General features: G+C 43.6%; 2 protein-coding genes, 1 non-coding gene and 1 pseudogene across 3 annotated transcripts in view; 1 reads left to right on the top strand and 3 right to left on the bottom strand.

Moving 5' to 3' along the window:
• Window positions 1-86,598: 86,598 nt before the first annotated feature.
• Window positions 86,599-245,842, top strand: CDYL2 (chromodomain Y like 2). The gene is made up of 7 exons (XM_065925077.1): window positions 86,599-86,904; window positions 189,722-190,310; window positions 219,581-219,798; window positions 228,465-228,637; window positions 234,450-234,660; window positions 236,437-236,580; window positions 239,176-245,842. Exons 1-7 carry the CDS (start codon window positions 86,881-86,883, stop codon window positions 239,332-239,334), a joined length of 1,518 nt encoding a protein of 505 aa, XP_065781149.1. The 5' UTR covers window positions 86,599-86,880; the 3' UTR covers window positions 239,335-245,842.
• On the bottom strand, window positions 115,470-115,965 carry LOC136158628 (EEF1A lysine methyltransferase 2 pseudogene; annotated as a pseudogene).
• On the bottom strand, window positions 225,703-225,775 carry TRNAE-UUC (transfer RNA glutamic acid (anticodon UUC)). The gene has a single exon. It is a non-coding gene; the product is annotated as a tRNA-Glu (tRNA).
• A 36,470-nt stretch (window positions 245,843-282,312) lies between the features above and the next one.
• The window catches only part of DYNLRB2 (dynein light chain roadblock-type 2), a 10,326-nt gene continuing 4,280 nt past the window's right edge, over window positions 282,313-288,358 (bottom strand). Inside the window, exons 3-4 of the mRNA XM_065920432.1 lie at window positions 283,836-284,003; window positions 282,313-282,564 (exon numbers count right to left, since the gene is read on the bottom strand). Coding sequence (XP_065776504.1) covers window positions 282,521-282,564; window positions 283,836-284,003 — 212 coding nt within the window. The 3' untranslated portion in view covers window positions 282,313-282,520. The remainder of the gene's footprint in view (window positions 282,565-283,835; window positions 284,004-288,358) is intronic.

Here is a 288,358-nt window from a genome sequence, read left to right as displayed (position 1 = left end):
GTCATTTTCCCCACATTTGGTCATGCTTATGCTCAGCTTCTCAAACAGTCTTTCTTCGATGAAGCTCCTTCCACTGTTGGCCATTTTCCCCTCCTTCCAAGCAGGCTCAAACCAGCTGCTGAGGCTTGGTAAAGAGATAGTACTCATGTCATTTCCTCTATCAGCCTGCTGTCTTCAGTTCCCAAGCCCCACACCTATGCATCCTATTTCTTAAAAATAATTAAAATAAATGAAAGCATCCTTGCATTGACAGGCTTGCAAACCCATGCAAACATCTGCCTGTGAGCATCAGTAGCCTATTCAATTTGGTGAACTGCCAGATTTTATGTGATGAATTGTGTTGGATTGGCCAAAAAGTTGGATTGGCCGAAAAATTGTGTTGGATTGGCCGAACTCTTTGGCCAACCCAATATCTCCAAGAAGCAGATATTCGGATGGGATTAGACAAGCAGAAGATTCAGTGGGGGACTTCCTTGTGGAAGGTGTGACAAGCAGAGGAAGCAGGAAGAGGTAGGACGAGCCTTCAGGTTAGATGTCCACGTCTGACACCTTCGAGAGGAGAATTAGGAGGAAGAGCCCCAGACCACAGTATGGGTCTAAGAACGTTTAGGCCAGGCCAGTAAGGAATCCTCCAGATAAAGTGTGTGTTCTGTGGGAAAGGGCTGGCACTGCCCTGCGCCCAGTCATTGGGTGGTACAGCCTGGGAGAAGTGTAGCCTCAAGGTGAACATGGTACCTCCCCACAGGCGGCAGCTGGAGCTGTGTCTCCGAAGCAGAAGATCTGAGCAGTGAGTCTCCATGGCCATCATACCCTTAAGCCCAGCTTGGCCCTCACCCACTATGCCCTGAATAGGGAAATGTATTTAGGTAAACACGTGTGGGGTGAATAGGTGGTTGGGGAGGGGAAGAAATCAGATCTCTCCAAGGAGAGAGTTTGGCCTCTTTAGATGACATTCATGTGGAGCAGACATATGGGATACCTTGACTCAGAGACAGGTACCCAAGAAAACGTGTCTATCTTCGTCTAAATCGGGAACACTAACCAGATGGCTTTGGAGCAGGTGGCAGTTCCTGTGGCTTTTCCACCAAAACGGTGTCGATTGTCAAAAGGCACAGGGTAGCAAGACTGGAGTATGGGAACCAGTTCTGCACTTTTCCTTCAAAGCAAAGGAGGAAGGTACACGAAATCCGTAAGACCTGCCTTTATTGGCAGACTCCAGGCATAGGAGAGAAGGCTGGGGTCAGAATGGTCATCCATTCACAATATTGATTTCACACTTGTGCCCATAACTGTGCTGGGTGCTAGGGGCATGCTCCAGGTAGCTTGCCCCTTCAGACCTGTGCTCTACATGTCCCCACCCTGCTCCAGCCCTGGAAGGAGGACCTATGTGGGAGGCTCCGGGCTCCAATGCCCTCTGGCTTCTGTTCGGGCTTGGATAACAGGGGGTCCTGGCAGGAGGCTGGGGGGAGGAGAGAGGGAGGAGCCAGGCACTTCCTCCTCTGGCTCCCTCTCTGGTTCCATTTACGGCTCCACGACTGGCAATCACTGCTGCTCTCCAGGAGACTGATTTGCCATAGCTCTCCCAGTCATGTTATCCCCAGTGATCTCTCCCTTCCTCTCTTTAGGCTTAGGGTGGTAAGTTCTGGGTTACATCCCCTACACTCACCCCTTTGGGTAAACAAACCCTCCTCTTCTTATCAAGTTCAGGTGTGTCATCGGTCTCCCGGGGGCGGGGGGGCCCAAGAGTGAACAAGGGACAGTCACAAGACAGACTTGGTATCTCTGAGGTCACAAACATTGTCTTAATCAGCTGTGGCTGCCTGAACAACATACCATAAACTGGGTGATTTAAACAACAGATCTTTATCTCTCACATTTCTGGAGGCTGAACATCCAAGATCAAGATTCATTTCCTGGTGAGAGCTCTCTTCCTGGTTTGCAGACAGCCACCTTCTCACTGTGTCTTCATGTGGCAGAAAGCACATGTGAGACCGCCAACTCTCATCTCTCTTCCTCTTGTTGTAAGGACATCATGGGGCGCCACCCTCATGACCTCTTCTAAACCTAATCACCTCCTGAAGGCCCTATCTGCAAATACTATCACACTGGGGGCTAGGGATTTCAATACAGGAATTTGCGGGGCTGTGGGGGACACAATTTAGCCCACAGCAGGCACCAAGCATGTAATTCCACAAACATTTAAAATTATAATACAATAAAATCTACAACAGAAAAGTACTTGGGTCTCTAGTCTGGGGTCAGGTGGGAATCAGAAAGGGCTCCCTTGAGGGGATGACTTGTTTCACTTGCTCTGTGCTGGGCACAGAAGGTAAGTTTCAAGCTGGGCAACAGCAGATAGGAAAGCCCGAGGTGGGAAGGGGCCAGGGGTGTTCCACAAACCAGAGAAGGCTCGAGGGTGGGCAGCAGCCTAGTGATGGCCTTGGAATCAGTGCATACAAATCTCTCTTCTTTCTTCTCCTCTCTCTCCTTCATGACCCCACCCTTTCTTTGGGGGGGGGGGGTAGGGTTCAAAGAGGTCTTTAGTCCAAGATCACCTGCTGATCTTGAGAAGGACATAGGTTTGGGGCCCCTGGCTGAGCCAAGGCAAAAGTCCCCAGGTTCAAAATCCTGAGTACAGTCTGAGCTATTGCTTTCTGCGCTCTTCTTTCTCTGGACTGCAAGGTGGATGAGAGGATTAACTCCTTGTGATCCAAGCGATGAGAGGGACCGAATGACTCAGCGGCAGAACTGGCCTGATGCGTAGAGGGCTGGTTGTGAAGGGTTCCCAGATGCCAGGACAGGCAAGACAGAGTGCACTTGGCAGGACACTGTGGGATTTCATTTATTGGATCCATTATCTGAATTACAAACAATTTGAAATGATGACCATGAGATAAAAATAAAAGATAAGAGCATCTGTAATCATCCTTGCCCCTGCCTGTCTGTGTTGTGAGCATTGCTGAGGCCTCTCCTACCTCTCCTCATGTTTCAGATCATTTAATTAAATTTAACTAGTTCTCTGGAAGCCAGAAAAGGAAGAAGCGAGCCAGCATTTACTATGTGCTAGGCACTGCATTAAGCATGTTGATGCTAGAAGCCACACACAGCAGTTCAGTTTCTCATTCAATCTTCGCAGCAACTCTACACAGAAGATATTATTTTTTACATTTGATGGGTGGAGGCATGCTGAGGTTAGAAAGACTGGACAACCTAATTGTCACCCCTTAGAGTTATACATCTGTCTGTACATCTGTCCATCCATCCACCAATTCATCTAACCATCTACTCATCCATCTATCCATCATCCACCCATCCATCCACCACTTGATCAACAACAATACTTACTGATCATGTTTCATGTGCTTTTGGGCACTAAGGGTGTCATTGGGGAAAGAGACACTTGGTCTTCTGCCTTCATGGACCTGTCAGTCTAGTGGGGTGTGTGCTCAGAACTCCCGGATCCCTTTTGAGATAAAATGGTCTCAAAAGCCATTTTATCCATGGCTCCATTCCAAGATTCCCTACACTGTCTGGGTCTGGGCTTGGGTTTCTGGAAAAACACAGGGCTTTTCAGTGGCGCATAAGCTATTCTTAGCTCTCAAAGAGAATATATTTGGGGTGGGCAACTGACTTGAATGGTGTCTTTTCGTGCTAAAACCAGAGAGTTCTGAGCATACCTGGATGGTTGGCCACCATAACTCAACAGTGGGATGATTTTGCTACCCTTTTCCCCACTCCCCCCCACCCCCAGGAACACTTGGCAATGTCTGGAGACATGTTTGGTGGACACAACTAGGGTGGGGGAGCTGTTGTTTTATTTCTAGTGGCTAGAGACCTAGCATGCTGATGAAGATCCTACAGTTCCCCAGGGCAGCCCCCTTACAAAGCATCATGCTGTTTAAAATGTCAGCAGAGCCCCAAGCTCAAGGGAGGGGCTAGTAGTGCCACACAGTTACTGATGCCAGGAGTAGTATTCAGCCAGGGTGGGTGGGGTTTCTCACACCAGGAGCAGCATTCAGTCAATAGTGGGTGGAGTTTCCAGCACCAGGAGCAGCATCCAGCCAATGATGACAGTCCCCCAAGCTGGTTGCACTCAAGTTCTTAAGTCAAGGTCTGCTTCTGGTGGAGCCCAATTATCTTTAGAAAATCAAACATGGCCAGTTTTATTAATATTTAAAGATAACTCCATTCTTCTCCCCATTTCCGGCCCCTAAACTCAGCTCAGGGGTCCTGTTGCACAGCCAAATGCAGATTCATGAGGGTGAGGGGCCACCTGAAAGCTGAGCAGCAGTTCACGCAGAAGCTGCCAGTGCCGTGGCCCTCTTTGGGTGGCCTTAGGTGCGCACAGATTTGCCTAAAGGACTGAAGGCGGGGTGGTGTTGAAGCAAGGAGTGGAAAGGGAAGTAGAAGCGTTCAGGCAGGCTGAGTTTCCTTTGACCTGACCTCACTGACATAAGCCACTTGTTTCTGTTGACCTTGTGATTGTACCCTGAGACTTTTCCTACCCACAGCTGGGCATGGGTTAGTTGGGTTAGTATAGCAGGGTGGGTAAGGAACATTCCAGACTTTAAAGGCAGACAGAGTTTGACTTGAAATCTGGAGTTGGCATTTACTAGTTCTTTGATCTTTGATCACCAGTCCCTTGCCTCACGTGATTGTCATGAAAATTAAATAACATGCACATAGAATGGTTATTTTGCCTGGTCTGCTATATACTGCAGGTATAGTAATTACAGTATTGATGTGTCCACATGTACAATATATGTATGTGTGTATGTATATTCCAAAATATAATTTTGCAGTTTGCAAGTTCTTGTAGTGTCTAGGATATGTGATGTGGCCAAGTCATGATTCAAAAATGATCTGCAGAGAGATAAGATCCATGAATGCAGGATAAAGACCTATTTGCTTCCAATTTTTTTTCAATATTGACATTTTCAAAGCCTATACAAAAGTAGAAAAATTAACGAACCCCCAAACACTCACCAGGCTTCCCAGGTGGCTCTGTGCTAAAAAATTTGCCTACCAATGCAATAGACATAGGAAACGTGGGTTTGATCCCTGAGTTGGGAAGATCCTCTAGAGAAGGAAATGGCAAACCCACTTCAGTATTTTTGCCTGGAAGATCTCATAGACAGAGGAGCGTGGTGGACTACGGTCCCAAAGAGTTCCTCGTGGGTGAGGTTGCAAAAGTCAGACACAACTGAGTGACTGAGCACACAGCACAAATACTTACCACCTAGCTTCAGCCATCATCAATATCTTGCTTTATCCAAAGCAATATTTAAAAAAAAATTCGTGGGGAGGAAAATCTTGTTTTATCTATCCATCCCCCAATATTTTTCTTTCTGGAGTATTTCAGAGCAGATTCCAGACAAGTCATTTCAGCCGTCATCTTCCATTCACACTGTAATGAGTTTAGCCTCACTCTTCACCCAGGGCTGCAGACCGTCTGGGGAGTCCACCAGGACTGCCGTCTGCCCTGGGCTAAGGAGTCTCTATGGTTCCATCCCACAGGCCTAGGGAGGGCCTGATGTCCTGAGCACCCCACACGCGTGCTCTTTCCTCTCAGGCCTTTGTTTGTCATGATGGTTTCGAGGTTGTATCTCATTTCTGCCCGGGTACCTGCCGCCTGCTTCTGCAGACTTAGCCAGCGTAATTCATGCTGAGCGTCTGTCTCGACTCTGGGAAGGCGCTGCTGGCTCCACATTTCACAATAAATATCTTTTTAAACGGCCTGGTGTTCAGGCTCGTTTCTCATTTCCAAGGAGACTCTTGACTGATGACCTAAAGAATTGCTTCCCCGTGACTGACAGGGGAACTAAGCATCCCAGGTTCCCTGTTCCCTCCCTCCCGGAGGTGTATAGGAGCTGTGGCTTCAAGGGCCACAGGCTGCTCCTGGCGGAGGCATTTACCTAGTTACAGCCCGCTTTCCTCTGCCCCTGCGAGGCTGCTGGCTGCCAGCCTGGGGGTGCTCCAATGGGATGCATTTTTGCAGGAAATCCATGTGAAAGGCCTCCAAGGGCAAGGTGAATTAGGGCCCCCTGTCTGCCAGCAGCCCGCAGAAGGCACAGTTTTATAGAGACCTTGAAATCCACGGAATTCAAAAGCTTACAAGGTGGGGTGTTGTGGTTAGATTCTCTTGACATAGAGGCCACGCTGCAAAAGCTGGTTGTTTTAAGATGTGCACAGGAAGCCCTCAGCACTCCCACTTTGCGATGCACCTCCTTACATCCCATCCATCATAATAAAATGTACCCACATTCCACATGAAATGCAATTCACGTGTAAATGTCAGGTTACAGATGACTAGAGGCCTGGAGCAGATTCTACTCCTAGAGCCTTCAGTGAGAGCATGGCCCTGTTTGCGCTACCCGTCAGAGCAAAGAGGCCTACAAAAATGATGGTTCTTCATTTTTTATTCTTCCACCAGACTTAGTTCTGTGTTATAGAATCATGAAGGGCCTGAAAAAGACACCTGCCTTTTTCAGTTATACTTTTCTGTGTCTTAGGGAGAAAGACTGTATCTTATCCAGGTTTGGAGTTTCATGATATAAAAACCAAGCTTTCAGTTCCCAGTAACTCGCTAACGTGACCAAAGCAGCCCGCCCTTCTGCTTTCTAGATGATCTGGAAAGGTTTTTCTGTCCTTAAAATGTGAATGGGATGCAGTTTGCTGTGACTGAGTTAATTCTGCTTTAATGATTGATGATGCTTCAAAGCCCCTAACCAACTCCATCTCAGAAGTCGGTCAATAAAACACAAAAGTGTCATAAATGAGAAGGGCCTGGGGAGCGTATTTGGCTCGAGGCCACTGGAGGCCCCTGAGCAGCTCTGGCCTCTTCTCTCTGAGATTCATCATCAAGTCATCCTGCTGCTGACAGTTTGGTTCTGACTGTGGTCCCTTGTTATGGGCTGGATTGTGTCCCCCCCGCCCCCTTGCTCCCAAATTCAAAAGTCCTAACCCTCAGCACTTCAGAATGTGCCTGTATTTGGAGACAGGTCTTTAAAGAGGTAATTAAGATGAGGCCACTAGGGTGGGTCCTAATCCAATATGACTGAAGCTCCTATAAGAAGAGGGGCTTAGACTCAGATATATACAGAGGGAAGGCCATGGGAAGACCGGGGGCAAGGATGGCCAACTACAATCCAAGGAGAGGGCTCTCAGAAGATGCTAACCCTGGGACATCCTTGGTGGTCCAGTGGTTACGAATCCACCTTCCAGGCAGGTTTCATTGTGTTCCCTCCATTGAACCACCCATCTGGACCATCATTCTTTTTTTTTTAAAATAGTATTTAAAAAATATATCTTGGCTCAATTTATTTTTTATTTTCTTTTCTGCCATACAAAGTCTTTTTTTTTTTTTAACTTTCCCTGGACAGCTTTATTTATTTATTTTAATTGGAGGCTAATTACTTTGCAATATTGTAGTGGTTTTTGCCATACATTGACATGAATCAGCCTTGGGTGTACATGTGAATCCCCCTCCCATCTCCCTCCCCATCCCATCCCTCAGGGTCATCCCAGTGCACCACTGGCTCAATTTATTTCAAAACAGGATCAATCCTTGGTTGGGGAACTAAGATCCCACATGCCATGGGGCAATTAGGCCTACACACCACAACGGAAGAGCCCACATCTTGCAACTAAGACCCAATGCAGCCACATAAATATTTTTTTAAAATGGTACAAGGAGTTTGAAAGCTCAGTGAGTTTAAAAAAAAAAAAAAAAAGACACTAACCTTGCTGACCCCTTGATTTTGGATTTCCAGCCTCTATAGCTATGAGAAAATCAATTGCTGCTGTTTAAGCCACCCAGTCTGGTACTTCGTTATGGCTGCCCTACTTCTGGTAGTGGACTTGTACCTCAATCTCTTTCTCTAGGACATACCCCACCTCCTAATGCCTACCCCAGTCTGATCTTTCCAGTTCCTCTTTCTCAGGGGCTGGTGTCACTTGATTGTGACTTGATTCTCTACATACACTTTTCTGAAGCCAGCTTTCAAAACTTGTGAATATCATAGCTCCTAAATTCCTTGCTGAGATGCTATTGTGGGTTTTGCTTGCCTGTCGTACTTCTTTTGGGAAACCTCCCTTCTCTCATTCCATGTATTTCTAGTAGAAGTGTTAGTCATAACATCTGCCTTCTCTCCATTGAACACCCATCTGAACCATCATTTGTTTAAATAGTATTTAAAAATTTTTTTATCTTTATTTATTTATTTATTTACTTTTTGACTCCACAGCATGCAGGATCTTAGTTCTCTGACCAGGGATTGAACCCATGCCCCCTGCAGTGGAAGTCAGAGTTTTAACCAGTGGACCAACAGGGAAGTCCCTGGAACATTATTCGTGACCAAACATTTCTGAAGGAGAATCGAATGGTCTTGGTGGCCAGCTGGATATGAAGAGAGTAGAAGATACTGATACTCTGGCTTGGTCATTTGGATGGATGTTTGCAAGACTGGGAATGTGGACAGAAAATAAAATTTGGGAGAAGGTTATGAACTTTGACTTTCAAAGTCTGAGAAGTGAGTGGATAAAAGTGATGTTTCAGGACAGCTGATTTTGGACTGATAGGAGTCTGGAGATTGAGAGACCTGGCAAGAGATGATACTTAATCCTAATATGAGAAGAGAAATGATGTCATTAACCAACCACTTCTACCTAAGGATAGTGGCAATTGCCAGGTTCAGATGAACATGCTTTTCAATAGTGAATCCAGTGATATGTTACGGAGTGGATACCAGAGAGGGTTCATGATTTCCCAAGAGAGAAGGAAGAGAATTTGAAGTTCCCAAGGGTAATCAAGAAGTGAGGAGATGAGAGAGAAAAATGGAAAGAAGAAGGTAGAAGGAGAACCAGAGATCTGTCTCAGCATGGGTCTCCTGGTAGAGTCGTTAGTGACTTAGGCAAAAGAATCTTAAAAGATATTCAACATTTAATTTTAAGTTCTCTGCTTTGTTCCACCCACCTAAACTTCCATTTCCTCTAAGCACACAAATTTCTTTAGTTTTGCTTTAAAAAGGAGATTGAGGAAGGGTGTGAGTGTGTATACTTTCAGAAAAGCAAGAGCATCTGCGATGTCACAGGACACATGCAGTGGGGGTAGGGGGGCTCAGTTGACAGCTGGGTTTCACTTATTACTGTTTGTTATCTGCCTCAAACCTGACCTCACCAGCTGGACCTGAAACCTTCTTCTAGGTTGCTGGGTTCCACTGCACAATGGAGGTCCCTGGCAAGCACTTGTTGCCTCCAAAAGGTTCGCCCATAAGAAGCCTCTGAATGACCCACCTCCCAGTTCCATCCAGTGATCTGGCCTGGAGAATGCTGCTCCAAAGATAGCACAGAAATTGCCCACTGCCACTTTGAGATCACACAGTAAGGGGACTGGCTGCACTTAAAGAGGTAAGTTTCACTCAGCAGCTTAAAAAAAAAAATTTTTTTTTCCCAGCCAAGTTTCTGTTCTGCTAGCAGTTCTTGCTTGTGACCTAGAAGCGGCCAGTGCCCCCAGGGAATGATGCAGTCTAAACTTCCTCCTATTTCCTGGCCTCCCCTCCCCCTCCCACTACCCCTAGGCACTTGGGCTTCCCAGCAGCCTTTGCAGGCCTTTCCTGCACCCCTCCTCCAGCCACATCCCTGCTCGGAACCCTCATCCTATCAGATGCAGGCCCGCAGCTGGACCGCAGCCAATGGCAGCCATGAATGTTGGCATCGGGCTTAAATCCACACTGGCCTCCCTCCTGCCTGCAGCGGGTCCAGTCTGGTCTTCCTGTGCTGACTTCTCTCTCACTCTGGCCAAGGCACGTGTGCAGAGTTTCTCAGTCCAAATCACACACTGACAACTGGGATTTGTGTCAGTATATGCATCCAGAGTTTTGTGGCTGTGAACTCCGGAAATATTGTCTGTAAGTTCACTTTTCTTTTGTACACTGGTGTTTGTGTGATCCACTAATGAATGCAGCCCTCCACACTTCAGGACATTCTAGAGTCCTCTTTTCCTTGTCTTTGAATGGAAATGATTACTTGTCTGGTTGCCCGGATGTGGCTGGGAGCTGGGTCAAGTATCCCCTCTCATACACACCACTCAGTGCCCACACCGATCCTCAGTCCTCTCAAAAACGCTGACTCATCCCCTCTATCACCATCCTTTGTTCACTTACAAGAATACTGTAACCCACTGGGTGTCAGGGGCTGTGCTAGGTGCTGAGGGCACAATGCCAAAACAAAGCAATGGCTCTGCCATCCTGGCACTTGGAGTCTAGTGGGAGATACAAATAACCCAACAATTTAGTCCACTGACTTAAGAGGAAAAGATGGGGAACACACCTAAGCCAGCCTTGGAAATTCAGAGACAGTTTTCGGAAGAACTGCCATATGCATGGACCTATGAAATTTTGCCATTGGGCAGGGACAGCTGACTGATATCGGCATTGATGGTGGTCTTAAGCCACACCACGCATCTCTCATGCCGGAAAATTCCATACTAGCACCACACACAAGGAAACAGGGAAAGACATCCATTCAATGGTTTTTCCATTTCTTGGTTCAAAATGTCTTCATTGGCAGCCTCTAAAAGTGTCATTGTAGTTTACTGTTTGTCCCCTTTTCACTTGTAGAATCTGTGCTTTGTAGAGTCAAGACCTTTGACTTTGTAGAGTCAAGACCTTTGACTTTGTAGAGTCAAGACTTGTTCATTGTCCTAATAGATAAACATGTTACCCTATGGTAGAGCTCCCGTTGGAATGCCACCCACCCCACCAAGTTCAGCCTCATCTTTAAGCCCCACTTTCTGGATACTGACCATAAAGTTCCCATAGAATGAACACCTTAAATATATGTGCTGAAGGCAGGCAGACAGGGAAAGGGCACCTATTATTTTACACACACACACACACACACACACACACACACACACACACACACGCAACCAAAGCAGCCAGTAACTTTGGAAAATTTAGTTATATTTGGAATTAATTCAGGTAACTAATAGAGGTGATATTTGTTGAGTGCTTACTATATGTTGCTTCCCTGGTGACTCAGCTGGTAAAGAATCCGCCTGCCATGCTGGAGACCTGGGTTTGATCCTTGGGTTGGGAAGATCCCCTGGAGAAGGAACAGGCTACCCACTCCAGTATTTTGGCCTGGAGAATTCCGTGGGCTGTATAGTCCATGGAGTCGCAGAGTCGGACAGGACTGAGAAACTTTCACTTACTACGTGTCAGGTTCTAAAAGTTTGATATGTGTGCCCTCATTTCATCCTCATAACCAGCCAGGGAAGTAGGAACAATTGGAGCTCCAGGGTAGAGACAGAAAAACACACAGCCAGGCTGAGTAATCGGCTTCATGTCTCACCGGCAGGGGTGAGAACTCAGGGCTCCTTGCTTTAGAGCCGTGGCTCCTGACCATGCTCTCATGGTCTCTCATGCACAGAACAGAGCTCCCTTCAAGGGTTTTGATTCTTCAGGTTGAGAGGATGTTTGGTCCGGGAATCTGAGCAGGAGAAAAGAGCGTGGAGAGAGAGTGTGTGTGAAGTGGCACTCCACGACTGCCTTGGCCTGTGGGCGAAGCTGCGGACCCCCTTCTTACAGAGTCTGCAGTGAGCTTAGGGCCACCAGGAGTGGGTGCGTGCGTTGGAGCCGAAATCCAGCACCGCTTCCCTCGTTAAACCCAAAGGGAACGCCCTTCTCCAGTTCCGCAAAGGCGCCGGCTCCCTTGCACATGCGGCTGGGCAGCCCCTCGCTCCCAGACGCGCGGCTCTCTGAGGACATCTTTGGCCTCCGGACCTGCCCCGTGTAGATTGGAGGCTTTGCAGGACCAACACGATTCTGCCCAGGCTCACTCAGCAGCCAGAAGCTAACACCAGGAGGTGGATTCAGGTTTCTGACTTTCCTGGGAGGGGAATTCCAACAAGAACAGGGTCTTAGGGAAGAAAAACAGAAAAAAAGAGCGGGGAAGAAATAGCAGGGGCGATGGATTACTCATTTGAGGTCACTAATTGAAGCCTTAGGAGAACGAGACCTCCCACATCTACGGCCAGGTATAATCCCTAACCCTCACAGCCCTTGCCAGCTAACACGGGAACTGAGTTGGATGAATGGGATCAGCACATTTACAAATACATACAGAGCATTTATTGGGTTTCAATCTCCCCCTGTTTACTTGTAAGAAATATTAAAGGGCAAATATGAAACCAGCTAAGTATATCCTTGGAAAGCTAACTTCTCTGGCCAGAATAAGAAATAAAATGTCTGTTTCTTTTTAAAAGATTCATTGTGGTTGTTCAGTTGCTCAGTCATGTCCAACTCTTTGCGACCCCATGGACTGCAGCACACCAGACTTCCCTGTCCATCACCAACTCCTGGAGCTTGCTCAAACTTGTCCAACGTCATCAGTGATGCCGTCCAACCATGTCATCCTCTGTCGTCCACTTCTCCCGCCTTCAGTCTTTCCCAGCATCAGGGTCTTTTCAGATGAGTCAGTTATACGTATCAGGTGTTCAAAGTATTGGAGCTTCAGCTTCAGGATCTATCCTTCGAATGAATATTCTGGACTGATTTCCTCTAGGATTGACTGGTTTGACCTCCTTGCGGTCCAAGGGACTCTCAAGAGTCTTCTCCAGCACGGCAACTTTATAATATAGGAGATCAGTGTCTGGATGTGTGCATGTGTATTTTTCAGCTGTGCCTGCTTAAGTGTGTCCCCGTACTGGTGTGTGACTGTGTTTGCACATATTCATGTGGGGCTCTCTGCCTGCAGCATCTGTAAGGCACAACGTGCAGTTGCTTTGGAAACAGCATTCTTGCCCTGGCACAGCCGGGGCCCACGGGGCGTGGCAGACTGTGACATGGCCGTGCGGCTATGGTGCTCTCAGGGAGGTGGAGGCTCTCAGGCACTAATGCCTTCTCTTGACTCTGTGCATACGCATGGACCACAGGGGATAAGAAGGTGCAGCGAGGTCTCAAGGAAGTTATGAAGTGCTCACGTGGAGGCAAATCTGGAAAAGAAGGCCACCTGGCTGTGTAGATGTGCTCTTGGAACTGTATTTTCTACTCCCTTGAAGAATGGCACCACTTCCTCCCATCAGTGAGATCTCTTTCACAGGAAGCAGCTACTGCTTCTGGCCACCGGGGGACACAATTTAAGGCATCTCAGGGAGTACCCTGGATTTGCTTTACATAATGGAATGTTAGCAGCCGCATTGTATTTTGGGGTAAAGAGGTTTTAGGGAATTCCTGCTGGGCAAATGAAATGATTCAGTGAGAAAAAACTTGGTTAGAGTAATGGTCTGTAGGGAAGGTTATAAGTATAAATATAGATTTATATAGAGTATGTGCTGATACACTTTTTTTGTTTTTGGCCTCACTGCATGACTTGTGGGATCGTAGTTCCCCGACCGGGGATTAAACCTGCCCAGTGCTAGTGTACTTATGAATGAGATGCTTATTCTCACACCTTGGTAAATAATATCATTAAATCATTTAAGGCATGGGAGAGAGGCTCAGGAGGGAGAGGATGTATGTTTATGTGGCTCAGTGGTAAAGAATCCACCTGCCAATGCGGGAGACGCAAGAGATGTGGGTGCGATCCCTGGGTCAGGAAGATCCCCTAGAGAAGGAAATGGCAACCCACTCCAGTATTCTTGCCTGAGAAATCTCAGGGACAGAGAAACCTGGTGGGCTACAGTCCGTGGGGTTCCAAAAGAGTCGGACGTGACTTAATGACTGAAAAACAACAAGAAAAACAGCTGGTTCTCTTTGGTGTACAGCAGAAACTAGCACAGCGTTGTAAAGCAATTATATACCAATAAAAAATAACAATGACATTAAATCATTTAAGAAATCCAGGAGCCAGACAGTGAAGATCCAGGGAGGAAAATTCCAGCTTGTTCTGACAGAGTTCACAGAGAGTGGAGAAAGTGTTTAATTCAAGAGATAATTGCAACAAAGTGTGATTTGTGTGAAAAAAGAAGTATCCAGGTGTGACAGAGCAGGGGAGAGGGAGGCAAACCAGAGGATCAAGGTGGCCAGCTCTCCATCCTCTCCCCAAGCCTGTCCCTTACTCATACCAGCCTGGGAACTTGTCATTCCTGACCAATAAGTCAGGAGAGGAGAGTGGTACTAAGTAAAGAAATGTCAATGTCAGTGTTACTTGTGTGTGTGGGGGGGGGGGGGGGGGCGGGGAAGAGCCCACAGTAGCAGGCTCTGCTGTATGGTAATGTGACAGATGAAGCCCTGACTGCAGATTGGTGTGGCTGTTAGTGACGATGCACATGAATTTGCAGGTGACCACTGAGTGGGCGTGAGAACACGTGTACTAATGATCAGAACACCCAGAGCTGTCGTCTGTTCGTTCTGCAGGATGGCAGGCTCTGTGCAAAGAACTCTGCACCCCTCATCTCATTTAAACGCCACTTATTCTCATCCCCGGTGTTTAGATGAGAAAATGGCACTTCATGGGGGTTAACAGGCTGCAAAGCTTCAGGTCTTTATGTCTGAGTCGTTTCTACTGTCCCCACCTCAGCCACAGCAGACAGAATGACAGACAGTCTAAGCACATGTGGTTGGAACTGGCCTCTTAGAGTAGGACCACAAGCAGCTATATCTCTTTCTCCCCTCTGCCCAGTCAACCCATGTCATGGGACAAGCTCTCTCCTGCCCATGGTGGAGGCTCAGATGGGCCTGCTAGCCTTTCCAGCCATTCGCAAATAATGAGAATGGAAAACACCCAGCTCGCTTTATGTCCCCAAGATTCTCATCTCAGTAAGGGATGAGTTCAATCCAGGGGAAGGGGCCAAACTCCAGGCCCCCTAACGGTGAAACTTCAGTCCTGGAAGTGGGTGGTGGGAGAGGCTGTGTGGTCAGCTTTGCCCCTTTTCTCTGCCTTTGACTCCCTCCGCTGGGTGAGCAGTTTCTGGTCTCTCCTGGGTCCAAGTTAATGGAGGAAGGAAGGAGAAGGGGTCCCGAAAAGTCTTACCTGCCAGGTTCTGCCTTGAACTTGAGGCCACATCAAAATGTCAAATGAGGGGAATATTTTAGCACCCCCCCAAAAGAGATGTAGATTAGTTTCGGAGGAAAGGGGTCCCTGAAACAATGATTGTTAACACTATCTGAGCCACTTTTTCTGTACTGTGCAAACACATATATAACCAGATGGGCTAAAATGATTTCCCATTTTATTGTTAGGGAACCTGAGGCTCTGAGAAAGAAATAATTTGTGTCAAAGGCAGAGAGCTTGGTAAGTACAAGATCAAGGGTTTGGGCCCAGAGAATGTGAAGTAAGAACTTGGTCTCTTAACGGCTCTGCTATCTGAAGTTGGAAATCTATCAGGAGAGGAAATTACTACTCCTTACCAACTTGGCAATTTTGCCTTCTTTCTTATACTAGGAAATATTACCAGACTAGATAGCATTTCCTTTTAATAGCTAGTATCAAAGCAAATCTAATGAAAAAGTGTAACCTGGGGAAAAAAAAACACTGAAATGGTACTAATTTATGATCATAAAGGGATGTCTTGTGTTTGAAAATAACCAACAACTGGATGGTATGTAACGAATTAGGAAAACAAAACAAATCTCAAGAGACTGAATTTTTATAACTAGGAACTATCTCGAGAGAATTATTTCTTGCATTGCATGATACTTGGAGCATATTTCACACAGTTGAACTTGCACCCAGAAGTAATTTGTTGTAGGAGATAAGATAGCCTCCCCCGCAACTGGTGACCTGTAGGGAGAGAAGAGGAATGTATCACTGATGATGGCTTTTGCACATTTCCGTTGTTGGAGTTTGTCCCTTTCTCAATGCTTCAGTTTAGTTGGTGCTCACAGAAGCATTGAAATACTTTTTACATGTTACACTTTCCCAAGACATTTTAGTTCAAGAGACTGAAATATCTGTGGTGGAAGTGGGCATTTTTGCAAGGTGGTGTCTTGCATCTGCCAGTCCTCACCCCTTTGCCCAAGCCATTCTCTTTGCATAACTTCATTGTCTCTGCTTGTTGAACACTTGCTCATCACATAAGGCCCACAGGGATAGTCACCTCATAGAAGGCTTCCTAATTGCCACAGAGGCTGTCTGCTTTCATTGGACCATAGAGGGTTTTGCAACATTTTACCTTTTTTACCAGTTGAGCCACAAGGGAAGCCCAACATTTTACCTTTTATGAGGGGCTTCCCAGGTGGCTCAGTGGTAAAGAATCCACCTGTCGATGCAGGTTTGATGCCTGGGTCGGGAAGATCCCCTGCAAAAGGAAATGGCAACCCACTCCAGTATTCTTGCCTGGAAATTCCATGACAAAGGAGCCTGGAAAGCTACACAGTCCACGGGGTCGCAAAGAGACAGGCGTGACTTAGCACTGAGCACGTAGACACCTCGTATGGGAGCTGCCCGTCTTTGGGTGGTTGTTCTAATTAGAGAGTTCTCTCCTAGTAGGTGGCAGAGTACAGCTGTAGAGCAGAGGTTGCAAGTGATGGCTCACAACCTGTTTTTGTACAACCCTTGAGGTAAGAATGGTTTTCATAATTTTAATTGGTTGGAAAAAAAAGTCAAAAACAAATGCTATTTTGTGACACATAAAAATGATATAAAATTCAGATTTCATTGTCCGTAATTAAAGTTTTATTGGAGCACAGCCACACTCATTTGCTTGAGTATTGTCTGTGACTGCTTCTGAGCCACAACAGCAGAACTGAGTAGTTGCAACACAGACCATCTGGCCTGAAAAGCCTGGAATATTTTCTGTCTGGTCCTTTACAGAAAGCATTTATTGACTTTTGCTCTAGGCCAGATGTCCTCAAATCTTAGTGTGTCTCAGCATATCGTGGGGGTGCCTCTGCTGGAACTTAATAGGAATGCAGATTCTCAGGACCCACCTCAGACTTTCTGAGTCAGAAATTACAGGAGTGTGGTCCATAAAATGTGTGTTAACCAGATCCCCAGTCAATAAATGCTTTCTGTAAAGGACTAGACAGAAAATATTCCATGTAGGATCATCAGTACCATATTTCTAAGTTCCATATATATGCATAATAAACAGTATTTGTCTTTCTCTTTCTGACTTACTTCACTGTATAACAGGCTCCAGGCTCATCCACCTCATTAGAACTGGCTCAAATGCGTTCATTTTTATAGCTGAGTAATATTCCATTGTGTGTATGTACCACCACTTCCTTATCCATTCATCTGCCAACAGACATCTGGGTTGCTTCCTTGTCCTACCTATTGTAAATAGTGCTGCAGAGAGCATAGAAGTACACGTGTCTCTTTCAATTCTGGTTTCCTCGGGGTGTATGCCCAGCAATGGGATTGCTGGGTCGTATGGCAGTTCTTTTCCCAGTTTTTTCAGGAATCTCCACCCTGTTCTCCATCGTGGCTGTACCAGTTTGCATTCCCACCAACAGTGCAAGAGTTCCCTTTTTTAGAAAGAAATCTTAGTGTAACCTGTGATCTTGCCTTTAGGATGAGCCACACAGATACATCTTTGTTATCTGTCAAGCCATTAAGCTCTCTCTGAATCTCAGCTTCTTCATCTGTCAAATGGGGCTCGTGGTAACCAAGTCAGGTTGTCTGAAGATTCAGAACATGACATCTGTGAAAGTTCCTGAAACATGTTATAGGGCTTCTATAAATGGACTTTTCTTTCTCTCCCTCCCTCCCTCTCTCCTTCCTTCTGTTTTCTCTCCCTATCCCTTCTCTCTGAAAAGGAACTGTACATACTTACTGTCTCACTGCCTCTGAATTGCCTTCCTTCACGAGGCTGCTTGGGACTTTTATAGCCTTGAACAACTCATTATGTGTCTCACTCCAGTATGGCGTTTGTCTTATAATTCATCCAAGGCAGGCTGGGAAAACCATTCTTACTTAATTTACTTGAGCACATACTGTGTACAAGCTTCTATACTAATGAAGAAAATTAAGATCAAGGACTAAAAAAAAAAAAAAAAGATTGCTTGTCTACCTCTTAGAAGATTTCATGATAAAGGCAGAGGCCAGGGTTTAAAAAATTAATAGTTGCCCCTTGTTAATTGTGATCAGATGGGTTTTGTCTTCTTTGTCAGGAAGAATGTTAAAGAGCGACTGCTTGAGAAACAAAACCATACCGAAATCTTTTAAGGAACCAGATATGAATACATTTAAAAGAAATACAGCATTTTTCTTGGGTCTGGTTTTAAAACCATGATTAAATTAAGCACACAAAAATATTACATTTTCCTTGGGATTTTTTTCCCCCTTAAAATGCAGCCATTTCTGCTTTATAAAAATTTGTTAGGAGAATCAAATAAGATAATTAATATAATTGTATTTGAAAATTATAAAGTAATGCTTTAATGCAAAGGAGATCAGGTTTCCCACATTAAGTCACAATCTCATTAGAGGAGAAAGTACAGTTTATTGGATGAATAGTAAAGTGTTCAGAGAATTAGGTAGAGGCTAGAGGACCCCCTTTATCTCTGAGCCCTTGGGAGTCTATGCACCTTAATTTACCTGATAAGTTAATTACAGAGAAGACCTTTTAACTTTCTTGCTCTCAGATTTCTTATTGTCTTTCTTTACCTGTGGCAGAAACTGAAAGATAAGAAATAACCTTCCTACTGATTTCCTCCACGCGGGGCGCAAAATGTGGGGCACAGAATATTGGTTGTTTACTCTTCCTGTGGGTTCTCAGTCGCATCTGATACTGTGAACTCACGGACCATCGCCCGCCAGGCTCCTCAGCCCATGGGATTTTCCCAGCAAGAATACTGGAGTGGGTTGCCATTTCCTCCTCCGGGGGATCTTTCTGACCGAGGGGTTGAGCTTGAGTCTTCTTCATTGCAGGCAGATTCTTTACCGCTGAGTCACTGCGGAAGTCCTTGACTCTTCTTTAGCCCAAGTTAGAACAGAGATTTTACCTTTACCTTTTCACTTTAGCGCTCTTCCCCATCAGCTCTTTAGGTTCTTCAGCTGTGGCTGTATTTACAAGGGCTTCCCTGGTAGCTCAGGCTGTAAACAATCTGCCTGCAATGCAGGAGACCTGGGTTTGATCCCTGGGTTGGGAAGATTCCCTACAGAAGGGGATGGCAACCCACTCCAGCATTCTTGCCTGGAGAATTCCATGGACAAAGGAGCCTGGCAGGCTACGGTCCATAGGGTTGCAAAGAGTCACTCACGATTGAGTGACTAACACTAACTATTTTGCAAATCATGTTTATGCTAGTAACTTCTTTCTACCACTGCTTTTAGGCAGCGGTGTGCTGGTAAATACTTAACAACTGGCTCCCTGGGAAAATGGATGCATATAAGTTTGAACATTATTACTATTACTGACATAAAGGAAGTATAGCATACAGTTTACAAATAAAGTTAAAATAAGCAATATTCTTATAAATTCCATAGAGCTGATTGATTTTCGCAGGGTGTTTTTGCTGATCTCTGCTGAATGCTTGTATCCATAGCCAAATTATGGTTGCTATTGATCAGCAAGTGTAGTAAATGTTGGTTGATGTTTTCCTTTCTGTTAACTAGTAAGATGAAAGTGAAATAACCAAAGACATACGTAGGGATGTTGGTCCATGATATGAGCAACTTCTTTGCTGGATTAGATAATAGCTTTTGAATCCTGGGCTAATAAACACATACAAAGAAGCTCAACATCTCTTGTTAGAGAAATGCAAATCAAATCTACAATGAGCTATCACCTCACACCCATCAGAATGGCCATCGGCAACAAATCTACAAACAATAAATGCTGGAGAGAGTGTGGAGAAAAGGGAACCCTCTTGCACTGTTGGTGGGTATGTAAATTGATACAGCCACTATAAAGAACAGTACGGAAATTCCTTACAAAGCTAGGAATAAAAAATTATCATATGATCTAGCAATCCCGCTGTTGGGTCTATACACTGAGGAAACTATAATTGAAAAAGACACATGTACCCGCAATGTTCATTGCAGCGTTATTTACAATAACTAGGACATGGAAGCAACCTAGATGTCCATCAACAGATGAATGGATAAAGAAGTTGTGGATGAATAAAGAAGATGAATGGAATATTACTCAGGTGTAAAAAGAATGCATCTGAGTCAGTTCTAATGAGGTGGATGAACCTAGAGCCTATTATACAGAGGGAAGTAAGTCAGAAAATCAAATGTCATATATTAATGCATATATATGGAATCTAGAAAGATGGTACTGATAAACCTATTTGCTAAGCAACAATGGAGATGCAGACATAGAGAACAGACTTGTAAACACAATGGGGGAAGGAGAGGTAGGGATGAGTTGAAAGAGTAACATTGAAACATATACATTACCATATATAAAATACATAGCCAGTGGGAATTTGCTGTGTGATGCAATGCTGTGTGACAACTTAGAGGGGTGGGATGGGGTGGGAGCTGGGAGGGAGGTCCAAGAGGGAAGGGACGTATGTACACCTGTGGCTGATTCATGTTGATATATGGCAGAAACTAACAATATTGTAAAGCAATTATCCTCCAATTAAAAATAAAGGAACAAAAGGTAAAACAAATATCTTTTGAATCCTGGAAGAATATTTCCTTAATTTTAAGGGTAATTAGTATAAATATAGGACTTCCCCAATGTCTCAGCAGTAAAGAATCTGCCTGCAATGCAAGAGACTCAGGAGACAGTAAATATCTTCAGTGTTGCAGGTCAAACAGTATTGCAACTACTCAACTCTGCAATTGCAACACAAAGGCAGCCATGGACAACATGGACGTGAATGAGTGTGAATGGTTATGTCCTAATAAAACTTTATTTATAAAAACAAGTAGTGGGCCAGGCTTGGTTCATAGGCTACAGTTTGCCAACTGTGGTACTTAATTTCCTGATTATAATGTTCAGTACTCTTCAAACTTGTTTTCAATCAGGAAAAAGTACTTAAATCTATAACAAACATCAATTTGTTGAATACTTATTATGAGCCAAGCACAGTGGTTAGCTTTGGGAGTCACTCACAGAAGATTAACTCCTCCACCCTCCCCCCCACAAAAATGAATCTTAACTGGAACTCAGTATGTAAATAGATAAAAGCTGAACTGTTCAACTTACAAATATAGAACTCAGAGTCCCATCAACTTAACCACTTTCTGTTCCCACTGGTTTCCGCTGTATTTAACTCTAGGGCTCTACTGGAAACAGCCTGAAAACCATGACCAAAACTTTCAGCTCTAGGATATTGACAGTTTTTCTTTATTATGCCACTGCTTTGAATTTTTTTGTACATAAATCTTTGATTTTCTACTTTTCTATACTAGATTTCTAACAAAATTTATGAGGTCAAATGTTATACCTGTTTTGAAGGCTGTTGCTCTGTTTTGCCAAAACATTTTTCAGTTTGTGCCACCATGAACACTATTATATGAGTTGTATCCCACCTTTGCCAGCATCCAGTACTGGCATTTAAAAAACATCTGCAAAAAAAAAAATAATAATTAAAAAAACCCAACATTTGCAAGTTTGATAGGTAAAAAATATTGCCTTGTTGTTTTAATTTGCATTTCTTTGATTAGTTGAGTGCTGAACATTTTTTCATATTTATTACTCATTTGCATATTCTCCCTGAATTGATGATAATAAGACATTTTGAACATAATTTAAATGGAGTTTTGAAGAGAGATTAAAAAAATCAGTTTTTTATTTTCCTCCCCAGATACCAGACTTTGAATTGGAATGAGGTCATGGTCAAGAAAAGCAGAATTTCCACAGAACTCTCCTAGGTGGACAAGCCTGTGTTTTATTCTGTATGTATTATTATTCTCAATTTGATAAAATAATATTATTTTTTCAAGTGTTAAAAAACACTCTTTGAAAATGTACAGGCAAAGATTTAAGTGTGTGAGAGAAATAGTGTGGTATAAACAGAAAGGGAAAATGAAGCTAGGTGTAATAAAAAAACTATATATGTGCTATGGATTGAAAGTTTGTGATCCTTCAATTCATATATATAAGCCTAACTTGCCAATGTGATGGGTTTTGGAAGTGGGACTTCTGGGAGATGATTAGATCATGAGGATGGACTTTCATGAATGCTCTTAGTGTTCTTTTAAGAAGAGATATGAGAGAGATGAGCAACTTTACTTCTCATGAATCAGGTGGCTTGCCACTTCTTGGGGCTTCTCTGGTGGCTCAGAGGGTAAAGCATCTGCCTGCAATGCAGGAGACATGGGTTCAATCCTCGGGTTGGGAAGATCCCCTGGAGAAGGAAATGGCAACCCACTCCAGGACTCTTGCCTAAAAAATTCCATGGATGGAGGAGCCTGGTAGGCTACAGTCCATGGGATTGCAAAGAGTCGCACATGACTCAGCAACTTCACTTCATGACAGATGATCTCTCTGCCCTTCTCTGTGTGAGGATTCTAAGTGAAATTCTGCAAAGAAGGAAGAATTCCCTCACCCACATCTTTTTTTTTTTTTTTTTTTTTTTGCTGTGCCACATGGCTTGTGGGATCTTAGTTCCTCAAACAGGGGTTGAATCCAGGCCCTTGGCAATGAAGGTACAGAGTCCTAACCACCAGGGAATTTCCCTGCCTATATCTTGATCTTGGATTTCTTAACCTCTAGAACTGTATGAAATAAATTTTTGTTGTTTAAACCATCCTGTTATAGCAACTCAAATTAAGATAGAAATCCATATTTGTCAGGTCCAGTCATATATATTATATAGCTTGTAATAAAAACAAAAGTTAAGAAAGAGATTTATTACAATAGCTCACACAATTATGGATGCTGAGAAGTCCCACAGTCTGTCATCTGCAAACTGGAGACCCAGGAAAGCTGGTGGTGTAAGTTCAGAGGCCTTAGAACCAGAGGGCCAATGGTATAGATTCCAGTCCAGGTCTGAAGGCCTGAGAACCAGGAGGGCCGAGGGCTGGAGAAGATCGATGTTCCAGCTCAAGTAGTCAGGCAGAGGGCTAATTCAGCTTTCCTCCACTTTTTTTTTTTTTTTGGAATCTATTCCAATCCTCAATGGATTAGATGATGCCCACCTTCCCTGGGGAGGGCTGTCTGCTTTACATGTGCTCACCTTACATGTTTCTACCTTAGTCTCTCTGCGTATTTAAATCCTGCTTCTGCTTCAGAATTCTCGAACGTCCTCAGGGAGGCCTCACCTGACCCCTGAGGTTATGCCAGAACTCCTATTCTGTGAATCCCTTGACCCTGGGCTTCTCTGGCATCATCACAAAGGTAATTAAACAACTGGTTGTGCAATTCGACCTTTGATGTCTGCATTATGGTTGCCATGTCAATTAAGGTAGAAACTATTGGGAGGCAGAATCAGAGCTGTTTTATTGGCCACAAGCCACCCCTCACGTTATACTTCTCAGATGACATCCCAATCCAAGCACAGACCGGGAGAGGGAGAGACACTTATGTATGTACTTATTTTGAAGCTGATTTTTTTCTTCTCGCTTCTCATTAATTCTGCCCCTGATGGTGAAAATGCTATCAAGGATACATTATCTTGTGATTGCTACCTTTGCCCTTTGTTCTGGAAGATCCCCTCCACCTTCTTGTGAGCTTATGGCTCTCTGTCCTCAGCACGTGCTCTGACATGTTGAGGAAGCTGAGTTTTAAACATCCTAGTCCTTGATTTCTTTTTCTTGGAGATGGTTTTGATCACTGTCTCCTGTATAATGTCATGAACCTCCGTCCATAGTTCTTCAGGCACTCTATCTAACAGATCTAATCCCTTGGATCTATTTGTCACTTCCACTGCATAATCGTAAGGGATTTGATTTAGGTCATACCTGAATGGTCTACTGGTTTTCCATACTTTCTTCAATTTAAGTCTGAATTTGGCAATAAGGAGTTCATGATCTGAGCCACAGTGAACTCCCGGTCTTGTTTTTGCTGACTGTATAGAGCTTCTCCATCTTTGACTATAAATATAGAATATAATCAATATGATTTTGGTGTTGACCATCTGGTGATACTCATGTGTAGAGTCATGTGTTGTTGAAAGAGGGTGTTTGCTATGACCAGTGAGTTCTCTTGGCAAAACTCTATTAGCCTTTGCCCTGCTTCATTTTGTACTCCAAGGCCAAATTTGCCTGTTACTCCAAGTATCTCTTGACTTCCCACTTTTGCATTCCAGTCCCTTATGATGCAAACGACATCTTTTTGAGGGTGTTAGTTCTAGCAGGTCTTATAGGTCTTCATAGAGCTGTTCAACTTCAGCTTCTTCAGCACTGGTGGTTGGGGCATAGACTTGGATTACTGTGATAGCAAATGGTTTGCCTTGGAAATGAACAGAGATCATTCTGTTGTTTTTGAGACAGAAAACTCTTTTTTTTTTTTTTTTTTAATTCATTTGACTGCACCAGGTGTTAGTTGCAGCATGTGGGATCTAGTTCCCTGACTAGGGATCTAACTCAGGCCCCTTGCCTTGGGAGCCTGGAGTCTTAGCCACTGGACCACCAGGGAAGTCCCAAGACAGAAAATTCTTAAAGAGATGGGAATACCAGACCTCCTTACCTTCCTCTTGAGAAATCTGTATGCAGGTCAATGAGCAAAAATTAGAACCAGACATGGAACAATGGACTGGTTCAAAATTGAGAAAGGAGTATGTCAAGGTGACAAGTATATTGTCACCCTGCTTATTTAACTTATATGCAGAGGACATCATGCAAAATGCCGGGCTGGATGACGTACAAGCTGGAATCAAGATTGCCGGGAGAAATATCAATAACCTCAAATATGCAGATAACACCACCCTTATGGTAAAAAGTGAAGAGGAACTAAAGAGCCTCTTGATGAAAGTGAACTAGCTGGCTTAAAACTCAACATTCAGAAAATGAAGATCATGGCATCCAGTTCCATCACTTTATGGCAAATAGATGGGGAAACAATGGAAACAGTGAGAGACTTTATTTTCTTGGGCTCCAAAATCACTGCAGATGGTGACTGAAGCCATGAAATTAAAAGGCACATGCTCCTTGGAAGAAAAGCTATGACAAACTTAGCGTATTAAAAAGCAGAGACATTACTTTGCCAACAAAAGTCCTTTTAGTCAAAGTTATGGTTTTTCCAGTAGTCATATATGAATACGAGAGTTGGACCATAAAGAAGGCTGAAGAATTGATGCTTTTGAACTGTGATGTTGGAGAAGACTCTTGAGAGTCCCTTGGACTGCAAGGAGATCAAACCAGTCAATCCTAAAAGAAGTCAATCCTGGATATTCATTAGAAGAACTGATGCTGAAACAGAAGCTCCAATACTTTGGCCACTTGATGTGAAGAGCCGACTCTTTAGAAAAGACCCTGATGCTGGGAAAGATTGAGGGCAGGAGAAGGGGACAACAGAGGATGAGATGCTTGGATGGCATCACTGACTCAATGAACGTGAGTTTGAACAAGCTCCAGGAGATAGTGAAGAACAGTTCACTGGTGTGCTGCAGTCCATGGGGTCACAAAGAGTTGGACATGCCTGAGCAACTGAACAGCAGTCCTTGATTTGGCTTCCCAGGTGGCGCTAGTGATGAAGGACCTGCCTGCCAGTGCAGGAGACATAAAAGACATGGGTTCAATCCTGGATAATCCCATGGACAGAGGAGACTGGTAGGCTACAGTTCATGGGGTCACAAAGTGTTGGATACAACTGAAGCGACTTAGCACACAGATCTTGATTACCTCCCCACCCACTATTCCTAAAGGTAAGCAGGAAACAACCTGAAGTTTACTATCATCAAGGGAAAGGTGAAAAGCCAAAGGATTATCACTGGGTAGTTCTGTTCACTAGATAAAAGAAATGCAGGGTGGGAAGTGAAACATTATTACCTAGTCCTGGAGCTGCTATGGCTGGACCCCTGATACCTAATGTTTCCTCAATTCCACTGACGTTACCAGCGCTTACCATTAGATAACAGCTAGAGGGTCAGCCCCATGAGTGTGCGGAATTCCTGGGGGATCTGGTTGACTACTCTGTCCTTGCTATGGCACAATAATCTAGCTCATAGGGTTGAGATGGGGGGATGGAGGCTCAAAAGGGAGGGTTTTATATATATATATATATATATATATATATATATATATATATATATATATATATATATATAATAGAATGGGAAAGACTAGAGATCTCTTCAAGAAAATTAGAGATACCAAGGGAAATTTTCATACAAAGATGGGCACAATAAAGGACAGAAATGGTATGGACTAACAGAAGCAGAAAATATTAAGAAAAGGTGGCAAAAATACACAGAAGTATATACAAAAAGATCTTCACGACCCAGATAATCATGATAGTGTGATCACTCACCTAGAACCAGACATCCTGGAATGTGAAGTCAAGTGGGCCTTAGGAAGCATCACTACCAACAAAGCTAGTGGAGGTGATGGAATTCCAGTTGAACTATTTCAAATCTTAAAAGATGATGCTGTGAAAACGCTGCACTCAATATGCCAGCAAATTTGGAAAACTCAGCTGTGGCCACAGGACTGGAAAAGGTCAGTTTTCATTCCAATCCCAAAGAAAGGCAATGTCAAAGAATGCTCAAACTACCACACAATTGCACTCATCTCACACGCTAGCAAAGTAGTGCTCAAAATTCTCCAAGCCAGGCTTCAACAGGATGTGAACCTTGAACTTCCAGATGTCCAAGCTGGATTTAGAAAAGGCAGAGGAACCAGAGATCAAATTGGCAACATCTGTTGGATCATCAGAAAAGCAAGCTAGTTCCAGAAAAGCATCTGCTTCTGCTTTATTGACTATGCCAAAGCCTTTGTGTGGATCACAACAAACTGTGGAAAATTCTTAAAGAGATGGGAATACCAGACTACCTGACCTGACTCCTAAGAAATCTGTATGCAGGTCAAGAAGCAACATTTTGAACTGGACATGGAACAACAGACTGGTTCCAAATTGGGAAAGGAATACCTCAAGGCTGTATATTGTCACCCTGCTTATTTAACTTATATTCAGAATACATCAAAAGAAACGCTGGGCTGGATGAAGCACAAGCTGGAATCAAGATTGCAGGGAGAAATAGTAATAACCTCAAATATGCAGATGACACCACACTTATGGCAGAAATCGAAGAACTAAAGAGCCTCTTGATGAAGTGAAAGAAGAGAGTGAAAAAGTTGGCTTAACATTCAATATTCAGAAAACTAAGATCATGGCATCTGGTCCCATCACTTCATGGGAAATAGATGGGAAAACAGTGGAAACAGTGACAGACTTTATTTTTTGGGCTCCAAAATCACTGCAGATGGTGACTGCAGCCATGAAATTAAAAAACACTTGCTTCTTGGAAGAAAAGTTATGACCAACCTAGACAGTGTATTAAAAAGCAGAGACATTACTTTGCCAACAAAGGTCCCTCTCGTCAAAGCTATAGTTTTTCCAGTGGTCATGTATGGATGTAAAAGTTGGACTACAAAGAAAACTGAGTGCCAAAGAATTGATGCTTTTGAACTGTGGTGTTGGAGAAGACTCTTGAGAGTCCCTTGGACTGCAAGGGGATCCAACCTGTCCATCCTAAAGGAAATCGAGTCTTGAATATTCATTGGAAGGACTGATGCTGAAGTTGAAACTCCAGTACTCTGGCCACCTGATGCGAAGAACAGAGTCATTTGAAAAGACCCTGATGCTGGGAAATATTGAAGGCAGGAAGAGAAGGGGACGACAGAGGATGAGATGGTTGAATGACATCACCGACTCAATGGACATGAGTTTGAGTAAACTCCGGGAGTTGGTGATGGACAGGGAGGCCTGGCGTGCTGCAGTCCATGGGGTCACAAAGAGTCAGACACGACTGAGCAACTGAACTGAGCTGGAAAAAAAAAAAAAAAAAAATATATATATATATACACACACACACACATACACACATATAACTGACTCATTTTGTTGTATAGCAGAAACTAACACACTGTAAAGCAATTATATTCCAATAAAAATAATTAAAATCAGTGTTTCAGGACTAAAAAGAAATCTAGCTCATAAATTTGTACTTGGTAAACATTTGTCAAATGTATGGAAGAATTAAACTCTTCAGTCCATTTAGAATTCATTTTAGTGTAAACCATGATTTAGAGAACTGCTTTTTAAAACATATTTATTTATTTGGCTAGGCTGGCTCTTTGTTGCTGCATGCTCTTTTCCCTAGTTGCGGTGAGTAGGGGCTACTCTCTAGTTGGGGTGCCCGGGTTTCTCAATGCAGTGGCTTCTCTCATCATGACGCACAGGCTCTGGGGTGCTAGGATTCAGTGCCTGCGGCACAGGGGCTCAATATTTTGGCTCCTGGCCTTCAGAGCACAGGCTCAGCAGGTGTGTGGCACGGGCTTGGTTGCTCCAAGTCATGTGGGCTCTTCCCGGACCAGGGGTTGAACTTGCGTCTCCTGCGCTGGCCGGCGGATGCTTTACCACCAAGCCACCAGGGAAGTCACTAACTTTATTTTTTTCCCCACAAATGATCAGTCTGTAACTTCAGTGGCAAATGGCAAATAATTCATCTTTTTCCTATTGACTTGAAACACTGTACTTACTGTATATGGGAATCATGTATATACTTGGTGCTGTTTCTGTATTTTCTATTGTTTATTACTCTGTCTGTTTGATCTCATAACCACTCTCTAAGAAATTGTTCTTGATTATTATTTTTCAAGAACCAGTAGAATATTTACTTATTTTTATAGAAAGATTTTACTTTCATAAATTGTACAAGAAGACAATAAGATATTCAAGAATATTGAATATCTTTAAAGCTTAGAGCCAAAAACTACAGAATATTAAGGCATTCTGTAATACACTTTGGTTAACTTATGCAGCACAACTAATCAGTTTATTTCCAATTGTAATGTTCTATTTTAAAAATTAAAAAAGAAAAAATTAAAAATAGAGAATATACTAAAAGCAAATTCTACTGAAGGTGCTTGTTTACTAGGTTAAAGTAACTTAGCAACTTGAGGTAATGTTTTCTCTTTCTCTGGATGATTGTTAGTGAGCTGGGATAAGCTGAATTTCTAGTCTTCTGAAAGGGAGTAAAAGAAATTATAGAGCACATTATGCATTTCTCGAATGGCTCCTCCTTCCTCATTACTAATTTTCAAAATCTTCTTGGCTATTTTCACTCATATATTATTCCAGATAAACCTTATAATTATTTTGTCAAATTCTGAAAGGGAAATCCTCCTGATATTTTGACTAGAACTGAATTACCTTTAAAGATTAGCTTGGAGAATTTTTAGATTTTTGTAATATTGAGTGCATTCATCCTGGAATATGATGCCTTTTGAAAAAAGCTCAGTTGTCTTTGATGTCCCTTAACAAACATTTTTAGTTTCCTAAGAGTCCTGCATCTTTCTCCTTTCCACTCTCCATCCTTTGCTTCTTCTTTTCTTCTCCTCTTCTCCTTTCACCTTCCTCTCTCCTACCTCTTTCCCTCCCTTCCTTCCTTCACTCTCTCTTTCTCTCTCTCCCTCGTCTGTTGTGAATGCTTGTTTTTTACCCATTAACTTTAAAAAACTAGTTAGGTTGGAAAGATCCCCTGGAGGAGGAAATGGCAACCCATTCCAGTATTCTTGCCTGGAGAACCCCAAGGACAGAGGAGCCTGGCAGACTAGAGTCCATGGCACTGCAAAGAGTTGGACACAACTTAGCCACTAAGCAACAAAACAACAACAATTTATTTAAAAAAAAAAAATCAAGCATTTGTATAGGGCCAGTTTTACTCCAAGTGACCGAAGCCATTGGCATTTTTCTTTTATCATGGTTAAAGATAAATAACACTAAAATTTACCATTTAAAACATTTTGAAGTATAGAGTTTAGTGGAATTAAGTACACTGACATTGTTGTCCAACAGGGATCATCCCAAACTAAAACTATCAGGCCATAGTAACCAGTGTAAACAGATACTTTTGAAAACTTTCCTGTTAGTTTCAATAGCTTTACAATTGGTTTGTTGTTTTTGAGATATATATTTGTGCTGTATGCAAATAAAGAGTATTACAGTGGTGTAGAGAACTTCCACCATAATCTAAAATATGAGAAGTGATTATGGACATTCTTGTTTTGTTGTCTGTTTTAATGAGAATGCCTTTAGTGGCTGTTTGTTTGTTTGTTTGTTTTAATGAGCAATGTGCTGTCACTTCCTGGCTTCCCAGTTGACATTGATGTGTGTGTGCTAAGTTGCTCCAGTTGTGTCTGACTCTGTGCGACCCTATGGACTGTAGCCCGCCAAGCTCCTCTGTCCATGGGGATTCTCCAGGCAAGAATACTGGAGTGGGTTGCCATGCCCTTCACCAGGGGATCTTCCTAACCCAGGAATCAAACCCGTGTCTCTTACATCTGTTGCATTGGCAGATGGATTCTTCCACTGGTGCCACCTGGGAAGCCCATATATATATATACGTATGTGCAAATATCTTAATTAAACTTGCTAAAATTTGCTTAACTGGCCATTTCAAAGAACTCATTCTCATATATATCAGCTCTACTTTATTTCCTAGTATACTAATTTCTCCTTTATTGTAATTTCTTACTTCATTCTCTATAGGTTTATAGCTTCCTGTGTTGGCCGTTTGTTTTCTTATTTCTTATTCAGTAACAAAAGCATTTAAGGCTATGAATGTTCTTCTGAATACAGCTTTGACTGCATACTGTAAAAAGTGCTATTTATTGTTTTGACAGAAATTTTCTAAACTGTCTTGAAATAAAGATTTTATTTCTAAACTGAATCAAGAGCTACTTTATAAGGTTTAAAATTCTGCTGATGATAAAATGGTGAGAGCATATGGCCTGTATAAATTCTAGTTTTGAAAAAATCTAGAGATTTTCTTTGGAAACAAATAGATACTGAATATATACCTTGATATACAGATGTTCCTACTTATTTTATCTTTAAAGAGTGTTTTAGTCTAACTTGTTGCTCAACTCTTTCTGAAGACTTTTATAGCAACTCTTATGTATTTTGGTACCAATACATAAAGGGTCTTGACTGTTGTAAATTTACTGGTTCTGCCTTTACCAAGTGGTTACATTCTATGTGAGGGAAGTGTTCCCAAAGACTAAAAATCTAACACTGATTTTCTAATTGGAATGAGTGTAAAATTTGCATGAGAGGATATTCCTTGTGTATGTAAATCTTCAACTACTACAATATATTTTTGCTGTAATGATTCTTTATTTTTCAGCATTCTTTTGATAGTTTTTTTCCAAAGAGCATCATATATCATGAGTTTTAAAAAATTCTCTGGGTAATGTAATATATCTAAATTTTATTTTAAAGTTATTGATTCATGGTTACTGTTTCAGCAAAGGTGATTTATTAGAATTTGACAAACATTCTTATAAATATAAAAATAGTTGAAATTTATATTTAAAAATTATTTACTACAAATTATTATTTTTACTGAATACTTTAGCAAAATAATAAATACCCAACAAAATCATCTATAGAATGTCTAACATTTAGTGCAGTATGGGTCTCAAAGTAATGACACAGGATAACGGTGTATATTTATTTTCTGCTAACATGGTGCCATCATGTGGCAACTTCAACCATTATCGTCATCATTATGATCAGAATGATCATCACCACCAAGATCATTTCATAATAAATGCCATGTAATGCTTATATGTGCAAGGCTGTGTTCTAAATACTTTCAATATGTTATTTCATTTAATACTTATAATATATAAAGTGGTTATTATTGCTATACAATTCACTTCATTGGAGAGCTCAGTAATTTTACTATGTTTTTCAAGTTTTAAGGATGCTGGGCTTTGCATTATTTCAAATGTTGCACACAAATTATAATGCTCTTAAGATATTTATATCCCACTACTTAATTTACTTAATTCAAAATGATACAAAATGCAACCCTACTGTTTTGCTAGATTGCATTACAGAAAGTTTGCATGCATTTATATCTGTATTACAATCTTACTGCCATTATTTAAAAGAAATCTTTATCAACAAAGGGAAATGTAAAATGACATGTTGTTTTAATTTGCATCTTTTATTGGATTAAAAATGAAGTTTTGAACTTCAGTGTCTCTTCTGTTGATTTTCTGCTCATGTCAGTTTTTCATCTGGGGTTTTAGTATTTTGCTCTTTGATTTCTGAAAATTCTTTCTATTTTAAGGAAATCAACTAGTTCTTGAAGTTTAAAGCAACTTGACCAAACAGTGCAGTTGTGTTTTGTATGATTTTTGTTTTGTTTTTGAAGTAGAAAAGGAGAGCTTTATTACTTTGCCAGGCAAAGGGGGACGCAGTGGGCTCCTACCTTGAAAATCTACATGTCACCACTTGGAAAGGATAGTGAGAAGCTTTATAGTAATGGTTCAAAGAGGGCATGATCAGCTTGTGGACATTCTTCTGAGGGGTTGGTCATGAGGTAAGTGGAAGTCAGCACCATCAGCCGTCAGGTTCCCACTGGTCTGGGGTCTACCTGCTTGAGGGCAGCATACCATAATTCACTGTTGGCTTCTTCCTCCTGGAGGGTTTTCAGTATGTGTGAGTGTCCAGGAGTCTCCGGCGGAGGGGTGGGCTGCCAGTGGCCTGCTGCGGGGCCGGGGCACTGAGGGCAGCAGTGCGTGCAGGAGACCTTTGAAGAAGGTCTCCATTATCCTCACTACCTCCACCACAGTTTGGTCTCAGGTCAAACCTTGTACGATTTTAAGTTATATTTGCTGTAACTTTTCTGCTTGCCTTTGCCTCTGAACTAAGTTTTTATTTAGTTAATAGAGAATTTACATTTTTAAGTTATCAAATAAGTTGCTATTTTCCTTTGTAATTTACTACATAGGCTTTTCTTCTCCACTGAGAGTTGATAAATATTTAATAATATACATTCTGTTTTTATGATACAATTTGGTTTTATTTAACTCTTTATTCCAGTTAGGATTTCTGTTTGTGTATCGTGAAAGGGGAAATGATTAATTCAAAGTGAATCTTTACCCTCCCCTTGCAGTTCTTAGCCTGTTGTGCTAAAACAGCTTATTAAAATATCTCTCTGATTTTGAATACACCTATAATTAAATTAATGTAGACAATAGATTCTGTTTCTCAGTGATTGGTTTTGTTCCCCTGATTCCCTTTATCTATTTCATATAATATCACACTGTGTATTAGACCCCACCCACCCTAGAGATAGCTGTCGGGGCTAGTCTGCTTCCATTCATGTTTTTCTTTGATAGCCTTATCTATTTATTTTCCCAGTTTTTATTTTAAAAGACAAGTTGCAATGGCATTTAGAGCATAGGAACTTCAGGTGGATTTCTGTTCAAGTTCAAATCCTGTTTTGACATCTGCCAGCCTTATAAGCTTGGGCAAGTTGCCTCAGCTTCCTCATTTGAGAATAATAGTAGTATCTTCCATGAGAACAATAGTACTATCTTCTATAAGGACAGTAGTATCATCTTCTGCATGGGACTGTGGTGAGGATTAATGGAATTAAAACTCATATGGCACGTAGATACATTTGGCATACAGTAAGTTCTAAATAATACTAGTGATTGTCATGATTTTGTGAAGTTCAAAACTCACCCCTTTGGGATATTGATTGAAATCATAGTAAGTGAAACCTAAGCATTGGTTTGGAATGATAACTCCCTCTTCAGGAGCCTAGCTTGCTTTATTCAAGTCATACTGAATATTTTATCAATGCATGCATGCATGCTCAGTCATGTCTGACTGTGACCCCATGGACTGTAGCCCACCACGCTCCTCTGTCCATGGAATTTTCCAGGCAAGAATACTGGAGCGGGTTGCCGTTTCCCTCTCCAGGGGATCTTCCCAACTCAGGGATCAAATCCACATCTCCTGAATTGGCAGGTGGATTTTATACCACTGTACCACCTGGGAAGCCCCTATTTTATCAATGAGCATTTGTTATTTTACCCACATATAGTGTTCCAGTTGGATTATTAGTTAACTAGAGAATTTAAGATGCGGGTGGAGGAGATTTGGATCATCCACCACCCTCTCCACCCCGAGATGAGACCATTGAACTCAGTATTTCCCACCAGTCTCTTAAAAGGATAAGGCCCATTTATTGCATGTGGTTGATAAAGAGGATAGAAGTAGCCTCAGCCATTCCTCTCCCTGATAAGAGTGAGATGTGGCTAGCTGCAGTAGCAATGTGGACTAGGCTTGACCTGGATACTGCCAACAGCCTGTTGCCGAGAAGGTTAAGGGTTGAGCACCTCTGCCTTCCCACAGAGGGGCACACCTGCGGTAGAGAGATGCAGGAACTCTCAGCCTCCCAGTCCTCTGCAAGCTGTTCCATCAGAAACAGCGATTAACTTGTGCAAATGTTTTACTTCTGGCATCCCCTTATTAGGAATTCTGAAGGGACTCATAGTCTTTATGTTACTCAGCTGGTCAAAGTTTGACCCGTTTGAAACCGTGGCTTTCTTGCAGTCAGTCCTTGCAGACCAGTGCAATGTGGTTACTTTTGCTCTCTTATCAAGGACGCGCTTTTCACGAACAAATTCGAAACTCACTCTCCTTTCCTTATCTCTCAAGGCCAAAGAGCCACGTATAAACAGAACTTATTCCACAAATATTTGTAGTTTTCTTCACATGCCACACACAGAGTTTTCATTTAGATCTTTTAAGTCTGCTTAGTTGCTCAGTCGTGTCCCATCCACTCTTTGCAACCGTATGAACTGTAGCCCGCCAGGCTCCTCTGTCCATGGGGATTCTCCAGGCAAGAACACGGGAATGGGTTGCCATGCCCTCATGCCATGCCCTCATGCCAACCCAGAGATTGAACCCAGGTTTCCCACACTGTAGGTGGATTCTTTACCATCTGAGCCACCAGGGAAGCCCTAGATCTTTTATAGACATTATAATTATTTTGTTATTATTATGCACTGAATTACTTTTCCCTAATTCATTCTTACTGATGTTGTAGGAAAGTTATGACTTTTTGAATATATATGTTTTAGCAAGCCACTTTATTGTTTTTTCCTTCTGTCACTTATTATTGAATTAATCAATTTGTCCTTATTATGTTTCCCCTCTCTTTCTCTGATTTAGAAACTGTACATTTTTTCTATTCTTTTATTGTCTTCTTTAAATTTTTAATGACATAGTTGGCTAAGGTTTAATCAATATCTTTGTCCTCTTTTCAAACATAGGAAGACCTCAGAATGATTTAACTCTGATCTTTCCTGCCATCTTCCATATTTGTTACTATTCAGTGGTATCATCTTTTTTTAAAAAACATTTTGTTTTGAAGTAATTATAGATTCATAGGAAGTTACAGAGATAGTTCAGAGCAGTCTCTGTATCCACCCAGTACCTTCTAAAAGTTAGGGCTTCCCTGATGGTTCAGTGGTAAAGAATTCACCTGCCAATGTAGGAGACACGAGTTCGATCTCTGATCAGGGAAGATCCCACATGCCACAGAGCAACTAAGTCTGTGCGTCACAACTATTGAACCTGTGCTCTAGAGCCTGCAAGCCTCAACTACTGAGCCTACGTGTTGCAGCTACTGAAAGCTTGCGTGCCCTGGAGTCTGTGCTCTGTAACAAGAGAAGCCACCACATTTAGAAGCCTGTGCACCACAACTAGAGAGTAGCTGCCACTCTCTGCAACTAGATAAAAGCCCTTGCAGCAGCAAAGAAGACCCAGGACAGCTATAAATAAATAAATAAAATTATTCAAAAAGTTGCATCTTAGACAAATAAAGTGCAATGTCAAAACCAAGAAGTTGACATCGGCACAGTGTTTATTTATAGTTCTATGTCACTTTATCATGGGGAAGTTTGTATGACAACTACTGTAATCAAGACGCAGAACTGATCAGTCACCATAAAGCTCTCCCTGTGATATTCTTTTATGGTCTCACCCTCTCTTGCCCTCCACTGCCTCCAACCCCCGGCAGTTACTAATCTGTGCTTCATCTCAATAACAGTATCACTTCAGGAATGTCATATAAATGAAATTGTACAGTATGTGACCTTTTGAGACTGAGTCTTTTCACACAGCATAATGTCCTTGAGATCTATCCAAGTTGTTAAGTGTACCAATACTTTGTTCCTTTTTATTGCTAAGTCGGGTTACTGTTATCACCACTGTTTTGTTTTTATTCCCTCCACAAATGTCATTATTATTGCTATTACTCAGATTTATTGATGTGTTTACCAGTTTCTCTACTCACTGTTTCTTGCATGACTCTACTTCCTTCTGAGTTCAACTTCCTACTTTCTGAAAGTACTTACCTCCAGTAACTCTTGCAGTGAGGGTTTGTTAGTGCTAAATTCTTTCCATCTCTTTTTATCAAAAAGTATCCTTTTTCCCCTTTGCTTTTTTAAAAAGTGAAGTATAAGTTGATTGACAATATTACAATAGTTTCAAGTGTACAGCAAAGTGATTCAGTTAAATATGTATACCTATTTTCAGATTATTTTCCATTATAGGTTTTTTATTACAAGGTATTGACTATAGTTCCCTGTGCTATACAGTAACTTCTTTCCATCTATTATATATATAGTAGTGTGTGTCTGTTAATCCTAAATTCCTAATGTGTCCCTCCCCCTCTTTCCCTTTTGGCAACAATAAGTTTGTTTTCTGTGCTTGTGAGTCTGTTTCTGTTTTGTAAGTAAGTTCATTTGTATTATTTTTTATGTTACACATATAAGTGATATCATATATTTATCTTTATCCCACTTTACTCAGCACGATAATCTCTAGATCCATAAATGTTGCTGCAAAGGGCAACATTTCAGTCTTTTTTATGGCTGAGTAATATTCCATCACGTATATATGTAATGGATCACAGCCTTGTCATGGTGAAAGGGCCTGCATAAATTAATGAAACTCTGAGCCATACCATGCAGGGCCACCCAAGATGGTTGGGTCCCAGTGAAGAGTTCTGAAAAAATGTGGTCCACTGGAGAAAGAAATGGCAACACACTGTGGTATTCTTGCCTGGAGAACCCCTTGGACAGTATGAGAAGGCAAAAAGATATGACAATGGAAGATGAGCCTCCCAAGTTGGAAGGTGCCCACTATGCTACTGGGAAAGAGCAGAGGACAGCTGCTAATACTCCAGAAAGAAAGAAGTGACTGGGCCAAAGCAGAAATAATGCTCAATTGTGGATGTGTCTGGTGGGGAAAGTAACATCCAATGCTGTAAAGAATTGCATAGGAACCTCCATGAACTGAGGTAAATTGGACGTGGTTGAGCAGGAGATTGCAAGAGTGAACATTGACATCTTAAGTATCAGTGAACTAAAATGGGCAGGAGTGGGTGAATTTAATTCAAATGACCGTTATATCTACTATTGTGGGTGAGAATTCCTTAGAAGAAATGGAGTAGCCCTCATAGTCAACAAAAGAGTCTGAAGTGCAGTATCTGGATATAACCTCAAAAACGACAGAATGATTTTGGTTCATTTCCAAGGCAAACAAATCAACATCAGAGTAATCCAAGTCTATGCTGCAACCACTGATGCTGAAGAAGCTGAAGTTGATTGGTTCTATGAAGACCCACAAGACCTTCTAGAGCTAACACCAAAAAAGATGTCCTTTTCATCATAGGAGGTTGGAATGCAAAAGTAGGAAGTCAAGAAATACCTGGAGTAACAGGCAAATTTGGCCTTGGAGTACAAAATGAAGCAGAGGAAAGATTAGCAAAGTTTTGTCAAGAGAGCCTGCTGGTCATAGCACACACCCTTTTCCAACAACCCAAGGGACAGTTATACACGTGAACATCACAAAATAGTCAATACCGAAATCAGATTGATTATTTTCTTTGCAGTCAAAGATGGAAAAGCTCTATATAGTCAGCTGAAACAAGGCCTGGAGCTGACTGTGGCTCAGATCATGAGCCCCTTATTTCAAAATTCAAGCTTAAGTTGAAGAAAGTAGGGAAAACCAGTAGGCCATTCAGATATGACCTAAATCAGATCCCTTATGATTATACAGTGAAGGTGATGAATATATTCAAGGGATTAAATGGAATTAAAGTTCAAGATCTGGTAGACAGAGTGCCTGAAGAACTGTGGACAGAGGTTCATAATGTTGTACAGGAGGCAGTGACTGAAACCATCCCAAAGAAAAAGAAATTCAAGAAGCCAAAGTGGTTGTCCGAGGAGGCTTTACAAATAGCTGAGGAAAGAAAAGAAGTGAAAAGCAAGGGAGAAAGGGAAAGATACACCCAATTGAATGCAGAGTTCCAGAGAAGAACAAGGAAAGCTAAGAAGTCCTTCTTCAATGAACAATGCAAAGAAATAGAGGAAAAGAATAGAATGGGAAAGATTACACATCTCTAAGAAAATGGAATATATCAAGGGATGGAATATATGCAAGGATGGGCACAATAAAGGACAGAAATGGTAAGTATTTAACAGAAGCAGAAGAGATTAAGAAGAGGTGGCAAGAACACACAAAAGAACTATACAAAAAAGGTCTTCATGACCTGTATAACTATGCTTGTGTGGTTATTAATGTAGAGTTGGACATCCTGGAGTGTGAAGTCAAGTGGGTCTTAGGAAGCATTACAACCAACAAAGCTAGTGGAGGTGATAGAATTCCAGCTGAGTTATTTGAAATCCTAAAAGATGTTGCTGTTAAAAGTGCTGCACTCAATATGCCAGCAAATTTGAAAATCTCAGCAGTGACCACAGGACTGGAAAAGGTCAGTTTTCATTCCAGTCCCAAAGAAGGGCAATGCCAAAGAATGTTCAAACTACTATACAACTGCATTCATTTCACATGCTATTATAGTAAGATTATGCTCAAAATCCTTCAAGCTAGACTTCAACAGTATGTGAACTGAGAATTTCCAGATGTGCAACTAGGCTTAAAAAAGGCAGAGAAACCAGAAATCAAATTGCCAACATAGAGAAAGTAAGGGAATTCCAGAAAAACATCTACTTCATTGACTACGCTAAAGTCTTTGTGTGGATCATAACAAACTATGGAAAATTCTTAAGGAGATGGGAATACCAGATGACCTTACCTGTCTTCTGGGAAACCTGTATGCAGATGTTATGTTAAAAGCAATGTTAGAACTGAACATGGAACAACTGACTGGTTCAAAATTAGGAAAGGAGTATTGCAAGGCTATATATTGTCACCTTGTTTATTTAACTGATATGCAGAGTACATAACAAAATGCTGGGCTGAGTGAATCACAAGCTGGAATCAAGATTGCTGGGAGAAATATCAACAACCTCAGATATGCAGATGACACCACTCTAATGGCAGAAAGTGAAGAGGAATTAAAGCACCTCTTAATGAAGGTGAAAGAGGAGAATGAAAAAACTTGCTTGAAACACAGCATTCAAAAAAGTAAGATAATGGCATTTGGTCCCATCATTTCATACCAAATAGAAGGGGAAAAAGTGGAAGCAATGACAGATTTTATTTTCTTAGGCTCCAAAATCACTGTGGACAGTCACTGCAGTCATGAAATTAAAAGACACTTGCTCCTTGATAGGAAAGCTATGACAAACCTAGACAGCATATCAAAATGCAGAGACGTCACTTTGCCAACAAATGTCCATATGGTCAAAGCTATGGTTTTTTTCAGTTGTCATATGCGGATGTGAGAGTTGGACCATGAAGAAGGCTGAGAGCCAAAGAGTTAATGATTTTGAGTTGTGGTGCTAGAGAAGACGCTTTTTTTTTTTTTTTTTTTTTTTTGGACAAGACTCTTTAGAGTTCCTTGGACAGCAAGGAAGTCAAACCAGTCAATCTTAAAGGAAATCATTCCTGAATATTTATTGTAAGGACTGATGCTGAAGCTGAATCTCAAGTACTTTGGCCACCTGATGCGAAGGGCTGACTCATTGGATCTTGACTCAAAGATCTCAATGTTGGGAAAGATTGAAGGCAGGAGGAGAAGGCAATGACAGAGGATGAGATGGTTGGATGGCATCACTGATTCAGTGTACATGAGTTTGAGCAAACTCAGGGAGATAGTGAAGGACAGGGAAGACTGGTGTGCTGTAGTCCATGAGGTCACAAAGAGTCGGATACAACTGAGTGACTGAACACAAATTTGTTTTCTGGCTAAAAGAATTTAACCCAACTAAGGAGGAGAGAGAATCTTTCTTAAGAAAGTGATGACATAAAAGAAGAAGCTTGAATAATGAGTCAGAGTTGGATAGGTTGAGATATAGGAAGTAGGAAGGAAAAAAATTGGAAACAAAGGGAAAAGTATATGACAACATGAATTAAGAAATAGGTGTCACATGTGAGGAAGACTGGAGGAGAATCAAGCAAAGGGGAGAATGCTTCCCTAAAGTATGCAGATCATAGGTTATATAAGATTACTTGAGAGGTGATATGTTTTCCTAAAAGCAGAGTCAAAGTGAAAAGTTTAAATAGTTGTAGGTGTTGATGTAGGCAACATGATCATTTTTCTAGAAAGATCTCTCTGGTTGCAGAATGGTGAATGAATTTAGATGGGATGCAAGGTGGGTTGCTAGGAGGCCAGATTTGAGGCTTATCTCATTCTCAAAAGTTTAATGATGCTTAGCTTGTACAAATTTTCTCTTATTATACCTTTGAGTATTACTTTGCTATATTTGCTCTTTTTCTGCAGAAGATCCCCTCATTAGTGAACTCTTTGTAATGTGTCCAATTTATCTGCCAACTCCTCTAATATTTTCATTTTCATTCAATATTGCTTTAATAGTTGATTTTTTAAAAATTCTGTTTAGTGTTTCTCAAATTTGATCTATCCATTGTTTAATCAAGTTTGAGCAGCATTGTTTGTTTGTTTGTTTTCCATGTCCAATAGAGCTGTACTTTTAATTAAAATTTCTTATATCAGTTGGTTTATATCAGTTTGTTCTTGTTTAATAGAAAATATTTCCCTTGTATCTTACTAAACATAAGAGGTGAATCTTTTAATGAATCATCCTTTTGCTTCACGAAGTTTGGTATAATAGAATATCATTTATCCAAGAATCTAAACATGAATATATGGTGGAATTATTACATACTTGTTATATCCTTATTTTTTTTTAAAGAAAAAAACACTGCCCACTTTAAAAAACCATTTATTATAGTAATTGAAGAATGATGGTTTCCTGAAGTGAATGATCCATGGTAATGCTGAGTTCTACTGGGCTGGATCTGTGAATATGAGGTTTTAAATGGGTGAATGAAGAATTCCTTTATCTGATGCCATGTTATGCTGTGAAAAACTCATACATTTCGTGGGACAAATGTAATTCATTCCTGAGCAAAAGATGGCTCAGATGTAGAGGCTGAAAGAGAAATCTGAATAAGAACAGCAGAGGAAGGAAAAGCAATGATGGACCTTTTCTTCAGCGCTGTGGCACTGTTCCATTCTCAGTTTTTGTGCTGTTGTGACATCAAACCCTGTTGATAAGAGATTCCAGCCACATCCTCCTCTTCAGATCAAGGAGGATTTCCTGGGAAATAAAAACTTCATTTCAAAGAGTAATTTTTCATTTTTATAAGTCTGTCATTTTTTAAAGGAAATGAGTGTAAAGCAAATTCTCTGTTTGTGTTTGAATTGATAAGTAAAATATGGTTGCTGTGTTCCCATTATTAGATATTAGTTATATGTTATTTTTCCATTTTCAAGTTAATCCAGATGTTTTTCTTGGGTGCAAAATGATGGCTTCATGTTTAGTATTCTTCTGTTATTTTGCACGAGACATTTATATTAGATAATACTCTCCTAGGATATATAAAACCTTAAAAATAATTAATTTTTTCTATGCCATAGGAGCCACATAAGATTCTAGTATGCCTTTAAAAAAAATCTTTGTCCAGTCAGAATGTCTGCTATCAAAAACTCTACAAAAAATAAATGCTGGAGAGTGTGTGGAGAAAAGGGAACCCTCTTACACTGTTGGTGGGAATGCAAACTAGTACAGCCACAATGGAGAACAGTGTGGAGATTCCTTAAAATACTGGAAATAGAACTACCATATGACCCAGCAATCCCACTGCTGGGCATACATCCTGAGGAAACCAGAACTGAAAGAGACACGTGTACCCCAGTGTTCATTGCAGCACTGTTTATAATAGCTAGGAGATGGAAGCAACCTAGATGTCCATTGGCAGATGAATGGATAAGGAAGTGGTGGTACATATACACAATGGAGTATTACTCAGCTATTAAAAAGAATGCCTTTGAATCAGTTCTAATGAGGTGGATGAAACTGGAGCCTATTATACAGAGTGAAGTAAGTCAGAAAGAAAAACACCAATACAATATATTAACGCATATAGATGGAATTTAGAAAGATGGTAATGATAACCCCATATGCGAGACAGCATACAAAGAACAGATGCAAAGACAGATACAAAGAACAGACTTCTGGACTCTGTGGGAGAAGGCGAGGGTGGGATGATTTGAGAGAATAGCACTGAAACATGTGTATTACCACATGTGAAATAGATGACCAGTCCAGGTTCAGTGCATGAGACAGGGCACTCAAAGCCAGTGCACTGGGACCACCCAGGGGGATGGGAGGGGGAGGGAGGTGGGAGGGGGTTCAGGATGGGGGACACATGTACACCCATGGCTGATTCATGTCAATGTGTGGCAAAAACCACCACAATATTGTAAAATAGTCAGCTTCCAATTAAAATAAATTAATTAATTTTTAAAATATGAAATAAAAAAATCTTTGTACTTGTTTGAAGTTAAGATATTGAAATCTGGAAATACCACATTGTTCTGCAAGAGATCAAATCCTGGACATTCTGGTGAAATGATCTTCCATTGGAAAAGTCTTTTACAGGAAGCTCTTCTTTGAATCTTACTTAGAATTTTACACCTTTCTCTTGAACTTCAGAGCACCTTTTGCTCTTTCCTGATTTCTTATAGCATCTCCAGGTAGACTCACCATTTAGAGTGTGTGAGTAGCAGCAGAGAGATTGCTGGCTGCCACTATAGCTGGCAGTACTAGTCAACATTCTGCAACTGTCAGACAAGTAATTTCATCATCTTGTAGATCCAATATTTTCTTCACACAGCACAGTTTTTAAGCAAGAGAGGCAAATCAACATAGATGGTTTCATGCTTGCAGAGTTGGAATTATCAAGACAGAAAGAGACGGCAGGATGAAACCATATGAAGATGCTGTCAGGCAGATAGGCTCAATATATCCCTTTCAGCCATCCCAAAAGGAGTTTATCACCATCTGTCAGCTTCAGAAACTCCCCTCAACTTGCACCACACTGTCTCTCCCACCTCTGTCTTCTGTTTGCACTTACACTCTTTATCTGGTCCACAGTCTCAAAGTGTTTATCTTATGGAGACCTGATTAAAAAAAAAAAAAAGAAAGAAACAACTGCAATGTTTCTCTAATTCTGATTCAGTAATTCTTTTTCAGTCATTGCAACATTATGTTTTAAATAATCCCATATTTTCATCACTGTATATGGAACCTCATACAAAGTCTACTTTCCAAGTGTGATATTTAACCAGACACAAATATCTTCCTTTGTAAGGTACTGTTTTTCAGTTTGGATCCTTATGACCCATCTGAGTCTATGTGGATTTTTATTTTCTGCCTACTCCTTGTTGAATGTATAGTAGCATATCACATAGCAATATCTGGTGTTGGGTAGCAATTAATATTGTTCCTAATCCTCTCAGAGATGTGGCTGCTGGTTGAGACCGCCTCCTGTATCTGAGGTTGACAGTGGCTTTGTGGAGTGTGTCTCACTGTTACTGGTGCACAGCAAATGTTTAATAAAATTTCCTCCAACTCCAAGCAGTCTAGGCAAGATTAAAGGCTTTCGTAAGTAGAGTTATGTTTCAGGAAATGAAGAACTGTGAGACCAATCAGTTTTTAAAAACTGATTTTGAGATGACTGAGGCCCTGCTTCCCAGAAGGGGGAGATGCCTGAGGGAACAGGGTTCCTCTTTGGAGCAGTGAATACATGCTCTCTTGTTGATTGTGGCAATGGACACACAATGCTCCAACTAAAAGCCATTGAGCCTCGTGGGGCAGAGAAAGGCAAGGAGGGTAAACCGCACAGACATGGAGGAGTAAATTTCATGGCAAGTTCTGGAAATGGTCATTACTCTATAATCATTTACTTTGATTATTAATTTTTTAACTTTGGTGTTTTTTTTTTTGCTGATTTCATTAGATTGCTATTCATTCCATTTTTCATTTTGTTTTTCCCCCTTGCTTATTTGAGTATTTTACCAAACTTTTCTGTCTCACTATGTTCCCTTTTTCTGTGTTCACATGACATCTGTATATTGTGATTTGCAAATAAGACTCCAACTCTTTACTTAAGAAAGGCATATTGTTCCCCACCATGGTGTTCTGCTCCCTGCATGTCTCAACCCCAAGGGAGACATCTCACTCTTCCTGGGACCTGTCATTTACAATCTCTGCCTCAGGGTCCTCTGACACTGGCCCCTTGGGTTTTGCTCAGCTCAGAGGGAGGAAACTCAACAGAGTCTCTGCCTATTGGAACCCATTCCCTCCCACCTCCAGTCTGTCTGTGTGAGAAGCTGACAATCTCAAGAGAGGAACCAGGCAGGAGTGGGAAGGGAAGACAGGTGTGGAACACTCCAAAAGACCTGAAACATTCAATCTGCTCCAGAAAATGACTATCAGATTAGATGTGAGCAAAAGACCTGTAAAAAAAATTAGGAAAAATATTAAAATCTAAAAGGATATTTCTCTCAGAATGTGTCACAATTTTCTTTAAATTCTCACTCCATTTTAAGGAAATCAAGAACTGAAAATCAGAGAGGAGGCATGTGGTGTGGTTTATACAGGAAAAATAATACAGGAATTATGCCTTGTGTGGCTGATACAACACACAATGATAGCTGTAGCCCTATGGCTGGTGATAACTGCATGAGGACAGGTATAGAACATTTCCAGCATCACAGAGTTCCACTGTACACCACTGCTTGCAGGGGTACCCAGGCACAGGTCCATCTAGTCAAAACTATGGTTTTTCCAGTAGTCATGTATGGATGTGAGAGTTGTACTATAAAGAAGGTTGAGCACCAAAGGATTGATACTTTGGAACTGTGGTGTTGGAGAAGACTCTTAAGAGTCCCTTGGACTGCAAGGAGATCAAGCCAGTCTATGCTAAAGGAAATCAATCCTGAGTATTCATCAGAATGAATGAATTCCATTTATGCTGAAACTGAAGTTCCAATACTTTGGCCACCTGATGCGAAGAGCTGATGCATTAGAAAAGACCCTGATGCTGAGAAAGACTGAAGGCAGGAGGAGAAGGGGACTACAGAGGACAAGATGGTTGGATGGCATCACTGACTCAGTGAACATGAGTTTGAGCAAGCTCTGGGAGTTGGTGATGGACAGGAAGGCCTGGTGTGCTGCAGTCTATGGGGTCTCAAAGAGTCAGACGTGACTGAGCGACTAAACAACAACTCACAGAAAAGTCCTCATCCTTCCATTACAAGCATCGGTTAACCAGTGTGCACGTGCATATCTTATATATTTAGCATATACATTGTTTAATGGCATACTGTTTTCATTGACTAAAATTTTTAAGCTATCATTAGTCTCCCAGTGTCATTGGAGAATTAGATTCTACCATGGTTATAAGTTGTTATATATGAAGTGAAACAATTAAATGATTCAGAAGAAGACAGGAGAAAAGGGGAGAATGAACTGTAGGTGGAGTCTGTTTTCTTTACAGAAAAAAAAAATAAGTAAAGGACTTTTTATTTAGTTAAAGAGTGCTTACTTTTAGAATGGACTTCACTGAGGATAGGTGATTCATTCCTTTCCCCCGTGATTCTGGAGGTGAAGGCGCTTGTAGTTGTGTAAGCTGGCAGGACAGCAGATTGTGGAGTCTGTCCTGGATAGCCACGCCTGTTCTGTCACCTGGATGGTAACTCCAGGAAGCCCTCTCAGGACCCCCAGCACACTGTACTTTCTATATCAGACTTACTTGTGTTTCCCTTCGACTTGCAGTTTTCTTCCCCCACTGTAAGCTCCATGAGGGGAGGGAGCGTGACTGGCTTTGTTCACCACTGTATCTTTGGTATAAAAGGACATCATTACGTGTTAGTTGAATGGAAGATGATAGCAATACAAAAGGTTTAAGAGCCTGGTGATCACAGGTGTGCATCAGGTGGGGCTTGTTCCTTCGAGGAATAAGAGGTTGCCCCCCACCCCACCCCCGGAGACAAAAGCATATTTCATTGACATTTACACCTTTGACCCCTCACATGTCACCAGATTTTACAACTCATTTACAATAGTGTCTGGGAAGGACTGCAGCCTCATAAATAACTTGGCAAGTTAAGGCTAAAGAAAAACAAAAACAGAAACTGTTGAAGAATTAGTCACTTGTTTTAAAAAACTCATTTCATGATGCATTTTCTTCTTTCTTATCAAAGAGGCAGGAAGCTCAGTGTGTATAAATCTTTAATGTTAAGCATACCCCTTTGAAATGAGGACAAGTTCTTAAACATCCCCATGAAGCAATCTCTTCATGAAAGTTTATGCTGTGTTGGGAAGAGCATGTGCTAATGTAAGTGGGATACACAGGGAAGAAAGAGCACTGCAGAAGGAAAAACAAACCTTAACTGTAATCTCAAATAATGACTGATGGATGTATGGCTGGTTTGGGGGTAGAATTCTCAAATGATGACTGATAATTATGCAAGAAATATTAAGGATGTTAAAAAACATAAGCAGTCTTTTACATTTCTATTGACAACTTAACTGTGTACCTTGGCAATCAGAATGTGGTGTTAAAGTTCATTTTCAAGGACTTGAAATAAAAAGGCAAATAGCAAAGCATATGCCAAAGCAGGCTGCTTATGAGTAACTTCTCAACCGGGGACTCTGCCTTTGTGAGAGAAATATCAATAAGGAAGCTTCTTATATAAATAAGCTGAAGGAAATATCTTGATTTTTAGAACTGATAGGATTCCAAAACAGGAAAATCTTCAAAGCAGATGCTTTAAAAAAAAAAAAAAAAAAAAAAAACACAGCAAAATATTTCTTCCCAAGGCGATACTCATGCTCTGGAAATAGCTGTACAATCTCCTTATTGACCTTTCCCCTTGTTCTGACTTTAGTGGTAACTTAGGTGCCATTTTCTCATTCTTTTCTTGAGCAGCTGTGGTGCCTTGAGTTTTGCTCTCTAATTAAAAGTCTATATTTGTAAATTCTTCACCTTGAGAATGAAATATATCTAAATCATAAGGACTGGGCTTCTTAGGTTAGCTTCACATTTTTCTGATTTGCGGAGACCGAAGAACCCTTAAAGCACCAACTATGCGCGTGCTCACTCACCGAGTCATGTCCGACTCTTTGCAACCCCGTGGGCTGTAGTCCGCCAGGCTTCTCTGTCCACGAAATTCTCCAGGCAAGAATACAGGAGTGGGTTGCCATTTTCTCCTCCAGGAGATCTTCCCAACCCAGGGACTGAACCCCTCTCTCTTGAGTCTCCTGCATTGGCAGCAGATTCTTTACCATTAGCACCACCTGGGAAAGGTCTATAAATCCCTCATCCTTCCCTTATGGAATCTTGGAGCACTTGAAACACTCAAAGCTATGTAAATGCAGCGCACTAGTTGCTGGGGACAGAATAGCCTCTTGTGCTCTTATCCTTGGTTTTGCACTCTTGGGTTGTGAGCATTTTTAAGTGTGGCCACCTTAAAGCAGAGGTAGAGTGGAAACAAGAATTGTAGTGTAGCAGTTGAGCCTTCTGGTTTCATGTAGCACTGAACTCTTTTATTCCCATACCTTTCTTTCTTTTAAAAAATATTTTAAAGAATTGAAGTATAGTTGCTGTCCAATACTACATAAGTTACAGGTATACAATATAGTGATTCACTATTTTTTAAAGGTTATGAACCATTTGTAGTTATTATAAAATATTGGTTATATTCCCCATGTTGTACAATATATTCTTGTAGCTTATTTTATACCTAATAGTTTGTACCCCTTAATTCCCCAACCCGTTGCTGTCCCTCCCCCTTCTCACTCTCCACTGGTAACTTGGTTTGTTCTGTACACCTGAGTCTGCTTCTTTTTGTTACATTCACTAGTTTGTTGTATTTTTTAGATAACACATATAAGTGATATCTACTTGCACCCCCTGCATTGGAACTTGCACCCCCCCCCCCCCTGCATTGGAAGGCAAAGTCTTAACCACTGGGCAACCAGGAAAGTACCTCCTTGGCCTACTTTTCTGAAATAGATGAATTAATGAGTGTGGAGAGTTAAAAGGAGCAGCCCAGGAAACTGACTAAACAGAAGCAGGGCTGCTCTTGACCAAGGGTGGAAAGAGGCCAATGTTTTCCTTGCCCTTATTAGAAGGGATGTTCCCTACTAATACAGACTTTCCTGGTGACTCAGAGGATAAATAGTCTGCCTGCAATGTGGGAGACCTAAGTTCGATCTCTGGGTTGGGAAGATCCCCTGGAGAAGGAAATGGCACCCCACTCCAGTACTTCTGCCTGGAAAATCCCATCGGTGGAGGAGCCTGGTGTGCTACAGCCCGCGGGGTGGCAAAGAGTCAGACATGACTGAACGACTTCACTTTCACTTTTCTACTAATACTTGCTGGACTGCATTATTCTTCCCATTTCCTTTCTAGCCACTCTTCTTCTTCTTTTTTTTTTTTAACAAAGGGTGGGATCAATTGACTGATATTGTCAAGGTGTGACCCTCCTTCTAGGAGCAGTGGCATTGTAATGGGATATCAAATTTTAAAGATGACCCTGGAAAAAAGAATTTGACCTTCTATATCCCCTTTAGAACCAAGTTTATAGGGAAGTTCATAAGATTTTGTGACCTGCAAAGCTACTCAGTGTAGATGTTAGTATGCTGCTAAGTCACTTCAGTCGTGTCTGACTCTGTGCGACCCCATAGACAGCAGCCCACCAGGCTTCCCCATCCCTGGGGTTCTCCAGGCAAGAACACTGGAGTGGGTTGCCATTTCCTTCTCCTATGCACAAAAGTGAAAAATGAAAGTGAAGTTGCTCCGTCATGGCCAACTCTTAGCGACCCCATGGACTGCAGCCTACCAGGCTCCTCCGTCCATGGGATTTTCCAGGCAAGAGTGGGTTGCCATTGCCTTCTCTGGTTAAACAGTCTAGTTCCTTCTAATTGTGCCTCACTTCAACTGTGTCCTCTTGACACAAAGGGTTCCCCAGGGACTGGGCTGTGTTAGAAGCTCCCCAAAGAATGAAAGCTGAAAAAATTCATTCAATCATTGGGACTTGCTAGTTTACTGAAAACAGGATAAATTAATGTTCAAGCAGATGTTTTGGCTTCTGCCAGACAGACGAAGCCAATTTCTATGTTTGAACTGCTTGGCAATCTTCTTCAAGGGTTTGTTGATGGAACGCTTCAAGGACAGCCAGTCTTCACCCAAGTCCATCAGAGGAGTCCTGAGATGCAGCCAACACCTCATCCACATTGGTTTCTTCAGAGATCTGACACTATTGTGAAATGGTTTTTCATGGTCCCCAGGAGCTCAAAGAACCAGATGACAAGTGAAAATCATGTTCAGCAGACCAGCGGTTGTCCACCCGGGCCATTTTGCCCCCAGGGGATGTTTGTCAATGTTGTGGAGTGGTTTTGGTTGTCACGGTTGTGGAGAGGTGCTACTGGTGTTTCATAGTACTTTGACATGATGCTTTAAAGCAAAACAAAACCGACCCAGCAATCAAAGCAGGAGGGAAATTAAATGTGGAAGGAAGTGAATTCATTGATGGCATTTGTCTTGATATAGCTTTATAGGATCATGAGGCAGTGTGGCAGAAAGAAAAAAATGCACTTTAGTGAAAAAAAAAATGAGTGTCGAGTTTCTGTCATTTAGGGAAAGAACAGCATGAGTATTAGAGATGAAGGGCTCTTTGATGGATAAAATACTTCGATGGGGCTGTGTGGTTGGGAAAGGTGAGCCTCTGTCTTGTTTTTTTTTTTTTTTTTTTTTTGCCAACTTACAAGCAAAGCCTAGATTTTTGAGGGTGAAAGAGCTCAACTGCTTCCACGAGGAAAGTAAGGATTTTGAGTGTTGATGGACAGCCGAGGAAAGAAGGTTTGAGGGACCCAGCATGTCAGAAGAATCTCTCAGTCCTGTGGCAGCAGGCAGCATTTCCGGACAAATCGTGACAGTGGGAAATTTCCTGTGGGGGAGGAAATATGGGGACCTGTGAAAAAACGACGCTGTTTTAAATTAGGGGTTGAGTTTCTCTGGTTGTTAGGAAGTGATTGTGCAGAAACCACACTGGTTGTCCTTAAAAGCCTCAGTGAAAGTGAACCACACACAGCAGACTTGGATAGTGTTGCGTGGAGAGAGAGAGGGAAAGAAGGAACATGAGTGGTGATCAGAGGAAGCAGAACACCCCACTCACTCCTCCCGGTTCCCATCCTCTCAGACACCAGAAAAGAAACAGGCCTTCTTGTGGACTAGGATGGGGCCATGGGCTGTGTCATTCAGATGATCTAAAGAGACATGCCCTCAGCAAGCCAGACAGTACTGGAGGCATCTGGCTTACAGAACTGAGTGAGTGAGAGGGTCTGTCAATCCATGGTGCCTTTTCACGAGTCACCCTGGAGACGTGTGTCCTGTACAGACATCTCTGTATCTGTGGCTTTCTCAAGGCCTTTGGGTGACAGACGCAGCTTTCCCAAGGGCCTGAAATCTAGTCCTTTTTGCCCAACCTGGCTACATGAAGGAGCGGAAGGGAGATGAGACAGGAGAAGATGGTTGTAAGATGGTGTAGCCTGGGGTTGGTTGCATGAGTTGGAACCCAGGCTTTTCTGTCGTCACCGCTTGCTTCAGAAGATGGATGAATTTTATGTCGTTTTTCGGAGCATATCCCCTCAAGAGGTCTTGGTTTTGTGGCATCGCAAAGATCATGTCTGCTTTGTCTTCCTGCAGTTCTGGGAGTTCCCAGCTGCCAGACGCAGCATAAGAGGCTGTCGAAGAAGTCGTTTGCCAAAGGTGAAAAGTTAGATGTGCCAAGGCATTTGCTGCAGTCATTTTTCTTGTCTAATATTTGTCATCTTCCATTCGTCAGGAATACTAATGAGTAGTCAGGGTGCCCAAATGACAATAATTCAACGTTTTCCCAGTCCTACTGAGACTGTTTAAATGCAGCTGTAGGAACTGTAAAGCGTTTGCGTGTTACTGCTGTGGTCTAGGTCCCATGAAGTTCTTTCTGGAGTTTTGCTCACTAAATCAGCCCTAACGCACTTTCATCTGTGTGTGTGTCTTGACTTTTCACTAAAGCTTGCTTCTTGATGGTTGCTTGGTTGGTTCCTCATCCCCCTTTCTGTCCCTTCAGATGTTACCTCTTTGGAGAGACCTTTGCTGCCCTTCCCCGAGTCTGGAGTTGCTCCTCTGCCTCTCTGCCATTCTCTAGTAGTTTTTGTTTTATGCGGCTTTTGTTTTGTTTGTTTATGGTACTTGTCACTAACTGCCTTGTTTTGATTAGTCCCTTCTTGGTTATTGCCTTTCTTCTACTAAAATGCAGGGCTTCTCATGTGACTCAGGGGTAAAGAATCCTCCTGCCAATGCAGGAGATGCAGGAGACATGGGTTCGATCCGTGGGTTGGGAAGATCCCCTGGAGGAGGAAGTGGCAACCCACTGCATTATTCTTGCCTGGAGAATCGCTTGGACAGAGGAGCCTGGAGGGCTATAGTCCATGGGATTGCAGAGTCAGATACGATCTAGTGACCGAGTACACACTAGAATACGAGCTCCGTGAAGACCAGGGTCTCATCTAACATGTTTGCCATTGTATGCACATTACTCACACTGTGTCCTGAACGTAGCAGGTTCTCAGTAACTATTTATTTGGTAAATGGACAAATGAATAAGTGAAACTACTCTTTATGACAAATTACTTTATGGCCTTGTCCCAGATCTCATTCTCTTCAAAGTCTCTGTTGGTTTTCCTACCACACTCAGAATTACTTCTTAACTTTCCATGCCTACAAGGCCCTACCTAATCAAGGGCTGGTCTACTGACCTTTCAGTCTCTTTCCACTTTTTGCTTTGCTCCAATCACACTGTCTTTTCTTTGCTTGAACAAACTAAGCTTACTCTTGATGGTCAAGAGTATGGGCTCTAGCCTTGGCTACATATGGGTTGGAACCCCAGCTCTGCTTGTTGCTGGCTGTGTGATGCTGAGCAAATTCTTCCCCTTGTCTAACCTTCATTTCTCTCATTTGTAAAGTGCAAGTAATGATAGCACCTACCTCATATGTGGTAACTACGTGGGGTCACATGTTCAGAGAATTAAGGAAGTCTCAATGAAGGTTAATTCTTACGGACACAGCATGGATTGGGTCAGGGTTGCAGATTTCAGTTTTTCAGGAAAATAAAAAGTTGGTCTTGGGTGTGGGTGAATTCTCTAGGGAGGTGAGTTCCCTAGAGGGAAGAGTGTGAAGAAAGGATGTGGAGGATCAAGGATCAAGTTGTGTTTTGTGTCTGCAGCGAGATGGGAAAGGCTCAAAGAGAAGGCATCAGGAGAAGGGGAAGCAGATCAGGGTAGCGGTTTGGGGAGCTGGGATAGGCGGGGGTGGCTGGAGAGTGGCTGAAGACGAGATCAGAGATATAAGATGGGGGCAGAGTCTGGAGGTCCTGGAATGTCATCCCTGGAGTCTGGGATGTCCTTTGTCCTTACCTATTGAGGATCACAGATCCCTGAGTGGATTGAATAGTGTCCTCCCAAAATCTATGTCCACCCCAAACCTCAGAATGTAATTATGTATGAAAGGAAGTGCCTTTTCAGATTTCCCAGTGCCTCAGTGGTAAAGAATCTGTCTGCAATGCAGGAGACACAGGTTCGATCCCTGGGTTGGGAAGATCCCCTGAAGGTGAGCACAGCAACCCACTCCAGCATTCTTGCCTGGAGAATCCCATGGACAGAGGAGCCTGGTGGGCTACAGTCCATGGGGTCTCAAAGAGTCGGACACGACTGATGCGACTGAGCATGTGCTCACAAGAGTCTTTGCTGATATAGTAAAGGTCAGGATCAAGATGACGTAATGCTGGATTAGGGTGAGGCCCAACTCCAAGTGTCTCTATAAGAGACAGAAAAGGACCCAGGGAAGAAGGCCCTATGAAGATGGAGACAGAGATTCGAATGATGTGACCATAAGCAAAGAACACTAGGAGTCCCCAGAAGCTGGAAGCAGCAAGGGCAGACCCTCCCCTAGAGCCTTTGAAGAGAATGTGGTCCCAGGAACATCTTGATCTTAGACTTCTGGCCTCCAGACTGTGAGAGCACAATTTCTGTTGTTTTAAGCCAGCAAGGTTTTAGTCATTGGTTTTGACTGCTTTAGAAAACTAATCCAGTCTTCTAGAGTATTTGATGAAATCTATGGATCTTTTCTCCATAAAAAGATACGTATGTACACACAAGTACAATTTTACTATCACTTTAAATGGATGTGCTGGAGCTCAACCATAGGTCTCAAGGTTAAGTACTCTTCCTCTAGAAAATGGGGTACCATTAATCCAACTGGAGCTTCCCAGGTGGCTCGGGGTAAAGAATCCTCCTGCCAGTGCAAGACATGCAGGTTCAATCCCTGCGTTGGGAAGATCCCTTGAAGGAGAAAATGGCAACCCACTCCAGTATTCTTGCCTGGAAAATCCCATGGACGGCAGAGTTTGGCAGGCTCCAGTCCAAAGTGTTGCAAAGAGTCGGACAAGGTTGATCGTGCACATACACCATTAACTCATGGGTCTGAGTTTCAGGACAGGAGTCACAGAAGCAACATGGAGATGAGAAGGAACCAAGGAGATTTTAAATATGAAAGACTCAGAGTGCAATCACTTCCCTTTTCACACGTTTGCAAAATACTTCATTCTTTTCTTCTGGAGATTTTTAAATACAAAAGAAAATCAGTAAGGTTGCTTATCATGTGTCCCAAAGCAGGATTTTTATTAGACAAAAAGGAGAAATGATTTTAATTTCTGCAGCTTGCTCAAAAATGATGATACCATTGTGAAGAGGAAGAACACCCTGGAGTAAATGCTATTTTGTCTCAATTCACTAGAATCAGATAGAGAGGTGAGGGAGATGCGGGTGGAGGAGTTTAATTTTGTGATTTCTGGGGCCAAAGGTGAGGTTGCTGCTGAAAATGCAATTCCTGGGGTGAGACAGATGCCTGATGAAGTTGGAGGCCATGACCAAGCAGTTCTGGCAAGAGGCAGGAGAGTGGTGCTACCCTGGAGGCATGGAGTTAGGGCAGCACATTGAGAGGCGCTCTTGCATCCTCCAGCTCAATGGCAGTGGCCACTCCATCTTTACAAATTTGGATAAAGATGAAGATAATGCTTCTTGAAATATTCTTTATGTATTGAAGAACTGATGCTTTCAAACTGTGGTGGTCAATGGACATGAGTTTGAGCAAGCTCTGGGAGATACTGAAGGACAAGGAAGCCTGGCGTGCTGCAGTCCACGGGGTCACAAAGAGTTGGACACAACTGAGTGGCCGAACAACAAGAAATTTGGCCAATAGCTTTATTCTTCCTGCTGGCATGTATCTTCTAAATATGTGTGGTGTTTCTACTGCCATTGTGTGATCATAGAGAGAGGAAGAACAGAAGGTTCAAATTTAGCCTTGTGTGCATGTAGACAAGTCACATAGTAGACGCTCAGTTTCTCTATTACAATAAAGCAAGTTACTGTTACGTTAAATGAGGAAATACCTGCCTGGTGTACATTGTCTGTGGATGACTCAGTAGCCTTCCCCACCCATACTTTTTCTATATTTTTTTCCCACTTGCTAACAGCATCCCAATTTATTTCAGGATAATAGACCCCTATCTCAGGGAATTCCTTGGTGGTCCAATGGTTAGGACTCGGTGCTTTCACTGCTATGACCCAGGTTCAATCTCTGGTAGGGGAACTAAGATCTGGGAAACCATGTGGCACAGCCAAAAAGAAAAAAATAGAACCTATCTCAGCCTAGGGGGCCTATGACCTACATCTGGATAAGGAGATGAAAGGGGAAGTTTGCCAAAGAAGGACAATCTTCCAAATAAAAAACAAAGTCTCACAGAGATAAAATCTTTGTCCCTTTATCTTCCTTTAGCTTTGAACATTGGATGTGATGTCTGGGGCTGCAGCAGCTATCTTGTAACCACTAAGATATAGGCAATTTGTGAACAATGGCAGAATAGAACCAGAAAGAGCCCAGATCTCTGACAGTATCATTGAGAAACAAAATCACAGGTAGCAACCACTAACTCCTAGGCTTTTTGTTAGAAAAGTTAAATAAATTCTGTTTTATATTGCAGATGAATGAAATCCTAACTGCAATCTTTAATGTAATCTTAAATGTGAAACAGTATGTTCTCATCCCAGTACTTGGCAATAGTGAGTGTCCATACATGTCAAGAACTTACCCTTCACTCTTCTCTTCTGTATTGGTTTAAGTTGTGCATTTTCTGTATTGTTTCCCAAGGACCTCACTTCTTCCTTTTGCTCGTACGTTCATTACATAGTTAATTTTATTCCATAATATCTTATTTGACTGAATGTCACCTATCAACCAAACCTATCTTTCTTCAACATAGTTGAGAATCCAGCAGGGGGTGGCAGGGGAGAAAAATTAGTGGCGATTGTGCAGAAAATTAGATGTGAGAAACCTCATTTTCTAAAGGTTCAGTTCAGTTCAGTCGCTCAATCGTGTCTGACTCTTTGCGACCCCATGAATCGCAGCATGCCAGGCCTCCCTGTCCATCACCAACTCCCAGAGTTCACCCAAACCCATGTCCATCAAGTCGGTGATGCCATCCAGCCATCTCATCCTCTGTCGTCCCCTTCTCCTCCTGCCCCCAATCCCTCCCAGCATCAGGGTCTTTTCCAATGAGTCAACTCTTCGCATCAGGTGGCCAAAGTATTGGAGTTTCAGCTTCAGCATCAGTCTTTCCAATGAACACCCAGGACTGATCTCCTTTAGGATGGACTAGTTGGATCTCCTTGCAGTCCAGGGGACTCTCAAGAGTCTTCTCCAATACCACAGTTCAAAAGCATCAATTTTTCAGCGCTCAGCTTTCTTTACAGTCCAACTTTCACATCCATACATGACCACTAGAAAAACCACAGCCTTGACTAGACAGAACTTTGTTTGCAAAATAATGTCTCTGCTTTTTAATATGCTATCTAGGTTGGTTATAACTTTCCTTCCAAGGAGTAAGCGTCTTTTAATTTCATGGCTGCAGTCACCATCTGCAGTGATTTTGAAGCCCTCAAAAATAAAGTCTGACACTGTTTCCACTGTCTCCCCATCTATTTCCCAGGAGGTGATGGGACCAGATGTCATGATCTTAGTTTTCTGAATGTTGAGCTTTAAGCCAACTTTTTCACTTTCCTCTTTCACTTTCATCAAGGGGCTTTTTAGTTCCTCTTCACTTTCTGCCATCATAGTGGTGTCATCTGCACATCTGAGGTTATTGATATTTCTCCCGGCAATCTTGATTCCAGCTTGTGCTTCTTCCAACCCAGCGTTTCTCATGATGTACTCTGCATATAAGTTAAATAAGCAGGGTGACAATATGCAGCCTTGACGTACTCCTTTTCCTATTGTAAAGGTAGTATTTATCTAAAAGCAGAATCTAAGCAGAGAACCTCTTATCTTACTTGTAAGTTTGTATACTTTTATTTTGGATTCAGTTTGTATCAAAACTTGGCTAAATGGTTGGGAGCCTGCTCAAAACAAAAAAAAATTGGTGATAAAATAGGAGGAGACCCGAAAAACTATAAGAAGTATGAAGTGAGCATTGTAATAGCTCTAAGTCATTTCATATAGCTGCAGGCAGCCTGTACACTTGAAAATTCCCAGGAGGATCTCTTTATCACAGCACAGTACGAAAGCTGACATTCCTAATTATCCAGAGACATATAGAAGAGGTTAATCTATGTTCCATATATTCTGCCCAAGGCAGGAAAATGTTTTAGCTTCTTCTGAAAGATTTCCATTAAAAAAAGAAAAAACCAAACTTTTCCTTGAAAACAGTAAGCTTCTCATATCTGACACATTTCACTTTAAATATCCGGGTATATATGTTATCTTGTTGCCTAGACATGTCACAGGTTTTTTAGAGATTATCATCCTAAATTTTTAATGTATATCTCTGCTCACACTTCCTACAGTGATAAACCATGAGAGACAGGTGATAAAGGTCTATTGATTTGACTTATCTTCACATGTAGAAGCTGTTGGGTGTTATAATTTCATTTAATCTTTCAGCTCTTCAGAGTTTGTGTCACACTTAGAAGAATTCAAGTGACACAAGTTCTGGTTTAGTGAGTGATCTCAGGGATGTTCAGAATGTCTTGTCCATGAGAGAAAAAGGCACACTCTCAGAGTCCCATGTTACAAAGCATGAACTGGCTAGATAAGGGTCCCCCAGGGTTAAGGGTGCTATAGTTTTGGCATGGAAGGAGGTGGTGGGTTTTCAGTTTAGGTCTCAAGCCCTCGTGCCCTTTGGTTAAGGAGAGGAACATAGACTCTCCTTCACCCCATCATTAAGGAGAATAAGAGAATGAGAGAACAGAGCAGGCAAGGCAGACACAGATAGAGAACAAAGTTGCAGTGAGAAAGCTGAAGCATCACGTAGTCTGGATAAAGACTCAGAGACCCTCACATAGGAAATGTGGAACCTCAAACTCAGGAAGAAGACCAGACCAGAGCAGTCTGTGTTCCTTTACTCCTCTTGGTTGTCCTGGTTAAGGGAATTCACTCATTGCTTTGGAAAGACAGGCAGTCAAATCGGGACCCTGGATACACTTCCTAGTGTTGTTCAGTCACTCAGTCGTGTCTGCCTCTGCACCCTACGGACTGCAGCACACCAGGTTTCCGTCCTTCACTATCTCCCAGAGTTGGCTCAAACTCATATCCATTGAGTCCATGATACCATCCAACCATCTCATCCTCTCTTGCCCCCTTCTCTTGCCTTCAATCCTTCCCAATATCAGGGTCTTTTCCAATGAGTCAGCTCTTCGCGTCCAGTGGCCAAAGCATTAGAGCTTCAGCTTCAGCCTCAGACCTTCAGATGAATATACTTGCTATATGTTTCTAATGATAGAGGATTAATGATGCCATTCTCATGACAAACTTTGCAATCATTCATTCTCAAAACATGTTTTGTCAACTTAAGAGAACACCAAGTTAAACAATGCTGGAACTTGTTCATTATAGATACTTGGACTAAGTGGACCCAACTTATGAAATCTGAAGTAGACAGAAATCAGGTGTACAATGCTTATTATTCAAGGGTTCTTCATCTAGGTGTCCATGGATTTATATTCAAGAGGAATGAAAGTCACTAGAAATCCATGCAAAATTCTGTATCTCTCTGGACCTGTGCATTTTCAAGGTCAGCCAATCAATAGCTTTTCCTATAGTCCCAGAAATCTGTCACCCTAATGGGGTTTAAGCAACACAGCTTTTTAGAATACCTTGAAGAATTTATTACCTAATACATAAATAATATGAAGTTTTAGAAAATGCATATGAATGAAAGAAAAAAATATACCAAAACTACATATTTAGCTATTTCTCCAGCTTTAGATATTAAAAATTATGCATGGATATAAATATGCACACACAACTGAAATATACATATATGCATATTTTTTATACCATATATTCTTAGAATAAAGTAATTGGTTATAACCAAACATTTATAAATTGTATTTTGCCTTTTTAAATTACATATGTCTACATAATCATCCTCAATGATTATATGGAATTCCATTGTATAAATGTACCATAAACTTAAACATTTAAGATTTAAAAAGATATTTTTTATTATAAATGACAATGATATATATCTATATTTTTGCCCATTTATCCAATTAGTTTTAAGGACAAGCTACAAGAAGTAGACTTTATGAGTCACTTTTTAAGTCTTCTAATATTTTACCCAATTACTTTCCAAAAATTTTACACTCTTAGGAGCAGTATAAGAAAGTGTTTCTCTCTCTATTCATTTGCCAACATTGGGTACAGATCATATATTTTTTGTTTATCTCTGTTAATAAGACTGTTAAAAAAGGAACCTCAAAGGACTTCCCTGGTGGTCCAGTGGTTAAGACTTCCCCTTCCAATGCAGGGAGTCTGGGTTCAATCCCTTGTCAAGGAGCTAAGATCCATCATGCCTCATAGCCAAAAAACCAAAACATCAAACAGAAGCAATATTGTAACAAATTCAATAAAGACTTTAAAAATGGTCCACATAAAAAAAATCTCCAAAAAAGAAAAAAAAGAGCCTTAATATTTGTTAGCATTTATTTGGTGATTCTGCTGTTACATATATTTTAATTATTCATATCCTTTCTTTTGAGAATCAATATTTATTAATATCCTTGGCCCCTTAAAACATTACTTTTTTCACTTGTAAGAACTTTTTCATATGAATCCTTTGACATATGTGTTGTACATAAATTTTCCCAGTGTGTTGTTGGCTGAATATTTTGTAGAAAAGAAATTTTACCTGTTATGTAGCCAAAGCTTTAAATTGTGTTTCATTTAAATATTGTTCCTCTGTGTTATATTTAAATAGACATAAGATTATATAAACATTCATCCGTATTTTCCTCTAGAGACTTCATAATTTCTTTTTTACATCTCATCTTTCTATTCCTCTGTCACCCAGATTTTCTTTAGGTTGTTCATGGTAATGAATGATCCCTAAATTATTAATGACTTCTGATCACACTTGTTCATTTCTCACTCTGTGTATTGGCTACAGGCTTGCTCTGGTTCTGGTCCAGATATGCCTCATTCTGGGAGCCCACCTGAACAAGCAGCCTCTATCTCTGTCTCCTGCCAGAGGGACGAAGGGCCATGGTGGAAACATGCAGTGGCTCATGGAACCAGAATGTGGCATAGTCACTGGCCACTTAGTCATATGGCTAAGCCTCTATCGTGGTGCACAGAACTATAGACTCGTAGGAAGGGCCGCTGACAATTCAAAACTAAGTATAGCATACCACTTGTTTATTGGGGGGTCTAACTTTTTATTTTACTTAGCCAGTTGTTTCAATACCATGTATTAGTAGTCTTATTTTCCATGCTGCTCTGTGATGCTAATTTTATCACAAGTTACTTTCTTTTTATATCCTTCTTCTAGTTCCTGGACATTCTGTTGGATATTCAATAGACATTGATCTATTTTTCCCCTCCTGTGGAAGGACCAGTTGTGCTTTTAAAATTAACTAGGGAAGGGCTCACTTTTATTTCCTTTATTTAATAAATGTCTTGAGTATTCTCTGTGTTCATTATTTTAGTTGAATTTTTGAAAACCTGCACCATTTATTTTCAAAAGGAAATCCTATTGAAATAATGGTTGAGTTGTGTTATATGTTTGGATTTATTTGGGGAAATGGTTTGTTTGCAATAGTAAATCTTCTCATCCATGAACATAGTCTGTTAATTTTATTTGTCCAAGCTATGTTTTAAGTTTTCTTAGAGTTTCATAGATTTGACAAAGTGTGTCTTAAACTACATTTGTTTTAAGAAATTTCATCGTTTTTGATACTTTTATAAAATAATTCTCCCCATGATATTTTATAATTGATTGTAACTAGTATATGGGAAAGCCATTGTTTTGGTTTACACTTATTTTCTAATAAAATTAGAACTCTAAACTAATTTACTTAATAGTTTTTAATTAATTCTCTTTTTTTGAACCAAATAGTTACATATGTTTTTGCAATTTATATATTCTATCTTTTTTCTAACTTAATTATGCTCACCAAAATCTCCAAAACAATGCTGAATAATAGTGGTTATTTCAGGAATAATTTTCTTACTGCTATTTTGGGAGAGAAAATCTTACTGATGTTTATGAATTATTTTTCCAACTCTACTGTTAGGATTGTTTAATTATACATGGAGTTGGACTTTTCAAAGTGTTTTATTTTTATACTTAAAGATCCTCATAGAGTTTTTCTCTTTGGATTTATCACCATGGTGAATCAGATTGATGATTTCATATATTGAAATATCCTGTACATCTGGAAATAACACTCACTGGACACAGTGTGATATTCTTGGCTATGTAATTTTTTTTATCTTGTTATAATTTTTAAGCTGACTTTCACCTCCATATTAAATATTGTAATTTATCTCTAAATTTTCTTTATGGGAGTATTTTTGTCAGTTTTTAATGGTGTTGTACTTATGCTGATTAATTAATTAGAGCTTAATAAATTAATTAGAGAGTCTCCCTCTTTTTCTACATTTTGGAACAGTTTCAAGAGTATAGGTACTTTCTTAAAAGAATTTCACCTGTTATCTCTGGTCCTAAAATATGTTGAGGAAAGCTTTTTTTTTTTTTTTAAATATATCTTGCATAGTCATTTCTGTTTTTGACTTCACTACTTCTCAAGTCAATTTTAGTGTTTATAATTTCAAACACATTTTCGTTTTTCCATTAAGATTTTAAGATTAATTGAGATAGATTATACAGCAAAAGAAACTGTCAGCAAAATGAAAAAGCCATTCATGGAATGGTAGAAGGTCCTTGCAAACTCTAGGTCTCTTGGGGAGTTAATACTAAAATTTACAAAGAAATCATACAATTCAACATTAAAAACAATAACAATCCAATTATAAAATGGGCAAAGGACTGGAAGAGAAATTTTTCAAAAGAAGACATACATATGGGCCCACAGAAACATCAAAAGATGCCCCAAATCACCGATCATCAAAGAAATATAAATCAAAGCCACAGTGACGCCTCACACCTGTCAGAAAAGCTATTGTCAAAAAGACAGTGAATAACAAGATTTGGCAAGGATGCAGAAAAAAGGGAACCCTAGCACATAGTTCATGGTAATGTAAATTGGTGCAGCCACAATGGAAAGCAGTATGAAGAGTCCTTTAAAAATTAAAAAATAGAATTACTATATGATCCAGTAATCTGACTTCTGGGTGTTTTCCCAAGGAAAACATTGCAGCCTTATTTACAGTAGCCAAGATAATGGAAGCAATCAAAGTCCATCAATAAGTGTGGTGTATATACACAATGGAATATTGTTCAGTCATAAAAAGAATGAAATTCTGCCATTTGCAACAATGTGGATGAACCTGGAGCATTATCATGCTCAGTGAAATAACTTAGAGAAAGAGAAACACCGTATGATTTCACTTATATGTGGAAGCTGAAAAACAAAACAAATAAACAAATATAACTGAACAGGCCCTTGGATACAGAGAATAAATGTGGTTACCTGTCTAGTCAAGGCTATGGTTTTTCCAGTAGTCATGTCTGGATGTGAGAGTTGGACTGTAAAGAAAGCTAAGCACTGAAGAACTGATGCTCTTGAACTGTGGTGTTGGAGAAGACTCTTGAGAGTCCCTTGGACTGCAAGGAGATCAAACCAGTCCATTTTAAAGGAAGTCAGTCCTGAGTATTTATTGGAAGGACTGATGCTAAAGCTGAAACTCTAGTACTTGGCCACCTGATGTGAAGAGCTGACTCATTGGAAAAACCCTGATGCTGGGAAAGATTGAGGGAGGGTGGAGAAGGGGACGACAGAGGACAAGATGGTTGGATGGCATCACTGGCTCAATGGACATGAGTTTGAATAAACTCTGGGAGGTGGTGATGGACAGGGAGGCCTGGGGTGCTGCAGTCCCTGGGGTCCCAAAGAGTCGGACATGACTGAGCAACTGAACTGAACCAGAGAGAATGGAATTGGGGAGAATGTGTTAAATAGGTGAAGAGGATTTAGAGGTAAAAATCTCCAGTACCTCTGAGTACTGGAGTCACAAGGCTGAAATGTACAGCTTGGGGAATATAGCCAATGATATTGTAATAGCTTTGTATGGTGACAGATGGTAGCTAGACTTATCATGGTGATCCTTTTATAATGTATAGGAATATTGAATCACTATGTTGTATACCTGGAACCAATATAGTGAGGTAGATCAATTACACCCCAATTAAAAAATATTTAGACATTGAGAGGCAGTGAATCAAAATGATAATGATGGTTATCTCTGGGGGTGGGGATTATGAGTGATTGCTAATTCTTAATTTATGCCTTTATGTATTTTTAATTGTCTTCAATGAACATGTATTGTTTGCAGTATTAGAAATAAAACAATGAATGTCATTAGAAATGAAAAAAAATTAACTGTCATAGCATCTAAGGTATCTTGTTCCATTTAAAATATTTCAGAAGCTGTAAATTTAAAACAGCTTGGAAATGTTGATTTACACGATTTCTTAGATGGAAACAAAGGTGAGCAAGGATGTCAAGTCTGTCTGCCTCCAACAGGTGGCGACAGCAGTCACTTGGTATTGTTAATTTCACTTTAAAGAACAAATGGACTTTGAAAGTCTTCCAGAACCTAATCTCTACTGAAGGAGACCTTTTTACCATTCCTAGCATTATATAATTGTGCCCTGTTTATTCTATTTTTCCTCTGCTCACCTTATTTCTTTCTTATTTCATTTCTTTCTCCTTCTGTTTCCCTCCCTCCCTCCCTCTCTCCCTTCCTTTGTGCTCAGTCTTGTCCCACTCTTGGCGACCCCATGGACTGTAGCCCGCCAGACTGCTCTGCCTGCCGGGCTCTTCTGTCCATAGAATTTTCCAGACAAGAATACTGGAGTGGGTTGCCATTTCCTACTCTAGGAGATCTACTTGACCCAGGGGTCAACCTGCATAGATCTGCATCTCTCTTACGTCTGCATTGGCAGGTGGGTTCTTTACCATTAGCGCCACCCTGGAATGCCTTGTTCGTTTCAATGAATCAGAGTTTAGATGAATTTATATCTTTAATTCCTTATGTTTAGATTCCATATCTTTTCCCATTTTTTTTAAGTTAAATGCTTAGTTTATTTATTTCCAATATTACTTAATAATGGAAGGCTTTAACTGTGTAAATTCCACCTCTGCTTGACACCTGGATGGTTTTCAATTAGTTTTTTTAAAATTTATTTATTTCTTAATTGAAAGATAATTGCTTTACAGAATTTTGTTGTTTAATGTCAAACCTCAACATGATCAATTAGTTCTGATATTATCTATTTTCATTGCAGTTAACTTCTAAATAAGTTGTCATTACAATTTTGACATCTTACGCATACTTATGCAGGATAGTTTGCTTTACATTCAAACAGAGGAGACTTCAAAGTCTAACTCCCTGCAGTTATGAAGTTGTATTAACACATGCATGTGTGAGTACTCATTCGCTCAGTCGTGTCCTACTCTTTGTGACTTGATGGACTGTAGCCCGCTAGGCTCCTCTGTCCAGGGGTTTCCCTAGCAAAAATACTGGCGTAGGTTGTCATTTCCTTCTCCAGGGCACCTTCCCAACCAAGGGATCAAACCCACATCTTCTGTGTCTCCTGCATTGGCTGGATACTCCACCACTGAGCCATCAGGGAACCTGCCATGAAGTTGTATAGGGGAGCAAAGCTGTATTCACATGAAATACTTACTGATGAATTAATCATTTATAAAATTAATCTCGTCTTAAAGGTCCTTTCATTGGGAATACAAGGGTCATTACCTGGCCTTCCAGTTGATCATTTTCCTTTAGTCGATTACTGGATATTTTCCTGACAAAACAAAGCAGGCATGTTATACTTGATGAAAAAAAGAGCCTGAAGATTTTATAAGGTTGAAGGTTAGAACTGTTAGAAGATTTTATAAGGTTGAAGGTGATGTTGGACAACTGTTGGAATTTAAGTGAAAGAAGAGGAAAATTTCAAGATGATGGTGTGTAGTGTCAGAGGAAAGAAAAAGTGTTAGTGACCCAGTCGTTTCTGACTTTGCGACCTCATGATCTGTAGCCTGCCAGGTTCCTCAGTCCATGGAATTCTACAGACCAGAATGCTGGAGTGGGTAGCCATTCCCTTCTCCAAGGGATTTTCCTGACCCAGGGATCAAACCCACGTCTCCTGCACTGCGGGCAGATTCTTTACCATTGGAGCCACCAGGAGGAACAGATATCTAAATACAAAAGCATTGAAAAGATCCTTGGGAAACTGATAAAAGTTTTAATTTTTTTCCAAGTAAAATTATTCTTTCTATTAATATTATTCAAACATAAAGGGTGTTGTATCATGAGATCATAGATTTGTGAGAATATGCCAAAATCAATATTTTTTGTTCTTTGACTTCATTAAATGTGTGCTAAAATAAACTTACCTTGTTAACTTTTTGTTTCATTTTTCAAGACAAATGAACTTTTCTTCAATGCTCATTGTGAAAATTTGAACTTCCTTTTAAGGGGATTTACTTTGAAAGTGTTATTCTCAGGATCAGATATCCTCAAGGAATGTCTGTGATCAATGTGTAATTGTATTGCATTTTTGAATTTTATGTATTATGTATTTATTATTGAATTATTATTATACAATATATAAAATATATATATATTATATAATATAATATTGTTATTCATGAATTTTATTATTATGTGCTTTATGTTTGTAAATTTTCTGTAATTTTCAGTAAAATATACTCTCTCCTCATCCCATTTTAAAAATTAAGCTTACTAATTTTACAACTTAAATCCTTTATGTTTTTGTTGATTTTTTTTGTCTAATTTACCTTCCAAAAGCAATAATGTTATGTTGACCTTTCACAAAATTACAGTGGTTCTGTCAGGTTTTTTTTGTATTTCTAATGCATTGTTTTTTTCTTAATGTATTTAAATGAAATGTACACAACAGAACAACTCAAAGTTTTACACATATTTTATTTTTTTATTTTTTTCCATTTATTTTTATTAGTTGGAGGCTAATTACTTTACAATATTGTAGTGGTTTTTGCCATACATTGACATGAATCAGCCATGGATTTACATGTGTTCCCCATCCTGAACCCTACACATATTTTTTTTTTTTCATTTTTCACTTTCTTTTCTTTCTTTTTTTTTTTTTTTTATTAGTTGGAGGCTAATTACTTCACAACATTTCAGTGGGTTTTGTCATACATTGACATGAATCAGCCATAGAGTTACACGTATTCCCCATCCTGATCCCCCCTCCCACCTCCCTCTCCACCCGACTCCTCTGGGTCCTCCCAGTGCACCAGGCCCGAGCACTTGTCTCATGCATCCCACCTGGGCTGGTGATCTGTTTCACCATAGATAATATACATGCTGTTCTTTCGAAACATCCCACCCTCACCTTCTCCCACAGAGTTCAAAAGTCTGTTCTGTACTTCTGTGTCTCTTTTTCTGTTTTGCATATAGGGTTATTGTTACCATCTTTCTAAATTCCATATGTATGTGTTAGTATACTGTATTGGTCTTTATCTTTCTGGCTTACTTCACTCTGTATAATGGGCTCCAGTTTCATCCATCTCATTAGAACTGATTCAAATGAATTCTTTTTAACGGCTGAGTAATATTCCATTGTGTATATGTACCACAGCTTCCTTATTCATTCGTCTGCTGATGGGCATCTAGGTTGCTTCCATGTGCTGGCTATTATAAATAGTGCTGTGATGAACATTGGGGTGCACGTGTCTCTTTCAGATCTGGTTTCCTCAGTGTGTATGCCCAGAAGTGGGATTGCTGGGTCATATGGCAGTTCTATTTCCAGTTTTTTAAGAAATCTCCACACTGTTTTCCATAGTGGCTGTACTAGTTTGCATTCCCACCAACAGTGTAAGAGGGTTCCCTTTTCTCCACACCCTCTCCAGCATTTATTGCTTGTAGACTTTTGGATAGCAGCCATCCTGACTGGCGTGTAATGGTACCTCATTGTGGTTTTGATTTGCATTTCTCTGATAATGAGTGATGTTGAGCATCTTTTCATGTGTTTGTTAGCCATCTGTATGTCTTCTTTGGGGAAATGTCTGTTTAGTTCTTTGGCCCATTTTTTGATTGGGTCATTTATTTTTCTGGAATTGAGCTGCAGGAGTTGCTTGTATATTTTTGAGATTAATTCTTTGACTGTTTCTTCATTTGCTATTATTTTCTCCCAATCTGAGGGCTGTCTTTTCACCTTACTTATAGTTTCCTTTGTAGTGCAAAAGCTTTTAAGTTTCATTGGTCCCATTTGTTTATTTTTGCTTTTATTTCCAATATTCTGGGAGGTGGGTCATAGAGGATCCTGCTGTGATTTCTGTCGGAGAGTGTTTTGCCTATGTTCTCCTCTAGGAGTTTTATAGTTTCTGGTCTTACATTTAGACCTTTAATCCATTTTGAGTTTATTTTTGTGTATGGTGTTAGAAAGTGTTCTAGTTTCATTCTTTTACAAGTGGTTGACCAGTTTTCCCAGCACCACTTGTTAAAGAGGTTGTCTTTTTTCCATTGTATATCCTTGCCTCCTTTGTCAAAGATAAGGTGTCCATAGGTTCGTGGATTTATCTCTGGGCTTTCTATTCTGTTCCATTGATCTATATTTCTGTCTTTGTGCCAGTACCATACTGTCTTGATGACTGTGGTTTTGTAGTAGAGTCTGAAGTCAGGCAGGTTGATTCCTCCAGTTCCATTCTTCTTTCTCAAGATTACTTTGGCTATTTGAGGTTTTTTGTATTTCCATACAAATTGTGAAATTATTTGTTCTAGTTCTGTGAAAAATACCGTTGGTAGCTTGATAGGGATTGCATTGAATCTATAGATTGCTTTGGGTAGAATAGCCATTTTGACAATATTGATTCTTCCAATCCATGAATACGGTATGTTTCTCCATCTGTTTGTGTCCTCTTTGATTTCTTTCATCAGTGTTTTATAGTTTTCTATGTATAGGTCTTTTGTTTCTTTGGGTAGATATACTCCTAAGTATTTTATTCTTTTTGTTGCAATGGTGAATGGTATTGTTTCCTTAATTTCTCTTTCTGTTTTTTCATTGTTAGTATATAGGAATGCAAGGGATTTCTGTGTGTTAATTTTATATCCTGCAACTTTACTATATTCATTGATTAGCTCTAGTAATTTTCTGAAAGTGTCTTTAGGGTTTTCTATGTAGAGAATCATGTCATCTGCAAACAGCAAGAGTTTCACTTCTTCTTTTCCTATCTGGATTCCTTTTACTTCTTTTTCTGCTCTGATTGCTGTGGCCAAAACTTCCAAGACTATGTTGAATAGTAGTGGTGAGAGTGGGCACCCTTGTCTTGTTCCTGATTTCAGGGGAAATGCTTTCAATTTTTCACCATTGAGGGTAATGCTTGCTGTGGGTTTGTCATATATAGCTTTTATTATGTTGAGGTATGTTCCTTCTATTCCTGCTTTCTGGAGAGTTTTAATCATAAATGAGTGTTGAATTTTGTCAAAGGCTTTCTCTGCATCTATTGAGATAATCATATGTGAACCCTACACATATTTTAAATTGTAGTAGTAGCTAACATTAAATGTTTCATGCATTTTTTGTTCCAAAAAGCTGTGGGAATTGATAAATATTTGCTGAACAATGCACCATATCTTCATTTCGAATTATGTTCCTTATTACTATATAATGTCCACTTTTTTTACATTTAGTGTTTTTTCCTAGATTTCTTTTAAAATTATTATCATTTATTTATTTGATTGTGCTGGGTCTCAGTTGTGGTCCACAGGATCTTCAGTCCTTGTGGCATGCGTTGTTGCAGCAAGTAGTTCCCGGATCAGAGATTGAACCCTGGCGCCCTGCATTGGGAACATGGAGTCTTAGCCACTGTACTACCAGGGAAGTCCCTAGATTTCTCTTTCATCTAATATTAATTTTTCATTTATACCATGTCTTCTCATGTATGTGTGTTCAGTCACTCAGTTGTGTCCAACTTTTTGTGACCCTGTGAACTTGTAGTCCACCAGGCTCTTCTGTTTACGGGATTTTCCAGGCAAGAATACTGGAGTGGGTTGTCATTTCCTATCCTCGGGGATCTTCCCACCCCAGGGATTGAACCTGCATCTCCTGCTTCTCCTGCATTGGCAGGTGGATTCTTTACCTTTAGCACCATGTGGGAAGTCCACATTTTCTTGTAGTCCTTTGTTTTTAACACGTTATATCATTTATATTTTATATTTATATGTGAAAAAAATACAGTTGACCCTTGAGAAATGCATGTTTAAACTGTGGGATATACTTATAGGCAGATTTTTTTTCTTTCAGTAGTAAAAACTATATGGTACTAGAGAATCCTTTGTTGTTTGAATTCAAGGATGCAGTGTCTCAGATGTGGAGGAATCTCGGATTCAGAGAAATGATGGATATAAAGATCCAACTTTAGGCCAATGGGAAATTTTTCCACTGCATGCAGAGGGTGGACACCCCTAACTTCCACATTGTTTGTTCAAGGCTCATATGTAGTTTTTGGCCTAACACACTTTTGCAGCCTAATTTAAGAGTCTTTGCCTCTCTTTGGGGGCATTTATCCCATTTATTTCTGTCACTATTATAAATATTACCCCTGTCATCTTCACTTATGTTTCCTATTTTTTATACTTCCTTGCTATCTCTATATTCTATCTTGTGGTTTGTGGACTATATTAACTTTGCTTTTATATTTGTATTTTGGAAGCTAATGCATCATGTAAATTCTAGTAGAGGTTATCTTTACTGTTTCAGATTTGCCATCTGACTTTTTTTCTAATTGCAGGGTCAGGAGCAAAGGGGTATCTGGGCTTTGCAACCTACCATCTCCCATTCAAGAAAAAAGTATTCACTTCCCCCTTGGTCACACATTTTAGTCCCCGATATTATTACACTGTTACTTTTACATTCACTTTCAGTATTAAAAATAGATTGAAAACACACTTAGACCTCATTATTTTGATAAGTTTCAGTGTTTTATTGCTGGTCTCTTTAGATAGGTCCATTCCTGAGGCTTTTTTTTTTTTTTTTGGATTGGAATATATAATTAGGTTTTTTTTTTCAACAGAAATATATTTTCTGAGTTCATGTTCATATTAGAATGTTACTGTGTTGTCTTTACATAAAAATGACTACTTTCTTAGTATAAAGTGGTTAACATTTAAAGTTACTTTAAAGTGGTAAGTCTTTTGTTCATCCCTGCTTTCTTCTATCATAGTTTCAGATCTTGCTTCTTTTGTGTTTTTTCTCTTGTTTAGTGGCATTTAAAAAAAATCACCTATTTTCTCCATCTCCCATGACTATCATGTTTCCTCTCTTCATCTCACCCTCTGTCCTTCTATTCTAATTCTGAGAACTATTCTCAAGTTTACTGTCCATATTACATGCTGTCATTTATTGTCTATGATGTTGATTTTGATTCATCTACAACATTTTAAATTTCCTTGAAATCTTTTGTGTAACTCATCTCTCTTTTAATTTTTTTCTTTTGCTTATTAGTCTTTATCTTTTCTGAGGACACTCTGATCATTATTTATAGAACTTATTATTTTTTGCCCTTTGAGAATCCTAATTAGAAAACCTCCAGTTTTCTTCTCAGTTTAGGAGCAGCTCATCTTCAGAGGCAAGTTCTTTCCTGGATTCTTCCTCTTTCCAGGTTTCTTGTTGTTTAGATGTGCCTTTTTCTCAGATGCATTCACTATTTTCTCTTTTACTTTGTGAAATTATAACCTTATGGACATCTGTATGTTTGGGAAAATGTAATATTTCACTCTTTAATGAAAAGAAAAATACTCCTCCTCTTAGTGGAGGAGTATTTTCTTTCTCTTTTTTTTTTTTTAAGCAAAACTGTTAATTGAAATCAATATAATAAAGTTTTTCTCCAGAAAAAACCTCGTCTTTAATGGCCTCCTTCAGAGCCCTGAATAGATAATTTCTGAAAAAGCTTTATTGTATTCTGTTGCAGGACTTTGCTTAAAGAAAAAAAAAAAGAAACCTTTCTTAGAATAGTTTTACATTTACAGAAATATTGTAGAGATAGTACAAAGATTTCTTATATATTCACTAGTTTCTCCTATTATTAACATTTTAGTAACAGTAGCTAATGTAATTATTTGCACTTTACATTATGGTGCATTTGTCACAATTAGCAACTAATAGGGCTTCCTTGGTGGCTCAGACAGTAAAGAATCTGCCAGCAACGCCGGAGATCTAGGTTCAGTCCCTGGCTTGGGACAATCCCCTGGAGAAGGGAATGGCAACCCACTCCAGTGTTCTTGCCTGGAGAATCCCATGGACAGAGGAGCCTGGCGGGCTACAGTCCATTGGGTCACAAAGAGTTGGACGTGACTGAGTGACTAACACTTTCACTTTTCACTGATACATTACTATTAACTAAAGGCCATACTTTACTTACATGACCTTAATTTTTACCCAGTGTTATTTTTTCTCCTGTTCTAAGATCCCATCCAAGTTACCACATTACATTTAACCATCTTTTAATCATCATACTTCCTTACACTTTTCTTCATTGTGATAGTTTCTTAGACTTCCCTTGTTTTCGATATGCGTTTGAGAAGTACTGGGGCTCCCCAGGTGGCTCAGTCTTGAGAAATCCACTTGTCAATTCAGGAGATGCAGGAGATGTGGGTTCGATCCCTAGGTGGGGAATCCACCTAGGAGGATGCCATTTCCTGGAGGAGGAAATGGCAACCCATTTCTGGAAAACTCCATGAACAGAGGTGCCTGGTGGGCAACAGTTCATAGGGCTGCAAAGAGTCAGACATGACTCAGCACGCCCACACGTTGCATGCACGTGGAGGAGCACTGGTTGGATATTTTATAGACTGTCCCTCAGTGAGGGTTTGTCTGATAATCTTCTCCTGATTAAAATGGGATCTTCAGTTTTTGAGAAGAATACCACAGCAGTAGAGTGCTATTCTTACCACATCATATCAAGGGTGCCTACTATTAGCTTGACTTGTCACTATTTGACCTTGGTCTTGATCCTGGCTGAGGACGTGTTTGTCAGGTGTCTCCACTCTAAAATTACTCTCCTTACCCCCTGTCCCCTCTCCCCCGCCTTCCACACTCTTGGAAAGAACTCACTACAGTAGGGAGTTATGCTTCAACTCCTTGAGTGTGGAATATCTGCATAAATCTCTTGGAATTCTTCTGCACAGGAAAATGTGTCTCTTCTAACCCATTTATTTATTTAGTCATTCATTTATATTAGTATTTGACTCATGAATATTTATTTCATACTTTGGATATAATCCAATACTACTAAATTTATTTTGTCACTCAAATTGTTCCAGCTTTGGCTCTTGAAAGCTTTTTCACTTGGCTTCTTTGACATACTCTCATCTTTGTGGGTTTATGTATTCATTTTGAGTACTTTTTTATTTTCTGGTACTATAAGATATTCTAGGTTCATTTTGTATACTTTCTACCTTAGTTCTAGAGTCAGCCATTTCTCTAGAAAACTCTGGTTCTTTTTACTGTAGAACGGTATTAGAGACCAAGATCTGGGCATTAGATGTGTTTAGTGCACCTGACAAGTCCTTACTTCCTTGCCCTCTCAGCTGACAGAGCAAGCAGGTATACGTATGTGTATAGTAATGTGTGTGTAAGTATTTATATATGGAGCTACTTGTATCTAGATTAAGCTAAACATGAGTCCATACTGATGACTCCACCTCCAACCCATTACCACATCAATAACTCTAGCTTCCTCCTATATTTCTCTGTAAACTCCCACTCCCAAAACTTGCTTTAGTTTTTTAAAAAAATTATTTTATCTAAGGATAGTTGATTAACAATATTGTATTAATTTCTGGTATACAGCAAAGTGATTCAGTTATACATACATATATATTATTTTTCATTATTATTTTCTATTGTGGTTTGTTACAAGATGTTGACTATAGTTCCCTGTGCTATACAGTAGGATCTTATTATTTATCCATTCTATATATAATAGTTTGAACCTTGCTTTACTTTTAAAATAACATTTCCTTAAGCAAAATATCCTGATTCTATAAATGTGTCTGTTTACACATATATGTATTTTTGCTCATTGTAGAACATTCAAAAATCCAACAATGTCTATGGAAGAAAACTCAAATATCCATCCATATTCAGTCACTATTAACATTTTACCACATACACACACTGTTGCACATTTACACACACAATTTTATGAATAAAAGTGTAATCATACTAGATATACTATTTTGTAATCTGCCTGTTCCAGTTAACTTTTTCCCATGTTCATAACTATTCTTAAAGATCATGATTTTAATTACCTAAAGAATATTGTCCTTTTAGATATTTACAGTTTAATTATTTTTGGTATTATAAATGACTATAATAAATACTCCTAAACATGTCATTATTCAAATATCTGTTTTTTAATTTAGGTTAATTTGTGGAAGTTAAATTACTTAGGGTATGACCATTTTAAGGAGAATGATAAACAATGTCTAATTTCTTTCCAGAAAAGATAGCAACAATTTATTAATAGCTTCCTACCTACATTGTATGTAAACCATTTCTTCTACATGCTAAGCAATTCTAACTATTGGGCTAATTTTAAAAAATTATCAGTTGATGAATTAAAGTGCTAGCATGCTGCTCTTTTTCATTGACTTTCTTTCATAAGAGGTATGTTTGAATAGTCTTTTCCTAAGTTAATTGGCCATTCACATTTCTTCATTTCTATATGGCCCACTAATTCCCTTGCCTTGCCCATTTTTTTTTGGTTAGGTATTTTTATTTTTTATTATTTTGAAATAATATTTTAGTAAAAAAAATTTTAAAAACAAAGAAAATAATTACCCATGATCTCATCACCCCTTCTAAGTCCATTACTATCATTTCCCTTTTGATGTGTCTACACACAAAATCAGTCAGTATTTTACATTTTAGAAATGGTTAATTAGAAAAATGGTACCCTAGACGCCTTGTTTTGTAGATTGCTTGTTAGTCACTTAAGGCTCTATCATTAATATTTCCTCATTCCTCAGTCAACACACAATTGTCTTATTTTGCTCAAAAGAGAAGACTCCTTGGGAGTGAGTGTCTGTCCTCCTGGGTGTCTCTTCTGTGGCCATCCTTCACCAGGAAGTCTGACTGCACTCAGCAGGTTGATAAGGACCCAAACCCAAACCATCCCTTAATTCCATGACCCCGCTCTCGGTGCCACAAGGATTTCTACAGGGTTAGCGTGAACTGACTTTCCAGAATTATGGGCCACTGTATTCCCTTGAGCTGTGTTGCTGCCACGCTGCTGCCTTGGGGGCAGGGGATGAGGAGAGATGACTACTTTCTGCTTTATCAGTACATTCCAATCATACATACAGGCTTGACTCTAAATTTCCCATAGCATAACTAAGATAGCGCTGCAACATTTCACAGAACTGCAGACTTTGAGATAAAAGAAGAGACACTGAACACAGAGAAAGTTCCAACTCATTATTCTGCTATCCTCAGAGACCACAGATCCAGGTTCCTCCCCCTGAGTGCCCAGCTGGTGCTGCGGGGCCGCTCCCTAGACTGAGTGATTCTGGTAGAGACCCACCTCATCTCACCTTTCCTCCAATGGCTTCCTCTACTGGCCTGCTCTTCCATGGAGCCTCGGGTTCCCTCCCCATTGCAGGTACCCACAGGTCACCTCCAGGTTAGTTCCCTGCCATAATGATCGACAGTTGCAGTGACTACCCTTCTCAGAAGTAAAAATAAACCTAGCGCCCTGCCTACAGTGGTGGGGCTTGCTTTTGGGCACCCTCTCTCCCAACAGATTATAATGGTCAGTACATTTTCTGAAGTCAAGTTTCAAAAAATTGAAATCCTGCTGTAGGTAAGCAGACATTCAAAAAGGATCCGGGCATAAAGCTAATCATTGCAGTGCTATTTGTAACTGCAAAAGGCTATCTGTCAAAAGGGGACTGACTGACATTGTCACTACCACATCATGGAGTATTATGCAGCTGTAAGAATAGTAATTGTAGATAATGCTAAAGACTGAGATATGATGTTAAATGAGAAAAGCAAGGTGGAGAAAAGTGTGTATAGTATACCAACACTTATCTAAGAAATGTGCATGTATCTAAGAAATATGAATGTATGTGCATCTTTATTTATGTTAAAAAATTCAACCATAAACCATAAAATAAAATGACTACCTGCAAGTGGAGGGAGGGAACAGACTGGAGGGAAAATGATAGAAGCTAGACTATTAGAGCCAACTCACTAGAAAAGACCCTGCTGCCGGGAAAGACTGAGGGCAGGAGGAGAAGAGGGCAACAGAGGATGAGATGGTTGGATGGCATCATCGACTCAATGGACACGAGTTTGAGCAAACTCCAGGAGGTAGTGAAGGACAGGGAAGCCTGGCGTGCTGCAGTCCGTGGGGTTGCAGAGAGTCGGATATGACTTAGCGACTGAACAACAGTAGGTTTCCATAAATATAATTTGTTTACAGATTTAACTTTGGAATGATGTAAAAATGTAATTTCTAAACATCAAAATCAAGACAAAAACAAATGACTCTAAATGTGTAGTGAATTGTTGACTTAACCAATCATGGAGAACTTATTCCAAGTGATTTTGAAACAAAGAAATGTGACTGGACATCCTTTGTGGGATATACCCTAAGGACTAAAAGAACTGTAAAAAATTTCTAGCTTTGTTCATTGAAAAGGTCTAGAAGTGATGACCAACCCGCAGCTACAAGTTGGTGTTCATTTTATGGCATCCTGATGACATTTCTCAGTGAGAAGAACCAGGGATCACTGATGAAATGATGGATTCAAGATCTGGTGCAGGAAGTGGTCATGACACCTGAGTATCCTTTTATACCAGAAATTGAGGATTCATTGAAAGATTCAGGAACCAACTGCAAGAGGCTCCTGCTTGCCAAAAACAGGGGCCATTTGAGCAATAAGAAGAGGAACAATAATAAGGGGGTGAGATATATTAAATATGTTAAAATTCATGAGTTCAACATGACACTAAAACAAATACCTTATGATCTTTTGGAGGCTGTTGGAGAACCAACTCATGATTTGGAAAACAAAAATAAAAGGAAAAACAAAGCATTTAGCCAGCATTTCCTGTATAGATATGCCTTAGGGCATTCAAACAGTTGATCAGGGAAGATTTCATAGAAGCATCCAGCTGATAAATAATGAAGAAGTGATAGATCATCTTCATTTTGTAACCCCTAATGATATGGATCTAGGCAGAAATCAGTATCTCTGTGGCTGCTAAAATCAGAAAAGGACAAGCAGACACTATGTGCCTTCTAGTGGGAGTACACACCTGCTGTGAAGTATTCTTTCCCCCCAAATAAACTCAAATCTATATCTAACGACCAGCACAGAGGAGCTACTGGGTATAGAAGCACATGCTGAACAACACCGCTGCCAATGATCTAGTTCCTCCAACAAATACATTGCAAGAAAAAAAGGCAGGGACCATGATCTACACAAACCAACTGTGACTAAGTATCTATGAGACAGCTGGGGAAATTTGGACCTCAACTGAACATTTGATAACATCAAAGAATTAGTGAGATTAAGACTGACATGTATATACTACCCTATGTCAAACAGATAGCTAGTGGGGAATCTGTTGTGTAGGACAGGGAACTCGGCTTGGTGCTCTGTGATGACCTAGAGGCATGAGACGGGTGGGACGGAGGTCTGAGAGAAGAGATACAGGTGTACGTAGAGCTGCTTCACTTCGCTGTATATCAGAAACTAACACAACATTGTAAAGCAATTATACTCCAATTAAAAAAAAAAGAAGTAGTGTTAATCTAGGTGCTTGCCTGAAAAATCCCACGGACAGAGGTGCCTGGTGGGCTGCAGTCTACTGGGGTCACAAAGAGTCAGACCCGACTTAGCGACTAAATAACAACCATAACAACCACGTGCAATGGTGGAGATGCAGTTACATACCAGTCCTATGTTAGAGACATGTATTGACACGATTTCAGATAAAGTAATGTAATTCCTTAGACTTGCTTGAAAATAATCTAGTGTATTGCATGAGGGAATGGGACAGGAGAGATGAAATAAGAGTGAGCTCAGGTTGGTGAGCCTTGTGCCTTGTACTGGGTATGTCTATGCAAGCTTACTGCATTTTTCTCTCTACTTTTGCGTAAGTTTGGAATTTTTCATTAAAAAAAAAAATTAAAAAGAGAAGAAGGAGAAGGAGAGAAGGAGGAGGAAAAGGGGGAGAAGAGTGAGTGAGAATACGCATGCTCACATCCTAAGATGTAGAAAGCATGCCATCTAGGTCTAGTTAAAAAAGAAACATTTCCATATAACCTTTGAAGATGCAACCTTCCCCACAACAGATACAGCATTTTACCTGATTCTGTAGAACTGTGATTCTCAAAGAGTGGTCCAGGTTTCTCAGGGTCTCTGAAATCATTTCAGGGATTCCCATGGTCAAAACTATCTTCAAAATAACACCAGGAAACTTTCGCCTTTTTCACTCTCATCCTCTCACCAGTGTATGCAGTACTTTTCTGGAAGTTTCATGATTCTAGATAACTGTGTTCCTCTGGAGGCTAATGGAGTGTGTGCTGGTGTCTTATTTTTATGTGTGTGAATTCCTGTTCTAAAAATTTTTTCAACTCAGTTTCCAATACAGCAAGTAACAGTAGCTATAATCCACATGAGCACAAGCCCTTTTGGCATTTCCAATCTTGTTGAAGAGTGCCAATAGATCCTGAGACCCAAAGTTGAGAGCCTGTGATAGAGTTTAGTCAATTGAAACTATACTGAGAGACATATCTGTATCACAATAATGTCATTGATTTACAACATACAAAAAAATTGCATTTTGATCTTCTCAGACAAAGCAGTGGTTTTTATTTATTTATTTATTTAATTTATTTTTTTAAAGCAGTGGTTTTTTAAAAAAATGTTTATTTGGCTGTGTCGGGTCTTAGTTGCTGCATGAGGGATCTTAGTTCCCTGACCAGGGATTGAACACAGGCCCTCTGCATTGGACTTCCCTGGTGGCTCAGACGGTAAAGTGTCTGCCTACAATGCGGGAGACTGGGGTCCAATCCCTGGGTTGGGAAGATCTCTTGAAGAAGGAAATGGCAACCCATTCCAGTATTCTTGCCTGGAAAATCCCATGGAGAGAGGAGCCTGGTGGACTATAGTCCATGGGGTCTCAAAGAGTTGGACACGACTGAGCGACTTCACTTTCACTTGTCACTTTCCTCTGCATTGGGAACTCAAGAGCCTTAACCTCTGGATCACCAGGGAAGTCCCAACAAAGTAGTGTTGGGCTAACAAATTTAAGTCCAAGTTCATTCTTCTTACAACACACACACACACACAAACACCCCTAAAAACTGATATTGTTTGCTTCCCAGTATTCACGCCTCTCTTACCGCAGGATTTCGAAGTCAGAGGATCAGTTCTTCGTCAGGGCTTAAAGCCAAACACTTGGGTTTTCTTTCTTGCCTCATAGTCTCTACAAGAATAACTTTTTCTCATGAATATAGCCCACAGGGAGTCTGATCCTACTTCAGGCAACAGAAGGTCTATCTGCCCTTTCTGGAGCATATGATCAGGGTCATGATACTTACATTTATAAAATGGGGCTAATGATTCTTATTTTGTTGAAATGATTAAAATGATACAACTTGCATGAAATAGTTGAGTTCTGTACACTATGCCTAAAAGAAAAGGCAGACTCACTCCACCAAAAATCACTGGAATCCATAAACAGTTCAACACATTTCTTCACTTTTCCTTTCAATTAAGGTAATTCGAAGACTACCTCGGTTGAGATCCTAGGTCTTTGGTTCTCATTCTCCTTCTCTCATTTCTCAGCCCCTCTTCCAGCCCCAGTATCTGTGGTCTTTTCTGCCCCTCAGATCTTACCTTGAAGACACCCTTTGTTCTTAAGGTCATCAAGGTTCTGAACATGATCCTGCCTCTGTCTTGCTGGGACAGCAACACGGTCTTTCATTGTGAATAGGGGTAGCAACAAAGAGGCAAAGGAAACAAAAGATGGTCATACATGGCAAGTATGCGGGGACTTCCCTGGTGTTCCAGTGGTTAGGACCTCGAGCTTCCACTGCAGGGGGCACAGGTTTGATCCCTGGTTGGGGAACTAATCCCACAAGCCCAGCGGTGTGGCCAAAGGAAACAAACAACAAAAAAGAAAAAACAGGAAAAAAACCAGGAAAGCATGCAACATGCTTTGTTGTTCAACAGTGGTCACTGCCAACACTGACTGCACCATTTCAAGAGCCCTGTTACTTGGTGTAGTCCTTCTCACTTGAACAATCTTTGTTCCAACTCACTGACCAACAACTTTGTTTATATCACCTCTGCCCAGCCCACATGATATCACAGACCTCCTTATCTAGCTTAGGTTCAGTCACCATCATTCTTTCCTTACAGTCACTTCCTTATATATATTCTTAACTCCATTTCCTCTCTCTCCTTCCACTGAACTCACATGGTGAATCCCACCCTTGGTTAAACCCAATGCCCAGCTTGCCCCTGAACAATGGAATGTGATTGGATAAAGAAAAACCATGCCTACAGGTCTGATTAAATTATGACCACATATCCAGTGGGCCTTCAGTATCTCCCAGCAACACCACCCTATTTTCCTAGTCAGTTTCCTCTTTTCCCCAAGTCAACCTTTTTTTCCCCCCACCTTGCTGCAGGGCATGCCTGATCTTACTTCCTCAACCAGAGATTTTAGTTCCTTGGCCCAGAATCTTAGTTTCCTGAGCAGGGTTGGAACCTGTGACCTCTGCAGTAGAGGCAAAGAATCCTAACCATTGGACTGCCAGGGAATTCACCCAAGTCACTTTTGCATACTTTAAAGTCTGTCTTTAAACACTAGAAGAACTACACTTGTTCATTTTACATCTAGATAGCCTGAACAGTGAAAAAGGTGGGTGTTATTAGTTTTGGGAGAAGTATTGTTCCAGGCAAATCAGGTTCCCCTATCTGATACCTTTCCCCTCACTTTCATTTGATGATTTCATGGCTCATTTCATGGGGAATATAGAAATAACAGAAGAGAGCTCCAAACCTGCCAGTGACTTCATCTGCACCACACACTTGGCCTGCCTCTGTGTGTGCAGAGAATGGGGTATTAGTTTCCTGTGGCTGCTATAAGAGCTTACCAGGAACCCGATGGTTGAAAGCAGCAACAATCTATTCTTTCACAGACCTAGGGACTAAAGCCCTGGAATCAAGGTGTCAGCAGGACCACATTACCTCTGATGGCTCTGGGGAAGAATTCTTCCCTCCTGGCCTCTGGTGATTGCGATCAATCCTTGGCATTCTTTGGCTTCTACACACATTTCTCCCATCACTGTTTCCATTGTCACATGGCGCTCTCCCTGTCTGTCTCTATTTTAAGGACACTAGTTATTGGTTCAGGGCCAACCTGAATCCTGTACGACGTCATCTTAACTAATTACATCTGCAAATAAGGTCACGTTCTGGGGTTCCAGGTGGACACAAATTTTAGGGGGCACTATTCAACCTGTTGCAGAAAGACTCTGTGTTCCTAAGGCTGGGCCCTCCGCCTTGGCCTTCTGCATCCCCTCGCCAGTGACCTTTGCAAAGACTCTGTTCTTGCAATTCTTTCTTCTCTTCCCTGCGTGACTATTTCCTCCTCATGACTGTGTCATTCCTATCATTGTTCAGACATGTCATCATATTATCTGTATTAAAAACCCTTCCTGCATCCGATGCCTGCCTCCATCTACCGACCCACTTCTCTGCTGTTTTATAGCAAAAGGCCTCGAATGAGTCACCTGTGCTCACCATCTGTACTTCCTTTCTGCCCAAGTCTCTTGAACTCACATCAGTCTAGCTTTCAACTTTACTGCTCCACCAAAATGGGTCTTGTCAGGGTCACCAAAGCTCTCCACATTGCTGGATCCTGCGATCAGTCCCCTTCTCACCCATTCTCCCCCACAAAGTTTAATGAGCAGTCCCTGTCTCTAACTTGGCTTTGGGACACCCTTTCCTCTTCCTCCCTTCCTATTTCCATCACCCCTTCTCAGACACCTTTGCTGACTCCTCACCGTCTTCCTGACCTCTAACTACTAAACCACTCTAGGGCTCCATCTGACACCCTCTTTCCCACCAGGTCTATGCCTAGTCTTTACCAGCTGTGTGCTGACCACTGCATTCTGCCTGGGTTTCTTTTCCTTTTTTAATTTAATTTTTATTTGGTCACACTGGGTCTTAGTTTCGGCACATCACTGAACTCAGTTGCAGCATGTGGGATCTAGTTTCCTGAAGGGGGATCGAACCCAGGCTCCATGCACTAGGAGTTCAGAGTCTTAGCCACTGGACCACCAGGAAAGTTGCCTCCCTGGGTTTCTGACTCACATATCGACTCTTCCCTCATCTCCACTTGGATGTCTAAACTTACCTCAAAATTAGCATGCTCTAAAATGGAATTATTGATTTCGTCTCACCCGGACCTAATACAAATACAAATAACCTACCAGATACACTTCTCCCCAGGTTTCTACATCTCAGTAAATGGCATCTCCATTCTCCCAGATATTCAGACCAAAAACTTAGGATTCTTCCCTGGCTGTCCAGTGGTTAAGACTCATGCTTCCAAAGCAAGGGATATAGTTTTGTTCCCTGGTTGGGGAACTAAGATCATGCATGCCCAATGGTGCAGCCAAAATAAATAAAATCAACACAAAATATAGACATTAAAAAATGTAGGATTCTTCTATGTTATCACAGCCCACGTATCCCCGTAGACACCTCCCATCCAACCACTTCTCTTTGTCTTGACACCTTCTCCCTTAGTCCACACCATGAGGATCTCACACCTGGACTTCCAGGATGGTATCCAGCAGCCCTCTGTGTCCCTTCATTGCAATCTCTACCCAGGAGCCAAGTGACCCAATCATATCACCCCCTGTTAAAAGCTTCCCAAATGACCTCTCACATCACTGAGCATGGAATCTCAATTCTTTACCTGGTCTCCGAGGTCCTCCATATACCTGGCCCTTGGTCAGGTCCCAGACTGACCTCCACCGGTGCTCTTTCTCGCTCACTCGGCTTTAGCCACTTTGCTTCACTGCTGGACCTTGAACACACAAAGTTTCTTCAGACCCAGGGCTTTGCCTTGGCTGTTTTTGGTCTCTGACATTCTCTGCCTTCTGATTGGATTTATGTTCTCTCACTTTCTTTGGGGTTTCAGCTCAAAAGTCACAATCTCACTGAGGTCTTATCTTTACCTAAACCAGCACCCTCTCCCAAGCATACACCCATCTCAGTTTTTCTTTTCTTTTTTTTTTCTCTTTACCTGGTTTCATTTTTCTCTGTAGTTCTTATCAGTCCACGAAATAATATCACATATGTATGTTGTTTTCTTGTTTGATTCACTGTCTCCTCCACTGCACTGTCAGCTCCTCAAGGGCAGGGAATTTTTTGTTTTGTTCAGTGAGAATGGTAACTGACTGCTATAGACACTGAATAAGTATGATTTACTTCAATTACTACTGTATTACCATCATCATCATCATTGAAATAAAATGTGTTTTAAAATTAATGCTAAAAATAAGGTTTAATTAGCAACAAGGTTTTCTATATGGCATGAGAAGAATATTGTTTGAAGGTTTTATTTAATGCCTTTCAATAGGATCTTGAACATTCAAAGATATTAATGACACACGCAAGCTTAAAACCAGTAGTAGCAGCTGTAATGTTAATTATAACAGATACCATTATTCAGCCGTTGTTAGTGGCAGGTGCCTTGCATGGATCATCTTATCTAACTCTCCAAACAATTCTATGGGGTTGTCTATCACCTCAATTTACAAATGTGGTGTGGTGGTTTTAAATATGTCCACAAATTCTTTGATGGTCCTTTCTTTAGATGGTGGAGGCTAATTCATCTCTCCTTGAGTGTGGACTCAGCTTAGCAGCTTCCAGATCCCTAATGCACAGAAATGGTGAGATAAGAAATGCCTTTTGTTTTAAGCTACTAAGTTTTGGGGATAATTTACTATATAACAATAAATATTTTGGGGAATGAAAGAACAGAGAGGTTAAGTAAACAGCCTCATAGCATACACCTAGCAGTGATGATATAAGAATTGGAACCCAGGCAATGTGAATCTAGAACCCAAATGTTCAACCATGCTATATAGGAAGTTAAGATAAGGTCTCAAGCAATGCCAGAAGGAGAAGACTGTGGCTTTCTAATGCCACTGTCAGGGTGGAGGATACAGTCTATCCTTGGATATTAAACTGTCCATTCTTGCTCTATCACAAGGGCATGTTTTAGGCAGCCACTTCCCTTGTTTCTAAGTTCCCTTTCTGCCACAAGCTTCTTTCAGCATATAGTGAACATCTGTCTTCCCGGCATCCTTTCATTCCCCCATTTCTTTGGGCTTCTGCTCATTCTCGTTTGGGATCAGGTAATTCTGGCAAAGCAGTCAATCATTGAACTCTTCCTGCTGGGATAGATGGAGATGTGACTTAAACTGGCCAATCATAGAGCATTATTAGTGACTGGCTACAGTAATCTGTCCAACATACCAGCACATGATATACACTGGCCAAGCAGAAACATTTCCTAGGATTTTGAAATACTCAGTGAGATCTCTAAGCTCAGATGATGTGAGCTGCCAGGTGCCATATTCTTAACTGCCTGGGTTTTGGAAGTCTATCTCCAACAGAAAGTCTAGCATAGAGCGAGGACATCTCACATCCTTAGAGACCTTGAATCCAGCCAGCCCAGAGAGCAACTCCATCCTTTTTTAATCTATGTGAGTCAATAAGCTATGTTTTAAATTAGTTTGAGTTTCTATCAGTTGCCCTTCATCATGACTAGTATGAAGAGTCTGTCCCATTTTGCGGAAGATGGTAGGTATCTTCCATTCTCCATGAGTGTCAGTGGTTCTGAGTCATCCGAAGAAGCTGGAGCAGTTCTCTCCATTGGTTGGCCTTTCCTCGGGGGTGAAGGACTTCCTTTTCATCCTTTAGGAAGCACCTGGCCTTTCTGGAAGCCAGTGATGGTCTGGGGGCAAGCTCAAAATAAAATGGTGCTATGACGAATGGGGAGTTCAGTCACTCAGTTTAAAGCTTTAGTCATCTCTGTATCCTTTCTTTCCTTAAGAAGCTCATCCCCTCCCTCAATTATGCACATACACACACAGACACCCCCCCACACACAGACACACACACATCCTGTTAGTCATCAAGTCCTGTTGATGTGGATCAAATACTTTATGGAAGTAAATGGAGTAACCATAATGAAAGTCTATGGCCACCAGGTTCTTCCTTCTGAACATCTTGCAAATCCAGTTTTTCTTCTTCATTTCTACCTCCATTGGACCACATTGGATCACTGTGACTGGTCTCCCTACCTCTAACCTCAACCCCTGGAGTCTGTTCTTCATATTTCTTATAGAATTTGTCTTCTAACACACTTTTGATTGCCGCATGCTTTTGATGGATTCAAAAGTCTTCATCCAGTTTCCCCCCCACTGACTGGCTAAATTGCAAGCTTCTTAGCTTGGTGTTCAAGACTCTCCATGAACAGATCCACATTCATTATCCAATGTCCTGTGACTTCCACAAATCAATCTTCTGGTCTTCTCACGCCCATCTCATTGAAGCACTGCCTTCCATCTACCCTTGTCTTTTTCTCCAAAGTCCCTCCTTTTCTATGAGTCTTCAAGATCCATTACAATACTATCTCATCCATAAAATATTCCCTGAGCATGCCAATCCACAGTGAATATCTCCTTCTGTGAACTCTGTAAACAATTGTTGTCTAGACTAAGGTTTTTTTTTTTTTTCCTTCAAATTGTGCTCACATTCCCAGGGAGTACTTGGCCAGCACAAGTGAAGTTTTTGGTGTTTTTGTAAAACTACTGATTATATATTCAAATTTGGCTGAGCGTATTATTTCCAAACCCAGTTTCTTTCTTGTCTTCTACTTCCAAATTACATCCTCATGCTATCGTGGTGCATTTATTCCCAAGTACAAATTAAGGATCATTAAAATTTGTTTTCTGACCTACAGATAGAGAACTGCCTATTATTAATATTCTTATTTAAAATCATGACCATGGGGAAAATATCAGTATGAAGAGGGAAGAAAACTGCTATAGCAATTTCCAGTTTCTAAACCAAATACACTTTCTTGTTTATTTCCACCCCCTCACTCTTTTCCCCCTTCATCATTTTAATGTGGGATTTTAACTAGACATTGGTATAAAATCTGTTGTATTGGTATAGTCTGACAGTCATTGTGTACCCACTCTCTGCCAGCAATAGGGATAATGATCACATTGCCATGCTTGTGATACAAAATTGAACAAACCTCGGCAGGAGGAGCTTTCCAGATGGATTAAGGGTGGAAGGACATTCTAGGCACAGGGGAGAGCATGTAAAAGCTCAAGTATTCCTAGAATGAGCCAGACATGAAAACCCTGTGTTACAGATTCTGTGGGATTTTTTTTTAATAGAAAGATGTGATGACTTTAAAACATTTTGATAATCTATGGATCAAACCTTTCTGTTTGTTATAATTCTCCTTTGCCATCTGCCTCTCCACAAGGGCAGTTCAGGGTCCAAATTCAGACACAAGTAACCTTAAGGAATTCTGTTGGAATAGGCCACTTTGTGTATACAGAGATCCTCCATTCGATTCTCACATCACCTTAGGTATGTCTTACCATCTCCAATTTAGATATGGAGAAGGCAAGCCTCATGAGGTAAAGTGACTTGTCCAAAGTCTCTCAAATAGGAAAAGACCGAGGGAGGATATGAGTTAAGTCCACACCACAGCTAGAGAAAGTGACCAACTGGGCATTTCTGGGGCTAGAATGAGGAAGATCTTTCTTCCAAATTGAATAGCCTGCCTTCCCAGGTCCTGAGTTCACTATCTTTAAACAGAATTGGTGTCCACGATGAAACAGGAAGAGATGACTTAAGAACGAGTTTGGGTTTCAGAGTCCCTCCGGCTCTGGAGCCTGGCACATAGTAGGAGCGCCTTCTGGCTGAGCGACTGAATCCTCCTGCCGTGCGTGTGGTTCCTCCCTCCTCTTGGAGTCAAAGTCCCTTGAGGGCAGGGTCCCAGTCGCTCCTACCCGGGGACACGGTGTAGTCGGATAGGCTTTGGAAGATGCTTGTTGAATAATGGATGAGTGGGTAAATGGGGGCTGGGGAGGTTGGGGGAAGGCCACACCTGGCTCCAAAGACTTTCCAGGGTTTGCCGGGGTGCTGTCCTGGCTCTCTTGGCGCCTCTGGAGGGGTCCTTTCGTCCCTCTTCCTGTGGCCTCCACATCTCAGCACCCAGACTGGAGGGAGGCGCTATGGGGCCGGGGAGGGGCCGCACGGTCCCCAGGGGCTAGGTCTCCCGGGGGCGGCGCCCATTCCCTCTCGGGGGGTGCGGGGCAAGAGATGAGGCCCCTGGGGGCCGGCCGAGCCCGCCCGGGAGCCCCTTCCCCGCCCGGGGGCCCCTTCCCCGCCGGGCCCCACAGCCCTCTACCTGCTTCCCGGCCGCCCCTTCGCAGCCCCGGGCCGGGTGCACCCGGCGGGCACCTGGCCCGCCACCCCCCGGGGAGCCCCGCCGGTCTCCTCCGGGGCCGGCCCGGGGCGGTGGGGCGGGCCTGGGCGCTCCTCGGCTCCGGGACCGGTCCCCCGGGGCGCGGCCGGGCAGCCGCCCCCGTTCCCCCGCCCGGGGGGCCGGGCCGGGCTCCCGGGGGGCGGGGACTCGCCCAGTGGCAGCAGCGTCCGGGCCGGCGGCGGGCGCGGGGCGGCTTCCTGCAGGCGGCGCCGGGGCGAGCCGTTGCCCGCCTCAGCCACACCGCCGCCGGGTCGCCGGGTCGCGGGGGCCGCGGCGCTCGGGCCGCGTCGGTGCCTCCCGGGCGCGCTGCGCGGCCGTCGCTGCTGCCCGCGCTCGTGCCGCCGCCGCCGCCGCCGCTGCCGGTTACGCCAGCCCCGCCGCCGCCGCCGCCCGCTCTGATTCTGCGCATAGGCAGCCCCCAAGCCTGTCATTCTGCAAAAACACAGTTTACTCAACACACCACACACACACATACACACACACACACGCGCGCGCGCGCACACACACACACGCGCACACTGGCCCCCCTCGCGCACACGCACGGAGGGCGCGAGCGAGCAGACGCGCACAGCCGGCGAGCCAAGTTCCGCAGCCTGGCATGGCTTCTGGGGACCTTTACGAGGTACGGGGACGCGGGGGCGCGGGCCGGCCCCAGCCGGCGGGCGGGCGGCGGGCGGCGGGGGCCGGGCCGGGGCCGGGGCCGGGCGCGAGCCGGAGTTGCCGAGCCCGTGGCGGCGGCGGCGGCGGCCGGAGGGTGGCGGGGGCCGGGCGCGCCTCCCGCCCGCCGCCCGCCCTCCCGCGGCGCCCGCGCCCGCTCCCTCTTTCTCTTTCTCTCGCGCACACACTCTCTTACTCCATCTACTTTGCGGCCTTGGAGGGGAAGGAGGAAGCCGGGCGGAGCCGGGGCGGGGGAGGTAGCGGTCCCGGGGAGGTGTTTCTCGCCCGACGAGCCGCCTCGAGTGCAGAAAGTACAGGTAAAAGTCGGCGCCGGACGTGCGGGGAATGCGGGAGGCCGCGGGGCGGCCGGCGCGGGTGAGGGGCCGGGGGTGCACTGCCCCGGGGCCGGGCCGGGGGCGCGGGAGGGGAATCTGGGGTGGGGGGCGGGCCGCGATGGAGCAGAGCCCGGCCGGGGCGAGGCGGGGTCCTGGGGGGAGGCGGCCTTGAAAGGGGGCGGCGGATGGCGGGGTTCGGGAGACCCCGGCCAAACCGCTCCCCGGGGCCACCGGGCCACCCGCCCCCCTCCCCCCACCTGCTGCCCCCGCCGCCGACCCGGGGCCGGGGCGTGGGGGCGGTCCTTGTGGGTGCCGCGCTCACTCGGGGCGAGAGGGGGCGCTGCAGAGGGCCTCCGGTGGAAGCGGGAGCACATGGAAGGCGGAGGTGGGTGGTAACACGTTGCTAGAGGACTGGGGATGGAAGCCTGGCTCCCAGCGCTCTATGGCACTGACCTCAGTGGATGCCTGTCTCCAGGTCCACAACAGGTAGTGACCAGCATCGGATGTTTTGAGAACGTCTCAAAAAATGGTCAAGGAAGACATTAGTGTGGCACCTTTGAAACAATGGAGAAATAGCCATGGCCTCTGGGAGCTGGGTTTTACTAGCTCTGAACAGAACAGTTCCTGCTTTTGGATTTGGGACAAGTGGACAAAACAAGAAGCAACTCCCTTTCTCTAGGGAGAATGCCCCCAAAGAGCTGTTGGTCCCAAGAGAAGGTTCAGGATTAGGGAAGCTAAAAGATGCCCCATCTTCAACCTGAAGGCCTGCTGATCCTCCAGGAAACCAGAATCAGAGCTTGGCGTGGCCTGGACTCCCTCGCACAGAAATGGATTACCACTAGCCCTGGTTCTCAAGACTTTCGACTAAATTGAGATGAACACCCCAAGGGGTGGAATTCTTGGTAGGAGACTACAGGGGTGATTCACCCACAATGAGCTTTTTCCTCTGGGTCTTCTGGAAAGATGTAGCTTTTTCAGTTGGTGGATTTGCTGGCCAGTGTGAGAGAAGAAGAGTGTGGAGAACAGGCCAGGTAGCATCTTAGCCTCCTGTGCGACCAGGGTCTTTTGGATGATTCTGGACCTGGTGAGGCTCAATCATGAACCACCAGTGGACTCAGGTGCCATGGCTTGAGTCCATGGAGAGGTCTCCAGTCCTATGGAGAGGTCAATGTTGAGACCTCCTGCCAACAACCAGACCTAGCTTCAGTAAGCTTGTGTGTGAGCCATCTGGCATTCAGAAACTCCAGCCCCAGTGGAGCATTCAGAAGACCACAGCCCCAACAAACATGTTGACTGAAACACCATGATATGTTCCGGGGCAGAACCATCCAGCTAAAATGTTTGTTTTTCTTGAAAGAATGTTGCAGTTTGATCTCTTCTCTAGCCTACTGCCTTCCTCATCCCTGCATTGATAGAGAAGATGAAGTTGGGTAGACCTGGTGAAGAACTTTGGAAGAGTGTGTCCAATAGGTCACCAAGCACTTTTGTCTATTTCAAGATGGTGGAACAATTTCTGAAACCAAAAGAGTTGAAGCACAGTCAAATGGGATGTTTGATTTAGTTTCCCAAAGTATAACCAGCAAAAAAGTAGACATTGTTCAGAGGCAAAGCTCAGCTCTTTGGGAGTATGGATTTTTCTACCCATTGACAGTGAGTCACTCAGAGCTTCCGCCTTTCCCTGGGAGAAGAGTTGCATTGAGAAGGCATTAAGAGGACATGTTAGGAGATGTCAGTATTTCTTCTTTTAAAGTTTGGAACTTATGAACCTTCTGGGGATAATTTCTTGTTTAATGATCATCTGAAATGCCCTCCTTAACATTGGTAATTATAGTTGCCAGATGAGTCTGTTAAAAGGGGAGTTTTCACACCGGCCTTGGAAGTGTCTTAGCATCTCTCGAGTTCTCCTTGAAGTTCCGTAAACAAGACAATAATAATAATTACTTCTGTGATAGTAGATAATTGTACTAGATGTAAAATAGTTTTCCCGTGGCTGATTATTTGCATAGTCATTACTAAAAAGGGCTAAATTGCATTACGAGAATATAACCAATGTCAGCATTTTTATAGCCAGTGTCTACATTATATAACACATACTGAGAAATTTAATTTGTTGTTCAAATTTAGTTTTAAAAACAGTTAAGTGCTAACTGTACATTTTGAACTGTAAAATTGGGTGTGTAAAAAGCAGGATGTTGATTTAAGGACACATCTTGGATTATCCAGTACACTTATTGACCTTTAAAGGTAAAAAAGAGAAGAAAACTGATGCCATTCTCAATTTAAATATTACATTAATTAAATACTATACCCAAGGGTATGTAAGATGGCTTCTTGTAACCTCTGACTAAGAAACCACATTTTGACTGGACAAGAACTATTATTGAATATGTTTGTAATTGGTTTATTTCACCTGTGTGTCTGCTGACATTTTTCTTGACCCTCTGTGGTAAAGATGTGATTTGGAGTCTAGAGAGTCTTCAACTTCTCTTTGGTGCTTTAGACAACTAAATTGTAAAAAGTAAGCCTTCTCTGAATAGCATCTTTCAAGGAATAGGTGCTAATTTTAGAGAAAAACTTTGTTTATCTAATGGCACTCTTCAGTCATAGTGAAGAAATATGGAGTCAAGCTCAGTTACCAAAATTTTGGCTCTTGGTAGACAGTTTCTCCTATAGCAGAGTTCTCATCATCAACTGGTGTATTATAGCCATCCACTTTAGGAAGGTGATCATAAATATAGGCTGAGCCTTTTAAAATCATGTATCTAGATGCAAAATGAAATTTCTTATCCAGATGCTCTCGTCAACATTCTGCTAAACAAAAGAGTCATAAAATGGTAGTCTGTGAGCCACGTCTAGTCTCTTTATGTTTTTTGCCTTGCCTGGATGGTAGATAAGAAAAATGGACTTGAATACCTTTAGATGGGCCATGTGATACTTGTTTATAATTGTCCCAGTGCGCCCTCTTACCAGAAATCCTTTCTGCTTCACTCTCACATTACTTATCAGGCTCCAGTAGGCATTAGAGTTTGCAGCCCCCAGATGGTAGTCAACCATTCACTAACATGTTTGGATATCAGGAAGATGTAACCAGTGGAGTAAGGAGCCCAGTTGCCTTGTCCATCTCTGTGTCGTCGAACATTCAAATACTTGTTGACTGAATCAGTGAACAGAAGACTGACTTAAATATAGATAAAGTACCTTGGCTGACCTTTGTTGTACTTGTGTGGAGCGCTGCCCTCTGTTCTCCTTTCTCCTTTGACTTGTGGTCTCTCCGTGGTGGTAACACCATGTTTAGGAGAGTCCCTTCCAGTTCTGTCTGGAAGGAAGTGTGACTGAGTCCCCTTCCAGAGAGCCAGACTGTGTTATTCATTAAAAGGATTGAATGCATTTAAGCTTCAATTGCATGGCTTTCCAAGTGGCTGTTGGGTGATGTTTTACACCCTCTCCCTTGTGATTAGCTGACTGTATGGAGGAGGGCTCCCCTCAGTTGGCAAAAATATTCAAAGAGAATGCTGTATGTCGGCACAGAAGGTTAGTTGCGGCCAAGTTGAAATTTATTGAGTTTTTAACAGTGGCAGTTCCTGACATTTGTCAGTGTTCAGTTTACTTACAGTTCCTGGGTATCTTCCTATAAGATAGTTCTATCTTATGTATTCATGCAACCATATCTAATAAATATGTATATGATTATGTGTATGTATATATATATAATACTGCTTTTGTTTTCTTCCAAACAAAATAAATAATAATAGGATTTTCATTTTGTTGAAAGAAATTTACTGTAGTTAAAAATTGATGCTGCTACAGTGAACAACGTGGGCCTTTCCGCTATAGCGCTACATAGGCATCTTGTGTCCTGCAAAATTGTGCACTGAAAATAACAGGGTTTATGGGAAAAACTGGATTGAGGCCAACTGCAGAAACATTGGAACTTTGTGAACAAAAACAAAACCAAATCTAATAAAAATACCCGTCAGTTAAATCTCCACCTGGCTGATGTTTGCTCTTGCCAGGTCAATCCATCCTTACAGCCTTCAAATTGGGCTGGTACTTCTTTCTTCTCTCTGTAGCTCGCAGAGATCATTCACTTCTAATGGAGACCGTTTTCATTGAAATGAAATCTAACCTAGGGCATAGCCCTCTGCACTCATCTGTATGGAAAGAAATATTTTGTACCTTCTTCATCTGTAATTTGCAGCTTTGCCAGTCACGTTAGCATAGTGGAAAGGTATTAATTCTTGAAGCCACCGTGGGCCTACTCAGATTAAAGGAAGGCACTTGAATGCGTTTCCAGCTTTGTTCTTGATCTTCAAGCATTGTTAAGTCTTTCTCTTTCCTTGTCAGAGCTCTTTCCTGCGATTGCTTCAAAACATTAATAAACTATGAAAGTCACATAAGAACCAACACAACTTGTTAATTTGACATATTCCTTTATGTACCACTTGTACCCAAGGTGAAACATGTGTAGTTCCAGAACGAACAGTCAGTGATAAAACTTCTTGAGTGTCAGTACCAGTATTTGAAGAGGCAAATATTGTCAAAGAGAATTCACTGGATGAGCTGAATTGATTTTTTGGCTCATGGTAGACACCTGAAGAATATCGACTGGGTATATGATTCTCCCAGCTTTTGAAAGTTATTTTAAATTATTCCCTGTGGATAGATAGCAGCTTATTTTCAAGTAGTATAGACTTTTATGTGAAGTCATTCCTCATCACATAAGATCATTTCCTCAAGGGCTTAAACTATCCTTGAAATGAGTTTATACGGCGTCTTGCACCTGAGCAATTGCTAAGGAATGGTTCAGACATGGTAATTATCAAAGATCTTGAGTACTGGAGACACACATTTAGATTGCAAAGATGTGAGCCCCTCTACATCTCTTGGATGGTGAAAAGAGTTGTAGATGTGGCTAAGTTCATAACACCATCATTCATTTGCTCATCTCACATTAAGAGAACACCAAATATATGCCAAGCACTACTCTAGGGGATTGATGAGATTGTACTCCCTGAGTTTATGGTCTAGTGTGAGATATAGTTAAGAAAATAGGCAGTTTACAGCGCAGGAGGAAAAGTATTAGTACAGGGAAAATGGGGTTCTCTACGATCATGAGGGGTATCTACCGTGGGGGAATGAGTAAAGGCTTTCCAGAGAACATGATTACTGTGGAGATGTTTGAACTAGGAAATGAGCATAATCAGGTTTGCAGGACTTATTGAGAATATTTATCTTTTCTGTTTTTAAAAGCAATTTATGTTTATTGTTGCATCTTGGAAAAATAAAAGCATAAAATTATATCTATATGTAGATATATATATCTAATATATCTAAGATAAATATTATTATATATATACTTTTAGCATTTACTGATGTTTATTAAATACTGATGTGATATCTGAATTAATTAAAATGTTAGCTTTCTTGGTATAGGTACAAATATGAGTGAAAGTATTTTCTATATGTATCTGTATAATTAATAAATCAAATTGGAACATAGGATACATATTTTATTTTTCTTATATATGCATATATATAATGATTATTTCCTTATATATATTAAAATACTATTCTATATCATGATTTTTAATGACAGGTTAATTTTCACTTGAATCGATACACTATTTTGTGTCTAACTGATCCCCTATTGTTGGATATCTAGATTTCTTCCATTTATAAACAATTTAAATATTGCTTTTAACCTCCATGAACATAAATATTTGTATTCCTGTCTTATTATTATCCTCAAGATAAATTCTGAGAAGTGAAATTTCTAGGTTGAAGAATGCTAACATATTTAACACTTTTGTTACATAATCTCAGATTGCCCCTCAGAAATGGACAGTGGGTTAGTTTGGAGGAAGATTGGAAGCCATGGTGACCAGTTAATATACTCTTTCGGTAATTGAAATGAGTGTCAATTGGTGACTTGAACCAAAGGAGTGGTAATATAGATGAAGACAAATTGATGGATTGAAACATTAAAAAGGAATCACCATAATTTGGTATACTAGTCAAGATTATGTCTGGCTGCTTATAATATAAAATGTACAATAACAGTGGCTTAAACAAGGTTTCTTTTCTTCCATGAAATAAACTTGGAGTTAGGCAGTCTAAGATTGGTGTGATGCTGTCTGCAGTTCTCAGGACATCAGGCTTCTTCTTGTCTCTTTCACCTTCAGCTGTGGCTTCTACCGTTAAGGTCACTGCTGGACTCAAGGTGGCCATGGAGCTCTAGCCATCTTTTGTATAAGAGGATGGGAGAAACAGGCAGAAAAGGAGATGCAAAAGTTGAGTCATCTTCTATAAACAGCTGCCGAAAGTTCCACGCCATCTTGCTTTCCTCTTATTGGCCTGAAAAATTATATGGTCACAGCTAGCTGCAAAGGAGGCTAGAAAATGTGATTTTCAGTTATACTCTCTTCATTCCCTCTCAAGTAAGACTTGACTGACATTATGTAGGGATTGAGGGAAAGGCAGGAGTTGAGGCATGACTTGGTGGTTTCTGTTTTGTTCCATTAGGTGGGTGGTAGAACCAGTAGTGGAGATAGAGAACCAAGGAAGAAGCATTGGTTGGAGAAAGTGGGGGCAGTGGAAAGGACAATGAGTTTAGAGTGATTGTGGGACACCTAGGTATAGATATTCATAGCAGTAGGTCATGTGGGCAAGGGACTCAAAAGCATGATCTGTCATGGAGATCGAGATTGGGAATCATTGGCATATAGATTAGAATGAAAGGCAAAGGACAGTGTGTAAATAGGAAGGGGGTTTAGGGGAGGAGGACTGGAGAAAGTGGACATTTACAGGATGGAAGAAGAGACAGAAGATCAGATTTACAAGGAGTAGCAAGAGAGGTAGGAGGCAAAACAAGAGACTTTGCTGTTATGGAAGGTAATGGAAAATTGTATTTCATGAATGGTGTGGTCAACAGAGTCCTTTGGCTGTAATAAACAGTAAGTTGTTGGAAACCTTAAGGGTCATGTTTTCTGTAGAGTGTGTTGGTGGGAGGGCTTGATTACAGTGTGATGATGCAAGCAGGGAGATGTGGGGAATGTGGATGTAAAGACATATGGGTAACAGTCTTGAGAAGCTTGAGTGAGACAGCCATAGAAAAAAGAATGAAATAATGCTATTTGCAACAACTTGGATCGACCTAGAGATTATCACATTAAGTAAAGTAAGTTAGGCAAAGCAAATGTTGTATGTTATCATTACATGTGGAATCTAAAAAAATAATGCAAATGAACATTTTCATGAAGTGGAAACAGACTCACAGACAAAAAAAAACCCCACAAACTTATGGTTCGTTCAGTTCAGTTCAGTCGCTCAGTCGTGTCCGACTCTTTGCGACCCCATGAATCGCAGCACACCAGGCCTCCCTGTCCATCACCAACTCCCGGAGTTCACTCAAACCCATGCTCATCCAGTCGGTGATGTCATCCAGCCATCTCATCCTCTGTCGTCCCCTTCTCCTCCTGCCCCCAATCCCTGCCAGCATCAGGGTCTTTTCCAATGAGTCAACTCTTCACGTGAGGTGGCCAAAGTATTGGAGTTTCAGCTTCAGCATCAGCCCTTCCAGTGAACACCCACGATTGATCTCCTTTAGGATGGACTGGTTGGATCTCCTACCAAAGAGGAAAACAGGGGAGAGATAAATTAGTAGCTTGGCATTAGACACATACACTACTATATAAAATAGGTAAACAACAGGGTCCTACTGTATAGCACAGGAAACTATGTACAGTATCTTATAATAAACTATAATGGAAAAGAATCTGCAAAAGAATATATCACTTTGCTATATATCAGAAACTAACACAACATTGTAAGTCAACTATACTTCAATTTAAAAAAAACATTGATAGTGAGGAGAGAGTGAATGTGATATCCAGGATGAAGTGGGAGAATAGATCAGCCTATTCTCCATTCTTCTAGTTCTACACATGCTCTGCTACTTTGGTGGATAACAAAAAATTGTGATACCGACTTTGGTTTATTGGACCCAAGAAGTGACTTTCCATGAACCCTACAAACTCCTCTCCTGCTGAGCGGTGACAGTGGGGTCCAACATCTTCAGTAATTTTAGCTGGAGAAAAAAGGTAGAACGTGCTTAATGTAGTCACCCAGAACCTTTCTGAATAAAATTTGGTCAGGGAAAAGATCTTGCTGTATTGAGGACAAGGAGATAAAGTTCTTCATTAATGAGTTTGTTGTACCAGCAGTTCTCTGAGATAGCAGATCACTGGGGTGCTATTGATAAATGAATGTGATGGTGTTTTATGTGTCAGTTATTCAATCAAACACTAAAACAGGTGTTGCTGTAAGGTTATTTTGTAGATGTGATTAAGGTCCATAATCAGTTGACTTTAAGTAAGAGAGATTATTCTAGGTAATCTGGGTGAACCTGGTATCAGTCTGTTGAAAAGCCTTAGGAATAGAATGGGGGCTTTCCTGAAGAAGAAGAAATGCCATCTGTGGATAGCAGCCTCAGCCTGGAAGATTTCCAGCCTCCCCTTCCTAGTGATCTGACTTATGGACTCCAGACTTCCCTAGCCAGGTCCACAACCACATAAGCTGTTCTTTGTTAAGTCTTGTAGTATATATCAGTATATCTAGTGGTTCACCTTCTCCGGCTGAACCCTGATTGATACAGTTTCAGCATTCCCATCCACACACCACCAATTGGTAACACTGCGAAGCTAGACATGTCTTTCAGTCTTTTTGAACCTTGATGGCTTCTGCTGTAAAATGAGAGCTCTTCTCTTTTTAAAACTCCTTCTCCTGATTGAGTCTTGTTGCTTTTTCATATGAACACCTTACTTCTTTGTAGCTGTCATCATCTTGTGTGTGAAGAGAGACAAGCCTAGAGCTCCAAGAATGCTGCCGTTTTTTGGTCATCTGTTACACTGGAGCTGTTCCCTGGAGCCATGTTCGGGACGGCAGGTTAGAGGTGGTACTGGACCCCTGGGCCAGGCCTCAGCTGGGTCTGAAATTCATGCCTGCCTTGAGTCAGCCTCTGCTCTTGTAGTTGAGTGAATGATGGGGATGGTGAAGTAGTTTTTCTTGGTCCTCAGTCACTCCGTCTTGTCCCTTCTTTCAGCAAAATGTCTCTTCTGACATTGCCCAGTGAGGCTGAGTGACTCGGTGGAAGCTGCTGCCTCCAAAGTTCCTCTGTGAAAGGCCCATCAGTTGACCAAACCTATAGAAAGCTGTGGCCCGTTCCTGGGAAGCCTGGGAGGGCCATCAGTTTGTCATTTTATGTCCCGTTTTCTCTTAATTGTGTGTTTGATAACGGAAAACTGAATTGCAATTTATAATCCTAAATATTTTAATCAATAAAACATTAAATGTTAAAAAAAATTGTTCTTTCTCTGCTCCAGTCATCCCACTTCTCCCGGAATCCCCCCAGCGTTGTTCCGTCACCACACTGCTTTCTAAATGACTTATAGGAGCATCGGTGTGGAGACTGGAGGGATACAAGTGTGGGACTGGGGCCCCAGGCCACATTCTGTCATACCAGGAATTCCCCTGCGGAGGGGCCTCCACCCTATTCTCAGATTCTTGATCAGGGAATTTTCCTCTTTGATTTTCATTTCCTTGTCTTTGAGTTCAGTGTTCTAAAACTTATATCTCAAGGGCACTTGCTAATAAACCGTGGATCATATATCCTGGATGTGAATTGTATTTAAAAATTGTTACTTTTGTTCAGTTATTCATCAATCAAATATTTATTGTATGTTAACTATGTGCCTAGAACTATGCTAAGTGCTGGGGCTGCAGCCATGAATGTCTTTTAAACTGCTATGCAGAATGTGATCGTGAAGAAAACCTCACGCCCACATATGGTTGTATACCACATTTTTAACACATTGGAGTGTTTTTAGTATGTTAAAAGGGTCAATCAGGTCAACCCTTTCTGTGAGCAGACCTCAGAATACAGCTTTTTCTGCCGTCTCTGAATGTGTAAGTGAACTTCCAGTAAATGCACTGTTTTAGCATCATTAGAAGTCTGCAACATTCTTTAAAAATTTTAGGCCTATTCATAGCTACTCACATGAAAGTGTACAAGTAAACACACTTTGTAGCACAATGCACCCTAGTCCATTAAATGCCACTCAAAGTTCAGGTGGTGTGGTGATGAGTGTTCTAGGCCTGGTGTAATAATCAGTGTCTGGTAGTAACTGAATGTCTAACACTTTGTCTCCTTATATTGTATAAAAGGTTCAGTTCAGTTCAGTTCAGTCACTCAGTCGTGTCAGACTCTTTGAGACCCCATGAATCACAGCACGCCAGGCCTCCCTGTCCATCACCAACTCCTGGAGTTCACCCAAACCCATGTCCGTCAAGTCGGTGATGCCATCCAACCATCTCATCCTCTGTCGTCCCCTTCTCCTCCTGCCCCCAATCCCTGCCAGCATCAGGGTCTTTTCCAATGAGTCAACACTTCGCATGAGGTGGCCAAAGTATTGGAGTTTCAGCTTCAGCATCAGCCCTTCCAGTGAACACTCAGAACTGATCTCCTTTAGGATGGACTGGTTGGATCTCCTTGCAGTTCAAGGGACTTTCAAGAGTCTTCTCCAACACCACAGTTCAAAAGCATCAATCTTTTGGTGCTCAGCTCTCCTCACAGTCCAACTCCCCCATCCATACATGACCACTGGAAAAACCATAGCCTTGACCATATATAAAAGGTAATGTGGGTGTTTATTTAGAGTTCTGGGTCCTTGTACCCTGACTTTTATATTTAGGAGAGAGAGTGTGAGCTCTTGTATGTTAAAGGTTCAACTATGAAACAGGCATCAGACTTCAGTTAGAGTGAAGGACACCCTAAAATTGCAAGACAAGCTGATGAAACCAACCAAGCCTGGTTAGCACTCATAGCTACTTTTCATTGCAAATCGGGGGTTGTTTTCTTATGGATAAGCAAACCAAGTGTGGAGATAAATTGCCATGGCTGTTATTGGAACAGTAACTTCTTCAGACCTTATTTAAAAACCTTGCTGTTAATCACAATAGGCTTTATTGCTCTTACGAGGTAGCGCAGGGATAAGGAATTGTCTGTAACTTATAGTTAAACCAGACAGCTTCACTGGGAAGTTATCACATGTATCTGATTTTATGTGTTAGGTTTCCTGGAACCATTCTGGTGGGGGAAGAGGGTTCCATTGCTGAACTCCAGAATTTTCTCTGGATTCTAAGCTCTATGAGACCACAGGCCGTGTCTATTGTATTTTCCATGAGTGTATTCTTGACTCATGGCACTTTGCTGCACACACTGTAACCTTTCAGTAAATATTTGTTGAATGAGTCATTGAAAATGTTCAAAGCCTGTGCTTCTAGGCTACCTTGGGTTTCTCTTGAGTGAGTGTCCTTTATTTTTCCCCTATATAGTATTACTTTTTACCCTTTCTAAGAAGATTCCTTCAGATTGTCCTAGAAATTCAGGTTTCCATTTTGCCTTCCACTGGATCTTGTATAGACTTACTAGGTAACAAAAGTCCGTTATGGTGAATTCAAACATCCAAATCATTGTCCTTCATTATGGGTGACAACTGGATTGAGAGCAGCTATTCTAGGAGAAGAGGGCATCAGAGGATAAGATGGCTGGACGACATCACTGATGCAATGAATATGAACTTGGGCAGACTCTGGGAGATGGTGAGGGGCAGGGAGGGCTGGCGTGCTGCAGTCCATGGGGTCACAAAGAGTTGGACATGGCTGGGCAACTGAACAATAACACCAACAACATTCTCTATTAAGCGCTGCTTGAGACAGAGCCACTTGCACATCTATACACACAAAGACCACCCTGTGGTTTACAGCTGCTGTTTTTCTCTACTTAAGCCTCAGTGTCTTGGCCCAGTTTGGTATGCACCATCCATTTTAGGTCGAGCTGCATAGAATTGGAGAATTGTATCCAGAGGGTTTACTGAAGGATTCCCTTGGGTGCTTGACCTGTAAGGAAGTGAGGCAGGATTGGGTGGTGCAGCAGATGTGCAGTGAGTTTTCAGCTGAGGTCTCAGTGGATCCCGAGGAAGGCTTGGGAGCTGGAATGACCCTTCAGAAATGTCCCAACTTGAGGCCAGGGGCCCGGACCCCTCATATCCCTGCATCAGCCAGCCATTGCTGGTAGGCTGCCCTTGAGGTGGAGAAGAATTATTCTTGGGCAGGGCAGCTCCCTATGGTGGAAGGCAGTTCCCTTTGAGGCTCACATCATGAGTCCTTAGCAGCACAGATATTCCTAGAAGCTGAGAGGATGGGCACATGGACCCGGAAAAGGGGACCTGGGTGGGGTATCACATTATCCACCACGTCATCTGCTCTTGCTCTTCACTGATTGGTAGGCTGTCTGCTGTAGGTCCTCCATGATGAGCATCTGTCACCTCACTTGTATTTTAGGTTATTGTTGTTGTTCAGTTGCTAAGTCCTGTCCAACTCTTTGTGACCCCATGGAATGCAGCATGCCAGCTTCCCTGTCCTTCATTATCTCCTGGAGTTTGCCCAAACTCATGTCCATTGAGTCAGTGATGCCATCCAGCCGTCTCGTCCTCTGTTCTCACCCTTTAGGTTACTGGTTCCTCCCAAAGACATCATTTGTCATTTGACAGCTTCTTGGGGGCAGCCCAGGTCTTGAGTACTGACGCACTGGCCATGGGCTGGGATCATGCCTGTGATTCCTCATCTGTTCATACCACGCACAGCACAGATCCACATGTGGGGAGGTGTTTCAGAAGCTGACATTTCCTTTGGGTCTCCGTCCCTTCTACTTGAGATGGTTTCTTCCACTGGCTCTCCCACTCTTAAACTGCCGGGTGTGTCCTCCTGCTGTTTATTCCTTAAACTTTGAGGCTCCGTATAGTTTTAACCTGGGGTTCTTCTCTTCTCTCATTGTGTTACAGTGACCAGAAGGGTGATTTCCGAGTCTCTGACACTTTCTTGTTTGTTTTTTTTTCTCCCCTGAGCTCCAGAGCTAGCCATCTAACTCTCTTGGGCTCTTTAAACTCAGAACAACCAAAGCTGAACTTATGTTTAGCATATATGAGACTTGTTTTTCCTTCTGGGCTCCTAGCCTCAATAGTATCTGCATCCACCTACTCTGTAGCTAGAAATATGTCCTCCTTTGTTTTGCCCAGACCGCATGTATCTGATGAATCTGCATCCTGAATATTTCTTGAACCTGGCCTTTTCTCTTCATACTCACTCTCACCACTTTAATTCAAGAGACAACTCTCACTGCTTCAGTCACCCTGATACCTCTCAGCTGGTATCTCTGAATCTAGTTCAATTTTTTTTTCCATACTGGACTCACAAAGGTGTTTCTAAAAATCCCCATTTTTCTATGTCTCTCCCGATGAAGTATCTTTAAGTGATGCCCTTGGGTTTTGACCCTTCTCATCTTTTACTAGCTCTCCACTCACAGCACATATTCCATCCAGAGAAATCTGTTCTCAGTTCTTGGACATTCCACGTGCTCTCCTTTAATCACACCCTCCTAAGTGACAGGGCAGTCTTCATTATCATCCCTGCCACATCTTTGCTTCCTTAATTCCTGTTCATCCTTTAAGTCTCAGCTGAGACGTCATTCTTGGGAAAACTTCCCCGGCTCATCAAGAGTTTTCTTCGGGCTCCTGTAGAACCCTGTTTGTCTTTCATCACAGCACTCAAATTTAATATGTTGTAATTTATTATCTTAGTTTCTAAATCTCCCACTGGGTTGTAAGTTTTGAGAGAGCAGAGATTCCCTCTGACTTGTTGCATCTTTAGCACCTCACACAGTGCAAGATTCAGAAAACACTCTAGTGAAAGTATTAATTTATTTAGGTCTTTCATTTACATGAAAGTTGAAATTGTCTCAGATGTTTGTACAGTCTATTTTGTAGGAAGCTTGAAGGCATTTTTAATCTTTCAGTTTTCCTGAGGGCATATACGTTTTGAGCCTATTTTCTATGTCTTTATTGGTCAATTAATAATAATTTTGGTTTCTCATAAGTTAACCTCACTGACAGCATTCAACTTTGTGTTATAAGTAAAGTTAATACAGTCTTATATTCAAGGGATTATTTAATCTTGGAGTGAATGGGAGTTTTGAAGTCCTCTGCTCAGTCTTTCACTAACATCTCCAACGAGTGAACAAAAGTGAGGGACTCTTTTACTTTACTGAAGAAGAGAGGAATGCTTGAGATGTCAAAACTGGCTGTTTGCCTTCACTAAGTCTGAATGTGTCATCCACAAGGCAGAGATGGTATCTTCCTAGACTCTTATGGAGAGTTGCCTTGGAAATCTTGACGTCATTATTGCTTTCTTGCACAAGACTTAGTAAAGGAGGCCAGTGAGGCTCAGCCCAGCCCCAGGTCTTGTTTAACTCTCTTGTTGATGAAGAATGGGGTTAAGATGTGCCTCAGCGACTGACATCACAGGCCTTGACATTATGGCAGACACTTGCCATCTAAACTTTTCCTGGAAATCCAGATGCGATGATGAACTGTTGGAAGTCAGATTGACTCATGGAATCCAAAGCTCCTGTTGCTTTAAAAAGTGAATGGAAAGCATTTTAGTGTCCTGATATTTACATTGCTGTATTTGTTTGTGTTGCCTTAAAACACGTTCACTTAGAAAAATGTGGTACACAGGGTGGTTTGTGAAATAGACTTTGGTAAGCATCTTGTAGTTAAATATTAACAGAAAGAGGAAGGGAACCACACCACGGCTGCCTTTGGGATGTAAAAACATATGGACTTTCTCCAAATTATAGACCTAATTTTCTTTCCAAAGTGATGTACATTTTAGTACCATGTAGGATTGTCAAGGGCTCAATGGTAAAGAATCTGCCCGCCAATGCAGAACACGAGGGTTCAATCCCTGGGTTGGGAAGATCCCCTGGAGAAGAAAGTGGTGGACAGAAGAGCCTGGCAGGCTACAGTCCATGGGGTTGCAAGAGTCAGACATGACTTAGTGACTAAACAACAACAACAACAAAGGATTGTCATAGATTGTTTTCTTGTCTGTTTATCAAACATGGCAGTGATTCCAAACTCCTTGATATCTTGAGACTTTTTTATGTTTTATTACCCTCCACTCTCCCACTCTTCTGTGGCTATGTCTATGGTATTGACTTTTGGGAAGCTGTTATATTCACTTTTGACTTCATGAACTGATATATATTTTGAAGAAATCTAATCTTTGATCCTGGTTGAAGTACAGAGAGGTTTTAGAATTATAACTTCCTGTGATTCTTGTATAAAATAGTCTTTATTAAAAATAGTAATAATAGTGTTTAATGAGTGTTACTGTATGCCAGACATTGTGTAAATTTTCATATGCATTCTCTCATTTGGTCCTTCCTGGAGCTGACTGTGGCTCAGATATGAACTCCTTATTGCAAAATTCAGGCTTAAATTGAAGAAAATAGGGAAAACCACTAGGCCATTTAGGTATGACCTAAATCAAATTCCTTATGATTATACAGTGGAGCTGATGAATAGATTCAAGACATTAGATCTAGTAAACAGAATGCCTAAAGAATTATGGATGAAAGTTCATAACATTGTACAGGAGGTGGTGATCAAAACCATCCCAAAGAAAAAGAAATGCAAGAAGGCAAACTGGTTGTCTGAGGAGGCTTTACACATAGCTGAGGAAGGAAGAGAAGTGAAAGGCAAGGGAGAAAGGGAAAGATATATCCAACTGAATGCAGTTGGGTGTATAACCCAGAGAAAAGCAAGGAGACGGAAAAAGGCTTTCTTAAATGAACAATGCAAAGAAATAGAGGGAAACAACGGAAGGGGAAAGACTAGAGATCTCTTCAAGAAAATGGGAGATATCAAGGGAACATTTCATGCAAGGATGGACATGATAAAAGAGAAACAGTAAGGACCTAGCAGAAGCAAAAGAGATTAAGAAGAGGTGGCAAGAATACACAGAAGAATTGTTCAAAAAAGGTCTTAACGTTCCCAGGAACCACAATGGTATGGTCACTCACCTAGAGCCAGACATCCTGGAGTGTGAAGTCAAGTGGGACTTAGGAAGCATTATTACAAACAAAGCTAGTGGAGGTGACACAGTTCCAACTGAGCTATTTAAAATCCTAAAAGATGGTGCCGTTGAAGAGCTGCACTCAGTATGTCAGCAAATTTGGACAGTGGCCACAAGACTGGAAAAAGTCAGTTTTCATTCCAAACCCAAAGAAGGTAATGCCAGTGAATGTTCAGTCTGCTGTATAATTGCACTCATTTAATATGCTAGCAAGGTTATGCTCACAATCCTTCAAGCTAGGCTTCAGCAGTACATGAACTGAGAACTTTCAGGTGTATATCTCGATTTTAAAGAGGTAATGGAACCAGAGCTCAAAATGCTAACATTCATTGGATCATGGAGAAAGCAAGGGAATTCCAGAAAAACATCTACTTCTGCTTCATTGACTATGTTAAAGCCTTTGATTGTGTGGATCACAACAAACTGGAAAATTTTTAAGAAATGGGAATACCAGACTACCTTACCTATATGCAGGTCAAGAAGCAATAGTTAGAAGTGGACATAGAACAACAGATGGTTCCAAATTGGGAAAGGAGTATGTCAAGGCTGTATATTGTCACCCTGCTTTTTTAACATATGGAGAGTACATCATGCTAAATGCCAAGTTGGGTGAATCACAAGCTGGAATCAAGATTGCCAGGAGAAATATCAACAACCTCAGGTACAGATGATACCTCTCTAATGGCAGAAAGTGAAGAGGAACCAAAGAGCCTCTTGATGAGGGTGAAGGAGGAGAGTGAAAAAACTGACTTGAAATGTAACACTCAAAAAACTAAGATCTTGGCATCTGGTCCCATCACTTCATGGCAAATAGAAAGGGAAAAAGTGGAAGCAGTAACAGATTTTATGTTCTTGGGCTCCAAAATCACTGTGGACAGTGATTGTAGCCATGAAATTAAAAAAAAAAACAAACACTCCTTGGCAGGAAATGTATGAACAAACCTAGGCAGTGTATTAAAAAGCAGAGACATCACTTTGCTGACAAAGGTCCGAATAGCCAAAGCTATTGGTTTTCCAGTAGTATGGATGTGAGAGTTGGACCATGAAGAAGATTGAGTGCTGAAGAATTGAAGGTTTTGAGTTGTAGCACTAGAGAAGAGTCTCAAGAGTCCCTTGGACAGCAGGAGTTCAAACCAGTCCTAAAGGAAATCAACCCTGAATATTCATTGGAAGGACTGTTGCTGAAGCTGAAGCTTCAGTACTTTGGCCGCGTGTTGCGAAGAGCTGACTCATTGGAAAAAATCTTGATTCTAGGAAAGATTGAGGGCAGGAGGAGAAGGGGGCAACAGAGGATGAGATGAGTAGATAGCATCACCAACTTAATGGACATGAATTTGAGCAAACTCCAGGAGGTAGTGGAGCGCAGAGGAGCCTGGCATGCTGCAGTCCATGGGGTCACCAAGAGTCGGACATGACTTAGCGACTGAACATTAGCAATGGGATTCATACTTGGATTATCCCCACTTTATGATTCAGAAGCTGAGGCTCATCAGCTACCAAATGGTTAAAACCAAGATTCACATGAGGTCATCTGAGGTACTCATCTCTTTGATAAATGATAAAATGTCTGTAGTATTCCTTCTCGCCTCCCTCCTTTTGTTCCTCAGTGGTATTCTGCTGTAGCACTCTCTTTAAACAGAATCCCAGACGGGATAGGTCAGTAGATGTTGCACCAAAACCGAGAAAAGGAACAAGAAAACCTTTCTGCTTCTTTGTGCTTATAGCATGAAAACGTGGTTGTGTGTGTTGTAATGTTCAAGACGGGGATGATAGCGGCTAGCTCCTGTGTTGGTCTGTGAAGGAGTCCTGAGAAGTGAGTTAATTGGGAAGGGAAATCTTCCTTTTGAGTTTGTCTGAGTAGATGTTTTTCAACACCGTTTTAAGTCCTGCTGCTTCAGAAATTGTGATGCCTCTGCTCACCTAGTAATTATGATGGAGGGGCCGTTTTCGGTGGCCTCTACTCAGCTTTAGCATTGAGGAGAAGACTGGTTTTGAGGGCAGTTGGTAACATTTTTTGGTCAGTGTCCTTTCTTTCAGCATATTTATGAGCCTCAGTGCATTTTTCCACGTTCTTTTTTCTTTGTTGTTCCGGTTTTATTTCTCTTGGCGTGGTGTTTGCACCCCGTCATGATTGGAATTGGCAGGATGCTGTGTTTGAAACTCTCACTTTACTGCCCCGTTCTGTACTTAGAGTTTTGGTGCCTGCTGGGCAGTGGTGCCTTGATTGTATGTATGGATCTAGGCTCCAGAGAGGCAGGCTTCTCATAGGTGAGGCACATAACCCCAGATTCTAGCAGACGGGTCCGTACACTTGGCTCAGAAAGGACTTAGCAGCGTATACTTCAAAAAATTGTTATTTTTTGTTGAAGTATAGTTGACTTATAATGTTGTGTTAGTTTCAAGTATACAGTAAAGAGATTAATATATAATTATATATGTATTTATATCTATAATTTTTTCAGTTTCTTTTTTCTTATAGGTTATTACAAAATGTATTTATCCTGCCCTCCCCTTCCCCCTTTGGTAATCATACTTTGTTTTCCACATGTTTCTAATCTTAATTAAAATTAAGAAAATATGAACAAGTAAGTTGAGGCTTTATATCAGTACTTGAATATAAAGAACCAGGAAGAGAGATGTGGTACAGTTTTTTCACCATCTATGTGACAAGCTATAAAGTATTGACAGTCATGTATCCATGTACTTTTCTATGAGAACTCAGTTTGAATAGATAGGAAAACTGAGATATGAGATGATACACATACACACACAAACACATGATTTGTATCTTTCTTAAGAGTTTCACATGGGGTTGTCCAGATGGCTTGACATGTCTGTTGACTTTAGCGAAGAGTCTTAGGGAATTCCTGGCAGTCCAGTGGTTAGGACTTCCACTGGAGGAGCCCATGTTTGACCCCTGGTTGGGGAAGTAAGGTCCCATGTACCCAGCAGTCCAGCCAAAAAAAATAAAACAAAGAGTCTTAGAGGCTGGGGTGTCTTACCTGTTACCTAATCTGATTCCTCAGCCAGCATATACACCGTTCATATATGATCACCCCATTTCTTCTAGGAAACTTTCAAAGGAAAGAAGCACGCTGTCTTAAAGGGCAGCTCTTCCGTTTTGGCATCGTGTGCTAACTGCTGGGAAAGGCCTTGTTATAGTGAGCCAAAGTCTCCCTTCTTGTGCAGCTCCTACCTGTTGGTAAGAGTCATGCATTCAGTCACCAGGAAGCTTTCAGTTTCATTTCCGAGGTAGCCCTATTTCCTTGGATGCCCTCCTGGCATCCTAATGCACGCCATCCCTCACTCATAGCCTCTTAACTGGACTCCCAACATTTCCGCTTTGCCACCCTCTGTCCACACTTTGTTCCCGACGTCTTCAGTTGCTCTTGGACAGAAGTTTGAACTTCTCCACGGGATCTGGACCTGCCTGCCGTTCCAGGCTCAGCTGAGACTCCTCTCCCGTTTGCTCTCTGGGTACTGCACTCGCGGCTTCTTTGCAGGCATCTGAACGTCTTTTGCCTCAGGACCTTTGCACATGCTGTGGCTTGTGCCCAGGGAGCCCCTGATCCTGCCCCGTCTCCTTTTCCGCCCCTTGCAGCTCTGAAGTTGATTCTCCAGAAGTGCCTTCTCTGACCCTCAGACCCAGGTAGACCTCCCTGTTAGGTATTCTCTGCGCATCCTGTGGTTCTCTTCCACAGTGCTGGTCCTTGGAATTGGTCTTTCTTTTTGTACTTATTTATGTAAGGACTGTCTTCTTGAAGGCAGGGTCACATCTGGTTCAGTGATGTATCTCCAGCACCCAGAGCGTGAGAGGAGCTTGTGGAAGTCTCCCAAGTATTCCAGAAAGGTCTGGGCTACTGGAAGTTAGGGCTGTTTTCTCCTCCAGAGTGAGCACCTCTCTTTTCTTCCTGCTCTTTTTATTTTCTAAGATTGTATTTTGTTGTTGTTGTCGTCAACCGTTTTTAAAGAAAAAATTTCAAAATAGCGTAAATGAAAATACTAAGTCACAGAACTTCTGTGCAGTGAGTGAACTGGTACTTAGAGGAACATTTATAACCTTAAAAACACAAGAGAATGAACTCGGCATTTATCTCAAAAAGTTAAAAAAAGACAGCAAAATGAATGAAAGGAAGTCTTAAAGAAGGAATAAGTGTAAATAAAGACAAAAATTTAATAAAGTAGAAAAGAGAAAAATAGTAGAAAAAGTATATTGACGGTTGTACTAGCTTTTTTTGGATGTAAAAGTTATATATTATATATATACACATATACACACACACATATAACTAATTTTTAATTGTGGTAAAATATACATAGTTGATGCTTGAATGATGCTAGGGTTAGAGGCACAGTCCCTCCATGCCATTGAAAATCCGTGTGTAACTTAAAGTTGGCCCTCTGTCTCCATGCTCCTCTTCCTCCATGTTGTAATTGCCTATCTATGGGTTCAACCAACCTTAGATTGTGTGGTACTATAGTATTTGCTGGGCTTCCCTGGTGCTCAGATGGTGAAGAATCTGCCTGCAGTGAGGGGACCTGGGCTCGAGCCATTGAAAAAAATCTGTGTATAAGTAGACATGTGCAGTTTAAACCTATGTTCAATAATCACCTGTAAAATTTGCCATTTTAATGATTTTTAAGTGTACATTGGCTTTTAGCATTTTCACATTGTTGTGCACCTATCACCACTGTCTTATTCCAGAACGTATTTTTTTTTAATTACCTGAAGAGGTAGCCCTTTACCCATTAAGTCGTCATTCCCTATTTCCCCAGTCAGTGGCAACTTAATAATCTGTTATCTTTATGGATTTGCCTATTTTGGATATTTCACGTAAATGGAATTGAATTGTACATAGCCTTTTCTATCTGGAGTTTTTCTGTTTCTTACTGTAGTGTTTTCCAGGTTCATTCCTTTTTTTTTTTTTTTTATGGCTGAATAACATTCTGTAGTATTTCATGTATAGCATGTTGTGTTTACTCATTCGTCTGTTTATGGACACCTTGTGTCTTTTGGCTGTTGTGAATAATGCTGCTATGAGCTTGGCTTACAAGTACCTTGAGTTCTTTTTTCAGTCCTTCTGGGTGTATACTCAAGAGTGGAATTGCTGGGTTAGGCTATTATTCTTTGTTTAACTTCTTGAGAAACTGCCAAACTATTGTCCACTACATATACACCACCTTATATTCTCACCAGCAGTGTATTGAGGGTTAAAGTTTCTCTGCATCTTTACTTATCCTTGTTACTTTACTTTAAAAAAATGTAGCCATCTTTGTAGTTAAGAAATATTATCTCACTGTGGTTTGGATTTTGTGTTTCCTTAAATGACTAATGATGTTGAACATCTTTTTGTGTGCCTAGTGGCGTTTATTTATCTTCTTTGGAGAGCTATCTACTTAAGTCCTTTGCCCATTTTTGAATTGGATTGTTTGTCTTTTTGTTGGTTGAGTGGTAGGAGTTCTTTTAAATTCTGATTATCAAAACCTTATCAGATATATAATTTGAAAATATTTTCTCGCTTTGAGTTGTCTTTCACTCTCTTGTCAGTGTCCTTTGATGCACAAAAGTTATAATTTTAATGAAGTATCTATTTCGCCTTTGGTTGCCTGTGGTTTTGGTCTCATATTTGGGGTAGAACTGCAGTACTGTGTTGAAAAGGAGTGGAGAAAGTGGGCATTGTTGTCTTATTCCTAATCTTTGCAATCTAGGTTTCAGTGTTTCACCACTGAATCTGATTTTGGCTGTGGATTTTTCATAAATATTCTTTACCATGTTGAGAAAATTTCCTGGTCCTGGTTTTCTGACATTTTTATTATGGAAGGGTGTGGGATATTGTCAGTGCCTTTTCTGTGTCAGTTGAGATGATCATGTAGTTTTTTTCATTCTGTTAATGTAGTACACTTATTGATTTTTATATGTCGAATCACCCTTGCATTATGGGGATAAACCCGCTGATCACGATGTGTGATCTTTTTAATAAGTTTCTGGATTTGGTTTGCTAGTATTTTTATGCTCCACTTACAATGACAAAATATTGGCTATATTTCCTGTGCTGTACAATATACCTTGTACTTATTTATTTTCTACACAGTAGTTTGTACCAGTTAATCACTACTGCCACCTTGCCCCCTGCCTTTTCCTCGATGCCAACCACTAGTTTGTTCTGTATGTCTGTGGGTCTGTTTCTTATTCATTATAGTCATTAGTTTGTTTTATTTTTTAGATTTCACACTTAAGTAATATCGTACAGTATCTGTCTTTATCTGATTTATTCCACTAAGGGTAATGGATTCCAAGTTCATCCATACTGTTGCAAACGGCAAAATAAAAATTTTAGTGTTTTAAATAGTGATATAACTAAGCTTTCTTTAGAAATCTTTGTATATGTTGGTGATGTTTCCTCAAGATAAATTTCTAGATATGGAAGTTCAATGAATATACCTTTTATAAAGACTGTTGCTAATGCTGTCAGATTGCTCTCCAGAAAGGATGTGCTTACCATGCAGAAAAGATACTGCCAGCAGTAACTAGCTTGTTTGTTTATTTCACTGGGCTCTCAGCACTACTTGTATAACTGTTAAAAAATGCAAGCTGTTTTTTGAGGTGTTTTCAATTTCTTATTGATATTATATATAAAGATAAAAAAACTATTAATGACCTTAATCCTTGTCCAGATGAATCACAAGCTGGAATCAAGATTGCCAGGAGAAATATCAACAACCTCAGATATGCAAATGATTCCATTCTAATGGCAGAAAGGAAAGAGAATATAAAGAGCCTCTTGATAAGGGTGAAAGAGGAGAGTGAAAAAGCTGGCTTGAAACTCAACATTAAAAAAATTAAGATCATGGCATCAGGTCCCATCACTTCATGGCAAATAGATGGGGAAAAAGTGGAAACAGTGACAGACTTTATTTTCTTGGGCTCCAAAATCACTGCAGATGGTGACTGCAGCCAGGAAATTAAAAGACACTTGCTCCTTGGAAGGAAAGCTATGACACACCTAGACAGCACATTAAAAAGCAGAGACATCACATTGCTGACAAAGATTCAAATAGTCAAAGCTATGGTTTTTCCAGTAGTCACATATGGATGTGAGAGTTGGATCGTAAAGAAGGCTGAGTGCCAAAGAATTCATGCTTTTGAACTGTGGTGTTGGAGAAGACTCTTGAGAGTCCCAAGGAGATCAAACCAGTCAATCCTAAAGGAAATCAACCCTGAATATCACGGTAAGGGCTGAAGCTGAAGCTGAAGCTCCAGTACTTTGACCACCTGATGCAAAGAGCTGACTCATTGGAAAAGACCTTGATACTGGGAAAGATCAAGAGTAGGAGCAGGGGGCAACAGAGGATGAGATGGTTGGATAGCATCACTGACTCAGTGGACATGAATTTGAGCAAACCCCAGGAGATAGTGAAGGACAGGGAAGCCTGGTGTGCTGCAGTCCATGGGGTCGCAAAGAGTCGGACACGACTTAGCAACTCAACAACAAACAACAACAATCCTTGTCTAATCACATACATTAACCCAAATATTTATTTTTCTTTCTGGTTAGTTTTAAATTTCACCTGTTATTTTTTTTTATAAGGAGAGTAACTTTTATCCTAGATTACATATTTGTAATACTTTTGATCTGTGGTGTTGGAGAATCTGACTCGAGTCCTTTGGACTGCAAGGAGATCCAACCAGTCCATCCTAAAGAAATCAGTCCTGAATATTGATTGGAAGAACTGATGTTGAAGCTGACACTCCAGTACTTTGGCCACTTGATGTGAAGAACTAACTGATTAGAAAGGACCCTGATGCTGGGAAAGATTGAAGACAAGAGGAGAAGGGGATGACAGAGGATGAGATGGTTGGGTGGCATCACCGACTTGTTGGACATGAGTTTGAGCAAGCTCCTGGAGTTGGTGATGGACAGGGAGGCCTGGCATGCTGCAGTCCATGGAGTCGCAAAGAGTCTGATACGACTGAATATCTGAACTGAACATATTTGTGATTCCTTCTCATCTCTCTATTCTTTCTGCTTCCCTCCTTTTCTTCCTACTTTCCTTCCTTGGAGTAGGGAGAAAGCCTTCCTTGTGCTGAAGTTTATAACCATTGATCTTTAGTCTCTTCTCTTCCTTTTATGGCAAAATTTATGCACATTTACATGCACATTTAATATAGCTGTGATTTATTTTACTGTACAGTATGAAGTAGAGATATGGTCACTGGCACTGTTAATCTATTGTTTTAACACTATTTATTGAATAATTCATTATTTTCCCTCTGATTTGAAATTTCAGATTTACCATTGGTGAAATTGTTACATATAGTGACATGAGTTTGTTTACAAGCATTCTACTCTCTTCTGCAGTTTTAGTTATTGTTCAGTCAGTTCAGTTGCTCAGTCGTGTCCGACTCTTTGCCGCCCCGTGAACCGCAGCACGCCAGGCCTCCCTGTCCATCACCAACTCGCGGAGTTCACCCAAACCCATGTCCATTGAGTCGGTGATGCCATCCAACCATCTCATCCTCTGTCGTCCCCTTCTCCTCCTGTCCTCAATCTTTCCCAACATCAGGGCCTTTTCAAATGAGTCATCTCTTCGCATGAGGTGGCCAAAGTACTGGAGTTTGAGCTTCAGCATCAGTCCTTCCAATAAATATTCAGGACTGATTTCCTTTAAGATGGACTGGTTGAATCTCCTTGCAGTCCAAGGAACTCTCAAGAGTGTCCATAATTCATCATTAGTTATTGTACTTTTAGAAAACATTGTTTGATAACTTGAGTTTACCTTCCTAATTCTTTCCTCAAAATGTTTTTGATTATTTCTATTGATGAAGTTCCAAAATAAAATTCACGTGAGATTCTTCTTTGAATTGTACTTTTTACAAATCACTTTGTGGAAAGTTGGCATCTTTGTGATTTTGAGTCTTCTCATTCAAGAACATGTTTCTCTACTTTTATTAAAACTTCCTTTCATGTGTGTTAGTAAAGCTATGTAGCTTTCTTGATACAGATTCTGAGTTTATTACTGGGCAGTTTAAATTTTTGTTTCTTTTGTAAATAGAGTTTTATTTATAATTTATTAATGTTTATATATTAGAAGAATAATTTTAATATTTGTTTTTAATGCTTCGCCTTCTGAATTCTTATCAAATATATTTCGCTCAGTTCTTTTTGGAATTTTAGGTGGTCACATCATCCTCAAATTGTATTATCTTGCCTGTCCTTTCTGTTAGTTATACACATATATTTTTCTACTCTTATTTTATTTGCCACGATAATTTATTTAAAGCACTCACTAATAGTATGACAGCCAGGAGTCATGTCTTGTCATGTCTTACTTCTGATTTCATCATTAATTAAGGCAGGGCTATGGGTAAAAGGTAGATGATTTTCCCTGTTAATTAGAGTTCCTATATCTGTAGTTTTCCTTTTTGTTTTTAATACGGAATGCTGTTGTATTTTATTAGGTACTTCTTTGAGAGTTCCTGAGATGATCATATAATCTTTCTCCTTATTATAAACTTGGGTATAATTTAGTAACTGATTTCTTAAGACTAAATTATATTGTGAAATAAACACACTTGGTAATGATGAATTTTTATTTTAATATTCTGCTAGGTTCAGCCAACTGCTCTGTGTGTTTAGAATTTTTGTATTGATATTCATAAATATTGTTGGTCTTCAGTTTTCTTCTGTACTAATTTAGTAAAAATTTTAATGTCAGAATAGTGTTGATTTCATGAAAGTAATTGATTAACCTTTTATTTTCCCCCCTGTTTTTAGGAAAAGTTTGTGCAACATGTCAGTTAAGCTTTCTCTTGAATGTTTTTTGAAAGAAGTTGGTTGTGATATTTTCTGCATCTAGAATATTTTTTGAGATACTTTTGATAGCATTTCTAACGACTGTTGATTTTTTTCATGTTTTATCTTCTGAAGTAATTATTTGTAATTTATATGTAGTAAGAACAACATTCCTATTATGCCTGTTTTAAAATTTGTTTGAAGAGGTACAAATAGTTTCCTCCTATATTTTCAAAATATCTCTTTTCTGTATTTGATGATGCTCTTCTTGTCTTCTGTAAATTGGTAGCTTTGTGATTTCCCTCTTTTACTTGTTTTTCAGGTTGCTAGCAGTTTGTCTCTTATATTGATTCTTTTTCATAAAATCAGTTCTTAGCTTTATTTTCCTATTTCACTGTTTTCTTCTCTGTATTAATAAGTTCCTGGTTTATCATTATTCATTTCTTTATTGATGCACTTTTTACTTCATCTATTTACTATTTAAATTTAAATTATGAAATATGAAATGCAAAAATGTACATTTAATAGTAACAATAATAAGTGCACTCACCACATAATTTAAACAATAGAACATGTTTTTAGCCCTCTTGAGCACCTGTCTCAGTCTAAGCCTAGCCATCCCTCTTTCTGAGAGGTTACTGTTCTGAATTTCTGGTTAATCATTTCCTTCACTTTCTGTATAATTTCACTTATGGGTTCCTAAAGTTCATGTTGCTTGATTTTTCCTGGATTTGAAATTTAAAGAAATGGAATTGAATTGTATGAATTCTTCTTCAATCTTGCTTTGTGCTCAGTATTATGCTTTTGAGATTTATCCATGTTAATGTATACTGGAATATACTGTTTTTACTGGAGTATACTATTTCTTTGTAAGAGTATAGTATTTACATATATAAATATACAAAATGTTGAAATTACAGTATATAATTACAAATAATAGGATTTGCTAGTTATGGAATTTATTAATCTCTTCTATTGTGGGTGGACATTTGGAATTATTTCAGTTTCTTATTTTATTTTCATGCTTTGCTATTACAAACAGTGTAGCTATGAATATTTTTCATACCTATCTACTGGTACAGCCATGCCAAAGACTATCCACGTTAAATACTTAGATGTGGAATTCCTCTGTTGTTGTGTACTCATATATTCAACTGCACTAGATCATACCAAGTTACTCATATTATTTCCAAAATATTTATAGCTCTTTAGGCTTAATTTACTCTTAATTTTCCAGTTACTTGAGCTGAATACTTATTTCATGTTTGATATTTGAAAATAAAAAGGAAAAGATTTATAGTTATTGTTTCAGAGCATGGTTTATCTCCAGTTTTATTATGGAGCCTTCTAATTTAAATAAAAAATTATTTTAAAATAATTAAGTTAATATTATTTTTATTCTTTTTTAAATTGTTTCTAACTTCAAGTTTTTATGCACTGTGGCCAGAGATCAAAGTGTATATTTAACTCTTTTTTGCAGTGTTACTGAATTTTTTGTGATTTAATGTGTGATCAATATTTTATTATTTGAAGACTGAATCGTCTCTAGAGAACACAGATGTAGTATCTATATTATATGAGTAAATATATATTGACAATTAGGACATATACCTATTAAATAAAACTGACTAATTATATCAAGTAAATTCCTTAGATCCTTACTGTTTTTTTCATAAAGTGAGAGCTAGTTTGAATTCTCAGGGTCTTCTTGTAGATATATTGGATAGATTTCCATGTCAATGTGTACAGATAATGTTTATTATGAATATTACTATGTTTGAAATTATTTATGAAATCATATGTTATATTTTCTGTTTATCATGCTTCTTTTTGATCAACTGATACATTTATCTGATTTTGTTTAATTATATACATAAGGGCTGGGGAATTTTCTCAGGTATTAAATCATTTATTTTTAAATCCTCTTTTAAATCCTCATACTTACTATGTTTTGTGATAGCCTAATCAAACATTAAGAAAGTCTTCTGGCTTATTATTCTGACCCTGGAATAACTTGGTCAAATCTTCATGAATAGCTATATTCAATTCACCTTTACCAAGGCACAAAACTGAAGAATACATCCTTTCTATAAATTCATTTACTGCTTTCAAGTTTTAACTGTTCAGCAGTTACAGGATTTTTTTTTAAATCAGAAAGAAAAATGTTTGCATCTCAAATACAAAAGAAGATTTTACATCGTTCTTGATTGATCTCTAAAACCCAACTACTTACATGCTCATGATTTTCTTTTTTGTTTTTACCAACCTGTTATATCTATTCAACATGTGCATCTTTGTACTTGCTAAATGTTTATTTGCACTTGCGTTTTCTGTGTCAGGTTTACTTTGATGTAGGCTTCTTAAAAAAACTAACTGAATCTGTCCAGTGAAAAGTCTCCTGTGTTTTGGAAAACCAATGCTGCTGCACTCTTTCCAGATCCACCTCCAGAGCTGAACTTGGGTGTTGGCAGCTCTTGGGAGAGTTCAAATCCTTCACTGAATTCATTCCTTCTTCTTTGGTCCAATCACATAGGGTTATTAGAAAAAAGCCTTTCACTTTCAACACCGTGGAGAGAGATTTCACATACTGCTTCCTCTTCTCAATTGCGTTGTCAGGATTAAAGCTTATGGCATCAGAAGTTCCTTTATCAATACAAATATAAAATCCAGACAGCTTTATGGAAGGATTCAAGAAGTATTCTCCCTTCAACTTAATGTTAGACAAACCTTTTCTCTGTAATACTTCCAGAAAGCTGTACTGCATAAGGAGAGTAATCAATTCTAATAATATCAGAGAAACCAAATTTTGCCAAGTTGAAACCAGGAAAACACCATTTCCAGCTCCGACATCAAGCACTGAAGCATCCAGTGGGATCTTGTGTTTCTGCATCCACCTTATTAGTTGAGTCATGCTCACCTCTCCAAACCAGATTTCTCCTGTATCTCCATATTCTTGGAAAGTTTTCAGTTCTCTGTCATAGACATCTCATAGCATCTCAGTGCTCTGGAGTTCCCAGCGCAGATCCGGCGAAGCCACACCCTCCAGGACTGCCCCCTGGGACCACGCCTTGGTGCCATGCGGCCCCGTCTTCTTCATCTGCTCACGTTTATCGTGTGTTCTTGTTTTCCTTTTCTTGGGATTGATTATTTTATTTTGTGACTTTTTTTTCCCCCTGGAAGTTATATATATGCTGCTGCTTTTTTTTTTTTTTTTTTTTGTAATGGGTTGTCCTTAACTTCTTAATAGGATATTTGAAACTATTCTTTCTGCTAATGCCTTAGAGCTTCTCTCTTGAACATGGGAAGCAGCTTAGCTGCTCTTTATTTTCTCTCTCCTGGCCACCTCTCCTGTTTTTTAATTTAATTATTTAAATTTTACACACAGACTTTTGTTACGGTTGTATTTATACTAAACCTACTTTGTTAGGGCTTGAATTTTAACATTTCTTTCCCAAAGTGTAATGAATTGTCAGCAGTTATTTAGATTTAAATGTAAATTTACTTACGCCATAATTTGTTGCACTTTTATATATTCCACAGTTTTCTTGGACTGTGTTCTGTGATGCAGGAGTATATCCTCAAGTAGCTCATTCAGATAAGGACTATACTTAGAAAACGGATTCCTTGATATGTTATAATTTTCTAATTTATTAAAGTATTTTTTTTATTGAAATCTTTCTTTTTTGATCACTTGATACAGTTTTATAAATTTCTTTACAAACTTCTTAATGTTAATCCTCCAAATTTTGGAATAAGTCCTTGTTGATGATATATATATATATATATATATATATATTTTTTTTTTTTTTTTTTTTTCTGATAAATTCAGCCAGCTGCTGTGCCTCTTATTCTTCCTATTGTGGCCCTTGCCTATCTAACAACTGATTTTACCTTTATTTTTTTTTGTGCTTTGTCCATTCTGGCCTTCCTACTGACTTTGTACCATGTTTCATTTTATGAACTATTCAAAATATTCTTCTGTTTTTTTGCTTGGAATGCCGTCCTGCTATTAATTCATTTTCCAACTCTTTTTTTTCAGTGTTTCTTTCTATAAAAAGTCTTCCTTGACCTCTAATGTAGTGTAAGGTTCCTGGTTTTATATTTTTTTTGTTGTTTAGTTGCTAAGTTGTGTCCGATGCCCCTCTGTCTGTGGAATTTTCCAGGTAAGAATACTGAAATAGGTTGTCATTTCCTTCTCCAGGGGATCTTTCTGACCTGGAGATCAAACTCATGTCTCTTGCATTGGGAGGCGGATTCTTTACCACTGAGCCACCAGGGAAGCCTTTATGTTCTATTATTTTAATTTTTTCATTAGAATTTCAGGGTTCCAGTATGAATTCCCAGTAGGTCCAACCTTTGTGATCCTCTCAACTGACTCTTCTGGGTTAGGAAATAACCTCCCATGGCTCCTGTTGTAGATTAATTCCTTGACTTTTCGATACTCCCAGTTCTTGTCTGGGTAATTGGTCAATACCTTTTCAGTTCTCTTGTTCCTCTATTTTTTCTTTGTCAAAAAGGAAACAGAATTTTTAGTGGTGTCTAGTGTGTAAAGCTTTCCCCTAGTTTTTGTTGGAATAATTAAGGAATTTATATTTGTTTTTGTAGGTTTTTAAATATTGTGTCCTTTTTAAGGAAAGATTAATAGCTTTTATATAGTTGATTGTTAAAAATTAGAGATCAAATCTACATTTTGCTTTTATCTTTTATACTTTGTCATGAATTATTTGATGGCACATCTGCCTCATTTATAAATTTATCATTTTGATACACTTTTTGGTCAGTGGTATACTTCTTTTTGTTTTTGCTCAGGAAGAACATATGTATGGGTGGTATACTTTCTGGTCTCTTGTATATCTGAACATGGAAAATGTGTTTTTTTTGTTAAATTCTGTCTGCATGAAAGATAGCTTGACTGGTTGTGAAGATTTTATTGCACACTGTTTTTTTGAAAATCATGGTGCGGAGGAGAAGTCTGATGCTAAGATGATTAAAAACTTACTAACTTTTGTTTCTGGTTCTTATAAGATTTATTCTTTATCTTTTAAATGAATAAATTTCAGAAGTAAATATATATCTTGTGTTCAGTTTTCATTAATATAGGCTGGTGCCACGTCTTTTGATCAATAGTGGAGGCCTTCAAAGTTATGTTATTGGTTACTAGTTTCTTCCTTATGTTACACTGGTTAATATATTGTATGTTTTTGGGTATACACTCAATATTTCTGTCTTTTTCTCATCATTTGTTCTTCCTAATTTTCAGAGAACTTTTAAGCTAGACTTCTAATTCACTTATTGTTTTCTGCTAACCATTACTAACTCCATTTGTTTTGCAAGATAGTTTCCTTTTTTTTTTTTTTAATAAACCCTGGTACTTTATTATATAAACAATACAGAAACACTTTTTTTTCTTTTTAGAAAATGTATTCATTTATTTTAATTGGAGGCTAATTACTTTACAATATTGTAGGGGCTTTCGCCATATATCGACACAAGTCAGCCACGGTGTACACCTGCCCCCAATCCTGAACCCCCTCCTGCCCCCCTTCCCATCCCATCCCTTGAGTCATCCCAGTGCACTGGCCTTGAGCGCCCTGCCTCATGCATCGAACCTGGACTGGCGATCTGCCTCACGTATGGTAATATACATGTGTCAGTGCTGTTCTCTCAGATCATCCCACCCTCGCCTTCTCCCAGAGTCCAAAAGTCTGTTCTTTACATCTGGGTCTCTTTGTTGTCTCGCATATAGGGTCATCGTTACCATCTTTCTAAATTCCATATATATGCGTTAGTATACTGTATTGGTGTTTTTCTTTTAGACTTACTTCACTCTGTATAATAGGCTTCAGTTTCATCCACCTCATTAGAACTAATTCAAATGAAATCTTTTGAATAGCTGAGTAATATTCCATGGTGTATATGTACCACAGCTTCCTTATCCATTCGTCTGCTGATGGGCATCTAGGTTGCTTCCATGTCCTGGCTATTATAAACAGTGCTGCGATGAACACTGGGGTGCACGTGTCTCTTTCAGATCTGGATTCCTCAGTGTGTATGCCCAGGAGTGGGATTGCTGGGTCGTATGGCAGTTCTATTTCCATTTTTTTAAGGAATCTCCACGCTGTTCACCATAGAGGCTGTACTAGTTTGCATTCCCACCAACAGTGTAAGAGGGTTCCCTTTTTTCCATACCCTCTCCAGCATTTATTGTTTGTAGATTTTTTGATAGCAGCCATTCTGACTGGGGTGAAGTGGTACCCTATTGTAGTTTTGATTTGCATTTCTCTAATAATGAGCGATGTTGAGCATCTTTTCATGTGTTTGTTAACCATCTGTATGTCGTCTTTGGAGAAATGTCTGTTTAGTTCTTTTCCCCATTTTTTGATTGGGTCAGAAACACTTTAAAAAATACTTTTGCAATTATTTTATTCTTAAACCATTCTTTCCTTTTCATGGAGTATGTTGTCATTTCCTCCTCCAAGGATGTAGAAGTGATACCCACTGCTCATTCCACACCCCGCTCCCCTATACTCAGCACAGGCCAGATATACTCCCTCAGGATGGAAGTGGCTGGACACGGGTCTTGCCCCTGAATCTCCTTTGCACTTGCTTGTTTTGTTTTGTTGGGAGAAGTCATCAGAGTTCTGTCCCAATCAGAGTTGGTCCCCAGAGTATCCCTCAAACAAGGTGGGTGCTAAGACCACCCCCATCCTGGCAGGGCATTTATTTTCTCGATAGTACCTTCCGCTACCCTCACTGTCCTGGCCCCCATGTGTACCTTCTACCTAGAAGCATCTGGCATATACCCCACCCTCTTCCATCTGAATCCAGGGCTGGCTTCTCATTGCCTCACTTCCCAAAGTGAGTCTAGAGAACTGAAGTCAGCATAGAATGTTGATCCCACTTCTTTATTTTGTTTCTGGGGGGGTCAAAATGTCCTTGTGACTATGACAGAATTATCTCTGCTTTATTATACATTTAAATGGAAACATTATAAAGGTAGACAGCATGCTTTGTTTTTATTTTCATTTTTCTATTTCTAAGAGGAAAGAACAGTACCAGTAGTTTGTGCTCAATTCTGTTACCAGACTGAATCTACCCTTTTGCTCACCCCCTCCAGTGAGATAAAAACCAGGAGAATTATAAGAAATCATTTATGCAATATTGATTTAGTTTTTATTGGCATATAATAAGCATGGAATTAATTTGTACACATTATATGAGGATCTAAATTCATCCTATTTCATGTTTATAACAAGTTGACATAACCCCATTTATTTACTAAACTTCTTTCTCCACTGATGGAGATGACTCCTACAGTATGTATCAGAGCCCTTTTATGGTGCCACATGCGAAAGAATGAAACTGGACCACATATCACCCCATACACAAGAGTTAACTGTCAGTACATTAAAGTCTTGAATGTCAAGACCAGAAACCATAAAACTTCCAGATTAAAGCATAGGTGTAACTTCCTTGACATCGCTCTTGGCATTGGTTTTTTCTTTTTTTTTTTGGATCTGACTTCAAAGGTAATGGTAAAGAAAGCAAAAATAAACACAAGGTACTATATCAAACTAAGAAACTTTTGCTCAGTGAATGAAAAACCATCAACAAAATAAAGCAACCTATGATTGGGAAAAAATGTTTGCACATCATACAGCTGATGTGTATATGTGTGTGCTCAGTCATGTCTGACTCTGCGACCCTTTGGACTGTAGCCCCCCAGGCTCTGCTGTCCGTGGGATTCTCCAGGCAAGAATACTAGAGTGGGTTGCCATTTTCTTCTCCAGGGTACCTTCCTGACCCAGGTATCATCTCGCACCTGTCAGAATGCATATTATCAAAAAGACAAGAAATAGCAAGTGTTGGAGAGGTTGTGGAGAAAAGAGAAATCTCATACACTGTTGGTGGGAATGTAAATTAGTGCAGTTACTATGGGAAGCATTATGAAGTTTCTTCAAAACAAAAATAGAACTACTATGTGATCTAACTGTCCAGCTTCTGGATATTTATTGGAAGAAAATGAAAGCATTAATTCAGACAGACATATGCACCTCCATGATCACTGCATCATTATTTACAGGAGCCAAAATATAGAAACAACCTGAATGTCCATTGATAGATGAATGGATAAAGAGGATGTGATATATATGTGTGTGTGTGTGTAATGGAATATTATTCAGCCTTCAAAATGAATAAAATCCTGCCATTTGCAACAATGTGGATGGATCTAGAGGGTATTATGCTAACTGAAATAAGTCAGACAGAGAACAAAGACAAATACCATATGATTCTACATATATGTGAGATCTAAAGAATTAGATAAAAAAATAAAAACCAAGCTCATATATAACAGAGAAGAGATTGGTAAATATCAGAGGGGAAGGGGGCTGGTGGGTGAGAAGGGTGGACAAGGGATAAGTTGTATGATGGTGGTTAAAAATGATCACTTTTTAGTGTGTTCAAATGCTGAATTATAATGCTGTACACCTGAAACTAATGTTATATTTAGTTGAACCAATTTTACTTAAAAAGAGAAGCCCATTTTTGCTGGTACCTCCCCATAGTACGTAAGTATATACTGCTGCTGCTGCTAAGTCACTTCAGTCGTTTCCGACTCTGTGCGACCCCATAGACGGCAGCCCACCAGGCTCCCCCGTCCCTGGGGTTCTCCAGGCAAGATTTTTTAATCTCTATATTCTCTTCCATAGATCTGTCTGTTCTTGTTCCAGTGACATGACCTTTTATTCATTATAAATATTTCAGTGTTGACAGTGCTGGTCTGTTTTAATTACTCATAGTAAAAGATTTTATTTCCTTTTCTCCCATTGGGATAGGGATTGGAATTGTATCAGTCTTAAATTTCATTTGGGGAGATTTTTGCACTTGAATCTCTTTGGTCTTCCTCTCTGGAATAAAGCTCTTAGCTCCATTGTTCCAGCTCTCTCTAAGTCTCTCAGAACAGCTTTGCAGTTGTCTTTATACATGCATTTGTGCTCAGTCCACTCAGTTGTGTCCAACTCTGTGACTGTGCGGACTGCAACCCACCAGGCTCCTCTGTTCATGAAATTCTCCAGGCAAGAATGCTGGAGCAAGTTACTGGTTCCCTCTCCAGGGGATCTTCTCCACCCAGGGATCGAACCCGCATCTCCTGTGTCCCCTGCATTGGCAGGCAGGTTCTTTAACACTGAGCCACCTGTGAAGTCCTGTCTTTATACAGGTTATGTGTATTTCTTAGGGCCGTTTTTAAGTATTATATAGCTTTTGAGGCCACCATGTACAGAATGTTTAAAATCACATTTTATACTGTTAATAGTTATTGCTGGAATATAGAAAAGTGATTTTTATTTACTCATCTTATACCTAGCCACTTTGTTAAATGCTTGTCTTTCACATGATTCTTTTCTTTTAAGCATGTTAAATCATTCCATATTTAAAAAGATTTTTTTTTGTCTTGTTCTTTTCAGTATTTATACCTCTCATTGTGTTTTACATCTCTGATTTCCCCACTACTTTTCCGGGGTACCCTATTTCATTTTCAAAGCACCTTGTATTTTATACCTCCTTCTCTATTTTGTCTTTCCTCCTGGTTCTTAACACTCTTTGGGATACTATATATTTCCTTTAAAGAAAAACAACTTATTCATGATTTCCCTGTAGGATATAAGCTCCCTGAGGACAGGGATTTTTGTTCATCTTTACCAGTCTATCTGTAGGAAGGGCATATGAGTCCCCAAATATTTGTTGTATGAATGAACTTTCATTATTTTGGGACTCCAGATTGTAGCTAATTTGAGTTCAGAGATGTGAAACTTTTGGTGTCTTGGCTTCCATTCTCTGTTTTACCTTTTCTTTGTTGGAGATGACGGAAACAAATGAGTTTCTGAATAGCTACAGTTGATTCTCATGATTTGTCACAGTTGTTAGTCACGAGTTATGTTCTTTCTAAAGTCCCTGTGAACACAGGATTTGCCAGTACCCTTGGGCCCTCCATATCTGTGGGTTCTGCATCCACAGATTTCGACTGTGGATGGAAAATATTGGGAGGGGTAGGGGAAATTCCAGCAAGTTTCAGAAAGCAAAACTTGAGGTTGCCAGGTACCAGCAACTATTCACATAGAGTTTACATCATATTTACAACTCTTTGCATTGCACTTACCGTGTATTAGGTTTTAGAGGTAACCTAGAGATGCTCTTGAACTGTGGTGTTGGAGAAGACTCTTGAGAGTCGCTTGGACTGCAAGGAGATCCAACCAGTCCATCCTAAAGGAGATCAGTCCTGGTTGTTCATTGGAAGGACTGATGCTGAAGCTGAAACTCCAGTACTTTGGCCACCTCATGGGAAGAGTTGACTCATTGGAAAAGACCCTGATGCTGGCAGGGATTGGGGGCAGGAGGAGAAGGGGACGACAGAGGATGAGATGGCTGGATGGCATCACCGACTTGACGGACATGGGTTTGGGTGAACTCCAGGAGTTGGTGATGGACAGGGAGGCCTGGCGTGCTGTGATTCATGGGGTTGCAAAGTGTCAGAAACGACTGAGTGGCTGAACTGACTGACTGACAGAGATGACCAGGTATTCAGGAGGAATACTCTGCCGTCTTATATAAGGGACACGCAGATACTCTGCCGTCTTATATAAGGGACACTTGAGCACCAACAGATTTTGTTATCCTCAGGGGTCATGGAACCGACTCTGCCCTGCAACCCAGGTTATCAGGGGAGGTCTGTACTGAACCATTACCCTAGGGGAAATGTAGGGTTTAGCTTGTGAGGCTCTTGTCACATTTTTGTCAACTGATCAGTACATAACCTCGTTTTATGTGTTCTTCTGTTCAAAGACACCTTATTTAATACATATTATTGATGCAGTAATGTTGAATTGCACAGCTAGCAGCGCTATAAACTCACGCCGGAAGGAAGCTCATGTAACATATGTATTTTCTGCACGAGGCCCAGCACAACCTTCTCAGCGTAGGGCCGCTAGGCAGCCTTCCAGCACTAAGCTTGGGGCTATTTTAAACAGCAAAATCACCGACGGAAAGCACAAAAATGCAAAAGTGTGGCACTAAATAGACCTTGAAAGGCACACTTGTTTGCACCATGGGAGCTGAAACAGAAAAGGAGAGTGTCCTCTTGTTCAGTCTCAGCTGGGGTCATGCTAGTCAGATGACCCAATTGACCCTGCTCTGTGCATGTTCTTGAATGGCCACAAAGTCTCCTAAGTACTGATTTGGGGGGTTGGAAATAAATTTTAGTGAACAGAATTCACATATATGGGATCAGTGAACAATGAGGATCCAGTGTAGTTTCATGTGGTATGGCTGTAACATCTTTTCTAAATGGTGGAACATCCCTCCTGAGTCAGGTTTTGGTCTGAATGACGTGACCGTGGCCAGCAGCTCTGCAGTCGTGAGCTCTGGGTCTTAGCATCACCCAGCATTTTGGACTGTGGTCACCTTCTGCTTCTTCTGCCTTTGCTTCAGGTTCCTGTGATGTTCAGGCTCTCCCTGAGGTCACATTCTTCCTTAGGGACTAAATTCTTTCTCTTTCCTGGGATCCTCTGCCCCTACATACTCAGAATTTCACTCTGGGGACTCTTTTGAAGTTTATTTGAGCGGCCCTTCTTCTTAGCATCCCTGGACCACAGATGTAGCCTTTGAAACTCAAAATGTTTTAAATCTACTTTCCTGAAGTTCTGAAATGGAGGCAGACACCTACATGACCTGGGGGTGGGTGGGTGTGCTATAAACTCAGGTCCCCCCAGCCTTGCCCTGTGAGTCAGCAGTGGCAAAGGGTAGAAGCTCCGGAGGTGAGTCAGATTTGTGTAGGTGAGGGAGCTCTGGTGAGGAGGACAACAACTAGAAATGATAACCATCAAAACCACAACCATAAGCATTAGGCTCCTTTTTAAACTCTTGTGTTTTAATCTTACATCTCTTTGACATAGATGTATACTATGATGAGGACTTCCCTGGTGACTCAGTGGTAAAGAATCCACCGGCCAAGGCAGGGGTCGCAGGTTCAATCCCTGGATCAGGAAGATCCCCTGGCAAAAGAAAGGACAAGCCACTCAATATTCTTTCTTTCTCTCTCTCTTTTTTTTTTTTTCCACTTTTAATTTTGTACTGGGGTATAGCCAGTTAACAAACAATGTTGTGATATTTTCAGGTGAACGGCGAAGGGACTCAGCTATACATATGCATGTATCTATTCTCCCCTCCCATCCAAGCTGTCACAAAACATTCAGCAGCCCACTCCAGTGTTCTTAACTGAGAAATCCCACAGACAGAAGAGCTTGATGGGCTATGGCCCACGGGGTCGAAAAAGTCAGACATGACTCAGTGACTAAATAACAACAACGTACTATGTTGTTGCTCAGTCGCTGAGTCATGTCTGACTGCTGGCAACTCCATGGACTGCAGCACACCAGGCCGCACTGTCCTTCACCATCTCCCGGAGTTTGCTCAAAGTCCTGTCAGTTGAGTTGGTGATGCCATCCAACCATCTTATCCTCTGTCACCCCCTTCTCCAGAACATATTCTGTGCTGTGCTTAGCTCAGCCTTGTCCGACTCTCTGCGACCCCATGGACTGTAGCCCGCCAGGCTCCTCTGTCCATGGGGATTCTCCAGGCGAAGAATACTGGAGTGGGTTGCCATGCCCTCCTCCAGGGGACCTTGCCAACCCAGAGATTGAACCCAGGTTTCCTGCTTTGCGAGTAGATTCTTTACCAGCTGAGCTACCAGGAAAGCCCAAAACATACTGTGATAAACCCTAAATATGAATGAGAAGACAGACGTTCACAGTGGTCAAGTGACTTCTCCAAAGTCTTAGTTCCTAGACAAAGAATTGGAATTCAGTGGCTACTTAATCAGGAGTGGTTCAACCTGAATTTTGTGCAGGAATTGCCTGGAGGGACTTGTTAAGGCAGATTACCAGCCCCACCCTCTGAATTTCTGATTCTGTAGATTTGGAGTGGGGCCTGGAGGGTCTGCATTTCTAACAAGCTCCATTGTGATACTGATATCAATGATATCCTTCCTTCCTTTTTTTTTGTGTGTGTTGTTGTTCAGGTGCTCAGTTGTGTCCCACTCTTTGCCCTCCACCACGCACCCCATGGACTGCAGCTTGCCAGGCTTCCCTGTCCTTTACCATTTGCCAGTGACCCCATGGACTGCAGAGTCCATGGAACTCTCCAGGCCAGAATACTGGAGTGGGTAGCCTTTCCCTTTTCCAGGGGATCTTCCCAACCCAGGGATCGAACCCAGGTCTCCTGCATTACAGGTGGATTCTTTACTGTCTGAGGCACCAGGGCAGCCCAAGAATACTGGAGTGGGTAGCCTATCCCTTCTGTAGGGGATCTTCCCAACCCAGGAATAGAATCAAGGTTCTATTCCTGCATTGCAGGCAGATTCTTTACCAACTGAGCTATCAGGGACACCACCATCACCCGGAGCTTGCTCAAACTCATGTCCATTGAGTCAGTGATGCTGTCCAACCATCTCATCCTCTGCCTTCAATCTTTCCCAGCACCAGGGTCTTTTCTAATGAGTTGGCTCTTCGTATCAGGTAGCCAAAGTATTGCAGCTTTAGCTTCAGCATCAGTCCTTCCAGTGAATATTCAGGACTGATTTCCTTTAGGATGGACTGGTTGGATCTCCTTGCAATCCAAGGGACTCTCAAGAGTCTTCTCCAACACCACAGTTCAAAAGCATCAGTTCCTCGGTGCTCAGCCTTAGTTATGGTATAACTCTTACATCCATACATGACTACTGGAAAAACCATAGGTTTGACTAGATGGACCTTTGTTGGCAAAGTAATGTCTCTGCTTTTTAATATGCTGTCTAGGTTTGTCATAGCTTTTCTTGCAAGAAGCAAGCACCTTTTAATTTCATGACTGCAGTCACTGTCTGCAGTGATTTTGGAGCCCAAGAAAATAAAGTCTGTCACTGTTTCCATTGTTTTCCCATCTATATGCCATGGAGTGATGGGACCAGATGCCATGATCTTTGTTTTCTGAATGTTGAGCTTTAAGCCAGCTTTTCACTCTCCTCTTTTACCTTTGTCAAGAGGCTCTTTAGTTCCTCTTCACTTTCTGCCATAAGGGTGGTGTCATCTGTACATCTGAGGTTATTGATATTTCTCCTGGCAGTCTTGATTCCAGCTTGTGCTTCCTCCAGCCCAGCGTTTCTCATGATGTACTCTGCATATAAGTTAAATAAGCAGGGTGACAATATACAGCTTTGACATACTCCTTTCCCAATTTTGAATCAGTCCGTTGTTCCATGTCCGGTTCTAACTGTTGCTTCTTGACCTGCATACAGGTTTCTCAGGAGGCAGGGAAGGTGGTCTGGTATTCCCATCTTTTAAAGAATTTTCCACAGTTTGTTTTGATCCACACAGTCAAAGGCTTTAGCGTAGTCAATAAAGCAGATCATGTTTTTCTGAAATTCCCTTGCTTTTTTGATGATCCAATGGATATTGACAATTTGATCTCTGGTTCCTCTGCCTTTTCTAAATCCAGCTTGAACAGCTGGGAGTTCTCTTTTTTTGGGGACTGAGCCACCTCAATTTTACATGAGTTGGAACAAACTTTGGGAGATGGTGAAGGACAGGGAAGCCTGTTGCGCTGCAGTCCATGGGGTCGCAAAGAGTCAGACGTGACTGATTTTCTGTCTCAATTTTAAACAATCTCAATTTTAAAATCTCTCAGGTGTGAAGCAAGCTACATTGATACTTTGTGCAATACTGGGGAATATAGCCAATATTTTACAATAACTGTAAACGAATATAACCTTTAATACAAGAGAAACAAATCCACATGGCATGGTCTGTTTGGCTCCCATGACTTTCACCTGCCAAGTTAATTTGCTCTGTCACACTGTGCGTTGAGTCCACAGAAGCACTTGTTTTCAATGAGTCTTTTAACCTTTTGAGAGAGAACTTGTCATCGGATTGAGTCCAGCCCTTTGTTTCTATGATTTTGAGAACGTGGCTTTAGATAGCTGGTCCGCTCTGAGTCTTCTTGCTCATCTGTCATTCTTCCTGCATCTGTTAATAGACGATGTACCCAGGGTTTTGGTTTGTGATCTATGCAGCTTGTAAGATTTTTATCCTTCCGCCAATAATAGAGCCTAGGTGAGAAGATGCTTGCAAGGAATACAACTATTTTAGCACTTTTTTTTTTTTTTTTTTAACATACTAGAGGCAATGCATTTCCTCCAAGAAAGCAGGCTGCTTTTTTAGGGGCAAATGCTATTAAGTTCTTGCCTCGCTGAGGTGTGTGCCTTGCCTGTATAATAGATGAATGCATTCCCGGGTTGGATAATAACGTAATTGCACAAGGGCAGCCTGCTATTTTTAAAGGAGCCCTGTAGCTAGCAGTCCTTGTAAAGTGAACAGTGACCCCCAATTTACAATTCCGGATTTTCACCTTTTCTTTAACATGAAATATGCCTTCACGGTGGACCACTAAATCTCTAATAAACAGTCTTTGCGCCGCTCCGGTCAGCTTACCCGAAGACAGTAATTTCTAGTAATTCTAGTAACTCTAGTAATTTCCAAATCATCTGAGTCATTTCTCGTAGAATTTATGACAGGACTTCACAGGAAAAAAAAGAGTACAAGATTTTTCCACATGTTGCAGGGAATCTTAGAATTCCCCTGATAGTTTCCTGGTCTTAAGGAAACTTTTGCAAGTGTGGTTAGACTTGAAGTGCTTTGGGTAGTTCCTGAATTTGTTGTCATTTTAAATGTGTTTATTTTCTTCCTCAGTGCAATTACTCTGGTGTGGCTGCATCTTTCTGGCTATCATTTGCTTCTGAGAACCATCTCACACTCAGGTGTGTGGCCTGTTTTGCCACCTTCAAGAGGAGGGCAGGTTGTAGCTCCCTCTTCCTGTCCCCACAAGCAGCAAACACTGTCCAAAAACCGGAGTAATTTGATTTCTGTGCTCATAACTATCATCACAGAAGTATGCCACTATTTGTAATGATTAGTGATTTATTATTTTATTCCTGGCCATTCTTTTAGCATGTTATTTTAAAATGAGGTTGTACTCAATTTGTATATGGATCATAACTCTAAACAATTAAAGACATTCAGTTAATCTATGAGTACACATTTGAGGCCAGTTCATATTGAAGGGCTTGAAAAATCACAGAAAATCACATTATTTAGTACTAAACTTGCTTTGCTTCCTTAGTGATTTTTAATATTTATTGTACTATTTAATTATATAATATGATATTCAATTATATATTATGTTATTTAATTATATGTGATCAAATATATAAACATTATTTATTTATACTTAATTATATAATGCTTTTATTCTTGCATTTCAAAATTTTATTGACTACACTAGCCCAGTTATTTTACATATGAATTTACAGAATCAATTTTCAAGTCAAATAAAATCTTAGTAGTTTGGAGTGGAATGGTGTTTAATTCATTACTGAGCTTGGGAGGACTTTCTTATTTACAGGCCAATTGGCTTATCTTTCTAACTGGTGTAGGTTTAATTTGTATCATTCAGTAATTTTTTTTCGTCGTGTGAATTTTACATATTTCTTGGTACATTTTTCTCTTAGCTATGTTCTGTTCAGTTTTGTTTTTGTTATTATTGCGAGTACATCATTCTCTAATATATTTTTTGTTGTTAATTTTATAGAGTAAAATGATTGGTTTTTGAATACTTATTTTATAACCTGCTCATGTTTTTGACTCTCTATTAGTTATTATGGTCTCCTGCTTAATTCTTTTAGGTTTTTTGAGTTCAGTTTTATCTTAAGCAAGTAATGGTCAATTTCTCTCCTTCCTGATAATAGAAGCTCTTATTTGTTTTACTTGCTTTGTTCACCAGTGTTAAATACTAGTTGTGATATGAGCCTGATCCATGATTTTAATGGGAATGCTTGTATTACTTCACTTTGTGTTTGACGTTGGCTGGTTGTTTAAGACTAGGAATGTTCTATTTTTGCTGTATTTTAAAAACAGGAAATGATGTATTAGACGAATGTTAAAAATTATTGAGATCATGTGATTTTTTTCCCACTAATTGATATGATTATATTAGTGCATTTATATTTTGGGGGGGACAGGTTCTTGCTGGTAGAGGTATATTTTATTTTATTATATTTGTGAAGTTCAAAAATATTTTATTTAGAATTTTTTAATGTATATTCTGAAGTAATACTAGCTGTAGTTTTAGTGTGTGTGTGTTAGATTTTTCTGTCAAGGTACTTAAATGTCATAAGATGAGTGAGGAAATGTTCCTTTTCTATTGCATCTGGAGCATTTTATAAAGCTTCAGAGAGTATTCTTTAGTAACATTTTAAAAATCATCTATAGCTTTTGCTTAATTTGATGTTCTTAATTCTTATTAAGTCAATTGTGTTCATTTTAATTTTTTCCAGACAACCTTCTATTTCCTTGAGAATTTTCAAATTTATTAAGTCAAATAATTTCTTGTCATTTTTCAAATGCTGCCATGTTTTTACCCTTTTTCATTCTATATTGTGTCTATTTTTGTTTTCTCGTTATTTTCTTTAATTAGACTGTATAGCGGTTTGTCTGCTGGTGGCAGTTTTTATTTACAGTCATGCTTTTTAGAGAACTAGCTTTTGAATTCTACTGCCATTTAGTTTTTAATGAATTTATTTCTGCGTTTCATGTTATTAATGCCTTGATTCTATTTTTCTTCGGTTTTATTTTGTTGTTTTTTCCCTAACTTCTTGGATTGTTGGTGTGTTAAACTTTATACTTTCTTATTTAATAATAAAAATTATAATAATTTTCTTATGATTATAGTTTTGGCCATATCTCTTCTAGAGTAGTCTATGTAGTATTATTATCGTTGCTATTTTGAACTAATTTGTAATTTTATTGCCTTACCCAATAATTATTTAAAAGTTTTTTTTCCAAATGACTGAGGTTTTTGCTTATATGTTTGTAATTTCTTTATAACTCTGTGATGAAGATACTCTCTGTATATCAAATTATAGGATAGGTTTACAGAAGCAGGATTATCAGGTCAAAAGTAGACTTATTTTTTAGACTTTTGATAGATATGGCCAGGTTCTTTTCTGGCCCTTTTGTCCACCGAGGGCAGCTCTGCCTTTTCTGGGTTGTAGGTATCAAAAGTCATCCTCCACAGATGCCGGCTCTCTGTAGACAGTGAAGTGTTGCTTGTGGACTCTGCGCCCCCAGTGATATCTTCTCTTCCTATGTGGGGGCTCTAGGTTGAGGGAGCCAGAAGCCCTTCCTGTTCATCCTCACACAGATCAGAGATGCCCAGACTCCTTGTTAGATTAAGGGGTGAGAATTCACAGTTCTGTCAATGCAAGGCATCTCCACGCATCCCAGCTAACACACAGAAGTGTACTGATGCTCTCTGAGCAACCAGGAAATGTCAGGGCTTTTACATATTTTGCCATCTTAAAATCCCTCTGTGCATTAAATAGAGTACAGGTGAGGGAACCAAGACTCTGAGAAGTGAGGGCAGAAGCCTGAGCCCCTTACCAACCCCTCCACTCACCAGACGTGCACGTTGTGTTGCTGGGCCACTGCCCACGTTCAGGAGTCAAGTTCTGAGGGTTCTTCTCTTGGGAAGTCACATGGGCTTCTCACCTACCCAGAAGTGTCCACCTTCTCATCTGAGACCCTGTTCTGCTCTGCTGCAGGAGGGTCTTCTGGGGGCCTGTTGATTCCCCAGTTGATTAGCATTTGGGAGAAAGAGGGCCAAACCCCGTCACACTCCCAGATGAACTTTACAATCTCACCAGTGTAGTTTATCATGCTCGGTCTCCCCGCTGGAGGGCTCTTGTCCTCTCAGGTGTGCGGTAAGGGAGGTGCGTCTCAGTAGAAAGGCTCAGTGACTTGTCCAAGAGCCATGTGGGCTGACGTTGGACTGCCCTTCTCTGCAGGATTCTTCCTGGCCACGTGAGACCACACTTTGTGGATCATGATGGATGTGATGGCACTCAGATTCTGGTGTATTTTCCAAACTGCATAAAGTTCTCTGCAAAAAATTTCTCCAATGGCAGCATCTCCTCACTTCTGATATTGGGGTGGCCTTTGCTCCCGAGTTAATCTCCATTGTTTCCCGAATGGGGATGCTTGTTCAGAAAGCGATATCGTCTGTTTCACAGTGGATCTGCCCATGTATTGGTTGCAGCCCCTCCTACTAGGGACTTCGTATACATCCACCTCCTGCTGGTGCTTCCCAGATTGGAAGAGATTGATTACAGTTTGTGTCTAACCAAGCATCTCCGTCCCCTTGGCCATGCATGGGGGTGGCTCTTGGGAGCATGTTGGAGTCTAGGGTTGTGCTGAGCCTGTCAGATAGGGATTAAAAACTGCACCTGCCTCAAAGGATTACTGTGAAGATCAAATAAGATGTGGCATAAGGCATGCTTCCCTCATCAGTGTCCAGTTATAATTCAACTCCCTGTGTTTCCTGCATCTTTTCTTCCCAGAAACCTGATTACATACCTTGGGTGTTGACAAAGCAGAGTATTTTAGAAATAAACTGTTTGTCAGAAATATTTATGTATTCTTCGTGTCTTCTATGGCTTATCTTTTTATTTTCTTAATTGTGTCTTTTGATAAGCAAAAGTTCTATAATTTTAAGGAAGTCCTGTTTAAGAAACTTGAGGTCTTAGTTTAAGAAACTTGGGGCTTCCCTGGTGGCTCAGACAGTAAAGTATCTGCCTGCAATGCAGGAGACCCTGGTTTGATCCCTGGGTTAGGAAGATCCCCTGTAGAAGGAAATGGCAACCCACTCCTGTATTCTTGCCTGGAAAATTCCATGGATGGAGGAGCCTAGTGGGCTACAGTCCATGGGGTCACAAAGAGTTGGACACGACTAAGCGACTTCACTTTCTTTTCTTCAAGAAACTTTCTGCCTGAAGGTCATGAAGATGTTCTCCTTTGTTATTTATAGAATATTCATTGTTTGACCTGTTGCATTTAGATGGGTGGTCTTTTGGAGTTGATTTTGTTATACATGGTGTGAGGTTCAGGGTAGGGTGTCAAGATTCTTTTTATTTTTAATTTAATTTATTTTATTTTCTTAAGTGTTGGAGGCTTTACTTCAAATATTCTACTAGTAGGGAAATACGTGAAGACATGAGTGATGGAAGAACCGTGTTTTGTTCTAATAGTAACTAAACAGTCAGTATCCCCAAAATAAATAGGTAAATAGTGGCAAGAGGCTTATAGAATAAAAATAAAGCATGCAAATGCTTTTTGGGAATAGATGACAGTTTGTAATGTTACTATAGAGGATGTTCTAATAGGCATATCATGCCACATGTAGTGGGGCTTCCCTGGTAGCTCAGCTGGTAAAAAAAATCCATTTGCAATGCAGGAGACCCTGGTTCAATTCCTGGGTTGGAGATTCACTGGAGAAGGGATAGGCTACCCACTCCAGTATTCTTGGGCTTCCCTGGTGCCTCAGATGGTAAAGCATCTGCCTGCAATGCGGGAGACCTGGGTTTGATCCCTGGGTTGGGGAAAATCCCCTGGAGGAGGGCCTGGCAACCCACTCCAGTATTCTTGCCTGGAGAATCCCATGGACAGAGGAGCCTGGTGGACTGCAGTCCATGGGGTGGTAAGCACAGCACAGCACCACATGTAGTATTTAAGTTAATATTTTGAAATTAATATAAAAATGCTTTAAAAATTTCTAATTTAAGTTAGGAATTATGATTAATAGCTAGCACTATATGTATATAATATATGTAGGATAATATCAACCTACTGTGTAGCACAATATCTTGTAGTATCCTATAATAGAAAATGTGATTTGGTTATATGTATGTTCTTTTTCAGATTCTTTTTATTTTTAAAGTTGGGAATCTTCTGTTTCTTGAAAGGACCAATTTTTCCCCTACGTCTGTGTTCCCTTTCAAATGTATTGATCAACCACATATATGTGTGGTTCTTTTTTGCTTATTAAGTGAAAGTGAAAGTGTTATTCACTCAGTCGTGTCCAGCTATTTGTGACTCCATGGACTGCCAGGCTAGTCCATGGGATTCTCCAGGCAAGAATACTGGAGTGGGTAGCCATTCCCTTCTCCAGGGGATCTTCCTGGCCCCGGGATTGAACCTGTGTCTTCTGCACTGGGAGGTGGATTCTTACCACTGAGCCACCAGGGAAGCCCTCAGAGTTTATATGTAAGGATAATTTTCCCCACCTGAGCCCAGCTTTGACTCATTTTTACAAATTTTGATATGTATTGGAGCTCTTACCATTATTTGTAGCCCATGGTTTGTTTGGATTACCTTCCTTAGCTAAGACTTGATTATTGGGATGCTTCGAGGTTTTGTTTGTCCTTTAGCTATTGATTTTGCTTTTCATTATTTTACAGACAGAGAAAATAGCCCATAAATTTCTGGCTATTGACATTTATTATTTCTAATAATACTTGATGAATTAGAATAATAATACAAGACTAATACTTGTTCAATTTTTTGTAAATGTTTCAGGGACATTTTAAATGATTGTGTTTTGCTTTTGTTTTTTCAAAAAAAAAACTTAGACTACTGTGGTCAAAGCACTAATTTGCCTTATAAATTTTCAATAATTTATTTGCTTTTTCAACATTTTTTTTTAATGGATTACTTGCCTTAAGTAAAACACTGTGATGCACTCAATAGAGTTTTAGTTTTTTAAACCAGGAGATAAAATGGGATTACTGGAGAAAATTTGGTAGATAAAAGTATAGATAGTGAAAATCACAAGAGTCCCCCACAATCTGGATTTTAAGTGAAGTCTGTGTGTGTGTGTACTCACTCAGTCGCTCAGTGGTGTCTGACTCTTGGCCTCACTGTGGACTGTGGCCCACCAGGCTCCTCTGTCCATGGGCTTCTCCAGGCAAGAATACTGCAGTGGGTTGCCATTTCCTCTTGGAGGGGAATCTTCCTAATCCAGGCATTGAACCCTCATCTCTTGCGTCTTTTGCACTGCAGGCAGATTCTTTACCATTGAGCCACGGGGGAAGCCCTAAGTCTACCAGTTTATAAATATCAGCTCTGTTTTTAAATGACGCTGAGCCAGTAATAGTAGGGTTGTGGGGAGAGCAGTCTCTCGGGGAGTGGTCTCTCTGCTGCGCCATGCTGCCAGAGACCCTCCCGAAGCTCGCCGGTGTCCTCACGCCCCAGGAGGGACCCTGCTGACTCACACGCATAGCTCTTTCCTGGCCTGTCTGGTGGCCGAGGGAAGATTCTGTGTGAGCCGGGAATCGTTCTCAGTCTGTTCCGAATGCTCGACTTCCTGTGCCCTCCATTCTTCGGGTTACTTTTCCTGTCCTCAACACCAATTCAGAGCACTCAGAAGATTCCAGAACATTTGAGAGAATGCACGGAAAATTGCTTAGAATCCGCACTTCAAAAAGCCCTGGCTATAAGAAGGAAGCACGAGGTCATGATTGGTGTCATGGCCAAATGGAACATTTCAAGCACGTTTAAAGAAGCTCTTTTCTTCCTGTAGCACAATGAACTCCTAGTGCTCGGGATTATAAAGTCAGCCCTCTCTGGTCCACGGGGTCGGCTCACTCCCTGTCATTTTATTATGCACCCAGCCCATGCTTCGGCTCAGATAGACCAAGTGGAATTCAGCCTCTTGTCACTTGCGGGTCTTCATGGGGGTGGGGAATAGTAGCCCCTAGCTTCACCCGGGGGGCAGCCCAGGACCCTGGTATGGTACCTGGTGGGAGGTGCCTCATCCCCAGAGACCAGGATGGAAGGTGGGTCTAGGTGTTACGTCTGGTCTTTGTGAGTTTCATTCCATTTCCACTTCCCTCTTCAAATTCCAAGGAGTTGGTTGCCGTGGTGCCGACAGGGCAGGTCGGTGGAGGTGCGCTGATCAGCAGGAGGAAGGGGTGTGCTAACGACCACAGGGCAGCTGAATCAGGTGGTGGTGACCTGTAGCTTGTTCTGGGTGAGCAGTGGTATCATCGGTCCTCCCTGCCTTCTGCCATCCTCTGAGGCAGGGGGCTGTAACAAGAAGGGAAAGTCAGGGTCCAGACCTTTCCAAGTGAGTAAGGACAGCCTAGTATTTGGTTTAAAAACTCTAGTCTTGTGTAGGGTTGTTTTCAAATTCCCCAGGGGCATCAGAGAGTGATGTTACAATTTTACTCCTCAAAGTCAAATCTAGGAGCAAAAGCACCTCCTGTTACAAGCTGGAAACCTGTAGCTGTCATCTCTTTGTAACAATAGTAATACTAATAATAGTAATTGCTAAAGTGTATCGATTTTTTGCATCCTTACAGTAGCAGACATCATCTGAAGTGTTTTATAGATATGAGCCCAGTTAATCTTCATACTTGCTAAGAGGTGGGCACTGTTCTCCTCCTTCTGCCGATGAGAAGCACAGAGAGGCTAGGTGGCTTTCCCAAGGTCACCCAGCTAGTAAGTGGTCGGGCTGCGATTATGTTGCCCAGGTGCTCTTTATTCCATTCTGACTGCCTTTTGCCTTGGGGTCTTTGAGTAGCTGTGACAGGGTTTCATTTGGGCTTCTGGTTTCAGGGTCACTAATGTCCTCGGGAGAGGACATCTGGCTTTCCAGATGTTCAGTTCATGCAAAAGAGGTTGCCTGGTGTCGGGCACAGATCAGGGGAATTGGAATTAGAGAGTCTGGGTTAAAAATCCCAGACCCCATCCTAGCCACAGGATCCGTGGGCAGGTTGTTTGAACTTCTTACCTTGGTTGTTTCAACGGGCAGGGTGCCTGTAATACCTGGCTCTTAGAGGTGCTTGTGCAGGAGAAGGAAACAAGTGTTGTGAATGTACTTCGTCTGCCAGAGGGTCTCCAGCAATGACATTTTTATCGCTCCATGTCTGTCACTCACCCTGGAGGCCAGGGCTTTTGCACGTCTGTGGCACCCAAAGGCCTCTTGGGTGCAGAGCTTTCCTGAGAGCAGAGGAGGCGGCTGGCTCGGCGCTGCTGGATCGCTCCATGCTGAGCTTGTGTAACTCACAGCAGGAGGGGCATGGTCCAAGATTGTCACCTTTCTGATCATGCGTGAATGCGCTGCTTGTTGTCACAATGCTTTGCTACCCTGTCCACCAAGAAGAGAGCCTGCCGGACCTCAGTTAAATAGAAGTCCCTTGGCTGTGTTGATGCATGCTGTCAAAGCTTAGCTTGCTCTAGATCCCCACGTGGACTTTGACTGTAGATCTTGGTGGTGCTAGTGGTAAAGAGCCCGCCTGCCAATGCAGGAGACACAAGAGACCTGGGTTTGATCCCTGGGTCAGGAAGATCCCCTAGAAGAAGAAATGGCAACCCATTCCAGTATTCTTGCCTGGAGAATCCCATGGACAGAGGGGCCTGGCAGGCTATAGTCCATGGGGTCACAAAGTCGGACATGACTGAGCACGCACAGGTGTAAAGTATCTATATGACACAGTCACCCGGATGTACCCTTTTCATTTAGGGGCCGGCAGAGCCAGTATTAACAGTGTAATCCACCACCACCCCAGCCACTTCCTCTGATGTCGTAAGCACGTGGTAGATGCCACTCCTGTGTTCAGAGACCTCATCTTTATTTTGGTTTATTCTGTTTATCCTTCTCCCAGGTCGGTTGCCTTCTGTTGTCACTTGTCTTCATCCTTAACTGTATATGAAGAGGTTGAATGTTAAAAAAATTTTTTTTAATTTCCAGTGATTGTGTTTATTATAGGAAATAATCTTACTTGGCTAAAAATAATAACAAATAATGGAACACAAGGCTCAGATGTCATGGTTTTGGGACTCACTGCCAGTCCCTTCTCACCGGATGGAGGTGAGACCCACTCCCTGCATAGCCGTGTAGGGAGCATCTCTCATGACTTGTTCAGACTCCTCTTCTCTCAACCTCACTTTCACAGCATCCTTGGTAATCCTCTATCCCAGATATCCCAGTGCACATTGGGGTGCTGCCTCTTTCTATCAGAGCTACTGTGTCAATGCAGAAATTGTCAGGTCTGTTGTCTATAGTTCTTGCAGACCCACATTTTAATGAAAGATTTTCATAGTTTGCGAATTCTTTTCACCTCTCTCTCTTTTATGAAACAAAGAAGTTTTTAAGAACTTTGGGAAGAGAACATCTTTGGGCTTGGGGGCAGCCTCACACTCTCTTTGTTCACCATTTACTCCTGGGAGCAGAAGTCTTGTTTAATTGTTGCATGTGTGTTTTGGTGAGGGCTAAAATGGTACCTGAAAACTTGCCTGCCATGAATTGACGTTCAGTACATGTGAGTGGAAATAAAAACAAGGATTCCAAACAGATGCTTTGTGATTTCAGCCATTCGTTCATTCACCCACCCCTCATCTCTCCACCCATCCATTTACCCATTAATTCTGTTATGTGCTTGTGCTAGAATGTACTTCCATCAGTCCCTTTTGTTGGACATTAGGTAATAGTCAAATTCCGCTGTTGGTATTGATGCTCCCCTGATGGCTTCTAGTCTGGGTCAAGGCAGTCACACTTGCCTGGGTTTGAATCCAGGCTCTGTTACATACTAGTTGTATGATGTTGAATGACTTCCTTGGTCTCTCTCTGCATCAGTTTCCTCCTCTGTAAAAGTGGAGATCTTATCAGAATCTAGATAGTACCTTTCTGAGGATTAAGTTACACAGTCCATTTAAAGCACAGAACTGTGTCTAGTAAGTAAGTACACATGGTGCCCGTAACATATGATGATGTTGAAACTGTGTGCATAGTTCTGGTTATTCCCTTAGGCGATTTTCTGGAAGTAGAATTACTGATCAAAAGCTGTGACCATTTCACAAGCGTTTTTCATGCGCACTGCCAAATGGCCCTCCCGGAATGTTGTAAGTTAGCCAGCAGTATATGAGAGTGCCCATTTACCTGAACACCTGCCAGTGATGGTCAGTTGTTTTAACTCTTACCAGTGTTGTGAAAAATGTCAATTCATTGTTTTATTTTTCAAGCTTATATTTCTGATGAGTTTAAATATCTTTTATTTATTTCCTGGTCATTTCACTTTTTTTTTTCCTTCTACACCTTTTCCCCCTCACCTTTTCCATTGATGTGCTCATCTATTTTTTATTGAATCACTTCAATAAAAATAATAGTGGTATTTCACTATTATTTTTAATAAACGTTTATCTACCATTTAAGTCAAGAGTCTTTCCCTCACAATATTTTTTCAAATTTAGATTGTGACACTCTTTGATATAAGAATTTTTAAATGTTTATGTAATTAAAGCTTTAAAAGTTTCCTGTAAACTTAAAAAGACCTTCTATATCCCTAAATCACATATGTGTGTGTAGTATTTATTTATACCTGTGACTGAATTAAACTGTATTCATGTTGGTTATTTGGAGGTAGATATCTCATAATTTTTTCTTTAAAGCAGCTATACAAACCCACTTTCTTTACTGAATTTAGAATCTAAAATAACATTTTTATTGTATATAAAATTGTAATAAATATGTATACATATATATATAGTTCCATTTTTGAGCTTTTTATGCAATTTCAATTTTTATCTCTGCTTACATCAGTTGCTTCTTTGTTATAGCTTTGTGTTTTAATAAATGGTAGTGCAAGTCCTGAATTCATTTTTCTTCTTGTTTCAAAAATTTCTAGGCTATTCCTGCTTCTTATTTACTTGAAATAAATTTTTCAGGTTTAAAAAAATCCAGATGGGATTTTGATTGAAATTGCTTTAAATTTAAAGTTAATCTTGAGAAAATTGACATTTTCATAGTAATGAAACTTCCCATCCACAAATATAGTAGTGTCTTCATTTGGTAAAATCATTTTTTTTTTTTTGATGTATCACAGTTGTTTTGTGGATTTATTCATTTAATCCTGCACATTTTTGCTAAGTTTATTTCTAGCCATTTTATATTTTTGCTGCCTCCATAAATATGGTGTGGGTTTTTTTTTTTTCTTACTATAGTTCCTAACCAGTTATTGCTGAATGTTAATTAGATCTTTATTTTGTAATCAGACATCTTTCTGAATTTTCTTATTCTGAATTCTTTCAGTTTATCTCTCTTGAGCTATTTAGATATATGATGATTCATGCAAATGATGTTTTTTTAGATTCTTTCCTATAGATTACCTCTATTTTTGTTTCCTGCCTTATTGCATTGGCTGGAAGTTCTAAAACAATATTTAAAACAATGATTTTAGGAATCAAGGCGTCACTTTTAATGGTGCAGATTTATGCATTACAAAGCTCCCGAGAGTGGGTGTCACAGTTGTACCTCTGGATCAGGCCTTCCAGATACTTATGCCAGTGCTTACGCTTGTCTGTTTCTGTAGTCCTTCCTTCTTTCCCCCAGCCTCTACCACTTTAGACTTAAAGGATACAGAGAAAAAAGTATACCTGTAGGATCTTGGGCCTTGGAAGGATGAGGGTTGCTGTAGAGAATATAAGTAACAAATTTCAGGCACCCTGGTTTTTGCTGCATCTTCCCAGACTTGCTTATCCCACAGGCTGCACCGGGTTTGAGAAAGTACACTAAAGAGACAAGCTTGTCTTGTGGGTGTCAACCCTACCTAATTTAGTGTCTCTCTCTTTTGTTTTTGTGAGTTAGAGACCTATAAGAAACCCTCCCGTGTTGTCTAATTTCTCCTTGGCCCTCATCCCTCCCCTCTCCAATCACCTGGGGGAAAACAACAATCAGAGGAGAACCTTGAGATGGTTCCTGAGTCCTTTCTTCCTGTCCATCAGCATGACTCAGCTTCACCCCCGACAGACTTAAGCTGCTTTGTTGGGATAATCAGATCAGCACTTCGGGGTCATTGGACTATAGGGTCTGTGTTTGGATGGGAAGTCCCGGGCGTGGGTCTTCTCTTTCTGCAGAGCTTCCTTGACTGGCAGGGAGTGAGTCTGTCTGACTGAAACCAGACCCCGTGACTCACTCCTGCTCTGTCGCCCCGGATCTCTGAGCTGGCACTTTGTGCTCCGTGGGCCAGTGCTGGGTGGCAGAGTGGATGGCAGAGCAGGAGGCAGACGGATCCCTCCCAGGAGGCAGCACCGGCATCTGACTGGTGCTGGGGCTGCTGGCACCGAGATGCTCCTTCAGTCTGCCCTGATGACGCCTTAGCTCCCAGGTCTTTAGTCCTATGAAGTCTTCTCCAAATTTCTCCCCTCCTCCCCACAGTGTTCTTTTCTCCAGCTCTTATATCCCACCATTTTGAATTTTTTTAAGTTATAGTCAAATACACATAAGATTTATTGTCTTAGCCATCTTTAAGCGTACAGTTCTGTGGCATCAAGTACATTCACATGGTTGTAGGACCATTACCACTCTCCCATCTCCAGAGCACTTTTCATCTTGTAAGGCTGAATTGTGTGAGTTGTCTCATTAAATACTAACTTCCCAGCCCTGCTCCCCCTTTCTGTTGATAACTACCTTCTACTTTCTGTCTCTGTGAATCAGATTCTCCTCTAAGCATCTCATGTGTGTATGTGTATACCTCATTTTGCTTATCCATTCATCTATTGACAGACACTTGGGTTGCTTTCACCTTCTGCCTAGTGTGACTAATGCTCTCATTATAGCTGATAATAATATGGGTCAAATGGAGTGCTTTTTACAGTGTTTTCCTTCTGAATTTTCACAGTTATTTAAAGTTTGCCTCTATTATCATCTCCATTCTATAGATGAAAAAATGGAAGCTTGGTGAAGCTCCTGATCTCCCCCAATTTACTTTGTTTTGGTACAACTTTATTTGGACTTCCTTGGTGGTCCAGTGTTTAAGGATCCACCTTCCAATGTTGGGAGGGGGGCATGGATTCCATCTCTGTTTGGGGAGCTAAGACCTCACATGCCTTGGGGGACCCAAGCCCAAACACTCTAGAGCCTGTACTCTGCCAATAGAGAAAGCGCGAGCGCCCAAAGGTGACCCAGGGCAGCCAAAAAAGAAAAAGAACAGCTTTATTGAGATATAATTCACCTACCTTAGAGCTCCCCCACTTAAAGACTCAGGCCAGTGGTTTTTAGAGCATTCATCACACTCTGTGCAACCATGACCACAGTTGATTTTAGAACATTTTTGTCAGCTCAGAAAGGCAACCCGTACCTATCAGCAGTCACTGTCATATCTCCGTGCCCCCTGGCCCCTGGCAACTGCAGATCCGTTTTCCTTCTGTATGGATGTGCCTGTTGTGGGCATTTCCTGCAGATGGAGTCATGTAGTCTGTGGCTTTTGGGGACTGGCTTCTTTCCCTTGGCACAGTGTTTTCAAGGCTCACCCAGTTAGAGCGTGTATTAGAGACTCAAGTTCCCGTTTACCTGCTGCGTGTTCCCAGCTCCTCACATCACAACATGGAGATTTAGCCTCAAACTTGTCCACGGCTGTGGTGGCACATGGTGAGTGCTTAGTAAATTCAAAGTCAGCTGTTTAAAAATTAGCGCTTAGAGTTCCGAATGCTGTGTGTTGGAAAGTTCTGCACACTAAACTTACACAAGGAGTTGTTCATATATTAATGTTCTGTGTGTGACAGTTACATGCCATGTTTTGCCATTAGAAATGAGAACAGGTGAATGAGACATATCCATTAAAGGGGCTCTGAAACAACGTGAATTATAAATGCACGAACCCTGGGGCTGTGTCACCATTTGCAATTAGATTGAGGAGCTGGTGAACGGCCTGCAAGATGGAGGTTTTGCACAGGCTGCCCTGGGCTTGTGCCAGCTGTCACAGCTGGGTTTTCCACAGTCTCAAGTTTACTGGCTGGGTGTTCCACCATCTCAAGGTCACCGGCCCATGCCATAAAGGGCTGGTGACTGAGGGCAAGCTAGGTAGCTGACCCTTAGCCCAGAGGCTGGGGCTGACCGAGGTCGGGAATGGTTGTTGACCTACCTACCTGCTCGAGAGCCCTGAGCCAACAAGTGCTGATCCAGACTTTGGGTGATCCCGAAGTCCCTCCTGTATCATGGCTCTCTAGCCTCTCTTATGGACAGGCCACGTCTGGGGCTGGCAGACGACAAATGTCTGAAAGTCAGAGCTGATCAAAGCTCCTTGACTGACTTAGGATTCTTTTGGAGACAGTGCATGTGGACGGTGTGGTCTGAAGGCAGCACCATGGCTCGAAGAGCATTCTGCAGGGAGTCCAGTGATTATTTCCAGGAGGACCGTGAGAAAAATGTCCAGGAGCAAAATTTCCAGAGTGCTCTTCTAGGCCTCTAGTTGGAGTGTGGGGGGCAATCCTCTGGGGGTCTGGCTGCCTCTGAGGACCCCCTTGGCACCTGTCACGTCAGGCATGGTGATCACTGCCATTCAATGAGTGCCTTCTGGGCAGACACAGAGCTAAGTGCTGACATGAGTTCACTGGTTTCTTTCTGATCATGAGGTGGTCATTATCAACCCCATTTTACAGAGGAGAACACTGATGCACAGACTAGGGGAAACTTGCTGGAGCCTGTAAGGATGTCATCAGACTGTGCTTTGTTTTAGAACTGCTCTAAGCAGCACCACTTCCTCTCTGTATCTTTGTAATCTGTGTATGGTGGTGATTTAGTCGCTAAGTCGTGTCTGACTCTTGCAGCCCCATGGACTGTAGCCTGCCAGGTTTCTCTCTCCATGGGTATTTCCAGCCAAGAATACTGGAGTGGACTGCCATTTCCTCCTCCAGGGGATCTTCGTGACCCAGGAATTGAACCCAGGTCTTCTGCATTGCAGGCAGACTCTTTACTGATTGAGCTATGATGGAAGCTCACTCTAGGTATAGACCCATTATAATACAGAAGAGTACAGTTAATATATACATCTTCTTTGTGGCTTATTGGCAAGTTCAGCAGCTTGAGCACCATTTATCTTCCTGGCTGGCAGGTTCCAGCACGTCCCTTGCTTGTGAGGTACACCTCAGTCTGTTGACTTCACTGCGGCTCTTTTTCTGTGATCCTCTCATCCTCTTTTGAAGAGTTCTTGCTCCTGATGGTGGAGCGCAGGCAAGCCAGGTGCATGGCTGGAAGAACCAACCAAGTTCCAAGACAGAAGGCTGAGCTGGGTGGTAAGTGCTCGTTTTGTGGTGACTTGAGGCTGGCACACCTCGCCGAGTGGCCAAAGGGTACAGAGTAAGCTTGGGGATCCCTGGGAAGGCCGTGAGCGGGGGGACATCAACAGTATCACCAGAGCCTGGGAGTTCCAGTAACTGTCAGTAGTTAGAACTGTGGTCAGAGATCCTTCATCACCTCTGTCACCTTCAATTGAAGAAACAATAGTACTGGGTTGCAAAACTGAGGACAAGCTCTGTAGGGAATGTGCAGATGGCAGTGAGTCACTCAACACCCCCATTTCCCAGAATACATCCTTAAACTTAAAGGGGTACATCTGTACCTCCAGGGCCCAACACAGCATCTTTCACATTGTGAGTGCTGATGCAATAAACCTCATCAAATGAGTACGTCCAAACCCCATGCTTCTAATTGCCAAATAGATCGACTTCTTATGAAAAGGCCTTCCTCTCTTCTCCTTCCCAAGCCTAATTTCCTTTTCTGAGTTTCTGTCCACTTGCTTTCTACCTGAGTGTCTTGCCTCAGTTCCTCTAGATTCACAGCACATCTGCCTTCCAACTGTTCCTTCACCCCTCGCCCCTACCCAGGGCACCTCCAGCATCCTCTTGTTTTCATGACCACATCTCAAGCATCTCAGCATCATGCCCAGTTAGCATGTCCCTCTAAAGCTCCATGGTACAACCACATAAGGGGTCCCCCAAAGTTCTCCTCTGTATGGCCTGGCTACTGTTGGACAGTAAATAGTTTCATAATACCATCTTTTCATAATACCATCAGTAGCCTGTCTAACTTGGAAGCTTTTTTCCACCCCCAGTAGATTCAGCAAGATTTACGCATTGGCTAAGTAAAGTCTCAAAGTTACACTCATAATACCAAACTTTGAGTGATGGTATTTCCTAATATAGTCTATGAGAACATAACTGTGTTAACAGTGTCACTCAGGTATCTGTATGAGGTATGGTGGCTTGCTATTAAGTTCATTGAGCCTAACCTTTTGTATATCCTAGTTTATCTGTTACTTTCATTCTTGATAATAAGAATAAAATGGATTTTCTTACCAACTTTTTACTAAAATAGACCTTCTACTAACTTTTACTAACTTCAAATTAGTAAAGCCAGCCTCCCTTTCTAATTTTGGGAACTTCATATATCTTTTACCTTCAGAATGGGACTTAGTCCTATTGGGAAGCCATTTATATTTTTTAAAGCAGAGATAAGGCAGTAAGGGGCTTCTCTGATGGCTCAAGTGGCAAAAAATCCACCTGCAATGCAGGAGACACAGGTTCAGCCTTTGGGTCAGGAAGATCCCCTGGAGGAGGAAGTGGCAACCCACTCTAGTATTCTTGCCCAGAAAAATCCCATGGACAGAGGAGCCTCATGGGCTACGGTCCATGAGGTTGCAAAGAGTTGGACGCGACTGAAGCACCTGAGCGCACACGCACACACAAGACAGTAAGATTTATATATTAGAAAGCTCAAATTTGGTGTCTAAGTGGAGGCTGGAGGGAGGAATCAGGCAGAAATCAGTTAGGAGCCACTGAATAGTTCTGATCCAAGGTGGTTGTTGTGCACGTGATCTGTTATGCAAGCATCTAAAATCCTTGATGGGCTCACAGTTGCATCACTGTATCCTCAGGGCCATTTCCTTTGTAGTGAGGATGGCTTCACTTGGGCTTATTGACACTGCACTGGGGAAAAGGCAGCTCCAAGATCCTCTGTTTGCTGTTGGACAGGTGCTTCTCCATCTTGGCACAGTGGTGATGTCCCCAGAGGGATGGGAGTTTAGACACTGCCATCCTGGCTGTGAAGCGAGGTCACAGATGCCTTCCAGGAAGCCACAGTCAACCTGTCCAGGGAGGCTTGGAGAAGGTCCAGAATTTTCAACATTTTCAGAATCTTGGAATAGGGTAAGGTCACCGCATAGCCAAGATGGTGTTATGAAACTATTTACTGTGCTTCCAGCAGATAGAGAAATGGGTTTCCTACCTGTTCCATCCCTGCCCATTCTCCAACCAGGATGCAACAATGGCCCTTTTGAGGTTCTCAGGGAATCTTAAACAATATGCAGGAGATTCTAGAGTAATTTTCTTTTTGGATAACCGATTTTTATGAATCCTACTTCCTCAGTTTCCTCCTAACTCTATTCTCCTCCCCGTAAGCTACCTGCACCCCAGACAAGAGGCCAAGTGCTTTGGGGGTGATTGTGGGAACGTAGAGATTTGGGATACATTGGTTTGGCTGCAACCTTCACCCTTTCCTGCCGGTTCCCCTGAGTCTGTGTTGGTCACGTCTCTTCGTAGACTGAATACCTCGATGCAGGCAACAGAATTAAGGTGTGCATGTGTATGTATTTCCCATTCCTCAAAGGTCCCAACTTGACTCTTGTTTAGGAAGGACTATCACAGGTCCAAAGGAAGTGCACAAACCAGAACAAATGGAACCAAAGGAAGTCCTTATACCACTGTCTGGAAGTTCAGAGTCAGTTTCATCACCCCTGAGGCCTGGATTATTAGACTTCTAAATATTTTTTAAAATTTTATTTATTTTTGGTTGCTCTAGGTCTTATATTTAAAGTGCAAAATTTTGTAAATTTTGACACAGTAGGTACCTGTGAAACTGTCACCTCAGTCCATATAATGAATATATCTGTTCCTTCCAGATGTTTCCTCTTGCCTCCTTGTAATTTCTCCTACCTCTTTCACTGTCTCCCCACCCCACTCAACTACTGCTCTATTTCCTGTCACTACAGAGTATTTTCATTTCCACAATTTTATATAAAGGGAATCATACAGTATGTATTATCTTTTGTCTGGCTTCTTTCATTTCATAGTTATTTTGAGATTCATCCAAGTTCTTGAGTGTACTGATGGTTCACTCCCTTTATTTCTAAGTAATATCCCATTGCATAGATACACTACAGTTTATTCATCCATTCAGTTATTGCTGGACATGGGGATTGCTTTCAGGTTTTGGCTATTGTAAATAAAGCTGCTATGAATATTCATGTACAAGACTTTTAAAGATGTATGCTTTTATTTCTTTTGGTTAAATGCATAGGAGTGGAATAGAGGAATCATATGGAAGATGTATGTTTAAGTTTTTGAGAAACTGCCAAACTTTTTTCCAAAGTGGTTTTACCACTTTATATTCCCACCAGCAATGTATGAGAGTTCTAGTTTCTCCATATCTAACACTTGATATGCTAAATATTTTAGCCATTTTCGGATGTGTAATGGTGTTTCATTATAGTTATAATTTGCATTTTCTTAATGACTAATGATGTACAGTCTTATGTGCTTATTTGCCATCTGCATACTTTTTTTTTTTTTTGATGATGTATTGACTCAAATCTTTTACCCATTAAAAAAATTGGACTGTTTTGTTATTATTGATATTTATGAGTTTTTTTATTCTGGACAAAAATCCTTTATCAGATATATGTTTCAAAATATTTTTTCTCAGTCCATAACTTGTCTTTGCAATCTCTTAATGGTTTCTCTCAAAGAGCAAAAGTTTTAACTTTGATAAAGTCCGGTGTTTTCCTTTTTTCCCTTTTATGGACTGTGCTTTTGGTGTTCTATTTAAGAACACCAAAATCTTTGTCTAATCTAAGGTCACAGAGATTTTCTCCTGGAAGTTTTATAGTTCTAGGTTTTACATTTAGGTCTGTGATATTTTGAGTTAATTTCTGTATGTAGTGTGAAGTGTGATTTGAAGTTCTTTTTTGCACTGATGGTGGTTTTGTTGCTAAGTCATGTCCGATTCTTGGGACCCAATGGGCTGTAGCTTGCCAGGCTCCTCTGTCCGTAAGATTTCCCAGACAAGAGTACTGGAGCAGGTTGGCATTTCCTGCTCCAGGGGATCTTCCTGACCCAGGGACAGAAGCTGGGTCTCCTGTGTTGCAGGTGGGCTCTTTACTGATTGAGCCCCCGTGTGCTGGGCTGTGCTTACTCACTCAGTTGTGGCCGACTCTCTGCGACCCCATGGACTGTAGCCCGCCAGTCCAGGAGGATTCTCTAGGCAAGAATACCAGAGTGGGTTGCCATGCCCTCCTCCAGGGGATCTTCCCAACCCAGGGATCTAACCTGGGTCTCCCATATTGCCGGTGGATTCTTTACCTTCTCAGCCACCAGGGAAGCCCAAGAAGACTGGTGGGTAGCCTGTCCCTTCTGCAGGGGATATTCCTGACCTAGGGATTGAACCGGGATCTCCTATATTGCAGGCGAATTCTTAACCAGCTGAACTACCAGGGAAGCTGTGAGCCATCATATGGCTCTCCAATTGTTTCAGTGCTATATGTTGAAAAGACTATATATATATATATATATATATATATATATATATACATACACACACACACACATATATATATATTTCTCTACTCAGTTGATTATGCTACTTTGTCAAAAGTCAGCTGTTGATATATGTATGTGGGTCTATTTCTGGACTCCTAAGAAGACTTAAAAGAGAGTCCTCTTAAATTTTTCTCTATAGTGCAGTTTCTAGTGTATAAGTCTAACAATCTTTTATCAGATTGATTCCTAAGTATTTCATGTATTTTGATGCTATTGTGAATAGTATTTTTCAAAAAGATTAAATTTCTGATTGTTCATTGCTAGCATATAGAAATATGATTGATGTTTGTACATTCATCTTATATCATGCAGCTTTGATAAATTCACTTGTTCTAGTAGCTTTTTTGGATGACTCAATTCAGTTATCTCCTAGATAATCATGTCATCTGGGAATAAAACCAGTTTTGCTTCTTTGTTTCCCACCTGGATGACATTTATTTTTTTTTCTGAATAGAACCTCCAGTAAATGCTGAGTGGAAGTAGTGAGAGAAGACATCTTTGTCTTGTTTGTTCATGATGTAAGGGGGCAAGCATTCATTTTTTCACTATTAGGTGTAATGCTAGCTAAATGTAGGCTTTTTGTTTTTGTTTGTTTGTTTGTAGATGCACTTCATCAAGTTAAGGAGATCTTCTGTCCTTAATGTGCTGAAATTTAAAATTCAAGAGTGGATATTAGACTTTTTCAAATGTTTTTTTCTGGATCATTGAATTGTTTGTATGGTTTTTGTTTGTTTTATTTGGAAATATGGTGACTTATGTTGATTTATTTGAATGCTAAATCAACTTGCATCCTGAGGATAAAATTTCATTTGGTCATGATATATAATTGTTGGAATGTATTTACTGAAATTGTTGAACTTTTGCATTTATGTGCATAGTGGATACTGATTTTAGTTTTTTCTTTTCTTGTAATATCTTTGTGTAGTTTTGGTGGCAGGATAAGGTTGCCCTGATAGAACAAGATGGGAATTATTCTGTCCTCTTCAGTTTCTGGAGAGTTTGTACCGAAGTACTACTGCTAGTAGGAGTAATGATTGGTAAAACTGGAGTTTCTGTTTTGAAAAAGACTTAAGCTACAAAATCAATTTGTTTAGTAGACATAGAGCTATTAGGTTATCTGAGAAGTGTAAGAGTTTTGTCTTTGCAGAATCTTTAGTATGTCACCTCCCTTATTATGGATATTACGAATTTGTATCTCTTTTTTTTTTTTTTTTCTGATCAGTCTGGATAGAGGTTTATCAATTTTTTTCCTCATTGAACCATCTTTTGGTTTCATTGATTTTTCTCTTATTTTTCTGTTTTCTTTCATTAATTTCATTCCTTCTTTGCTTTGTTTTGCTTCTTTTGGTTTAATTTGTTCTCTGTTTTAATTTTTAGAGGAAGAACATGAGGTTAATTTGAGACCTTATGTCTTTACCAATAGAGTTCTTAGCATCATACCACAAATTTGATATGTTTTGTTTTAATTTTTAGTTAGTTTAAAATGCTAATTTCCTTTGGGTTTCTTCCTTGACCTATGTATTGTTTAGAAGTATATTTCTTAATTTAAAAATATTTAGAGATTTTTCCAGAGATCCTTCTGTTATTAATTTATAATTTAATTCCACTTTGGCTAGAAATCATTATTTGTGTGGCTTTAGTGTTATTAACTTGAGACTTGTTTTATGGCCCAGTCTGTGGGCCATATTGGCAAGTGTTCTGTGTGCATTTGGAAAGGATGTTTATTATGGTGTTATAGGGCTGAGTGTACTAGTCAGGAGTCACAAGTAATGATGGAGCGTCAACTAGGTCAGATTGTTTGATAGTAGTGTTTAGATTTTTCTAAATTCTGATTTTCTATATGTACTGATTTACTGTGTACTTGTTGCATTAAGTCTTAAGAGAAGTCTGTTCAAGCTTTCGACAGTAATTGTGAATATGTGTCCTTCCACTTCTATCCATTTTTTATTTTTTGTGTTTTGAAGTTTGAATGCTAAGTGTATGTGCTTTTGAAGAAGTGACCCTTTTTATCATTATGGAATGATTTTTTTTCCTGGTGTGTCTCTATTAAAACTAAAATGTTCCATGTAGTCAGCATGTAGTTAGTTCTTGTTTTTTTGATCCAATTTGATGATCTCTTTTACTTGGGGTATTTAGACCATTTATATGAAATGTTGTTCATGGTATGAGTAGGCTTACTTCTATCACCTTAATGTTTGTTTTCTATTTGTTGTATTTGTACATTGTTCCTTTCTTCCACCTTCATTTGTATTAATTGAATGATTAAAAATTAAAATCTCTTTTATTGGAATGTTAGCTATATATCTTATATATGTTTTCTTATTTCAGTTATTTATCTTTACAACATATATTTTCAGTTTCTGTTTGTGTTGGAATGTCTTTACTCTGCCTTTGATTTTTTAAAGTTATCTTTTCTAGATATTGTATTCTTGGTTGACAGTTTTTTCTTTTAGCACTTTGAATATGTTACCCCACTGCCCTCTGGTCTCCATTGTTTCTGATGAGAAGTTTGCTGTTAATCTTTTTTATAATTCCTTTGTATGTGATGAGTCATTTTTTCTTACTGCTTTAAAGACTTTCTCCTTGTCTTCAGCTTTCAGTATTTGAATCTGGTGTGATTTCTTTGTTCCTATTCTACTTGGAGTTTTTTTTAAGCTTCTTGGATTTGTAGACTAGTGTTCCTCATTAAATTTGAGATATTTTCAGCTATAATTTATTTTAATAATATTTTCTCATCCTTTCCTTCTACTTCCATTATGCATATATCTGTTTTTAATGGTATTTAACACTTTTCTAAAGTTCTGGTCATTTTTCTTTATTTTTTTTTTCTTTCTGTTTTCAGTTTGCATAATCTCTACTGATATATCTTGAAGTTCATGGACTCTTTCTTCTACTAATGCAAATCTGTTTTTGAGCCTTGTTAATGACTCAATCTTCATTTGGTTATCTTACTTTTCAACTTAAAGAATTCAGTTTGGTTCTTTCTAAGAAATGATTTTCATCTCTTAATTGATGTTTTCTATTTGGTGTGTAATAGTCATCAAATGTTCCTTTAAACATGGTTTCTTTTAATTCTTTGAACACTGTTGTAGCTGCTGTTTCAAAGTCTTTGTCTGCCATGTCCAATATCTGGGCCCCCTCAGAGACCGTTTCTGTTGTCTGTTTTTCTGCCCTGTTATTCATCACACTCTCACATTTCTTCACAAGTCTCATAATTTTTTGTTGTTGTTGAAAGTAGGCATTTTAGATCATATATTGTAGCAAACCCAGATACTGATTCTCTCCCTCCACTCCCAACCACCTGTTGTTGTTTATATTTGGTCTTTATTTATGTTTTTAATGACTAGGCTGAACTAATTCTCTGTGGTTCATTTATATAACACAGGATCCTATCTAGGATAACACATGGTGTTTAATTGTCATGTCTTCTTGGCCTCCTCTGATCTGTGACAGTTTCTCAGGTTTTTCTCATTTCTAATGCCCTTGATTGGTTTGAGGAATACCAGGTAGTTATTTTGTTGAATGTCCTTCAGTTTGGGTTTGTTTGATGTCTTTCTCATGATTAGTTTGGGTTATGGGTTTTTACCAGGAAGATCCTAGAGAGAAAGTACCATTCTTTTCTCATCCTATCAAGGATGAATGCCATCAACATGACTGCTGATGCTGGCCTTGATCTTGGGACTGAGGTTGTCTGGTTTTTCCACTGTAAAGGTACCCCTTCCTCTTGTTACCCTCTGTTCTTTGGAAGCAAATCATTAAGCTCAGCCCATACTTAAGGGTGGGGAGTTAAGTGTCATCTTCTTGAGGGGAGCGTATCCACATGAATTATTTGGAGTTCTTCTGTGTGGTAGATTTGTCTCTTCTCCCTAATTTGTCTAATTACTTAAGTACTAATTTACATGATTGGACTTGTGAATATTTATTTTGTAATTTGGGATATAATTCACTACTACATTGCTTATTTTGTTTACTTCAATCATTCCAGTTTCGGCCATTTGAAGCTTTTTCAGGTTGGCTCATGATATGGCTTTGACATAGCTCTATTTTTTTTTTTTATCACTTCCTTACTTTCTGGGAGCACAAGATGCTCCAGACTTATTTTATATATTCCCTGTCCTAACCCTAGTATCAGCCATTTCTTCAAGGAGTACTTGTACTTTTTATTGGAAAATGATATTGGAACCAAGATCTGAACCCAAGTCATTCTTAATCCTTTTTGTGCTTAATGTAAATATAGTTACTCTTTGAGAAAGATGCCTCAGCTGGTCTTTTATTGAGTAAATACATAATGAATGTCAAGTTCTGTACTTGTGGTCATGTTTTTAGTTATTTAAAACTTGCTTTAAATGAATTTCACCTATTTTTACACATACTAATTGGAAATTCATTCAAAATTTGTTGTTATTTTAGTAAAGGGTTATAATTAAATTGGAGATAGGGTCATAATATAATTATTTGTTGTGCTAAAATCAGTCTCTTTATTTTACAAACATCTTCATTCCATTGCCAGTTTTAAAAACAAGTGTTTATTATTGGGAGCAAATATATGGATGAATATTTATTTGAGTCACTAAATGCTCATCAAATAATTTTTTAGTGTTCATGTGGAAAATTTCAAACACACATGATAATACAGAGAACAATATCCTAAATTTCCAAGGACCCATCAGTCAGCCTCAATAATTGGAACTCATGGCCAATCTTAATTCATCTGAACTTGACTTTTTTTTTTGGATTAGCAATAATTTTGAACTTGAAATAGATACCACTGCTTCTTTGTGACCCACAGATATATAATGGAAGAAACTTGAGTATATGCTAAAGAACATTTCACAGTTGGCCTTTTAAGAGCCAGTGAGTAACTAATTGCCATCCCACTTTAGAAGATAAAAGAGCTTAGGAGCCTGTGGGTAGAGTGACACCAAGAATGTTCAGGACAAGTGAGAATTTGAACAAATGAAAGTTCACTCATCTAGAACTCAGATCTCACTCTTCTTAAATAGCAGTGCACGTGCTTGTCACAAAAGCACGCCACTCACACTGGGGCTGGCAGGCTTTTGGGAACAAAATATGCCAAACATTTTGCAGTTCAGCCCGAGTTCAGGTTTCTCAGGTCAGTCCAACATACCCATTGCCAGAATTTCTTGTGGACTACTGGAACTTCAGATCTAGTTTAGGCTTCAGTGACTGAGTGTAATTCCTAGACATTTCAAATTTATGAGAATTTGAAATTTGTGGGTTGAGATCTGCAGAGTGTAGAAGGAGATTTGTTGACTCAGCCATTCCACAAACGTTCCTGAGTACCTGCTGTGGGCCAGAGGTTGTGCTGGGAACACAGTGGTGGGTGGGACATGCATAGACCCTGCTACATGGAACTTGCTATTTTGGAGTATAAGGGGACAGTCACCATGAATCTGACAAATCACTAATGACATTGTGATGTGTTGCAAAGGATGGAAAAGAATGTTAAGAGTATACATCCCTGATTTTGTCTGGGATATCAGGAAAGATGTTCTGAGGAAGTCTTATTAAACTAGGTGAGGCAAGGCATGTGTGTGTGTGTGTGTGTGTGTGTGCACACATGCATGTGTGTTAAAGGTGAGTGTATGGGAATTAGGAATATTCAAGGTAAAACATTTACTTAACTAAGCCTAATTCAACCCCAGTATCCAAGGGGATAATACCCACAAAGAGACGCTCCAATGATAAAGAGCTGAAGCTGGCCAAGGACCCCATAGAAGGCAGGGAGACTGGAGGTGGGTACAGGAGAGGGGCAGGCTGGCCGCAGACTGGGCTTGTCTATGGGCTGTGGTGAGAAGCCTGGGTTTTGTTCCTAAGGCAGTGGGAAGCCACCTTAGGGTTTCAGGAAGGGGCCTTTCAGAGCTGACCACCACATGCAGAATGCACGGTGAGCGTGAGGGCTGAAAGCAGGAGGAGCAGTGGTCCGCAGCACAGGTCTGGGTGAGTGTTTGTGCCCTGGTGATGCAGAGAAGTGGGTAGATCTGAGAGTGAATTCACAGACATGTGTATGTGTATGCATGTGAACAAGAGCTGCATAAAACAGCGTCTTTACTATAGGTAAGGCACACTGCAATGTTTCATGGGTGTGTGTGTGTGTGTTTGAAATAGGCAGAGAGAGGGTGTTATGGGGCTCTATGGGCCATACTCATAAATCTGGATCTTCATCCAGTAGGAAGTGGGATATCACCAAGGTTTTTTGTTTCTATTTTTTTAAATTCTCCATGGTTTTAAAACAGCTTTGTTCTTTGAGAGAAATAACCCTAGTAATAATAGAAAATAACAATCAAGAGAAGAGTCTTATGACTGGAGCACATAAATAATTTCTTTAAGTTTCCTCCTCCTTTTCTTCTTTTTCATTTTGGTAGGAGTTGGAAAAAGGGCCAGAGGAAAAGTATTTCTGGCTTTTTGGGCCACTTTATCTCTGTCCACTACTCAGGTTCACTCTTGAGACTGGCAAGTAGCCACAGGAAGACGATATGTAAAAAATGGATGTGGTGGTGTTATCAATAAAACTTTATTTACAAAAACAAATAGTGGGCCAGATTGGCAGGCTGTGGCTTGCTGACCCCTGTCCCGAGGAAGGGAGGGGAATGACTTGTGGGATTTGTGAGGAAGGAGGATTTGTTGAGATAAAGTCAGGGTGGGGGATGATACTTGTCCTGCGTGGTCCTCCAGGGGGATCAGAGCAGCTGGGGCGTGGTGGCCCTTCTGAGGAAGTTCCACTGGGACCACAGTGCATTCTTACACTCAGGGTTTGCGTGTGGGGAGTCTGGGTTGCAGAAGCAGTTGGAATTAAGGTCTCATCCCCCAGCCTCAGAGTCAGCCACACAGAATGCAAACTATAAACTGGATGTTCGGCTTAGTTCCTTGGGACTGTGAGGCCAAAGCTGGACTTGACACCAGGCCAGGGATTAATTAATACAACCCTTCTGGGCAGAGTTCCCTGCTGTCCGGCCATGCGCAGGGAATGCAGCCTTTGTGCAGAGAGAAACAGCTCTTAAGAGGAGATGGCCTGAGATGGCTCTCCAGGCCGCTTTTCCGCTCTCTAGGAATTCCTTGATCCATGCCACACACCTAAATGTGCTGAGGCAGACAGTTAGTCTAAGCAGGTCCCTGAAATGGGTACCATGACGCTCAGGGCCAGAGGATGGATATACAGTGCTCCTGCTGACCCTGGCGGGTCAGAGGTCCTCACCCTGCGGCAGGATGGGGTCACGGCACCCTTGATTTTAATCCTGGTTGCAGAAACCATAGCATGGAAAATTGTGTGTGTTTTAGACTCAGTGAAATATAGTGGGTTGTATGTGCTTAGTTGCTCAGTCATGTCTGGCTCTCTGTGACCCCATGGACTGTAGCCCACCAGGCTCCTCTGTCTGTGGGATTCTCCAGGCAAGAAGACTGGAGTGGGTTGCTGTGCCCTCCTCCAAATGTGTTGTATGTTAGATGATAAACCTGCCTAGCAGAAGGGGGCCACAGATGTGCAGGCTGAGTGTGAGCCTCACGGACAAGGAAGAGCTCATAGCAGTAGGAGCAGTGTGGACCATCCTCACCACCACCTACCCCGGCAGCCCCGACAGAAGGCCTCTCCTGCAGGGCAGTGTTTCTCCACTCAGACTTGCTCAGGGTCTTGGGAAGGAGCTCAGGCTTCCCAGATAGTTTTGGGTTCAAATCCAGGCTCCAGCAAGTGTTAACTCTATGACTTTGGGCAGATGCCTTGCTTTTCCTGAGCCTCAGTTTGCTCACCTGTCAAACGGGAACAACGAGGAGTTGATACATTATCACAAGTGCAGTGTTTCTCAGGGGCCCGGCAGGCACGTGGGACAGCTGGAGAATAGCAGTGATGGTCGTCCTGGTGCTCTTGTCCTGGGGGCTTCTCGTGTTGATGTACTGCTCTCCTTGTCTTGGCCACGCGTGGGGGACACTGCGTGGGCTTTAGAGGAAGCCCCAGACCGCCTGGGAGGAGGTGACATTTCCCGGGGGTCTCAGAGGAAGTGTGCTCACCGTGTTTAGAGTCTCTTCAGGCTGAAGCATCATCTCTGTAGCCACTTCCCCGTAATGATGTGATGTGGGTTCTCTCTGGCTATTTTAGTCTGTTCTCTTATTTAAGATGAGTTACCCCACCGGTGACTCTAAAGAAAGCCTTTAAGCAACCACACACACTCAATTTCTGAAGTGGTTGGGCTCTCGGGGTTTAATTTTAAACCAGAAACCATATCACAAGTTGGATTCCCAGGCCAGCCCACCGAAGTCTGCCCCCAGCTACAGCTGCAGGGTTACTCTAGTCATCAGCAGCGTGTCGGCCTCCCACATTTGTAGAATGCATTGGTCCCAGAGGAAAATGCATCCTGAGTCTCAGGTGGAAACACCAGAAATATGTTCCCTGCAGCAACAACTCTTTCCAAAGCCAGGTTGAAGGCTTGGGTAGAGAGTCGAGTCCCCACCAAGCAAAGTCCCTCAGAGTCTCAAGACCGCCAGCAGAGCATCGTGCTCCTTGCTTTGTCAGAAGAGTGCACACTCATTGCCAGGGTACTTCCTGTTGTTGGGATCAGTGAAAATGACAAGGTTCATCGGGGGTGTTTGTGCATGGGTGAAATTTGCACTGCCTGGTCATTGGGCACTCAATGGGGTCTTTCATAAACGTGGGAATTAGCATCACCTCTGCACGGACAAGCCTAGTTCCTTATTTCTGTCTCCTTGCTTCCTTTGGTTTCTGGCATTAAGAGTTCAGGTGACTCCGTGGTTTTCAGGGTCCAACATGGAATCCGGTATGTCCACAGGAAGGGGAAGCGGCAAGTGGAAGTGGAGCGGGGGTGGGAGGCGGGGAGATATTCCAGGGCGAATATCTCCTCAGTTGGTGGGAATGTTGCATAGTTTCAGAGCCCTTGGAGAAAACCTGAATTCCCCTTTCTTTACACCCTCATTCGTGACATGCCTGTTTCTGCCTGTATGTTGTTTTGCTCTTTAATAGCTTTAGAATGTCAGGGTGTGGGCAACAGGGACACTGTTGGGAGATGACCTAGCACAGCTCTTGAAACGCCTGCTGAATTCACGGGGCTTCACCGCAGTGATACCAGGTGGGGAGGGCTAGGGCCAGAAAGAGGTGGCCAGGGCAGACTCAGAGACTCCTGGGTTTCCCCCTGGGCCGAGTCATCGTCTCTCTGCAGACAGAGAGCAAGGTGCTTCCTGTCCCCGTGACTGCGCAGCGTGAAGCTGGCCGATGATGGCCTCCCTGGCTTCCTGTCACTGTGTCTGGGCTCCTAGGAGAGACAGCAGCACGCAGGGGCTCAGAACTGGGGTCCCCAGGTGACCTTGTTTTCCTCCAGGTGGTCTCCAGTGCAGACACTTGTTTTTCTCAATTTTGGGTTGTTGGCAGGTCCTGGTGTTGGAAAAGCAGGAACTGCCTGCAGAGCTAAAAACAATGCAGAAATTCTTGAGATTTAGTGCATGCCCGTGACTAGTGGTCTTGTTCAGATGAAGTCTCATAGACTGTATTCCGAGATGGTGATGCCGAAGATGTCAGTGATGGTCCCGGTGATCCTGCTGCTGCTGCTGCTGCTAAGTCGCTTCCGTTGTGTCTGACTCTGTTCGACCCCATAGACGGCAGCCCACCAGGCTCTGCCATCCCTGGGATTCTCCAGGAAAGAACACAGGAGTGGGTTGCCATTTCCTTTTCCAATACGTGAAAGCGAAAAGTGAAAGTGAAGTCGCTCAGTCGTGTCCGACTCTTTGCGACCCCATGGACTGCAGCCTACCAGGCCCCTCCATCCATGGGATTTTCCAGGCAAGAGTACTGCCCGGTGATCCTGGCCTGTGTTAAATCCCTACTGTATGCCGAGTACGTTTATACAGCAACCCTTGAGCCAGTCTTATTCCCCAGTTACAAATGGGGAAACTGAGACTCTAAGAAGTTAGATGGCTTACTCAAGGCCACACAGGTTCCTGCTTCTAACCTCCTTCTGGGGCAGGACCCAGGAACCTGCATTTTTTTTAAACCAAGGACCCCAGAGGATTCCCAGACTCTAGTTTGAGAAACACTGCCTAGACTTCAAGTTCACAAGAGGCAAGGGCTGTGTTTGTCTTGTTCTTGTTCAAGGCTCCATTTTCAGGGCTTGGCCTGGGCCAGAGACATATCACGTGCTTCATCAGTACTTATCAGCAGGATGGATGAGTGTTGTTCTCTTCAAAGCAGTCCCTTGGGAGCCTCAGGGACTCCCGCCCAGCTTGCTGGGAGCATTGCGCCGTCCCGGCCAGCGCTCATGCCCCAGCTCTGACAGCTCTGGCCTTGTTGCCAAGAGCAGTGTGCTTGGCTTCTGGTTCTGTGCCTGGACTAATGCCTTGTTCCCTGGCCCTGAGTCCTTCATCCTTCCATGTTGGTCTAGGTCCCAGGCCTTCCCTGCCTCTGGTCAGTTCCTTTCTTAGGTACCAGGCTTCTGTCTCCCACCAAGGCCTGAGCAGGCTTTCCTGAGGCCCCTGCCAGTCCCCTGTTCTGGATTTTCCATCCTGTGACCCCCCCCCCCCCACCTGCCACTGGAGCCTGGGGTGTCAGGTCATGTTGGCCAGACTGGATGTCCAGCTCCTTCTGCTGGGTCCTTTCCCCATGGTGACCAGTCCTGTTCCCGAGTCTGGCCACCATCCTGGCCGGCTTGCCTGGGAGCAGTTAAGTCAGTGCTGGTCAAGATGGTCAGGTGATATTAGGCCCTGGAGAGGATAGACTTAAGTTCAACTCTCGACCCTTGAGTGAGCACTGTAACTCTGAAAGCCTCAGTTTCCACATCTGTAAATCAGGTACGATGGTCTCTCCCAGGGGGTGATGTGAGGATTAAATGGAATCATGTGTATGCAGTGATTAGTGTCATGGTAGCCACAGGTTATCACTGTTGTATCTGTTATGTGAGTTTACCATCTGTCTTTAAACAAGTTGTGAGTTTTCCTTGCAGATCATATTAACAATGAGTCTTATATATTTACATTTTATTTTAAATCAGGTCCCTTAATTTTATGCAAAGACGAAGCAAAGCCCACTACTCACTCTCCGCGTGGCCAGTAAAGCAGTGAGATTGACTTGGGATTCATTCTTGTGTCAGCTTTGTGACCAACTCATCGCACCCCTCTGAGCCTCAGTTGCTGCATCTGTGAAGTGGGGACAATCACCTGTTGTGGGTTTGTCTGAGTGATTTAGCAGCAGAGGTGGGGAAAGCACCCAGCAGGAGCCACACAGCAAATGCTTTTGTTTGTGTAGAGAGCTAGGTACTGTGTGCATCTCTATGGGTCCCACACTGCACTGTTGGCCTTTCCAGTGAGAAGGTTATTAGGAATAGATCTGCTCAGCACAGGCCTCGTTTGTCTCCACAAATCACATGGAAACACTGTTCGAAGAGCCGTGTCGTGTTTTGCGTGCCCGGGAATTTTGGGTGTATGATAGAGATTCACCCCGCCCTGTACTGCGTGCCCACCACCCCCCATCGCCAAATATACTTGCATGTCCTATTCTTTGCGCACTTGCAATCGATCATTTATTTTAAATACTTTTCTGCTGTCTGTCTTCTGTTTGTCCTGGCTAATTCCCAAGATCAGGGGCCTTGTCTGTCCACTTCACTGTTCCATGTCCCCAGTGGGTCTCTTGAATACTTGTCGCTTCCCTGACCATGGTGGATGCTCCGATTGTTATAATAGCTACTCCTCTTGGGTAGCTGCTTAGTTGGGGTGTTGAGGGTGGTTGTGGTCTTGCCAAGTCATGGGTCCCTGGTGATTATGCAGAGGTCGTGACTTGGGGTCCCGCAGGGATTCCTGTGTTCTGGATGTGGTGTGTGTGAGTTCCTCCTTGCTCAGGGCCTGGGTCAGACACAGCACTTCCTCCTCTCTGCTGCCTGCTCTTGGCAACTGCGGTGCCCCATGGCGTGAACCAAGACCCCGGTTGGGTCTGTGTGCTGTGCTTCAGTTACGCTCACTCTGGCCTCACCTCTGCTGGTCCTCTCAGTGAGTCAGATGTAACCACTCGTTTGCGTGAGCTTAGCCACCCACTCTGCGTCTGCTGATGTTTCTGTCTCAGGGTTTTGTCTCTGCTCCCAAGTGCCTTCAGGGACTCCGAGCCTGCTCTGAGCTTTTGGCTACCTCCTACCTGGCGGGATTGATTGATAGGCCACATCCATGCTGCTCTGTGGAATCTGTCTGTCCACTGAAGGAGCATTACAAAGCTCACCTTTCATCTCATCTCTGAAGTCGGAGCTTAGATCAAATGCAGTGGTAACCTACTTTTGGCTAATTTACCTTTCCCTGGGCAACCCCGGGTGAGCCTCAGGGTTAGTTGATTGAATGTGGAAATCGAGATGGTATTTCTTCTTGGGGTTCCCAGGTTGGCGTGTGTGTGAGGTACGCTGGGATTTATGAAGCAGAACAGTGGGGTGAACAGAGAGAGCTGGGGTCAGAGATAGGGTAACAGACTTTACTAAAGCAGCCAGAACCATGGCAGGTCCAAGGAAGTCAGATCTAATGCATGAGCTACAGAACATATGTATACATGGTGGGTGACAAACCAGACGGGCAGCAGTCTCTTGACTTATTTATTTTACTGATTATAAGTAGTAAGACCCCTAAGAGTATCTAAGACTACAGGAGGAGAGAGCCCCCGCCCCTGCAGTTTAGGAGCTCACAGGATAGAGGTTCAATGTTAAAGCTTGAGCTAAGTGGTCTGGGTTTGGGGATAATATTTCAGCTCCAGTCTTCCATTTAACATGGCTGTAAAACAAACCACCCCATAAATTCATGGTGTAGAGCATTTAATAAATGCTCATGGATTCTGCAGTCGGAAATTCAAAGAGGGAAACTAGGAATGGCTTGCCTCCTCTCCACAACTCTCCACAGTGTCTGGGGCCTCCACTGGGAAGACCTGAGGGTTTGCAGGACTTGATGGCCAGGGACTGGAATCATCTGGAAACGTCTTTGCTTGCATGTCTGGTTGGCTGGGACCTGAGCTTTGTTGTCACCTGGAACACCCATGTGTGGTCTCTCCATATGGCCCCTCTTGGGCTTCCTGACAGCATGGCTGCTGGGTTTCAAGAATGCGAGTCCCAGGAGAGCACGGTGGAGATGAATGGCACTTCCGTGGTCTAGGTGTAGAAGGGTCACTTCCATAAATTTTACTGATAGAGGCAGGGTGGTGGAGCAAATGTCAAAGTCTTGGTCATCCTCCACTGACTGTCTGACTGAAGCTAATCAGAGGTTTAGAGGGATCTTTTGAGCTCTGGGTTAAACCTCGATATGGTTCAAATGGCACATCTTAAATAGTGACCCATGGCGACTGCTGCACGGCATCTGAATGGCCATTTGATTTAATTAAAAATGCTGCCCATCTCCTGGATGTTTCCAGATGACAATCTGATTGAGTCACCTGAACAGTTTCAGAATTTCCTCCCCAGTGTGGTATACTCACAGCCCCTCCTGGCTTCTCTTAAAACCCTAGTCTGTCCCTGGTGGCTCAGCGGTAGAGGAATCTACCTGCCATGCAGGAGACACAGGAGACTCGGGTTCAGTCCTTGAGTCAGGAAGATCCTCTGGAGGAGGGCATGGCAACCCACTCCAGTATTCTTGCCTGAAAAAGCTGATGGACAGAGGAGTCTGACGGGCCACAGTTCGTGGTGTTGCCAAGAGGCAAACACAACCAAAGCGACTGAGCTCGGCCCGGCAGCTCCCCACCCATCCATGTTTCCATCCACATTTCTGCCCACCCTTGCACCATCTCCCATCCTCCTAGTAGTTATTAAGTGTCTACTGTGTGCTGTGAGTTGCACAGGGCATTACGAGCTGCTGGAGGACAAGAAGAGAAGAAGACAGAGTCTAGTAGATCACTGGCCGCACCTTCAAGGAGCACGCTGCCTGGAAGAGGTAGTCTCGCAGTAGTGAGTAGGGCTGCTGGGGGCTGCGTAGAGGTTCTAGCCTGTAGCTGAGCCGTTTATTAATGCTGGCACACCCACCGGACCTCAGTGCCCTCGGCTTCCAGTATCCAGTGGCCTCCTGGGCTTGTCCCTCGGCTTGGTGTTGGCAGAAAGTCCACGTTTTCTACCATGGAGGCCAGTGCCCCCCGGGCTGGACGTCACTGAGCTTGTGGCACCCAGTGGGTAGCAAACTGACAGAGCCAGCTGTGCATCCCACATAAATCAGCTGAAGGGCAACAGATGTGTCTGGTAGCAACTGCCTTTTCTTTTCACTGCCCGTTTCCCTTTGCTCCCAGAGCTGGGCACGGTGGCTCAGGGCTGCCTTACCATACGCACCTTTCAAGGAGGGTATTATGCATTAGGATTTTTCACTCCAAGCACCTGCTCAGGCTTCAGGAGTCCTCCTCCCCCGCTCCTCCTGGCCGCCCACCTTCTCCCACGCGGTGGTGGGGAGACGCGGCTGCCCCCGGCCGCTGCTGCTCAGGATGGGATTGTTTTCCCCACATTCGCGTCCAGGAGTGTTCAGTTTCTTGCCGCTGTGGTGAGGCATCGGGACACGTGAGGGGCTAGCTGACACATAGAGGAGCCAGCAACCTGCATCGCAGTGATGCTGATGAATGAATCAGAGAGAATTTCAAGGGCAGACAGAGGACACCAGGCAGTGATTGCTCACACCAGTGGTTTTGTGCACAGTCGCCAGGTGACCAAGGGGTTGTTTTGGAAGAATTTTGGAGGCATTATTTTAAAACAGACACAAACGTATGCAGTTGAATCACAGTGGTTTGGATATTTTCTTTTTTTTTTTTTCAAGTGTGAAGAATAATTCTTTGCACTCAGTCTCCCCTTAACCTCCCAGCCTCATCATCCCCCACACACATGACTTGGGCGATCGAGTGAGTGAAGCTGGCTGATCTAATCCGGTGTTGGTTGGATGAATGATAATTCACCTGTTGTAGTGTCCATCCCTCGATGCCACATTGAATGCAATCAGCCAGAGCATTTTGTTCTTTCTGGGGACCTCAGGCATGGGGTCAAGTTGAAGAGTAGAGGCAGTCTGAATGTCTCTTGAAATATCAGGTTTCAGGTTTAATGACTATTGGCTAAGTTCCTCTTAGGGCCAGCGTGCCAATGTGTGCTCCATTGCTCCGTCATGTTCAGCTCTTTGTGACCCCATGGACTGTAGCCCACCAGGCTCCTCTGTCCGTGGATTTCCCAGGCAAGAACACTGGAGTGGGTTGCCATTTCCTCCTCCATCTGCCAGTTCCTTCTTCTTGACCAAAGGGATCAAACATGAATCTCCTGCATTGGCAGTCGGATTCTCTACCACCAAGCCACCTGAGAAGCCCTCTCAGAGCCAGGGGGTGTTGCTTTATAAAACATTCAATCCTCAGAACAAACATTTGAGAGAGATACTGTTATCCCTACATTTCTGAAGAGGAAAGGGAGGCTCAGAGAAGTCGAGCAGTTTGCTGAGGGTCACACAACAAGCAGTTTGAATTAAACCCCAGAGCTCTTAGGATCCAAAGCTTGAGCGCTGTCTTCTACTCTACCTCCCAGGTGTTCAGAGAAGGAGAGAGCTTTTTGGGCATGGGAAAGCCAACTCACGAAATGTTAATAAAAACTGAACTTTCTGTTAAACATGCAAAGTTTTCCCATCTCTGCCCCTCCCGGGTGTGCCCACAGGCATGTTGACCCACCTCTCTCCAAGTCGCCCGTGTCTGGTTGCCAGCGTGAGAATTTTTACTGATTCAGAGATTCTGACGTGAATGGTTCAAGATACAGACTTTATCATTTGTGGAACCCATTGAGTGGTTCCTTCTGTGCTAAACATGAAAAACCTTCACTTTCTGTTGTGCCATCTGCTGTGTCCAGAAAGTTGTCTTCTTGGTAATGGCCCTGCTTGATCAAACCCTCCCACCTCTTCTTCTCCCATTAACACAGTCGGCGTGAAAGCCTTGTACAACTGGTCAGCCTTTCAACAAAACCTTTCCTTTCTGTTGGTATGTTTTGCCCTGCGTGTTTGCATGTTTCGAAGGGACCATTGTTTCTGTATTTATAGCAAGAAGCAGGTTGCAAATTAGTTTTAGTGACGGACTGAAGATAACCAGCTGTAGTTCAGGATTCAGACTGGTGCTCGTACAAAAATATGTTTTCACAAAACTAAAATTTCAAATTACTTCCCTCATGTCTTGAAGTAAATAGGGTGCTGGGTATGTGATATGCAGTGAAGAACTATTTCTGATTTTTTAGCAAAACTGAAAATTAGCCTATTGAAAACCCTTCTTGGTGACTTAGCTTTTTAAAAATGTAACACACATCTCTGTGTGCCTGTGTGTATACTTGTGTAAACAAATATTGTTTTCCCAGCCTTTGTTTTGATCCTGTTAATCAGTTTACGTACATTTGTTTTCCTTTCTCACTTAATGAACAATATATTAAAGTCATTTACTATTAATATTTGGTTACATATTGTCTGTAATTCTAATGTTCCAGGGCTTTACATTCACACACGTGTGCACACACGGACATAGCACACACATACACACACATTGCTTTCACAATGAACATCTTAAATGCATACTTTTTGTTTCCTTTTTCCTCTTAAATTATGTCTGTAAATCCTGTTGAACGTGCTTAGTGTTTCCTCTAATGAGATTACTTGGTCAAAAGACATGGGCATAACTTAGTATATATTGCCAGGTGACCACAAGAAGGGCTGTGCCAGTTTATTAATATAATGCTGTGTATTTCCTTTAGAAGTTAAATCAACCATGGAAGAACATTTTTCCATGTACAGCAAGTTCCGTTAGAGTGTGACTTTGGTGTCCCTAAAAATCACCGTGCTATCCAGAATCACACAATAAAAAACTCACAGGGTTTATAGAAGCGGGCACAAAACTCAAAAACTTTGTCAGTGACACAGTCAGAAAAAGAAGGCAGCAGAGCTCTGCACGTGTTACGTGGTTAAGAAACACGTGGGTGCATGCACGCTCTGTCGCTCAGTCCTGTCTGACTCTTTGCAGCCCCATGGACTGCAGCCCACCAGGCTTCTCTGTCCATGGGATTCTCCAGGCGAGAGCACTGGAGTGGGTTGCTATTTCCCCCTCCAGGGGATCTTCCCAATCCCAGGATCCAACCCGTGTACCCTGCGGCTCCTGCGTTGGCAGGCAGATTCTTTACCACTGTGCCACCTGGAGAGCTCTGAGAAACTCGTACCTTCGACGGTACATGTGATTGGAAGTTGGCCTGCGGAAGTGGGTTTGAGAGGGTCTGCAGCTGGAGAGTGGTTGTGCATTTGGAAGGAGATCATCTGCATGGAGGAAGCTTGAGGATCGCTGTGGCTCATAACACACACGGTGAACTGAGGCTCCTGGTAGATGCCTGAGGGGGTGTGTGTGCGTGTGTGTGTGTGTGTGTGTGTGTGTGTGTGCACGCGCACGCACACACATATATACACATTTTATGTGGGATTCTGCATTCGTCTAGGGGGTTTCTAATGGGTAAAGATTGTGCACACGTGAACATAACATTTGTATTCTGTTCAAATTGTACCTTCAAATCAATCACATTGAAACAAATTTGTGTTTTCAAAACAAGTTATAAGCAGAGCTCACTGTGCTTTTTTCTATTTGTATTTCCTGTTGTTGGGCTGGTGTCTTGTGCCTCCGTTCAATTTGCAAACAGGCGCTGTGTTTCCTGAAGAGAGTTTTTATCTTTGTATTTAAAAATAGGAATATAGATAGGTAATTGCCTCATTTTGCTTTATAATAAATAAGGATTGCATCAATTTTACTTTATAATACAGATCCCATCATTACCAGATTCTTCTCTGCTCTGTCTTCATACTTTGGAGCTGGGAACAATTTGAATTACAAAATGAGTGTCTTGTATTTTCCATTTCTAAGTTTAGAAGAAAGGACCATGCCTCTTATTTTTTGTTCATTTTTAAGAGGAGGTCTGACTAGCAACTAATATTTATTGATTGCCTCCTGGATTCACTGATGCCCTTTGTGTTCTCAAGGGACAGGTTGAGTTTTCTTCTTGATGCGGATCTTCTCTGAGCCTCATCCTCAAAATGGGATGGTGTTGGGGTCCTCATAAGGGAGTGATGAGGCTGTGCCAAGATAAGAGGTGTGTCTTTTCCATTTCCTATTGGATGAAGGAGCATTTCCCCCCCATCCTTCCATCCCATGTTGGTTTTCCCAATGACCTGACATCCCTTACAACCTTCCTAAGGAACGTGGGGGAGGGAGAGGCTCCGTCATTGCCCACCAGTGAGGAATTTGGTCTTCTAGGCCCTTCTGCAGGATGAGGAACCACTGGCTTTGCCTTCTGGATAATTGCAAGGTGACCTAGACGCTCACAGCACCCTGACACTGTACTGGAATAGAAAACACTTGTGAAAGAGACATCAGTGGTCTCTCACTGGAATTTCCCCAGTGAATGGCAGTGAAACAACTGTGCCATGTATGACAGCCCCCTTGAAGTACCAGCCCTTGACCTGTGCCAGGGTTCAGAGGAACTGCATCCTGTAACTTAACAGGGCTATCTCCCTGGAGGGCTAGGTGTGGCCGCTCTGTTGCAAATGGGTTCTTTTGTACAAACACAAAAGCTGATAAAAACAAGGAAAGGATTATGACTTCAGTGTAGGTTTAGGCATTAGAATGACACTGGCCTGCAGTTTGGTGAAGCTAACCTGGGGAAACTGTGTTCTGGCCTCTGAGACTACTTCTCTGGTAGAGCATTTAAAATCGTAGAACCAGGGGGACTTCCCTGGTGGTCCTGTGGTTAAGAATCCACCTCCTAATGCAGGGGTTCTGGGTTTGATCCCTGGTCAGGGAACTAAGGGGGCTTCCCTGGTGATTCAGATGGTAAAGAATCTACCTGCAATGCGGGAGACCTGGGTTCCATTTCTGGGTCGGGAAGGTCCCCTGAGAAGGGAATGGCTACCCACTCCAGTGTTCTTGCCTGGAGAATTCCATGGACAGAGGAGCCTGGTGGGGTTGCAAAGAGTTGGACACGACTGAACGTATTTTCCTCCCTACAGCCCCAGCCCTTGATTCCTCCTCTTCCTTTTTCCAGGTGGTCCCTGTCTACACTGTAGACCTCAACCTCATTCTTCCCCATATTTTCTGTAACCCAAAGCTTTCTTGTCACCCATGCTAATTACTTGTGGGATGGGGATGGTGTCCTGTGGGGTTGTCCCATGCTTCCAGGTTGATAATTCAGTGATAGCTAATTGTTTTCTGGAAGCTAAGATCAGCAGTGAGTTCTTTCCAAACATTTAGTGCACTTACCTGTTTGTCATTATATGTTGATTGGTGATGCTGTTGACTAGTATCTGCCTCCCACTAGACTGTAAGCTTAAGAGAAAGGACCACATTTGACTTTACTCACTAGTGAACCTCTGATGTCTACCATAGTGCCTGGCATGTGATAGTGAGAGTCGCTCAGTTGTATCCGACTCTTTGTGACCCCATGGACTATAGGGTCCATGGAATTCTCCAGGCCAGAATACTGGAATGGGTAGTCTTTGCCTTCTCCAGGGTATCTTCCCAACCCAGGTCTCCTGCATTGCAGTGGATTCTTTACCAACTGAGCTATAAGGGAAGGCATGTGATAAGCACTCAATAAAGTGTTTGTTGAGTGAATGAGTTACATCTTTAGTATTATCTCTGAGCGAGTAGCTGTGGCTGGCCGGAGTGTGGCATTGAAACAATAATAATGGTAATTATTACATGGTTATTCTGTAAGTGATATGATGAAACAGGGTAACCAGAACAGTCCTTAGAGGACCCCGCAAGAGGGCCCTTTGGCCTGAGCCAGGGCAGGGTGACCAGGAGACCTGCCATAGGGCAACTTGATCAGGTGGTCACTGACCCCTGGGCACCAGATCTGGTCTGGTGGACATTAGGAGCAGTCTAGGGAGCAGGACAATTCAGAACTGCAGCCCAGTCCTGAATCAGGGAAACCCTGGGGCTCCATGTTTTCATGTTTCAAACATTTGTTGTTCACCTGCCCTGTGACAAGCCTTGGGGTTCACGGTTGAAAAACACAGTCTTTACTTAGTGTCAAGGATTTCACAATCTAGTCTGGGGAAATAAATGAATTTTTAAGGCACAATTCTATGTACATGTGGTTTCCTGTGAATGAAAGGAAATTCATAAATATAAAGGGTATAAACTCAAATCCTACTCCCTGGATATCGCCTTAACAGCCTTTCTTCTTTTTGCCCAAGTGTATGTTTTCTACATGCTAAGGTTTTCTGTTCCTGTTAATATTTCATTCTTGTCTTTTTGTCTAAGTTTCCATGTGTCCTATGCTACATGATTGACCTAATTCTCTAATACAGTTTTATATCATGGTACATCAGCTACAGACTTAGTGGCTGAAAATGACAGCTGATTGTTTCTCATGATTCAGTGGGTGGGTTGGGTGGTTCTCTCTTGGTATCTTAGGCTCATTCATGCAGCTGAGATGGAAGGTCCAAGGTGGCTTCACCCACCTTTCTGGCACGTGATGCTGGCAGCTGGTGGGGCACCTCTGGTCTTTTCATTCTGTGTAGGCTGGACCTGGTGGTCTCAGGGCAGTGGACCAAGGAGGTGAAATTAGATGCTCCAGTGTCTCTTAAGGCTTATTTAGAGTTTGGAGTTGAATGACATTGCTTCTATCACATTCTGATGGTTAAAGCAAGTCACAAACCTATTCTGGATTTCAGGGCTGGAAAATACATTCCACCCTCTGATAAGAAGAGGGGTGAAATCCCATTGCAGAGTGGGGTGGAAACAGAAAGATGTTATTTATTAAGGGCCATAACTGGAACAATCTAGGATTCCCTGAAGCTATGAAAAATCATTGTTTTCCATTTAATAGTTCATCACTTTCCCACATCATTAAAACCTATTTGTAGATGCAGTTTTTTTTTTAGAGAGTCCATATTTCATTTTACCTGCTTGTTAGAGGTTTAGATTTTAGTCTGCTTCCGTGTATACTTCTATGTGTGATGCTTTGCCAAGTTTTTGGAGTCCTTGAAGAGGTATGACTGGGTCAAAGAGTATGGGTGTTTTAAGACTCTTAATACATATTGTAAAAATCTCTTCTGAAAGTTAGTGGTACAACTTCACAACAATACATCAAGGGGTCCATCCCCTTGTCAGCATTAAGCATTATTGATTTTCAGAAAAAAGCTTTAATTTGATGGATTAAAAACCAGAATCTCACTCTTGTTTTTGTTTACATTTTTTGCTCATTCATTAAAGTGTTTTTACATACTTAATAGCCATTTGTATATACCATCCGTGAATAGTTTCTTCATGCTCTTTGCTTATTTATGTGCCTTTCTTAATGATGTTCCTGAGATTTTCATGTGGTAATTATTTAAGCTTTCGTCTGACATGTTTCTTGCATGTCTCTTGATTTTTTTCCATTTTACTGTGTACCTTTTGATTTTTTTTTCTATTTTTATATACAGTTTTTTTTTCAGAGTAAAAAATTATTCTTTTAAAATATACAGTGTCTTTCAACTAAAACTCAGATGGCTCTCCACCTCCGTTTTATTCTAGGTTTCCAGTTGGGTATGTGGTGTGTGTGTGTCTTTCAGCTTTCTGACTTGTGGAACCTCTTGGAATTAGTTTTTAAAGAAACACCAAACTCTGATGCCTCTGTTGTGAAGTGAGGATCTATTTCTCACCTCATTTCTATTTAATCGTCCCACTTATCCAAGAATTCTTTCCGGCACTCATTTTATTCATTTATCTATTTGACTGTGCTGGGTCTTAGTTGCAGTATGCAGGATCTTCCATCTTGGTATGACATGCGAACTCTTAGTCATGGCATGTGGGATCCAGTTCCCTGGCCAGGGGTCCAACCTGAGCTTCTTGCATCGGGAGTGGGGAGTCTTAGCCACTGGACCACCAGGGGAAGTTCCTCCTTTGGCGTTAATTTTTGATGCAACTTTTTCCCCCCTTCAGATTCTATTTCCTAATATACTAAGGATTGTTTCTGGGCTTCCTCTCTTATTCACTTGATTTTTTTTTTTCTTGCCCGAATACTCGGCTCTTAATGATTGTGACTTCATATTGGGTTTTATTTTATAATTGTGGAAAGTACCTCCTCATTATTCTTCTTTTTCAAAATCTCTTAACTATTTTTGTTTAATTCTCCCAGAAATACTTGAGAATCCTTTTGAACAGTTCTGTAAATGGACCTACTGGGATTTAGATTGTAACCGCATTATTTTTATCGATCAGTTTGTCGTGATCTGACGTCTTTAATATATTAAGACTTTCCATCCAGAAACATTGTACACACAGCTCCATTCATTTGAGCCCTTTAAAATATCTCAGCAGAATTTTGTGGTTTTTCCTCTTACGGTTTCTCAGTATTTCTTGTAAAAGTTAACCTCTGCTATTTAATCTTTCTGGTCGCTTTTTGGAATGGGCTGTTTTCCCATTATATCTTCTAACTGGTCATTTAGATTGTATAGGAAATGCATTAATTTAAAAATATTTTTATTGATTTAACAGTGGCACAGATACTGTATAAATAACTTGCGTCGAAAAAAGTGAAGCAGTGCAGGAGACTATTGAATAAAAGGGAAAGAACCCCTTAGTGCCTTTTCCCTGATCCCACTCCCAGCCTGAGAGCCAAGTGTGGTTAATAGTGAAATATTCTGGCCCTGTCTTCATTTGCATATGCATATTTTAACATGAATGGAACCATACTATTATATCAAAGCATATGGCTCTATTTTAATTTATTTGATCATTGTTGTATAGTCAGGATGGGTACCCAGAGGCCAAATTGCTGGGTCAAGGGTTTGTGCAGTTTTTATTCCCAGTGGTTTGATGCAACAAAGGGTTATTTCTCATTCATGCTTCAAGAGCAGGGCGGTTGGTGGGGGGATCAGCTCCACCCAGTCCCATGGGGACCCAGGCTGATGATGGAGTCTTAACGATCCTAGCTGTACCAAAAACATTTGATACTTCCATGGTTACTAGCATGGAGTAGACAAAGCAGGAAATGAAATGTTTTTGTTCAGAGGGGACACACAGTTCTTCTGCTCATGGTTCATTGGCCTGAGCTAGTATATAGGACCCTAAATATAAATAGTCTGTGTGTGTTCGGTTAATAAATTTTAAGATATCTGTTATCTGTGCTTTTAAACTTTTTATAGCTGTCTATTAAATTACTCTTAAGGGTGTTAACAAAAACTTCCCTGGTGGCTCAGTGGTAAAGAATCCACCTGCCAATTCTGGAGATGCGGGTTCAATCACTGGGTTGGGAAGATCCCCTGGAGAAGGAAATTGCCTGGGAAATCCCAGGGACAGAGGAGCCAGGTGCACTATAGTCCATGGGGTCGCAAAAGAGTGGAACTCAACTTAGAAACTAACCACAAAGGGTGTTACGCTCTGATGAAAGGCATATGTGGCTGTTCATTTCCCCACACTCTTGCTAATGAATATCATCAACCCTATTTCTGTCAGTTTTCTTCATTGTTCCATTGCTACTTTCCCTGATTAGTGATGAGATTGATCATGTTTTTGCATGTTATATCCATTTTTATTTCTTTGAATGTTTTATTCTGATTCTTTACCCATTTTTATTGTTTTAAATTTTTTTGTTGTTGGTTTCAAAGTTTTAGGAAAGGATTTGGACATTAACACTTTTGTCATCAATGTCACTATTTTGTCATTCGTCTTTTTTTTTTTTTTTTAATTGATGAACCTAAAATAATATATCATTGTCACATTGCTTACATTTTGGTGCTATACATTCTGTGAGTTTAAAGACATGTATAATGACATATATCCATAATCATACAGAGTAGTTTCACTGCCCTAAAAGTTCTCTCTGTGCCACCTGTTCATTTTTCCTTCCCCAACCCTTGGCGACCATGGATCATCACGAAAGTGGTGAAAGTGTTAGTTGCTCAATTGTGTCCAACTCTTTGCGACCCCATGGACTGTAGCCCACCAGGCTCCTCTGTCCATGGGGTTCTCTAGGCAAGAATCCTGGAGTGGGTAGCCATTCCCTTCTCCAGGGGATCTTTCCAACTCAGAGACTGAACCTGGGTCTCCCGCATTGCAGGGAGATTCCTTACCATCTGAGCCACCAGGGAAGTCCTTAAATGTTGGGGATATGTAGTCCGCCAGGCTCCTCTGTCCGTGGACTTCTCCATCCAAAAATACTGGAGTGGGTAGCCAGCCATTCCCTCCTCCAGGATATCCTCCTGACCTAGGGATTGAACCTGGGACCTCCCGGATTGTTGGCAGATTCTTTACCATCTGAGCCATCAGGGCAGCTCTAAATGTTTATCTGAGGGTCTCTGTATGTCCATGCTTTCATTCCTATTATAGGTTACTTGAGTTTTCATGTTCTCTGCTGTTATGTCTGACTAGAAGTTTATCAATTTTATCATTCTCTAAAAGAATGAGCTTTTGATTTTATTGATACTGTCTGTAATGTTACTGTTTTTAATTTCCTTTATTTCTATTCCTACCTTTATTATTATTACTTTTCCTTATGTTAGCTTTGAGTTTAATTCGCTTTTCTTTCTAGTTTCTTAAGGTGTAAGCTTAGGTTATTTATTTTAGATCTTTATTTTCTTCTTATAACAGCTTGTAATGGTATAACTTGCCTTTTGAACACTATTTTACCTGCTTCCCACAGATTTTGATATGTTGTATTAATTTCATGTTAGTTTAATTTGCAATATTTTATAATTTCTCTTGAGACTTATTTAACCCATGAAATAATTTAGAAGTGGGTGCTTTAATTTCCAAATATTAGAGATGAGATTTTCCAGATATATTTTAGTTAATTTGTGGTTTAATTTTGTTATGAGGACATAGTTTGCATGATTTTCATTCTCTTGAACTTTTTAAGGTTTGTTTTATGGCCTAAAGTATGGTAAATGTTCCATGTGCCCTTGAAAGGAATGTATATTTTGTGTGAGTTTTTTTTTTTTATAAATGTCAGTTAAGTCAAAGTGATTCATAGTGTTTTTAAGGAATTTGGTATCCATATTGATTTCGTCTTTTCTTATTCTGTTAATTACTGACAGCAATATTGAAGTCTCCAACTATAATAGTGTATTTGTCTAATTCTTCCAGTTTTCTGTTTTTTGCTTTGCATATATGTAACTGTTGTTAAGTGTATAAATCTTTTGTATTGTTGTATATTCTTGGAGAATTGTCTCTTATGTGATGTTCCTGTTTGTCTCTAGTAATATTCTTTGTTTGGAACTCTACTTGTTTGATATTATATAACTCTCAAGCCTTGTTAATTCATAATATATATTCTTATCATTCTCATACATTCTTATCATTCTCATCAATATATATCTTATCATCTTTTAGTCTAAAGATATAGATTAAAAGTAGATTACTTAGAAACAACATATAGTGGAGTCTCACTTTTTAAAATCAAATTTAATATTGTCTTTTAATTTGATGTTTATGCCCTTTGCATTGATGTAATTACTTATATAACTATTAAAATATTGTTATTTTATGTTCACCTAATCCATTGTTTCACTTTTCTGCCTTCTTTTAGGTTAAAATTTTCAAAAAATTTTAGCATTTGTCATGATTCTTTTTATCTCTGCAATTATCTATCAGTTCAGTTCAGTTGCTCAGTTGTGTCCAACTCTTTACGACCCCATGGACTGCAACAAGCTAGGCCTCCCTGTCCATCACCAGCTCCAGGAGTTTACTCAAACTCATGTCCATTGAGTTGGTGATGCCATGTAACCATCTCATCCTCTGTCGTCCCCTTCTTCTCCTGCCTTCAATCTTTCCCAGCGTCAAGGTCTTTTCCATTGAGTCGGTTCTTTGCATCAGGTGGCCAAAGTATTGGAGTTTCAGCTTCAGCATCAGTCCTTCCAATGAATATTCAGGACTGATTTCCTTTAGGATGAATTGGTTGGATCTCCTTGCAGTCTAAGGGACTCTCAAGAGTCTTCTCCCACACCACAGTTCAAAAGCATCAATTCTTTGGCAGTTATTTATATCTTGTTTATTTATAAAACTAATTGCGCTAAAGTTTGCATTACATGTCTTTACTCAGTTTACTTTTATATAACTTATACTGCTTCATTGCACTTTAATGACTGCAATCATTAAGATATTCTTAATTTCCTTCTACCTTTGTCCTATCGTTGTCATACATATTACTTGCACATATGCCATGAACACACAATGCGTTGCTGCTCTTTTTACTTGAGATAGTCATTTAACTTTAGAGCAATTCAAGGTAAGGAATTTATTTTCATGTATCCTATTTCCAGGGCTCTGTATTTCTTTGTGTAGATCCAAGTTTCTGTCGAGTTATTATATTCCTTCTATCTGAGAAATTCCTTTAGCATTTTTTGTAGAATAGGTCTGCTGGAGATTAATTCCCTTAGTTTTTTCCTGGATAAATTCTTCCTTTTTCATCTTTGAAAGATACTTTGGCTGGGTGTCAAGTTCTTGATTGACTATCTTTTTTCTTTCATCACCTTTAAGATGTTATTTTACTGTGCTATCATGCATGGTTTTTGATAAGAAGTCTGAAATGGCTCAGATGGTAAAGAATTTGCCTGCAATGCAGGAGACCCAGGTTTGATCCTGGGTCGGGAAGATTTCCTGGAGAAGGAAATGCAACCTAGTCCAATATTCTGGAAAGTCCCAGGGACAAAGGAGCCTGGTGGGCTACAGTCCATGGGGTCACAAAGAGTCGGACATACTGAACTTTTACTTTTCTTTACTGTAATGCTTATTTTTGTTCTTTGGTATGAAATATGTCTCTTTTGTACTGATTGCAAGACTTTTTGATTGCACTTTTTTGCAGTTTCAATATGATACAAGTTGGCATATTACTTGTATTTTATTGTTTTCTTTTGGGTATGGAGGGGGTAGTATTTATGGTGCTCAGTGTTTTCTGAACAGTTGGTTTAGTGGTTTGATACTTTCATCAAGTTTGAAAAACTTTAGCTATTCATTTTTCAAATATTTCTTCTGCCTGTTTACCCTTTCTTTTCCTCTGGGATTCCACTGACATGTGTGTCAGACTATTTTATATCATTCTGTGGCACTCCCTCCAGTATACTTGGCTGGAGAATCCCATGGATGAAGGAGCCTGGTGGGTCCACGGGGTCGCAAAGAGTCAGACATGACTGAGCGACTTCACTTTCACTTTCATAGCTCTTAGATGCCCTGTTTTTTTCCCCTACTTTTTTCCTTTGTGTTCTAATTTGGTTAATTTCTATTGACTGACCTTCAAGTTTTCTGATTTCCTCCCTCAACTATGTTAAATCTATTGATCAGTCTATCTGATCTCTTATTATTTTGTTGATTTCTAGCACTTTGCTTGATTATGTCTTGTAATTTCCTTCTCTCCACTGAATTTTTTTCTCTGATCTTGCATTGTTCATCCTTTCCATTAGAGCTGGTGTCTAGTGGCATCACTTGAGGTGTATCAAATTCAGTCTCTTTCTACAAACACCTGAGATTTGGAGCTAAGTTGTTTTTCCCTCAATATCTGTTCTGTGGTGAGTTCTAGTCAAGTTATGAACATGGGTTTGTCTGGATTTTTGTTGTTCTTCTTGTTGAAAAGCAGTGAGCTGGAATATCCTTATGGAACTCCCATTATGTATGTATGTTGTTACTCTTAATTATGTTCCACAGGCTTCTTGGGCTCTGTTTATTTTCCTTTATTTTTTTCATTTGTGCTCAGACTGGACAATTTAAATTGAATTATCTTTAAATTTGCCAACTATTTCTTCTGCTTGTACACATTCTCTACTGAAACTCTCTAATGAATTTTTCATTTATGTTGTTGTGCTTTTTGTCTCCCAGATTTCTTAGGTTGTTTTTTTTATAAGTTTTGTGTCTTTTTTTTATTTTTCTATTTGTTGAGCCATTGTTGTCCTGGCTTAGTTTAACTCTTTGTCCATAGTTTTCTCTACCTCTTTGAGCCTACTTAAGACTGTTGATGCAAAGTCTTTGTCTGGTGAGTCCAATATCTTTCCTTCCTTAGGGAAAATTTCTGTTAATTTAGTTTGTGAATGGTCATGTTTTTTGTTTCTTTGAATGTTTCATAATTTTTGTTGAAGAATAGACAGTTTGAATATTATAATGTGATAACTCTGGAAATTAGGCTTTCCTCACTTCTAAGGATTTGTTTTGTTGCTCATTGTGGACTATTGCTATTTGTTTAGAGGCTTTTCTAAACAGTTTTTATAAAGTCTGTATTCTTCATCATGGATGATCTATGGAATCTCTGTTCCTTTAGCATGTGTTAAGCTAGTTGTGACAGGTCTCCTTGGTTGCCAAGAGAAGTAAATAAATAATAGAAATAAAAGAAGAAGAGAGGAATTGAGGGAGGGAAGGAGGGAAGAAGGAAGAAAGGAAGCCTCAGATTGGCTCTGTATTAGGACATATTTTCAATGCTTAGCCAGGCCACTTACAACTCTGCCTTAGTCTTCACTTCCTGCATGCATGAAACCTAGAGATTAGCCAGAGGTGAAAGTTTGAGGGTCATCCTTGGTCTTTTCTGAGCATGCATCCTGCCTTGGGAATGTGCGTAGCTTTCTAAATTTCTTGGTACAGTCAGGGTTTTTTGAGTGCCTTAACTCCCCAAGAAAACTCTCCATCTTTTCTTCCCAGGATTCTGTACTTTGTTGTTTTTCTCAGCGGTACTCTTTTGCCCCAGTTGGCAGCAGATTGTGCAGTTGCTTACATTGTTTTGAAAGAATTAGTCTGCATAAATGTTTTACCAACCTGAGTGAGTTTCAAGCAAAATAAAAACAAGTGCTTATGTCAGTTCTTCATGTAGCCCCTAGACAGGTTAGAACAAACACAATTCTCTGAAGAAGAGGTTTGGTCTGCTCCTTCCGGAACCAAGGACCATGGTTCTATATTGGGAATGTGCGCTGCTTTATTCAAGACTGCTGCTGAGCTGGGGAATGGGTAGGGCAAGGGTAAGTGAAAAAATGACAAAAAAACCTTTCCTACTATTTTTGAGTTGGGTTTTTCTTGATTCAGCATTCAGTTTGGTTGTTACAAACCTTGTTTTCCAGAATTCTAAAAAGACTGATTCTGATGGTTTGCTTGATTTTTCAGTGTTTCTGTGGAGAAACAAGCCCTCAGGGCTGCCTCCTCTTCCATTTTTGCTCTTTATTTTAAGAATCAGTTTCTGAATGTCAATGAGTGCAGCTTTTGTACATTTTCTGGTTTATTAATTTCTACTTTGATATTTATTCCTTTCTCTTTCTTCCCAGGAGAGTTTGTTTTCTTCCACTGATTACTCAGTGTGGATGTTCAACTCCTTTCTGCTCCCCAACTGTTGACTATGTGCGTCCTCAAATTTTTTTTAAAAATTGTTACTGTAGTTATTTTCTTAGTGCTTTATTTATGGTTACTTAGGGCCATTATTTCATTTATAACTGGTTGGGACTTATTTTTAAAATGTGTTATCTAGTATATTAGCATTTTGTGTATTTAGAGATCATAGTTCATAAAATACCTTCTTTTTTGACATTCATTAGAGGATTTTTCCTCTGATATTTTAGCATTTAATTGATTTTGATGTGTTCTATGGATGATTTTCTTGAAATTTTGTCAAGTTTATTTTATTTAGAAATTACGCAGTTAAAAGTTTGTGTTCATTCAAATACATGCAATATTTACTTGATCAACCATCATATTTATACATCAGATTCTTTACGTCCATATTTTTCATCTGCAGCCTGAAAGTATTAAGTTTTTCAGTTCAAATTATTTCTACCAGTTTTCTGTTGAATTTTTAAAAGTTACTTTTGGATCTGCTATTTGACACAGAAAAATTCATGACTATTATGTATTTATTACTTTTTAATTAAAAAAAATCTTCCTTCCTATTTAATGCATTTTTGCTCCTCACATTTTACTTTTGATATTCTGTACAAAATTTGATCTTACCTGATATATTTTTATTTCTTTTAACTTTTATCAGTAAGTGAATAAGTGTATGTAATGAGTACTTGAAATTATTAGGATTTCACTAGTTTCGGGATAGGCTACCCACTCCAGTATTCTTGGGCTTCACTGGTGGCTCAGACGGCAAAGAATCCACTTGCAATGCGGGAGACCTGGGTTCGATCCCTGGGTTGAGAAGATCCCCTGGAGAAGGGAATGGCTACCCACTCCAGTACTCTTTCCTGGAGAGTCCTCATGGGCAGAAGAGCCAGGAGGGCTGCAGTCCGTGGGGTCGCAGAGTCGGATGTGACAGCACAGCTCAGTGGTGTTTTCCATGAGTGTCTTTTTCTGCTTCAGGACCCAGTCCAGGATACCGCATTGCACTCAGTCGCTCCTCTTCCTCAGTCACCTCCAGCCTACGGCCATATTTTTGTCTTTTTGTATTCTGTAACCTGGACACTTTTCTAGGATGCTGGTCGAGTATGTTGTAGAGTTAGTTCCCTCAGGTTGGATTTGTCAGGTTGGATGTTTTATCAATAGGGTATGGGTTTTGGGGGATTATACCACAGAGCGTAAAGTGCGCTTCTCAGTGAATCAGATCAGGCTACATATGACAGCAACACGATTTATCACAGGTGATACAACCTTGATCACTGATATGGGCCAGGTTTCTGCACTGTATAGTTACCTTTTTTTTCTTTGCATACTTTTTTTTTTTTTTAGAAAGGGATCTTTAAGTCCAGTTACTCAAGGGGAGAGGAATTAAACTTCACCTCTTAAAGGGAGGGGTTTTAATTGGAGGGCATCTGTTAAAACTGCTGTGGTAGTTGGGGGAAATATTTTCAGGCTATGCAGATATCCTGTTTCTCTTTAAAATTTTACTCACTAATTTTATCATCCATCTGTGGATCTTGTTTGTAGCAATTATTACTGTGGTGCTGTAATGGTGATTTTTCCATTTCCCTTATTCTTTTTACATTTATTATGTCAAATTGTTCTGTGAGGAATATTTGTCTCTTATCCTACATTTGTTTATTTCAGAATCAGCAAACACTTTGTGCAGTGGACCAGACAGCAATGATTTTAGTCTTTGTGGGCCATGCAGTTTCTGTCACACAACTAACTGCTCTTGTAGCATGAAGCAGCCATAGTTAGTACATAAATGAGTGGGTGCGATATGTGCTCATGAATCTTTATTCTTAAAAACAGACCCTGAACCAGATTTGGCCTGCAGACCAATTCTGATAATTGATTCATTTATTCATATCAGGTGACCTCATGGATATTTATTTTGTTCTTTTAGGTTATGAATGTGGTACTACCACTATTTGCTTTTCTCAGATTGTTTCAGCCAGTGGGCACTCTTTCATTTTCAGCTGGCTTCTTTGGCATTTCCTCATCAATTGGGGTTTATGGACTGATTAAACACTATCTTATTTTCTGGCATTACCAGATCCTCCAGCCTCTTTTTTAAAAAAATGGCTTATTTTTTATTTTGTGCCCTAGAGAACAAAATGTCTTCTTCCTTCCTTTTCAGCTGAAGGTCCACTTGACTGGTGTTCGACTTCTTAAGTTCTCATATTTATGTTTTCAACTTGTGTACCAATTTGGATGGGGGAAGGCTGGGGTGTGAGGTGGGGAGTTTAATTTTTTGAAATCAAGAAAGTTGGCAAGAATAGAAATTAAGTTGATTTATTCTCAACCTTTGCTTCCCCCCAAAGAGATCTTTTTTTTTTTTGACATGCAGACTCAAGATACAGAGATTTCTCTTGTTATTCCTTCTTAGTGTTCTTGTCTTATTTTGATTTTTTTTCTCTTTGCCAGGCTTACATTTCTTGGATCTCTGTTAACCCTCCTCTGTGTCTACTCTCATTTTCCTCAATGTTTTCTTTAAAAACCTCTGTGTCCTTTTCTTCTGCATTCTTGGAGAGTGTTTCAAGTATGTTGTCTACATCACTGATTTGATTTTCTGCTTGTTGGCTCTGTCCTTTCCTGGTTCCAGTGGGAATTTTATTTCTTTGCTGGCATTTTTTCCTTTGGCTTCCTTACATTCTTTCTTATGTAAATGAGTCTTCTTTCAATTCAATTCCCTTCTCAACCTATTGATTTCATCATCATCATTTATCTTTTTTCCTGTTTCCTCACTCTTTAAAAAAGAGGTCATATTTTCTAGTCTTTGAAATCATAGCACAAATGCTATCCAAAAATATACAGTAGTACTTCTCTTAGTGTAATGTTACTGAGAATTTTTAGTTATGATTGTGTTCTGGTATGTTTTAGAAGTTTTTATAAATACGTTATAGGAAATAATGGTCAAGGAGGATATTCATAGATTTTAAAGGAAAGAAGGTCTTTGAGAAAGGAAACCTGACTGAGAATTTTTAGTTATGATCGTGTTCTGGTATGTTTTAGAAGTTTTTATAAATACATTATTAGGAAATAATGGTCAAGAAGGACATTCATAGATTTTAAGGGAAGGAAGGTCTTCGAGAAAGGAAACCTGTCATGCAGCATTTAAAGAGAATATGATTGTATATGCTTTGAACTGTCTACTGTGTGCTAGGAAAAGCGACTAAAAGAAAAAGATTTTACAAAATGTCTTCAAACTTAAACCATCACTTGGAAGTTTATAGTCTTGTGTTCCTTGAATGCTAGGAGAGCCCCAACTCACTGATTTTTGTCATTAGTCGTGATGTTTATAATAGTTTTCGGTGGGATAAAGGAGTTACTAAGTCTACTGTTCTGTCAGAACATCTGTTTAACAGCTGATTGAAAGTCAACAGGAATTTCAGTTCACCATCATTGCTAAGGGATAGTTCCTTACTTATCACACATAAACTGGTCATACTACCCTCTTATAGCTTAGAAATGGAGAAGGAAATGGCAACTCACTCCAGTATTCTTGCCTGGAGAATCCTATGGACAGAGGAGCCTGGTGGGCTGCTGTCCATAGGGCCACACAGAGCCGGACACAACTGAAGTGACTTAGCATGCATGCATGCATAAAAACGTTACCGGCTTTGTCTGTGTGCTCTCGATCACAGAGGAGTCCCTGGTTTAGTGTTTTCCAACAGAGTGGGTGTGGGAATTCTTCTTGATCCTCCCCTCACTTAGATGCTGTTGAGTCCCGAATTCTGACCCTCACCCAGAAGCCAGCTTGAACTGTGTGGCTTTGAGCTGAATTTCTGCCTCCGTTTCCTTAGTGTCGTTCAGCTGTAGGACGTGCCGCCTGTTTGTCCTGCCTTATTCTCTGATGAGACAATCTGAAGCAGCCAGTCTTCTAAGCCTGACACAGTCACACCTAGTTGTTTCCAGAACTTACTCCATCTTAATTCTTCCTGAGGCCTCCGTGTGTGCTTGCGTGCTCAGTCCCTTCAGCCATGACCAGCTCTTTGTGACCCTGTAGACTGTAGCCCACCAGGCTCCTCTGTCCGTGGGATTCTCCAGGCAAGAATACTGGAGGGGGTTGCCATGCCCTTCTCCAGGGGATCTTTCTGACCCAGGGGTCAAACCTGGGCCTCCTGCATTGCAGGCAGATTCTTTACCACTGGTCCACCAGGGAAAACGGAGGACTTCATCCCCCATGTCAGATGATGGGAGCCTGTGCCGTTCTACCTCCAAGGAAGTTGTCCCAGGATACCGAAAGGGTGCAGGTAGAGAGGCCCTCGTGGTTGTGGGGTCTGAGGTCCAGGATTCTGGAAATGTCCAGGGATGGCTGCTCTGGTGCATATGTGGGCAGAGAGCCCAAGTGGACATCACCCTTCTTTATTCCTTTTTGGCCTGGCTCTTTGCATTCGGAGGTTAAGATGTACTAGTAACCCACAGTTTCTCAATCCAGCCCTGTCTGGTGTGAGGGGCATTCCTTTAGGAGTCTGGAAAATCTGATCCTGTATTCCAGAGCTGTTGTCATTTTACGTAGTCTTTTGGTTTGGTGGGAAGCTGGGAGAGGGAAGATGACTGATAATTGTTCCATTTCCCTTTGAACTGATGGAGCATGGGAGCAGGAAGGGAGGGAGTTCCACACGGCGTGAGTCAATCTCAGGAGGCCACTGTTCTTTATTGACGTACAGTTGATTTACAATGTTCTGTTAGTTTCAGGCGTACAGCAAGCTGATTCACTCATATGTATATATCTATTCTCTTTCAGATTCTTTTCCATTGTAGGTTATTATGAGTTATTAAATATAGTTTCTTGTGCTATACAGTAGGACCTTGTTGTTTATCTGTTTTATTTATAATAGTGCATATCTGCTAATTCCAAACTCTGAATTTATCCCTCCTCCCCACCTTTCCCCTTAGGTAACCATAAATTTGTTTTTTTATGTCTGTGAGTCTGTTTTTGTTTTGTAAATAAGTTAATTTTTATTATTAATTTTAGATTCCACATATAATTGATATCATATGGTATCTGTCTTGGTGTGACTTTCTTCTCTTAGGGTGATAATCTCAGCATCCATCCAGGCAAATGGCATTCTTTCTTTTTTTTATGGCTGAGTAATATTCCATTGTGTGTGTGTCTCCATCTGCTTTATCCATTCATCTGTTGATGGGCATTTGTTTCCATGTCTTGGCTATTGTAAACAGTGCAGCCATGAATACTGTGGTGCCTGTATCTTTTCAAATTCGAGTTCTCTTTTAAAAGGCCACTTTTAAGCCATGTAAAGATGCTGTAAGTTTTCTGGGACCTGGCAGGTGTTGGGGAGCATCAGAAGCTACAGATACACCAGGAGCCTCAGTCAGGTTGGGCTCGCTGAGTAAGGCTGGGGAGTGGATATGGTGTCATCGTTGAAAGCATGGGGTCTGGAGCTCAGATGTTCTGGACCAAGTCTTAGCTGTCCACTGCTTGACAGAGCTGGGGTGTTGGTCAACGTCTTTAACCTCTGGGTGCCTCAGCTTTGCCTTCTATAAGAAAGAGGATAAAGTTACCTACCTCGTTTGGCTATTTTGAAGATTAAATGAGTTAATATATGTAATGTTAACCTACCGTACAGCGATCATGTATGACAGTGGCTGGCGCTTGGTCAGTGCTGAGTGAATGTTAGGTGAGGCTGCTGTTATCTCGTCCCCCTGCCAGTGGGCAGCCGAGGAGGCTGTCCTGCTGCCCGGAGAGGCCTCTCAGTGTCCAGATTTTCTCCGTCTCTGAAGGTCCTGTTCCTTCTCAGAGCAACCTCCCTACCTATCCGGTTTGAAGTAGCCATTCTTTGTCACAGCCCCTTTCTCTTCACCATCAGAGCACTTTTCGTAGTTATCACCCCCTGAGACTGTGCTGCCCTGCTGAAGCGCTTTGTTTCCCGCAGCCTGTGGGCACCGTCCTGGCATCTGCGGGTTCACCGTGGCCTGCGGTGCCTTGTGTGTGGGCTCATTAGGGTGTCGGGTGAACGTCATGAAGCGGTCTTCCTCCTCAGCGCCTGTTTCTTTGCTTTGCTGGTCCACATGGTTGGCAACTTGCTTGATTGATTCCAGTGGCTTCCCACTGGTGTAGCCAGTGGCCAAGAACTCCTGCCGAGGAGTCAGACGAGCTATTGTTCCAGTCTTGGCTGACTGCCTGCTGACTGTGTGATGGAGGGAAAGTTATCTACCTTCTCTGAGCTTCAGCCTCCTCAACCGTCAGTGGTGGGAATGCTCCTCAGGGGAAGGCTCGGGTGGAAAGATGAAATCTAACGCCTTATAAGTTCTAAGTACAGTTCCCAGCATGTTCACTTAGCATGTACCACTGAAGGTGATTGGCATCATCCTGTTCCTAATGACACAGACGTCCACTTGTCATTGCAGCGCTGGTAATAACTGCCTCAAAATTTCCCTGCCCCCACCCGCAGTAGAATACCATCTGTATCAGCTGGGATCACAGAGGGGAAATGTTAATTAATGATTTGGTTGAACTCCAAGGAATCGTTCAGGGCCTCAGATTGTTTACCTTTGAAAAGAGAGGGTGGCAGGTGTGTGGGCACGCACTTTTTTAATAGCATTCGTGCATTTGTGGGTAGGGCTTCCCTTGTGGCTCAGCTGGTAAAGAATCTGCCTGCAATGTGGGAGACCTGGGTTCGATGCCTGGGTTAGGAAGATCCCCTGGAGAAGGGAAAGGCTACCCACTCCAGTATTCTGGCCTGGAGAATTCCATGGACTGTATAGTCAATGGGGTCACAAAGAGTCGGATACAACTGAGTGACTTTCACATGCATTCATAGGTAACTGGTTAAGGGAACTGACAATTGTGTCCATTTAGAAGGTGAGCTTCAGGTAGTGCAGGAGGGCTGTGCAGGTAGGGTGGGGATTCAGGAGCAGAGCTGCCATCACCTGGGGGCCCAGGTCTCTGTTTTCAACAGGTGCAAGCAACTCCTGCAGCTCAATTCCAGAAAAATAAATGACCCAATCAAAAAATGGGCGAAAGAACTAAACAGACATTTCTCCAAAGAAGACACACAGATGGCCAACAAACACATGAAAAGATGCTCAACATCACTCATTATCAGAGAAATGCAAATCAAAACCAAAATGAGATACCATTACACATCAGTCAGGATGGCTGCTATCCAAAAGTCTACAAGCAATAAATGCTGGAGAGGGTGTGGAGAAAAGGGAACCCTCTTACACTGTTGATGGGAATGCAAACTAGTACAGCCACTATGGAAAACAGTGTGGAGATTCCTTAAAAAACGAAATAGAACTGCCATATGACCCAGCAATCCCACTTCTGGGCATACATACCGAGGAAACCAGATCTGAAAGAGACACATGTACCCCAGTGTTCATCACAGCACTGTTTATAATAGCCAGGACATGGAAGCAACCTAGATGTCCATCAGCAGATGAATGGATAAGGAAGCTGTGGTACATATACACCATGGAATATTACTCAGCCATTAAAAAGAATTCATTTGAATCAGTTCTAATGAGATGGATGAAACTGGAGCCCATTGTACAGAGTGAAGTAAGCCAGAAAGATAAAGACCAATGCAGTATACTAACACATATATATGGAATTTAGAAAGATGGTACCAATAACCCTATATGCAAAACAGAAAAAGAGACACAGATGTACAGAACAGATTTTTGGACTCTGTAGGAGAAGGCGAGGGTGGGATGTTCTGAGAGAACAGCATTGAAACAAGTATATTATCAAGGGTGAAACAGATCACCAGCCCAGGTTGGATGCATGAGACAAGTGCTCAGGGCTGGTGCACTGAGAAGACCCAGAGGGATGGGGTGGGGAGGGAGGCAGGAGCGGGGATCTGGATGGGGAATACATGTAAATCCATGGCTGATTCATGTCGATGTATGACAAAAACCACTACAGTATTGTAAAGTAAATTAGCCTCCAACTAATAAAAATAAATGGGAAAAAAAAGATTAATGAACAACAACAACAACAACAACAAAAACAGGTGCAAGAAGTCAAGGACAGTGGAGGAGGCTGGGGGAGCTTCAGGGAAAGAGAGATTTTCCAGAGAGAATGTTGCAGTCAAATATTTAACACTCAAGTCCTAAATAACGTGGGCTTTTGTTATCCACAGAACAGATTAGCTTTCTGGTTCTATTTGAGGCTTTCCTGAGAAGAAGAGGAAAAGAGGGTCAGAAAACCTGTATGGGGATGTAAAGAAGGAGATTAGGTCCCCGGAGATGGTGCATTCAAAGTCTCAGGGGGTGTCTAGGGGCCAGATTTCCTCTGAGCGCCTCATGGGCGTTTTGTTGGTCTTTCAGAAAAAGCAGTTGCTTTTCTAAACCTGAAAAAAAAATGTTTTTTTTTTTTTTTTTTTTTTTTTTTAACAAAGTGTGTAAACTGTAGAAGAAAAAAATGTATATAAAAGCACTCTTGTCACCTGAAGTTTTATACTTCTCAGAGTGGTTCCACTCGTCTTGTAGTGCTTTGTGATTGATGTTCAAGACACTTTACTTTCTCATCACACCTCATTCCTTTTAATTCTCCCGACAACCTTGCGAGAAGCTCTTATTATTATTATTATTACTCTCTCTGTTTAACGGATGGGGACAGGGAGGCACAGAGAGGTTAGGTGACCTGCCCAGGGTCACATTTATACAAAGTGGAAGAGCCAGTAGTTTTTCTCCTGTACGTCAGGCTAGTAATGATCCGGTTAATACTGCTCATTGTTGGTATTGGGTTAATTTAAGTAGAAATGACTGTCAAGTCACCCAGTAGCTTTCTGGATAGGACCAGAGGTGGAAGCAGTGGCCTTTCTGTCCCCCATAAAGCCAACTGTGACTGAATCCTCCAGTAACCAGTAACCAAGAGGGAAGAAAACAAGCTGCTCTCTCAGTGTGGCCCCAGGTAGCCGTGTAGACACTGCACCCTTGCTGACTAAAGGCTTCTTGAGCCGCCCTCCTCAGCACGGCATCTCCCCCACTCAGAAGGACTTACCTCGGTAGGTGGACTCTCCTAGGGAGGAGCTGAATACCCTCCAGATGTCTATTCTGCTGGGTGGGGACACGTGTCTTCAGCTACTACCCAGGTTTGCATTCACAGGAGGATATGCAAGGTGAAGTGACCTTTACCCTGGAATGCTAAACACCTTATTTGTATATTCTCCACAGTTGCCCTAGGTGGTAGGTGCTGTTATTTCCCTCTTGCTAGGCAAGTCATCTGAGGCCCAAAGAGATTTAGTAACTTGATCAAGAACACACAACTCCTTAGAAGATTTAAACCAGATAGTCTTGCTCCATAGCCTGCATTCTTAAATGCTATACTAAGCTCATTTGATGAGTGTGAGCCATCCATTCATTCACCCATTTATTCCTGAACTCACCTCTCTACCTGCCCTTTCACCCATCCCCCATCCCCCATCCGTCTACTCATTTGTCCATTTATATATCTTTCCATCACCTACCCATCTCACTATTCTCCCATCTGTTTATCTATCCATCCATCCATCCATTCATCCATCCCACTATCCACCCATATGTTCATTCATTCATTCAGTTATCCATTTTTCCATCCATCTATCCATCCCATTTTCCACCCATCTGTTCATTCATCCATTCAACCATCTATCCATCCACCCATCCACCTACCTACCAGCCATTGTATTGGCTGTTTGTCTAGCATGGTTTTTCTGCTTCATCTTGGGGAAGAAGTTTCTCCATCCTGGGGGCCAAGCACATGCTTTCTGAAGCTGGAGACCTCCATGCCCACACAAATGCCTTAACTCATAGCCCTTAGACATATCTGGGCTTCCTCCTGACACTCCTAGTCTGGCCTTCTCCAGAATGCTGCTATTTCCCGCAGTGCCATTCTGCTTGTGCACTTTCCTCTCTCTGTAAACTTGCGGAGGGTTTCCCCTTCAAAGTCCTACAAATGTGCAAAGCTTCAGGCTCCTCCACAAACACTCCCAACTTTCTGCAACATTATCACAAATGAATACCCAGCTAGCCCCATTCCTTGACTCAGAGATTGAAAGCTTGATTAGTTTGGCATGATTTTACTTTTTCAAGCTATTACAAAGTTTGTGTGATACTTCTAAAAATTATATAATCAATCCAAAACAGATGTTCACAAAGCATTTTAGAAGGAAACAAATTTTAATAGAAATAGGCCAATCTGATTTGAGATGAATCAATTAAGGAAACAATTTAAATTGTCTATGAAGAAGCAGTATTATAAAGAGGCAATATGGTCTAGCTATTAAGATATTTATTAAGTGCAAAGCAATAAAAATCGTTTAATTATTTTGCATAGCTTCTGTTATACCCAGATATTGGAAGACAATCTCACTTTTCAGAAATTTTCACTTCTTATTATGGAAAAATTTAAACATAAAAGTTCTAATATGCAAACATAAACAGTTGAAAATGAACCCACATTTACCTATTACCCATCTTTAACAGTTACCAGCTCTAAGTGTAACCACTTTTCCCCTCTCATATTGTTGGGTTTTTTTCCTATGAGTTTCGAGAGCATATCCCTCACTTATTACTTTCATTGGGTCAAAGTTCCATCCTAGAAAATTACGTTGACATTGAAATATAATAAACATTCGAATGTAATAGTTTACTTTTCCTTTGAAATTTAGCTCTTTTTTGGTAGAGCAATGGAAATTTTCTTTTCTTCTTTTTTTTTTAGTTAAAAAGTTTCAAACATAGTAAAGTTGAGAGAATAATAAATAAACCCTCGTATACCGTTCACCTCATTCACCGGTTATTAGCCTTGGGACTGGCATTTTCTAAGTGTGTTTTCCCATGATAGTGCTTGAAGACAGGAGAGATTCTCTTACCTTTGGAGGGTACGTAGATAGTACATGACTTGAAAACCAGACCTACGTTCACATCCTACCTCCACCATCCCTAGCCCTGCATTGTAGGCCAGTTGCCTCGTACTTAATTCCTCATCTATCAAATGGAGCAGTCATAATGTACATTCTGGGGGGTTATGCAAGGTACATAATGTCACCCTGCTTGGCAGTTGCACCTGTTATCTTGCAGCTCGGGGAGCCAACTAGGGGGACATTGAGCGTCACTGATTCCAGGCAGTTTTGGTCAATGTGGAAGATTTTTATAGTTGAGAAATTTGGTATGGCCTAGTGAATAAGAAAGTAAATCTGGGCTGAGAGTGGTTCATATCCCAGTTCTGCTCTTACCAGCTTGGAACTTAGTTGACTGACTTAATCTCTCAGCCCCATTTTCCTCTCTGTAAAGTGGGGATAGGAGGAATACCTACAACATTGGGTTATTGTCCGGAGAAATGAAATGAAAGAGCCAATGCCCAACAGTTAGTAGCGTCTGCCTCATACATGCCCAGCTAACATTACTAATCATTAGTATTATGATAAGCAAGGACACATTAGCAGACTGGGTGGAAAACCCACACCACATCGGTCTTTAAAAGTCTGATTCCACTTTTGTGCCACGAAAAGAATAATGACCTTCTATGAATGCTCACAATACAATTTTGAGCTAGGGTAAGCCTTGGGGACTTCCCAGGTGGTCCAGTGGTTAAGACTTTGCCTTCCAATTCAGGGGGTGCAGGTTCGATCCCTGCCTGGGAGTTGAGATCCCACATGTCCCAGGGCCAAAAAAATCAAAACATAAAACAGAAGCAGTATTGTAACAAATTCAATGAAGATTTTTAAAATGGTTCACACCCAATCTTTAAAAAAGAAAAAGAGTAAGCCTTGGATGGAGAGGTAGAGGCAACCAGCCAGGCGTGGTGTCATGCAGTTGTCATGGGAAACAACCACTGTGTGCCTTTGGTTCCTTTCAGCGATCTCCTAAAATAAACCAGCGTTCTTGAAGGCTCCTGGGAGGGTTAGCGTCCTGCCTCCTGGCGCCCCTAGCCGGGACGGACACCTCTATCCTTATGTTGTTCCTGTGACCTGGCAATGATTTGATTTTTTTTTTTCTTCTCTCTCTCTTTCCTGATTCTCCTCCCACTTCCCAGGTCGAAAGGATTGTAGACAAGAGGAAGAACAAAAAGGGGAAATGGGAGTACCTGATCAGGTGGAAAGGCTACGGGAGCACGGAGGACACTTGGGAGCCCGAGCACCACCTGCTCCACTGTGAGGAGTTCATCGATGAGTTCAACGGGCTGCACCTGGCCAAGGACAAGAGGCTCAAGTCGGGGAAGCAGTCCGGCGCCGCCAAGCTCCTGCGGGACGGCCGAGGACCCTCGGTCGAGAAGCTCCCCCACAGGCCCTCGGACGCCGGCAAGAGCAAAGGGACTTCCCACAAACGGAAGCGGATCAACCCTTCCTTGTCCAAGCCCAAGAAAGGCTATTCGGCCAAGCCCCCCGCCGGCGGGGACCGGGCCGCCAAGACGGTGTCTTACAGGACTACCCCCAGTGGCCTGCAGATCATGCCGCTGAAAAAGGCGCAGAACGGCATGGAGAATGGGGACGCCGGCTCCGAGAAGGACGAGAGGCCCTTTGGAGACGGGTCCCACCAGCCTGACCTGGATCTGAACGACGTGGGCGAGCAGGACCTGGGCGACTGTGACGGGAGCCCCGCGGCGCTGGCGGAGAATGGGCTGGGTACGTGGCTACTCCTCCTCTCAGATGGGGCTTTGCAGGCAGCCTGGGGAGACACAGGACCCCTGCCCTGGCTCTCTCACCTGGGGCCCTGCGGGCTCAATCCCTTGCCCACAATGGCCTCGGACGCCTATGTAGGTGGGGGAGGCCAAGCCACTGACGCTCTTGTCAAGGCTGGTCCCAGGTCCAGCATCCCCGGCTGCCCTCGGGGATACCCGAGGCCACGGTAACCGCTCTGGAGGCCCTGCCTTGAGGGCAGCTCAGAGTCCTTAACCCCCAGAACCTGAGATTCATGTCCCCGGAGGCCAGTGTCTCTCTGGGGCTCACACACCTTCCAGGGCCCTTGCTTTCAATCTCGTCATGAACCCAGCGTCATAGCCCAGAGGGGTGTGTCTGGGCCGGGGTCTCCTTCTCAGACACAGTTTGGACTTGGGATTCCCCAAACTGGCCCTTATGCTGGAGCTTCCTGCCCCCCCAACTCTCGCTAACACTCATGATCAGCCCCCTGTCTGCATTGGGTCCCAGAGGCTGCCTGGACCCCACCCTCGGCTCCTTCTTTTTCTTTGTGCCTTCTTGTCCCCTCTGCAAGTCGCCCAGCAGAGATGCCAGAATCCCCCCTCCCTCTGACCAAGGCCTCACAGGCACAACTGGGGAAAGAGGAGACGGTGACCCAGGTATTTCAAGCTCTCGAATCTGGCATTCCCTCAGTAGTCAGATGGTTTCCTGACTGAGGCCTCAGTGGCCAGGTCTTCCAGGTGAGCTGTCTGCACCTGTTACCTATTTTCCTTCTTTTCTCAGATACCCGTGTATCCATGTGGTGAATTTTTCTCTTTAGCCGCCAGTACTCCAAGCCTTGGGATGTCAGGAAATCTCTGCACGGGTGTGGACAACCCGCATCCAACACAGTAGGGCCCTCCAATGCCCCAGGTGGAACCAGAGTGCATGTGGGCATAGGGTGTCAGGAGGCAGGTGGGGCGGGCTGGGAGAGTTCCCGGAAGGATGGGGTGACAAGGCACGTGATGGGCATAGTGATGTCAGAGTTCAGGGCGCTCAGGGTGTGCCCGGCTGGGGAGAGCGTCCTCAGGGAACTCTCCCAGGGGGGAATCCGAGCAATCCCAGCTTCCGAGGTCTCTTTTTCTCCAGAGAGAGGAATTTCACCCAAACAGGATTGATTTAGCAGTCTCTGCCCCAGATTGACTCACGTTTCCGTCTGGGGATCCCTGATGCTGACATGACTCTGCCTGCTAGCATATGGAAAAGCTGTTTGTTTTAAAAAATCCATCTCTCGGGGAGGAGTGGGCTCGTGTGAACGAGGCCTGGCACAAACACCGGTGTTTGACGTTCCCGTGACAGTCGCCAGGAGCGGAGGGATTCCCCGTCTCGGGCAGGGGAGCTTGGGCGGCTCCTCGGATGGAGGCCCAGGGGCTTGGCGGTGACTGCCGGCGCCTTGGCTGGTAGCAGCACCCCCCGCCCCCGCCGCCCTGCTCAGGAAGGGCAGCTCTGAGAGCGGGGTTGAGGGGGCAGCGTCAGGGAGGGCCGTGTGCGGACTCCGGCCAGACCGCAGGGTGGAGGGAAGCTAGGCCTGTGGCGGTTGTGATGAAGCCTTGCTTCTCCTTCAGCACCGCTTTCCAGAGGCGGCGTGGCTGCCAGCTGTGAGCACTCCGTCCTTGGGTCTGGTCGATACCACCTGATTCAGGATGGGGCACGGTACCCCGCCACTGGGGGAGCCAGAGGAGGACAGGCCTGCCGGCCTTACTGGTGGCCTTGTTGATGCTGAGTGCCTCTCCGGACCTTTCTTGTTTCTGATCTCAGCTTGGCCTTATTTATTCCCAGTGTTGAACATTCTGTACTCCACTCGGGCCCACGCCTGCACAGAGAAGAGGAAGTCACTTGCCTTTCTCTTGTTTGGTTCTGAGTGTTCCCAAAGGGTCCTTTGGCTTAATCACATCCTATATTGGTGTCCTTAAGGTTCTCATAAGGCTAAGGTGGTGGTCCTCAAATTCATGTGTGTAAGATTCCCTGGCACTTTGTTAAAAGGCAGGTCCCTTAGAGTCTGATTTCCTAAGTCTGGGGTGGAGCCCAGAAGGTGGTTCTTTAACAAGCACCTCCTGGTGGCTCTCCTGCATTTTGGGGACCTGCTCTGTGGCAAAATGCGGTGGCAGTTACGATTCACATCAGCTGTCAATTTAAATCAATGCAGTACTTTTTTTCTGTTCTTCGCAAGAGTTGGTCACTATGCTAGGTGCTTGGAGGTAAGGAATGAAAACATAGGTGAGGACTGTGCCTTTTGAAACTTAGAGCCTGCTCTCCAGTAAGTTGAAACTGGGTGTCTCTAAGTCATTGTTGAGAAGACTCCTGAGGCTGATGCACTGGTAGGAATAGCACATTTCTTACATGGATGGTGTGCCTTTCTGTACCTGGGTTGACGTCTTCTGTGGTCCCTGGGGTGATAAATGCCCAAGCCCTGGTCAGCCTGTAACACTCTAGTTAGAGATAGCATCATATCCAGGTCTTGGAGTAACTAGGAAGAGGAAAAGACTGAGAATCCTTGCCAGAGAGAGAGAGAGAAAATGCGAGGTTTGGAGTTCTTGGAGAAGACCCGAGACAGGAGGCTGTGTGGTTCCAGAACTTTCCAGCCAGGGGTCAGAAGTATAGTCAAGCAAAGCGTGATTCCACTTATGTTTTCAGCTGGAGGGATGCCTTGGTGCAGCCAGTGTTCATGCCCATGTGGACCCTGAATGTTCTTCTGCCCCCTCTGCCCCAGTCCCGCCTTCTCTGACCACCTCCACCACTGACCCAGGACCCCAGGGACACAAAGGGGAGGCAGCAGGGTTTTCAGCACAGAGGGGCCTCATATTTGCCTGGCAGAAGATGGGGAGATCCTGGCCACGCTTTCTCAGCATTTGTTTTGGGGGAGGGCTGTTGCTTTTTATATGATTTCAACTTCTCTTTGGTGAATTAAGGTTCTGCATACAGAAAAGCAACTTATGTAACACGTTACTCATTTACTGCTGACTTCCCCGATCTGAGCTGTGGGAACAAGTGCTAAATTGGGGCTCCAGCGGGTGGTGCTTTGGTTTCAGACAGCATTTTTCCCCAGCAATGTTTGTGAAGTGCATGCAGGGGCCCAGGACAGCTTTTGCTTCTGATTCTTTTCCCGTAATGACAAATGGCTCTGTGGTCCAGATACCATCTGCCTCAGTGTCCCTTCGGGAGCTTGTTAAAAATGGTCTCTATGCCCATCAATGAATCTCAGGGGGCGGAGTGTGGATTGTGTCTTTTAAATGCTGAATTTCCACAGCCATGGTGTATACAGCAGTTCTCATGGAAGCGTTTGGTTGTAGTGATGAATGGTTCATAGTCCACGTCCTTTGTTGGTAGATCCAGAATTACTCCTTGAATTTTAAGCTTGTAAGTAGGAATGTGATTTAGTTCTTTAAAGGTTTAAAACCTGAAATAACTTCTCCTTCTTGCTCATACACTCTCTACCAGGCATCTCTCTCTTTCTTTTTCTCTCTCTTTTTTCCTAAAACAAACCTGTTTCATCCATACAGAAAAGCTGTTAAATTAGTGAACTCCCCCTGTAGTCTGGTCCAGAATTGGTTAGCATAGTTTCATCAAAATAAGCCAAAGCATCAATTGTGTCTGATTCTCTGAGACCCCATGGACTGTAGCCTACCAGGCTTCTCCTCCTTGCCAGGCTTTTCCAGGCAGGAATACTGGAGTGGGTAGCAATCCCCTTTTCCAGGGGATCTTTCTGACCCAGGATTGAACCCCAGTCTCCTGCATTGCAGGCAGATTCTTTACCACCTAAGCCACCAGGGAAGTCCAAAGCATTAATACTTGACAGGTTCAGATGAACCTTTAACCTGTGGACACATTCCTGACTCAGAGCCAACTCTGAGCCCCAAGCACAGCACACAGATGCCCAGTGTTCCCCGAATTTCAGTGAAGCCAATGAGTTTTCGCTGTCGACGCTGCCCCGTGGCCCCGTGTTCACGTTTCTCTGACTTTGGGGATCACCGTCCTCGCGTCCGGATGACTGTCTTCTGGAGCACAGGCGCTGCGTCCCAGACGCTGCCTGATTCAGTGTTTTCAGAACTGTTCCCATCACTGAATGAGTCATCCCACACAAACGCACAACATTTGCCGTCTCTTCTCCATTGATCTTGTAAAATTATCTCAGCTTTCACTTCTATCGTGTTTGTTTATCTGTCTCACTCTCTCACCATGATTATCGTCTTTCCTTTTATTGATCCTCGTGGAGTAACTGTGCTTTAAAAGCACTTCAGAAGGAAATACGAACAGGGGAAATGCCCGATGACTTTCAAGAACCTTGGGTTCTCAGATGTGGAGCCGGCATCAGAGTCCACTGAAGGGTGTGTTAAAACACAATTAAGGCGCCTACCCCTACTGACTTAGCCGCTGTGGCAGACAGCCTGAGACTCTGCATTTCTAGAAAGTTCACAGATGCTGTGGCTGGCTCAGGGACCCTGCTTTCAGAACCACTGGTCTGGATGAGTAAGCACAGAGATGGCTGGAAACGCCTGCTGGTGGTACCCGGGAGAGCTCAAGCACTTTTGCTCTGGACCTTGAGTTTGCCTTCATGAGAATTCATAAGGTGAAAGTTTGTGAAACAAAGTTGTTAAGTCGAAAGGCTTATTGTTTGGGAACTTCCCTGTCAGGCCTTGGAGTGTACGAAGTCCTTTCTGTGGTCCTCACAGCATCCCTAAGCGGCAGCTGTTGTTATTCTACCCGTTTTTCAGAGGAGGAGACTGAGGTTATAAGTGCTCAGGTTGGCACTAGGAGAGAAATCCAAGCAGGCCGACTCCAGAGCTAGTCCCTAGATCACTACTTAACTGGCTCCCAGGCAGCACAAGGCAGTTCCTGATGGCTGATAAAAATACTCCCTGACTGGGGGGCCCTGGAATGTTGGTAGGGCAGAAGCCACTTGGACTCATCCTTGTTGCTTATTGATGGATGGATGTAATCCTTCTAAGCCCAAGAAACTGAGGTTAACTATGTGCCATTCAATTTGAAGGGCTTCCCTGGTAGTTCAGCTGTGAAGAGTCCACTGGCCAATACCTCAGACGTGGGTTTGATCGCTGAGTTGGGAAGATCCGCTGGAGAAGGAAATGGCAACCCACTCCAGTGTTCTTGCCTGAGAAAGCCATAAACAGAGGAGCGTGATGGGCTACAGTGCATGGGGGTCACAAAGAATCAGACACGATTTAGTGACTAAAGGACAACAGCAACAACTTTCCATTTCAAACCCGGGAAAGTGGTTAATTTCTAAAAAAAAGCTTAAGCAAACAGGCTCACAGATGACTAGAAAACCTGAATAAGGGCAATGACTTTTAAATTCCAGTATTAAAGCAGTCGTTCCACTTCCCTCACAAAAAGAGAGAAGGCACACAGGACTCGGGTGGTTTTACAGGCAAGTCTACCAAGTATTCTAGAACAGAAGCATCTCTCTCATACCCGAATGGTTGCAGAGAAAACAGAAAAAGACGAAACACCCGGCTTTTTTGATGAGGCCGGCATAACCTGGATTTCCAAACCAGACAAGGAAGGGAGGAACAAGGACACTTAGAGGCCAGTCTCACTTAAGGATATAATGATAAAAGTCCTGAATAACGCCCCCCACCCCAGGCTTGTTACGGTTCCCTCATACTTCCTCAAAATTGTGACTGTTCCAGAAAGTCCTCACTCCTTGTCCTGAACTCAACCCCAGTTCATGACCTTTAGAATCACCACTGCTTCTGGAGGTGCCCAGCTCGTCCCCGGAAGAGGTCCCGGGTGTCAGAGGCAGTGGCCCCGAGCCATCTCGGTGAATCACAGGAAGTCTGAAGAGGGTGTCCTACACACTGGCCTCTTGTGAAGTCAGGTATCCATTGTCCTGGGCACAGCTGTTCCTTTAACACACTACAGACACCCACTCCCAGGCCAACAGACTTCGACCAGCCTTGTTGTTTTCACAAGAGTGGGTCATTTTCCAGACGTATGGCAGCCACCAGAGCCTAAGGGGTTCCTACATTTTGTCTTTCAAAGCGTGGCAAGTGAGCGACTTTTGCGAATGAATGAACTTAAAACCCTTTTATGGGTAATGTGTGCAGACCCGTCCAACTTGGCCACTGCCTCTGAGTGGAAAGTGCCTGACTGTGATGGAAAATCTGACTGTCAGCTTGACCCATGGCAGATCCAAGGGGGAAATTGACTCTCCCGGTTGGCTCCCCAATCCCGGATTTGATTTTGGCATCCAGAGGAGACCGATGGAATCTTGACCACTGTCAAGACTTGGAAATCAACTAATCACTTTCACTGCCAGCTCAGATATTGTTTTCCTCTCTCAACCACCTCAAAAAAAGAGTCCTTAGGAATTGTTTCCAAGTCCTATTTACCAGTGGTGAACCAAAGAGGGTGGGGTGGGGAGTGGAAGTCCCCCGCCGCTCCGCCAGGCACAAGCTGTGAGGGGTACCTTGTCTGCAAAGAGTCTCAAAACGGTGATAAAATTCGGTTTGCAGATGTTGGTGAAAAGCTAGTCCCCCCCCCCCCCCTCACTGGGTGGACCCCCAGGGACCAGGGCTCCAGCTCCACCCATCCCCCAACTGGCCCTACAAAGACCATCCTCATGATGCAGTGCCGGGCTCTGCAGTAGCAGAAGCCTCACCGTTTGTGTTTGATGAGTGTCATTTAATCTCCTCATTGGCTCCCTGACTTAGCAACTGGACAACATAGCAACATAACAAGCTTAGCTATGATCAGCCATGCTTATAGATGGGGAAACTGAGGCTCGGAGGGGTGGAGACCCGGAGTGCCAGTGGGAGGGGCTGGGTGGGGCCTTAGTGCCACGTCTGGCAATGCTGAAGCCCTCAGAGGTCTGCGACCCGTTTTTATGAAAAGGCATTACAGGGATTTAGGTTCAAACCAGCAAGCTTCTGCAGGGTCCTAGGGCAGTGTTCTGGGCAGCATCCCTGGGCCTTCCTACGAGACATGGTCTGTGGTTCCGAAGATGCTGGCTCAGCATTCCAGGGGGATGGAATTGTCAGTCCCACACAAGGATTTTCCGCTAGGCTTAATTTTTTTTTAAAAAACTTATTGGAGTATGGTTGATTTGCCATATTGTGTTAGTATCAGGTATACAACAAAGTAATTCAGTAATATGTAAGCACATATTCATTCTTTTTCATGTCCTTTTCCCACATAGGTTGTTACCGAATGTTGAATAGAGTTCCGTGTGCTATATAGTAGGTTCTTGTTGGTTATCTCTTTTATATTTAGTAGTGTGTGTACGTTAATCCCAGGCTCCTGATTTATTCCTTCCCTCCACATTTCCCCTTTGGTAGCTGTAAATTTGTCTTTGAACTCTGTAAGTCTGTTTCTGTTTTATACATAAGTTCATTTATGTCTTTTTTTTTTTAAACCTCTATTCTTTATAGTAAAACACACACGCATATATACTCACAGCTCTTCTAGGGAATTCCCTTAATTATCAAAGTTCATTTCAGGGCTAGAAGAATTGGCAGAAAATGAAAGTTAACAGTGTCCATCAGCTGATGAAAGGGTAAACAAAACTTTTTATATTCAGACAGTGAAATGTTATTCAGTCATAAAAGGGAATGAAGTGCTGACACAGGCTACAATGTGGATAATTCTTGAGAACATGATGCTGAGTGAAAGAAGCCAGTCACAGAAGACCACTTACTGTAGGACTCTCTACTTGATAGGTCCAGAACAGGCAAATCTATAGAGACAGAAAGCTAATTCGTGGTTGCCAGAGGTTGGGGGAATGAAAGGAAGGGGAAATGCCTGCTGATGGGTACAGGGCTTCTTTTGGGGGTGATCCACATGTTCTCAAATTCGATTGTAGTGATGGTTGTGCAACTCTGCAAGTAAACTTAGGAATCACTAAATTGTATACTTTGGATGGGTGAATTTTATAGTATGTAAATAATAACAAATGGCCAGTGCTGACCATGTGCCTGGGAGCCCTGAGTGCTGTCTCCAGGGACATCCCCCTTTCCCGCCCCAGGAAACTGAGGCTAAAGCGTGCCTCTCAGGCATGTCCCGGTGCGGCAGGAGGTGCAGCTGCAGTGCAGCCACAGTGTGACTCCCAGACCCCAGATCCCACCTGTGAAATCCAGGTGATCTTAGTGGGTCAACAGCCCGTGTGATTTTCCTGCAGCTGCTGTAACACTCTGGGTGGTTTAAAGCAACACACATTTACACTCTTGGAGTCCTGGACGTCCGAAGTCTACAGTGAGGTGGCAGGGCTGTGTTCCTAGGGGGCTCTCCGGGAGGATCAGTTTCCTTGTCTTCTTCAGTTTCCAGAGGTTGCCCGCCTTCCTTGGCTCATGGCCCCGCATCTCTCTGACCTCTGCTTCTGCTGTCACGTCTCCTTCTCTGCCTCTCCCACCTCTCTCTCATAAGGACCCTTGTGGTGATATCGGCTCTGTCCGGTGTGATCTAGGACTGTCTCCTCTGACAAAGTTCCTTTGGCGACATCAAGTCACGTATCCCAGGGTTCTGGGCATGAGGATGGGGACATCTTTGGGGGTGCATTATCCAGCAGACCACTCGCACATAGGAAAGTCTAGAGGGAAGACAGTCGAGACACGTGGGTTTATATTCCTGTATGGGCAGAAGCCAGCTGGTAACAAGGAAGCATGACTTTTGTCCTCTGGATTAGACAATACGTATAAATGGAATCATCTGCCTGGTGTGGACTTGTGAACAACTGGTGGACATTGGTCTCGGCTTAAGTTTCCTTATTGATTTTAGAGATGGAAGGCCAGCTGCGGCTCCCACAGGAAAGGAGGCACTTTCCAAATTCCACGACGCCTCTCCACATGGAACATCTCACATCCGCGTTTATTGTAGAGGAGCTGACTCAAGCCCTCCAAAGGCTGGAGCCTTACTAGTGATGACGATAACAGCAGCAGCATCAATAACAGATACTTAAGATGTCCTTGCTGTGAGTTGGGTGTTGCGCTAAGGATTGTCCATGTGATAGTTCAGCCAATCCTGACAACTCTGTGAAGCAGGTTGTCTTTTTCATCTCTAGTTTACAGGTGAGGAAACTGACCCTTTAGGAAGTTAGGACTCCCCAGAAGGTAACATGCCAGAGTCAGAATTCTGACCCCTGCTTTTTGCTTTTTTTTTAAAAAACATTTATTTATTTGGCTGCTTTGCTTTTTAGTTGCAGGGCACGGAGTCTTTTAATTGCGGCCTGTGAACTCTTAGTTATAGCATGTGGGATCTAGTTCCCTGACCGCGGACTGAACCAGGGACCCCTGCATTGGAGTGTGTGATCTTAGTCACTGGACTACAGGGAAGTCCCCTGACCCAGCTTCTTACTTTTGAGATTCAGGGCTTTTTAAAACTACTTTCTCATACTGTCTTGCTGTGTGATATCTAACTTTCTTCCCAGACCCTAATCACACAGTGGGAAAAAGCCTGTTCTGCTCATGTCTTGTCTGTGCACGCATGCAGACATCCATGTGTATATATTTGTGTCTGTGTGTATGGAAAACATTTTGTATGACAACATTTGCATCTTGATTTTTCTATTCAACATAGCATATGCCTATTTCCATATTGGGCAGGTCTTCATGTTTATAATTTTAGTAATGCCATTATATATATAAGAAAATGTACATTTGATCTAGTGTCCTGTCGTCAGACACAGGTTGGGTCTAAACTTCCATGGAGTTGCAAAGAGTCAGACATGACTGAGCAACTGAACTGAAAACTTCTTTGGTTTTGCCTTGCTTTATTTCTGAATTGTTTTCTTAGAATAAATTCCCAGAGGCATTTATTCTAAGATTGTACTGGTGATTTTGCCCCTCTCCCCAGCAAACAAAGTAACCAACGAGGTAATGATTTTTAGTTTTGCCCTTGTCTTGTCAGCATTATTTGTGGGAACAAAAAAGAGGAACTTCAGTGTCTCTCTGATTTGCATTTCTTACCTCATCACTGAGGCCGAGTCTTTTCTGCACATGTTCATTGAGTCTTTGGGCTTGTCTGCTGTTGTCTTTGAACCTGGGGAGAAGATAGACTCATACAGAGGGGTGGCAGGCTGGGGAGAAGGTGGGCTTGTGTTGAGGGGAAGACTCAGGGAGACTTCTGAAGGCCGGCGGAGCCAGGGCAGGAGATGCCGGGATGCTCGGGGACCCAACCCTAGCTATAATTACAGGACCAGTTGATTTGGGGGAGGGGGGTCATGAAAGGAAGGACTGATCCTACTTTTCTGATTGAGGGTTTCCTGATGACTTTCTGATCCTGTATTATGAATGAACTGCCAGAAAAGACCGAAATAGCAAAATCTCCTTCTGGCTTATATGTCAGCAGTAAAAGAGAAGAAGGGAATTGTGACCACCCTCCGCTGCAGTCATGCGTCCACTTCTGGCTGCCCAGCCCAGCACCCATCCCAGTGCACTCAGCCCAGATGCCCAGTCTCAGGTGGCCTCCTGCAGTTCTGACTCGGTTCTGGGCTCCCCCCATGCTCTGGCGTCCACAGCTGGGCCGGGCCACTCTCCATGGTCCCAGGCACCTGGGAGTCCTGAGCTGTAAAGGCTTTGGGGGGTGGTCCCCGTCTCGGCCACACCTTCTCAGGCACTTGGTGGAAACTTTAGGGCATGACCTCAGCCTTGCCTTGTCCAGTTTCCCGTCCATGTGGTGAAAAGCAGTATCTACTCTTGTCCCTTCTTGCTCTTTTTCTTGTGAGTATTTATACCTTTCAGAAAATTGACTCCTTCACTGCTGTTTCAGGATGGTTTTCACGAGAGAGAAATGGTCTGGGATGGAGGCCTGTCTAATTGCAGGTCCCTAAAATGTCCCCTCCCTTTTCCTCCCCACTGACTTCTTTCCTTCCTCCCTTCCTTCTTAAAGTTAAAATGTAACTTAGTTCAAAATATTGAAACACTATGGAAAGTGTAAGCTTTTTAAACATTCAAGTTCCCTCCTTCTTCCCGCTTCCCCCCCCCCAGAATTCTATTTCCAAGTGACTGATGTTCACATTTCCCTATAGGTCATTCTGGACTACTCTCTCATCTTATGCAACTTGTATATATACTTATTTATATTTATTACACATTATATGTTGCATGTGTAAAAATGTTCTGTTTGCTCAAAGATCTGTTGAAGGGATGATGAACAAGGATAGTCCCACCTGTGTGGGTATACACACATGTAAGAAACCAGGGCCTCACTGAGAAGGTGGCATCTGGGTAGAGACTGGAGGTGGTGAGAACACTGTGTTTTAAATCTAAAACTCCATCTGTGTCAGGGGGTGTGGATGTACTTCCCCTTTCTGGCTGCCCGGGCTTTCACGGCTTGCAGGGACTTAGCTGGCCTCCCTCTGATGGGTGTCCAGGCGCCTTCCAGAGACACACACCCTCGCCAGCCCTAGCTGTTGCCAGTCTTCGTCACGCTTTTCCAAGCTCTGCGGTTCGGATTTTAGTCTACAAATGAGGGTGAGCGTCTTCTCACATTCCCAACACGTGTGTTTCCTCCCCTGGGAGGGGCCTGAGCCTCGTCATGCCAAGCAGAGCGGGGGATGACTCTCAGTAGGGTGGGTGGGCCAGGCATTTGGCCACATGGCTTCAGGCAAATCGCTCAGCTTCTCTGGGCCAGAGGCCTCATTCATAAAATGTAGATGTAATCATGCCTCATGGGGTTGTGGTAAAAAATAAGTGAATTCATTCACAGAAAGCCTTTAGAATATTAGGTGGCACATGGTAGACATTTGATAAATATTAGCTATATTATTTCAGTCCTCTGCCCATTTCTCTTGCGTGCGTGCATGCTAAGTCGCTTCAGTCATGTTTGACTCTTTGCAACCCCGTGGGCTGTAGTACTCCAGGCTCTGTCCGAGGGATTCTTCAGGCCAGAATACTGGAGTGGATTGCCATGCCCTTCCTCCAGGGGATCTTCCCAACCCAGGGATCACACCCAAGTCTCTTGCATCCCTTGCATTGCAGATGGATTCTTGGCCCACTGAGCCACCTGGGAAGCTTTTTTATTTTTTTTTTTTAGAGCATCTTATATATTGTATACTTTAATCCCTTGTATATTTGTTAACTGCACTCATTGAGTGACTGCTGTATACCAGGAACTGTCTCATGGCAGTCCCTCATAGCATGGTGGAGAGAGACGCAGAAGGTATTGAAGGAGTTACAAGCAGGGGTGCCAAAGCCAGCTTGGGAAAGGAGTTAGGGGAAGGCTTCTTGGAGGAGGTGACACACAAGTTGAGTCTGATGGAATGAGCCAGAGTGAGGAAGGGAAAAGGCAGGGCTGGTGGGAGAAGATGACAGCACCCCCAGAAGCATAAAGCCAAGGATCAGCGTGTGGGTACACAAGACCATATCACAAAGAGCTTTCTGGACCACCCTGCAGGGAAGGCTGAAGCTGCAGGGTTGGCTTAAGAACCAGGTGGCTTGGAGCCTGCCAGTGGGAGGGTGCTAGGAGTCTTTCTGGAAGGAACGGAAGCGTCCCTTTGTGCGGCCCACACTCCGCAGGCCTGCGAAGCCTCCCTGGTCAGGCCCGCCTTGCCTCCTTCCCCATGCGGTCTCTGTGTGCCGTGTACGCATGGGCCCCTCCCCGCAAGCCCTCAGATGGGTGTTTAACCCACCTGCTCATCCTTCACGGCTCCGCTTGACAGCAGTCCTCCCACGGAAGCTCCCCCTGACTCCACAGTAGGTGGGCTTCCTGTTGGCGTGCAGCTAGACCTGCGTTTGCTCACTGACGGCACGGACCTCGGCTTGTCGTGGCCACAGCCTGACTTCTCAGATAGCCTCTGCCTCCCTCCCTGGGTTGTCAGCTCCAGAGAGCACGGATGGTCTCTGGTTTTGCTCCCACTTGTCGATCCAACACCTAGCACTGCTTAGCACCTAGGAGGTGCTTCAGAAGTACCTGCCGAATGAGGGGGTGAATGAATGAGCGGAGCAGAGAGAGAAGCAGGAAGCCTCTTCTGCTTGGAGCCGTGGGCCCCGAGCCCCTGTGAATCCTCGCACGCCTGTCAGGTGCCTGCATCCCTCATCTGAGCAGCACCTCCCATCCTGGGCTGTCTCATGGTTCTCAACATCACGCTCCCGCAGCGTGGCCCAGAGGACCGCTGATGTTGTCAGGCTCTGTTCCTCAGCTGAAGGGTTCCTTTTCAGCATCTTGCCTGACAGTTGTTCGCATCACCACCTGCCAAGAGCCCTACTGGCTGCACTTCGTTCCCTGCCCTTAATATGCACATGGACGCCCCGCTCTTATTGAAGCCCCAGGGCTCAGACCCTGCCCGTCCTTGTCAAGGGCTCTGCGTGTTCTTGTATGGCAGAGTGCATTTCATTCGGGTCACGTGTCTGTTTAGTGTAGTCCTTCGCTGTGGCAGAGAAAACGCAAGCAGACTTCTTAATCAAAGTCCTGTTTGCAGAAAGGACTTTGGGATTTCTCCTTTAAACTTGCCGTGAATTCTGGAGGCAGCAGTGGTGAGGAAGAGACTGGAATGAGTGAGCAGGGGCTTTGGAGGCACAGGGTCCATGAGTTCAAGTGCAAACTGCCTCTTGTTGAGACAGTGACTCTAGGCGGGTGCTTGCAGCTTTGGAGCCTCGGTGGTCTTCCCCTCTGTCCACGGGTGATGACAGAACCCCCTGCAGAAGGTTAGGGGATGGACCCACACGGTCAGTGCCATGGGTGTTCATTTCTCTTCTCCCCTTTCTCAGACGGCATGGCCTACGATTGGATTTCTTCCTCTACCCAAAGGCACGCTTTCCTCCCTCCCGCCACGTGCCCAGCTGCTCGTTCACTGACGCTAGGATCTTCGTGGCTATTCCATTCATGTCAACCAGCAGGCAAACTCAAGAGGCCCTGCTTCTGACTGGTGGGATGACTGGCCCGTCACTCGTGTCCTCGGTGGTAGTCAGAGTCGGCTCTTCTGCCCGCGTCTTGGTGACAGTGATCCCAAGTCCATCCTTCTCTAGCACACTAGCGCCTTGTGGTTTCTCCATCCTCTGCCTCTTTCTCCGTCCTCTCCTGGTTCTCCATATGGGAGGAAAGTGGGTCCATGCTGAGCCCCCAGAGTCTAAGCAAGGCATCTTACTACTGGCCTGGCTTCCCACCAGCAGCTCCTAGCCTCACTTGGTGGTGAGACAGAAACATCTGACCACAGGTGAACAGAGCACCCGCGCGTGCCAGATGTGGAATCCGGTGCCAAGGCCACGGCTGTATGTGAGATGGTTGCTGTCTTCTCCCAACTCACATTCTCATAGGAAGGAAGCAGCTCAGCCTGCCAGCTCACCAGGATGTGGGGGCGTTCTGAGTGAGTGAGGAGCCCACCAGGATTAGGAGATGGGAGGAGGGTGGAAGAGCATAAAATCTGAGCCCCGAAGGACCTGTAGAGTGTAGTCAGGCAGAGGGGAGAAGGGAGAATGTTCTGGACAAGTAGGAACTGCATTTTATTGAGAAGATTTGTAGGAAATAGTTAACAGTGACCTCCGACATCATCAGTCAACTTCATCTATGCTTTCTTCATTTAGTGACTGCTACAAGCCCTTATTGTGTACCCAGAAGAGGGTCGCTCAGTGGCTTGTTCTCCATGTATATTGATGAATATGCTGCTCACAGTTGAGGGAAGAAAGCAACCTGGTGGGGAAGAGACAAATTGGCAGTTCTGTTGTTGTTCAGTTGCTAACTCATGTCTGACTCTTTGCCACGATAGGCTTTCCTGTCCTCCACTATCTCCCAGAGTTTGCTCAAGTTCATGCCTATTGAGTCAGTGAGGCAATCTAACCTTCTCACCCTGTTCTCCTTTTGCTTTCAGTCTTTCCCAGCATCAGGATCAGTTTCCATACCATGCCAGAAATACCCAGTATTTATTGGTTGAGCCCAGGCTGTGCACCATGCCTGGTTCTAAGCAGCATAATATGTAGTGACTAATTTAATCCTGGTGGGGAGTGGTCTGTTTCTCTCCTCCTTTTACAGATAGGGCTTCCCTGGTGGTTCATTCCTTTACAGATAAGGAAACCGAGGTTTGTGGAGAAGTAACTGATCCATCAGAAGGTGGCTGCTCCAAGATTCAGATCCAGTAGGTGGGGTTCCAGACCCATGTTCTTTTTTTATTTTTAATTTTTTTAATTTATTTTTTGTTGTTTTTTGTTATTTTGGCAGTTTTTTGTTATACTTTTTGCTATTTTGTTTTATTGTTTATTTTAAAAACTGTAAAATTTTGTATTTTAGTTTTTCTTGTTCCAGGCCTATGTTCTTAACTTCAGCTCTTCAACTTCCTGAGGGGTGGGGTTGTCCGTAAGCACAGAGGAGAATACTTCCCTGTCGAAAACCCATCCCTTAGCCTTCTGATACCATCATTTTTTTCTACAATCCAGTTAAAGAGACATTTATTTTGTGGCCACTGCGTGCTGGGAACTGGGGATTAGAGATGACAAGCCCGGACTTCCAAAGAACTCATTAAACTAATTAAGGAATCAGATGCTCCCAAGTGGCCAGCCACAAAGCTGAGTGTGCCAAGCGCTCAGGAAGGGCCTAGACAGACCGCCGTGGGGGCCCCCAGGGAGTGGCTGTTCCTGGGAGGAAGTCAGCTGCCTGGGAGGGAAGCGTTTCAGGAGGCCCCAAGGACGCCAGGTGTGAAGGTGGACGGAAGTGGCATTCGGGGCCAGGGGGACTGCTGAAGATGGCCCGGAAGCAGGAAACTTGACATCGTCCTGGAGGTTGGGGTGTTTAAGGGGCGGGGGTGGGAACTGAGGTTGGAAAATAGAGTGAGGCCAGAAGGCAGAGTTTGTGAGTGGAGGGGTGAAAGGGACAGATGACAAAGCGGCTTTCCACTAGAGTCATTTTCTGCTTTGGAGACCGTAGGGCTGAATTCAGTAGCAAATTCAGCTATTGGGTACAGCTGGATAGGGTATCCTTCTCTGGGTGCCAGGATTCTGGTCAAATATTTGAGCATCACTGTGACCATAGGGTGTTTAACTCAGGAGATGTGATTTCACCTCTAGAAAGAATTTCCTTTTCATCAGGTTATCCTGCATTTTGAATTCATGCTCTGTTGTTAAAAACATTTAGAACTGACAACAGACATCGTAAGATGTATGCCCATCGCTCTCAACGGTTTGAAGTAACCTGGGAGCCTAAGCTTCCTTGAAATTCCTAGTGTATGGATTTTATCAGACATGGTTAGAACATGCCAGATGATGGCTAATGAGGCTAAAGAAGATTTTTTTAAATTTGGTTATTTATTTATTAATACAATTTTAAACATTATGATCCATTTACAATTATTACTGAATATTGGCTATATTCCCCATGTTGTACCATACATCCTAGAGCCTGTCTTATACCCAATAATTTTTATACCTCTCTCACCCCCTCCCCATAGTTCCTCTCCCCTCCGCATTGGTAACCATTAATTTGTTCTTAGGTCTGTGTGTCTGCTGCTTTTTTTGTTTGTTTGTTCTATTCACTATTTTGTTGTGTTTTTTTAGTTTTCACAGCGTAAACAATATCATACAGTATCTATCTTTGACTTGTGTCACTTAGCATACTGCCTAAAGGAAGATTCTTTTTTTTGAACATACCTATAAACTTGAGCTTTGCTGTTGAATTCAGCCCTGAGATCAGGGATTCTGTCCATGGTGATGGTTAGGGGCTGGGACGAGGACCAGCTGCGAAATGACCATACAAGTATTTAGTGTATGTTGGGCTCTTTGAACTCTTTGATATGAGAGAGTGGGGTGATTGGAGGGTGTTTTCAACTTCAGCACCACCGCCAACCCCCATACCCCGCCCACCTCCAAACACCTGAACCCCAGCCTCGTTTCTGCCGAAAGAAGCTGCTGCCCCCATCTGCGGAGTCTGCGAGCAGCAGCTCGTTCCTCCCGGCTGAGACAGAAGAGGACCGGGCGTGTTAGCTCTGCACCCTGAGACCTGGCCACGCTTTAGGGATCTTTGGTGCGTCAACCACGGACCAGGAAACAGTTCTCAAGTGTAAGAACTATCACTTTCTCTTCTAAGAACTGCAGCTGGAAAGCCCTCACCCTGCCGTCAACAAAGGACGGTTTCCCTCAACTGCGGAACTGATGAGTCCTCTCTTGTCTATTTTAAGCCTCCCCTTCTCCCAGCCCGCTCCACAGCTTGCAGGCCTCGGTGCTCCGGGGTGGCGGCTGCTCGCAGGCCTCCCTCGCCTCTGTGAGTGGTGTCTGCTTCCTGCAGATGGTGATGTGAGCGGGATGCTGGGAGAAAAGGAGCCAGGGGAAAGGCCTCACACTCGCACCTTCGTGTGGGGGGTGTTGGTGGGGGACCCGGGCAGATCCCTCACTGTGTTCTCGTCCTGTTCTCCAGCCTCTCGTTCTCCTGGTTTGGGTCAGGAGGCAGAAACTTCTCTAGGCCCTCTGCTGTGTGTGGCATGCACTCATTTATGCCCTCATTCATTTGTTCAGCATGACTGAGCCACTCCTGCCTGCCGGCTGCGCTGGTTTCAAAGCTCAGTCGTGTCTGACTCTTTGCAACCCCATGGACTGTAGCCCCATCAGGCTCCTCTGTCCATGGGGTTTTCCAGGCAAGCGTACTGGAGCGGGTTGCCATTTCCTCCTCCCCTGAGCACTCCCGACTCAGGGATCGAACCCTCACCTCTTGCATCTCCTTCACTGGCAGGCGGATTCTTTACCCCTGCCATGTAAAGACACAGGAGTGACTGACATGGCCTTGCCTTTAAGAATCTGTGTAGGCTGATTCATATCAATGTATGACAAAACCCACTGAAAAAAAAATAATAATAATTAAAAAAAAAAAAAAGAATCTGTGTATATGTGAAGAGGGGGCCAGATGCGCCTGTGCCGTGTCAGGGTTTGCAAGGCACATGGGGTAATTCTCCTGCGGCGTGATCACCTCCATTGCCCAACATGGCACCACCGGCCTCACGTGGCTAACGTTAGACTTCAGTTCATCAAAATCAGACAAGTTTTTTAAACTTTCAGTAGCCCTATGTAGCTGTGCAGATAGCAAACATTTCCAGCACTGCAGGGGGTTCTCTTGGACAGTGTTAAATTGGACTGTAAGTTCTTGTTTAATATATGTTTATTTATTTGGCTATGCCTCGGGATGAGGGATCTTTAGTTGCAGCATGAGAAGTCTTAGTTGTGCCATGTGGAATCTAGTTCCCTGACCTCATCTAGTTCCCCCCCTCATTGGGAGTGCAGAGTCTTAGCCAGTAGGCCACCAGGGAAGTCTCCAGACTGTAAGTTCTTAAGCGCAGACTCCATCTCTGTTTCTGCCCATCAGTGTATCCCAGGAGTCAGGTTTGTCCTGGACATTTGTTAACTGCACACTGAATGAATGAAGGGAGGGGCAGTAAAGACTGTTAAAAAAAAAAAAAAAGGAAAAGGATGTGCCAGCAGCCTCTAGAGGAGGGATGAACTGCTCTGGAAGAATTAGAGAGCAGGTCCCAGAAGGGCCGAGTTAAGAAGGATGAGACCTTTACCAGGGCGAAGGGCGTTCTGGGAAACAGTGTCTCTGGTCTGGAGATGCCTTCCTTCTGCGTCCTGATGGCTTGCGCCCAAAAAAGGTGCTACTATTTTCTTCGCAAGGGGGGGAAACTTCATAGCACTCACACCGTATTCTTTTCCTCGGGTGTCTCTGAGAGGTGAGGTCTCGCCCGGCTGTCATGAAGCAGAAGGGCCAAGTGTGATGTAGGTACAAGTTAGTCATCGAGGTGTGAGAGCAGCCTGGTTTCAGGAAACCATTATTTTCTCCATGCATGAGACTCTACCAAGGTTCGGAAGTATGACCAATGTGTTGAGAAATGAACGTGGAACGTGTCTCAAAACTGAGAGCGTTGAATACGAGGTTGGCCTGTGCTGCTAGGAGGCTGCTCCGGTTGGTCTCCGCAATTTGTTTTTCACTCCTCCATTTGTTCGATGACCACGGCTGCCTTCCAGGCACTGTGCTCTGTCCTGCAGACACAGAGCGAGTGGCTCTCAGGCTTGTCTCTGAAGAGCCTGCTGTCAGGTGGAGGCATCAGGTGGGTGCAGAGATGACGAGGATGCAGCAAAATGAGCTCAGCTTGGAAGCAGCTCCACGGGACACTGGAGCCAGCTGCAGCACCCAGATTTTCTTTCTGACGTTGTTCAGTGGTCTCTCGGGAACAAAATGCAGAAGCTCCCTCAGAGCAGGAGGGCCCAAGACCAGTTTTAGGCTTCCGAGTCTTGTTGCTTGAGTCAGGCATCACGTTTGAAGTCAGGATGTTCGGAGTTTGAACTGTATCCTGGCCCTTCCCAGGGGCATGACCTTGGGTTTTGCTTTTCTCACCTGTGAAGTGTGGATGAAACAGTGCCTTACAGGATCAGGCAACATAAGCTCTGTGGATCACATAATAAGCATTCAGCAAAATAGGATGACTGTGTTAACAGTGGGCAATCGAGAGAAAGGACTTTGAGGATGATGCTGGACTGATCGTGGAAGGAGCCCTCTCAGACTGTTCTGGGCAGATGTAGCTGGCTCTGAGCCCAGTTGCCCATGATAATCAAAGAACTGCCCTTATTCTTGTTCAGTCACTTAGCTGTGTCTGACTCTGATCCCATGGACTACAGCAAGGGACATGACTTCCCTGTCCTTTTCTCTCTCTCAGAGTTTGCTCAAACTCATGTCCATTGAGTTGGATGCCATCCAGCCATCTTGTCCTCTGTCGTCCCCTTCTCTTCCTACCTTCAGTCATTCCCAGCATCAGGGTCTTTTCCAATGAGTCGACTCTTTGGAGCTTCAGCTTCAGCCTCAGTTGTTCCAATGACTATTCAAGGTTGATCTTCTTTAGGATTGACTGGTTTGATCTTCTTGAACTGCCCTAGAGAGTCAAGAGACTCTCTAGAGCTGCCCTAGATCCTAAATAAGAGTTAAATGTGAAGCCAGCACAGAAGATGCACCCCTCACCTGGGAATGGCATCCTCTGGTATCCTGTCTGAACTCCTTCCCTTCTTGCTCTCTGGAGGGAGCTTGGTGCCTTCCAGGGCTGGAGTTTGCCATGTTCCTGGTGGAGAATGCGGACATGGATGCCATGTCCTGCAGTCTGTCCCTCATCCATCCAGTCCTCTGTGACTTCCCCTAGACCTTTACCCTCTGTCCTCCCGGAAAACTCACCCCTCACTCGTCCCAGGGCAGCTGCTCCCTTATCTTTCACATACCAGCTTTCTGTTTGCCTTTGTGTAACTTACAAACTGCAATGCATTTCCTGACACCCCTCTTCTTGCCACACACTGACAACTATGCACCATTTCTTGACACTTTTTGAATATTTCCACTATTTTGACCGAACAGGTTTCCTTCTCCCACTAGCTGATTTGAGATGCTTTTTTTCTGTCTTTAAGAGTCTGTCCTTAGGGAGTCTTCCTCACATCTGGATTGTGGATTCTTTTCTCTGGCCAGGTCATCTCTGTCTTCTAATATATGAGCCTAACCTGCTCACAAATTAATGTGACTATTAACATCATTTATGTCTTTTCTTCTATTTTATTTTGCATTTTCACTTTGTAATTCTGTCTCTTTGCTCCCTCTCTCATCCCCTTCTTTGGCCCTTTTTGTACTTCCTAATTGAGTTGATACATTTTATATATTTCCTCTCTGGGCTGATTTGGATGCTAGCCATAGGTTGTATTTGTGCTCTTAAATTTTAGCATACATATTCAACTACACATTTTTTCTAATAGATGTGCTGTCCTCCTATTGATGCAGCAGGGAGACCTTACTGGGTTTTGACTTCTCAAGGAGCCTCATGTTTTTGTTTTGTTCACTCACTCAGTGTTGTTAAACAGCAAAAATTGTTTTTGTTATTTTTACAGCCATGAATTACATTTACTAAGTTAAAAACCATCAGCTGTGTTTCTTGTATCTCTTGTCTTCCTACAAATTAACTTTTTGATTTGCTGAAGTTTCTATTTATAATTATTTTAGAGTCTGTGATAACTCTTTTAGTTTTGGGATACCTAAAAATGCCCCTTTAACTGGTTCTTTAAATGTGGTTTTAGCTGGGTATAAAATTCTTGGCTGAGAGTTATTCTCTGTCAGCATTTTGATGGAAGTTCTTTATTTTTCAGGCCTCTGTTAACTGCTTTTGCTATCAATCTGATATTCCTTTTTGAGAATGTGTTTTTTTTCTCTCCATGCTATATTTTAAGGTTTTTTCTTTGTCTGGGACATTCTGCAGTTTTATTATTATTTGTCTGTTTATCCTATTTCATACTCAGAGTGCTCTTTCAATCTAAGAATTTGTCTTTTTTTTAAGTTCTTAAAAACATTCAACCATTATTTCTTCAAATATTTCTTCCCTAGAGGTATTCCTTGTATGGAATTTTAATTTGATTCTTATTTTCAGAATATATATATATACTTAGCATATATAACTTTTAGTTTTCAAATAATTTCAAACTTACAGCAAACATTGTAAAAGAACCCCTTTTTGGGTTTACCAGTAAGTTATGACCAACCTAGACAGCATATTGAAAAGCAGAGATATTACTTTGTCAACAAAGGTCTGTCTAGTCAAGGCTATGGTTTTTCCAGTGGTCATGTATGGATGAGAGAGTTGGACTATAAAGAAGGCTGAGCACCGAAGAATTGATGCTTTTGAACTGTGGTGTTGGAGAAGACTCTTGAGAGTCCCTTGTACTGCAAGGAGATCCAACCAGTCCACCCTAAAGGAGATCAGTCCTGGGTGTTCATTGGAAGGACTGATGTTGAAGCTGCAACTTCAATACTTTGGCCACCTGATGCGAAGAGCTGACTCACTAGAAAAGACCCTGATGCTTAGAGGGATTGGGGGCAGGAGGAGAAGGGGACAACAGAGGATGTGATGGTTGGATGGCATCACCGACTCAACAGACATGGGTTTGGGTGAATTCTGGGAGTTGGTGATAGACAGGGAGGCCTGGCGTGCTGCGGTTCATGGGGTCATGAAGAGTTGATCACAACTGAGTGACTGAACTGAACATTTTACCGTGTTTGCCCTCTCTTTCTTTGTGTATATATCTGTGTGTATGTACATGTATAGGTAATTATATAGACTCACACATATATACACACTTAGAACTTATGTACAAGTGATTATACAGATTATATACAAATCATTTTTCTTTTTCTGAACCATTTAAGTGTAGATTGCATACATCATGCCTCTTTACCCCGTAATATTTTCTGTGGGTTTTGTTTGTTTTTATTGAAGTATAGTTAATTTACAGTGTTGTATTAGTTTTAGGTGTAAAGTGATTCAGTTATTTATATACACTCCTTCTCCCCCCCTTCTAGTCTGTTCTCTCTGGGTAACCAATTTAATCATTTTCTAGTTTACCCTTCCTCTGTTTCTTTTTGCAAAAGTAAACAAATTTGTCTATTTCCCGTTCTTTCTTACATTAAAGGTAAAATACTTTTATACCTTGCCTGTCTTCACTTGAAGATATGTTTTGGAAATCACTCATTAGTTCCTAGAAATAGTTTTCATTCTTTTTACAGTTGCATAGTATTCCGTTGTGTGGATGCACCATAGTTTAATCTCCCCAATCTGTGCTTGGATGTTTAGGTAGTTATAGTGTTTTGCAGTTGTGAATAATGCTGTAAGGAATCATCTTATATATACATATATATGTATGTTTATCGGTATATATTTTACGTCATGTTTCTAGAAGTGGGATTGCTGTGTTGAGAGTAAGTGCCTTAACAGTTTTCTCACAGATTGCCAAATTCTCTTCCATAGCAGTTCTATCATTTGCATTCCACCCACCAATAAGGAATGCCTGACTCCCCACATCTTCTCTAGAAGAGTATATTGTCAAGATTATAAACTTTTGCCAAGTGAATGGGTAAGAAGTGGTTTCTCAGTGTAGTTTTAATGTTCATTTCTTTCATTCTGAATTTTAGTTTGCATTATTCTTTTGAACGAAGTTGAATTCTTTTCTTACCCATAAGAGCTATTTTTATGTGATATTTGTGGATTATCTGTCCATATCTTCTGTCTGTTTTTTCTGTTTTTTGATCTTTTTGTCCTCAGTGTTTAAATTTTCTTTAGTCTGGGGATCTTTTATCCGTGACATGCAATTTCTTTCCTCTTTGTCATTTACTTTTTAATTAGTTCTTTACCTTACCCCTGTGCTCTTTTCCTTTCTGTCTGCTTTTATCTGAGAATTTATTTATTTTAAACGACTGTTTCCCTCACATCTATCACTTGGAGCATTCTACGGATTCCTATTTTAAAGTCCGTGTCATATTGTCTCATAATATTTGTTTGATTTGATTTGGAGCTGTTTGTGTCACCAGTGTTGATTTTATCAGACAGAATCCTAAGCATTAGATATCTTCCTGTTCTGAAATTTTGGTGAACAGGCTCATTTCAAGAGGGAAGTTGGTTTTGTCTTTCTTTGCTTCCTCTCTCTCCCTCTACCTGGCCCAGAGGTCCTGATAAAGCCTTGGCTGTGGGCAGCATGTGGCTTTGTTGTCGCTGTTCTGTCTTCGTGGAGGACATCACGCCGTCCCCTGGTTTCCAAGCCCCGGGTGCATCCTCCCACCTCACGTGGGAGACGTGAGTCCTGCTACCCCCACGTCCCCTTCCTGCCCATCCCTCCCGGCGCCCACCCCCACGGCGAGCTTTGTGTTGGTTTCTGCCTCTCACACAGAGATGATTATCTTGTTTGTGAGCCCAGTATTGTATCCATCACTTCTGCATGTCTGGAGCAGAGGGGCTGTGTGAGAGGGAGATTCTGTGGGGCCTTTTTAGTGGGAAATACTCCTTTGTACTTGGAAGGAAGGAACATGAGAAGGCTTGAAGGGAGTGGAAGGAAAAAACCCAGCCTGATCATCCTGAGAGGCAGGGATGGCATCTCCCGTTCCATGTGTGGAAAGTGGAGGTGCAGAGGGAATAGTGAACCCCCAGCCTTGCAGCCTGAGAGGAGGAGTGTGGGCTTTGAAGGCTGGTCCATTGCTGGGTTTCACTCTGGCTTTCGGCCTCATCAGGTGGTCAGTCCCTCTCCCCTTGGCATGCCCCATCTCTCTTGGACCCATGTCCTGGGCTTGGAGGCAGCATGTGGGGCTGGGAGCAGGAGACCTGGGGCTACACAGACTCAGTTTTGGAGTGACTTGGCGTCCTTCAGCTAATGTTTCTGAAAGTACCTGGAATGAGCCACGCACTTGCTAATCCCATGTTGGTTCCTTAATTAAATTAACATGAAACAACCCTCAAAAACAGGTACCACTGACCCCAGCTTATAACGAAGGAGACGCCACTGGGAGAGCTCATGGGCTTCAAGCTTCTCCCGATGAGCAGACACAGTGCTGGGATTCCCATGCTGTCTGGCTGCAAAGCCCCGAACTTCCCTGCTTCCGGCCTATTTTGTTCCCCGGGGTACCTTCCCCGCCAGCCTCCCCTGTCTCTCTGGAGGCATGTTGCCCCAGAAGGGTAGCAGCTTTGAGAGCAGCTCTGTGGGAGGGCGGAGTGGGGCTCAGAAAGGTGACTTAATGCTACTGTATGTGAGTGAATCCAGGCCCTCACGGAGGCTTCGTGCCTTCCTTGACCCAGAGATGGTGTGTCCTCCAAGTTAGCATTCATGATGCAAGCCCTGTGTCCTTGTAGATAATAGACATACGGGTCTGTTTTCTTATATAGTTTTATGGATTATTTGGTCAGACGGTCCCTTAGGGGCTGCTTCCCCTTATGCTTTAACAGAAAGACCATTGGCTCCTTCATCAAGAACCCCCAGTATTCTTTATCACATCACCCTATCTTTTCCCATTTATCATTATTTTAATGATTGCTCTATTTGTTTCCTTTCTATCTCCCACCCTCTGGGAGGGCATGAAGCACGTTCTGGGAGGGCATGGGCCTTATTTCTCTGATTTTTGTTGGACCTCCAACATCTAGTGTGACAACTGACCCATAGGAGGTGATAACTCATTAGATTCTGAATGAATGAAGAAAAGGAGGGGCAGTTGCCTCTAATGCTGGCTCTGCCATTTAAAACCTTTGTGGCTTCCCGCAAGTGCCTCACTGCTCCTTATCTGCAAAATGGACTAAGAGGGGCAGTTTTGTAGGACTGCTGAGCAATTTACAGGCAGCTTATAGAGCTGCTCAGAAAAGGTAACCCTCAGGTCCTCCTCCTTGATGTAAAGGAAAACAGCACCTTGACTTGGTTGCAGGGCAGGAAAGGTGAAGTCAGACCTCTGCCAGCCCCAGGGAAAACACTGCTGGTGCGGAGCCCTGAGCCTCTGACTTCTCACAGGCGAGCTGGGTGGCCGCCGCTGAGAGCAGCTCCCGTGATGCGCTAACCTCTGCCAGCAGGTCCCCAGCACGCATCTGCTGGCTCCAATTAGGAAGGCTTTCTCAGGAGCTGGAGGTTTTGAGGTTGACCCTGAAGAAACAGCTCCCTTTCCATGAGCCTTTTAATTAAATGCTCACGCTTGCTTTCCGGAGTTCATTGAATCGTTTACCTGCATCGTGGTGTTTGACAAAGCCCTGTCGCTTTGGGTAATGGAAAGGGACAAGATGAGGAGGCTTCTCAGAGGCTGTCTGATGACACGGGGGCTGGTGCTTCTGTGCCCTTTTGGGGCTGGGCGCTCATCTCAGTGGGGTAGGAGAGGGCTCCAGCACAGCATTTCCTGGTCTCTGCCTTTGGCTTGCTTCTTGTGATTCCAAGGCCCACCCCCCACCCCCATGCTCATTGAGAATCTGAGTCCACCTTGACAGTTGTCCTGAGCCTGGTTCTCACAATCCGGTCCCTGGGGCAGGGGCCACAGCCTGGGTTGCGCCCAGCCGGCTGGTTGAACCTTCTCCAGGTGATCCAGGTGTCTGCTCAAGTGTAAGAACCACTGGTCTAGGGACTCAAACCCGCCTGAATGTCAGAATCACCTGGGGTATAGTTTTCTTTTTTTAAAAGACCCAGAGGGATGGGATGGGGAGGGAGGTGGGAAGGGGGATCGGGATGGGGAACACATGTAAATCCATGGCTGATTCACGCCAATGTATGGCAAAAACCACTACAATATTGTAAAGTAATTAGCCTCCAACTAATAAAAATAAATGAAAATAAATAAATAAAAAAGTAAGTTTACCCAGAAACAAAGTAAGTTAATTTTAATGTGTTCTTTAAAGGAAACTTTATTTTCTAAATAGTTTTAGATTTCCAGGAAATTTGGAAAGAAAATACAGAGAGTTCCTATGTGTACCCTGTACTCAGCCTCTCCTGTTTTTATGACATCTTAAACTAGCATGGTCCATGTGTTACAATCAATGAACTGCTAATCCATAGAGTATTATCAACTAAAATCCATACCTTATCCTACTATTATCCTACGATCCCATCCAGGATCCCACATCACATTTAGTTGTCATGTCTCCTTAGGATCCTCTGCCCTAAGACAGTTTCTCTGATTTTCTTGGATTTTGATGACCTTCACAGTCTTGCAGTACAATGATTAGGTATTTTGTAGAATACCCGTCAACTGGGATTTGTCTGTATGTTTCTCATGATTAGACTGGGGTTGTAGGTTTCTGAGAGGAAGCCCCCAGAGGTCCAGCACCTTCTCCCTCACACTATGTCAGGAGTGCACGCCACGCCTGACTTATCCCTGTCGTGTTGGTCTTGATCACGTGGCAGACGGGGCTTTGGTTTCTCCATCTGCCCCAGCCAGGTTTCTCCACTGTTCCTCTTCCCTGACTACGCCCCTTCCCCCACTTTCTACACCATTTGCAAGGTGTGAAGCTCACCCTTAAAGAAGCTACGTTCTGCCTCCTTGAGAGCAGAGCATCTGCATTAACTATTGGGAATTCTTCTCCGTGGAGATTTATCCCTTGTTCTTGTTGTTCTGTCACTAAGTCGTGTTTGACTCTTTGCAGCCTCTTGGACTGCAGCACACCAGGCTTCCCTGTCCTTCACTATCTCCTGAAGTTTGCTCAGATTCATGTCTCTTATCTCCCGTTTATCCAGTCATTTGATTATATCAGTCTAGACTCATGGATTTTTATTTTTTACTTTCAATTATAACACAGTATGTACTTCTAATTGCTCAAATTCCTGCATCTTTGGCCATTGAGAGCTCTTTCAGTCAACTCCTTTTGACAACTGTTATCATTGTGAAGACTGTTATTTGTTTTGGTTTTGGTTTTACTACTCCCTTCCTTTCAGTCTCTGCAAGCTTATCTTGCATGTTTCCTGCCCCAGTCCTGGAATCACCTATTTCTCCAGAGAGCCCTGTTCCTTTTATTGAGAATGGTTATCAGAAACCAAGACCTGGGCTCCTGGGGTGCCCACTGCTATTGGGATGCCAGACTCTGGGCCTTCTCAGCCAACAGAGCGAGGAAATACATGTGTGTATACTAACCTGCATAGACACGCTTATCTAGGAATATTTCTGTATGTAACCATCTGTACCTGTGTTAGGTTCATACTGATGTCTTCAGGGCTCATCCATCACCACATGGATCATGCTGGCTCCCTCCCTTTGCTTCTCTGCAAACTCCCACTCAAAGAGAGAAACCTTCCACTCCCACTTGCCATCTATTTACATAATTGTTCAACTCCAGCATCCATGTCTGATGTCAGAATTCTGAGCTCCTACTTACCTCCACTTACCTCAATGGGCTTCTCAGGTGAAAGTGAAAGTGAAGTTGCTCAGTCGTGTCTGACTCTTTGCCACCCCATGGACTGTAGCCCACAGGCCCCTCCGTCCATGGGGTTCTCCAGGCTAGAATGCTGGAGTGGGTTGCCATTCCCTCCTCAGGGGATCTTCCCAACTCAGGGATTGAACCCAGGTCTCCTCCACTCCATCTGAGCCACCAGGGAAGCCCAGCGGGTCCGTGGTAAAGAATCTGCCTCCAGGGCAGAAGGTTGCGGGTTCGATCCCTAGGTCAGGAAGATCCCCTGAAGAAGGCCGTGGCAACCCACTCCAGTATTCTTGCCTGGGAAGTCCTATGGACAGAGGAGCCTGTGGGCTACAGTCCGCGGGGTGGCAAGGAGTCAGACATGACCTAGTGACTAAGCAACAACAACAATTTACCCCTGTAGGAATCAACTTTATCAACTGGACTACAGTGCTTCCATGCAGGTTATTTTTAGTTTGACAGACTCCACTCATTCCTAAAATTACTTCGGTCAGGACCTTTCCCCCATCCCCCTTCAGGGAGGTGGTTTCATACGCTTGTCATACAGTTAGATTCTTTTTATCACATTCTGTGTCCCATCCTTGGATGGACATGAATCTGAGCACACTCCAGGAGTTATTGAAGGACAGGGAAGCCTGGCGTGCTGCAGTTCATGGGGTCGCAAAGAGTCGGACACGACTTAGCGACCGAAGAACGACCACAAAGGTGTCTATGCTGTAAAGTTCCTCAGGTTTCGGCACGTGTTCGTGGTCTCATGTTCGCCATCATGATATCTTGCAGAGTGGTTTCACTGTCCTAAAAAAGTCCCTACATTTCACCAGTTCAGCCCTCCTCTTTCCACCTGAACCCCTGGCCACCAACGATCTTTTTACTTTTTCTATGCTTTTGCCTTTTCTGAGATGTCTTGTAGTTGGAATCGTACAATGTGTCTCACCTTTTCAGACTGGCTTGTTTCACTTAGTGATGTGCATTTAAGAGTCATTCATGCATTTTTGTGGCTTGATAGTGGACTACTTTTTATGCCAAATAATATTCTACTGTGTGAATGAACCAGAGTTTGTTTATCCATTCACCTAGTGAAGGGCATATTGAAAGTGAAAGTCGTTCAGTCCTGTTTGACTCTTTGCGACCCCATGGACTATACAGTCCATGGAGTTCTCCAGGCCAGAATACTGGAGTGGGTAGCCTTTTCCTTCTCCAGGGGATCTTCCCAACCCAGGGATCGAACCTAGGTCTTCCTCATTGTGGGCGGATTCTTTACCAGCTGAGCCACAAGGGAAGCCCAAGGGCATGTTGGTTGCTTCCCAATTTTTGATTATGAGTAAAGCTGCAGTATTTTTGGCTTGCGGTTCGTCTTATTTGGGGACCATTCCTGGATCTGTCATTGCTGAAGGCATCCAAGCAGAACCTGGGCACTCACAGGTGAATGTGTGGGAGAGGGAATCAAGGATCGCGCAGGGTCCTTCACACAGAGCCCTCTTTGCGCTCTTCCGTGTTGGGAGCTGTAGCCTTTCACCGCCCGGAGCAGAGGCTGCCCGGAGGCCCCAGCCGCATCCCAGCCTTCCCGTGGAGTCTGAGAGCTCTCCCACCGCGCTGCTGTGTGACTGTCCGCGGTCAGCCTCTCACCCTGTGTGTCTGATTTTGGAAGGCTCTGCTCTGACCAACGGGGGCCTCGGCCTGCACAGCCCGGTGAAGCGGAAGCTGGAAACCGAGAAGGACTACGTCTTCGACAAGAGGCTCAGGTACAGCGTCCGCCAGAACGAGAGCAACTGTCGGTTTCGGGACATCGTCGTGCGGAAGGAAGAGGGCTTCACGCACATCCTGCTGTCCAGCCAGACCTCGGACAACAACGCGCTGACCCCCGAGGTGAGAGGGGCGGGGCGGGGTGGGGGCTGGCTCTCTGGGCCCTCAGACAACAACGCGCTGACCCCCGAAGTGATAGGGGTGGGGCGGGGGTGGGGGTGGGTGCTGGCTCTCTAGGCCCTCCACACCCAGGCAGACTAGACCCGGGGACCCGATTTGCTGATCTCACCACGTACGTCATCTGTCTGTTCTTTATGATCCATGACTGAAGTATCCCATTTTGAAGATGAAGACCCCGGGAAACAGAGCGATTTAATAAACTGATCGTGGTCACAGGATTAATCAGTATTAGCCCCAGAAACCAAACATCACATCTTGGACTTCTCCAGCAAAACTGCATGGTAGTCCGCATGTCTGATATAGATGGAATTATAGTCACTCAGCTCACTTACAGTTTTTTAAACTGAGATATAACCCACATACCATAAACTTTATCCTTTTTAAATGTACAGTTCGGTGGTATTTAGTGTATTCACAAAGTTCTGCGACGATCAGCGCTAATTCCAGAACATTTCCATCACCCCTAAAGGAAACCCTGTGCCCTTTAGCAGTCACCCCATTCTCCCTCCCCACGTCCCTGGCAACCACCAACCTCCTTCCTGTCTCTATGGATTTGCCCTTTCTGGGTATTTCATAGATGCAGAATTGTGCAATACATGGCCTTCCGTGGCTGGTTTATTTTACTCAGCAGTGTTTGAGGGGTTTGTCCCTGTGGTAGCATGATCAGTGTCTCATCCCTCTTCTGTGTGCGGGTAGGCCACACTTTGTCTATTAGTTCTTCAGTTGAGGGACATTTGGGTTGGCTCCACTTTTGGTGAAGACTTCCCTGGTGGCTCAGTGGTAAAGAATCTGCCTGCATTGGAGGAGACCCGGGTTCGATCCCTGGGTCAGGAAGATCCTCTGGAGCAGGAAATGGCAACCCACGTCGGTATTCTTGCCTGGAGAATCCCATGCACAGAGGAGCCTGCGGGGCTACACCCCACAGGGTCGCAAAGAGTTGGACACACCTGAGCGACTAACACTTGCACTTTCCACTTTTGACTATCTTGCATAATATTGCTATGAACATTTGTGTACATGTTTTTGTGTGAACATAAGGTTTTCTTGGTTATATTCCTAATTATGGAATTGCTGGGTCATAAAGAGCCAATTCATTGGAACAGACCCTCTTACTGGGAAAGATTGAAGGCAGAAGGAGAAGGGGATGGCAGAGGATGAGATGGTTGGATGGTATCACCGACTCAATGGACGTGAGTTTGAGGAAATTCTGGGAGACAGTGAAGGACAGGGAAGCCTGGTGTGCTGCAGGCCATGGGGTCACAAAGAGTCAGACACAGCTGAGTGACTGAGCAACAGTAACAGCGTTAGATGCATATTTGACCTTATGAGGAACTACCAAACTATTTTCCCCAGGGGTTGCACCATTTTACATCCCCAACAGTGGTATATGATGGTCGCCATTCTTCTGCTTCCTCACCAGCACTTGTTATTGTCTTTTTTTTATTCCAGCCATTTTAGTGGGCTTGAGGCACTGTCTCATTGTGGTTCTGGTCTGCATTTTCCTAATGATGGATAATGTTGGGCATCTTCTCTGGTGCCTGTTGGCCATTTGTCTATCTTCTTCAGAGAGGTATCTGTCCAAATCCTTTGCCTATTTTTAAAATTGGGAATTTTTTATAGTTTTAAGCATTGTCTATGTGTTCTGAATATCAGACCGTTGTCAGAGCTATGTTTTGAAAATACTGCCATTCTGAGTTGTCTTTTTCCTTTCTAGATAGCATTCTTTGACATTTCAATTCAAAAGTTTTTGACGTCCAGTTTATCTTTTTTCTCTGTGACTTTCTTTTTTTCTTTTTGACTGTGGCTCATGGCTTGCAGGATCCTAGTTCCCCAAGCAGGGATTGAGCCCAAGCCCCCATCAGTGAGAGCACCAAGCCCTAACCCCTGGATTGCGAGGGAATTCCCTCTCTATTACTTTTTGAAATGTTAATTCTACTTACATCAAGATGAATGGAACAGTGAAGCATTGAATACATAATGCATTTACATAGACAACACCATTCATAACTGGGGGCACGTACCAGATGGCAGGGAAGAGATTGTTGACAGTGCCAGTGTGAGAAGACTCGCATCCGAGCAGTCTTCTCCTGTGGGACTGACCCGGGCAGGGCATAGAGTGATAGGTGACCAAGGCGGCCACGGTGCAGCTTACACATGGGCTCTGCACACATTCTATGTCCTACTTTCCCCATTTCATCCCGCCTTCTGGTGTAGGGCTGTTACAGTTCACGTCTTCCAGATGAGACAGTGTAGGCCTGGAGAATAGGGCTGGGGTCGCACAGCTTCAGAGGGCAGGGCCGTCAGCCCAGAGCCTGGCCGTTGCGGACAGCTCACTGCAGACCCCCCGTTCCCATTCCCATGGTACCTGCACTCCCGTGTCCACAGCAGCAATGCAGACCTGGAGGGTGAGCCACGGGACGGCTTTGGGGTGGGGGGACGCAGTCAGGGAGCGGCTGTGTCGCTGGTGACCCGCCCAGATGGGAGGTGCAGATGGCCTGGCACTGCCCGGCGTGTCCAGTGCTCTCAGGGGCCCCGGGCGTGGGTGGAATGGGAAGTGCTGTGTCCTTGAACTTCTTATAATCACAAGCGTTCCCTGTGTGCTCTGGATCCCAGGCCCTTGTCAGAGCTATGATTTGAAAATACTGCCGTTCTGTGGGTTGTCTTTTTCTTTTCTAGATAGCACTCTTTGATATTCAGTTCAAAATTCTTTGAAGTCCAATTTATCTTTTTTCTGTATTACATTTTTTCCCTTGTCACTGTGATTTACATAGAACTGTGGTTCTTTTCGGGGACCGTGGGGGAGACGGGCAGGAATGTTTGTCAGCCTGTGAGGGAAGGGAGTGGCCAGGGCCTGCGGAGTTAGGGGGCTGCTGGTGACCCATCGCCCCTCTTCTAGGCACGGGTGTTTGGGGGCGCCCCCTCCTCCACCTTCAGCAGAACCACCTCTAGGCTCTCAGCTGTGTAGACCTCTGCATAGATCTCAGAGTCCAGGGTCTGTGGTTGACCCCAATGGCCGCCATTCACATGTTGATACACCTGGAAACCTTGTTATTTTATGCTCCTCACAAAACATTCGCAAGAGACCAATTCTTCTCAGATTTTTTCTACTTCACTACTTTTAAAAAGCGTGCTTGAAAAAGGCACGGCATTTTCCTTTGATAAACCGAATAGATGTGGAGCCTCCCAATTCATCCTCTCCCTTTGCAGCAGCTCTGGGTATTAACTGTTGCCTTCTCATCGCAGAAGCGTGTGGCACCCAACTGATTTAGGGCTCCCGGGTTCTCACCTCCTGAGACTCGGGTTTGGTTGATTAGCGAGGTTTACTCCTAATTGGTGTCTGTCGGTAACACAGGAGGAAGATGGAGAAACAATTATTGATCTGGTGTTTTCAGCTTTCCCGGCAACCAGAGTGGATTGATGCCGTGGATAAATTGGCTAACTGGGTAGAGTAGCCGTGAAAGGATATGACATGGTGTTAGCGAAGGAATATAGCTCCCCTGGCGGCGCTAGTGGTAAAGAACCCACCTGCCAATGTAGGAGATGTAAGATGCAGGTGTTCGATTCCTGGGTTGGGAAGATGCCTTGGAGGAGGGCATGGCAACCCCCTCCAGTATTCTTGCCTGGAAAATCCCGTGGTTAGAGGAGCCTGGTGAGCTATGGTCCATGGGGTCACAGTGAGTCAAACACAACTGAGCAACTTAGCACGCACAGAGTTAGCACAGGAGCCCTGCCCCTCTGGGCAGAACTGGAATCAGATCCAACCTCCACCACTTTTCCTTTTCTGCTGCCTTGGGATTACTTTGCCTCTCTGAGTGTTCCCATTTATAGGAATCATACAGTGTATTCCCTGTGGGATTTAGAGATAATGTCTGCAAAAGAGGCTCTCAGAGTCCCTGACACCTAGGAAGCCTTCAGTGAATGTTCCTATTGTTGTTAAGATGAAACGGAAGTGTTACAGTGGCCACCAGCAGACCAGCCCTGCTCGTTCAGGGAGAGATTGGAAGGAGGCCACTTTCAGGGCCACAACTGAATTCTTTATCTAGTTGTGTATGTGATGTTGGCGGGATTGTCCCCCATGGGCAGAAATTCATACATTACTGGGTGTATTAACTGGATTCTGAGGCTAGCAGGTGTGTTGTCATATTTCTGCTTGTCTGGAATATAGCAAAGAGCCAGGAAAATAATGGAAATGCCCCTGCAGGAAAGAGTCGGCAAAATAGATGGTCCATAGTCTTAGGGATTAAAAACTCATCCACTTTCTCCTTAGGAGAGGACCTCAGGCCCTCACTGTGTTTCTGGGGTTTTCTTTGTAGCTCCCAGCCTCAGTCCATGGACCACCACCCTCCACGGGGGCACCCAGATACACCTCTGGGGTGTATCTGCCGTGTCCACACCATCCTCAAGCCAGTCATATGTTTCTTTCTATTTCCATCATAACTCTGAGTGTCCAGACTACTAGCCATTTTGTCTGCACGATTGCATCAGTAATAACCTACCAACAAGTCTGCCTGCTTTCATGTTTCCTGCCCTGTTATCTGTTCTTCAGAAGGCAGAGTGAGCTGCTGGAAATGCAAATATGATCAAGTTACCCCTCACACACACATACTCTTACATACTTCAAACACGTCAGTGGCTCCTCCAGTCTTACCTGAAGACTCGGCTGGGGAAGCTGCACTTCCACGCTTCTCCTCGTGACTGTTGGCAGGTCCTAGGTCCCCAGTGGCCAAAGGCATCCGTTTCTTGCCATTGGCTTCCCACCGTGAACTATGGCATAGCATCTCCATAGGGCTGCTCACAGTGTGGCAGCTTGCTTTCCCCCAGACTGAGAGCTCCAAGAAAGAGAGAGAGAGCAAAAGAGGACGACTGAGGGGGATTTCCTGGCTTAGGGATCCAGTGCTTTCACTACCAAGGCCCAGGTTCGATCCCTGGTTGGGAAACTAAAATACTGAAAGCCTTGGATTGTGGCCAGGAAAAAAAAAAAGAAGAAGAGGATGGCTGAGACAAGTTCAGTCATCCTGTATCTTAATCACCTCTTGAAAGGAACAGCCCATGACTTTACCAAATTCTCTTAGAAGTGAGTCACTAGGGACTGCATGCAGGTGTGAATACCATCTACCTTAGAGGCTGCCTGTCCCAGGGATTTAAGTCAGGGAGAGGGCAGGATAAAGGAAGGATGCACACACTCTGTCAGGGAGTTGGTAGAAGTGTCACAGGAGGGGTTTAAAGCACTTGGGGTGTCAGGAGGAGGAGGTGGCCTTTTGTCGGGAACATTTGAGAAGGCCTTCACGAGGGTGGTCTCAGTGGATACGGGCCCTGGGTGACTGGATTCAGCAGGTAGAGATGAAGGTGAGTGAGGGACCCTGGTCTGCTCCGCTTTTCGTGGATTTGGTTCCAGCCCTTGGCAGCTCAGAAGGTAGCAGCAGCAGAGGAGGGTGTGTTTTCACACAGGAGCAGGCGGTGGCCGTCACGTGCAGAGCAGGGCAGTTGGCATCAAGAAGGGACCCAGGACTTCCCCATGCACAGTGGTCCATTTGTTAGCAGAGGTGTGCCCGGGAGCCTCTGAGGGGCCTGCTGCATCACAGGCTAGCATGCGACGTGGAGAGGTGGTGACATGTGTGCAGTGTACTCTGTTTTAGAAGGCACAGGGGCGTGTAAGAATTTTAGAACCACGCTTCAGTTACATTGTGTGACTGGCAAGGGGTCCTTCAGGAAGGAGGAAGCTCAGCCTTCCATCCAAATTGGATTATCAACACGAGAAAGGCCAAGGCAAAGCACACTAACTAGATATATACGTTTTCATTTTTATTTATTTTTTGGGCCACACCTCAAGGCAGGTGGGAGCTTAGTTTCCCTGATCTGGGATTGAACCTGCACCCCCTGCATTGAAAGTGCAGAGTCTTAACCACTAGACCACCAGGGAAGTCCCCAAGATATGTACACTTTAAAAATTAAAAAGGTAGTTTGTTCTTTCATCACGTGAACAAAACACGAACCTGCTTTCCATGTAACTCATAGAGGAGGTGGCCATTTTGTCCGATTTTGTTTCCACTAGCTGATAAGCGCGTGGGCCCTCAGGTGGGGAGTCACGTGAAGAATTACAACTCACATCCCCAGAGCAGGGTTTTCTTTTCTTTGCCTCTCGGAGAAGCAGAGCTCATCTATAGGTGAGAGCGTGTCTATTTCTGGAGGCAGATGGATTAAAGAACCTGCACGATAGTGGCCTGTTAGCTCTTCTGATGTTGTATATGAATGTCTGTGGCTTATCCCCGCTAGAATGGAAAGCACTTCTCCCGTCCTTCTCATGGAGCTCAAGCCCCAAGAGTTCTGATTCAGACTGATGTCTCTGCATGTGTTTTTTTCCCCCACAAAGATTCACCCATTTATTTAAGTCACCGTACAGTGTGCAGTAGTGGACGAGAAGGGAGGTGAGATTTGTATCCTGGTTCTGCCTCTTGCTGGTGACCTTGAACCCCTGACTTTGTTTTTCTGAGTCTTCCTTGCTTCATCTGCAAGATTGAGATACCATACCTGCCCTCACTGAAGTTTTGTTTCAGGTAAAATATTATGTGGAAATTCATGGATGCAATTCTGGCACCGCTATGCTTAATAAAAGGGCATGGTCACTTAAAGTACAATCTAAAAAACAGTGGTCTCGTAAAGTGTCCCCACTGTACCCTACGATTCTGCCTTTTGAATATTTAATAACAATCGTTCAAAAGCCTATTCCTTTCCTGTCTCCCCTATTGGGCTCTCAGCTCCACTCAGGCAAGGACGTGCCTTGTTTTTTCTTTTCATGCACTTTCTGCACTTACTTTTCCTGCTTCCCTAACTTCTGTTGAATTGAGTGAGCTTTTTTTTATTTTACACCCACCCCCATCCATTCTTTGTAACTCATGTACTTTTGAGACGTTTTCCTTAAGTTGTGTCCACATGAAAGGGAAAAAGTTAAAGTGTTAGTTGCTCAGTGATATCTGACTCTTTGCAACCCCGCCAGGCTCCTCTATCCATGGAATTCTCCAGGCAAGAACACTAGAGTGGGTAGCCTATTCCCTTCTCCATGAGATCTCCCCGATCCAGGGGTTGAACCCGGGACTCCTATATTGCAGGCGGATTCTTTACCATTTGAGTTCTCAGGGAAGCCCGTTATGTACACGTAGTGAAGCCTAAATGTGACAGTGGCCTCTGCACCATTCCCAGACACACAGCCTCAGCATGCCCCACCTCTGGCCTTCTCACCCTGTATTATTGCCTAAAACTATAGTTCTACTTTGTGCAAACCCCAGCCTTTAGTCAGCCTCTATCAGTATGATGATGATTTTGTAGTCAATTCTTATGTAGAGTTACTGACACATTTTCTACTTTCTTTGCAGGCTGCTTTTCCTTACAAGTCAGTTTTTCTTCCTGAATATAGTTTTCTTTTTCTTGAAGTGCATCCTTTTTTAGTTCTTCCAGTGAGGGCCTAAGGCTAGTAAGCATTATTTTACTGAAAATTCTCAATCTTTTTTATTTTTCTAACCTTTTTAGTTTATATTGGAGCATAGCTGGTTAACAGTGTTGTGATAGTTTCAGATGAACAGTGAAGGGACTCGGCCATACATACACATGTATCCATTCTCCCCCAGACTCCCCTCCCACCCAGGCTCCCACATAACATTGAGCAGAGTCCCCTGTGGTGCACAGTAGGTCCTTGTTGATTATCCATTTTAAGTACAGGAGTGTGTACATGTCCATCCCGAACTCCCTAACCATCCCTTCTCCCCACCCTTCCCCGCTTGAAAATGCCTGATCTTTACCCTTGCCTCTGAATGATGGTTTAGCTGGATATAGAATTTGTGTTTAATGGTTATTTTCCTTGACACCTGGAAAATGTTACAGGTCGCTCTGGTGCCAAAGCCCACTTCCCATGTGACCTGTGAGCCACATAAGCATCTTAGTGGAATTAAGGATAAGCAAGAGAACATTGTTATAACCGGATATATGGAACTGCTCAATTAATTACATATTCAATTGGAGAAGGGAACTGTGATGGACAGTATTCCATCTTGAGACCAAAAGATACAACCTGATCCTAGGTAGCAATGTTTATATAAATGAGTGTTGGTTTTGGGTATATGCTATGGTGTTAGCACTTTGTATCCTCAGCAGCATTGATATGTATATACTCAAATAAATGACTGCTCCTGTGGGGGGGGGGAAAAAAAAGCAGAAGCAGGAGCATAGTTAAACTGGGCCTTCTGGTGGCAGCTGACATACCTCACCTGGGCTGTGCGTAGGAATATTTTCCCATACCTCGGAAAGGGCCAAATAAGCAATGCTGGTGGAGGACGTGCTGAGATTCGGCAGACTTAGAGGCTCCACACCCGGCCTCCGAGCCTGCAGCCACTGACCCCTCTGGCACCGGCTTGGTGCTCTGTGCTGCTTCGGGGAGGGCACAGGGAGCCGGGTTTGGGTTTCTTTGTTTGGTCTGGGTGTGGCGTGTATGCAGGGGAGGCTCCCTGCACCTGCAGAGCAGATTCACTCTCCTCTGCACCCAGGGATCTGCAGGTCTGACGGTGCTCTGCTTTTAGAGGGACCACTCACCATTGTCACAAATCCGTCTCTGCCTGCAGATCATGAAGGAAGTGCGGCGTGCGCTCTGCAACGCAGCCACAGATGACAGCAAACTGCTGCTCCTCAGCGCTGTGGGCAGCGTGTTCTGCAGCGGCCTGGATTACTCCTACCTGATCGGCAGGTTGTCCAGCGACCGGAGGAAGGAGAGCTCCCGGATCGCAGAGGCCATCAGGTGAACCCTGCTGGGGTTTGGACGTGTGGGGGGACATGCCTAGGTTTAGCTTGGTTAAATTTGAATTTCAAACAAGGAAACATTTGTAAAAGCATAAGTATATCCCATCCCATGCAGCATTTGGTGTACACTTATACTAAAAATTGTTCAGTCGCTCAGTCGTGTCCAACTCTTTGTGAGGCCATGGACTGCAGCACGCCAGGCTCCTCTGTCCTCCTCTGTCTCCTGGAGCTTGCTCGAATTCATGTCCACTGAGTCAGTGACGCCTTCCAACCATCTCATCCTCTGCCACCCTCTTCTCCTTTTCTCTTCAGTCTTTCCCAGCATCAGGGTCTTTTCCAGTGAGTCAGCTCTTCGCATCACGTGGCCAAAGTATTGGAGCTTCAGCTTCATCATCAGTCCTTCCGATGAATATTCAGAATTGATTTCCTTTAGGATTGACTGGCTTGATCTCCTAGCAGTACAAAGGGTCTCTCAAGTGTCTTCTCCAGCACCACAATTCCAAAGCATCAGTTCTTCGGTGCTCAGCCTTCTTTATGGTCCAATTCTCATATCTGTATGTGACTATTGGAAAATTGTTTTATGTTTATCTGAAAGTCAGAGTTTAATTGGACATCCGATATTTTCCTGCCAAAATTAGAGATGCTTTTACACTCTAGGTTATATCCCACTTTATTTTTTTGATCAAAAAGAGATTTTATTTCCTCATGTTAAACCCAGCTTCTGATAATGTCCAAGTATTATACACACTAATCCCACCCTCTGCCTGATGGTGAAATCTTTGCTTTTCTGGGCGTCCCAGCCTCATGGAGCTGACATGGCTCAGCCATGAGGAGGAGGATGGACGTGGACAGCCCTGTATACGCAGACCCTTGGGTGGGGAGCATTCCCCTCTCTTGCATTGCCGTTGTGGCACAAGCTGGGATCCTGGGGAGGACATCCACTCCCATAGATCCGTATCTCCTTTGGGACAGCATAGGGTGGTTACAACCTCATTCTTTACAGATTTGTCAGAAGCAAGTGAGTGTGACTTCCAGCAAGGCTGTCACTGGTCCTCCCCCCTGGGAAGGGCACACACCCGCTGCCACACCTTACGTGGACCAAGTGCTCCTTCTCCAGCGACCAGGTGGCACCACCGAACCAAGACTTGTCTGGGGACCACATGTCCCCTGGACCACTGGTTCTCAGCCCAGGGAGCTTTTCCAAAATCCAGAGGCTTGGCCCCATCTCTGGGAACTTTGGACTTGATGAGTAGGGGGAGAGCTGGGAGAGCATGTCTTGGTTTCAAAATTTCTTTGGTGATTCTAATATGAAAGCAAGATCAGGAACCCCTGTCCCATACCAACCAAGAGGCTTCTTCACACTGACTGAGCACACCAGAAATCGGAAAGACTCCTGGACGAGGGCATGGCAGCCCACTCCGTTATTCTTGCTTGGAGGATCCTGTGGACAGAGGAGCCTGGCGGCCTGTAGTCCATGCAGTGCAAAGAGTCAGACACGGCTGAAAGAGGCTTAACACACATGCACCAGAAGTCCTGGAACCACAATGTGGAGAAGCATTTCCCAGAAAACTTTATGCAGCTTTCCAGAGAAGCATCGTGAATGAGGAGCCCTGCTGATAAATGAGGTCTGTCCCCTCTCCTGTGGATTGTCCAGGCATGTAAACAAATTTACAGTCTGAGAGGTCTCTTGTGAAAGAACTTCGTTCAAAATCTAGCAAGACCGATAACATATTTTGGCCACAGAACCTCGTACGCTGCTGGCATCCCTTGCAGTTCTCACGCATGATCTCGGCTGGGCTGAGCCCAGGATCCAGGCCAGACACGCGGCCGTGGCACCCCGAGCCGTGGTCCCTTCCCATTCTGATCGTTTCCTAAAGAAAACATGCCTGCACCTGGCCTGGGAAGCCGCCTGCCCTCTGCAGATGTTCTCTGAATGAACTAGCAGATGTGGGAAGAGTTTAGATGACTCACTCTGCAGAAGCCTCATTCCGGGACCCAAACAAAGCTATGTGCTCCATCCTGGCAGAGAGGCCAGCCTCACCTGAACCCCTCACAGGGGAGACCATGGCCTGCTGGCCAGATGCTGGGACGAGAAGGAGTCAGATAACCTGAGTGCAGTATTTGGTCCATCCCTGGCCCTTAGTGAGTACTTAGGTCTGGTGTAAAGAATGACTTTCACTGTTCTTCCCGTTACTTCCAGCCGTGAGGTCTAGCTGAAACCCTGGATCTGACGATGGAGCGGGTGTCGGGGGGGGCGGCCCAGAGTGGCTGTCACATGTGCGCCTGGTGCCCACATGCCCACCCCCCCATCTCGGCCGACTTGGCAATGGACCCCATGGCTCCCGTTAGAGGGAACAGGTAGCAGGGTCACAGTTGCCAAGTGCTCCGGGTGGACTCTGGACACCCCCGCTGCAGGATTTTGCTCTGAGTCTCCTGCGGGCCAGGAGAGGAGATCACGGACTACTGGGAACAGAGTGAAAGCTGTGTCTGCCCTCACCGGCCGATGCGCTGACCATGACAGAGAGCCACGTGCCAGGCACTGAGCTGGTGCTGGGTGGACCCTCACATTGAAGTCTCTGCTCTCATCTCAGGACACACCACTGGCTTTCTCATTTTACAAGAAGCCAAATGAGGCTCCAGAGACTAGGCGACTTGTCCCAGGTCTCCCCACTAGTTAGGGGCAGTGTTGAGGCTGGAGGCCAAGTCCTCCAACCCCCAAAGTTCCTGATCCTTCTGCCATGTCGGCCCAGCCTGCAGCTCCCGGCCCGGGCTTAGGTTGAGTGGAGGCAGCGATGAGGGCTGGCATGAGCCCGAGGGACTCTGACACGGGGGGAGACGCCAGGCATCTCCCCAGCGCTGCCCTGCCACCCAGGCCAGGATCAGATATCTGAGCGGCAGCATCTGTAATGCAATATCCTGTTTGCTGTCTGGCTTCCACGTCCAGCACACCCTTGCGATAGAGATCTCCTGCTCGAGGTGAGATGAAAAGGAAGGGGAGGGTGGTCTGCTCATCATGTTTTTATATGAAGGAAATGAATTTGCAAGTCTGCTGGACTGAATGGAGAAGGGAATGGCAACCCACTCCAGAATTCTTGCCTGGAAAGTCCCAGGGACAGAGGAGCCTGGCGGGCTGCAGTCCATGGGGTCGCAAAGAGTCGGACATAACCGAAGCAACAGCACTGAACATGCTGGACTGAAACGGGAGGGTGGGGTTGAAGGGTCAGAGGGTCAGAGCTGAGCACGCTTGGGCCCCTCTGCCCTCCTCGGGGGTCTTTGGTGCCTGCGCACAGGGCTCAGGTTGGAAACAGCAGCGTCAAAGTTTCTGGGGTCTGGAAGAGGCAGCTCCTGGAGAGTCATGAGGGCCCAAGTGACTTTCTGGAAGGACTGTTGTGTGGATAGTGAAGCAGAGGGAACAGGAGTATCAGAGTGACTGCAGCAGGGCGGGGGGCGTCCTGATAGGGATGGGCCCCCTTTACTGTGAGTGTGCAACAGAGGCTGTGATGCATCCTCAGGAGTTGATTCTATGCCAAGTGGAAGATTTGCCTCTCTTAACGTCCTTCCCAACTGTGAGATCCAGGATTCTGGAGTTGTACCAGGGGGTTTAGGAATGGGACATCTGCTGAAAATCCCAAACCCAAACCCCGTGGTTCCAAGGACCCTGCAAAGAAGCCCCACATCCCCCTGCAGATTCCAAATTGCATTTGGCAAAAGCACCTGTTAAAACCAGTGACTGGGGCCATGAAGTTAGGAAGTGAGGCTAGGAAACAGGCCACTGGAAAACCAGGACTCAGAAGGTCATGGGGCCACATTTCCCTCTGTGCGGGAGTGTCCTTCTGGGGTCAGCTGCACTGGGGTAGCAGTGGCTGAGATGCATCACAAAGAGTCTATTCACAGAGTCACACAGAAGTCAGGAAATCCAATGGTTCAAGCCTGGGTGCATGCTTTTGCGACAACACATAGGTCCTAAGATAACCCCCACTTCAGGAGTGTTAAGCCATCTTCTCACAGTTCAGTCCAATCCTGGAATACCACTGTGATATACCCAGATCTTTTGAGAAGAATTTGGGGGAATAGTATCAATTGAGAAGAGATAAATCAGCTTGATGTTTGTATAAGTTAAGTTTTTGCTGCTGTAACAAATGGACCCCCAATATACATAATGGCTTAGCTGTGAAAGAAGTTTACTTCTTGCATATGTGAATGCAGAATAGATATTACTGATCAACCCATGACTGTCCTCCAAGGGGTGAGTCAGGAACTCAAACACCTGCCATTTTATGATTCAACAAATGTGTTCCAAGATTGCTGAGCTTGTCAAGCTGAGAGGGCCGGGAGGGCTGTGTGGTGGGAGATTTTCTTGTACTAGGCCCAGAAGTGTGTATCTGATTTCTACTCACGTCCCATCGGCCGGCACCTGGCTACTTGGGCATAGCCAGCTGCCAGGGAGACTGGGGCCATATCCCGACAGTGACCCCAGGAGGAAGACGGAAGGGAAAACAGGTCTGAGGACCAGCCGGTGCATCCCTACCACACATCCACCATCCTTGCTCTCTTTCTGGGAGATGATTTACCAAGTGTGCATCTCGATGTGCTTGGAGACCAAGCAGTGCATGAGGCAGACCTGTGAGTTTCCTTAAGAAATCGAAGAGGAGGAGCATTCAAGCAAGCAGCAAATAATTGGGATAATTGCAAATCCTGATCACGGAGTTTTCCAAGAACTCTCAGAAGGCCAAGGAAGCCCCTGGGTGAGAGAGACAGGAGATGGTGCTGGAGGGGGAAGTGGAGGCAGACCAAGGTCACGATCTGGAGTCTGGATTTTATTCTTGCAAGTTCCTGTTAGTTTCCAATCTTCCACCTGAAAAGAATGAGGGATGCAGGCTTTACTAGACATCCTGGGTTTTTCCTCCATGTCCAGATGAACATTAATGTTTTATGGACCTTATAAAGCAGCTAGGGGAAAGGTGAAGAGTGTCCTAAGCCAGAGGACCAGAGGCTGTTGTAGGCATCCCTGTTTAATATTCAAGATGCGTGCTATAACCTTGCTCGGTGCAAGAAGACAGGGAGGCGACATTGCCTGATCTGTAGCCATGGAGCCAGATGCCTCATGCCCCCGGGGGAGCTCAGCATCCTTCCCCAATTTTGGCCAAAGCCACCCAAACACGAAGACCCTCATCAACATTCTAGAACCACACTCAATGAGTCTGGCATGCCTGTAGGTAATTCAGAATCAGACAGTCCTGAGACTGAAAGAACTCTTTAAAGGTCATCAGTCCCCACCTGTGCCCGTGGTCTAAAGCTTGAATTCCCTCCACAGCATCACTCAGGGTGATCATCAGACCAAACTTGGGGTACCTTCAGTAAGGAGGGGTTCATGCTGCCAGAGGCGCCCACTCCACCCTCACCACTGCCCTTGGAACATTCCTTCTCTCGAGTTCAAATACCCCTCCTTATCACACCCTCCTTTTAGTTCCGTTGTGAGCGCTAACATTCAGGGTGTCTTCCTTAAGGATATTTGCTCTTCATTACTATCTTGGAGGTGGAAGGGCAGGGTAGCCAGGTGCAGTGCTGGGACCACGGGCTTGACCTGGGACCCTCTGGGTGAACCGTGGTCACCACATGAGTTTTCCCCTGAAAATCTGACGCCAAGCACTGTGCCATGCCTGTGCCCGTGGCTCCGGGCTCCCCTGCGAGTTCTCCTGATGACCCGTGGGTGCTTCCCAGCACTTGGGGAGACTTGTTCCCACCTCGATAGAATCAAGCATGTCCGTAAGTCCGCTCACCTGCTAAACAGGGTCCTCTCTTTTCCCCAGGGACTTTGTGAAGGCCTTTATCCAGTTCAAGAAGCCCATCGTGGTGGCGATCAACGGGCCCGCTCTGGGCCTGGGCGCCTCCATCCTGCCCCTCTGTGACATTGTGTGGGCCAGCGAGAAGGCCTGGTTCCAGACCCCATACGCCACCATCCGCCTCACGCCCGCCGGCTGCTCCTCCTACACCTTCCCCCAGATCCTGGGCGTCGCCCTGGTAAGCCTGCTCGTCCCTGCAGCACATTTGGGGCCCCAGAGCACCCTTCCTCTGTCCTGCTGTTTAGGACGTGGCCCTTCCCGTGGGTGGAGTCCCAGGGCTGCTCCCTCCCCGTGCAGTCTGCAGGTCATCTCAGCTGCTTCTGCCTCCCGGGGTTGCTGCCCGCCGGTGTCTACACAGCCTGCCCAGCAGGTGGATTGCAAGGTGGTTTGAACTCAGGAGCCGGGGCCGCTTTTTGCAGCTCACAACCTCAGCAATGATGGGCAGATGAGGCAGGCACTCTCCCTGTGATCTTGGCCTCTGTGCTTTGCCCCGTTCCTCCTGGCCTTGGTGGTCACAAACATATTAACACTGCAGAGGCCTGTCTCTTTCTTTCATTTCGTCATTTCTGAAACTCCAAGAATGTTCCCGACTGAGACCTGTTCTTGCCAGCTGACTGCATCCCGTTTGGCTTCTTCTCCTGGGTTCCTTCCTCGCATTCCTCCTTCCTGAGACGGTGTCTCTTGTCTCTAAATACGTACAGCGTGTGTTTGTCTTCAAACCTCCAACTAGATGCATCCACTGGCCTGTTACCAACCTGACAAATTTCGCTCCTCGGGCATGAAAGATTGTCCTTTGGGTCATCGTGACCCCCCAGAGGGGAAGCGTGTGCACAGATCCAGAGGCTGGGAGAGCTTGGCATTTCAACATCTGCCTCAGAGCAGCTAAAGCATGCAGGGCCAGGAAGGGGACGGGAGGGGAGGCCGGTGGACGACAGTTGGGGAGGGCGTTGGATGTTCTGCTGTGGGAAGGAGGCGGGAACCTGTCCTGAAGGAGGGAGGGCCCACGGCCGTCCCGCCCCGGTTGTCAGTAGGAGGGCCAGGCGTTGGTGTCAGGGCTGTGTGCTGTGCCCCGCCTCTGCCTCGGACCTCATCCACGCAGCTCCTCCCGGAACACGAATCACAGCAGCACACTTCTCAGCTAAGAGAAGTCCTTTGGGGAGCAGAGTGCGGGGGGCTCTGCAGAAGGCAGGAGGGGCTTCTGCCCTTGGCTGCTGGCCAGTGTCTGTGTCCAGCCCCGGACCCCTGGAAAGGATGCATTCTCTGTGTCGGGATCGTGTTGTTACTCAGGACCTTTTGGGCAGTCGGTGAAGGAGACACCTGAAGTGGCTTAAAGGGAGGTGTGGGGGGAACAGAGTTCAGTGGTTCCCGTAACTGGCAGGTCCAGCAGTAGAGCCCCTGTTGGGGGTGCCAGGCCCTGGAACCCCAGCGACAGCAAGGCTCTTGTTCTCCATCCGTCCTGTCCTTGCAGCTCCTCCTCTCCTCGGAGCAGGGACAGACACAGCGGCGGGTAGCCCTGGGCTAAGCACCTTAAGCCGCGAGAGAAGGAGGAAGATTCTTCCCCATCCTCTCCAGCTTCGAGACCTCACAGAGAGCTTTAATGTCTAGGGTGCCTCTTCTGCTCATTCCCACATCAGCCGTCAAGGACGGGGTGTCAACTCTGAACTGTCCCCAGTCCCTCGTGGGGGGTCTGCCATCAGATGCGGGGAGGGGTGTTGGGCAGGCGAGGCTCCTGTAGGTACATGGCTTCTTTGGGGAATTTAACGGAAGCTGGGGGCCCTCTGCTCAGAAAGACACATACAGACACAAGTGTTGGCAAATAGTTTCCGCGGCATCTTTGGTCCCCAGTTAAGGATGCCGCCTCTGAGAGCTGGGACCATCACCCACAGCACGGTCACTCATTAACAGTCTAGGAGGCATACGGGCTCTCAGCCTTCTCCTGCTTTTGCTTTTTCAGGCCAACGAGATGCTGTTCTGTGGGCGGAAGCTCACTGCCCAGGAGGCGTGCAGCAGGGGCCTGGTGTCCCAGGTCTTCTGGCCGACCACGTTCAGCCAGGAGGTCATGCTGCGGGTCAAGGAGATGGCCTCCTGCAGCGCGGTGGTGAGTTTCCGCGTCTTTGCGCGCTGTTCTCGCAGCAGACCCATTTCACAGGAGGGGCAGCAGGACTAGAAGGGAGTGGCTGACTTGCCAGAGGTCACGCAGGGAGTACGTGGAGAGGCCCTGTGTGATTTAACAGAGGCTGAGTCTCGGTGCTGAGAGCTTAAATCCAGAGGGAGACAGTCACCCGCTGTCAGGTGTGCCCACGTCAGCTCCGGTGCAGAAACCTCAGAAGAGATTTATACCCTGGGGTGGAAGTGATGCCTTAAAGTTCCTTAACTTGCACGAAAACACAAATCATCTATGGTTTTCAAAGAAATGGGAAGCAAAAACAAGTAAGGTCAGGGCACGAGCCCGCTGAGAGACGAGAAACAGCAGTTCTGCCGCCCTGGTCCCTCATTTCCCCTGCCCGCCCAGCGCGCAGCGCATTTAAAGTCCACAGTTCGACTCTGAAGACCCCTTGGAAACTGGTTAAGTGACTAACACCTCCGTGGAGGCACCAGGTTTTAACTGTTGATTTTCTCTCATAAAAGTCGCTCTGAGCACTGCATGGAAATACCCCGTGGCAGGGGGGGAAAGGGCAGGGCAGGAGAAAAGGCGCTGTGAGAGCAGAAGGTCCGGACACTGTCTGTGCTCCAGTGTCACGGGGAGCTGGGCTGGACTGTGGGGGCCGAGTGGCCAGCCCCCCTTCTCCCCATCTACCCTGAGTCCCCCCTGCGGTCACTCACCTCCTGATGGCCCCCGCCAGCCTTTACAGACACCCACTGTGTCGGGGCTGCCCCCAGGGAGCCTGTGGTCCCAGGGCTGGTGGCGGGGTGGGGACAGCCCTGCCTTCTTGGTGGTCGTTTGTCATGGGCCGAGCCCTTCACTCAGCTCTTTATGTGGATTCTCTTAATCTTCCCGATGACTCTGGCAGCCAGCTCTTTGCCCAGGACTCTCTCTCTTGTGGTTTTAGCCCCGAAGATCTCAAGTCCCAGGAAACTGCATGAGCCTGGGCAGACAGGAGTGGTTGGTGCCATAGGGGCTGCTGCCTGCAGGGGTGGGTAGATGTTCTCAGTGGGGTAAACGGTGTGAGTGAGGGCACGTGGGGTTCAGGCAGCAGCTCCTGGTGGTGTGAGCTGGCACACAGGGTGTTGGGGGGTGATGAGGCTGAAAAGGCAGGAGGACAAAGACCCCAAAGCTCCCCTGAGGAGTCTGACCTCTTGGGGTGCTCAGACAAAACCGGCTTTTGGAGAAATCCTGCAAGGAAGACTCTCCTGTCCATAGATAGGAGTTCGGGAACTTTGGGGTGATTCACCTGAGACAGGAATCTCCCCCATAGCTCCCAGAGATGGTGGTCTTCGGAACAGTTTGGGGGAGGGAAGAGATATCCTTCGTCAGTCGGCCTTTTCTTAACACCCGTGCGCCTCCAGCCCCAGCTGAAGGATATGGTCACTGCCCATTTCCAGCCTGCTTGAGCAAAGGAGCTCTTGTCTTGCTTTTTTCTGTTTGAAAGTGCTTGGTGAGACTGAGAACTGAAGTCCCCATGTCCGCGGAGAATGGGTAGGTGAGTAGAAGGATACTTGGACACTGCTACCAGCTGTGCCTCTGCCAGACTGAGGCAGCCGTGGGGCCTACAGAATCAGCCAGGGGTTTGCAGGGCATGTGCACTAGGCAGCCGTGGGCAACTTCCCTTCCTTGAGCTCGGGTCCTTCATCTGTAATGCAGAGATAAACATACTGCCTCTCTGTGGAGTTAGCTTGAGGTGGAAATACACGAATCCATGGAGAGTGCCTGTCATAGAGCCGACAGGCTAATGGTGGTGGTAGTGGCTTTGCTATCGCTGTGATTGCTACAGTTGTTCTTACTCATGATCATGATTATTATTGCTATTTTTACCACAATGGCTACTGTATTCCTAATACTCCAGTTGTTAATACTGCTGTAATATAATACTATGGTATTATTGCTATCACTGGCATTACTGTGATTGCTGCTATAACGCTATAGCTCTGTTACTACTGTTACCATTATTACCACCACTCACATTACTGTTATCACAACTATAATACTAGTGTTACTGTTGTCACTGCCATTGCTCATTACTGCCATTTATTGCCACTGTTACTACTCGCCATTGCAAGGATTGCTCCTTTTATTCCTACTGCTGTCACTGCTAAGCCTGAGCAAGGGCCGTTGCTGTTGAGGCGGGTCCTGTGGGTACTTTGGCAACCTGTTAGCTCACTTCATTATCTTACTCTGTGATCCCAGCCATTCTCGAGTTAGGTAGCACACGGAGGTTAAAGCAGTATTTGCCCCGGTTTTTTCCTGACATCCATGGAGAGTGATACTGAGTATCTGCCACCCTTGGGTAAAAGACCAAGGCCTTGCAGTCAGGGTTAACACAGGTCCCCCTCAGCCATCCCAGGGACTGAGGGCTTGACATCTGGGCACACATGCAACCTGTTCCTGGTGTCGCCAAGGGGCAGGGCCTGGGGAGCCCAGGACCACAGGAGGCGCTGCCTCTGGCTGTAGACATCAGGTCACCCAGGCCAAGTATGTCCCTCGGGAGCAGTGCCCCTGGTGCCTGGCTCACGAGGCTTGTGTGTTCCCCTGCAGGTGCTGGAGGAGTCAAAATGCCTCGTGCGGAGCTTCCTGAAGTCAGTGCTTGAGGACGTGAACGAGAAAGAATGCGTCATGCTCAAGCAACTCTGGAGCTCCTCCAAAGGCCTGGATTCCCTCTTTAGCTACCTGCAGGACAAAATTTACGAAGTCTGAGGGCCCGGCACTGCAGGGCCCCTGCCTTCCAGCTCCGCCCCGTGTCTCGGAGATCAGAGCCCCGTGTGTGCCCGGCCGAGGAGTCTGTCCGGCGTCCCTCTGTCCCTAGGGTGTGTCCCTCTCCTTGCGTCCTTTGCTCGCCCCTCGTTGGTTTGGTTTATGTGATGATGGGAAACGCAGCGTACTCGGCCTCCCGCCCCGGGGCCCCATCCCAATCCCTAGCTGACTGGAGGGCCCTCGAGGGCTATCTCTTCCCAGGCCTTTGCCAGGCGCCCTTGTCTTGCCCCACTTGCTGAGATGCACCACCCTGGTCCAGGAAGGAAGACCGGTCCCCCCGCCCCACCAATCCTTCTGACTCAGGCTGTGTCTACACAGTGCCTCTGACGTGGAGACTCAGCTGCCATGGCTGTCTCTGGTTAAGGGCAGATCCAGCGACTGGGGGGCAACCAGTCTTAGGGGATTTTCCAGAGCAGTGAGCAGAACGCTTGTGTGGAGCTGGCCTCAGTCTCCTCTCTGACGCACGTCTGTGTGACTTTTAGGGCTTGGTCTTAACAACCCAACCGAGTGATTTACAAAACCCAGATATTGTACATTTAGGAGCGTTTTGTTAAATATATATTTTTTAAAATGATGTAAGTGGAAATTCTGATAATTTATGTGTATTATATGTAAAGCTAGTTTTGCAAAACACATAAACTACTAGGAAAGTGGTTTTCTTTTTCCCTTTAATCAGACTTATTTAATTTATTTATTTTTGTTTATATGTTACGATATCTGTTGTTCACACAGATACTATTTTCATACTGCCCTGGACCAAATCCCATACAGGGTTCGAGCTGTTTGGTGCGTTATAGCAATGAACCACATTGAAGTAAAATTCAGAGAGATAGAAACAGAATTTCTAGGATTCAAAAGAACAGCTCTGCGCCAGATTCTCTACGTATAAAGCAGTTCTGTGATCATTGAATACTTGTTCTTAGGAGAAATCATGGAAAGGTCTTCTCTTTGCCCTGTTGCCTTTAAGGAGATAAAGGGGCCTCCTGCCTGAATGGTCCTGAAACACAGCCAGTCCCTAATTCCCGGATGTCAGGAACAGGTGGGGACTGGGCCCCCTGGGGGTTGCATACTTTTGAGGGACACTTCTTCCTTTGGGGCTTGACTTTCAGAGTCCCTTTTCTCCTAGGGCAGTGGTGTCTGGTTAGGGCCTTCCAGAGAGGTGGGGGAGAGTCCCCATTCTATGGAGCTGTCAGCAGCAGGTCTAAGTCTTTCTGCCTCCAGAAGTCCTGTTTTCAGGCTCTTTACTCCCATGAGGGAGCAGTAACCAGGGGTTAGGCCTCTGCCCGTGGGCCACAGAGGGGACCCAGTGTTTGTGTTCAGGCTGTCAGCCCAAAGTCCCCAGATTGGCCGTGGGGGAGGAGAGGTTTTGGTCTGGAGCCTTGGTTTTGGTTGCAGAGGAGAGGGTCAACATCAGGGTTCAAGCAGAGAAGTTACAGGGCCATGTTCTTCTGTGTGGGGGTTGCACACCAGAGAAGGTTTGGTTCTCAGAGTGGCAGGATCTTTCCATTTCCACCCAAGCCCCCGAGTGTTCTCAAGGACCTCTGCTTGCCTATTCCCTCCACCCTCTGTCAGTCAGCAGCCCCTCCTGACCCTTCCTTGGAGAGAGTGGAGGGGCACAGCTGAGGAAGGGGAGGGGGGCTGAGGGAGGGCCATTGCTGCAGTTCCCGCTCCCTCTCTGGTCCTCTTCCCTCCTCTGGAGGCAGCTGGACACCCTGGGCCGGGCAGGTAGAGGGGACTCATGGTGCTGAGCTTTGCGTTTTGGAGGACAGGTGGAGTCTCTGCACTTGAACTGGAGACTTAACCTGGGTTCTCCATCCTTCAGATGGTCTTGGCTCCCTCTGCAGAAAGCCCCATTCCTTTTCCTGTGACCTCAAGAGAATCAGGGAAGAGCACACGTCTCACTTGCTTCTCCCTTCGGCAGGGAGACAACTGCCTTGGCTAAATCCATCCACAGGAAGATGGGTTGAAGTCCTGTGTACACCAGCCCCACCCCCTGCCCGCCAGCGTGGTCCACGTGGGATCCTGTAGGAACTGTTACTATAGGGAAACACCCTCCTTTGCCCAAATGCCTGTGGTCACATCTCTGTTTGGTTTTGTCTCCTTTGAGCAAGCCAATGTGTGCTCTGTCAGAGCCCCTAGACAGCCTCCTCCTTGGCAGGTAATTTCTCACCCATCACTAAGTCATCTAAAGAAAGAGCACCTTGCTTTCTGTTTACCTTCTAGGGGCAACCACTTCATTGTCTCTAGCAGCAGAGTTAGGATTCTCTTTGGAGATGGAAGGCAGTGTTTGGAAATTTCTTTGGCTCAATGCCCATCTTTGTCCCCTGCCAGAAAAACCAGAAGTGTTTTAGCTTTGGACTAAAACGTAGCTTTGGATCATCAAATCCAAACTTCTAAACACCTCCAGGATCTCTGATGATAAGGTAGGAACATGAAACCGTCACTCAGGTGGAATACCTGGGGCTAAGGGGCAGGTTCCACGTATAACAGGAGATGTTTTACCCGACAGTCTGTGTTTGGGCTGTTTCCATACAGTCAGTTCAAGAAGGATGTTCCACAAATTGGGCAAAAGTCAGTTTAATCTGTTGGTTACAGGGTAGACCAAACCACTGAGTTTTTCACTTTCTGAATAGTTGCTTTGATAAAGCAGAGATGAGATCCAGGTAACTTATGGCCAACCAATATGGGCTGAGATTCGCCACACCTGTGGCTATGCCAATGTTTGTCCTCCGTAGCTTTCTTGAGATGGGGCCCAGGTTTTCACTTCTTCTCGTCTACCCCAGAACCTTCTCTCCATCCACATGATCCTTTCTCCCCTCTTTCTACACCGTCTCAGCCCCTCCCCACCCAGTCGGTCACATCCCAGAGCCTGGGCAGGTCTTAGAGGAATTGCGCTTGGTCTTGGCGGCTGCATCCTGGGACCGCCTTTGTGGCAGATGAGGGCACTTCTTTAGTCAAGGAGTCTTCTGCCAGTGCAGTCTGTGCCGTCCCGTGAGGCCCGCGTTAGGACTCCCCTCTCCTCCAGCCCCTGGTGATTAGCGGCCAGGGTCTTGCAGTGGAAGCATCTGAGTTAACAGCATGGTTCAGGATGGCTTTTTGGAGAACTTTGCGAAGATGGTCAGAGCTCCTCACCATTTGAATGGCTCGGCCTAAGGCTGATATACCCATATATCCCTTCCTGCTCTGAAATAATGTCTGTGGGTTGAAAACCATCAAAAATGACCCTCTAGGAAATGAAATTGGATAACTCTAAGAAGCTAGTAGAGAATTGATTTAAAATGTTATTCTTGTTTGGTATAAAGTAAACTGGGAAGTGTTCTCTCTGAAGCATGAAAATATGTTTTTCCCATGTGGAGTTTAGTATGAGGATGGAAAAATGATAATCACAGTAGACTTTGACCAATGCAACTCTATTTCCAGATAACCATGTTGAAAAATAGCCTTCACTGGATGCTGAATTGCATTTCCCATGATTAACTGTTGGTTTAAAAAAATTTTTGTACACTTTTTTAATTTGAAATTTAGTCACATTCATGTAATTTTCCAAGCCAGTTTCTGTGGAAATTTTTTTAACAAAGAGAAATATAGAAACACCTTCAGATCTTCTTAAGTGAATATTTAAAATGCAGAAGTGCTTCTCTTCTATGTTTCTGTATTCCGATACTGAGATCTGTTGTATATATTAGTTTAGACATCCTCACTAATATACACAGTATTTAAGACTCTAAATGAGATTTCTTAAGTATTTTATTTTATTCTCTGTAAATGGTTTTGTATGATCTTTAAAAATCTACACTTTGCTTTTGTAGATATTTAAGGGAAACCATTTGGGGGTTGTCTTGCATGTATATTTTTGTTGTAGATAAGTGTTGCTTAGTTATTTCTGCAAATTTTGGTTGAAATGCTTACAGACTTTAATACAGTATATATATTTTCAGAATATAAACTTTTATATTTCTGTGGTAAGTTAGGATCTGCGTTTTAGGCAATCTTTTCCATTAATATCACTTGTTCTTTCAAGAAATAGCATTCTGGTTTGGTGCCAATGGTTTTCTGTTTTTTGTTTTTTGTTTTTTTTCCATTAGAATCGAGTGCTCCTAAATTGTTAGAGAGCTGGTTAATTTTCTTTTTCTCAAAGTAATTGAGTTTGAAGTATAATTTGAAAAAATGTATTGAATTTGTGAATAAGCCTTACCATTAGGATCAGTAAAATTTTCCAACCTTTGCAACTACGTATGTAGTTGAGGATCTCCCCATAAATTCTCACTGTGTGGCAGTTGATGGAGTTTGTGAACAGAGCCTTAAGCTTGTTGCAAAAAAAAAAAAAAAAAATGGTAATACGGGTTGTTTTTTTTAAGCAGCGTAAGCCATGTGGATGGACTCTGTGCAGTCTGTATGCCATGGCTAACCTGGAGAGTGCAGTTGAGTTGACGGCAGCAGAGACCAGTTAGACACCTGGGTGATTGTCTTTGGCCATACGAAGGGGCCTCGGACAGGTGTTCTGGAGCCCCCTTCATACTGTTCATGTGGTGTAGACACGGTCACAGGGAGGGCCGCTGGTCCATCATTTGTTTTGAACCAACGGCATTTCCTGCTCCTGACCTTGGCGGTTGACCCCAGGTTCCTTGTGGGTGACCTGGGAACGTCCAGTCTGGCTGCGGTCAGCACTCCTTGAGAGATGTTAACAAAGTTTACATGTGAGTCTTACTGTGTAGACAATCTGAAGTTGATTTCAGTTGTATCATCCGCATTCCCACATGTCCTGAGTGTCTTGTCAGTGAACTAGGTGTGTTAAGCCATGCTGAACCTGGGTGTAGCAGGGCAGAGGCAAGCTAGCTGCACAACACGCACGCCAGCTGAGCCGGTCACAGTCCACTCTGGGCTGTCTGAGTGGTGCATAAGTCGTGGAGCGCACTGGATGGGCGTCCACCAGGATCTGATAAAACCAAGTAAAATTTGAAAATTAAATTTAAAAAAATGATTCTTTCTCATTGGCCCTGCTTCTGTAGTTCCCTCCTGGTTCTCCTTATCAAGGTTTCAAAGATAATCTTGAGACCAGGGCCATAGAATGGCTAAAGTCAAGTTATTCGGTTCATCTCAAAATTCGTGCTCATAAAGCCAACCTATCTTCCACTAGGATGGAGACTGGCTTCAAATATTTGCAGTGTGTGTGTGTGTCAATCAGAAAAACTGACGTCTAGTTTTTAGCCTTTGCTCTGACCTCTCTGTGGGTTGATCCTGCCTCGTTGGCCCAACACCTGGCCTCACTCTGGAGCTCATTAAGGTGACTCTGGGCAGTTTGGAGGGTGTGGAATTTTCCATCTAGTATTTAATATGTCCCTGTGCCATTAGTCCCAGCCTGAAGTCATTTGCTGATGCCCATGTTGACAGGATTGTGAAAATATTGCCTTTCATAAAACCAAGGACCAAAGAATTCCATTATTCCAGCAAAGCACGAGTTACATAGATTGTGGGCACATTTAGGCAGAGGTGTGCATACTTCATGGCACAGAGAAGCTGCCCCCATCCACCAACCTCATGCTCCCCCTGGCTGGCCCTACAGAGGGATTTGTCGTCCCCTCGTGAAGGCTCTGAAAGATGAGTTTCTCGGATTGAAATGCGCAGTCCCAGGCGGGTGTTCCTGCTGTGTAGTCCCAGCCTTTATCCATGTCAGTACCGTAGAGAGTGGAGGTCTGGACTTCTTCAGGGTCCCTGACCAGTGTATGATTTGTCCATCTGTGTAGATGCCTCCAGCACACGTTCTTCAGACATGTCTAGACTGAGCAGCCAGATCCTACAGTTGCCAAATTTCCACCTCCTTTTTGTTCTCCATCAACCCATTCCACTTCCTATTTAGCCCTGGAAGAAATCTCTTCACTTCTCACACTAGGTAGATGCCCCATGCTCATCCACAATGAAACCATTCAACCATCGGCCGGCTAAGAAATGATCTGATACTGAAGAAGTGGGATTCTAGTGGTAAGGCTTATTACCAAACCTCTGATAATGAAGCAGACTACCAAAAAATGTATCCGGCCCACCCTGGGAGTGTTCAGATTTGATCATGGATCTAGCACACACACCAAAATCCAAGGAGACCTTTGCAAATTAGGCTACTCGTTTTCTTTCGCCAGGTTATCATGGGAAAGTCTTTAACTAGTTCTGCATATCTGTAAGTATGAGTACTTCATAGACTTATAAAGCAGGTACACGGCCCCTTTCTCACCGCGCTGTAAATATTACCTGAGACTGGGTGCAGTACTGAGGGATAATAATCTTCGATTTATCAAATGCTGACTGTCTAGAGCAAATTGTACACTCTCTTTGTGAATGGTCCTGTAACGTGTATGAACACATTTCTGGGTGCCTTAGAAGTTGTATTTTTCATGTGTGCTAATATGCAGTATTTATACATTGTGAGAAGCTGCTTTGAATAAAAAGGTTGAAACTTGGTCTGCATTCACTCGTGTCGTCCTTTTGGCAGCCTGGCAGGTGAAGTTCACAGACGAGTTGTGTGGTTTTCAAACAGAAGTTTCTAAGGTCTCCAGGGGGTTGCAGAGCTGAGGCTTCTAGGTTGTGTCTGAGTTCCTGGGGAGCAAAGGTACCTCCCGCCCACATCTGCCTTGAGCTTCAGTAATTCAGGCTGGTAGATTGCTGGGGGGCAATGGGTTGGTAACAGAGGACCTGGAATGGGGAGGGGTGCAGGTAGGATTTGTCAGAAATTGGTAGGAACATCCACCCCTTCCCTGGTCCACCCAGAATGTTTCTTTGCATAGTGATCCTTCCTCACTGGAGATAAACCTCTACAGAGGTTGGATTTATACAATCCCAGATGTACGTATGTCTCACGACCGTATTTGTCACTATGGAATTATACGAAGTCTGTTCTCTTCACCTTGGTCATCACATCGTGGCTCTCAGGAGAAGCACACTGCTGAGGATGGCTGGCTCCAGAGACAACGTGGAGGCCACAGGAAAGAGGAAGAAGTCTGTCAGGGGCTAGAGGCAGCAGGGAATTCTGTGGAAGGGACTTCACAGGTCACGTCTACCTGCCCGTCCATCCAGCGGCAGTATTAAGCCCCCAGCTCTGCCTTGAGGCCGCACCAGTGCTGACAGGCACAGATTACTCAGACAGTCCGTGTCATACAGAATCTTGGGGTCCAGGAGTGTGAGGAAGACATGTCATCCTGCCATAATTCTCAGACTGTCCACAATGTGGTACTGGAAGGAAGAGCTTACATAATCTCCAACACCCTCAGAATCTAGAAGATGGTGTGGTGGTGTTAGTTTTCCATCAAATCACCATCCATCGGTGTGAACCAGCCAGCCTTGGCTGGAGCCCAGGACCGTCCCGCTGATGGTCCCCTCTCCTTTTTCTTGTTCTTGGTGTCATCAGCATTGTCGTGTGTGCCTTGCTGCCCTTTCTCTGAGGTTCTGACTCCAACCTGAGTGGTCAAGGTCAGACCTGGAAATGCCTTTGCTCCTGACTGCGTCTGGTCCTTCCCGAAGGCTGGACGAAGTCTTGCAGATGTTTCAGGGTGAGGCGTCTGTAAGACTAGCCCTTCTTCTGACTGTCTCTTCCAGGCTGCCTTTGATGTGATGTGACACTGAAAGAAGCCCTCACCCGGTATTGAGAACTGAGCTGAGGGTCTCACGTGTCAGACACAGCAACAACTAAATGCACCACCAGTGTGTTGGATGAACAGTAATGGGGTGTAATCCCCAAATTTGTCTCTCACTGTTTCTTTAAGTTGGGTTAACTGAATAATCATCTCCTAGATGAAAACACAGGTAGGCTGTCAGTTCAGTTCTGTCGCTCAGTCGTGTCCGACTCTTTGCGACCCCATGGACTGCAGCACGCCAGGCCTCCCTGTCCATCACCAACTCCCAGAGCTTGCTCAAACTCAATGTCCATCTAGTCGGTGATGCCATCCAACCGTCTCATCCTCTGTCGTCTCCTTCTCCTCCTGCCTTCAGTCTTTCAATAAATAATACAACGTCACTAACACAGTGTCAGTTCAGTAGTCAAAGATGGTTATGTTCCATTTAAGCATCAATGCTTCCAATTTCATTCACTGTCAAGACTTCACTCATTCTTACTGACTCTCATTTCTTTTCCCGGTTGGATTAGGGAGAGCGCAAAAGACTCCATAAGGACCGAGTGGCGCTGTTGTCTCGTGGGAGCTTTCCTTCTCTGGGCCTCATAGATGCTTATACTGACTCTTTCAGGGAACCACATGGGTTTCTTGGTGATTCTTCAGGTGATGGTGGCCAGCCTCTTACAGTTGCCCAGTAAACTCTGTATCATCAGCACATCACTCCCTTCTCTGTCCCTAGGAGTCTGGGGGTCCACTGCCAGCGTCTTCAGTGGAGGTCTGTTTGTCCCTGTAGGGTAGGATGACCCCACATGCCTAGACCCCATGCGGCTCAGGGGAGCACTCACGCACCCTCTGTTCACACAGATCAGGGACCACAGGCTGAATCCCAAACAGCAGCGACTGCCTCCCTGGTAGACTGACTAGTCAGCTAGTTGGCCTCTTGTTCACTGAATTTCTCAGGCACGAGTCAGATGCCAATCTACTGTGTTCCCTAAGTTTTAGGGGATACATACAAATTGCTAAAGCCTCATTTCCTTTGACTTCAGATGAAAGGGGAGGCCTCCTCACTCACTTCTGGGTGTGTGTATGCGTGAAGGAGTGGTAGGTAGCATAGTTCTCACCAAAGAAATTCTTACAAACCCTCCTTAATAGATGTTAGATTCATACATCACATCCCAAAACTATTCAGGCTCTTGCGAGGGGTGGTTTCAACATGCTGTCAGGTTTTTGTATGGGAGACACGTGCTGTACGGCCTTGTGGGTTGTGCTGAGGATTCAGGTTTCTACTCTAAGGGAAGTGGGAGGGCTTAGGAAGGAGGAGCCAGGACTTGTGCTTTTAGCAGATTTGCTGCAGTTTTGGGCAAAAGGGAGCTGAGGGCAAGGGGACCCAAAGGAGACTCTGGTAGTTGTCTGCCTGCCCTCGATGAAGGCTTGAATTGGGGATGGGGCAGTTGAGGTAATAGGAAGGAGTGACATCCTGAGTGTATTTTGAAGGCAGACTGAGAGAACGAGTCACGTTTGGCCCTGGGATTTGGGGTTGCCCCCTAACTGAGGCAGGGACAGCTTTGTGGTTTGGGGGGGCAGATCTGCATTGGGGTGCTTGGAGTTCAACTGAGTCCTGGTATTACATGCACAGGGTGCTTGAACTTGCTTATCCTTCGGGGATTACAACTGTGCTTGCCTTCTAGGGAATTTTTAAATGATTAAATGAGATTTATAAAAACATATGTATATATGTGACTGAATATATGAGAGTTTATATATATGAGATTTATTTAAATATGCAAAGGACATTAATATATAAAATTAGATTATGTATATTTATAAGAGTTGGCATGAAGTCTTTTTTAACGATTAAATGAGATTTGCATAATTATATAGAGTCTCTAGAACAGTTGCTAACATAGTCCGTATTTAATGGTTAAGTGAGATTTTCTTATATATGCAAAGTTTATATAAATGAGATTTTATATATAAGTATCATATATACATTTTAGAGATTATATATAGTTATCATTATATGTGGGCTCAGATAGTAAAGAATCCGCCTGCAATGTGGGAGACCTGTGTTTGATCCCTGGTTGGGAAGATCCGAATTGCAACTCACTCCAGTATTCTTGCCTGGAGGATTCCGTGGACAGAGCAGCCTGGAGGGCTACAGTCCATGGAGTTGCAAAGACTCAGGCACGACAGTGGCTAACATACACACATACATACATATGTAAATGAGGCTTTATCTATGTACAAAATGTTTAGAACAGCTGCTGGCACATGGTCACTTTTTAAAATTGGAATGTAGTTGAATTACAATGTTGTGTTAATTAATGTTGTACAGCACAGTGACTCTGTTATACATACACATCCTTCTTTAATATTCTTTTCCATTATCACAGGATAGTGAATGTAGTTCCCTCTATTGTTTATGCCTTCCACATGTAAAAGCTTGCATCTGCTAATCCCAGATTCCCAATCCATTCCTCCCTATTGCCCCTCCTGCTTGGCAATCACCAGTCTGTTCTCCATGTCCCTGGTTCTGTTTCTGTTTCAGAGGTAAGTTCCTTTTTGTCATATTTTAGATCCCACATATAAGTGATATCATATGGTATTTGTCTTTCTCTTTCTGACTTACTTCACTTAGGATGATGATCTGTAGTTGCATCCATGTTGCTGCATATGGCCTTATTTTGTCCTTTTTTGGCTGAGTAATATTCCTTCTTCTATACCCATTCATCTACTGATGGATATTTTGTTTCCACATCTTGTCTATGTGCGTAGCCACTCTTTAGTGATGAAATGAGCTTTACACTCTACATTTTAAAATGTGAGATTGAGCAGGTACCTACCTACATACATATACAAACACACACTCATCTTTAGGACCATTTTTGGCAAAGCATTGCTACTGAATCAAGGGTAGACTTATCAGTACTTATGCTGGTGAAGGCTGGGGCAAGAGACTGGGTTACATCAGTCGGGGGCTCGGGTATGTCTGTTAGATGGGAGCAAACACAGGTCTGGGCTCAGGCAGAAGTTGGGTAGGAAATGTAACGTCCCTCTGCTCTCCCAGGTGAGAACTATTCTCTGCTGGTGGCTGAATGGACGCTTCTCCCCAGAGAAGGCCCTTGGCTGTGACACCGTGGCACACCCTTTTCCTCACTGGCCTCTGTGTCCTCCTGCACGTGGGGCTCACGCTGCCTCTCTTAAGGTTATTGTGAGGATTCGATTAGAACGTGTGCGAGGCCTGATGCCCTTTTCCTTGGGGATTCTCTAAGGCGGCCCCATCAGAAGCTCTTGGCTTCTGAGGTTTCCAGTGAGGTCTGTACTTCTCCACCCTCCAATCCCCTTCCTGGAAATGCGGATACAGAGGCTTGGGACCAGGGATGGTTCAGGAGCCTTTCTAAGCTGGGGGTGAGGACAAGAGCCCTTTGGCAAGGTGAGTTGAGAAGTCAGCGTCCAGGAGCCGACAGGCTTCATCGGGGCGCCAATCTGGAGTGACTGGGAGGTTCAGGGCAGAGTGTGGGACAGGGACACTTTATAGGGCAACTGCAGTTTGTCCAGGGATTGGAAGGAGACTGTCCAGGGCAGCAGGCAGGCAGGAAGCGCAAGTGTGTGTTTGTAAATCAGGGAAAATTCCTCCTCCAAGCCTGTCAGTTTGTAAGAAATGTGGAGAGATCTTGCTGAGAAGTGACTGGAGAAATCAAAGGCAGTGATGTTAATGGAAAGAGCATGGTGTATATGATAGTTACGTTAGAAAACCTTGCACTTATGTCTCTGATCTGACTTCATTGAATGTCTATCTTCATTTCCTAATCTGTGCCATGGGCACAGTAACTTACTACAGGTTATTACGATGCTCGTGCAAGCTGGAGGCAGAAAGTGCCCGCAGTAGAGCTGACACGTAGTAGGTGTCCTATACATGGTGATTGCCTGATACCTACCTCCTCCCCTTCCCCGTCTTTAAAGCAGTGGAAACCTGTCTGGAGCAAGGGGAGGAGCGGACGATGCAAACTCGGAGGCAGCAAGGGTCTCCGCAAGTCAGTCATCAGGGACTGACATTCAAGCTGGTGTAATTTGAGAAGTGCCAGGAGACCCCTCCCATGTGGGACCCCCCCAGCCAGATGGTGACTTGTGGGGTGTAACTTAACCTCCTGGATTAAGGGCCTTAAAAATGATTTGTGGCTGTAGGACAGTTGGGGTCCGCGGGCTTAGCCACCACGGGCAGAACACACTCATGCACATGCTAATCGAGCACCTGTGGACTTGTCTGGGGGACAGGAGTGGGGGAGGCAGGTCCTTGGGAGTTTACATCTATTGTCAATCATGGAGCCCTGGGCTCTCCCAGGACAGATGGCAAATGAGCTGTCTCGAGGTGACAGGGGACCCGATGGGTTCTAGCTTCATGCCACACTCGGTGTCCCAAGACGCCACCTTGTTTTCAGCAGACACACTTGTTTACACTTTCACTTCCAAAGAGGGGCCCACAGGCTGCTCTCATAGCCGTTTGGATGGTAACAAGCAGTCACTGACAAAAGAAGAGAAAACTCAGACGTTGTGGGCCAGTTCCTGGCAGAGGAGATCTGTGGTTGACATTTTTTTTTTTTAAAGAAGTCTTGCGGTTGTGTCTTTAAGATTGTATCTCCTCTTGGCCACATTTCCTGTTTGATTGCGGAGTCTTTTCCTCCCCTTCTCCTCCTCCCTGCGTCTTGCATTGGTTGTAGTATTATCATCATAGACGTTTGGCATCAAATGGAGCTGAGTTCAAATTCTCCCTCCATCATGGTGTGATGTCATGTGATGACTCAGCTCCTTTTGCCTTCAGTACCTCTTCTAGGTTTTGTTTGTGTGTTTTAAGAACTAAGAAATATTATAGGGAGACACCTTACCATCTGAGCCACCAGGGAAGTCCGTATGCAGACATACAACTGAAAAATGTGTACTCATTTTATACCCAACTTCTTTGCCTGCTTCAGTCTAGTAGGAGAGAAAAACTGGGGCTCAGAGAGGTGAAATGACTTGCCCAAGGACACACAGTTGTAAGCAATGAGTGGGAATTCCAGAGTGTCTTTTTGTCCTTTCATTCTAAAATAATTTGACTTACAAGAAAGTTGCAAAAATTGTACACCCCCAAATTACACTTACCCTTCACCCAGATCCCCCAAATGATAACATCTTGCATAAACATGGCACGGTTTTAAAAATAGGAAATTAACATTAACAACAATATTGTGATCTAATTATTTAGACTTAACTGATTGTCCTTTTTCTGGTCCTGAATCCAATCCAAGGTGATGCATCACGTTTAGTTCTCCTTATTCCTCTTTAATGTGGAGCAGTTCCTTCACCTTTCTGAGATGTTCTTGACCTTGGCAGTTGGAAGAGAATATAAGAAGCTAGTTACATTTTGCAGTTTTGGGTTTGTCTCATCTTTCCCTGTTATTAAATTCGGGTTATGCTTTTTGGGAGGAGGATCACAGAAGCCATGTCATGTCTCTCTGAGTGCATCGCGTCGTGGCCACTTGTTCCCTTACTGATGATGTCAACTTGATCATTTGGGTTTAGATTCCAAGGCTTCTTTTCTTTTGACTGCACCATACTACCAATAATCTGATTTCTATATACTGTACTCAAGCTGTCAGAACTGATCCTGCCGTTAAAGCAGTTGAAAATAATATTAAATGATACTGCAACTCAAGATGTTGCTTTTATACAGTGAGTTTGCTTGAGGGCAAAAACCAATTTTGAATCTTTGGCGCTTTCGTGCCTTGCACAGAGAGAAAGCCAAGATGCTGTTTGTCGAATGAAAATAAAATCATGAACACATGAGTGAATGGGATTCTCAGTTCAGGTTGCGGGCAGGAATATAGGACTTCTATATCGCTTTACTTCCTACCTTACCTGCAAACAGTGGGCACTCAGTTAAATTTGAGTGAATGAAACTAACACTTCCTGCTGGATATTTCCTGACTTACAAGAAGAAGGGGGAAATGTCTATTTTGTATGTTAAAAAATGAAAAATTATTTAATTTTATCCACAGTTCTTTCTTTCTTATAAAAATAGGTGTTTTTGCTTTGATTCTGGGTGTGTAAAAATAATTTTCTTATCTTTGGTTGTTTGTGGTGTTTCCATAGATGGAGACCATAAATGTTTAGTTTAGGAAAGCTGGTTAATGATTTGGGCATGTGGTAGGCAGAATACTGAGATGGCTTCAAGATTGCCAACTGATATAATCCACTGTTCTTGAGTGAGGTGGGCCTGCTCTAATCAGTTGAACCATCAGGAGACTAGAGGTCAGAGATGGAGGATTCAGAGATTCAGACTTGAGAGACCAAAGGGAGAGAGTCATATGGCAGGGAACAGCAGGAGGGTTCTAGGAGCTGAGATCAGCCACCGGTCAGTGGCTTGTCGCAAGAAAACAGGGACCTCAGTCCACGAACACAAGGCACTGAATTCTACCAACACTCTGAGTGAGATCGGAAGGGCACCTGAGCCTCAGATGGGACCCAAACCCACCGACACCTTAATTTTGCCTCATGAGACCTTGAGCAAAAACTCAGCTACACCGTGCCCCAACTCCCAGACCCATGGCAACTGAGATGAGGCATGTGTGTTGTTGTAAGAGGCTAAGTTTGTGATACATTGTTGCACAGCTATAGTTTGGCCTTTTCTACTGGAGTTATGCAGTATGTAGCTTTTGCAAATGGGCTAATTTCCCTTAGGCTTCCTCCATGTCTTCTTTGTGACTTGACAGCTGAGTTTTTCTTTTTTAATTATTGTTGAATCGATCTGAGGCTCTAAGAGGTCACATGGCCAGGAACTGGCAGAATCATACATTGAACCTAGCTCTGGTTGAGTCATAAACCCACGTTATTTCTTCTGGAGGTCACGGCGTGGGCTGGTTCCTGTATCTCGGAAGAGGTGAGGGAGGTTTCTTTGTCTCTCTTTAGTCTGCCATTTTCCTTGGGTCTCACTCAGAATGCGTTTCCCTATTAGCTTGTAGATTAGGTTGTTAGCAAGGCAGGGAGATAATTATTGATTACTTTTCATATACCGGGTACCTTACATTGCCTTAAAAATTTTTTTAAATACAATTTTAAAAGTTACTTTCCATTTGCAAAATATTGGCTATATTCCCCATTTTGTACAATAAATCCTTACACCCAGAAGTTTGTACCCCCTCCTTTTTACCCTCTCCCTCGACTGATAACCACTAGTTTATTCTCTGTATCTATGAGTCTGCTTCTTTCTTGTTGTATTCACTAGTTTGTCATATTTTTTTTAGTTTCCACATATAAGTGATATCATACAGTATTTGCCTTTCTCTGTCTGACTCACTTCACTTAACATAATTCCCTCCAAGTCTGTCCATGTTGCTGCAAATGGCAAAAATTCATTCTTTTTGGTGATTGAGTAACATCCCACTGTATGTATGTATACCACATCTTTATGCATTCGTCTGTTGATGGGCGGTTAGGCTGCTTCCATCTTGACTAAAGTAAATAATGCTGCTATGAACATTGGGGTGTGTGTATCTTTTCAAATGAGTAGTTTTGGGTTGTTTTGGATGTATATCCAGGAGTGACATTGCTGAGTCATATAGCTGCTCTATTTTTAGGTTCTTGAGGAAACTCCATACAGTTTCCCACTGGCTGTACAAATTTACATTTCCACCAACAGTGTATCAGTTCAGTTCAGTCACTCAGTCGTATCCAACTCTTTGTGACCCCATGAACCGCAGCACACCAGGCCTCCCTGTCCATCACCAACTCCTGGAGTCTACCCAAACCCATGTCCATTGAGTTGGTGATGCCATCCAAATATCTCATCCTCTCTCGTCCCCTTCTCCTCCTGCCCTCAATCTCTCCCAGCATCAGGGTCTTTTCCAGTGAGTCAGCACTTTGCATCAGGTGGCCAAAGTACTGGAGTTTCACCTTCAGCATCAGTCCTTCCAATGAACACCCAGGACTGATCTCCTTTAGGATGGACTGGTTGGATCTGCTTGCAGTCCAAGGGACTCTCAAGAGTCTTCTTCGGCGCTCAGCTTTCTTTATAGTCCAACTCTCACATACATACATGACCACTGGAAAAACCATAACCTTGACTAGATGGACCTTTGTTGGCAAAGTAATGTCTCTACTTTTTAATATGCTATCTAGTTTGGTCATAACTTTCCTTCCAAGGAGTAAGCATCTTTTAATTTCATTGCTGCAATCGCCATCTGCAGTGATTTTGGAGCCCAGAAAAATAAAGTCAGCCACTGTTTCACATCTATTTGCCATGAAGTGATGGGACCAGAGGCCATGATCTTTGTTTTCTGAACATTGAGTTTTAAGCCAACTTTTTCACTCTCCTCTCTCACTTTCATCAAGAGGCTCTTTAGTTCTTCACTTTTTGCCATAAGGGTGGTGTCATCTGCATATCTGAGGTTATTGATATTTCTCTCAGCAATCTTGATTCCAGTTTGTGCTTCCTCCAGCCCAGCGTTTCTCATGATGTATTCTGCGTATAAGTTAAATAAACAGGGTGACAATATGCAGCCTTGATGTACTCCTTTTCCTACTTGGAACCAGTCTGTTGTTCCATGTCCAATTATAACTGTTGCTTCCTGATCTGCATATAGGTTTCTCAAGAGGCAGGTCAGGTGGTCTGGTATTCCCATCTCTTTCAGAATCTTCCACAGTTTATTGTGATCCACACAATAAAAGCTTTGGCATAGTCAATAAAGCAGAAATAGATGTTTTCCTGGAACTCTCTTGCTTTTTCGATGATCCAGCGGATGTTGGCAATTTGATCTCTGGTTCCTCTGCCTTTTCTAAATCTAGCTTGAACTAGTATATGAGGGTTCTGTTTTTCCCACATCTTCGCAAACATTTGCTATTTGTGTCTTTTTTATAGTAGGCATTCTGACAAGTATGAGGTGATATCTCACTGTGGTTTTGATCAGCATTTCCCTAATGATTAATGATGTCGACATCTTTTCATGTGCCTGTTGATCATCTGCATTTCCATTTTGAAAAAGTGTCTGTTCAGTTCTCCTGCCCATTCTTAAGTAGAGTTGTTTGTTTTTCTGATGTTTGTATGAGTTGCTTACTTATGTTGGATTTTAACCCCTTGTCAGTCATATCATTTGCAAATAAATATTTTTCCCATTCAGTCTTTTCATTTTGTCAGTGATTTCCTTTGCTGTACAAAACCTTGTAAGTTTAATTAGCCCCTGTTGCTTATTTTTGCTTTTATTTAGTTTAGGAGATGGATCTGAAAACATTGCTGTGATTTATGTCAAAGAGTGTTTTGTCTATGTTTTCTCCTAGGAGTTTTATAATATATAGTCTTACATTTAAGTGCTTAATCCATTTTGAATTTATTTTTGTATATGATAGTATAGAATATAATTTTATTCTTTTCCATGTAGTTCTCTGGTTTTACCAGCACCACTTATTGAAGAGACTGTCTTTTCTCTATTGTATACTTTTGCCTCTCATGTTATAGATTAATTGACCATAAGTGTGTGGGCTTAATTCTGGGCTCCCTATCTTGTTCCATTGATTTATGTTTCTGAAATTTTTGGCCAGTACCATACTGTTTTCATTATTGTGGCTTTGTAGTTTAGTCTGAACTCAGGGCATGTGTTTCCTCAACTTCTCATATACTGCCTTTTATATCTTCTGTTTAACCCTTACACAAACCAGTTGGTTGGGTAATATTATGATCTTCTTTTTTACAGATGAAGAAAATGAGCCTCAAAGTTATTAAGTCACTTTTCCAAGTCACAATTAGTCCCAACTAGCAAATGGGAACTGCTGGGTTTGGAATATGGATGGAGTGGTCTTGTTTTAAGCTTTAGGACCTTTACTCTGTGCTGGAGGCCCTCATTCTTCTTGGTCTTAGGCACCTCTCTTTCTCTTAAAAGTGATTGGACTACAACCCCTCATGAGTTATTACATTTAGGTAATTAATGATTGCCATTCCTAGTAATGTCACCAAAAGGGAGTCAACTGAACATTATTTTTCTCCTCGTGGAGAGACATAATACCACCTGTCTCTAAATTGGGTTTGCAATGTCCAGGAACTATATGCAAGAGAATATGTTAAGCAAAACTCTATCAGCGCAGTTAGCCAAATCTAGAATGCAGAAAAGTGCCGGAAGGAAAAGCTATTTCAGCATTTGGTTCCTTTACCAGATGACTTTCAAAGGATAAAATATCAATGGGAGGAGGGAACCTAGGAGAGACGTATGTACCAAACATCATATGTAGATTGTGTCAGATCTTGATTTGAACCAAAAAACTGTGCGTATGTATGGTGAATAGTATTAAGGAATTTCTGGTAGTTTTTTGATAGGCTAGTGACACTGTAGTTAGCCTTTTTAAAAGTGTTCTTCTGGACTTCCTTGGTGGTTCAGTGGTAAAGAATCCACATGCCAATGCAGGAGACACAGGTTCAATCCCTGATCCGGGAAGATCCCACATGCCACGGAGCAACTAAACCTGTGCACTACAGCTGTGGAGCCTGCGCTCTAGAGCTCGGGAGCCACAACTACTGAGCCCAGGAGCTGCAAGTACCGAAGCCTGCCTGCCCTAGAGCTTCTGCTCTGCAACAGCAGAAGCCACTCCAATGAGGAGCCTGGGCCCTTCAACCCGAGAGTAGCCCCAGCTCGCTGCAGCCAGAGAAAAGACCTCACAAAGCCCAGTGAGTGCAGCCAACATCGATAATAAATAAGTTGTTTTAAAAATGTTCTTCCACTTAAAACATGTGTAGTTAACTTCTAAGCGCTTTACTTACATCACTTCCTCCATTTTATTTTTTTAGACAAAGTTAGAGGAATCCCTGGAAGCTATTTGTCAGCTTCACACCTGGGACAGGGCAGAGCTGGGGCTGAGGGCAGGAGATGCAGGCAAGTCTGTCTAGGTACAGCTTGTTGCCGTAACTTTACGGTCTCTGATCAGCCTTTCTCGGTGTGGATACACACCACACCACTGTGACAAATGTGCCAGGCGAGGAATTTCAAGCTGTGGCTTTTGCAGGATGCAGTTTAGGGTTTTTTCCGTGGAAGTCCCTAGATACAAGTTTGAAAAATACCCAGAATCAGCTCCATACCAGGAAAGGTAGTTGCCAAAAGCAGTCTGATTGAGACCGAAACTCCAGATGTCATCAACTTTGCAGACACACAGAGTTTCGTGGTGAGTGGCAAGTGGCAGCCGAGGCTGCTGACTCACAGGCTGGGAGCCAAGGGGCCAGGGCTATTTCTTCAAGAACGTTTTGTAAGCCTGCTGCCCCCTTGGCACTACCAAGACGGGGCTGTCCTCAGGGTGGATGGTGGGCCTTCCACATCCGCAGAGGGGTGCTTCTTCATTCCAAATGTGCTCAGAGGTCAGCGAGTGCATCTTGCTTTGGAGTCTCTGGTTGACAACTCAGAACCTCATCTTCCTTACAATTAGCCCATGGGGTCGGGACGTGGACTTGAAGAGGTGAAGTGATAAGTCTGACCTCCCATGAACTCTTTACCTCCCTGATGAGATGAATGCAAGGAAACAGGAAGAAGATTTAGCCCAAATTGTCACTGAGTACTTCCCACTCGTACTGCTAACCGATTATCTCAACAATGCACAGGGTTTCTTACAACAGCAGAGAGAGACTGCGGATGAGTCAGGATGAAACCAACCCAGGACTGAGAAGATAACTGAAAGACATGGTTGTTCAGCAGCTCCACCTTCTGAGTGGAAGTCCCAGCCGGACAGCACAAACTCTTGTGTTCACTCAGGAGGCAGCAAAGTCCAGCAAGTCTAAAGGATGGTGGGGTGGCCTTGTGGGGCTATTGGCCCAAGGCTTCCGGAAAGAAATGTTCTGAGGGAAGATAGGCTTCTGACCAAGAACAGGGGCATGTGAGGACCTGCCATAAAGCCTGAGCATAAAATCAGAAGCCTGCTACCCATCCAAACTTGGAGAGGCATGAAGAGTCCACGGCTGTGGTGTGGGAAAGAGGATGCAGCACAAATGGGGATGGGTACTTTCACAGTTGAGGTGGCTGTTGGAGCTCAGAATGAGGTCCTGCTAGAGGGTTTCATGCCGGGCAGTGGGGCTCTGAGGACAGCAGTGACCCTCCCGTAGAGAGATAGAGCCAGAGCTGGCCAGGAGGGATACCAGACAGACAGATTACATGGGATAGCCAAGAAAGGTGTGTTCTTGAGATTACGTATGGCACCCCCTGTGTACTCATGCAAGGAACTGAGTTAGCGTGACATGTGTCATAGGGCCAACGTGAGAATTAAATGAGAGAATAAGAAGAGCATTGGTATTGTTATTGCTGTTTCATAATTTTAATTATGTCAAATAAACCTCGGTTCTGAGATATATATATATATGGATAGAGGAACCTGGTGGGCTCCAATCCATGGGGTCACAAGAGTTGGGCATGACTGAGTGACTAACACACATACACACACACATACATGCATGCATGTGGGCTCAGTCATGTTCAACTCTTTGCAACCCCATGAACTGTAGCCTGCCAGACTCCTTTTGTCCATGGAATTTTCCAGGCGAGAATACTGGAGTGGGTTGCCATTTCCTACTCCAGGGAAATCTTCCCAACTCAGGGATCGAATCTGCAACTCTTGAGTCTTCTGCATTGGCAGGTGGATTCTTTACCACTGAGAAGCCCATAGAGTTGGGCCGTAAAGAAGGCTGAGAACCAAAGAATTGATGCTTTCGAGCTGTGGTGACTTCAGAGTTCCTGAACATCAAGGAGATCAAACCAGTCAATCCTAAAAGAAATCAACCCTGAACATTCATTGGAAGGACTGATGCTCAAGCTGAAACTCCAATACTATGGCCACCTGATGTGAAGAGCTAACTCATTGGAAAAGACCCTGATGCTGGGAAAGACTGAGGGCAGGAGAAAACAGGGATGACAGAGGATGAGATGGTCAGATGGCATCACTGACTCAATGGACATGAGTCTGAGCAAACTACGGGAGATGGTGAAGGACAGGGAAGGCTGGTGTGCTGCAGTCTATGGGGTTGCAAAGGGTCAGACACAACTTAGTGACTGAACAACAATGTACTATTAATAATTTAATTAAGTTATACAAATTACCAATGTTTGTATGTAGTTAAGTGCCCAGCAGCTGCTAGTTGCTATTGTTATTTTTATTATTATGATTATCAATGGAGATCATGGTACTAGAATAACAGGAGGACTTTTAAAATGGGCTAGATGCCACTCGGTGGTAGATGGGGGTCAAAGATAGAAAAGTACGTTTTGATTACAATTACCATGATGCCTGTTTTTAATCCCTGGACTAAAAATGGAGCCTGGAACTCATGGTTAATATTGAAATAAATGTGTTGAACTCAGTCAAAGAGAAGGAGAGAGAGACTTAGAACAGGGACTTTCAGGCTCCAATTTCCATCTTGGTTCAGTCGCAGGGGTTGGGTGCCCACCATTCACTGCTGGGTTAGGTTTGGTCGTGGTCCAGATGAATATGAGACTCTCAGAGTAGACAGTAGGAGGCTGGAGATACTTGTCTAACATCCCCAACTGGTCGGAGTCAGCAGCCAGCAGAAGCACGGGAACTCCTATCTCTGACTTCAGATCCCTTCCTTCCGCACTGCCGTCTCAGGTGTGAGAAGCCCCGGGGTCCTGGCTGTCCGTGCTGATGAGCATGGAGACAAAGCGGGTTGGGATCTGGGCTCCCATCCACATGGTTGGCTCTCAGAAGAAAGCCGTGGTCCAGCCCAGGGCAGAGATGCGGGGTGAGCAGGGGAACGGGTTTGGCTGAATGTTCTAAATTTAGAAGGGGACTTGGATGGCCCTCCGTGGCTCTTGACTGGTGCCCAAGCTCGGAGTGTGTTGGTGTTTTTCCTCTTCGGTTTCCCCGCGGGGTGGGGAAGCTGCCGCCCTCTCAGGTTCCTGAGGGCTCAGGCACCGGCGCCAGCTTTATAAATACCCTCTCCCTTCCCTGGCAGTTCTGACCCCGGCTGATTGTCAGTGATTTCAGGGTTTCTCACGGAGCCTCTACGCTTCAATTTGCTGGGATGAGACTCCAGGGTGGTCGGTCGCCCCCAGCCCTGGGGAGGGTCTGCGGCAGAGGCTCTGGCGGATGCGTCCTGGAGCTGCCTCCCTCCTCCCTGGGCCTTGCCAGGCAGTCAAAAGCCTTGTGGGGAATAACACTTTCCTTTGTCCCATTCAGATAAAACCGTTTGGAGGTTACTGCTGTGTCTTTATAGGGGTGGGGGCGTGAAGACAAGTTGGGCCGGGAGTGTTTGTAGATTGTGTGCCAGGCTTATGCCCGGCGATTTAATGCTGGTTGAAAACGTGAGCTGATAATGAGTGTTCTATGTGTGAAAGCTCCATGCAGCTGTTTTTATGCGGACTGTCTTATTTATTCACCCATGTGATCCTTTAATACCTGTACAGTGTTTCATGGCTGAGGCACCTGAGGATCTGAGAAGTAACGGGACTGACCCAAGTCACACTTCGCTTTCTTTCTTTCTTTCCACAAGCGCCATGTTAAGAACCCCTATCATCTCTCATTTGTATTCAATAGCATCCTGGGCAATTAAGCAACTTAAAATGTTTTGAAGACATAGTGTAGTATGTGTGTGTGTGTACATGCTCAGTCATGTCCGACTCTTTGTGACCCAATGGACTATAGCCCGCCAGGCTCCTCTGTCCATGGGATTCTCCAGGCAAGAACACTGGAGTGGGTTGGCATTTCCTCCTCCAGGGGATCTTCCCGATCTAGGGATTGAACTCCCATCTCTCTCATTGTGGGCGGATTCTTTACTGCTGCACCAGCTGGGAAGCCCAAAGACTTATACACCCAGGCTCAAATCACAGCACTGCCACTTGCTCTAAGAGTCCACAAATTCTTTAAACTTATCTGAGCCTCAATTTTCTTACCTGTCAAATGGGAAGGAGAGTAGAGTTAGTGTGAGGACCAACTGAGACTGTGTAAAACAACTTGGGAAAGAGTGGGCCCTGAATCAGTGATAATGAATAATAGTAATAATAATAAAATGTTAATTCAGTTGGTCCTCCCTATGTGTCAGGCTATTCTGTGCACATTATATTTTTTTATTTAGTGCTCTCAACCATCTTAGGAAGACATACTTTATTAACCTCAGTTTTCAAAAGATCTGAGGGTTAAAGAGGCCAAATGACCTGCCCATGGTCTCATAGCTAGTAAATGGTAGAGTGTGGATTTGAATCCAGAGAGGCTCCGAGTCCATATTCTTACCTCATGTATACTGCCTTTGTCATCATTAGCATCATCATTTATCATCACCATCATTGTCATTCACCATCACTATCATTCTCCATCACCGTTATTGCCATTGTCAATATCCTCACCACCATCATCACCATCACACATTATCACTGTCATCAACATGTTACCACCATCATCACCATCACCACTGTCATCATCACAATCCTCATCAGCATCGCTATGATGATGTCATGGTTATCATTATTCCTAACTGTGTCTGTCAGCTCTGGAGCTCCTCCTGGATGGGGATGGTACCCATATGAGCAGTAGGATCTCAGCACATGTCTATGGATTGGAAACATGAACGAGATTACCCTTCATGAGCTCAGCTCATTCAAGAGGTTTCTCATCCATGTGTCCAGAGCCATTGAGGATTAGTGCATCTTAAACCTGAAATTCCTGTGGAAGGGAGCTCTGAGAAGCACATTGTTGGCAAAAACGCTCAGAGGCTGAGGATTCTGTTTTCCCTGCACTGTCCAACCAATATGGAAGCCACTGGCGACTGAATTTTAAAAGCCAATTATATAAAATAAAATAAAATGGAAAATTGAGTTCCATAGTTATGTTAGTCACATTCCATCACTTGTGGGTGGTAGCTACCATATTGGATGTACAGCCATCGACCGTTTAGTGTCTCATTGCTAAAAGTTCTCTTACTACTGCCCTGGAAGGTCCTGATTCTCAGTCCCCATGTGCCCTCTGCCTACATTAATCTTTTCAGATAAGGAGGCTGGTCTCGGGCTTGGAGCCTGTGCCCACTGTGGCCAACACACACCAGCGGGATGGGGAGAGGAGCCAGAGAGGCTCCTGGTGACCTCGTCAGTCTTGCCGCTGTCTTGCCTACGCTCACTGGGCTTAAGGTGAGGCGGTCAAAGTCACCGGCATTGGAGTCAGGGCTCAGATCTCCCTTTTTCAGCTGTGCAACTTTGAGAAAATTAATAAACCTCCCTGGGCCTCAGTTTTCCCAACTGTGAAATGTGTATGCCATGACTTCATAGGGACTTTTGGGAAACCTGGAAGAGCTATGTCAAAAGCACTTGCACACAACAGGTTATGAAGTGTTCGTTCTCTTCCCCTCCATCAGAGAGAAGGCCAGGGTGGGTGAGGTTCAAAGTCAGGTAACTTTACAAAGTGCAGGGAAGTTCCCCTGCCTTTACCTCAGCCTGCTTCTCTAGACCTGCTTAGTCCTGCTTGGAATGTTATATATTTGGGCATTTGTTGAGACAGACGATTGTTACCTTTTGCTACCATCACTAGTAAATAAAATACAAGGCTTTCCCCAAAGGAAGCCTTGCACAGGGGACTTAGTAAAGAGTTCTGGCAGCCCCAGGAATGACTCCCTTCACCCACTCAATGCACCTCCCCCTCACCTGCCACCTTCAGTTCCCCCTACTCGTATCAGCCCATTTTACAGATGAGGAAACTGAGGTCCAGAGAGTTTCACTAGCACACCCATAACCTGTTGCATGACAGGTGAAAAATGGCAGAGCAGGGCATTGAATTCAGGTCCACAGGAAGCTGAAGTCCCTGCTATTTCACATTTCTCATGGGGTCAAGAAGATGCTAATGTAACAGTGACCGACATAGAGTTTTAAAACCATGACGGTCCAGCTTGGAGGGGAGAGCTCAGGGTTTGTGGCACCAGTTCAGCTTTGAGATCTGGCTCTATGTTGACTGCCAAGACAATTGTGGTCAAGCTGCCCCCTTTTATTAATAAAAACCACTTTAAGTTTCAGTTTCCCTAACTGTAAAATGAGGATGGTGATTAAACCTCATAGTGCTGTTTTGAGGATTCAGGGATCGAGAACTGTGTTTGACAAAATGTTTGACCTGCAGTGGGTGTTTAGAGCGCATTAGAAGCTTCTGCCCTTGCAGGCTTCTGCCCGCCCCGGACGAGAGTTTCTCACCCTCAGTGCTCCTGACCCTCCGAGCTGACAATTCTTTGGTGTGGAGGCCGTCCATATTATAGGATGTTTAACAGCATCCTTTGCCTCTACCCGCTAAGTGCCACTGGGAACAACCAAAAAGGCTTTGCTAAAACTGTCCCTGGAGGGGCAGAATCCCCTCTCACACCCTCGGGGACACCCGCTGGAGCACCATCTCCCAGCGCCACGCCAGACGGGAGGCTGCGATCAGTCAGGGGTGGCCAGTACTGGCGCCTTTTGAGAATTGGCACCAGGCTCACTTTTTCAGCCGGCAATTATCTGAACAGAAGTGTTCTAATTGCCTGTAGATCAGGTTTCCTCTGGGCGTCATTTCTTTGAAGGCTCCTGTTGCTGTTTATTTATACTCATTCCCATAAAATGCATGTGCTCAGCTGCAGGGTGTATTAATGATGGGAGGGTCGCTCCAGACGGTGCCCAGGGAGGCGCCTGAAGATCTATCCTCCAGAGGTTTCTCGTTTGCTGGATCTGCCTGGCAGGGCCCTGGTGGGAGTGAGGTGGGGAGTGTATGTGTGTATGTGTGTGTGTCCATGCACCAAGAGCGGGTGTTTGTTGCCTCTCTGAGTTAGCACTTATATTAACACTAATACCTCCCCTAAGGAAGCTTGTGCCCTCACATTTGGCCACCAGACTGGGCCTCTGCCAGTCTGGACTTCCTGAACCCATCACAGGCCCCCGTGGCTTCCAGTTTGACTCCTGGGGATGATACTGAGCCCCAAAGCTAACCCAGCTGGTTATCCCCCTGGAGGGGAACTAATGAAGTAATGAGGATTCCATACATGTGCAGGGCTCCGTTATTAGTGACAAGCTTTCTCACGGTGATCGTCACAATGAGGATATTAAATAAACAGCCTTTTCTGAGCACTGACTGTGTACCAACCACAGCACTGTCCATTCCTTCATTCATTCACTCACTCATTCATTCACACAGACATTGAAACAGACACGTTTTGAGTACCACTAACCCCAGGCATCATTATAATGCCAGAGCAGCGAGAACTAATCAGATAGGCAGTTAGCTCCCATGGAGCTGACAATTCAGGGAAGGTGGAGGGGAGTTAGAAGCTCTTCCTCCCATGCAATTATACTATTGTAAGCAAAAAATAAATGAACAGGGTTATTTCAGTTACTGATAAATGCTCAAAAGGAAGTAAAACTGAGGAAGAGGGCAGAAATTTGCCTCTTGAACAGAATGGGGTCATCAGAGGAGACCTTGGGCCAGGCCCTTGATGACAAATGATGGGAGTGTTCTTGGAAGAGAAACAGCAGAACAAATGCCTAGAGGTGGCAACAAGCTGTAATTACTCATGGAGCAGAAAGGTGTCCCAGGAGGCTAGAGCCAGGAGAGGGAGCAGGTGGTTGGTGAGACTGGCAGGGGACAGAAGTCAAAGAATGTCTTTGGCCACAAAATTCGAGTCTAGGTATTGGGTTGGCCAGAAAGTTCATTCTTACTTTGGACTGATTACTCCATTTCTGCCCCACAAACAGCCTGATGAGGGCATCTCATTGTCCCCATTTTACAGTTAGGAAAACTGAGGCTGAGAAGTGGGGCCACCTGATCAAGACTCCACGGGTGGGAGGTGGGTTGGGGACCCAGGTCTGCATGGCTCCAAAGCCACTGCTCCTGATACCTCCCCACCCAATCCCAGCAGCCTGTTGCGCAGCAGTGAGGCTTTAGTTGAGTGGGTTATGTATTCGACCTAGTTCTTACCTTCCATACCACAAGCCGCCGGGAGACTGGGGGCTGTCATCTTGTTGAGGCCTTTTCCCATTGACGCTCTAGCTGGGGGGCTGGCTGTGGCCCTGATGCCCCCACAGGCTCAGGGTGCTGTCATGCAGACAGGAAGGAGCTTGGATAAGAGTCAGTGTGGTTGCGCTCCATTGTGTGAGGTTGGAGGCAGACGGAGACAAAATCCCATCTTCTCCTCCAGCTAAGCAGAACTCTTCCCCACCCCACCCCAGCCGTGGGGGCACCTTCTCGGCTTTGAGGGTGGCTGCAGGGCCAGTGGAGGCACCCCCATGAGCTGGGGCCCTGAGAGCCCAGGTCCCCAGGCTTCCAGCCCGCTTCGTGCCTCCAGGCTATTAGCGTCTTCCAGGGGCTGGAACTGAGAAGGGCAAAGCCATCGATTCTTCGTGGTGAAAGGTGTACCCTCCTTAAAAAGACTCCTTGCCCTCCCTTCCTTTACTTCCTTTCCTCCTCCCCCTCCTCCCTCTCTCCCTCCTTCATCTCCCCTCCTCCCCTCCCTTAGGCACTGGGGCACACAGTGGGGCAGGAAGCCGACCTCATCGCTCCCATCCTGAGGCTGAGGGCCCAGCCCAGTGATTCTCCTTCCCCTTGGGAAACCACAATCCTGGAGGAACGGAATTGGAATAGGTGGGAGGTGGGAGTTATGGTCGAGTGGCAGGGAGTCAGCCTTCTGCAGTTTTGGAAATGTCTCTAGTTGGTTCTAACTCCCGGGGGGGCACTGGGAAGTCCTGGTCTGGAAGTCTCGTGGATTAACCCGGTAACTCTAAGTAACACAGAACTGTGGCCCTGAAGCGCTCTGGGAGTGAGGAGTGCGGTCCAGAGGGGTTATTTGGGAGGTTGGACTTGGCTCAGGAAGTCGAGAAAGGCTTACTAGATGAAGTGACTTTGGGTTGAGTTCTGAAGGGCAGATGGTAGGAGTGAACGAGGTAAAGAGGTGAGGGGAAAGGGTGTGCAAAGTCCCTGCGGCAAGCAGGAATGAGGTAAGGACACTGACCAGGCACTCGGAAGAAGGGGTGGGTCTGGAGTTGTGAGGAGGGGTAGGAGGGGAGGAGAATAGGGGAAGAGACTTCAGGTAGGGGGGTGGGCTCAAGGTGAGGAGGGGTGGGGCAGGTGGGCAGGGGTCACACCACTCTGGCTTCTGGGCCCATCAGCCCGGGGCAGAAGCTTTGTCTTCATCCAGAGATCAAAGGGAAAGTGTGGAGGTGTTGAGCAAGGACTGGCACCCCCACACTCACAAATTTGCCATGGGCTGTGCACGGAATGTGCAAAGAGGGAGTTCCAGGGTGCATCTTGGGGAGACCAGTCAGCAAGTTGCGCCCCAGTCCAGAACGGAGGCCAGGGACAAGGGATCAAGGTATTAGCAGTTAGGAAAAGTGGCCAGGTGCCAGATGCTAAGTCACTTGGCTGGACTCTGCGCCAGCTGGTTCAAACCCAGTTCAACAGCACAGCGCCCATGTGGCAAGTCATTCTGAGCGCAGGTGTCCCCCTCACCGATGCGTGACGTCATTTTTGTGGGTCACAACCAGCCTTTGTAAAAAAAAAAATATATATATATATATATACACGTGTGTGTGTGTGTGTGTGTGTGTGTGTGTGTGTGTGTAAAAGGAATGGAATGGAATAAAGTCCAGCACAGGCAGAGTGCTGCAGGTGGTAAGGGTGAGGATTACTTCATGCAGATGTGTTCTGTTTTATATTTGGATCTACCAGGGTATGATGTGGCCAGTCGTGGCCAAACAGGTTTCGAGAATGCTGCTCTGGGAGGCTTCGGGGTTCCCCCTCCACCCCCTCTCTCCCACTGAGCCTGGATCCCCGTAAATGAGTCACAGGAGAGACTGTCCCTCACCCTCTGAGTACTTCATGCTTTCTCGTAATGCAGTGTTGTGAACTGGGGGCCAGAGGCCCAGGTGTACGCCCTGAGTCTCCATAGCAGGAATGTCCAGGGCTGAGGGGAAGGCCATTTGAGTTCCCCACGACTCGGGGTCCAGCTCAGTCCAGACCCCTGCTGGTTGAGAGCTCGGGGCTCCCCCCATCCCTCCTTCCCCATCTGATCTGCCCCAGGGTTCAGTGCTGCCGGCCCCTGCTGATAAGTCCAAGTCCCCATGGCCCCAGCATCAGCCGCCCGTCCCTGGCTGCGAGGCAGGAATAGGGCTGCAGAGATGAGAGGCCTTTGATCGGTTTGATGTAAGACTTTGTCTGCAGACGGTGTGCATTGCTAGGGAGGCCTGGCTTGGCCTGGCCCCTGAGAACGCTCCCCCACACATCCCACAGCCCCGATCCTGGAGGGCAGGAGGGTGAGGGGCCACTTATGCCTCATGCCCTGGCCACCCTCTTCCCTGGCCCAGGGAGGGAACAGAGAGTGCTGGGCTTCCAAGTGCCCTCTGCCTGGTTCTGAGTCCCAGCTGTGGACCTTCAGACAGCTTAATGCCCACGTGGTTTGCACGTGGCTGGCCAGCTTTCCCAACACTGCCTGCTAATAAGAGGAGCCTGGATGCCTCTGAGACTTCTGTTTTCGTTGAGGTACAGGACTTCTCAGGTGGCTCAGTGGTAAAGAAGCCACCTGCCAATGCAGGAGACATAAGAGACTTGGGTTTTTTCCCCGGGTCGGGAAGATCCCCTGGAGGAGAAAATGGCAGCCTACCCCAGTATTCTTGTCTGGGACCTCCCACAGACAGAGGAAACTGGTGGACTACAGTCCGTGGGGTTGCAAAGAGTCAGACACGGCTAAAGTGACTAAACAGGCACTCACACATAGTTCACATTTACATACAAGTCACCCTCTATAATTCAGTTGTGCAGCCATCACCACTAGTTCCAGAACACTATCCTCACTTCAAAAAAGAGACCCCGCACCCTTGAGTACCATCACCTCATCTCTCCCCCCATCTGTGTCAATCCCTAATCTACTTTCTGCCATTTCTGTCTTACCTTTGCTCCTGGATAAGCAGGTATAATCTTTCCTTAGAGCTATTTTTCACTATTTATTCAACATTTGAACCTCCTTCCCATATGTGTGAAATTCCATAGGCTTATTGTCAGAAGCCTTCTATTTTTTTTTTTTTTTTTAAGATTTATTTATTTTTGACTGCACTGGGTCTTCATTGCTGCTCATGGGCTTTCTTTCCTTCCAGCAAACAGGGGCTACTGTCTGTTGCAGTGCATGGGCTTCTTATTGTGCTGGTTTTCTTATTGCAGAGCACAGGCTTTAGGTGCTCAGGCTCTAGAGCGCTGGTTCAGTAGTTGTGGCACACGAGTTTAATCGCTCTACGACATGTGGGATCTTCCTGGACCAGGGATCGAACCCATGTCCCTTACATTCAGTTCAGTCACTCAGTCGTGTCCAACTCTTTGTGACTCCATGGACTGCAGCACACCAGGCTCCCCTGTCTATCACCAACTCCCAGAGCTTGCCCAAATTCATGTCCACTGAGTCGGTGATGCCATCCAACCATCTCATCCTCTGTCGTCCCCTTCTCCTGCTGCCCCCAATCCCTCCCAGCATCAGGGTCTTTTCCAATCAGCCAGTTCTTTGCATCAGGTGGTCAAAGTATTGGAGTTTCAGCTTCAGCATCAGTCCTTCCAATGAACACTCAGGATTGATTTCCTTTAGGATGGACTGATTGGATCTTCTTGTAGTCCAAAGGACCCTCAAGAGTCTTCTCCAGCACCACAATTTGAAAGCGTCAATTCTTTGGCGCTCAGCTTTCTTTGTAGTCCAACTCTCATATCCATACATGACCACTGGAAAAACCATATCTTTGACTGGATGGACCTTTGTTGGCAAAGTAATGTCTCTGCTTTTTAATATGCTATCTGTGTTGGTCATAACTTTTCTTCCAAGGAGTAAACGTCTTTTAAATTTCATGCTGCAGTGATTTTTGAGCCCCCAAAATTAAGTCTCTCACTGTTTCCATTGTTTCGCCATCCATTTGCCATGAAGCGATGGGACTGGTTGCCATGATCTTAGTTTTTTGAACGTTGAGTTTTAAGCCAGCTTTTTCACTCAACGTTCATCAAGAGGCTCTTTAGGTCCCCTTACATTGTCAGGCAGATTCTCAACCGCTGGACACCAGGAAAGCCCAGCCCTCTCTCTATTAAAGCTTTAAAAAAAAACTGAATGTGTGCTTTCCCAGACTCCCTTGCCACTGGATCCCTGATATGGGAGGCTTAGCCAATGATTTTAGCCAATCATTAACCGATGATTCAATGATCAACCAGTTAATCTTAACCAGTCTGGAGTCAGTGGCCCCCAGAAGTCAGGAGCAGTGGGGAGTCTCTTCTGGTAGCTGTGCTGGCCCCAGTGGTCGTGTCCAAGGCCTGTGGGCTGCTGTGGCGACGGGGCCGTGGCCGTGGGCCCTGCTCAGCGGCACTAGTGTCCCCACTGGGCTGGTTGGGGTTCTGACTACGGTTCTGGCTGTCAGACTCCCCATTCCTGGCCATTGTTTCAGCTGGGTCCTACAGCCTTCCTGGCTCCTATGTCAACTAGACCCTCTCTTTAAAATAGATTCCCTTTCAGCTAAAACCATCTCGAGTTTGTTTCCATGCTTGCAACTGAGAACCCTATCTCAGTTTAATGAGACATGTTTTATAAGACTAAAGTCATAACCAAACAGCTTTGCAGAGGTTTTCCCCCAGAACACTGCATTTGGAGAGTGCCACGTTTTGAAGACTGGCCCTCCCTCCTTCTGTGTTCTTTCTTATTCCTGCTGCAGTGCGGTGGTGAGCAGGCTTCTTTTGGGCCCATCCCCTTAGTAGCAATGAGCAGAGATGGAGATCGAGACTCAAGATCAAAGGTGTTAAGTGTTCACCTGGGGGTCCCTCAGTCGGGGAGGAGGCCAGGTCTCTCCTCATCCTCTCTGAATCTCGTTTAGAAATTGAGTTTCTGGTTCTGGCTGCTTGTTCTCTGTTACAGGTTGAACTGAGTTTCCCCCAAAGATACATTGAAGTACTAACCCCACAGTATAAGAATGGGAGCTTATTGGATAATGTGCTTCCTTGGTGGCTCAGACAGTAAAGAATTCACCTGCAATGCGGGAGACCCAGGTTCGATCCCTGGGTTGGGAAGATCCCCTGGAGAAGGGCATGGCAACCCACTCCAGTACTCTTGCCTGGAGAATCCCGTGGACAGAGGAGATTGGCGGGCTGCAGTCCATAGTGTTGCAGAGTCACACACGACTTAGTGACTGAACAACAGCAGAAAGTTAAACCACAGTTGGAACCCAAATCCCTGGCAAAAGCTCGGCTTGAGAATCCAGCCCCCGAGGCAGGTGGAACCGGGCGTGGGCTTAATTCATCACTGCCAGACATGTGGGTCGAGATCAACCATTTTCTTGGAGTCTCCGTTTCCTCACCTGTGAATCAAAGATGAATGGACCTCTTTCATAGACTGTTAAACACTGGGACTTTCCGTGGCAGTCCAGTCTTCCAGTGCAGGGGGCATGGGTTCAATCCCTGGTTGGAGAACTAAGATCCTGCATGCCAAAAAAAAAAGACTGTTAAACGTCGAACATGGTACCTGGCACATAAGTGGCAACAGCTAATGTTACCCAAGTGCTCCTCGTCATTCTGAGACCCTTATGATCTCTTCCTGTTGAGGGGATGACGTCAAAGCCTGCTCTTCGAATGCAGATCAATGCCACGGATTATTCACAAACAATGAATTTTCTTTTCAAAAGAGAGTATAACTCCGTGCATGCTATGTGTCCCCCAGCCTGCACCGTCTTTTTAGTATGTTTTCTTACTTCTGAGCTTATTTGCAGGAAGACCCCGTTTTTCAGGAAGGGTGGGTGCTAACATGTCGGGGTGGGGGGGGGGGCCTGTGGCCCAAGGACAGAGCCCTCCTCCCCGCCAGCCAGGCAGGGTTGAGCGGTGCAAAGGTGGCTCAGAACGGCTGGTGGGCAATCTGGCCTCCGATCTGGGGAAGCTGGGCGCAGCGGGTGGCTTTAATATCCGCTCTCCATGACCTCATCTCCACTTGAGATGGCTGTTGATTGTGGCACAATGAAGTTGGAGTGACGGAGGGGGTGGCTCGGCGGTTCCTGGTTATTTCATTCAAAGGCTACTGTAATCCCCCTTCAGGGAGAGATGGGCGTGATTCAAGGTATTTCAGGAGTTCAGGGCTCCAGGACGATTACTGTTCCTTCTAACCCTGGGGATCTCATGATTCGAGGCTTGTGGCCCCACAGGAGGGCCATCCTGACTGCAGACACCGGAACAGATTTAACAGGTGCGTGTACCTCCCGGGTGCTGGGCAGTTTATACGATAGTTACCCACGACCCTTGTCTGAGGGCAGTTTCCTTAGAAGTGGGCCCTGCCCGAGGATTCCTGGGCGTGGGACTAGTTCAGGAGCAGGGCAGGGCAGAGGATGGAGGCCAGCGGAGCTGTGATTTCAGGCCGAGACCCATGCAAGGCAGCAGCAGGCTGCTCCCGCAGGGGCCTCTGAATGGTACCCTGTACCTCTCCTGGGTTCAGGGGAAGCTGATTCTACACCCCATCCCCAGCACCCACTGGCTGGGGGTCCCTGTGGGCTGGCGTTGCCAGAAACCTGTTTGCACCAGGTGCTGTGGAATCCTCGATTCTCTGAGTGGAAGGATCATCTGAGTATAGAATGGAGTCTGGACCTGGGAAATGTCCCTGTGTGTAAAAACTGAAAGATGGGCTTCATAAGGAGCCCAGGCAATAGGGGGAGTGGGGCGTTTTCTTCCTCACGGGTGGCAGTTGTACCCAGCACGGGAAGGGATGGTGGTGACAGATGAGGGAGTGGTCCCCAGAGGTTATCTGTGATGTTCGGAGCCCTGTGGCTCTGGTAGGAGCACCAAGGAGGTTGGAGCAGTGAAGGGGAAGGTCATGAAGATGCCACTTTAAAACTGCTGGCCTGACATGGGCAGCTGAGGTGCCCCAGGGACCCCCCAAAGCCTGTGTGTGAAACCTGGCTGGGGAATCAGCTTTGCCTGGATTTTCCAGGTCATCTCCTTCCTCTTTTTTGGGGGGAGGGGGTCAGGACTGGGGCATAAGTTGACTGCTATATGGCATCCTTTTTCTTTTCTTTCTTGCTCTTACTATGAGCCCAGGCTTTGGGTGGCCTAAGGTTGGCAGTGGAGGGAGATTTCAAGAGGAGAGCAAGGGTGGGCTGGCAGTGTTCATACACTCCCATCCTAACCCCTCTCCTGGGGACACTTGTTGGGGGAAACATAGGTTTCCTCATCCAACTTCAATGGGAAGAACACAGGTCCCTGGGAGTCTTTCTAAACCCAGAAGCTGATTCAGCAGGTCTGGGGTGGGGCCCCTGAAGGACCGTTGTGTGTAAGTGTGGCGGGGGTGGCGAATAGCAAGGGAGGACAGGATGGAAGCCCCCTGCCCCCCCAACTTCGTGGAGAGTGAGCAGCTTTACTCATCCCTATGCGTGAACGAAGGTCTGTCCCTAAAGCGGGATCGAAAGACTGCTGACCTAGAATGTGCCTCACTTTACACACCCTTCGCCCAGGTTGCTCTTTATCTCCCCCTAACTTTGTAAACTCCTGTTGGGCCTTCAGCCTCCAGCTCAGGGATATTTGCTTGCAAGCCGCTTTCCTCAAACACCAAGCCTTGGTCAGTCCTTTATCTGTGTGGCGTTGGCACCAGCCCTCACGCATACTTCCTTAGTCGCTATCATCTCACTGTGTCGAAAGTGCATTCTTTGCACACCTCTCTCCTTTCTACGCCCAGAGCTCTTTGAGGGCGGGGATGACGTCACTCCTGTCCCCCGCTGGGCAGCCCGTTCCGGTTTCCATGCTGAATGGGGCACCACCTGGGTCCTGGTTCCCTGACTAAGAAGCACACCGCCTTGCAGTTCTCAGATGGAGCCGGTGTTTTTATTCATTTGAAATTTCATAAATGGTTATTCATCTCCTCCTGCATCTCCCGGAAATTACCTGGCTTGGGCAAGAGCAGGTAAACACGTTTAGATAACATCCTCTTTCCCGTCCTCCTGACATCACAGACAGTGTTGTGTGTGCTGTTTTTTTTTCCTTTCCTGGAGACACTAGATGTTCACGTTCCCCCTCTTTCCCTGAGATATGATCAAATACCCAGCCGAAAGGTTCAGGGTTTGTGAACAACTTAAAGTTCGTGTTGGATAAAGGATCTGGCTGACAGCACCGTTCGGGGCATTGTAATCTGATGAGGCTGGCGCCAGCCCATTCCTGGGAGGTCTGGGACTTGCTGACACAGGCCTCCCATCCACGCTTCACAGAGGGTGCAGCTGTGAATACTGGACCTATGCTGAGAAGCTGGGCCTTCTGCTCTCCTGGTATTGGCGGGGAGGCCCCAGTATTTCCTGGGAGCCATTCAGGAAGCAGGAAGTTGTGCAGAAACAGATGCAGAAGGAGGCCTGTGGCACTCAATGAGCTGCTTTAATTCATTCTGTAATCTGAATTGAGATGTTCTAAAGCTTCTAATTGGCACTATTGGTAAAGAACCTGCCTGCCAAAGCAGGAGATGTAAGAGATACAGGTTCAAACCCTGGGTTGGGAAGATGCCCTGGAGCAGGGCATGGCAACCCACTCCAGTATTCTTGCCTGGAGCATCCCCAAAGACAGAGGGGTCCCCGGGCTACAAGTCCATAGCGTCACAAAGAGTTAGACATGACTGAAGTGACTTAGCATGCAAGCACAAATCTTCTAATTGGTCAGAATCCTGTCTTGAGTATTCTTGAAGGATAAGGATGTGCACTTCAGAGGTGCTCAATAACTTGGTGAGCCCCTTTTCAACCTGCCCCATGATCCAGGGAACAGTGTTTCTAAAATAGGGCCTGGGTGGGAATAGAGATCTTCACTATTTACCCTAAGGACTGAGCACCCACCCTGTCCCAGAGTTTCAGCCAGGTGCTGGGGTAGGGGTAAGGACGAGGCAGAGTCTGCATCCTTAAGCCTCACAGACTGCCAAATGCACAATGTCTCTTGATTGGATTGTTGAGGCAATGCAGCCAGTTAATACGGATCAGAAAATCGGTCTGATGGATTGAACTGATCCATCAATCCAGACTGAATAAGGAAGCTGGTGATGTGCGTCCACAGGGTAGGGAGAGGGAAGGAAAGAACGGTTCAAACAGGTTACACGTGAGGATAGGATGGGAGGGGATTAAGCATAGTACGGATTGGTTTTATTGTAGACATACTGGGAGGGGTAAAACATAGGCTCAGTCAGCATATTAAACAGTAGATGCCTTCTTTTTTTCTTTATTTTTGATTGGAGGGTAATTGCTTTATAATACTGTGTTGGCTCTGCCACACGACATCGTGGATCAGCCACAAGTACATGCATGTCCCCTGCCTCCTGAAGCTGCCCCTGCCCCTCTAGGCTGTCACAGAGCACCAGGCTGAGCTCCCTGTGCCCATGTAGCGGCCTCCCACTAGCGGTGTGTTTTACACATGGTAGTGATATGTGTCCATGCTACTCTCTCAGTTAGCCCCACCTTCCCCCCGCCGCAGTGTCCAAAGTCTGTTCTCTGTGTCTGCGTCTCTATTCCTGCCCTGAAAATAGGTTCATTAGTACCATTTTTCTAGATTCCATATGTATGTGTTAATATACAAAATTTGTTCTCTTTCTGACTTACTTCACTCTGTATAACAGGCTCTCGGTTCCTCCACCTCACTAGAACTGATTCAAATGCATCTCCCAATGGGGAGATTGGTCCTAAGAGCAGTCCCTGATACAATGACATTGCATGAATGGAGTGGTGGTTTGACATCCTGGAGACCCAGATGGATGGTTGATTGCTGGAGTCTGATGAAAGGATTAGCAGTAATTGTTCCACGTGATGAACCCCACAGAATACTGTCAAATGTCGACATTGTGACACTGATCATATCTCTAATGATGATATAATTGCTGTGATGGTCATCTCCCGGCACTTGCTGCTTCTCTAGAGAGTACTGATGATCATAGCAGCTCCCCTTTGTTGAACATCCCCTCAGTATCAAGGGTGTTATGTAGTTTCTTCTTGTCTCCTGACAACCTGCATTGTAGGAATTATGGCCTCTATGTATTTTCAGGTAAGGATGCTGAGGCTCGGGCTTCCCTGCTGGTTCACACAGTGAAGCATCTGCCTGCAGTACAGGAGACCACTCTGGTGCAGGAGACCCAGGTTCGATCCCTTGGACAGAAAGATCCCCTGGAGGAGGGCCTGGCAACCACCTCCAGTATTCTTGCCTGGAGAGTCCCACGGACAGAGAAGCCTGACAGGCTACAGTCCATGGGGTCACACAGAGTAGGGCACGACTTAGAATCTAAACAACAACAACCAGCTCAGTTTCAGAGAAGCTGAGGATCCTGCTAATAAGTAAGTAGTAGAGTCAGATGGTCGGTCTCATGGTCTTTCAACTGCACCATATTTATATCTCATGGGGTTAAGCTGACCAGAGAAAGAGACTTTGAAAGTCATTTCTGCCTATAGCAGGAATGTCCGTGGTTGAGGGCATCAAGAGAGGCAGTCCTGAGGTCGTGTATGGTGAGGGGAAGAAGGAGCGGAGGTTTCCAAAGTCAGAACCCAGGAGGAAGTCTTTTTTTCTGTGTCCAAGACGTGCCTGAGCACATGGCCAATCTAACCCTCTAGGTTAAATCTTGCCGAAGAAATATAGAGCAAAGTGTTATTAATACTAACCTAAAATATTCAAGATCCTAAAAATAATCCAGGCTTCCCTGAGGATGCCAGAGTGTCCAATATTAGAGATGGTTTCATATTGGGGGGCAGTTCAGATCCACGATACCCAGGATTTGAAATACTGGTTTGTCTTTTGTAAGACTCCTGATTGGAGGTGTTACCATCACTCTGAAAGTTCTGCTGTGGCCCAAAACATGATCTACTTTTTCTTAAAGCAGGAACTGTAAGACCAAATATTGGTTGATAGACTACCTATTGCTGTATTATTCAAGGGCATATATTACTACACATTTTCTAAATGCAGAAGAATAAGGATATTTCCCCCCATGTTAAAGACATATTGGGGATTGTGATTTATTGAAGGCCAAGAAAGGAGTGGGGAAGAATCCAAGTCTTAATCTACGGCAATTTTTGCTTTTGAAGAGGTAAAAAAAAAAGTGAAATTTTGCTCAGTCATGTTTGACTCTTTGCGACCCTATGGACTGTGGCCTACCAGGCTCCTCTGTCCGTGGGATTCTCCAGGCAAGAATACTGAAGCAGGTTGCCATGCCCTTCTCTAGGGGATCTTTCTGACCCAGGCATCGAACCTGGGTCTCCTACACTGCAGGCAGATTCTTTACCATCTGAGCCACCAGATCTACCGCTTTGAAGAGGTGATCTAGCTCAAAAGCCAGAGCACACACAGAAAAGTGGCCTTGAGAGGCAGGCACTCGCTGGATCTTTGGGCAGGTTCCTGGCCATCCTCTTCTGAAATGGGCTGGCTGTTCAGTGATGAAAATTTGGGAGCTTGTCATGCTAATGATGTGTAAATGCGTTTTAGCTCTTTTATTAAGCTGGTCTGCCCAGGTTCATTCTCATTAATATTGATGGTTGGGATATGTTCCTCCAGAGAATCTGTGAACAGCTCTCCTATTGTTCAGATAAAATTTATAGCAAGTTGGACTAAAGGGAGGCCCCAGTGAGTCCAGGCTTGTACTTCTCACAGGAAATGAAAACTCTATCGGTGGTTTTGTATGGGTGTGGACCTTGAGTCTATAGATACAGATGTCTTGTAATGTTTTTTTTTAATGAGCTAATTTACTCTGCTGTTAGGAATCCAAGGGGAATGTGAGTTTCTCTCTGCTGAGGCAGAGAGATATGGTACAGATTTCCTAATATCACACCCTTCTCCACGGCCACTGGGTTTGGCAAGTTCTCTACCACAGTCTCTGCCTCCAGCAAAGGGTGACAGTTTCCCTTGGATGCATAAGTGCAGGCAGGACCGCACAGCAGAGTTCCCTGCCTGGTGGAATGGAGGGAGGTTCTTGCTCAGAAGAGCCCACACCGAACCCTGGCCCTGAAAGCGGTGGCACCTGCCCCTGCCAGAGGTTTCCCACTGCTGCATCTCAAATGGGGCTTGAAATTTCTGGCTTGGCCCTGAGGGAGGAAGTGGCTTTTCCACTCAGCCGTGCATCTGCTGTTGAGTTCTGGGTGGGCTGGGAAGCGATTGGGAGAGGACAGATTTGGGAATTGCAATCAAATGTTGCCTCTGGTACGTTGTAGTGAGATAATCTCTACCTCCTCAAAACAGTTTTTTTCTGGAGGGTATGGAGGGGGTCTCACAAGAGCATGAACCCTCTGATGAGATCATGAGCCCCAATTCCAAAACAGTGAAAAGTGAAGTGAAAGTGTTAGTCGCTTAGTGGTGTCCGACTCCTTGTGGCCCCATGGACTGTAGCCCACTAGTTTCCTCTGTTCATGGGATTCTCCAGGCAGGAATACTGGAGTGGGTAGCCACTCCCTTCTCCAGATTTTCCCGACCCAGGGATTGAACTCCAATCTCTCACACTGCAGGCAGATTCTTTACCGTCTGAGCCACCAGGGAAGCCCATAGCATGACCGGTTCAGTACAAACTCAGATATTCGATTCCTGAAAGACGTTGCGTACCTGGCTCAGGTGAAACCTTCACCTGTGACACCAAGGACTCAGATAGATGACGTCAATGATCCTCTCCATCAATAGTGCATCTCCTTGCTGCTCGGCTTCTCACAAGATGTTCTTTATGGTGGAGATGGTCAGCACAGGTAGAAGTGTCCCCTGGACCACTGGGTATTATTATGGTACCCAGACCTCTTTGGGTTGAAGGGTGAGGTTAGGTCCATGGTTGTATGTCTGGTCTCTGAGTCATGACAGAAGGAAGGGGAAGCAGTCATCTGTGATGAAGACCTGCTCTAGGCCTGAATTTCCTCTATTCTTACATGTAGCCCCTGGGTCCAATCAGGAGGGGCTCAAGGGGGAAGGGGAGCAGATGGCATGGGGACTCAAGGGAGAACAAGTACAAATTTGATACCACCTTGAAGTGAAGAATAGAAAATAGGGGTTCTGAAAACAACTGAAAAGCTAGAGACATGACCACCCAATGTAACATGCTACCCTTGATAGAATGCAGGATTAAAAAATTAGCTATTAAGGACATGAGGGACCACTGGGGAAATTTGAATATGACCATAAATATATGGTTATATTATATTATTATTATTATTATTATTAATATATTATTATTATAATATATTATTATATTATAATATTATTATATTAATTGATATTGTTATATCAATTAATACATTTCTTAAATGTGATATTAAGGCTATGGGTATATAATATACCCATATAGTCTATATATGAACTATACGGAGAGAGATATGAAGAAATGTAAAATATTGAGTGGGTAAATGTGAAAGTTATGTGGGTGTTGATTCTTCTTCTGCAATGTTGAAATTTTTTAAAATAAAAAGTGTTGGGGGAAATGCTTGAAAGTCAAATATGTGCTATCGTATATAGGTTCTCTATTCTGCAATCTGTCTCTTCTGTGTTTATTCATCCCCCTTTTAGTTAGAACACACTTTTGCTGTAATTTAAGCTCATTTCTTCATTTGTTCTGTTCTCTCCAGAGACAGAGTCAGCAACCTCTTTGTAAATCTAGGGCTCAGCTGGCTGGACGATGTGGGGGAGCTGCAGGGCTGTTCTCAGGTTGGAACGGGTATAATATTTATCTGTTGTCTTGGGTTCCTCTCCTCACCACCCCAGTAGGACCCACTGTTGAGTAACAGCAGTGGCTCTCAGCCTGGAGCCACACTGCAAATATCTGGAAAGCATTTTCAGAGTATATGCATGTTGGTCTTGCTTTCCAGGGGCACTGAGATCTGCAGCGGGGTGCAGACTTCTGTTGTGCGGATAGACTTAACTGTTTGACTTCAGCCACCATGGTCTCTCTCAGCCTTGACCTGCCTCCTCTCCTGTCATCACATGCTGAGTAAACCCCTTTCATCTGAGGGCTTTGCCTCAGCCCTTGCTTTCTGCTCAGATTACACTATGGTCTGCTTGAGTGGGGGCTTTCCCTCATAGCTCAGATGGTAAAGAATCTACCTGCAGTGCAGGAGACTCAGGTTTGACCCCTGGGTTGGGAAGATCCCCTGGAGAAGGAAATGGCAACCCACTCCAGTACTCTTGCCTGGAAAATCCCATGGACATAGGAGCCTGGTGGGCTGCAGTCCATGGGGTTGCAAAGAGTTGGGCATGACTGAGCGACTAACACTCTGCTTGAGTGGGGCCATGGTAGCTCCCAGGATGCCAGCTGGCGCTGTGGCAGGGTGGAACTAGACTTGTCCTGCGCTGTCCCTCACCCTTGGCGTGCCTTGGAGGAGTTGTGGGCAAGTGCCTGTGGACCCCTGTGCAAGGTAACTTGAGCATCCGACAAGACTCCTTTGGGTGGGCTTCCCTGGTAGTTCGGTGGTTACGAATTTGCCTGTCAATGCGGGGGAAACAGATTCAGTTCCTGCTCTGGGAAGATTTCACACGCCTGGAGGCAAGTAAGCCCATGTGCCACACCTACTGAACCTTCTCTCGGGAGAAGCCCCATGGTGAGAAATCCACACACCACCAGTGGAGAGAAGCCCTCACCCACAGCTAGAGAAGGCCCGCATGTGCAGCAGCCAGGCCAGGAGGGCCGAAATAAGTAATTAGAGACATCTTAAAAGCTGACAGACAAGAAAGTAATCATCGGGGAAAGGAGAGAACCAAGGCCTTGAGGGGAAGACAGGCTGCAGTTGTACCCATAATGCTATTTAGTTTTTAAAATTTTAACAGTTAATATTTTTTAGGGATTCAGATCAGTACATATATTATTTAAAAGAGGAAGAAACATGCCAGCAAGGAATACAATCCTATTTAAAGCAACTCCTTTCTCTCCATAAAATTATATATACATTGTGTTTTAATCTTTTTAATTCAAGTGAATAATCAGAAATCTTTATGCTGAGTGAAAAAAAAGTCAATCTCAAGAGGCTACGTCCTGTGTCATTCCATCTATCGAACAACCTTCTGGACATGACAGAATTACAGAAATGGAGTACAGATTGGTGGGTGCCAGTGGTTCGGGGGCTTGCTGCAAAAGGGTACCATGAGGCACTCTGGTGTTTATGGAAATGCTCCATGGCTAGGCTGAATTGGGGTCCACTTCCTGGTTATGGTATTGCACTATAGTTTTGAAAGATGTTGCCATGGTGGAAACTGGTTAGAATCCTACGTTAGGATCTATGTTATTTCTTACCATTTCATGTGAACCCTTAGTGATCTCAAAATAAAACAACTATAAGGGAAAAAAAGGATATAAGGCAAATATGACAAAAAGGTTAACATCTATGCTCTGTGGGTCATGGAAAATCTGTTTGTTTTTTTTTCTTTCTATAATCATTGTTGTTTTCTGAGTGTTTGAAATACTCAGTAGAAATAAAGCTTCCTGGGACTTCCCTGGTGGTCCAGTGGTTAAGACTGCGCCTCCCAGTCCCGGGGGTGCAGGTTTGATCCGTGGTTGAGGAGCTAAGATCGGACATGCCTCAGGGCCACAAAACAAAACCATAAATCAGAAGCAACATTGTGATAAATTCAATATTTTAAAAATTGTCAAAAAACCCCCCCAAAGACCCTTCAAAAGCTATCCAGGCAGCCTTAGACTTGTGTGTCCTTGCTCAGAACCAGCTCCTGGAACTGCTCAGGCTCGTGTGATGGAGGGACAAGCCTGAGGAGTGTTGCAGGTGGCGGTGCTGATCCAGCTGAGGACCATGCTCCTGACCTCTTACCTTGTTAACCTGGGAAGGCATTTAACCCTCCTTCAGAGTTGGGACACCCTGCCTCCCCCCAACCCATGGGACTCTGCTGAATCTCCTGGGCATGTTCGCACAATGGGTAAAATCACACTTCTATTTTGATGCTTGGTGGCCGTTCAGTTCAGTTCAGTCGCTCAGTCCTGTCCGACTCCTTGTGACCCTGTGGACTGCAGCACACCAGGCCTCCCTGTCCATCACCAACTCCTGGAGCTTACTCAAGCTCATGTCCATTGAGTCAGTGATGCCCTCCAACCATCTCATCCTCTGTCGTCCCCTTCTCCTCCTGCCCTCAATCTTTCCCAGCATCAGGGTCTTTTCAAATGAGTCAGTTCTTTGCATCAGGTGGCCAAAGTTTTGGAGTTTCAGCTTCAGCATCAGTCCTTCCGAAGAATATTCAGGGGGTTGAATATTTGCTTCTAGACTAAAGAACAGTCACAAGGACGTCTGCCTTGTCACCAGAATGCTTCAGTTTTGGGTATGGCCAGAAAGTTCATTCGGTTTTTCCATGCCATCTTATGGAAAACCCTGAACAAACATTTTTACCAATTCAATAAAAGAAAAAAAAAAAAAAGGTGACATAACTACCAGAACTGATTTATTACATAGTTAAATCACAAATTTACAATACATTCAAAAGGGACTAAACGAGACACGTAAAGAGTTTAAATGTAAAAATAGAAAGGACTGTCCAAAGGAACACGTAGATTGGATTATAACCTCAGGAATCTTTAAAGAGTGAAGTGTTTTCCGCCCAGCATCACAGGACAGAATTTGGCTGTTGCAGGTCTATTCACACGGATTCTGAATGACGATCAGAAGATATTCCTTATCTGTGGAGAGAGATGGACAAGGTTAATCCACCCTAAAAATTTGTTGTTGTTTAGTCACTAAGTCGTGTTTGACTCTCTGTAACCCCATGAGCTGTAACCCACCAGTCTCCTCTGTCCATGGATTTTCCCAGGCAAGAATGCTGGAGTGGGTTGCCATTTCTTACTCCAAGGCATCTTCCTGGCCCAGGGATCAAACCTGCATCTCCTACATTGGCAGGGGTATTCCTTACCACTGAGCCACCAGGGGAGCCCACCTTATGTGTTGTGTGTGTTAGTTGCTTAGGCGTGTCCGACTCTACATAGACTCTATATAGACTCTACATAGACTGAAGCCCACCAGGCCCCTCCATCCATGGGATTCTCCAGGCAAGAGTACTGGAGTGGGTTTCCATTTCCTTCTCCTAAATGAACTATAGAAAGAAAGAAAGTGAAGTCACTCAGCCATGTCCAGCTCTTTGCGACCCCATGGACTGTAGCCTACCAGGCTCCTCCATCCATGGAATTTTCCAGGCAAGAGTAGATTACCCTAAAAATTAAATTTAATAAATGAATGCTTCAGCTCATCTGCTTTTCTCTTCAGCACATTGCTTGGACCTTGTGTAGACCAGTGGCTTGCCAGCCATTACCTGGGGCCCAGCCCCAGAGATTCTTTTGGTTTTGGGTGGAGTTCCAGCTATTGGTAAAAATTTTTAAAAAGGTCTCCAAGTGATTCTAATGTGCGGTTTGTGTGAGAACACAGGTGTAGGTAAAGCTTTAGTTTGTGGGTGACTGATTTTACAGCTGCATTATAGAGAAGTTTACTCTAGATTAGATTTAGAAACATTGAGTCCTATTTTACACTGACATCCACTAACATCGTGAATGCACCTCCTTCGAGGAAAGAAGTATTTCTGTGACAGCTGGCTCTTGGTGGCCCCTGTGAATGGGCTCTACCCCAGGGAAGGTTTGAGACCCGAAAGACCTTTGATCCACCCTCTGCTTTATCCCCTGGACAGGAGACATTTCTCCCACTCTTCAGGAAGTCCGTGTGCTAAGTTCACATAACAGGAAGCCTACACCTCCTAAACGTTTGACTAACAGGTACAAATGGGCAAAATCCAACTTCCTGACTAATTTCAAGGAATTTTCAGATTCAAACTTCTTCATTTTATAACTGAGGAACATGAAGAGTCATACTGCATGTTAAAACCCACAATCGCCATCCTTTGAGACAGAAAGCCTTTATCCATTAAAGTAGAAAGATGCCTGAAGTGTGAAATGTGCCAGATTACCTGGAGCTACCATGATTTCATGTTTCTTGGATCTGATCCTAAGAAAAGTTAGGTCATTCTGAGGGTCAATGTCACGGACGGTGCTCTTGGCTTTCACGGTCAGCTGATGAAGGAGACCTGCGTACTGAACTGTTGTTGAGTTGTCCAAGGTCGTTCGGATGGGGATGCCTAGTGCGAGATTTAATTATGGGTTAAACTTTTTTTTCATTTTATAAAAGTTATATGTGCATCATAGAACTACTGGAAAATACTGGTAATTTTAAAAGGAAGAAAAAATGATGACTCATATTACTCACTGGAACAGTTTTATTTCCTTCCAATCTTTCTGCCTCCACATGGGTTTTAAAATTTAGTTGGATCAAATGATAATAGCAGATTTGACTGTTGCTTTTTTCTTCACTCAAAGGGCAGCATACAAGTTTCCCTTGTTGATGGTGCCATCGACATTATTTTTAGTGGCTGTAGACTTTACTATTCTTTGGATATATCATAATATAATCAACCTCCTACTATTGGACTGTTAGGTTGTGTGTTTTTGTTTTCATACCTAATGGTGATGAACACTTCTGTACACAAATCTTTTGGAAGTTGTTAATTGATTATTTCAGTAGTAACTTAGCATGTTTCTATATGAAATGCATTCTCCTAAGCGACTCTTGAGTGTCCCTTGGACTGCAAGGAGATCCAACCAGTCCATCCTAAAGGAGATCAGTCCTGGGTGTTCACTGGAAGGACTGATGCTGAAGCTGAAACTCCAATACTTTGGCCACCTCATGCGCAAAGTTGACTCATTGGAAAAGACCCCGATGCTGGGAGGGATTGGGGGGAGGAGGAGAAGCGGATGACAGAGGATGAGATGGCTGGATGGCATCACCAACTCGATGGGCATGGGTTTGGGTAGACTCCGGGAGTTGGTGATGGACAGGGAGGCCTGGCGTGCTGCAATTCATGGGGTCGCAAAGAGTTGGACACGACTGAGTGACTGAACTGAACTGAAGCACCCTGTCTACAGTGAGTTCACTGTGAAAAACTGTGAAAAGTCCACTTGTGACATGGTGCTAGTTTCCTGAGACCAGAGATAGAAGGGGGGTATCTGCACATGCTAGAGAGTAAATCAAAAGGGGTTTTCGTAACTTCTTCATACAGTATTTTGCAAACCTTAATTTTTATGCTAGAAAACACAGCAACAAAGATGCTGTAGTTTGACTGGGGATTCCCTGGTTTGCACTTATTCTTGGTTTAAGTGTGATTAAATTTGGCTACTTGTGTGCTCTATTGTTTCATTATGAGTGTAAAACAGAAGCTATTAATTTAGCTGAAAAAAACCTAGCCAGACGAATATGCGAGTGTAATTTAATTCCGTTCAAATCAATCCAGCCTCTATTCAGGTCACTCCATACTTATTATGGAACAGGTGCTGTGCTAGGTATTTTACATATATTGTATCTAATCAGAGCCAACCTTCATAATATTTTGAAAACTACCAGATAAGCCAGAGAATTCCAGGGATTTGATTTGCAAATGTGCCTTGAGTTTTGGGGGACATATGAAGGTGAATCTGGGATTGCTGTCAAGTTCCTCAGGAACCTGAATGAAGGCCCATCAATAAAAATGGCTAACATGGCTCTCATGGTTTTTTTCCCTCAGAGAATGTAGCTCCAGAAACTGATCTGAGTGCTTCTAACTTGGGACTTTGTGTATGTTTCAAGAAAATCTTTGAGAGCCTCGACTCTGACTTTGAAACAGACTAATTTCCTTCCCCTTTAAGATATCCATTCTCTCCAGAGTCGGTCTTGCCAAACAAGATGAGGACTACGATATTTATAAGGAAAACCTTTCCAGTAAATAAGGTTCCATAGAAAACTTGTTAATTTCTGTATTATTGTTTGCTGGCCACTTTCTCTCCAGAAGTCTGGAGAAGTTCTGTCTTTCACATCCGGGGAACCATCACAACGTGTGTGTCTTCACCAAGCAGGAAGCTGAAAGTGGAGCAAGCACTCAACCTTTGAAAAGCGCTTTTTGACCAGTTTTATTTTGCATCATAAAGAGTGACTACCTACAAAGTCTGCATTGCTCAGTGTCAAAAAAGAAATACAAGCAGAATAAATTATTTAAAGTGCAGATGACAAGATTATGAATCAGATGCTCGGGCCTACTTAGTCAGTCTATTCATGATTCAAGTCAATAAATAATAGACCTAGCCTTCCTGAATAATAAGTGTGCACCGTGGAAACTCTTGGAGTTCTTCATATTGCTGTGGACCCTTGGGGGAAAAAAATCAATCAACAAATGTTTATTGAGTTCTTGCTTGGGACCGTGTGAGGTAATTAAAAAACAATTTATTAGGAAGTAATTTTAGCACATGGTATAAAATGCACCCACTTCTGCTTCTGAGAGGTAACCACTGCTCTGAGTTTTTTTGGTATCCTTGCAGAGATAGTCCAAGTCTCTTCAAGTATGTTCATGCTTGTATTCTTTAACTGTATCATTCTCTATTCTGTACCTTAACTTCTTCCATTTGATATACTTGGGAAGTTGTTGCACTCAGTCCACATAAGGCTAGGGCACTCCTGTTAATGGCTGTATAATGCGACTGTTGAACGGATGCTTTGTCATGCACGTAACTAATTTGTCTTCCTGACAAGCATTTGGGCTGTTCCCAATCTTTGCCTTTTATGAACAAGGTGACAGAATATGTCTGTGTGGATGCCATTTCACATTTGTATACACATGTGTGTAGGATAAATTCCTAAAATGTAACTTCTAGAACAAAGACTATAAATTCAATATTCCTAAATTTATGATACTGCTTTAAAAATATGACTCTTTATGATCCCACTAAGGTGGTACTCTTCAACTGTACACTTGTATTTTGGTTGCTAGATTATATTTCAAAAATAAAAGGAAATGGCTGGATGGCTGGATAAAATCTAATGAAACTCAAATGATGGGTTGTTAGAAATGTCAAGAATATTCAAAATTAAGAGCCTGCAGAAATCAGGCTTATATACGTAAGAATATACAACGGATATGACTGTCTGGGAAACAAATATGCATGTTCACTAGTATCTAGTTCAGTGATCAGGGCTGTAATATTGTAAACAATGAATTATATTATAAATGGGAAATCAATGTTAACAAAGAATCTAACAAAAACCTATACCCCTCAGCATTGGGTTAAACTGATAAGCTCACTTCATTGTCATGGATAAGTCTATGTTTCAAATAGTGAAACCAAAGGACTCTATTGAACGTGGCAGAGGATAAGATTTAAATGTAAAAACATGGTAGAAGGCTTACCTCACCACAATTAAAAACCTAAAAATCTGTTAAAATGATTTGCCTGGAATTAATCAACTAAAACCATTGGTGGAGAATGAGAACACACAAACAGAAGTTTAGTTAAATATTTACAGTGTTAAATTTCATGGGACTTCTGAATGCTGCAAAGCTACATTGTAATAAATGGCACATTCATTTAAACCTGAGAAGCCTGTTGAGATGGAGTATTTCATTTCATTCTAGTCACACAACTTATACTATATGCTATTAATAAACATCCTTGTCATACACTCTAGTTGTTAATAATCTGACCATAACAATAAGCCCCTCATTTATATTTTTTGGGAAAAGGTTAATTTCCCTTCCAGAAAAGTGCCCTGAACCTTAACACAACCTTTTCCTAGTAGAGGTTAATTAGAAGTTAATGAGTATGAAAAATAATATTGTGCTACTCTTGGATGAGAAAAGTGTTAATTGAGAGACCTCAGGAAAATAAGTCATTTTTAATTCAACTGCTCAAGAAATAATCACCGTAACACATCCCTGCCTTTTCTTCCAAATTTCAGTGTGTATGTGTGCCTGGCTGTATTCAGGATTTAAAAATACTGGTTACTGCTTCGTTTCCTGCTTTTTTTTCCATCTAATATTGTGAGTAGTTTTTCATGACTCTAAATATTCTTCAACATTTTAAATAGAGTAATGGTTTATTGAGTAAATATTACATAATTAATTCAAAAATTTCCCCACTGTTGGGAGAAATTTATTTACTTATTTGTCTGTGTATTTATTGCGGGAGAACTGGGTTTGATCCCTGGGCTGGGAAGATCTGCTGGAGAAGGGGAAGGGTACCCACTCCAGTATTCTGGCCTAGAGAATTCCATGGACTGTATAGTCCATGGGGTTGTAAAGAGTCGGACACGACTGAGTGACTTTCGCTTTATGGCTCTTATACATGATGCCTCTGTGAGATCCTTTGCACCTAAATCTTTTCTTCATTACTCATTAAATAAAGTCCCAGGAGTGGAATTACAGATGAAAAGGTAGGATATTTTTCAGACATTTAAAGCATATTGCCAGGATTATGAACTTTAGACTAAGTCTGCCATTAGACACATTGTCCTGGGTGTCAGGATTGGTGAATGAACCTACTGGAGTTAGTTGCTAAGTTGTATCTGACTCTTTGCGACCCCGTGGATTGTAGCCCACTAGGCTCCTCTGTCAATGGAATTTTCCAGGCAAGA

Source organism: Muntiacus reevesi, chromosome 2 (assembly GCF_963930625.1).
Source record: "Muntiacus reevesi chromosome 2, mMunRee1.1, whole genome shotgun sequence".
Taxonomy (NCBI): Eukaryota; Metazoa; Chordata; class Mammalia; order Artiodactyla; family Cervidae; genus Muntiacus; species Muntiacus reevesi.
The sequence above is the reverse complement of the archived record's forward strand: the minus strand, read 5'-3'. Positions and strand labels throughout refer to the sequence as shown.

Bases quoted from the DNA above. Each gene is read 5' to 3' on its own strand.
- CDYL2 (XM_065925077.1), top strand. From the start codon at position 86,881: ATGGCTTCTGGGGACCTTTACGAG. The intron at 190,311-219,580 runs GTACGTGGCTAC...TGATTTTGGAAG, and splicing joins GCTGGCGGAGAATGGGCTGG to GCTCTGCTCTGACCAACGGG. The intron at 234,661-236,436 runs GTAAGCCTGCTC...TTGCTTTTTCAG, and splicing joins AGATCCTGGGCGTCGCCCTG to GCCAACGAGATGCTGTTCTG.